Here is a 288,358-nt window from a genome sequence, read left to right on the forward strand (position 1 = left end):
AGGGAGTTCTTTTTGTTTTCTGCAGTTAGGAATGCCATTTGTTTTACTGTGTCCAATTCAGCCCAAGAATGTCCTTGTTTGGGATGGTATCAGCCTTGACTTTTGTAGATTGACTGTGTATCCCAGTGCTTGTAGCAAGTAAATGACCCTTTGTAAATCTGTTGTCAGCTTGCTTTTGTTGTCCCCTTGTAGCAGGCAGTCGTCCAGGTATGGGTAAATTTGTATTCCCTGTAGTCTGCAATGGGCAATTACTGATGCCAGGCATTTTGTGAATACTCTGGGCAGTAGATAAGCCAAAGGGCAATGCTGAGAATTGATAGTGCTCTGATCCTGCAAGAAATCTGAGGTATCTTCTGCAGATTGGTCGAATGGGGACGTGCAGGTATGCCTCCTTGAGATCTAGAGTTACCAGCCAACACTCCTTGCCCAGCATGGGAAGAAGTTGCTGTAGGGTCAGCATTTTGAATTTTGGGACAATGATGTATGTATTTAAGGCGGACAGGTCGAGAATTGGTCTCCAACTTTTTTCCTTTCTTGGAACTAGGAATAGTCTTGAGTAGAACCCTTTCCTTGCTCTGCAGTTGGCACTTTTCCACAGCTCTCATGTTTGCTAACTGCATTATCTGTTGTAGAGCCTCTGTTTTTTGATTTGGAGGTAGATTTGGCATTCCTCTTTTGATTGGTAAAGTGTGGAAGTGGAACCGGTATCCTTGATCTATGGTTTGTAAAATCCACTTGTCTTTTGTTATATAGTGCCAGTTTTTTGAAAATAAGGTTAACTTTCCGCCTAGAGGAGCTGCTATTTGTTCCCTGGTAGAGTAGTTTAGGATTAAGTCACTGTGGTTGTGTTGATGTAGTGGCAGTGGTTGTGTCTGTGGCTCTGTTGTTACCTTGCCACTGTCGTCCTCTGTAGGCACCCCCTCTGGATTGGTTTCTGCCTCTGGAACGTCTGTTTCTGCCCCTTTGAGATCTTGTGGAGTCAGGAAAGGACCAATTTTTGGCAGGCCAGTTCCTGCTAAACCTTGGGGGTTGAACCTGCAAGAAATCTTTAACCGTTTGAACGGATTTTGCCTTTTCTTCCATTTTCTTCATAACCTGATGGGCAGGTGTACCAAACAAACTTGTCTTATCCATAGGAGCATCTAGTAACTTTGCTTTAACATGATCCGGTAAAGCTTGCTCCTTTAGCCATGCATGCCTTCTTATCACTGTGCCAGTCATGGCTGATCTAAATGAAGCCTCCAGTGCATCATAGCCACATTTTAAGGAATGGTTACTAACCTGTTGTATGTTATTTACCATTTCTAATACATATTTCTTATCAAGAGATTCATCAGTGGTTAGCTTTTTAGTTAACTGATCAAGCATAAACTCTTGGTATTGTATCATGTGAAACTGACAGTTTAAAGCTCTAGCTGAGAGAGTAGGTGAAGTGTAGACCTTTTTGCCCCATCTGTGTACTGACCTTGCTTCCCTTTCAGACGCAATAGGGTTTTTAGCTATGGTCGGCTACTGCCTTGGGACCCTGGGATATAGTTTCGGGTCTGCAAGAGGGGCCTTGTAAAGGTGGTGATGAGTGTCTGGCACCCTGTAAAATCTGTCTGGTTTGGCAGGGGCTGGAGGTAAAGAATCTGGAGCGGAGCAGACATCATTGAAAGCATCATCCACCACAGAGAGAACAGGAGGTATAGCTAAGGGCCTGTGTTGTGGAAGGTGCAGAAAAGTCCTAAGTCTTTTCTGGAGTCTGAAAAATCCTGTTGCTGCCATTGGAACTGCTCTCGCATGGCATGTAAGGTTTCCCCAAAGGAAAATTCTTCTGGTGGGGAAGCAGCTGGAATGGATTCTTCAGCATCAGAGTCTTCAAAATTAGAGAAAGGAGCCTCTGGCTGGTCAGTTATGTCTGATTCATCGGCTGAATCATCAGATGACACTGGCTCAGGGGCTCTGCCCTAGGTCTTTTCTCTGGGGCTGAGAGGCCCTGTCTGGGTGAGATTGAGATCCTCTAATTAATGAAATTAAATCTTCTGCCAGAGTAAGCATTTGAGAACTAGAGGAGGGCCTGGTTGAAGGGGGTTTAACAGGCACTGTTTTAGTAGTCTTGGCTGCTTTAGCCCTGGCGAAGGCCTTAATGGACATGGCTGCTGGAGGCCTAGCAGCACCACGTGCTGGGGTAGAGACATCCAAGGGAATGGTGTCTGATAAGTCAGTGGCAACCACCGTAGTGGGTATAATTTCTGAGGCTGATTCAAGAATGGTAGCAGGGGCCTCAGTTGTAGAGATAGATTCAGCTGTACTTTGATCAGTTTTCTCGGTTTCGTCCGAAACCGAGACACTCATGCGTTTGCTTAACCATGGTTTCAGCGAAACCGCGGACCGCGAGTGTCGGTCTTTATCTTTGCGTTTTGGCAGATTGGGTAGTCGGAGGATCCGGCGGCATAATGTACGCAAAATCAGAACTGAAAAACTGTTCAGCAAACTCTGACCGCGCCTAAGCGTCGGTTGAAAGAAGCACAGGCCGAACAGGCTGCTACGTCGTGGGCTGGGCCTAAACAAGGCAGACAATAAGAGTGAAAATCTTTATGAGGTATTTGTTTCCCACAGGTTAAACAATTAACTTTTTCTGACATCGGCTGAGGCAAGAAAGAGTCCCCAACGGGGTACTTAGCTTTAGAAGTCTTCGAAGTAGTATTCGGTAGAAGTAATCTCTGGATCCGACCGACCGGCACTTGCGAACAGCTTCTGCTTCGGGCGCCACGCGGCAAGAAAGACTGAGGAAAATGGCGTCGGCTGATGCCTTTATACCCGAAGACCAACAGAGATGACGTCGGGTGAAGTGCGACATCAGCCGAAGCCGGACCCGGACTTTGGAATCCGGCCGACTGAAGGGCTGCCTGAGGACAGGACAACCCAGTTATGACTGCAGATGCATCCATGAAGGACATCAAAGGGTCGTCCCTGATCCAGATTGGAGGGCACCAGCCACCAGCGAAGGTCCCGTTTGCAGGTTTCCGTGATCCATATGAAGTGATTGAGAGGGAGATCCTAAAAGGACCACTGAGTTGAAAGAAGCCACTGGAGAATTCTCATGTGCAACCTTGCTAGGGGAACTAGAAGAACCGTGGCGGACATAGAACCCAATAGCTGCAGGACCATTCTGGCTGGGGCTTTGGATCTGGGAAGTAAGGCTCGAACTTGAGCCTGTATGGTTTGTATCCTTTCTGTAGGTAGATAGACCCGCATTCGGTTTGAGTCTATCTCTACTCCGATGAATCTTATGCGTTGAGATGGCAGCAACACAGACTTTGGCCAATTGAAGGTGATTCCAAGGGAAATGCCCAGTGATATTGTGGCTTGAAGGCTCCGCAATAGTAGATGCTTGGAGGTGGCAGTCAGGAGCCAGTCGCCTAGATACGGAAACACCTGGAATCCTAGACTTCTCAGGTGAGCAGTCACGACAGCCAAACATTTGGTGAACACCCTGGGGGCTGTGGTGAGACCAAAGGGCAGCGCGCGGAACTGAAAATGACCGTCTCCTAGGCTGAAGCGCAGATGTCTCCTGGATGCTTGATGTACCATGATGTGGTAATAGGCGTCCTTGAGATCTATGGAGCACATCCAAACACCTTTCTCCAGCAGTGGGAGAATGGATTGTAGGGTGACCATTCGGAACTTGGACTTTTTTACTGAACGGTTTAGACTGCTGAGATCCAAAATGGGCCTCAAGTCCCCGGTCTTTTTTGGCACCAAAAAGAATCTTGAGTAAGTTCCTAATCCGATCTGGTCTGGTCTGCGGGGACTGGTTGGATGACTCCTTTTTGCAGCAGCTTTGAAACTTCTGAGGCTGCAGTTTCCCGTTGACTGGGTGGCGGGTCCGGGATTTTTTTGGACTGAGGAGGAGAGTGAGTAAAAGGGATGGCATAACCTCCGGCGATAATTCAAAGCACCCATCGGTCCTGAGTGATACCTTCCCAGGCCTTTAGATGCCTCGAAAAACGACCCCTGACTGGCTCCGGAGCTGCACAGTCGGGCAATCCCTCAGGGACTGTGAAAGGCTGAAGAGCCACGAAAGGACTCGCGGTCTCCAGTGTTGCGGGGGCTTTCTGCCGCCTCTGGGACGGCGTCTTCCAGAAGAATTTCCCCCTCCCCTGCCTCTAGAAGGGGAATCGTCCTGCTGTGAGGGGTAAGACTTCTGAGATCTAAGGAACCACATTTTCCCTCCTCTTTTAGCCTTGGGGTAAGGCCGAAAGGGAGTGGAAAATCGTGCCCCTATGGCAGTCAAAGTCTTACCTTCTTGCTCGCAGCGGGTCAGTGTGTCCTTTACCTTGGGTCCAAACAAAGAGGACCCATCAAAGGGGCATCGGCAAAGGAAGACTTAAAGGCCTCCGCAAAATGACACAGGCGGAGCCAGGCTTGCCTCAATAGAGCAATGCCTGTACCCGCCGCTCTACTCGCCCCTTCGGCCGCATAAGAAATGAGCCTCATGGACGAGTTTGATATTGACGACAGCGTAGCCAGCTGAGAGCCTACCGTCTGGGCCAGCTGCTCAGGCAGGTTACCCAAGAGGGTATCTGAAAGTTCTTTAATCAGATCCCTCTGAAATCTGGTAAAGTGCGTGAGATAGTTCAGGGACCTCAAAGTAAAGGCCGCTGAACTTAGGGTGCGCTTACCGTACTGATCCATGCTCCTAGACTCCTTATTAGGAGGATGGACGGACGTCGAAGCCTCTGCTACATTTTGCTGGGTAGCAGATGCCACCACCAAGGCATCTACAGCCACACCTTTCGTCAAAACTCCTTTTCCGGGGGTGCGGACAGGAACTTATTTGGACGAGCAGGCACCGGTTCCACAGAGTCTGGGTGTTCCCACGCCCTTCGACAGATCAAATCTAGGAGCTCGTCAAAGGGCGGAGACACCCAGGAGGCGGAGGGCTGAGCCCCAAAGGCCTTAAGGAACACCGACTCATCAGCAGAAGGGGGTTTGGATTGCCAGCCGCCTCGTTGTTTAAGGGCTTCCAGGATGTCTGCAAAGGAGACATCATCTGAGGACGACTTAGGGGACCCCTCTGCATCATCAAGATCAGTGTCTGATGTGAAAGACTCATCGGGGGAGTCAACGTGCTTCCTCTTGCACGATCTCTTCCTGGGGGATTCCTCCGAAGATGCTTCAGAGGGACCTCCAGGAGGAGGGGAAGCCCCAGTGGGAGTAACCTCAGGCCCCAGGGCTCCGCTAAGGACAGGGGGACTGCCAAAGACCCAGTCTCAGTATACAGGGAAGGAGCTGGGGAGACCGTGGAGGTAGCCAAAGAAGATTTGGCTAACGCACTCCTCATGGCCCTGAAGGCGGGACCACCAGAATCCTGGGAAGGTCCCACCTCCGTGGCCACAACGGTAGAAGGTACCCCCGCAGCCGACGCACTGAGAGGAAGGCTTGGGACCGAAAACATCAGTCCCGAAGCGTCCCCCCCGGGGCCGACAGAGGAAGTCCGTGTACCGAACTCCGACTCGAGAGCCGGAGTTGGAGTAAGGGTCGGGCCCGACCCGAAAACCTCCATCGGCTCCACCAGCACCGGCTCCAACGGTGCCGAGGCTGTTGGAGGAGGAACCATAATAACAGGGTGGACCATCGGCTCCGAAGCCGAATAGGCTGGAGCCGAAACTAATTTTTGAAACACCGGAGACTGGAAAAGTCTTAGGAGCACCCTGTCGATGTCCGAATCAGACATCTTGGAGGATCTAGATGACACCGATCGGGTCCGAACCGACTTCTCCATCAGTTCCATAGGACTAGGGACCGGCTCCGAATGGATTCGATTACTATCGGTTCCGAGGGAGATCCCAAAACAATTTCCCTCGGTGCCGATGAAGACTTCGGCACCGAAGGGAAAGAGTCTGAGCCGGCAACCCTCATCGGCTCCAAAATCAGTGGAGCCGATGAAGGTGACCCGCCTCTCGATGCCCCAGTCCTCGGCTCCGAAACCAGAGGGGTCGAGACTGGAGGCATCGAGGCAGGCCGTTCCGCCCTCGGCTCCGAAGTCCATGGAGCCGATGGAGAAGCCTGCCTCGGTTTTTTTGCAGTCGGTTCCGACAGACTGGTCGGAGCCGACGCTTTTTTCTTTTTGGTAGGAGAGGAAGAGGAAGATAAGGCCTCCTCGAAGGAGGGTTTAATCAGCCCTTTTAATATTAATTTATTCTTCCTCTCTTGGAGGACTCTTGAAGAAAAGGCGTGACACACGTTACAGGACTCCTGTAGGTGCTTGGCGCCTAAACAATATACGCACGAGGAGTGTTCGTCGGTTATCGACAATTTGTAACCACACCTCGCGCACTTTTTAAACCCAGAGGGTCTATGTTCCTTAGACATGCTGACTAACAGTTCACTAAAACAGTCAAAGAAGCTGGTCAGTAAAGATTTTACCACAGAGATAAACTGAAAACCAATTCTTTTTTTTTTTACACAAGACAGTACACTACACAAGATACAATGTCAAGACAAAAATCACTGAAAAGGAGGGTCAAGACCCTCTAACTTAAGCAGGTACTTGACCTCCTAAAAAAAACCAAAGACGCTAGATAAGAATAGGGGAAGGCCCCTCTAACTTAAACGGGAAACCTTCCCTTAACTCAAAACACAATTTTCCTCAACCAAAATTATCAAAGCCACTCGTACAACAATAGCTGTTAAAACAGCTTTTGGGGTAAAATTAGCAAAATTCCTGACAGGAAACTTTGAAGAAAACAGTACTTAGCTCAGCCAAGTTTGAGACCACGTCCTAGCTTGTAAGCGGCAAACGAGATCTGGGGGATTAGTGGTGGTGCATCCTGGGATAAGAAATAGCTCAGCCAATAAGAGGCTTCGCTCTATAGCATAGCGTGCAGAGTCGGAGCCGAGGGATCGGCTCAGAGCCCATCAGTACTGAATGTAGGCGAGATAGGATCACATAACATCTGGCAGTTTAAAGCCCTCACTGCTAAAGTTGCAGAGGTGTAAACTTTCTTTCCCCATCTGTCTAATGCTCTGGAATCCCTGTCCGAGGGAACTAGATTTTTAGCTGTGGAGTCCTTTACCCCTTTAGGTCCCTGGGAAATAGTTTCTGGGTCAGCAGCAGGGTTTTTATAAAGAAATTTGAGAGAGTCAGGGACTCTGTAGTACTTGTCTGGCTTGACTGGAGCAGGGGGTAAAGAATCTGGATTTAAACTGGATTCAGAGAACACATCATCCACAATATCCAACACTGGCGTAATAGCAAGGGGCCTGTGTTGAGGCAATAAAAGAAAATCTCTGAGCCTTTTCTTGGACTCTGAGTAATCCTGACCCTCCCAGTGGAAATGCTCCCTCATGGTGTGCAAAGTTTCCCCAAAAGAGTAATCCTCAGGAGAGGCTGAAGGAATAGATTCTTCAGCATCAGAATCCTCATAGGGGGGCAAGGAATATCCCTGGTCTGAAGAGGAATCAGAATATACAGAAATCTGGTCAGAGAAATCATAGTCTGTATCCTGCCTAGGCCTTTTATCAGGAGGGGGATGGGTACCCCTGATCAGAGTAATTAAGTCTTTGGCCATTTTGACATCTGCTTTTTAGGCATGGAGGCCTGTCCAGGTGAATGCTGTACTTGCTTCTTTGTCTTTAAAGTTGCTTTAGACTTGGCTGTAGATGCAATGTAAGTTGTGAAGGTCTGAAAACACTCAGAAGCCAAAGCCTGCTGAGCGGCTCCAGACCCATCTGAAGGGTTAGTCTCCGTAGGCCCAACACCTTGAGTATCCAGAGGCCTAGGCAACTCCACGTGGGAGTCTGTCGCGGCCTATGGCTCTGAGGTAGCGGGTGTCAGGGGCTGTGAAAGTGCTTCACTGAGAACCAGCGAACTGGTGACTGCCCTAGAAGAGGCTTCGTCTGTTTTGGGCCTCGGATGCCTGTCCTTATCCTTATCTTTGTGTTTTTTTGTGAATTCCGGTCGTCGGTTGTTCTGATGGCATGGTATAATTAAACCTTCGGCCAAAATAATGGCGTGCAAAATCAAAAAGACGTTTAATAGTGCGTTTGTTAAATCTAGCACAAAACCGACAACTAGTGACGTTGTGATCTGGGCCTAGGCAAGGAATACAGTAAGAATGAAAATCCTTATGAGGTATTTGCTTCCCACAACAAATACAATTATTAACTTTTACTGACATCAGTCTGAGGCAAGAAAAAAAGTTTCCCCAATGGGGTACTTAGCTTTATTGAAGACTTCGGATTTGAAATCAAATTTGAAATCTCAGGAGTCGGCCGACCGGCACTTGTGAACTGCTTTTGCTTCGGGCACCACGCGGCAAGAAAGACTGAAGAAAATGGCGTTGGTTGCATCTTATATACCCCTGGCGCACTGACGTCAGGGAAGAAGCGACAGCAACCGACACCGGACCAAGACTTTGGAACTCTGGCCGACTGCGGGACTGCCTGATGGCAGGATAACCCAAGTGTAATGACTGCAGCAATGAAACACTATGAACATCAGGGTACGGCATGACCTGTGAGCAGTGCCAAAAGGTAGGCAAAGGAGGAGACAAGGCGAGAGCTCCTTTGATGACTTTGCCTGTGATTGAGGAGCCATTTCAGAGAGTAGCTATGGATATTGTGGGTCCTCTGAGTACCCCAAGTTGCACAAGGACAAAGTATATCCTAGTGGTAGTGGATTATGCTACACAATACCCTGAGACAGTGGCCTTGTCCTCCACTGAGGCAGAGGTGGTGGCAAATGCTCCGTTAGAGATTTTCAGCAGGGTAGGTTTCCCAAAAGAAATACTGAATGACATAGGTTCCAGTTTCACATCAGACCTGCTGGCTTGTCTGTGGAAGTCCTGTGGGGTGAAGCACATGAAGACCAGCCCCTACCATCCCAAGACTAATGGTCTTGTTGAGAGGTTAAACTCTACAATCAAGTCCATGCTATGGGCATTTGCAGACCAATTTAAGAGGGAGTGGGACAAATATTTGCCCAGTTTGCTTAGAGAGAGGTTCCCCAGGAATCCACAGGTTTTTCACCCTCTGAGTTGCTGTATGGGCATAAGGTGAGGGGACCTCTAGATTTAATTTGAAATGAGTGGGAAGGTGAGTGCAAATCTTACAAGAAGTCTGCTGTGGCATACATCCTAAACCTCAGGACAAGGCTCAGGGAACTCATGGGCATGGCACAGGAGAACCTGGCAGAAGCCCAACAACAAAAAAGTTGTGATATGACAGGAATGCTAGAGAGTATGCTGTGGGGCAGCAGGTAATGGTTCTCATTCCTGTCAGACACAAGCTGCAAGCAGCTTGGGAGTGACCCAACAAGGTGGTAAGAAAGGTAAGTGATGTTAACTACATGGTGGAACTGCCTTGGCAGAAGGTAGGGGCACAAAAGAGTGGGAGGGTGGTGTAATGGTTAAGGTTCTGACCTTACAGACACAAGGTGCAGGGTTTGATTCTCACACCTAGTAATTGGCTAGGCTTTAAATGGCCCAAAATGACAGTTAGCCTAATACTAATCCAACTGTACCATGTTAACATGAAACCTTACCATGATAGGGAGGCCCTTGTGCTGAGCATTTGCAGTGGATTGCAGGAGAAGTCTGAGGGAGACCTGGTGACTGATCTCAGTGAGGCTCAGGCTGTCACCTCAGTGGAAGGGATAGCAATGCCCCAGCAGCTACCTCCTACCCAGGTTTGAGAAATCCAAACAGTGCTGCAGGAATATGGGGACATGTTCACTGGGAAACCAGGGTGCACCCACCTGGTGCAGCACCAGGTGGATACAGGACCCCAAAGGCCTATTAGGCATGCCTCTTATAGAGTGCCTGAGAGTGTCAAATAGACTCTGAGGGAGGAGGTAGTACAGGAGATGTTAGAACTAGGGGTGGTTCAAGAGTCCATCAGTCCCTGTACCTCCCCAGTGGTGCTGGTGCCAAAGAAGGATGGCAGCACCAGGTTCTGTGTGGACGAGTCAGATGCTTACCTCATGCCTAGGACAGATGAGGCCCTACACAGCAGCTGGGTGGGGCTAAGTATCTTACAACCAATGATCTCACCAAGAGTTACTGGCAGGTGCCCTTGACTCCCAGTGCTAGAGAGAAGTCAGCCTTTTTGACTCCTTTTGGCTTGTATGAGTTCACCAAGATGCCCTTTAGGATGAAGAATACCTCAGCAACTTCCCAGAGGCTGGTAGATCATATCCTAGCAGGAGGGTTTGCCCTTGCTTACCTAAATGATATTGCCATCTACAGCCATTCCTGGCCAGAGCACCTTCAGCATGTCACGGAGGTGCTGGGCAGACTACAGAGGGCAGGACTGACCATTAAGCCGAGCAAATGTCAGGTGGGTATGGCCGATGTCTCCTACCCAGGACAGAGTGGAGAGTGGTAAGATAAGGCCAGAACCTGCCAAAGTGGAAGCCATTCAGGCATGGCCTGCACCTGTTACCAAAAAGCAGGCGAGGGCATTTTTAGGGACAGCAGGGTACTCCAGAAAGTTCATCCCAGTTATAGTACCATAGCTGCTCCTCTCACAGACCTGACAAAGAAGATCAGGCCAGATAAGGTAATGTGGACCCCAGCATGTAAGCAGTCATTCCAGAGGCTTAAAAAAGCTTTGGGAGGACAGAACCCTCTGTGTTAGCCAGTCCAGATTACAGCAAAGAATTTGTTGTGCAGGTGGATGCTTGAAAACCATAGGGTGGGGCTGTACTTAGCCATATTTCTTCAGAGGGGGAAGAGCACCCAATGGTTTATCTCAGTCATAGGCTCCAACCCAGGGAGTAATGCTATGCAGCTGTAGAAAAGGAATGACTAGCCATAGTGAGGGCACTGCAGAATATTCAGCCTCATCTGTATGGAAGGAAATTCACTTATGACAGATCACAACCCCCTAACGCGGTTAAACAGAGCCAGCCAGCAAAATACCAAGTTGCTAAGATGGGGCCTAGGATGTCAGTGCAGCACCGCAGTGGGAGTAGCAATGCCAATGCAGATGGGCTCTTAAGATATGGAATGGTGTAGGTATACTCAGGGTCAGTTGGGGAAACCAGTTGGAGTTCTCCGAGGGGGGGGGGGGAGATGTGAAGACTGTAGAGAAGGGTGAAGGCTGCTAGCCAGATATAACTGTGCAGATAATTCTGCCATTTGTAAATATAAATGTAAACTACAAGCTGCTTGTCTTAAATGAAAAAAAAATGTGGCAACAGTGCTCTCTACAGACCCAGTAAAAGCATGTTGTGACCCTTTGAGCTAAAGTCAGCTCCAGTCCGGCTAGATGAAGGCTTCCTGCCTATTGTTTTAGGGCTAATGTTAATTACCAAAATTTATATGTGGGAATGTCCTTTATTGCTCTAAGTGTAAAAGAATGTAAATGCAGTTTCTGTCAGCCTGGGAACACCAGGAAAGTGTGAAATGATGTAATGTTTTATCAGAACTGCAGTTTCAATTTAAACAGTGAAAATCAGAGATTAAGCATTTTTTGTCTGGATCATCCAACTCAGCACTCTGCCTGTTGCCTTATGTAAGTTATCTTAGACTTGTATTTTCTTTTAGAGATAGCTAGAATTAGAAAGTTTAGACCAAGTGTTTTTCTGTGATGTCAGAACTGTATTACTGAATTATTTTAACTATTTCTGTGTGATCTCTGAACTCTTGACTAGCACTGTGTAGTAGAAAGTATTGTCTTATGGTTTTTAATTATTAAATATTTTGAAACCTTTTAACTATGGCTGGTTTGTGTAGAGATCATTTAAGCTCTAGAGTCTTTTGGCTTTTCCTGGTTAGGGGTCACCACAGCGGAACTCCCGTCAGCTAATTGGCAGTGGATTTTTACGGTGCCGAGTTGCCAGCCCGACACCCAACCTTCAAAGAAGGCATGCTCATTCATGCACGCACCTACCTGCATTTCTTTAACGTCACTGCATATTTATAGTGATTACTGTACAAAGCCACTCTAATAAGCCTTGACAGATTAGTCATACTACCAATTGGATAACATTGCACAGTAATAATTGGACACCCTTTGGAGGGCCTTTGAGTAGGTGATAATTGTTATCTGGGTGGTGGCAGGGTACTACCATATGGTCTGGGTAAAAGGGGCACAGCTGAAGAACCTGTGCCAGCCTTCTCTAGAAGTGTCTGTGTGGTTGTATAAACTCATCTCAAAGTTTATATGTGTGTGTGTCAGCTACTTGGGCAGGGACACGAAGCACTGGTTGGACAGAGAGGGTGCTGGAGATTTTAGCTCACCCAGCTAGGCTGAGTTCTGGACCCTATAGCTGTGCCAGTAAGTCTTATTGGGGATCAGGAGAGGAAGGGAGTGACCTGCCCCAGACTGACGTGTGCGCTTTTAAGGGAAGTTGCACTTTACTGTGTGTATTTGTTATCCTTTCTTCATATATGAGACGCCCTCTCTGGTGTCAGTGATGAGGATTCTTAATTGCAGGGCCAGGGCACGGGTGTCACGAGGATAATGGGCAACAGCAGCTGCAAGGTGAGCATTCTGAAGGTGGGAACCTTGAGATAAAAGTAGAGTTTGGACAAATCTAAAATTGGTCTCCAAGGACCATCTTTTCTTGGGGCCAAAAACATCCTTGAGTAAAATCCCTTGTTTAGCTGGTGTGGTGGGACTATGGTGACCTGGACATGAAACTGATCCAGAATAAAGGGAGAAAGATGGAGCTGACTTGAGGAGAGCTGAGGCAACCTTGGAAGGAGGTAGATCCCAAGTCATAAAATAACCTTTTTGTATTATGGAGAGGACTCAGGGCTCTGAGGTGATCTAACAGGAGGGTATAGAGAGGGTGAGGCGAAGGAACAGGGGGGTGGAGAGAGGTAGTGGGTAGAGTCACAGTTGAGGGATTCTGTACTGGTCAGGCCGTCTCCAAAAGGGAGCGTTATTACTGAAAGAAGGGGTCTAAGAGTGGAATGTTCCCTTGACTGCCTCTGTCCTTTAGCCTGGGGTGCAGCAGAATTCGAAGACAATCTAACAAAGGTAGTCCTTTGAGGGTAGTTTCTATGGTACCTAGGGATAGGTGAAAAGTACAGTTTTGTACCTACCATAAATGTAGATGTTCGAGGATCCACATTGCTGCAGTCCTAACTATTGGGTAGTCCGGCTGCTCTGGCCCGAATACCAGAGTATATGGCTGGCGTCGGTCGAGGCATTAGATGCACTGGCGTCAATGTGTCAGAAGGGTACTATCTTGCTGACCCGGCGTCTTTTCTTGCCCCAGATGTCAGAAGACCCTAAAAAGACAAGGCCCAACATACCTGCACCAAAAATATGTACAATAGATACAAAAGTATATACAAAAATATCAGCATATAACCTCACCTACACAACCACCCCTAAACACAGAGGGAAGGAGGGAGGAGTATTGGACGCTGCAAATGGAAGGAGGAGGGTATTGGCAATGGATCCTCGAACATCTACATTTATGGTAGGTACAAAACTGTACTATGTTCGTTCCACATTGCTGCAGTCCTAACTATGGTAGAATCCCAAAGCAGAGGTAAGGGAGGCTGGCAAATCATAAAGAAGCAGGAGCTGACAACATGCCTTGCAAAATAGCTGTGGCAAAACCAGCCCTAGACTTAGAGTAGAGAGGAAGGTGATAATTTAGAGAAAGTATGCACTGAACTCCAAGTAGCTGCTTCCAAAATATCCTTAGTTGCCACCCCCTAGAAATGCTGTTGAAGTGGCAGTAGCCCTTGTGGAATGAGCCCTATTCCCTGCTCGAATCTCCTTGCCATGATGGGAATAACAAATGCAATGCAAAACCAAATCACCTAGAAATAGTTTGTTTTGACACAGGCTTGCCCTGTGAACTCAAAACAAAAGAAACAAACAACTGCTGAGACTGCCTAAAATCCTTAGTCCTGCTCAAATAATAACGCAATTGCCTGTGCACATCTAAAGAGTGCAAAATCTTTTCCCCTTTATTTTGGGGATCTGCATAAAAGTGGGCAAATGAATAGTTTGGTTTAAAGCCACACTAGAAACCACCCTTAGGCATAAAAAGGCCACATTAGAAACCAATAATGATACCCTATCCTTATGAAAATCAAAAAGGCTCAAACATGCATAAGGGCCTGTAACTCAACAAACCTTCTTTGCAGAATAGCCAACAAAAAAAGCAGTCTTCCATGACAAGTATTTCAGTTCAGCAGTAGCTGCAGGCTCAAAAGGTTGTAGAGTAAGTTTCTCCAACACAAAATTGAGATCCCAAGCAGGAGTAGGAGCTCACGTGGGGTCTTTATATTCTTTGCCCTCTAAGAAATTGCTTGAACAAAGGATGAAAAAAATGGTGGGTCACAATCATAGTGAGCTGAAATTGCTGCAGCATGAATCTTAATGGAAGAGAAAGACAAACCTTTGTCCAATAACTCAGTAAGATATTGAAGAGCCACACTCAAATTAGGCTCTGAAATCTCCAAATTCTTTGCTGCAGTCCAAGAAAAAAATCTCCATTTTTTTTCATGTGACTTTTCTTTGGTAGTCTCTTGGCTTCTTTCTCCATAATTTTAAAACTTGTTGAGGAAGTTGAGACCTGCTGTCTTTCAAAACAGAATATGCCATGCTGTTAGATGAAGAGAGTGAAGCTTGACATTGAGCAGACGACCCTCCTTCTGAGACAACAGATGTGGAATCAAGGGTAAAGGCCATGGAGGCTTCTTTACCAGACTCTCAGTAATGGGTACCCAGTGCTGCGAGGCCAATCTGGAGCTATTAAAATCATCCTTGGCTTGTCTTGTCTGACCTTTAGAAGCACCTTTGGAAGAAGAGGCAGAGGTGGAAACATACACATGAAGATTTTTCCAACTGAAAGAAAGAGCATCCACTTTCCAAGCTGTGTGATGAAACCTCTTTGTGCAAAACTTTGGCAGCTGGTGGTTCAGTGGAGAAGCGACAGATCTATGTCTGGAGTTCCCCAGGACACTGTCAACTTTTGAAATACATGAAGATCCAGTTTCCACTCGTGGGATCCCATGATTTGTCTGCTTACACATCTGCTAAGGAGTTCTGTGCTCCTTGCCTGCACAATGGGTAAGAATGTGTTCCCCTTGTTTGTTGATGTACCACATGACAGTTGTGTTGTCTGTTAGAATCAACACCTGCCCTGGAAGAAGTAACTCCTTGAAAGCCATTAATGCAAACTGGACTGCTAACATCTCCTTCATGTTGATATGTAGATGCTGTAGTCTGGCAGGCCACTTGTCTTGTATCCACTTTCCATTTAGATGAGCTAGGCATCTGTCGTTAAAATCTGACCTTGTTTAGGTGACATTCCTGAGCCCACCACAAAAATTCTTTTGAAGGCAAGGTATTATTTGAATGACAGTGTCCAAATCCTGGCAGTGCTGTGTCCATACATTTTGAGATACCATTGTAGCTTCCTCATATGCAGTTTGGCATTGGGAAGCACCAGAATACAAGATGCCATGAACCCTAATGCTTGAAGGACTGTCCTTGCAGTCAGGACTGATGAGATAGTTGATGGAAGTAAAGTGATAGACTCTGTTGTTTGTCCAAAGGCCATCTGGGCTGCTGTATTCAGTCTCACACCCAGAAAGCACATGTCTTGAGAGGGTACTAAACTGGACTTTATTTAGTTCACAGAATACCCTAGGCATCTTAGCACTGCTATAACATATTCCAGATGCTGTAGAAGGTCTTCCTTTTCTTGAGCCAGAATCAGGCAGTCGCCCAAGTAAGGATAGATCTGAATTCCTTGTAGCCTGAAGTAAGCTATCACTGGCAATGCAGAGAACTGATAATGAGTCCTGCAACTTAGTCTTATAGGCACATGAAGGTAAGCTTCCTTGAGATCTAAAGTTACCATCCAGTGATCTTTGCCCAGCAGAGGTAAAAGCTGTTGTAACGTCAACATCTTGAACTTGGGAATGTCCAGATAAGTGTTGAGGATAGATAAATCCAAAATTGGTCTTTGGTACTAGGAACAGGCGAGAATAAAATCCTAGGCCCCTTTGTGATACAGGGACTGGCTCTATTTGGAGTAACTGAAAAATTTGCTTGTGAGCCTCTTTCCTTTGTGGAGGAGGAACGGCATGCCTTTGAAAGGGGCAATGTATGGAAATAAAACCTGTAAGAATGATATCCAACACCCATCTGTCTTGAGTAATTAAATCCCAATTTTCTTTGAAAAGAGACAGTCTTAATCTACTGGCAGCTGAAAAGGCAGGTCATTGGGTCTGTTTGGACTGACCCCTGCCCTCACCAGAAGTCTGAGCAGGTGAACTCCTGTTCTAGGCCTAAAGAACCTTGAGCTCTGCCCCTACCACGTCTAGACCTACCCCTAGACTGGGAATCATAAGCAGGATATGTCCAACCCTTAGTAGGCCAATTTCTACTAAACTTGGTGGCTGCACCTGCAAAAATCTTTAACAGTTTGCATAGACTTAGCTTTGTCCTCCATTTTCTTTAAAACTGCTTCAACAGGCGAACCAAACAACACATCAGACTGTAAAGGAGCATCTAAAATCCTTGTCTTAACATGCTCAGCTAAATTCTGATCCCTCAACCAGGCATGCCTAAGAACAGAACTAGTGGCAGCCACCCTCGAGGAGGCCTGTACAGCATCAAAACCACATTGCAAAGAATGCTTACCCACTTGTTCAGACACATGAACTAAATCCAGCAACTCTTTACACTCAAGCATCCACCTTAGATTTCAATTGTGAAAGGATATAATTTTGATATTTTAGCATGTGAAACTGACAATTCAACTCATGGCTAAAGTGGAAGAAGTATACACTTTCTTTCCCCATCTATCCAAAGCCCTTGCCTCTTTATCAGTGGGAACAGGGTTTTTAACCACAGAGGCCTTAACACCTTTAGGTCCCTGAGAAACAGTTTCGGGTCTGCCCTAGGACTCTTAAAAGATACTTATGAGCTTCAGGCACCCTATAGTACCTATCAGGTTTAACAGGAGCAGGAGGCAAAGAATCAGGGTTCAGGGAAGCCTCTGCAAAAACATCTTCCACCACATTCAACACAGGAGGTATAGCTAAGGGCCTATGCTGGGGTAAAACAAGAATTCCCTAAGCCTTTTCCTGGAATCAGAGTAATCCTGGCCTTCCCATTTAAAATGCTCCCTCATGGAATGCAGAGTCTCTGAAAATGAGAAATCCTCAGGAGGAGAAGCTGTAGGAGTGGAATCATCCACATCAGAATCAGAATAAGGAGGGAACTAGACTCAGAAGCCCCTGAACACTGTCCAAAACTTTCAAACTCAGGCTCCACCCTAGGCCTCTTACCAGGGGGGGGGCATAGAGCCTCTAATCATAGTAATCAAATCTTCTGCCATTTTAAGCATATGTTTCTTAGGCACAGAGCCTGAAGTGCTAGGAGAAGCCCCCACTGAAGCTAAACTTGGCCTACCTCTCAAAGAAGTTTTTTAAACAGAAGGAGAGGCTCTAACTACCTTAGGAAGAGAGGGAAGAACAGTTACCTGAGAAGCCCCTCAGCCTGGCCTACTTCCTGAGAAGGCACATCCTGTAACAGTAAAGTCTCTGCCTGAGACTCCAAAGAAACTCCTGGCAAAACCTCTGGCTCCACTGAGGACTGCGGTTCATCAACCCTAGGCTCGCTGTTTTGTCCTTAAATACAGTTATTCACAAATTTCAGAACGCCAACCTGCACTTGCAAAAAGCTTCTGCATCAAGACTGAGGATATGGACTGGACAGCGGACTACCCAATAGTTAGGACTGCAGCAATGTGGAACGAAGAACATCCAGTAAATGTTTTAAATTTTGCAACTCCCTTCTCTTTTCTTGCAGGGATTTGAGGAGTTCTACAGATGCTTCACTGAAAATGGCCTTATCTAGTGGTGCATCCAGCAACTTTGTTTGTACATCCATAGGGAGAGGTTGTAGCCTCACCCAAGAATATCTTTGCAACACAGAGGCTGAAGCTGCAGATTTAGGAAAAGGCCTCCACCGCATCATAACCACACTTAATGGAGTGCCTAGTCACCTGTGAGGCAGTGGAAAGAACTGAGTTTAGTTGGGCCTTAGCAGGAGACTCTGGTACGTCAGGCAAGAGGGCTGCGGCCTAAGAAAAGGTATCTAGAACAAACCTGGCCATGTGGGTTTGATAGTTTACGGCTCTGATGGCAAGAGTGGAAGTGGTATAAACCTTTGTCCCTAGCCTACCCATCAACTTGCTGTCCTTGTCAGTACGGAATAGAGATGTAGAAGGCAGCTGCCTGGAGGATTTGTCAGCTGAAACTGCTACAACTGCAGGGGGGTTCTTAAACAGGTACTGGGCATCCTGAGGAGCTTTACAGAGAAGCTGTCAGGGCGCTTAAAAGCTGGAGGTTGAGAAGCAGGGGCCTGTGAAACAGCCGAAAGGTCCTCTTGAAAGGCTGGAAGCAATGGATGGACTGCAGATGGCAAGGGCTGATCCATCTGAAGTAATTCAAAATACCTCTCTTTGGTTTCTGAGACATCTGAGGCCTGCCATTTGAACTGTTCTCTCATATGAGAGAGAGAGATGGTTACCTCCAAAAGAAAGTTCTTCCCCTGGAGATTCAGGTCTGAGACAGTCCTCTTCCTCAGGGGTAATGAAGTCCTTGGGGGATTCAATTTGAGAGCAATAAGTAAGGGATTCTTCAGAGGAGTATTCTTCCGAGGAGTATTCTTCCTCAGTCTCTTGAGGCCTGCACATGAGTAGGAGCAGGTGGAGGTACCTGTGACTGTAGGGCCTGGAATGCCCTGAAAAGATTTTGGGAGAAAACTTCCCATCCTGGGGCAGACTGCTGTTCTATATGCTTCAATTTTTATCTCTTCAGGGGAGTTGAAGGGTGGGTGGATGGATTTAGAAACCAATGTCCGGGAGGATTGCAGAGCAGCAGTAAGCCCCCTCAGAGGTCACGAGCCGTGGTTCCCCCTCACAATCAGGGACTGATGGTTGATCAATCTCAGCAAACGTACTCAGCGTTACTGTTGGTCCAGCTTACATTATGGTTCCTAGTTCCAACTGAGAAACAGGCATCCGATGGGACCCTAGGCTAACATCTGCCTTGAAAGTCTCATTGGACTCCTGAGGTATAGCATGGGCATCGAGCCTAAATTTTTTGGCCTTCTTCCTAGGTAACTCGTCAGAAGTACCTACCCTGCCCTCCAAACCCAACGTTAGATGCCGGAATCTCTGGTTCTCTAGATTGCATTAGAGACTGGCCAGACGGCTGCAAAGAGTTTTAGGCACAAATAACTTACAAATGTTGCAAGAGGTATGGTTGCAGGCCTACCCTACACAAAACAAGCACTTATTGTGAGTGTCTTTGTGCAGAATTTGTCTTCCACAAGTATATTCCACCCCTTCGAGTTGACATTAACGTCTGAAATGCTAAGGAACAAATAAAAACACCCAAAGGGTACTTATCTGAAGTGAACGGCCGTCAAATGACCGAACTACTTCCCAAAGCTGGCGATCAGAAGTCCAAAGATCACTGCGGCAGAAAAGTTCTGAAGTGGGTATGTGCACACATCACCTTTATAGCCAATGTCAATTTATGGCTCCGACATCAAATGTCGCACATACCCCTGCTCCTAAAACTTTGGTATACTGGCTGGATATCCGGTACTGCAGGCAGCAACCTCCCTACACTAATGAATAATACAACATGAGAATAGGACATCTTGTTCTTGGGAGATTTGAAGGGGGGATGTTAAGTGTAGCTATATGATCACCCATCTTTTAATATTCTTGGAAGTTTGAGCAAATCTGACTATTAGCTTTGCAGAGTGCTGGGCAATTTTTTAGATTTTTAACAACTAAAGACTTTGTGGTTAACCTTTGCTTGGGTGGTTATTTTCACCTCATATCTGGCTTTGGTAGATTTGCTCACAGTCCGGAGTTCCTTGTTTAGTTTAGCAACAGAGTGCAACATTTATTTGTGCGGGCAATGTTTTGTTTTTTTTTCCCCCTTTTACTACAGAGCCCATGTATTACTTTAGGGCTACCATTGGGGGTTATTTTTGAATTTGGTATTGTACTTATTTCTGATGGGGACAAATGCATTACAGCAGCTATTTACTTGTGTATAAAACATGGAAGTTAAAGATCTGCAAAAAAGTACAGTTGTGTACACTTACCATAAATGTAGACGTTAAGAATGTATTCACTGTTGCAGTCATCACACTTGGGTTATCTGCCTGCAGGTAGCCTTCAGTGGGCCCGAATACCAGAGACTTGGTATTCCTGCGTTGGTTGCTGTTGCTGCAGGACTGATGTCAGGGGTATAAAAACAGGCAGCAGATGCCATTACATCAGTTTTTCTTGCCCCAAAATGTCAGGAGCCCCCCAATAGGGACCTAAGTTATGGTGGGGAAAAACAAGAGTAAAAAGTAAATACCAATACCCCTGAAGGGGGACAGTAATAGACAAGAGAGGAGAGAGGGACAAAGGGGGCTGAAGGGAGGGAAACCAGGCCTGCATTAGTGAATACACTCTAACATCTACATTTGTGATGTGTACACAACTGTACCATGTTAGTGTTTCACTTGCAGTCATCACACTTGGGTTGATTCCCAAAGCTGAAGAAAGGGTGGAGGCAGTCAAGAAGAGTTGGGGCTGGCTAGTATGCCATGCAGGACTGCTGTTGTAAAACCCACCCTGGATTTGGAAAAGATAGGTAGGTGGTAATGCTTGGTGAAGGTGTGTACAGAACTCCAGGTAGCAGCTCTCAGATGTCCCTGGTAGGGACTCCCCTGAGGAATGCTATAGAGGTAAACGTTGCCCTAGTGGAGTGTGTTCTGACCCCCTGAGGGGTAGGCTTCCCATTGTGCTTGTAGCAGAAATGGATACAATGTGCTTTCCATTTCGAGATGGTTTGTTCTGAAATGGCCTTGCCCTCTGCCTCTGCAGCAAAGTTGACTAGTAACTGGTCAGATTTCCTGAAGGGCTTAGTCCTATCAAGGTAGAATCTGAGCAGTCTGTGCACTTCCAAGGAGTGCAGGACCTTTTCCCCTTTATTTTGAGGATAAGGGAAGAAGGTTGGCAAATGAATAGATTGGTTGAGGGCCACACTGGACACTACTTTAGGCATAAAGGAAAGGTTAGTCCCGAGAGAAACCCTGGCAGCATGGAAAATAATGAAGGGTTCCACAGCCATAAGTGCTTATAGCTCAGACACTCTTCTAGCTGAACTGATGGCCAGAAGCAAGGCTGTTTTCCAAGAGAGGAGTTTCAACTCTGCTGACACTGCAGGCTCAAAGGGCGGTAGTGTGAGCTTTTCTAGTACAAAGTTAAGGTCCCAAGCAGGGGTGGGTGCTCTCCTTGGTGGCCTTAAGTTGTTTGCCCCTCTCAGGAACTGTTTGATAGGAGGGTGAGAGAACAGAGGTGGCTCAGTGTTGTAATGAGCCAAAATGGCAGAGGCATGGATCTTAATGAAAGAGAAGGATAGGCCTCTGTGGAGTAGGTCTGCTAGGTAATCCAAGATTAAAAGGTAAGAAGGGCAGTGCTGTGTCCTCTTCCTTTAGAGAGTGTCCAGGAACAATACCTTTTCCACTTAGCATAGGATTTCCTTGTACTGGGTCTTCTGGCTTCAAGAAGGGCGTCCACTACCTGCTTGCTTAGGCTGGTCAGTGGGGGAGAATTTAAGGAATAAGCCAGGCTGCAAGATTCATGGCTTGCAGTTGTGGATGCAAGATCTGTCCACCCTGCTGAGTGATGAGGGTTGGGATCTGGGGTAGGTGCCGGGGTGGCACCAGCAACAGGCTGCACAGTAGTGGGTACCAGTGCTGGCATGGCCAGTCTGGGGCAATCAGGATTGTTCTTGGGTTTGTCCTGTCTTTATCGGGAGTATAACTCTTGAGAGAAGACGCAGATGGGGAAATGCATATATTGAGAGGTTTTCCCACTGGAAGGATAGGGCATCCACTTTCCAGGCCCTGCTGTGATGTGCCCTGGTGCAGAATTTGCTGAGCTGGTGATTGCAGGGGGAGGCAAAGAGGTCCACCTCTGGGGTCCTCCATTTCTGGATTAGAATACTGAAGGTGCTGGGGGTCTAATTGCCAGTCATGTGGGTTTAAGATTTCTGCTCAAGTCATCTGCCACACAGTTTTGTTTGCCTGGCAGGAACTGCACTCGCAGATAAATCTGCATGTCCAAGGCCGTGTTCCACAGGGCCATGGCTAGCCTACAGCATGGGTAAGTGTGTTTTCCCCCTTGCTTGTTGATGTACCACATAACTGTGGTGTCTGTTTTTATCAACAGGGGTCTGGTGAGAGTAGGGACCTGAAAGCTGTCAGAGCATGCTGAACAGCTAGCATCTCTTTTGGTTGATGTGCAGATGAGATTGACTTTGGCTCCAGTGGCCCTGAATGCACTCGTCCATGTGTGCTCCCCAGGCATAGTCTGATGCATCAGTGGTTAGGGTCTGGGTGGTGTGGGGTTGAGTAAAGGGATGTCCCTTGTAGGTGCATGCTGCTGCCTACCAAAGGAACTCTGTCCTTAGACAAGGTATGACTGTTTCCAGGTCCTGAGAATGTTGGCACGAAAAACCAAGTACCGCTGAAGTTTCCTCATATGCAGTCTGGCATATGGAATTAGTAGGATGCAAGAGGCCATGAACCCTAGGGCCTGCAGGAATTTCCTTGTGGATAACTGGGTTCTGGTGGCCATTTGGGAAAAGTAGCCTGTTAGGCTTGTTTTTCTGGAGTAAGGAATGACAACTGGGATGCTGTGTCTAAGCTTGCTCCCAGGAATACAATCTTTTGACTGGGGACTAGTTTTGATTTCTTTTCGGTGACAGTGTGCCCCAGGGAGGTTACAAGGTTCTTCACAAATATCAGGTTCTGCAACAGTTGTTCTTGTCTGCCTTAATCAGGCAATCCAAGTATGGGTAAATTTGAATTTTTCTGTCTGCAAATAAGCAATGGCTGGAGCCAAGCATTTTGTGAATATTCTGGGAGCAGTGGATAAGTCAAAAGAAGTGCAGAGAACTGATCATGCATAGATCCTGCCCTGAAACCTAGGTATTTCCTGCATAAGTCCCTGATAGGGATGTGCAGATAGGCTTTTTTTAGGTCTAGGGTAGCTAACCAGGCATCTATGGACAGCATAGGAAGAAGATGCTAAAGGGTGAGCATTTTGAATTTTGGTACTACCAGGAAGGTGTTTAGAGAGTGTAAAGATCTAGGATTGGGCGCCAAGTGCCCTCTTTTCTGGGTACCAGGAGCAGTCCGGAATAGAATCCTTGACCTATCTGTTCTGCCGGAACAGGTTGAATTGCCCTTATGGAGAGCAGGAATTGAATTTGGTTTTGTGCCTCTGCCCACTGGTTTGGAGGAAGGTCTGGGAATCCTTTTGGGGTTGGCAGTGAGTGGAAGTAAAATTTTTTACCCCTGGAATACAATGTTGAGGACCCAATGGTCTTTGGAAATGGAAATCCAGTTTTTTTGCATGATGGGCAAGTTTTCCTCCTAGGGGCACAAGCAGTTGGACAGAGGTGAGGAGAGGAATAGAGAAGTCACTGTGAATTCTTTCCATAAGGGGGTGGCTTAGCATTCCCTGTTTTTGAAGTGGAGGCACTCCATTGCTTAGATCACTGCATACCCTGAGACTGAAGTCTGGGGGGCCTGTTTCCCCTGGGTCTAGTTTGAGATGGCCTTGAGGGGGCTGGAAAGGATCAATGTTTTGAGAGGCAATGCCTACTGAATCTAGGAGGCTGCACTTGCAAGACATCTGTCTGCATAGATTTAGCCTTTTCTTCCACCTTTTTTAGAACCTCTTCTGCTTTGGTGCTAAACAGATGGTCTTTGTTCAAAGGATCATCTAGTAATTTTGATTTAACATGGTCTGGCAAGGTCTGCTCCTTAAGCCAACCATAGCTTCTCAGTACAAAACCAGTGACTGCTGCCCTACAAGATGATTATAGGGCATCAAAACCACATTACAAAATATGCTTGTTGACTTGACTTGCAGAATGCATAAGCTCTTGTAATTATTTTCTGCACAGTCTGTAAAGGTAGCTAATTTTTCCTTAATAAGGTCCATAATATGTTGCTGGTATTTCAGCATGTGAAACTGGCAATTCAATGCCCTAACGGCAAGACTTGCAGAGGTGTATACTTTTTTACCCCATCTGTTCTAAAGCTCGGGAATCCCTGTCCGTAGGAGTGGGATTCTTAGCTGTAGTTGCTTTTATACCTTTAGGCCCCTGGGAAATGACCTCACGGTCAGCAGTAGGATTTTTGAAAAGAAATCTGAGAGTCAAGGACTCTGTAGTACCTGTCTGGTTTTCTTGGAGCAGGGGTAAAGTATCAGGAGTTAGGCTGAATTCCATAAAGACATCATCCACAACATCCAGAACTAGAGGTATTGCTAAAGGTCTATGTTGTGGCAAATCTAGAAATTCTCTGAGTCGCTTTTTGGACTGAGGATATTCTTTGCATTTCCAGTGGAAATGCTCTCAAAGTACGTAGGGTTTCATCAAAAGAAAAGTCCTCTGGAGGGGAAGCAGAGGAATGGATTCCTCTGCATCTGAATCCTCATAAGCAGAAACCTCAGAGTCAGACTCTTGGCCTTTAAAGCTGCTGGGGAGACAGGTCTCTTTTCCTCTTAGCAGGAGAAGGCTGGCTTCCCCTAATCAGCATAATTAGGTCTTCTGCCATTTTAAGCATTTGATGTTGCAGCAAGGAAGCTGGTGCTTGAATCTGGGTCATTGTTTTTTTAGGCGTAGCTCGTACTCATGGCCTTAAAAACTCAGCAGTTTTAGTCAGAATTGAAGACGCGAAAGAAGTCGTTTTTTTGTAGAGTATCGGTAGTGCGACAAACTTCCTCAGAAGCCGGTGCCTGCACAGGGGCACCAGACCCATCCAAGGTAGAGACATCCGCAGGTTCCGTAGTCAAAAAAGAGTATTGCTGCATACCGGACTCCGAATGGGTCTCAGTAGCGGCCTGCAAATCCACAGAAGCAGGCATCAGGGGCTGCAAAAGTGCCTCACTGAGTACCGGCGAACTGGATACTAACTTGACGGAAGTGTAGTCGGCAGTTTTGGACCTGTGCGGTCTGTCACTATCTTTATCCTTACGTTTTTTCGGAAGATCAGTAGTGAGATGGCTTACCAAAACCATTTTGGAATACGGAGATAGAGCGCAAAAGTATTTAGCGACAATAAGGGCCCAACGAATATTGCTGGGGTTGAACAAAGCAGAGAGCGACGTACATTGTGGTCTGGGCCTAAACAGGTGACACAGTAAGAATGGAAATCTTGGTATGGTATTTGCTTTCCACAGGCGAGTCAATTGTTAACTTTTTCTGACATCAGAGCAAGAAAAAAGGATCTCCAACGGGGTACTTCACTTTAGAAGACTTCAGGAGGATTCAATTTGGAAACGAAAACTCAGGTAGCAGCCGACTGGCACTCGTGCGAACGGCTTCTGGCTCCTCAGCAAGAAAGAGACTGATGTAATGGAGTCGGCTGCCTGTTTTTATATCTCTGATGACCTGACATACGTCCTGGAGTGACAGCAACAGATGCAGAAATACTAAGTCTCTGGTATCCGGGCCGACTGAGGACTACCTGCAGGCAGATAGCCCAAGTGTGATGACTGCAACAGTGAAACACGAAGAACATCAGTGGGGTCACCAGGATGGAAGTGGCTTTTGAATTTAACCAGTTCACTACTCGGTTTTTACAGATTAATCTTTGTATAATCTCTGAACAAGATAATGTAAGCCATTTCAGGCTTCAGTCTTATGGTGAATGTGATGAATTTCTAACTTCTCCCTGGTCAAATCAAAGTACAACTGGTGGGTTGTAAAACTGCCCCATACTAGTAAGGACAAAGTTCATGACTTTACTTTGGTTGAGACGAGGATCAACTGGTCCAGGGAATTTGTATTGATAAAGTCCACACATTTCTAGGCATATATCTTTGAGGATGTACAAGTCTCCCAGTTTATGGAATAGTAGTTGAAGTCTCCTAGGAGAATGGCACTTTACTTGAACAGCGACTCTATATTAGGTAGGCAGTAGGTATGAACCAATGGGGGTAAAGAGGGGTTCCTACATACAACTATCAATAAAACCCCTCGTCACATATCATAGCCAAATCGGATGTGGAGACAACCCAGGTCATTAGCTTATATAACAAGTTGGGAGTTTTTTGTGTGTGCGCGCATGTAAATATTGAGCTATCATCAGATTTAATACCTTTGTCTGATTTGGCAGAACTGATCATGCAACAGGCATTAGTACTGATGGAGTGCTTTAAACGGTCTAGAACCAGGCCCCCCCTGTGATGATAGATGCCATGTTTTCCAGAGTACAGAATGCTTGTAGGGAGTTTTTTTTTTTTTTTTTAAGGCTACTAGCACCGAGCAGCAATACCTTAACATTATACATACTATGTTTAGTCACACTGGAAACTTTACAAGACTGACTTTGCCTAAGCTTGGGTGATGTACAGAAGCCTTAGAAGAAAGGTGCAGGCTATACTTGGGGAAAGCAGGAGGGACTGTGCCATCTCTTCCCAGGCGGACCTACATCTTAATGACACCAGAAGCTAAACCAATTATTGAAATCAATCTTGTTTTGCGGATCATGTATACTAGTCTCAGACACATTCCGATAGCTCCATCAGGTCTGTTCATATACAGTCTAGGCATGTACAGCTAAAGTCATTTACACCCACATGTACTATTGCTGCATAATGTGTACTTGTGGTGTAAGGACAGGAGTGCTTGGTGAGAGGTACATAGGTACCTCATATTGGAATTATCCATTACTAAAATACTGGACTGCATGGAGGTTTGCTTTGTGGGTTGTAGAACAGCCAGCAAAACTCTTAAATGTTTGCTTCATAGTGGGTGCTGCTTGTCACGTGTTGTGAAGTTGCTGAGGATACTGGTTTCTTAGGTTACATTAAAGTGGGCTTTGTAGTTTAGGTGAGTTACTTTAACGATTCTCAGTATATATAGATCTACTTGTCATTTGCTGTGGCTGAGAGTCAGTTTTGCCTCCAATAACATTGCATAAAGTACAGTTTTGTACCTACCATAAATGTAGATGTCCGAACTGGATAGCATCTGCAGTCATAACAAGTGGGTTGTGAAGGTGGTAGTGGCTGTTACTTGTAGAATGAGGTCTTATGTTCTGTGGAATTGGTTTTCCATGTGGAAGGAAACCGATCGTTATGCAATTTCCTATCCATTTGGAGGTGTCTGTTTGGGAAATAGCTTTTCCTTCCCTTCCCTTTATTTGCATAGGCTGCAAAAAAAGTTTGCTGCTATTTTTTGTTCTGTCATGACAGTAAGCGTAGCTAGCTATGTGTACATCCAAAGGTATGCAGTATTCTTTCCCTCTGTTTTGTGGAGTGGGAAGGAAGGTAGGTGGATTGCCTGGTTTAAAGATACCTACCATCTTACCTCCTATGACCAGAGGCCGTTAGTGAGGACACTCTATCTAAGGGAGAAGATTAGCCTTGGTTGCACTGCCATTGAGAGCCTGTAGTTCCTGAGCCCTCACACTGGAAGTAATTTGCAGTAGGAAAGCAAGTTCCATGACGGGTTTTGTGTCTGCTGCTGCTGGTTCTGGTTTCAAGGGTGCTAGTGTCAACTTTTTCTAGCAGTCCAAGAAGGTACAAGCTGGTAATGGTGGTTTTTGTTTTCTTTGGATCCTGGGAGGACTCTTGCCTGGCCTGAGCAAAGCTTAAAAGAGGGAGCAAAGAAGAGCAAGCAAAGCTGTGCTGTGATGCTGATGCATGTATCTTGATGACAGGCCTGAATAGCCCAAGGCCTGTAGAAATTTTCTTGCTGACACTGGCTCAGGGGCTCTGCCCTGGAATCTCTTCTCTGGGGCTGAGAGGCCTGGCCCTGTCTGGGTGAGATCCTCTAATTAAAAAAAATTCATTCTTTCTGCCAAAAGAGAAAGCATTTGAGAGGGCCTGGATGAGGGGGGGAGGGGGGGGGTTTAACAGTCTTGGCTACCTCCCTCTCTCTCGCACTGTCCCTCCTGGTTGTAGTATGTGGTTGTTAGTAAACATGAAACATTTGCTATAATTTTCTCAGGATGACCATTTAAACCAGGATCACAGCAGAGATAGTTGGAAAATACAACTCTGTGGGTATGGAGTTGATTTACTGAAGATGCTACTTGTCTAAAATAAATGATCCAAGTCTACATACACAGAGATATGAGCAATCTAACAGGAACTACAGCCTTTCTGCACAACTACTGAATATTCGGAGAACACCACAAATTATGGAGAAAGTTATACAGAGAAACTTAAGGCTCTAAATACCTGCATCTACTTAGTGTAGTCACCCTTGATGCTGCTCAGCGGGCAGCATCGCGCAATCAATTTAGAACACAAAAAACAAACAGAAAGCTTAACAGCACAACTACCAATAACAACACACTTGAAATCAACATTAGTAGCAAGTAAGGCCCACAAGCAGCCTGGAAACATTTTTCTGCCAACATAAGGAACCAGTAAACTAATTTAGCAAAACCTCATTAATTTAGCAGTAGTAACAATGCAAGTAATACCAGCACACTTGACATTAAGCAGTTGTATCAATAGTCACCTAGCCTGGTGAATACAACAGAGTATAGATTATCCAAAGTGTCAATTACCCGAACACAGCCTTCCAAAGTTTTCAGGTAGGAAAAATAAAATCAGAACATGTAAACATTACACTTATTTGTTTGTGCAGGTTAGAGTCTGTAGCCCACTCGTGTGAAACATTCTTTACTGTCCACTGGAATCACTGATTGGTTGAAGTGTGCAGAAAAAACAAGATTTTAGAATTTTTTTTTTTAAATCAGATTCAACGCATGTCTGATTACCTGAACTGTTTGACTATCCAAACTACCCTAGTCCCAATTAGTTTGAATAAACTCTCTACTCTAGTTAAGGGGAAGAGACTTAAAATAACTTACCGACCAACAGTCATTAAATGAGGAGGAGGAAGTAATTTTGTTAAGTTACCCTAAGGGGAAACAACAGATAAACTGGTTTAAGAACACAACTAGGACAGGGTGGGGAAGAGTGCTGTAGCTAACTGGCCTAGAACTACCCTAATGCATTCAGAAATCCTGAACTAGCCTGACACACATTCATCTTATAAAAAAAGAAACTAGGGTTTAATACCTACAGTTAGTCAAACCTGCATGTTAAAATGTGCTACAACTATTTATTGGAATTACAAGCAAAGGCTCAAAGATCTTATCTGAAGCAGACAGTCAAAAACACATCAAGGAATGAAAAAGCGGGAACAAGGAATGAAATGGCTCTTATTTGTGGTGTTGAATGCAACCAAGATTTCAAAGGTTTGCCCAAAACACCTTTTGTTGGACACACCCACAAAATGGTGCAACAGTGTCCATTTTCACAATCAACTGCTGCTCTGACCACAGATGCACCCAATCTGGGGGTGGAGTGGAGCTCTATATGGACAATACAATACAAGCTATCTGGACAGATTCAGAAGTGCCTGACTACACAAACATACTGGAGATGGAGGTCTACTAAGCACTGCAGGCCTTTCAAGACCTCCATCCATACCAACAACATGGCCGTGGTATGACGAGCTGGATAGACATTCTATCCTTTGTGTTGAGAGGCTTAACAGAGTTTGAAAAAGGGACACATCTTTCACCCTAGTTTTTGACACTGATGCCCATCTCATGGAAGGCCAAAAACACTGCACATAGACTGAGCAAAAGCATACTCCACCCACAGAAGTGGCCTCTCAACTTAATGACCAAAAACACTTACAGTAAATAGGGAGAAGCCTTGTTGTAATGCCATTTTTTTCACTGCAGCAACTTTTTACATTCTCCCTAACCAGAATCGCATCCCCAAGAAATGCATTTGTCTACACTTCACCCACCCCCCAGACACCACTATGCTTTCCCACCAGTATCACTCATACCAAGATTCATACAAAAAGCAGAAATATGCAAAAGTGATTCTCATAGCCCCATTTGTAAACAACACACAAGATTCTCCTGCTTTGGCATCACCTAATAAGGAAAAGTAGTTTTGTACCTACCATAAATGTAGATGTTAGAGTGTTCACACTGCTGCAGTCATCACACTTGGGTTATCCTGCCGTCAGGCAGTCCCGCAGTTGGCCAGAGTTCCAAAGTCTTGGTCCGGCATCGGTTGCTGTCGCTTCTTCCCTGACGTCAGTGCGCCAGGGGTATACAAGAGGCATCCAAAGCCATTTTCTTCAGTTTTTCAAGCACCAGATGTCAGGTGCCCCCCAAGTAGGTAGGCAATACACATTGCTAAAAAAAACATATAAAAGGAATAAAAGGAATACATTCAGTTACAAGCAAATACACCACAAAGGTTGTACAGGATAGAATGGTATAGAAAAGTTCAGCTAGGTCAGAGGGGATGGAGGGAGGGTAACCTGGACTGCAGCAGTGTGAACACTCGCACATCTACATTTATGGTAGGTACAAAACTGTACTATGTTCATCGTGTTACACTGCTGCAGTCATCACACTTGGGTTGAATCCCAAAGCTAAGGATATAGGTGTTTGACAAATGCCAGATGCTTTAAAAGAATGTCCTTGCATTCTGCTTGAATAAGGCAGTCGTCCAGGTATGGATATATTTGAATTACTCTGTCTGCAGTATGCAATTACTGGTGCCAGGCATTTTGTGAAGACCCTGGGCGCAGTAGATAAGCCAAAGAGCAGTGCAAAGAATTGGTAATAGGTTGAACCCGCTATAAATCAGAGATACTGTTCTGTAATTTTGTCTGATAGGGACATGCAGGTAAGCCTCCTTGAGGTCCAACGTTACTAGCCAAGCCTTCTTGCCCAGCATGGGAAGAAGTTGCTGTAGTGTTAGCATCTTGAATTTGGGTACTTCCAGATATGTGTTTAGAATTGAGAGGTCCAGAATGGGTCTCCAGGCTTTGTCCTTTCAGGGAACTAGAAAGAGTCTTGAGCAAAATCCTTGTCCTTGCTCCTGTGTAGGAACCTGTTGAATGGCTCTCATGTCCATGAGAGCTGTAATTTGTTTTTGAGCCTTTGCCCATTGATTTGGTGGCAGGTTTGGCATCTTTTTATCCTTGGTAAAGTGTGAAAGTGGAATCTGTATCCTTGAGATACAATATTTAGGACCCATTTGTCTTTTGTGATTATGTGCCAGTTGTCTGCAAAAAGTGCTAGTTTTCCTCCCACGGGAGCTGCCAAGAGGGATTTGCTTGGCAGTCTGAGGGGTAAGTCACTGTGTTTGTCTTCTGATAGTTTGACACCTGTCTTCTCCTCCTTTCTGGGTTGTGGCACCCCATTGTCGAGGCTTGTAAGAGCCTTGTGACTGACCTCTGCCCCTTGGGTGTCTATTTGCTCCTCTGTGGTCTGTCAAACTGGAAAGGACCAGTTTTTGGTTGGCCAATTTCTGCTGAAACCAGGGGGTTGAATCTGTAAAAAAAACCTTGACAGTCTGCATAGATGTTGCCTTATCCTCCATTTTCTTTAAAACCTCTTCTGCTTTTACACCAAATAAAACATCCTGCTGTAAAGGTGCATCCAATAACTTTGCTTTAACATGATCAGGTAAAGTTTGTTCTTTTAACCAAGCATGCCTACATATAAAAGACCCCGTCACTGCTGCTCTACAAGAAGCTTCCAGTGAATCAAATCCACATTGCAAAGTATGTTTTCCCACTTGTCCAGCTGCATGCAACAAATCTTGCATTTCCTTGTAATCAGGCTGCTCTGTACGGGTGATAATTTTTTGTTTTGAGACATCAAATATTGTTGATATTACAGCATGTGAAACTGGCAATTTAAGGACCTCATAGCTACAGTAGCGGAGTATATACTTTCTTTCCCCATCTGTCTAGTGCTCTAGAATCCCTTTCAGAGGGTACAGGATTTTTACCAATAGAGGCCTTAACCCCTTTGGGACCCTGGGAAATGGTTTCTGGGTCAGCAACAGGACTTGTATATAGGAATTTGTGAGAGTCAGGGACTCTGTAGTATCTGTCTGGTTTGGCTGGTGCAGGAGGTAGTGAATCTGGGTAAGGCTAGATTCTGAATAATCATCATCCACAATGTCTAACACGGGTGGAATAGCAAGTGGTCTATGCTGGGGTAGTAAAAGGAACTCCTGGAGCCTTTTCTTAGAATCAGAGTAATCCTGGCCTTCCCAGGGGAAATGTTCCCCTCATGGTATGTAAAGTTTCCTCAAAAGAGTAGTCTTCTGGGGGAGATGCTGAAGGAATAGACTTCAGCAGAATCTTCATAAGGGGGAAAAGAGTATTCCTGTTCCTCAGAAGAATTTGAGGAAATTGAAACCTGGTCAGAGGAAGCGTAGTCCTCCTCCTGTCTAGGCCTTTTATCAGGAGGGGGATGGGAACCCTTGATTAGGGTAATTAAGTCTTCAGCCATCTTGAGCATCTGTTTCTTAGGTATGGGGCATTGTACTGGAGACTACTGTACAGTCTTTTTTGGTTTTAAAGGAGTTTTCAGCTTTGCATAGGATTTAATAGTGAGTGTAGTCGGTCTGAAGACACCTTCTGCAACTGAAGTCGTTTCAACTGCAGCGGAATCTCCTTCAGCCATGGAGTCAGAAGGGCCTAAAGTTAAAGGATGCGGAGGCCTAGCAATCTCCGCTTGGGAATCGGATGCCGCCTGGGGTTCTAAATCAGCGGTTGTCAGGGGCTGCGTAGGCACCTCACTGAAAACCGGAGAACCGGCGACTGGCCTAGCAGAGGTCTCGGAGTCTGGTTTGGGTCTCTGCTGCCTGTCCTTATCTTTGCATTTTTTATGCATTCCGGTCGTTGGCTGCTCCGACGGCATGGTATAATTAAATTTCCTACCAAAATAATGTCGGACGAAATCAAACCGACGTTTAATAGCTCGTTTGTTAAACCTAGCACAAAACCGACAACCTGTGACGTCGTGGTCTGGGCCTAGGCAAGGAATACAATAAGAATGAAAGTCCTTATGAGGTACTTGCTTCCCACAAGAAATGCAATTGTTAACTTTTTCTGACATCGGACTGAGGCAAGAAAAGGTTCCCCAACGGGGTAACTTGGCTTTACTGAAGACTTCGGTCTGAAATTTGATTTGAAAATCTCAGGAGTCGGCCGACCAGTACTTGCGAACTGCTTCTGCTACGGGCACCGCGCGCCAAGAAAGACTGAAGAAAATGGCGTTTGATGCCTCATATACCCCTGGCGCACTGATGTAAGGGAAGAAGAGACAGCAATTGATGCCAGACCAAGACTTTGGAACTCTGGCCGACTGCGGGACCGCCTGACGGCAGGATAACCCAAGTGTGATGACTGCAGCAGTGTAACACGATGAACATCCCTACCTTCTATTTCAACACCCCAGTCTGCTGTCTTACTAGTCTAGGCAGCCCCACCTACACATTCCTCAAAGCTAACTACATAGTTTCTACATTTCCAGTAATGCCCAGAGACCCCGTTATTCCTCCAAGTGGTACAGCTCACCACTGGTTCCCATATACACTCCAGTAGAAAAATATCACAGCAAGCAATACAGGCATTCACTATGGGCTGACAGACAGACTGCTTCTGACCTCCCATTTTTCATTTCCTTTTTAATGGATATTTTTCATGCCAGATCTAGTCACTCCTCTATCAAAGTTATTTTGCTGCTGTTTCAAGCTTCCCTCGCGGTTTCTCATTTTCTACCTTAGCCTCTCACAAACTACTTAAGGACTTCTGAAAGAGGGTCATCATTCAAGACCTATTCATCACCCAACCCCATCATAGGACCTAATTTATGAGTTAGAGGAACTGGCATAACTCCATTTGAATTGGACCATAAAGCAAACCAAAAGTTTTTATCTCAGAAGACACTATTTTTGGAGGCTATTGCACCTCAGCCAATTTTCTGAACTAGATATTCTCATCGAAAAGTACAGTTTTGTACCTACCATAAATGTAGATGTTCGAGTGCTCATACAGCTGCAGTCATTACAGATGGGTTATCCTGCCGTCAGGCGGGTCCTCGGTCGGCCGAATTCCAAAGTCTAGGTCCAGCGTCGGTTGCCGTCGCTTCTTCCGACGTCAGTGCGGCAGGGGTATAAAAGAGGCAGCGGACGCCATTTTCTTCAGTTTTTCTTGCCCCAGATGTCAGGTGCCCCCAGAAGGAAGGCAAAACAAATTTATGCAAACATGCAATATAGAATAATCAAAAAACAGTAGTTGCAAGCAAATACACCATAAGAGAATACCCCAAATAGGTTGTATGATAAGGTGTTTGTCATAAGGCCTGTCCCAAGAGGGGACGGAGGGGGGGTAACCTGGACTGCAGCTGTATGAGCACTCGAACATCTACATTTATGGTAGGTACAAAACTGTACTATGTTCATCGTGCATACAGCTGCAGTCATTACAGATGGGAAGAAACCCAAAGCTAAGTAGGGGTGGTAGGCACCAAGTGGAAGTAGGAGGAGCGAGGATGCCCTGCAAGACTGCTGTGGCAAAACCCGCTCTAGATTTAGAGTATAGTGGAAGGTGATGGTAAGTGTGGACTGAACTCCAAGTGGCTGCTTCCAAAATGTCCTTGGTAGGGACCCCCCTGAGGAAGGCTGCAGAGGTAGCTGTGGCCCTGGTGGAGTGGGATCCGATGCATGCAGGCACAGTTTTTCCATGAAATGAGTAACAAAAGCGTATGCAGTGGGCTATCCATTTTGAAATTGTCTGTTTGGAAATAGCCTTTCCTTGAGCACCTGTAGCATAGGACACAGAGTTGCTCAGATTTCCTGAATGGCTTTGTCCTGTCCAAAGAGTAACGAAGTTGTCTGTGAATGTCCAAGGAATGTAGTAGTCTTTCCCCTTTGTTTTGTGGATTAGGAAAAAAGATAGGTAAGTAGATAGTCTGATTCAAAGCTACACTGGATACTACCTTTGGCATAAAGGTAGGGTTGGTTCGTAAGGAAACTCTGTCCTGATGGAAAATGATGAATGGTTGCACAGCCATGAGGGCCTGTAGCTCAGAAATCCTGCGTGTTGAAGTGATAGCCATAAGAAAGGCTGTTTTCCATGACAAGTATTGTAGTTCTGTTGAAGAAGCTGGCTCGAAGGGAGGAAGGGTCAGCTTTTCCAATACGAAGTTGAGGTCCCAAGCAGGGACTGGTGGTTTCCTTGGGGGTTTTATATTCTTTGCCCCTCTGAGGAACTGCCTTAAGAGAGGATGAGAGAATAAAGGAGGATCTGTGTTGCATTGTGCAGAAATGGCTGAAGCGTGGATCTTGATGGAGAAGGAAAGTCCACTGTTTAACATCTCAGCTAGGTACTGTAAAATTTGAGGTATATTTATTACCCAAGGATTCTGGCCCTTTTCTCGATTCCAGGCACAAAATTGTTTCCACTTGGCGGAGTAGGCTTTTCTAGTAGAAGATCTTCTGGCCTCCAAGATGACATCCTGCACCTCCTTGGAGAGGAGAGTCTGTTGGGAAAGCAAGGAATTCTCCATGCAGCTAGATTTAGGGTTTTGAGCTGGCTGTGAAGGGTTTTGTAGTTGTGCTGGTACAACAGAAGAGGGACTAGAGGTAGGATCCATGGTGGGGAATGTGTCAGGCTCTTCAGGAGCGGATACCAGTGTTGTCTTGGCCAGTCTGGAGCAATGAGAATCATTTTCGGCCTCTCTGCTCTGGCTTTTAATAGAACTTTGGGCAGCAGAGGAAGAGGCGGGAAGGCATAGACTGTCAGTGTTGTCCAATTGAAAAGAAAGTGCGTCCACTTTCCAGGCCTGTGGATGATAGGTCCTTGAACAAAATTTTCAACTGGCAATTTCTGTGGGTAGCGAAGAGATCTATGTCTGGCTGTCCCCCATGCCAGAGTTATCTTTGTGAAAACTTGAGGATGCAACCTCCATTCGTGTGGATCTGTCATATTTCTGCTTAGGTTGTCTGCCAGTGTGTTTTCCTTCCATGGCAGGAATTGTGCCTGTAGGTGAATTTGCAATTCCAGTGCTGTGTTCCATAGGGTCATGGCTTGCCTGCACAGGGGGTATAAATGAGTTCCCCCCCTGTTTATGTACCACATCACTGTGGTGTTGTCTGTCCTTATCAATAGCTGGCCTGGATGCAGTAGATCTTTGAAGGTCATAATAGCATTTTGCACGGCTAGCATTTCCTTTTGGTTGATGTGTAGGTGCTTCTCTTTTTGGGACCATTTTCCCTGAATGCATTGATCTGTCATATGTGCTCCCCAGGCGTAGTCTGAGGCATCTGTTGTGATGCTTTGAGTTGCTTGAGGTACACAAAAAGGGAGACATGCGTTTCTTTGGCAAGCTTGAGCCCACCACAAAAATTCCTTTTGAAGGCATGGAATGAGTGGTATAATTGTTTCCAAGCTGTGGCTGTGTTGAGACCATAAGTTTTTTAGGTACCATTGAAGTTTCCTCATATACAGCTTTGCACATGGGATTAGTAGGATGCAAGATGCCATGAATCCCAGAGCCTGCAGGACTTTCCTTGCAGTTAGCCTGGTGAAAGTTGCCATTTTGCTGAAGTATTGAGACAGTTGCCCATATTTGTCTGGCGTGAGGTAGGCCATCTGGGTGGTTGTATTCAAGCTGGCACCCAGGAAAATTATTTGAGAGGGTATTAGTTTTGATTTCTTTTTGACTGTGTATCCCAGGAAGTTCAACAGTTTTATTACAAACGCCAGGTGCTGCAGTAGCATGTCCTTGCTGTCCGCTTGGATCAGGCAGTCATCCAGATATGGGTAGATTTGCATTCCTTGTAGTCTGCAGAAGGCGATTACTGATGCCAGGCATTTTGTAAACACTCTGGGCGCAGTAGATAAGCCAAAGGGCAACGCAGAGAATTTGTTATGGGTTGAACCTGCAAGAAATCTGAGGTATCCTCTGCAATCTTGTCTGATAGGGACATGCAGGTATGCCTCCTTGAGGTCCAATGTTACCAGCCAAGACTCCTTGCCCAGCATGGGAAGAAGCTGCTGTAATGTGAGCATCTTGAATTTTGGCACCTGTAGATATGTGTTTAGGATGGATAGGTCTAAGATAGGTCTCCAATCTTTCTTTCCTTGGTACCAGGAATAGTCTGAAATAAAACCCTTGACCTTGTTCTTTTGCAGGTACCTCTTGAATCGCTTTCACGTCCATGAGAGCTGAAATTTGTTTTTGTGCCTCTGCCCTTTGATTTTGTGGCAGGTTCAGCATGCCTCTCATTTTTGGAAGGGTGTGAAAGTGGAACCTGTAGCTTCTGTCTATAATGTCCAGAATCCATTTATCTTTTGTAACAATATGCCAATTTTTCGAGAATAATGCAAGTTTTCCGCCCAAAGTTGCTGCCATTAAAGCTTTGCTTGGCAGGTGTAGGGGGAAGTCATTGTGTCTGTTTTCTAAATGACTGTGATCTATCTTCTCCACCTCTTGGGGTTGGTGCTCGCCACTGTCTGGCTCTGAAAGATCCTTGAGGTTGCCCTCTACCCCTTGGGCGTCTGTATATGCCCCTTTGAGGTCTGTCCGTGGCTGGAAAGGACCAACTTTTTGAAGGCCAGATTCTGCTGAAACGTGGAGGTTGTACCTGCAGGAAATCTTTCACTGTTTGCATTGATTTCACTTTTTCCTCCATTTTCTTTAGTACCTCCTCAGCTTTAACACCAAACAATACATCTTTCTGAAGAGGTGCATCTAATAATTTAGCTTTGACATTATCTGGTAAGTTTGCTCTTTGAGCCAAGCATGCCTACATATAACAGACCCCGTAACAGCAGCTCTACATGAGGCCTCTAAAGCATCAAAACCACACTGCAAGGTATAAAATATAATCAGATCCTGCAGATAGACTAGTGGTGGACCGTAGCTGGGATAGCTACTAAAGTTCAAAAAAATGACACGGATATATGAAACTTGAATTATGTCACTGATAAAACAGAACGAAAAAAAGATGAAAAAACACTTCTTTTAAATCCACAGAAACCTCACTGCTTTGCCGAATTGGCAAGATGTTGAACTAAAGTGTAACAAAAAGACTGTTACACACTGATGTTTAGCAGTTCAAAGTTAAGTAGGACTAAATCTGTTTATATCCCAGGCATATACATTCCTATAACTCTTCCAAATGATGCAAAGTAACTTGAACACAACTCACAACAGTCTGTGTGGGAGACCATAACAAGCAAAAAAAGTACCTTAGAATGTTTGTAAAAGCTGATGAAATGTTGTAGAGCAAATGCCTGGTTGCTCAGGAAGTCCTGACTATCCGTTTAGCTTGTGGTAGAGAAAACCCAATCCAATACTTTGTAGTTAGAAAACACAAGAAGCTTCCCTTTGCAAACTCAATAGTTCCAAACTTGCAGGAAGCAAATGAAGCACTAGAAGCACTAGCACAATTGCTATGTAAACAAACTCAGAAGTTCCAAACTCATGCACTGTTATACACTGATGTTTAGAAGTTCAAAAGTAAAGTAGGACTAAATCTGTTTATATCCCAGGCATATACATTCCTGTAACTCTTCCAAATGATGCAAAGTAACTTGAACACAACTCACAACAGTCTGTGTGGGAGACCACAACAACCATAAAAAGTACCTTAGAATGTTTGTAAAAGCTGATGAAATGTTGTAGAGCAAATGCCTGGTTGCTCAGGAAGTCCTGACTATCCGCTTAGCTTGTGGTAGAGAAAACCCAATCCAATACTTTGTAGTTAGAAAAACATAAGAAGCTTCCCTTGGCAAAGTCAATAGTTCCAGACTTGCAGGAAGCAAATGAAGCACTCGCACAATTGCTGTGTAAACAAACTCAGAGGTTCCAAGCTCATGGGAAGCAAAAAGGCTGTAGACTGAAAATAAATCCTTTATTACAACGATAGCATTCCTTAAGCACTAGTTGAGCTTTCATCTGCACCATCGCAGACTTCATCAGAACTAGTGCAAAACATTTAATTAACTCATTTAAAACAGTTTTTGGCCAAAACTTTGTTACTCAATTTAAAGAAACAGTACTCCATTTGTAACATAACTAATATTGGACCTATATAAAAACATATAAATCTTGGTGATTTATGTATATACATACCAAAAGTAAATACAAATGTATATATAATTATAAATATTGATTTTAAAAGTCACTAAAAATAATTATTCATATGGTATTGTGATTGAAATACTAAAACATGAATTAAATTCACTATGTGTACTTACATTTCATCAAATATTGCAGCCATAAAAATATTATGTATCAAGAATTAAAAATGGTTTTATACTTATAAAATCGTTAATACCTGGATTCCTAGTGGAATCAGTTAAAATCTGCCACTTGCTTTCTTTGCAGGCCAGTCTTGTTTTCCAATCCCCTCCAAAAGGAATTTCCTTCACCTCATCTATTATCATAAAGGAGAATGTGTGTCCCTCACCATATTCCTTGATGTGTCTGTATAGGGCATTTTTACTATCCATTTTCCTAATTTTATAATAATGCTCATAAATACGTTTCTTTAACTCTCTTTCTGTTTTGCCTATATAATAGGCTGGACATTTTTTGCACAGAGCTAAATATACTATGTGCTTGGTGCTGCAATTTCCACCTATGCTCCTAATTTTACTGTGATTAATGTCATTCAAAACAATATCACTGTTGGTGTTTATATGTGTACATTGTTTGCATCTTCCACACTTTCTGGTGAAAACCTTGTCTTTATTGTTGTTTCTGCCTTTCCCTAACTTGGAATGTTCCAGTAATCTTTTTATGTTGGGACCAGTTTTGTATACTATCTTGGGTTCCTCACCCAGTATATTTTTGTTGACATCTGATACTGTGATAATGTCCCAATATTTCTTTATAATGTCTTTAATCTTGGTGCTGTGAGGGGTATAGGTCAGAACACACACTCTACCCATATTTGCTTTCTGCAAGTTAGCGTTCATCTCTTTATCAAGACCTAGCAGTGGTTTGTATTTTATTCCCCATTGGGATTTGACAAATTCAATGGTGTCACTAATCATGTTGCTGGGATATCCTCTCCTTTCAAATAAATCTGCTAACAGAACCATTTCTCCTTCCATGAATTCTCTAGTTGATGACATTCTGGCACATCTAATGCACTGTCCCTTCATAATATTTTTGAAAATGTGTGGTGGATGTTCACTACCAAAAAATAGATAATCATTAGAGAATGTGCTTTTTCTATGTATCTTGGATGTAAAACCTTCCTCATTGGAACCTATGAACACATCCAAATATGAAATACCGGAGTTATTTGTTTCATAGGTAAATTTCAAAAAATTGGTAGTTTCGTTGATGTATTCAATAAATTGTGGTATTATCTCGTTGGGTCCCTTCCACAGAATGAATATATCGTCCAGAAATCTTACATAGAAGGTGATGTAGCTGGAGAATGCACAGTTGGTAATGAATTCATTCTCCCAATCGGACATAACCAAGTTTGCAAATATGGGGGCACAAGATGCGCCCATAGCAACTCCCTTGCTTTGTCTGAAAAATTCACCCTCGAAAGTAAGATAATTGTGATCCAACACTAGGCCCATCATATCCATGATTAGATTTATTTTATCCCAGGTCAATGTAGAAAACTTTCTAAGACTCCTGGCAAATCTCTCTAGTCCCTCATCCTTAGGAATACATGAAAATAAGTCACATACATCAATGGTGATGAATGTACATTGTTCTGTCCATTTGTCAGGACTGAGTTTACTCAAGAAATCCCATGAGTCTTTGATGATGAATGGTACATGTGTATAAATATGTTTCGTCCATCTATCGATCGTTACTCCTATGTTATATGTTTTTGACTTTGAACCTGAGATGATGGGTCTGAAGGGTGGTTTGGTCAGAGACTTGTGAATTTTCGGTATTCCTATTATGCAGTATTGAGTAACAAAGTTTTGGCGCCAAAAACTGTTTTTAAATGAGTTAATTAAATGTTTTGCACTAGTTCTGATGAAGTCTGCGATGGTGCAGATGAAAGCGCTCAACTAGTGCTTAAGGAATGCTATCGTTGTAATAAAGGATTTATTTTCAGTCTACAGCGCCTTTTTTGCTTCCTATGAGTTTGGAACTTCTGAGTTTGTTTACACAGCAATTGTGCTAGTGCTTCATTTGCTTCCTGCAAGTCTGGAACTATTGAGTTTGCCAAGGGAAGCTTCTTGTGTTTTCTAACTACAAAGTATTGGATTGGGTTTTCTACCACAAGCTAAACGGATAGTCAGGACTTCCTGAGCAACCAGGCATTTGCTCTACAACATTTCATCAGCTTTACAAACATTCTAAGGTACTTTTTATGGTTGTTGTGGTCTCCCACACAGACTGTTGTGAGTTGTGTTCAAGTTACTTTGCATCATTTGGAAGAGTTACAGGAATGTATATGCCTGGGATATAAACAGATTTAGTCCTACTTTACTTTTGAACTTCTAAACATCAGTGTATAACAGTGCATGAGTTTGGAACTTCTGAGTTTGTTTACATAGCAATTGTGCTAGTGCTTCTAGTGCTTCATTTGCTTCCTGCAAGTTTGGAACTATTGAGTTTGCAAAGGGAAGCTTCTTGTGTTTTTCTAACTACAAAGTATTGGATTGGGTTTCTCTACCACAAGCTAAACGGATAGTCAGGACTTCCTGAGCAACCAGGCATTTGCTCTACAACATTTCATCAGCTTTTACAAACATTCTAAGGTACTTTTTTATGCTTGTTATGGTCTCCCCACACAGACTGTTGTGAGTTGTGTTCAAGTTACTTTGCATCATTTGGAAGAGTTATAGGAATGTATATGCCTGGGATATAAACAGATTTAGTCCTACTTAACTTTGAACTGCTAAACATCAGTGTGTAACAGTCTTTTTGTTACACTTTAGTTCAACATCTTGCCAATTCGGCGAAGCAGTGAGGTTTCTGTGGATTTAAAAGAAGTGTTTTTCATCTTTTTTTCGTTCTGTTTTATCAGTGACATAATTCAAGTTTCATATATCCGTGTCATTTTTTTGAACTTTAGTAGCTATCCCAGCTACGGTCCACCACTAGTCTATCTGCAGGATCTGATTATATTTTATCAGTTGTTTGTTCTTGCACAACCTTATACACTGCAAGGTATGCTTACCCACTTGCTCTGCACCATGCAACAAATCCTGCAACTCTTTTAAATCTGGTTGTTCTGGCTGTGTCATTTTGCTTTTCAACTGAGATAACAAAAACTGTTGATACTTTAACATATGGAACTGACAATTTAATGCCCTCATGGTTAAAGTGGCCGAGGTGTACACCTTTTCCCCCCCACCTTTCTAAAGCTCTGGAATCTCTCTCTGAAGGTAATGGGTTTTTAGCAGTAGAGGCCTTAATTCCCTTGGGACCCTGTGAAATAGTTTCTGGGTCAGCAGTATGGCTTTTATATAGGAACTGGTGAGAATCAGGAACCCGGTAATACCAGTCTGGTTTAACAGGAGCTGGAGGCAAAGAATCTGGATTTAGGCTGGCTTCTGTGTACACATCATCTAATGTATCTAAAACAGGAGGGATAGCCAGGGGCCTATGCTGTGGGAGCAGAAGAAATTCCCTGAGACTTTTCTTGGAATCGGAGTAATCTTGGCCTTCCCAGTGAAAGTGTTCCCTCAATGTATGTAGGGTTTCCCCAAAAGAGTAGTCCTCGGGGGGGGGGGGGTGAGGGAATAGACTCCTCTGCATCAGAGTCTTTGAAAGGAGAATAGGCATAATCCTGGTCCTCAGAATGTTCTGAGGTAATACAAGCTTGATCTGAGGAAGGGTAGTCTTCCTCTAATCTGGGCCTTTTGTCAGAGGGGGGTTGAGAACCCCTGATAAGAGTAATCAAATCCTCAGCCATTTTAAGCATCTGCTTTTTAGGCATGGGGCCTTGAGAGGGGGTCTGAGGACCCTGTTTTTGGTTTTCATGGCTGCTTTAGATTTAGTGAAAGCTTTAATAGAGAAGGAGGAAGGCCTGAAGACACCTTGAGAAATGCCAGGCCTGTCTAAATTCTGAGTTTCCCCGCCAAGAGTGGCGTCGGTATCTGCAGTAGGAATGGGGTCCGAGGAGTCTGCGACCTAGAGTACTGAAGACACCGGTAATGTAGTGTCATCGGTACTCAGGGGCTGCGTAGGCGCCTCGCTGAGAACCGGTAGTCGGCCTTAGCGTGGTCTCAGTAGTCTGTGCGGACCTCGTATGTCGGTCCTTATCTTTGCGTCTTTTGCTCAAAACTGGAGTCCGAGTATCCGACGACATAATATAATTAAATTTTTTGCCAAAAACGTGAATGGCAAACTCTGCCCAGCGCTTAATAGTGCGCTTGTTGAATCTAGCACAAAAACGGCAGGCCGAGACGACGTGGTCTGGGCCTAAGCAAGGTATACAGAAAGAGTGGAAATCCTTATGCGGTATTTGCTTCCCACATGAAATGCAATTATTAACTTTGTCCGACATCGGTCTGAGGCAAAAAAAGTTTCCCCAACGGGGTACTTAGCTTTCAAGATGACTTTGGCTGAAATACTTTCGTAAATCTCAGGAGCTGGCCGACTGGCACTTGCGAACTGCTTCTGCTTCGGGCACCGCGCGGCAAGAAAGTCTGAAGAAAATGGCGTCGGCTGCCTCTTTTATACCCCTGCCGCACTTGACGTCAGGGAAGAAGTGACTACAACCGACGCCGGACCTAGACTTTGGAATTCAGTCAACCGAGGACCCGCCTGACGGCAGGATAACCCATCTGCAATGACTGCAGCTGTATGCACGATGAACATCTCCCATAACATCTTCCAGAAGGGCCACGTTACACTCAGAACTAGCCCAACATGTATGCTGAAAATTGCAATTCAGTTCAATCTGAACAAATCTATTAATTTGTCAGTATTTTACCCCTGAATACATCACAAAGAGTATAAATCTCATAGTCTAAGCTGTCTTATGTACATCAACAATTTGGAAAGAGTTCAGCAAAGATGAGACACCTTTTAAACATGCAAGAAAAGGAGCCAAGATAGCCAAATTAACTATCCATCATCATACCACTACTCTCTGCTATAAGTCAAGTAACAAATCTTTGCCAAACAAACCTTAAGCACACTACCAGGGTTCAAGCAAATTTGACTGCTTTCCTCAGGAAAACTCCCATTGGAGAGAACTTGTGCAGCTGCCACATGGTCTTGCTTGAATACATCTGCAAGGCATTTACACATTGAACATGCTTTCTTAATCCACAGACTCCTTTTGAGCTTCAGTGCTTAAAGGAATTTTGTTAGTTCCATTCAAGGCTTGCAAGGGATTCAGTCCAATGGTTTACAGTTCAAAGGCAGCTTCAACCTAAACGCGCATAAGCTATGTGCTTATCAGAGCAACAGATTTAGTTGGCATCTATTCATATGCTGTAGACAACCAACACACTACAAAACTGTCAACATCTACAAAAACGTGGAGGAGCAACAAACAGATGGCAGATATCCAGTCCCAGAGATGCACCTTTTTCCACTACGCCTAGCCGCTGTGGTGAGTAGAGGAATAAAGCCATGGCTAAGGTTCAGCTGATCCAGATTCGATCAGCTCAGGTGACTGATGGAGAGGGAGGAATGGGAGTTAACATTTTTGAGTATGTAGCAGGGCTGTGGGCAGGTCTAGTGACTACCTCTGGTTGAGACTCTGGTACACTTACCAATGAGTCATCCCTGGAGAAAGGAAAAGGGTGGAGACATGGCTGAGCTACTGCAGAGTCAGGGCGACACCACATTTCCATCATACACCTGCCCGAAACAAGAACTATTAGGTCCAAAGGGAGAGGCCAGAAAAAGAAGTTAAGTCTTGCCATAATGTTCAGAGTTGTTGATCTCCAGTCATCACTGATGGGTTCGGTTCCGAGCCCACGGAACTGAGTCAGCCCAATACCAAGCTAGCATGCACCAAAAACTCTCAAGCTAACCTGCTACCCACAATGACCTTTACTCAGATACCTCAGATAGAGTTTGCATGCAACATTCAACAGACGAAATAAGTCAGAGGCCATCTCTGTGCAGTAACCCTAAGACACCACAAAGGCCCAGAAGATCCGCCACGAACCTTTGGAGGGGGTCGGTGGGAGGGTGTGATGACTGGAAGATGATCAACAACTCAGATTAAGACATAACTTCTTTAACTGAAGTTATTCTTCCTATTCATCACTGATGGGACCGAATCCCCAGCTACTTGGAGAACTTGGGTGGCCCTTATGGAAGAACATTCCTGAGAACCACTGAACCAAAGGACGTTCTTCCCCAGAGGATCAAATCCAATTTGTAATGCTTGATAAAGGTGTGGGGCTTAGCCCAAATGGCAGCTGCACAAATGTCATCCATGGAGGCCCTAGAGTGGAAGGCAAAAGATGCTCAATAGGCCTAGTTGAGTGAACTTTGATTTGGCCAGGCTTAGATCCCTCTAAGTGAATATGTGAAGGCAATGCAATCCTTGAGCCATTTAGACAAAACAACTTTCGATACTGCACCTCCCATTCTAGGACCCGCAAAGGAGATTAAAAGCTGGTCCGACTTGTGAAAGGATTTAGTTCTGTCCAGATAGAAACGTAATTGTCTATGAACATTCAAGGAATGTAAGCAGTATTCTCTCTTGTTAGAGTAATTTGGGAAGAACACAGGGAGCTCAATGGACTGGTTAACTGAAAAGTCAAAAAACACTTTGGGGGGAAAGGATGGGTTAGTACGAAGTGATACTCTGTCCTTATGAAAGATCAGATAAGGGCTCGATACATAATGCTTGTAATTCAGAAATTCGTCTGGCTGAGGTTACAGCCACCAGAAATAAGGATTTCCAGGACAGGAATTTTAGATCACACGTCACAGCCAGTTCAAAAGGGGGCAGAGAAAGACTGCAGAACCCAGGACAGACTTGCATGCCTTCACCAGTTGCCTGATGGGAGGCCTGCTGTGGAAAATACCCTTGAGGAAAGTCTTGCAAAGGCAAGAGGAAATAAGCGTGACTCCATCTGAACCGTTAAGGAAGTTGGAAACGGCTGCTAGATGGACTCGAATGGTGGAAGCAGATACCCCATTGTCAAACAGTTCAGCCAGGTAATGAAGAATAGAGGCTATGGGGGTTGAGAACGGGTCTAGCTTCTGATTATGTGACCAAATAGAGAATATTTTCCATTTGTCCCTGTAAAGTTTCCTGGTGGATGGTATATGATAGGCCAAGATAATATCACGTATGGGTGAAGAGAGGGTTTCCTGCCTGGCAACTAATGGAAGTGGAGAAACCAAATTGTCAGCTTGACCGTGGACAGATATGGGGGATTCAGTCCTTGTGGGTGAGATACGAGATCCCAACGAGTGCCTAGGATCTAAGGAGGTTGTAACAGATTAGGTTGGAGGAAGAGAAACCATACCTGACTAGGCCAGAATGGGGCAACGAGGATCACTTTGCATCTCCACTGAATAGCTTTTCTTAGAACAAGGGGGATCAGAGGAATTGGAGGATAAGCATAAGGGAGACCCGTAGGCCAATCGTGAATCAAAACGTCTCGCGGTGACTCCCCGAGAGGGGGAAAAAGGCCAAAGTAGCTGCTGCATTTTGTGTTTTAAAGAGGCGAAAAGGTCGCAGCATGGCTGGTCCCAACGGCTGAAAATTTCTACCACCACACTCTGGTTGAAAGACCACTCGTGAGGCTGGAGAATGCATCTGCTTAGCTTGTCCAAATTACGGTGGAGCTCCCCAGGATATGAGTCATGGCTTCGCGACCCATACGGGGTAAGATTTGGTCCCTCCCTGCTTGTTTATGTACCACACCACGGACATGTTGTCAGACTGGACAGCAGTCGTTCCGGACAGAAGGAGCGGATGGAAAGCTTACAATGCCAATAACACTGCTCTTAACTCCAGGACATTGATATGCATGTTGACCTCTACAGCAGACCACGTGCCTTGGACTGACTTTCTCTGGAAGTGACTCCCCCACCTCATCAGGGAAGCATCCGTGGTCACCGTGGCACTGGGCTGGGGAGCCTGAAAGGGGCGACACCAAAGATTTTCATCTGTACTCATCCACCAGAAAAGATCTTGTTTGCAAGTGCTGGTGATTAGAATCTGTGAGCTCAGAGGGTGAAGACTGGGTATCCACTGGGCCTGGAGGAGCCATTGTAGTAATCTCATGTGTAGTCTGGCTAAGGGAACAATAGGGATGGCTGCAGCCATACACCCCAGGGCTTGGGGAACTTCCCTTGCAAACACCTTTCTTTGACGAGAGCATCACTTGAACCTGTGCCTTTCAACTCTGAAGCCTGTGAAGAAGAAGTGAGATCAGGCTTGACTGGGTGTTGAATATTGCCCCTATGAATTCCAATTGTTGTGAGGGTTGAAGGTTGGATTTCTCCCAATGAATGGTGATGCCCAGCGACTCCGCTAGAACCAGGGTGTAGCACAGGGCCTTGACCAGTTGACGCTTGGTGGGGGCAGAGAGGAGCCAATAGTCTAGGTGCAGAAACACCTGGAATCCCTGAAGTCTCAGATGAGTCGTTACCACTGCAAGGCATTTCGAGAACACTCTGGGGGCCGTCGAGAGACCAAAAAGCAGGGCTCTGAATTGGTAGTGATGGACTCCCAACCGGAAGCAAAGGAGGCTCCTGGAGCACTTGTCCATCTTGATATGGTAATGAACACATCCACACACTCTCCCGCAGAAAGGGAAGGATGGATTGAAACGTGACCATGCGGAATTTGGTCTGAACTACTGATTTGTTTAGTTGGCTGAGGTCAAGAATGGGCCTCCAGTCCCCCATCATCTTTGGCACCAAAAAGAATCCTGCGTAGAACCCTGATCCGCACTGATCTGAGGGGATCTGTTAGATGGCTCTTTTCTGACGTAGCTTTCTCATTTTGGAAGCTGCCTCCTCCCTTTGACTGGGTAGAACATCGGGAAGGGATTTCGGAGGTCTTGGATAAGATATTAGGGGAATATGGTAGCCTCTGTTAATGATTCTCTGCACCCACTGAACGTTTGTAATAGAGAACCAGGAAGCTTGGTACAGAGAAAAACGCGCCCCAACAGCTTCCAGAGGAAAGCAACCGGGGCAGTGCTTCAGGAAAGCTGATATGGTCTACCAGAGAAAATCTCTGGAGCCCTGGTTCTGGGGACCCCTTCTGACTGGAAAGGAAAGTCTTCCATTATTGGCACCACCCTCTGCCTCACCACATGCATCACAGAAAGGACCTTGAGACTTCTTGTGCCACATCTTCCCACTCCTCTGATTCCTAGAGAACGAACGCGGAGGTTTGGAAAAGCGTAGGCAAACACCAGACAGGTCTTCCCGTCTTGCTCGCACCTGGCTAATGTATCCTTGACCTTAGCACAAAACAGAGCTGATGGTTCAATAGGGGAATTTAAAAAAGGAAGACTTGGAGTCCGCGAGGTCACAAATGTGCATCCAGGCGTGGCGCCTCATGACTACACCTGCACCCACAGCTCTAACCGCTCCTTCGGTTGCGTGTGACAGCAACCTCATGGATGAATTGGATGTGGACTCTAGGGTGGCAAGTTGGGAAGCAACTTTATCTCGTGCTCCATCCGATAGTTGGCCCGCAAGGGTTCCGGAGAGTTCGGAGATGAGATCTCTCTGGAGCCTCGTAAAATGTGCCAAAAAGTTCAGACGTCTAACTGCAAAGGTCGCTGATGCAAAAACTCGTTTCCCTAACCTGTCCACTGCCCTGGACTCTGTTAGGCGGGTGAACAGCAGGACTCTCTTCCGCAAGATCCTTTTTCGTGGCTGCTGCCACCACAGCGTCCACCTTTAGACCAATAGGGTTGATTCTCTGGAGGGGAGAGTACCTTGTCTGATCTCCTGGGGTTGGCCTCAATGGAGTCCGGGTTCTTCCACGCCTGCTGTACGATGAGCTTAACCAACTCATCTGGGGGGGGGTCACCCAAGAAGTAGAGGGCCGAGAGCGAAAGGCCTGCAGGAATACGGATTCCTCCAAGGAAGGACTAGTGATCAGGGGGTGACCATGGGGATCCTTCCCCATCATCGTAGTCTGTATCTTCAGTAAGGGACTCCTCTGGTGGGTCCATGCATTTTCCCTTACATGCCAGTTTCCGAAGGTGTTCTTTGGTGGAAGCATACGAAGAAAACTCAGAAAGGGAAATACCATGGACAGGGGTTTCCTGGGCCTTGCACTCATGGAGTTCTGGGAGTTTGGCCTTTGACAGCTGTGGCTCAGAAGGAACTTGGGGGGAGGACAGTTAGAAGCAAGCACCCTCTCCATCACCAAAATAGCAGGTCCTCCCAAAGAGTGAGAGCCCGGAACCGAAGAAGGCAAAATCGGAACCGGAGTCGCACCCCGCTCCACATGGTCTGCCCCTAGGGACAGAACCTCAAGCAAACTCGAAGCGGTAGTCACCCTCTGGTTTGAAGCCGGGACTGACAACACAGTCGGAACAGAGACTGGAGCCGGAGGTTCCACCCCATAAGCATGAGATTGAGGAAGGGTGGGTTCCGACGGAAGAGACACCCAAAGGGACCTCAAACACTGTCGTCTGCGCACAGGAAAGGGGTCTTCTATAAAACGTCAGATATACGAGCCTTAGAACCGAGGGATCCAAGGGAGGAGAGCATGTAGGGGTTGCCGGAGTAATAGACCGGATGCCTGGCATGGGATAGGGCTAGGCAAATTTGAAATTCACCTGGCGGTCAGCAGCTGGACAAAGGCGCATCACATGCAATTCTGAAAGGCTCCTGGTGGATCTTACCGATGCCAGAGGGGGAAATCAGGCCGGTCCAAAAAAGGGCTGCAGGCTCATCAGGGAAACGGGTCCACAGACTAGTATCTGGTCCGTTGTGCATCACAGAAAGTACAGTTGTGTACACCTACCATAAATGTAGATGTTAAGAGTGTATTCACTGCTGCAGTCATTACATTTGGGTTATCTGCTTGCAGTTGGACCTCAGTCAGCCTTATTAACAAAGTCTTGGGTCCTGCGTTGGTTGCTGTCCCTTCTTCCATGACGTCAGGCTGTCAGGGGAATAAAACATGCAGTCGACACCATTACATCAGTCTTTCTTGCCCCAGATGTCAGGTGCCCCCCTAATGGGAAGCAATTAAATATAAAAGCACAAAGATATACTCCAATAAAAAAGCAATACACCAAAAAGGCTTTTAAGCATAATAAAGGAAAGTAGAGGTATAGACAAAAGAAGTTAGGGGGCTGGAGGGAGGGTAACAAGGACTGCAACAATGAATACACTCAAACATCTACATTTATGGTAAGTGCACACAGCTGTATTATGTTCTTCGTGTTTCACTGTTGCAGTCATTACATTTGGGTAGATTCCCAAAGCTATGGCTGGGAGGAGGAATTTAGATAGCATTAGGGCAAGCTATAAGGCCCTGCAAGACTGCAGTGGCAAAGCCAGCTCTGGATTTAGAGAAAATTGGCAAATGATAATGCTTGGTGAAAACTCCAGGTAGCAGCTTCTAGAATGTCCCTGGTAGGTATGCCTCTGAGAAAGGCTGTAGAGGTAGATGCAGCCCTGGTGGAGTGAGGTCTGATCCCCTGGGGGATAGGTTTTCCACGGTGCTTATAGCAGAAATGAATGCAATGGCTTATCCATTTAGAAATGGTTTGCTTTGAAATTGCCTTCCCCTCTGCCCCTGCAGCAAATACCACCAGCAGTTGTTCAGATTTCCTTTGAGATTTAGTCCTGTCCAAGTAGCATCTAAGTTGTCTGTGCACATCCAAGGAATGCAGTATCCATTCCCCTTTATTCTGTGGATTGGGAAAGAAGGTTGGCAAATGAATGGACTGATGAAGTGCCACACTGGATACCACCCTGGGCATGAAGGGTGGATCGTTTGAGGGACGTCCTGTCTGCATGAAAGATGATGAAAGGCTCCACTGCCATAAGGGCCTGTAATTCAGATACCCTTCTAGTTGAAGTGATTGCTAAAAGGAAAGCTGTTTTCCAAGAAAGAAATTTTAAGTCTGCAGTAGCAGCTGGCTCGAAAGGAGGTAGAGTGAGTTTCTCCAAGACAAAGCTAAGGTCCCAGGCTGGGGTTGGAGCTCTCCTGGGTGGTCTCAAACTTTTGGCCCCTCTGAGGAACTGCTTGCGCAGTGGATGAGAGAAGAGGGGAGACTCTGTCTTACAATGAGCTGAAATGGCTGAGGCGTGGATTTTAATGGAGGAAAAACACAGGCTCTTGTGAAGCATCTCAGTTAAGTATTGTAAAATCTGAGGTAAATTGGGCGCTGCTGTGCTCATCCCTTGTGAATGGTTCCAGGCACAGAATCCCTTCCATTTTTCAGCATAAGATTTTCTACTACTAGGCCTCCTTGCCTCTAAAATATCCATCACAGGTCTGCCGAGGGATGGTAAAGGAGAGATTAAGTAATTAAGAATATTTTAGAAGGTATAAGACCTACAGAGAAGACAAGTAGAAAAGTGGGGAATTTTAAATGTAATGCTTGTTCTTTTTGTCAACATTTATTGGAAACTGAGGACTACTTTAAGGTAAATGGACAAAAATTGTATATTAGGGGTCATTATAATTGTAACAGTAAAAGAGTGATATACATGGCTAAATGTCAGGAGTGTCCCATTTTCTACATTGGAAAAACTAGCAGGAAATTAAAGACCAGGATGGGTGAACACTTAAGGGACATTAGACATGCTAGGTTGACAAGTGCATTGTTTAGACACAGAAGTGAAAATTCCTCCTTTTTGGTCTTGCAGCAATTAAAGGAAGATGAGAAAGGGGGCATTTTGGACATGCATTTAGACCTTAGGGAATTGAGATGGCAACTGCTTATGAATGCCTCCTGATATCCAGGCATAAATGAGACCATTAGCATTGCCAGTGTTTTAAAACTCGATCAAATTACAGGTTAAGCCTTAGGGGTTTTTAATTTTCAAAATATTTGAGTTTAGAATGTAGTTAACAGTTGATTAATGACAGAGCTAAGTGCAATATTATGTATTTAATATTTTTAGGACATGTATTTTTTTGAGATTTTTAATGTTATGTTGAATGTTTACGATACAGTTTTAAATTTTAATTGTTTAATTGAATAATGTGTGGGGGTATTTAAGTTGGTTTGTGAGGCTAATGTTTTGTTCTGAGGAAGTCTCTATAGTGGAGAGGAAAGCGCTTAACTATTTTGGAATAAACTGTGGTGTCCTTTGGATTGCTGACATTCTTCTGTTTCGTTATTCTGTGGTTTGCAGTGTTTTAGTAAAGGAGAGATTAAGTAATTAGCCAGGCTGTAAGTTTCAGTGTTAGAAGCTGAGGGTGCAGAATCTGGTTCTCCTGCGGAGACAGCAGGGAAGGAGTCTGAGGAAGGTGCCATAGAGATAACTGACACACTGCGCAGAAGGGGAGTACCAGTGTTGGCGTGGCTAGTCAGGAGCAATCAAAATCATCCTTGGTTTGTCCAGTTTGATTTTTAGTAGTACTTTGGAGAGCAGAGGCAGAGGGGGGAAGACACTCATAGGTTTTTCCAGCTTAAGGACAGAGCATCCACTTTCCAGGCTTGTTTGTAGGGAGTCCATGTGCAAAATTTGTCCAATTGGTAGTTCTGGGGAGAGGCAAACAGGTCTATATCTTGGCTCCCTCATTTGCTTTGTCAACATGCTGAAAATCCTTGGTTCGAGTTTCCACTCTTGTGGGTCCATGAGGTTTCTGCTTAGTCTGTCTGCCAGTGTATTTAATTTTCCTGGCAAGAATTGCGCTTATAGGTGCACTTGTTAGCTCAAGGCTGTGTTCCATAATGCCATGGCTAGTCTACAGAGAGGGTAAGAATGTGTACCCCCCCTGCTTGTTTATGTACCACATAACAGTGGTATTGTTAGTCTTTACTAGTTGCCCTGGAAGAATGTGGTCCTTGAAGGCTGTCAGATATTTCTGTACACTAAAATTTCTTTTTGATTGATATGCAGGTGCATTTGACTTGGGTTCCATTTGCCCTGAATGCACTTCCCTGCCAGGTGAGCCCCCTATGCATAGCCTGTGTCTTCCGTTAGGGTTTGGGCAGCAGGGGGTAGTGTGAAAGGTAGTCCCTTGTTTTGGTGGCAGGCCAAAGGAACCCTAGGCATAGGCAAGGTATGATAGGAATCATTGTTTCCAGGTCTTGAGAACGTTGACACCATAGGCTTTTTAGATACCACTGTAGTTTCCTCATATGCAGTCTTGCATATGGAATTAGAAGACTGCAGGAGGCCATGAACCCCAAGGCTTGCAGTATTTGTCTTGCAGATAGCAGTTTTTTTGTGGCCACTTGTTTGAAGTAGGTTGTCAAATAAATTTGTTTCTCTGGCGTGAGGTAAGCCATCTGGGAAGTTGTATTCAAGCTTACTCCCAGGAATATAATTTGTTGACAGTAGCAGGTGTGATTTCTTTTCATTTATGGTGTACCCCAGACAAGTTAGAAAGTACAGTTTTGTACCTACCATAAATGTAGATGTCCGAACTGGATAGCATCTGCAGTCATAACAACTGGGTCGTCCTGTCGTCAGGCAGCCCCTCAGTCGGCCGGATTCCAAAGTCCGGGTCCGGCTTCGGCTGATGTCGCACTTCACCCGACGTCATCTCTGTTGGTCTTCGGGTATAAAGGCATCAGCCAACGCCATTTTCCTCAGTGTTTCTTGCCCCAGATGCCAGTAGCCCTCTTGGAGGTTAAAATTTGGATAGATGCCAATGTTTCCAAAAAGATAGAGGTGAACACAAAAATAAGCATGTATGTACATATATACAAACAAATACACCATAAAGACTCCCCACCAGCTAGCTATTAGGAGGGTAAAATACCCTAGGAGTACCACAGAGGGAAGGAGGGAGGTAATCCTGACTGCAGATGCTATCCAGTTCGGACATCTACATTTATGGTAGGTACAAAACTGTACTATGTCCTTCATGGATGCATCTGCAGTCATAACAACTGGGTAGAATACCATAGCCAACTAGGGAGGAGGATAAAACTAGATTATGGTGTGTTTAGGATCCCTTGCAGTACAGCAGTGGCAAACCCTGCTCGGGATCTGGAATATAGAGGTAAGTTATAATGCTTGGCAAATGTATGCACGGAGGTCCAAGTAGCCGCCTCAGTAATGTCTTTGGTTGCCACTCCTCGTAAGAAGGCTGTGGTAGTGGCTGTTGCCCTTGTAGAATGAGGTCTTATGTTCTGTGGAATTGGTTTTCCATGGAAGGAGTAACAGAATCGTATGCAATTTCCTATCCATTTGGAGATTGTCTGTTTGGAAATAGCTTTTCCTTCCCTTCCTGTTGCATAGGCTACAAAAAGTTGGTCAGTCTTTCTGCTATTTTTTGTTCTGTCCAAGTAGTAGCGTAGCTGTCTGTGTACATCCAAGGTATGCAGTATTCTTTCCCCTTTGTTTTGTGGGTTGGGAAAGAAGGTAGGTAGGTGGATTGCCTGGTTTAAAGACACTCTGGATACCACCTTAGGCATAAATGTAGGATTAGTCCTCATGGACACTCTATCTTGGTGGAAGATTAGGAAGGGTTGCACTGCCATTAAGGCCTGTAGCTCTGAAACCCTCCTTGCTGAAGTAATTGCCAGTAGGAAAGCAGTTTTCCATGACAGGTGTTGTAGGTCTGCTGTTGCTGCTGGTTCAAAGGGTGATAGTGTCAACTTTTCTAGCACAAAGTTTAAGTCCCAAGCTGGCAAAGGTGGTTTCCTTGGAGGTTTTACATTCTTGATTCCTCTGAGGAACTGCCTGAGCAAAGGGTGCGAAAAAACAGGTGGATCAAAGCTGTATTCTGCTGAAATAGCTGATGCATGTATCTTGATGGAGGAGTAGGACAAGCCTGAATGAAGAAGTTCGCCAGATACTCTAGAATGTTAGGCATATCTATGTTTGACACATCTTTTCCTCTTTCAGTACTCCAAATGACAAACCTTTTCCATTTTCCAGCATAGTTCCTTCTTGTTGAAGGTCTGCGTGCTTCAAGAATAATGTCTTTAACTCTTTGAGAAAGTTCTGGGTTAGCTGTTGCTATGTGATGTTCCATGCAGTCAGTTGCAACGCTTTTAGGTTTGGATGTATGATGCTGTAGTTGTTCTGAGTTAGCATCAAAGGCATCAGGGTATTGGCCACATATTGTTCTGAGACATGCTCCTCAGCAGTGGGTACCAGTGTTGTCTTGGCCAGTTTGGAGCTATCAGGATTATCCTTGGACGTTCTTCCTTGATTTTTAGTAATACTTTGTGTATCAAGGGAAGAGGTGGGAATGCATATGCTGTCAGGCCTTTCCAGCTGAAGGAGAGCGAATCCACTTTCCATGCCAGTGGGTGTAATGTCCTTGTGCAGAATTTTTTGAGCTGGTGATTGAGAGGTGATGCAAATAGGTCTATCTGAGGCATTCCCCATTTCTTTGAGATGGTCTTGAAAATGTCCGGGTGCAGTTTCCATTCGTGGGCATCCGATGTGGTTCTGCTTAATATGTCTGCTAGAATATTTTCTTTTCCGGTACAAACATTGCCTGTAACTGGATGTTGTAGCTGAGTGCCAGGTTCCACAGCTCCAAAGTCATTCTGCATAGGGGTATGAATGAGTGCCTCCCTGCTTGTTGATGTACCACATGACTGTGGTGTTGTCTGTCCTTATCATCAACTGGCCCTCTTTGAGAAATGGTCTGAACCTTTGGATTGCCAGTTTTACTGCCAGCATTTCTTTTAGGTTGATGTGCAGGTGAAGTTGATCCTGTGTCCACAATCCTTGCACGCATTTGTCCAGCATGTGGGCCCCCATCCTAGGTCTGAAGCGTCTGTTGTGATGGTCTGGCTTGCTTGACATCTGCGAAAGGGTAGGCCTGGGTTTGTCTGGCATGCCTGAGCCCACCATAGGAACTCCTGTTTTAAGCATGGAATTAGTGGGATTTCTGTTTCTAGGCTGTGACTGTGTTGGGACCATAAATTCTTTAGGTACCACTGTAGTTTTCTCATATGTAGTCTGGCAAGTGGGACCAGGATTATGCATGATGCCATGAAGCCCAAGGCCTGCAGTACTTTTCTTGCTGTTAACTTGTTCAGCTTTGTTAGTGCCAAGAAGTAAAGAGGAGTTCTTTTGTTTTCTGCAGTTAGGAATGCCATTTGTTTTACTGTGTCCAATTCAGCCAAGAATGTCCTTGTTTGGGATGGTATCAGCCTTGACTTTTGTAGATTGACTGTGTATCCCAGTGCTTGTAGCAAGTAGATGACCCTTTGTAAATCTGTTGTCAGCTTGCTTTTGTTGTCCCCTTGTAGCAGGCAGTCGTCCAGGTATGGGTAAATTTGTATTCCTGTAGTCTGCAATGGGCAATTACTGATGCCAGGCATTTTGTGAATACTCTGGGCGCAGTAGATAAGCCAAAGGGCAATGCTGAGAATTGATAGTGCTCTGATCCTGCAAGAAATCTGAGGTATCTTCTGCAGATTGGTCGAATGGGGATGTGCAGGTATGCCTCCTTGAGATCTAGAGTTACCAGCCAACACTCCTTGCCCAGCATGGGAAGAAGTTGCTGTAGGGTCAGCATTTTGAATTTTGGGACAATGATGTATGTATTTAAGGCGGACAGGTCGAGAATTGGTCTCCAACTTTTTCCTTTCTTGGAACTAGGAATAGTCTTGAGTAGAACCCCTTTCCTTGCTCTGCAGTTGGCACTTTTTCCACAGCTCTCATGTTTGCTAACTGCATTATCTGTTGTAGAGCCTCTGGTTTTTGATTTGGAGGTAGATTTGGCATTCCTCTTTTGATTGGTAAAGTGTGGAAGTGGAACCGGTATCCTTGATCTATGGTTTGTAAAATCCACTTGTCTTTTGTTATATAGTGCCAGTTTTTGAAAATAAGGTTAACTTTCCGCCTAGAGGAGCTGCTATTTGTTCCCTGGTAGGCGGATTTAGGATTAAGTCACTGTGGTTGTGTTGATGTAGTGGCAGTGGTTGTGTCTGTGCCTCTGTTGTTACCTTGCCACTGTCGTCCTCTGTAGGCACCTCCTCTGGATTGGTTTCTGCCTCTGGAGCGTCTGTTTCTGCCCCTTTGAGATCTTGTGGAGTCAGGAAAGGACCAATTTTGGCAGGCCAGTTCCTGCTAAACCTTGGGGTTGAACCTGCAAGAAATCTTTAACCGTTTGAACGGATTTTGCCTTTTCTTCCATTTTCTTCATAACCTGCTGGGCAGGTGTACCAAACAAACTTGTCTTATCCATAGGAGCATCTAGTAACTTTGCTTTAACATGATCCGGTAAAGCTTGCTCCTTTAGCCATGCATGCCTTCTTATCACTGTGCCAGTCATGGCTGATCTAAATGAAGCCTCCAGTGCATCATAGCCACATTTTAAGGAATGGTTACTAACCTGTTGTATGTTATTTACCATTTCTAATACATATTTCTTATCAAGAGATTCATCAGTGGTTAGCTTTTTAGTTAACTGATCAAGCATAAACTCTTGGTATTGTATCATGTGAAACTGACAGTTTAAAGCTCTAGCTGAGAGAGTAGCTGAAGTGTATACCTTTTGCCCCATCTGTCTAATGACCTTGCTTCCCTTTCAGAAGGAATAGGGTTTTAGCTATGGTCGGCTACTGCCTTGGGACCCTGGGATATAGTTTCGGGTCTGCAAGAGGCGCCTTGTAAAGGTGGTGATGAGTGTCTGGCACCCTGTAAAATCTGTCTGGTTTGGCAGGGGCTGGAGGTAAAGAATCTGGAGCGGAGCAGACATCATTGAAAGCATCATCCACCACAGAGAGAACAGGAGGTATAGCTAAGGGCCTGTGTTGTGGAAGGTGCAGGAAAGTCCTAAGTCTTTTCTGGAGTCTGAAAAATCCTGTTGCTGCCATTGGAACTGCTCTCATGGCATGTAAGGTTTCCCCAAAGGAAAATTCTTCTGGTGGGGAAGCAGCTGGAATGGATTCTTCAGCATCAGAGTCTTCAAAATTAGAGAAAGGAGCCTCTGGCTGGTCAGTTATGTCTGATTCATCGGCTGAATCATCAGATGACACTGGCTCAGGGGCTCTGCCCTTGGTCTCTTCTCTGGGGCTGAGAGGCCCTGTCTGGGTGAGATTGAGATCCTCTAATTAATGAAATTAAATCTTCTGCCAGAGTAAGCATTTGAGAACTAGAGGAGGGCCTGGTTGAAGGGGGTTTAACAGGCACTGTTTTTGTAGTCTTGGCTGCTTTAGCCCTGGCGAAGGCCTTAATGGACATGGCTGCTGGAGGCCTAGCAGCACCACGTGCTGGGGTAGAGACATCCAAGGGAATGGTGTCTGATAAGTCAGTGGCAACCACCGTAGTGGGTAGAATTTCTGAGGCCGATTCAAGAATGGTAGCAGGGGCCTCAGTTGTAGAGATAGATTCAGCTGTACTTTGATCAGTTTTCTCGGTTTCAGCCGAAACCGAGACACTCGCGGTTTGCTTAACTATGGTTTCAGCCGAAACCGCGGACCGCGAGTGTCGGTCTTTATCTTTGCGTTTTTTGGCAGATTGGGTAGTCGGAGGATCCGACAGCATAAAATACGCAAAATCAGAACCGAAAAACTGTTCAGCAAACTCCGACCGACGCCTAAGCGTTCGTCGGTTGAAAGAAGCACAGGCCGAACAGGCTGCTACGTCGTGGGCTGGGCCTAAACAAGGCAGACAGTAAGAGTGGAAATCTTTATGAGGTATTTGTTTCCCACAGGTTAAACAATTATTAACTTTTTCTGACATCGGCTGAGGCAAGAAAGAGTCCCCAACGGGGTACTTAGCTTTAGAAGTCTTCGTAGTATTCGGTAGAAGTAATCTCTGGATCCGACCGACCGGCACTTGCGAACAGCTTCTGCTTCGGGCGCCACGCGGCAAGAAAGACTGAGGAAAATGGCGTCGGCTGATGCCTTTATACCCGAAGACCAACAGAGATGACGTCGGGTGAAGTGCGACATCAGCCGAAGCCGGACCCGGACTTTGGAATCCGGCCGACTGAGGGGCTGCCTGACGACAGGACGACCCAGTTGTTATGACTGCAGATGCATCCATGAAGGACATCCCTTTGTACAAAGGCCAGATGATTAAAAAGTATGCACTGGCTTTCTGCCTGAATTAGACCATCGTCCAGGTATGGGTATATCTGAATATTTCTTTGCCTGCAAAATGCAATAACTGGAGCTAGGCACTTTGTGAATACCCTGGGCACAGTAGATAAGCCAAAGGGCAGTGCAGAGAAAGTACAGTTTTGTACCTACCATAAATGTAGATGTTAGAGTGTGTACACATGTTGCAGTCATTACACTTGGGTTATCCTGCCATCAGGCAGTTCCCCAGTCGGCCTGAGTTCCAAAGTCTTGGTCCAGCGTCGGTTGCTGTCGCCTCCTCCCTGACATCAGTGTGACAGAGGTATAGAAGATGCAGCCAACACCATTTTCTTCAGTTTTTCTTGCCCCAGATGTCAGGTGCCCCCAAATAGGTAGGCAATTCAAATTGCTAATAAAACACATAAGAAAAGCAAACAACTTTCAGTTACCAGCAAATACTCCCCATAGATAGTAAAGGGTAGAAAACATAGGTATGTACCAGCAAGTAAGAGGGGAAGGAGGGAGGGTAACCTGGACTGCAGCAGTGTATACACTCTAACATCTACATTTATGGTAGGTACAAAACTGTACTATGTTCGTGTTGCACTGCTGCAGTCATTACACTTGGGTAGAATCCCAAAGCTGAGGTAGGGTGGCTGGTTCTATAAGGCATTAGGGGTGGCTATAAGGCCCTGCAGCACTGCAGTGGCGTAGCCAGCTCTGGATTTAGAGTATAGAGGCAGAAGGCAATGCTTGGTGAATGTATGCACAGAACTCCATGTTGCTGCTTCCAAAATATCCTTGGTAGGTAGGTGCTCCTCTGTGGTAGGCAGTTGAAGTGGCTGTTGCCCTGGTGGAGTGAGATCTAATGCTGCTAGGTACAGGTTTCCCCATGGTGTGTATAGCAGAAACGTACACAATGTCCCATCCATTTTGAAATGGCTTTTCCCTGTGCTCCTGCAGCATATGCTGCCAATAATTGCTCAGATTTTCTGAAAGCTTTGGTTTTGTCCAAGTAGAAGTGTAACTGCCTGTGAATGTCCAAAGAATGCAGTAGTTTCTCCCCTTTATTCTGTGGTTTTGGATAAAAAGTTGGCAAGTGAATGGTTTGGTTTAGAGCCACACTTGAAACCACCTTCGGCATAAATGTAGGATTACTTCTTAAAGACACCCTGTCCTGGTGGAAAATGAGGAAGGGTTCCACTGCCATTAGTGCCTGTAATTCTGAAACTCTTTGTGCGGATGTTATTGCCATGAGCAGAGCAGTTTTCCAAGAGATATATTTTAATTCTGTTGTATTAGCTGGCTCAAAAGGAGGTAAAGTTAATTTTTCCAAAGCAAAGTTGAGGTCCCAAGTTGGAGTAGGTGCTCTACGGGGCGGTCTTATGTTTTTAGCCCCTCTAAGGTACTGTTTTAGCAAAGGATTAGAAAAAATTGGTGGATCCGTGTTGTAATGAGCAGGTGCTTTAGAAGAATGTCCTTGCTCTCTGCTTGAATCAGGCAGTCATCCAGGTATGGATAAATCCGAATTCCTTTCGGTCTGCAAAATGCAATTACTGGTGCCAGGCACTTTGTGAAGACCCTGGGCGTAGTAGATAAGCCAAAGGGCAATGCAGAGAATTGATAGTGCATTGAACCAGCTATGAATCTGAGGTATCTTCTGCAGTTTTGTCTGACAGGGACATGCAGGTATGCCTCCTTGAGGTCCAAGGTCACGAGCCAAGATTTCTTGCCCAGCATGGGAAGAAGCTGCTGTAGTGTCAACATTTTGAATTTCGGAACATTTATAAGTGTTTAGAGAAGAAAGATCCAGAATGGGCTTCCAGGCTTTGTCCTTTCTGGGAACCAGAAAGAGTCTTGAGTAAAATTATTGTCCTTGCTCCTGTGGTGGTACCTTTTGAATAGCTCTCATGTCCATGAGTGCTGTAATTTGTTTTTGAGCCTCTGCCCATTGATTTGGTGGCAGATTTGGCATTCTTTTTAACCTTGGCAGTGTGTGAAAGTGGAACCTGTAACCTTGAGATACAATGTTGAGAACCCATTTGTCTTTGGTGATCATGTGCCAATTGTGATAGAAAAGTGCCAGTTTTCCTCCCAAGGGGGCTGCCAAGAGCGCTGTTTGGCAGCTGTAGTGGGAAGTCATTGGATCTGCTTTTTATATGGTTGGGGCCCGTCTTCCCCTTCTTTCTGGCCTGATGCACCCCATTGCAGAGGCCTGTAAGGACCTTGTGGTTGACCCTCTACCTCGGACGTCTGTATCTGCCCCTTTGAGGTCTAACTGGAAAGGACAGATTCTTTGTCGGCCAATTTCTGCTAAATGGAGGAGGCTGAACCTGTAAGAAATCCTTCACCGTTTGCATAGATTTTTGCCTTATTCTCCATTTTCTTTAATACCTCTTCTGCCTTAACTCCAAATAACACATCATGCTGCAAATGTGCATCCAATAATTTTGCTTTAACATGATCTGGTAACGTATGCTCTTTTAGCCAAGCATGTCTTCTAATGACAGAGCCTGTCTACAGGAGGCCTCTAAAGAATCAAAACCACATTGCAAAGTATGTTTTCACACTTGTTCAGCTGCATGCAATAAATCCTGCATTTCTTTAAAATTAGGAGGATCTGAATCTGGAAGCATTTTTTGTTTCAACTGAGACATCAAAAATTGCTGATATTTTAGCATATGAAACTGGCAATTTAAGGCTCTCGTTGCTAAAGTTGCAGACGTATATACTTTCTTTCCCCATCTGTCTATTGCTCTGGAATCTCTGTCAGAGGGAACTGGAATCTTTGCTGATGAGGTCTTAACCCCTTTGGGTCCTTGAGAAATACTTTCAGGGTCAGCGACAGGGCTTTTATACAGAAATTTGAGAGAGTCCGGGACTCTGTAGTATCTGTCAGGTTTAACTGGGGCTGGAGGTAAGGAATCAGGATTTACGCTGGATTCAGTATACACATCATCCACAATATCTAACACTGGCGGAACAGCAAGGGGTCTGTGCTGAGGTATTAAAAGGAAGTCACGGAGCCTTTTCTTGGATTCTGAGTAATCCTGGCCTTCCCAATGGAAATGTTCCCTCATGGTATGCAAGGTTTCCCCAAAGGAGTAGTCCTCAGGCGGAGAGGCTGATGGAATTGATTCCTCAGCATCAGAATCCTCATAAGGGGGTAAAGAATATCCTAGGTCTGAGGATGAATCTGAAGAAATGGACACCTGGTCGGATGAGTCATAGTCTGCATCCTGTCTAGGCCTTTTATCAGGAAGGGGATGTGACCCCCTGATCAGAGTGATTAGGTCTTCGGCTATTTTGAGCATCTGTTTCTTGGGCATGGAGGCCTGTCCTGGAGAATGCTGTATTTGTTTTTAAAGGATGCTTAGACTTAGCAGAGGGTTTAATGCTTAACTGAGTAGGTCTGAAAACACCCTCTGAAGCTGCGGGTTGCTCAGCTACTCAGGATCCCTCTGAAGGGTTAGTTTCGGTAGGCTGAAAAACTTGTGCGACCGAAGGCCCAGCAATCTCCACGTGGGAGTCGGAGGCGGCCTGTGGTTCTGCAGAAGCGGTAGTCAGGGGCTGCGAAGGTGCCTCGCTGAAACCCGGAGAACCGGCGACTGGCCTAGAAGAGGCTTTGTCAGTTTTGGGCCTCGGATGCCTGTCCTTGTCTTTGCGCTTTTTATGTATTCGGGTTGTTGGAAATTCCCACGGCATGGTGTAATTGAATTTTCTGCCAAAATAATGTCGGGCAAAATCAAACAGACGTTTAATAGTGCACTTGTTAAACCTAGCACAAGACAAGACAACCAATGATGTCGTGGTCTGGGCCTAGGCATGGGATACAATAGGAATGGAAATCCTTATGAGGTATTTGCTTCCCACAAGAAATAGTTATTAACTTTTACTGACATCAGTCTGAGGCAAGAAAAAAAAAAGTTTCCCCAACGGGGTACTTAGCTTTGTTGAAGACTTCAGTTCTGGATTCGGAATGAAAATCTCAGGAGTCGGCTGACCGGCACTTGCGAAAGTACAGTTTTGTACCTACCATAAATGTAGATGTTCGAGTGTTCACACTGCTGCAGTCATCACACTTGGGTTATCCTGCCGTCAGGCGGTCCCGCAGTCGGCCAGAGTTCCAAAGTCTTGGTCCGGCGTCGATTGCAGTCACTTCTTCCCGGATGTCAGTGCACCAGGGGTATATAAGATGCATCAGACGCCATTTTCTTCAGTCTTTCTTGCCGCGCAGTGCCCAAAGCAGAAGCAGTTCGCAAGTGCCGGTCCCCAGACTCCTGAGATTTTCTAAGTCGAATTTCATATCCGAAGTCTTCAATAAAGCTAAGTACCCCGTTGGGGAATAATTGTATTTCTTGTGGGAAGCAAATACCACATAAGGACTTCCACTCTTACTGTATTCCATGCCTAGGCCCGGATCACAAAGTCACTAGTTGTCGGTTTTGTGCTAGATTTAACAAACGCACTATACTACGGCAAGAAAGACTGAAGAAAATGGCATCGGCTGCATCTTTTATACCCCTGTCACACTGACGTCAGGGAGGAGGCGACAGCAACTGACGCCGGACCAAGACTTTGGAAATCAGGCCGACTGGGGAACCACCTGACGGCAGGATAACCCAAGTGTAATGACTGCAGCAGTGTAACATGATGAACATCTGATAGTGCGTGTAGCCTGCTTTGAAGCGTAGGTATCTTCTGCAAGATTCCCTGATTGGGATGTGCAGGTATGCTTCTTTTTGGAAGTAATTGGTGAAGAGTCAGCATCTTGAACTTTGGAATCTCCAAAAAGGTGTTTAGAGTAGATGGGTCCAGGATAGGACACCATGAATAGTCTTTTCTGGGTACCAGGAAAAGTCTTGAGTAGAAGCCTTGTCCCTGTTCCTCTTCTGGTACCAGTTGAATAGCCCCCATGCTTTAAGAGAGAAAGTACTTGTTTTTTGGCCTCTGCCCACTGATTTGGGGGTAGGTCCGGCCACCCACTTGGTGTTGGCAACATGTGAAGTGAAATCTGCATCCCTGGGACACTATTTAAAACCCATTGGTCCTGTGTAATGAGTTATCAATTCTTGGCATGAAGGGGCAGTCAGTTAAGTGCTTGGAAATTTTAAAAAGAAGTCATTGAGACAGTTTACCATAGGGGGGAGTCTTATTCCCAGATTTGGAAGTGGAGGCCCCCACTGCTTAGTTGCGTGTCCCCTGGGACTGAAACCCAGGAGTTTTGCTGTGTCTGGGTTTGGCTTGAGAAGACATGGAAGGGGCTGCAAAGGACCACTTCTTAGAGGGCCAGTACCTACTAAATCTAGGAGGCCGAACTTGTAAAAAATCTTTAACAGTTTGCATAGATTTGGCTTTATCTTCCATCTTAAGAACTTCCTCAGCCTTGTTGCCAAACAGGCAGTCCCAATTTAAAGAAGCATCCAACAATTTAGCTTTAACATGATCAGGCAAAGACTACTCCTTAAACCAAGCATGCCTTCTGAGCACAGACCCAGTCCTGCAAGAGGCCTCTAATGAATCAAAACCATATTGCAAAGTACGTTTTCCAACTTGTTCAGCAGAATGCATTAAATCCTGTAATTCTTTACTTTCCACACAGTCAAGAATCAACACCACTTTCTGTTTAAGCAGTCCAATAACATGTTGCTGATACTTCAACATATGAAACTGGCAGTTTAAAGCCCTAATGGCCAAGGTTGCAGAAGTGTAAACCTTCTTACCCCATCTATCCAGCGCCCGCGAGTCTCTATCAAAAGGGGTAGGATTTTTAGCAGTAGAAGCCTTACTGCCCTTGGGCCCCTGTGAAATAGTCTCTGGATCTGCAATAAGATTTTTAAAAAGGAACTTGTGGGACTCTGGGACCCTGTAGTATCTGTCAGGCTTTCTGGGACCAGGAGGCGGGGAATCAGGGGCCAAACTAGATTCCAAAATAACGTCTAGTACAGGAGGAATAGCTAAAAACAACGTCTAGTACAGGAGGAATAGCTAAAGGCCTATGCGGAGGTTCATAGATTAGTACTAGACTAACTGCCTTTGTAGGCCATTTTAAGCCTAGCCAACCACCCCATGTGACAAACACTGTACCTTGTATTTCTAAGGTAAACATTTTAATCATTGTTCCAACCTTCCACCCAAAGGCCTATGCTGAGGTAGGAGAAGGAAATCCCTAAGCCTCTTTTTTGAATCAGAAAAATCCTGGCTTTCCCAGTGGAAATGCTCCCTTAGAGTATGTAAGGCTTCCCAAAAAGAAAAATCCTCAGGGGGGGAGCAGAGGGAATGGAGTCCTCTGCATCAGAATCTTCAAAAGTAGATAAAGACAAATTCAGATCATCAGAAGAATCAGAAAAAACAGAATCCTGATCAGAAGATTCATAATAAACTTCAGTCCTAGGCCTCTTAGAAAGGGGGGGGGGGGTTGAATACCCCTGATTAGAGTTATTAGATCTTCAGCCATTCTCATCATTAGTTTTTTAGGCATAGAGGCCTGAGCATGTGGCCTGGGCATCTGTTTAGGCATGGATTGAGATTTAGGCCCAAGTAAAGGAGGCGGCGGTTTAATATGCAAGTCCGTAGGCCGGAATACACCTTCAGAAGCCGGTGCCTTCACAGCGGCTCTGGACCCATCCAAGGTAGAGACATCTGCGAGTTCCATAGTTGGAAGAATCTCATGGCATACCGGACTCCGAATGGGTCTCAGTAAAGGCCTGCGAATCAGAAGTAGCGGGCATCAGGGGCTGCAAAAGCACCTCACTGAGTACCGGCTAACTGGCTTAGAAGAAGCATTGTTGGCAGTTTTGGACCTCAGCCGCCTGTCTCTATTTTTGTATTTTTTCGGAATCCCGGTAGTCGGATGGCTAACCAACAACATTTCTGGATAATTAAACAGAGAACAGAAACATTAAGAGGTGAAAATATACAGACGGATAGTGCGCTGATTAAATAAAGCACAAAACCGACAGCAAGGTATGTCGTGGTCTGGGCCTAGGCAAGGAATACAGTACGAATGAAAATCTTTGAGGTATTTGCTTTCCAAAAGTATGCAATTATTAACTTTTACGGACATCGGTACGGAGCAAGAAAAAGTTTCCCATATGGGGTACTTAGCTTTAGTTGAAAAATTCGGTTCTGAAACTCGAAAACGAAAATTTCAGGAGTGGGCCGACCGGCACTTGCGAACTGCTTCTGCTTCGGGCACCGCACGGCAATAAAGACTGATGTAATGGCATCGGCTGCATATTTTATACCCCTGACATCATGGAAGAAGGGACAGCAACCAATGCAGGACCCAAGACTATCAGGCCGACTGAGGACTACCTGCAAGCAAATAACCCAAATGTAATTACTGCAACAGTGAAACACAAAGAACATCGGCAATGATGATTCCAACTTAGATCAACAACGGTATGGTTGGACCAGAGAACGGGCTCGGAGCCAAAGTCACAACAGGGGTGGATGTCAAAAACGGCTCCAAAGTTGTTGGAACCAACATTGGAGTGGAGATGGGCGATGTCTGTGCCGAGACAGAGACAAACTGATCGGAAAGTACAGTTGTGTACACTTACCATAAATGTAGATGTTAGAGTGTATTCACTGTTGCAGTCATTACATTTGGGTAATCTGCTGGAAGGTTGCCCTCAGTCGGGCTGAATATCAAAGTCTTGGATCCTGCATCGGTTGCGGTCTCCTCTTCCATGACGTCAGGTCATCAGGAGTGTAAAACATGCAGCAGACACCATTTTATTCAGTTTTTCTTGCCCCAGATGTCAGGTGTATATATGTAAATGTACTTTTAGCAACATAAGCTTTACCTTCATCTAAAAGCAAATACACCACAAAGGCTTTATAATATAGTGAAGGAAAGAAAAGTTCTAGAAAAAAGGGGGATAGCGGGTGAGTAACCCTGACTGCAACAGTGAATACACTAACATCTACATTTATGGTAAGTGTACACAACTGCACTATGTTCTTTGTATTTCACTGTTGCAGTCATATTTGGGTAGAATCCCAAAGCTATGGATGGGAGGATGAAACTAAATAGCATTAGGAGCGGTTATAAGGCCCTGCAGAACTGCAATGGCAAAGCCAGCCTTGGACCTAGAGAAGAGAGGCAAATGATCATGCTTTGTAAAATTATGAACAGAGCTCCAAGTAGCAGCTTCTAGAATGTCTTTGGTTGGAACACCTCTGAGAAAGGCTGCTGAGGTAGAGGCAGCCCTGGTGGAATGTGCCCGATTCCCTTGGGCACCAGTTTACCATGATGCAAGTAGCAGAAACCAATGCAGTGGCTTATCCAATTAGAAATAGCCTGCTTTGATATAGCCTTCCCCTCTGATCCTGCAGCAAATGCCACCAGTAGTTGCTCAGACTTTCTTAGAGATGTGGGCATGTTTAAGTAGAATCTTAGTTGTCTGTGCATGTCCAATGAATGCAGAATCCACTCCTCCTTGTTCTGCGGATTTGGGTAAAATGTTGGCAGGTGAATAGTTTGGTTAAGAGCCACACTGGATACCACTTTAGGCATAAAGGAAGGATTGGTCCTGAGGGACACCCTGTCCAGGTAAAATGTAATAAAAGGCTCCACAGCCATGAGGGCCTGTAGTTCTGAAACCCTTCTTGCTGAAGTGATTGCCAAAAGGAAAGCTGTTTTCCAAGATAAAAACTTTATATCCGCAGTAGCTGCTGGTTCAAAAGGAAGCAGGGTGAGTTTTTCCAGCACAAAATTGAGGTCCCATGCAGGAGTTTGTGATCTTCTGGGAGGCCTTAAATTTTTGGCCCCCCTAAGATACTGTTTTAGCAGAGGATGAAAAAAGATGGGAGGCTCCGTGTTGTAATGAGCCGAGATGGCAGAGGCATGGATTTTTATTGAAGAAAAAGATAGGCCCTTGTCAAGCATCTCAGTCAAGTATTGTAAAATCTGAGGAATATTTGGTATTGCTGTGTCCGTTCCTTGTGCTTGGTTCCAAGCACAGAATCTCTTCCATTTATCAGCATAAGATTCTCTAGTACTAAGCCTCCTGGCTTCCAAAATGACATCCATCACAGATTTACTGAGAGGTGTTCTTTGAATAATTACATGATCAGCCACGCTGCCAGGTTCAGAGTTTGGAGCTGAGTGTGCAGAATTTGATTGTTCTGCTGAGACAGTAGATGAGGTATTTGAGGCAAGTACCAAGGAGGGAGTTGAGACATATTCCTTAGAATTAGGTACCAGTGCTGACGAAGCCAGTCCGGAGCAATTAGGATCATTTTTGTTTTTTTCTGTCTGACCTTTAGTAAGACCTTGGGGAGAAGAGGCAGAGGAGGAAAGGCGTAGACGGATAGGTTTTTCCAACTGAAGAATAGGGCATCCACTTTCCATGCTCATCTGTGATAAGTCCTTGTGAAGAATTTGTCCAGTTAATAGATTTGCCTCTCCCCAAAATTATGTCTGGGCTCCCCCATTTCTACCATGCTGAAGACTTGTGGATCCAGTTTCCACTCGTGAGGGTCCATATTTCTGCTTAGGTCATCCGAAAGAGTATTTTGTTTTCCTGGCAGGAACTGAGCTTGAAGATGTACTTGGTAAGTCAAGGCCATGTCCCACAATGCCATGGCTAGTCTGCAAAGGGGGTAGGAATGTGTACACCCCTGCTTGTTTATGTACCACATAACCGTGGTGTTGTCAGTCTTTATCAGTAGTTGTCCTGGATGAAGTAAGTCCTTGAAGGCTGTCAGGGCATTCTGAACAGCTAGCATTTCTTTCTGGTTGACATGCAGATGCATTTGTTTTGGGTTCCATATGCCCTGAATGCATTTCCCAGCCAGGTGGGCCCCCCAAGCATAGTCTGATGCGTCTGCAGTTAGGGTTTGGGTGGCAAGGGGTAGAGTGAATGACCGTCGCTTGTTTTGGTGACATCTCTGCCCACCACAGAAACTCCTGCTGTAGGCAGGGAATGAGAGGAATCATTTTTTCCAGACTGACAATATTGACTCCATAAACGTTTTAGATACCACTGACATTTCCTCATATGCAATCTTGCATACGGAATTAGTAGAATGCAGGATGCCATGAACCTCAAAGCCTGCAGAATTGGTCTTGCAGATAACTGGGTTTTTGTTGCCATCTGTTTGAAGTATATAGTCAGTTGCCTTTGTCTGGCGTAAGGTAAGCCATCTAGGCAGTTGTATTCAAGCTTGCACCCAGGAATGTTGTTTGAGAGGGTACCAGTTGTGATTTCTTTTCATTTATTGTGTACCCTAGGCATGTTAGAAGCCTTTTTACAAATGTCAGATGTGAAGAATGTCCTTGTTTTCTGCTTGAATGAGACAGTCTAAGTAAGGATAGATTTGTATGCTTCTTTGTCTGCAAAATGCAATTACTGGTACCAGGCACTTTGCAAAGACCCTGGGCTCAGTAGATAAGCCAAAGGGCAGTATAGAGAATTGGTAATGCATAAAACCTGCCTTGAAGCGGAATTATCTTCTGCACGATTCCCTTATTGGGATATGCAGGTATGCCTCAAGTCTAGAGTCACTAACCAAGCGTTCTTGCCCAGCATGGGCAATTGCTGTTGTAAAGTCAGCATTTTGAATTTTGGAATGTCCAAGAAGGTGTTCAAAATTGATAAGTCCAGTATTGGACGCCAGGCATGGACTGGACTTTTCTGGGTACCAGGAACAGTCTTGAATAAAAACCTTGCCCTTTTTCCTGTTCTGGTACTGGTTGAATAGCTCCCATATCTATGAGGGACGTAACTTGTTTCTGAGCCTCTGCCCACTGATTTTGTGGCAGATCTGGCCAACAGTTTGGAACTGGCAAAGTATGGAAGTGAAATCTGTACCCCTGGGATACTATGTTTAATACTCACTTGTCCTGGGTAATAAACAGCCAGTTTTGAGCATGAAGTGCTACTTTTCCCCCCAAGTGGGGCTGCCAAAAGATACGTGCTTGGTGATGGCAGAGGGAAGTCATTGAGACTTGCTTACTGTAGGGTTGTGCTTTGTTTCCTCCAGATTTGGAGGTAGAGGCACCCCATTGCTTTGACCTGTAAGAACCCTGTGATTGGTATCTAGAGCCTTTCAAGCACCTGGATTTGCCTTGAGAGGCTCTGCTGGACACAGAAAAGGACCAATTTTTAGTAAGCCAGTGCCTACTGAATCTGGGTGGTTGCACTTGTAAGAAATCTTTTACAGTTTGCATAGATTTAGCTTTGTCTTCCATTTTCTTTAAAATCTCTTCTGCCTTATTACCAGAGTATCATGCTGTAAAGGTGCATCCAACAATTTAGCTTTAATATTATCAGGCAGCTTTTGCTCCTTGAGCCAGTGCATGCTTTCTATTCACAGATCCAGTAACTGCGGCCCCAAGGAATCAAAACCACATTGCAAAGTATGCTTTCCAACCTGTTCTGCTGCATGCAGTAATTCCTGTAATTCTTAATTTTCCACACAATCAGAAATCAACATCATTTTCTGTTTCAATAGGCCCATAACATGCTGTTTATATTTAAGCATATGAAACTGGCAGTTTAAGGCCCCAATTACCAAGGTTGCAGACGTATAAACCTTCTTTCCCCATCTATCCAGCGCCCTGGAATCTCTATCAGAAGGGGTAGGATTTTTAGCTGTAGAGGCCTTTACACCTTTGGGACCCTGTGGGATCGGCAGCAGGATTTTTGAATAGAAATTTCTGTGAGTCAAGAACCCTGTAATATCTGTCTGGCTTACTAGGAGCCAGAGGTAGGGAATCAGGAGTCATGCTTGATTCCGAAAACACATCAACAATGTCTAATACAGGAGGTATAGCCAAAAGCCTATGCTGAGGAAGAAGCCTAAGATCCCTAAGCCTCTTTTTTTTGATTCAGAGAAATCCTGACTCTCCCAATGAAAATGTTCCCTTAAAGTATGCAAGGTTTCTCCAAAAGAATAATCCTCAGGAGGAGATGCAGACGGAATGGATTCTTCTGCATCTGAATCCTCATAGGGAGGTATAGAAAATTCCTAATCAGGAGAAATAGAAACCTGATCTGAAGATTCATAATCAATGTCTTGTCTAGGCTTCTTAGCTGGGGGGGGGGGGGGGGGGGGCCTGATCAAGGTAATTTAAGTTCTCAGCCATTTTGATCTGTTTTTTAGGCATAAGGGCCTCAGCACGTGGCTCATGCGTTGGTTTTTTAGACTTAGAAGTTGATTTTGTTTTTGAAGCTGGCGGTTTTATATAAAAATGTTGAGGCCTGAAAAAGTACAGTTTTGTACCTACCATAAATGTAGATGTCAGAGAGGAATGCATCTGCAGTCTTTACAAATGGGTTGTCCTGTCGTCAGGCAGCCCTTCGGTCGGCCGGATTCCAAAGTCTGGGTCTGGCTTCGGCTGGTGTCGCACTCCACCCGACGTCATTGCGGCAGTTCTTTGGGTATAAAGGCATCAGCCGACGCCATTTTCCTCAGTGTTTCTTGCCCCAGATGCCAGGTGCCCTCTTGGATGGCTAAATTTGGATAAATGCCAAAGTTTCCAAATAGTAGATAGCAAACACACAAAATAAACATGTATGTACATATATACAAACAAATGCACCATAATAGATCCCCCCCAAGCTAGCTGAATATTGGTAAGTACCCTAGGAGTACCTCAGAGGGGAAGGAGGGTGGGTAATCCTGACTGCAGATGCATTCCTCTCGGACATCTACATTTATGGTAGGTACAAAACTGTACTATGTCCTTCAAGGATGCATCTGCAGTCTTTACAAATGGGTAGAATACCATAGCTAAACTAGGGAAGGAGGAAATGAGAATAGATTATGGTGTAGTTAGGATCCCTTGCAAAACAGCAGTGGCAAAACCAGCACGGGATCTAGAGTATAGAGGTAGGTTGTAATGCTTGGCAAATGTATGCACGGAGGTCCAAGTAGCAGCCTCTATAATGTCCTTGGTAGCCACTCCTCGTAAGAAAGCTGTGGTAGTGGCTGTAGCCCTTGTGGAGTGAGGCCTGATGTTCTCTGGAGTTTTCTTTCCATGGTAGGAGTAACAAAATCTAATGCAATTTCCTATCCATTTGGAGATTGTCTGTTTAGAAATTGGATTTCCTTCTTTTCTTGTTGCATATGCTACCAGAAGCTGGTCAGTTTTTCTATTGTTTTTTGTCCTGTCCAGGTAGTAGCGTAATTGTCTGTGTACATCCAAGGTATGTAAGAGCTTTTCTCCCCTGTTCTGTGGATTGGGGAAGAATGTAGGAAGGTGGATAGCCTGATTTAAAGAGACTCTGGATACCACCTTAGGCATAAATGTAGGATTTGTTCTCATGGACACTCTATCTTGATGGAATATCAGGAAGGGTTGTACTGCCATTAATGCCTGTAGTTCAGAGACCCTTCTTGCTGAAGTTATTGCCAGCAGGAAAGCAGTCTTCCAGGATAAGTATTGCAATTCTGCTGTAGCTGCTGGTTCGAAAGGAGGTAGAGTCAGTTTTTCCAGCACAAAGTTCAAGTCCCATGCTGGCAATGGAGGTTTCCTGGGAGGTTTTACATTTTTAATTCCCCTCAGAAACTGTCTGAGCAGAGGATGCGAGAAAACAGGAGGATCCAAGCTGTATTCTGCTGAAATAGCTGATGCATGTATTTTGATGGAGGAATAGGACAGGCCTGCATGGAAGAGCTCCGCCAAGTACTCCAGGATGTTGGCTATGTTCACCAGTGTCACATCTTGCCCCTTTTGCAGTACTCCAGATGAGATATCTTTTCCATTTTGCTGCATAATTACTTCTTGTTGAAGGTCTACGAGCCTCCAGGATAATGTCTTTAACCCTTTGGGATAATTTTGGGTTAATTGCTGTTATGTAATGTTCCAGGCAGTCAGCTGCAGAGTTTTTAGGTTTGGATGCAGAATGTTGTAGTTGTTCTGTGTCAGCAGTAATGGGATCAGGGGCAGTGTCCATATTTGTTCCCGGGACATGCTCCTCAGCAGTGGATACCAATGTTGCCTTGGCCAATTTGGGGCTATCAGAATGATCCTCGGACGTTCCTCTTTGATCTTGAGAAGCACCTTGTGCATCAAAGGAAGTGGTGGGAATGCGTATGCTGTCAGGCTTTTCCAACTGAAGGCTAGGGAGTCCACCTTCCAAGCAAGTGGGTGGCAAGTCCTTGTGCAGAATTTCTTCAACTGGTGATTGAGTGGGGATGCAACCAAGTCTATTTGTGGTAATCCCCATTCTCTTGTGATGGTTTTGAAAATGTCCGGATGCAGCATCCATTCGTGGGCATCTGTTGTAGTTCTGCTTAATATGTCTACTAGAATGTTTTCCTTCCCTGGCACATAAATTGCCTGTAACTGAATGTTGTAGCTCAGAGCCACATCCCATAGGTCCAGTGCCAGCCGGCATAGAGGGTATGAGTGTGTGCCTCCCTGTTTGTTGATGTACCACAACTGTGGTGTTGTCTGTCCTTATCAACTGGCCTTCTTGGAGAAGAGGTCTGAATGCCTGGATTGCCAATTTTACTGCCATCATTTCTTTTAGATTTATGTGCAGATGCAGCTGGTCTTGAGTCCATAGGCCTTGAATGCACTTGCCCATCATGTGTGCCCCCCAACAGAGGTCTGAGGCATCTGTCGTGATGGTTTGTCTTGGTTGACTTTTGCAGAAGGGCAGTCCTGTGTTTGCTTGACAGGCCTGAGCCCACCATAAGAACTCTTGCTTCAGGCATGGGATCATTGGAATTTTGGTTTCTATGCTGTGCTTGTGCTGAGACCACAAATTCTTTAGGTACCACTGTAGCTTTCTCATATGAAGCCTGGCATGAGGGACCAGTATTATGCAGGATGCCATGAAGCCCAGAGCTTGTAGCACTTTCCTTGCAGTTAGATGGCTCTGTTTTGTTAATGTCAAGAAGTAGAGAGGAAGTTGCTCTTTCTTTTCTGCAGTTAGAAATGCCATTTGTTTTGGTGTGTCCAGTTCTGCACCCAGGAAGGTTATTCTTTGGGATGGACTCAGCCTTGACTTTTTTGTATTGACTGTATATCCCAGGGCTTGTAGCAGGTAGATGACTCTTTGTAAGTCTTCTGTTAGTTTGTTTTTGTTGTCCGCTTGTATCAGGCAGTCGTCCAGGTAGGGATAGATTTGAATTCCCTGAAGTCTGCAGTGAGCGATTACTGATGCCAGGCATTTCGTGAACACTCTGGGCGCAGTAGATAAGCCAAAGGGCAATGCTGAGAATTGATAATGCTCTGATCCTGCAAGAAATCTGAGGTATCTTCTGCAAATTGGTCTTATGGGGACGTGCAGGTATGCCTCCTTGAGATCTAGAGTTACCAGCCAAGACTCCTTGCCCAGCATGGGAAGAAGCTGCTGTAGAGTCAACATTTTGAATTTTGGAACAATGAGGAATGTGTTTAAAGCGGACAGGTCTAGAATAGGCCTCCATTTGTTTTCTTTTCTTGGTACCAGGAAGAGCCTGGAGTAAAATCCTTCCCTTGCTCCATAAATGGTACCTTTTCCACAGCTCGCATTCTTAATAATTGAGATATTTGTTTTAGAGCTTCTGTCCTTTGTGAAGGTGGTAGGTTTGGCATTCCTCTCTTTCTTGGTAGTGTATGGAAATGGAACCTGTAACCTTTGTTTATAGTCTGCAAAATCCATTTTTCTCTTGTAATGCAGTGCCAGTTTCTTGAAAATAATGTCAGTTTTCCGCCTAAGGGTGCTTCTAGCTGTTCCCTGGTAGGCGGTGCCACCGCCAAATCACTGTGATTGAGTTGTTGTAGTGGTGGTGGCTGTATCCGTGCCTTGTTGGTTGTTACCCTGCCACTGGCGACCCCTGTAGGCACCCCTGGATTGGTTTCTGCCTCTAGAGCGCCTATTCCTGCCTCTTTGTGCCTTAGAGGAGTCTGGAAAGGACCAATTCTTGGAGGGTCAATTCCTGCTAAACCTTGGAGGTTGAACTTGTAAGAAATCTTTTACTGTTTGCACAGATTTTGCTTTCTCTTCCATCCATTTTTAGTACCTGCTGTGCAGGGGCACCGAATAAATTGACCTTGTCCATAGGTGCATCCAAAAGCTTAGATTTGACATGGTCTGGTAATGCCTGTTCTTTCAGCCATGCATGCCTCCTGATGACTGTGCCAGTCATGGCTGATCTAAAGGAAGCCTCCAGTGCATCATAGCCACATTTCAAAGAATGGTTACTAACCTGCTGTATGTTATGTAACATTTCTTGAACATACTTTTTATCTAAAGATTCTTCAGAGGACAGCTTTTTAGTCAACTGGTCAAGCATAAACTCTTGATATTGAATCATATGGAATTGGCAGTTCAATGCTCTAGCTGACAAAGTAGCAGAGGTGTAAACTTTTTTACCCCATCTCTCTAAGGACCTGGATTCCCTTTCAGAGGGGAGGGGGTTTTTAGAAGAAGTAGCTGCTACAGCTTTAGGGCCCTGGGAGATAGTCTCTGGATCTGCAAAGGGGCCTTATATAGGTGGTGATGAGTGTCCGGGACCCTGTAGTACCTATCGGGCTTAGCAGGAGCCGGAGGTAAAGTATCAGGAGCAGTGCAAGCATCATTAAATGCATCATCAACAACAGATAGTACTGGAGGTATAGCTAAAGGCCTATGCTGTGGCAAGTGTAGAAAGGTCCTAAGCCTTTTTCTAGAGTCTGAGAAATCTTGGCCCTGCCACTGAAATTGTTCCCTCATAGCATGCAAGGTTTCCCCAAAGGAAAATTCCTCAGGAGGAGAGGCTGAAGGGATGGACTCCTCAGCATCAGAGTCTTCGAAAGGAGAATAAGAAGCCTCAGGGGGATCTGTATGATCTGAGTCATCAGAAGAATCATCCGTGGCTACTGGCTCAGGGGGCTCTGCTCTAGGCCTCTTTTCTGGAGGAGGGAGAGAGGCCCTGTCTGGATGAGGCTGGGCTCCACGAATTAAAGAGATGAGATCCTCAGCCAAAGAAAGCATATGGGAGCTGGTGCTGGGCCTGTGAGAGGGGGGTTTGGCAGGCACAGATTTTGATGCTTTGGCTGCTTTAGTCCTGGCAAAGGCCTTAATAGACATAGCTGGAGGAGGCCTAGCAGCTCCACGTGCAGGAGTAGAAATATCTAGGGGAATGGTGTCGGATAAATCCTGTGAAATCGCAACAGAAGGTTGGATTTCAGAAGCCGTTTCTACCAGGATAGAAGAGGCCTCGGTAGAAGGCAAGTTATCGGCTGAAGAAAGAACCGCTTGCTCGGTTTCGGCCGAAACAGAGACACTCGTGGTTTGCTTAACCGCGGTTTCGGCCGAAACCGCGGACCACGAGTGTCGGTCCTTTTCTTTCGCGTTTGGTTATTTGCATAGTCGGAGGATCCGACGGCATAATGTAGGCAAAATCGGAGCCGAAAATCTGTTCAGCAAAGTCCGAACGGCGTCTAAGCGTCCGTCGGTTAAAAGAAGCACAGGCTAGACAAGCTGCTACGTCGTGGTCTGGGCCTAAACAATGTATGCAGTAGGAGTGGAAATCTTTATGAGGTATTTGTTTCCGACAAGATAAACAGTTATTAACTTTCTCTGACATCGGCTGAGGCAAGAAAGAGTCCCCAACGGGGTACTTAGCTTTATAGAAGTCTTCGAAGTAGTATTCGGTAGTAGTATCTCTGGATCTGACCGACCGGCACTTGCGAACAGCTTCTGCTTCGGGCGCCACGTGGCAAGAAAGACTGAGGAAAATGGCGTCGGCTGATGCCTTTATACCCGAAGAACTGCCGCAATGACGTCGGGTGGAGTGCGACACCAGCCGAAGCCAGACCCAGACTTTGGAATCTGGCCGACCGAAGGGCTGCCTGACGACAGGACAACCCATTTGTAAAGACTGCAGATGCATCCTTGAAGGACATCACCCTCAGAAGCCAGTGCCTGCTCAGCGGCTCCGGACCCATCTGAGGAAGAGACATCTGCAGGTTCAACACTGTGAGAATCTCGCAGCATACCGGACTCCACATGGGTCTCGGTAGAAGCCTGCGATTCAAAAGTAGCGGGCATCAGGAGCTGCGAAAGCGCCTGAGTACCGGCGAACCGGCGACTGGCTTAGGAGAAGCTTTGTTGTCGGTTTTGGACCTCGACAGTCTGCCTCTTTTTCTTTGTGTTTTTTGTGTACTCTGGCAGTCGGATTGCTATCAGACGACATTTCAGGGTAATTAAATCTGGATCCAAAATATTTTGAAACAGAAATATACAGACGCTCAGCAGTGCGTTGGTTAAATCTAGCACAAAGCAGACAGTAAGGCACGTTATGATCTGGGCCTAGGCAAGGAATACAGTACAAATGAAAATCCTTATGAGGTATTTGCTTCCCACAAGTAATGCAATTGTTAACTTTTACTGACATCGGTAAGGAGCAAGAAAAAGTTTCCCCAACAGGGTACTTAGCTTTAATTGAAAACTTCGGTTTTGAAACTTGAATGTGAAAATTTCAGGAGTTGGCCGACCGCCACTTGCGAACTGCTTCTGCTTTGGGCACCGCGCGGCAAGAAAGACTGAATAAAATGGCGTCTGCTGCAGGTTTTATATCCCTGACTACCTGCAACCGATGCAGGACCGAAGATTTTGATATTCAGGCTGATTGTGGGCAACCTGCCAGCAGATTAACCAACTGTAATGACTGCAACATTGAAGCACGAAGAACATCTGAGGTAGTAGATGGCGGTGTAGTAGTCGGTGCCAGGGTAGGCGCAGACAAGGGAACTTCGGTAAGCTTTGCTAGAGCCGAACTCAGAACCAATGTAGTCGGAACAGAGGTGCTCGGAAGACTTTTGGGCCTTGTGCTTATGACTTTTACCAGGAGTCTGAGCGAGGACGTTTCTTGTCCACAGAAGGAGGGGATGAGACCTTCGTTGCAGAAATAGCCTCCGAAAAAGACTATGCAAGCAGGCCCTTCAGAAATCAATTTATTCCAACGTTCATTCAGCGTCCACTGACTGAAGCTAGCACAAATATCACACGGGGGTTTCGCCGACAAATGCAGAACCCCCAAACAGTACACACACTCTTCATGAAGGTCGCTATTCGAAGTTTACCACTGCAAGAACAGCAGTGTTTAAACCCCATAGTTCCCTTCTCCGACATAACATAACAGTACACACTCTCACACAAAAAAAACAAAGTGAGGAAAGTGGAGAAAATGAAAAAAGTAAAGAATAACTGAGAAAAAATTTTTGCAAACAACTTGTAAATATATAAGATAAATCACTACTGGAGAGCTCTATGAAACGCTGCTATATGGCTGTGCGGCAAACGAGATCGGAGGTATCTGAGTAAAGGGCATTGCGGGTAGCAGCTTAGCTCAAGACTTTTTGGTGCACGCAAGCTTGGTACAAGGCAGACTTGGTTCCGAGGGCTCGGAACCGAACCCATCAGTGATGAATAGGAAGAAGATTAACAACTTCAGATGAATGGGTAGGCCATTAAGAAAAGAAAACACCACAACCAAACCCTCCACTGAATAGATGCACAGACATGCAGAGTCCCTGGACATCCAAGGTCTACAAATCAGCCTTAGCACTACAAGAATAGATCAGGGGCAGGAGACTGGTGGTAGACCTTGCATCTTGCTCTGGAGAGGCAAGCTAAGAGAGGGGATATTATGAGTAAGGGGGGAGCACAAGCTACTGATACAGTTATAGAAAGTGCCTCTGATCAGTCCGCTGATTTACAATGTATATACAGTTATTATCTAATCATGCTGGTTGTTTTTCTGAGGTCATCTTCTATTTCACCTGAAGCTGGGTGTGTAAATGTAAACTCCACAAACGCAGCACACAATGTCTGATGGTAATTAAATGACTCCTGCAACTGACAAGAGACCTACATCCTAAAAGACTGTAATCACAGAAGTGATACAGACTTTACCTGCTTCAAACTGAATACTATTTAAAGAGCCAAGGGCTTTGGAATATTAAAACAAAAATAAAATAAATAAAAAACGAATGCAGAATTTTGTTAAACTACTCCTGCTGAAAGATGTACGAGCAAAATCCTGAAAACTGGCAACATTCCCTACTACAGCATCGGAACCAGAGTGCAAACAGACAAGCAGGACAAGGTGACTAGAAAAGTGCTCTCCCTTGCTAAAGTGACTCTCAGGAATAAAGCTATAAAACACCCAATGAACTGAACAGTTCAAAGTGATGCACTAGAATCCAAAACCACAACAGCAAGGAAACTATTACTAAAGGCTCCCAACATTTAATGTCTCCAAAGCCCCTCCCCACAAAAGAGGTGTAAGAGACAAGCATATTTAGTCCCCAACAAACACAAAATTAAAACATTTCAGAAAAAGGCTGAATTAAAAAAAAACTCACATTTTCAGTTTCCAAGCTATACATTTTTTCAATTTAACAGCCAACAACAGAATTTACAACAAAAAATAAAAGTTAAGAAAAAAATATCTTTCCATCAACGCAACCATTCTTACTGTACTTTTATTTTTTGAAGGGGAGGGGCAAAGACCTTTTCATCTAACTGACTTACTGAGCTTAATCCTAAGGGGGTTAAAACATTCACCAGGTCAATGTTTGGGACCACAGCAAACATACGTGGGGAAAAAAATATATACAGAATGCAAGGAGCTGTGCACTGCTGTGGTATTTGCTCAGTATGGAATGTGTATCCGGGTTACAATAACCACCCATACCACCCCTAATCACAGGCCAACACAAGCAGGCAGCTGTATTTACCAATCACTCTGTTCTCCATTTCCGAGTTGCAGCTTCCAGTCACAATTTCAGCCATGTTATTAGGCTGTCTCCTACAAGCTTCAACAGCTTAAAATGAACTAAGCTGCAGAAGATACTAACTAAATTACTATGCTAATACAGTGAAGTGCTGTTTTGAAAACCCACCCAAATTTAAGAAAAATACTTCAGCCCACAAACAAGGTCTTAATTGCACATTTGTGCAGGGGAACTAGGATGGAGATTAATGAACCCAACAAAACACCAAATTTAAAAATAAGCAGTAAATGAAGGTATGTCTGAAAAGAACCTTCATACCAGAAGTACTGTCAAACTTACTAGGAGTGTTTGTTAATAAGGCATTCTGAGTGTAAAACCCACCCATAACTTAACTCATAAAAGGGAGAATCTTGCCATACACTAAATACAGGAATAGATAACCACAAAGCCAACAGTTAAAACCTGTGGCTTCTAGTGCAACTCTTCAGTAACGGACCTTTCTTTCTACAGGTTTTCAAACTGCAAAACGGAACACACATTCTGGTTAATACACTTTCAGCTATGTAGCTGGCTGATTATTCTCAGCAAAACATCACAGTTTATCCTGAAAAAGTCTCTGCAAAAACAGCAGCTGACTGAAGTCTACATCCAAATCAGCACATTCTCTTCACAGGGCACCTAGAAACAAGATCCATGTGTCTGCAGCCAGCATTATTCTTGAATGATCTTGGGAGTTATGTGCACTGTACAAGACTGTTGGCTACAATCTATTGTCTGCTTTAGACCAACATTGCTTACTGCAAAGCAGGAAGGGTTTTCAGTTCCTAGTCTTTTTTCTGTCCTGATTTCCGTGCTTCCTGTCTTGAATCTCTGCATTTCTGACAGTAGAAAATGTCTGGAACATTGTTTTTTTTAATTTTGGCACAAGAGAGATGGATCCAAGTTCCACACTGGTTGCATTCAATCATTGGACGTCCTGCAAAGGGTTTCTGACAGTAACATGTGATCAAGTCCCAAGAATCATCCCCTACAATTGAACAAAGTAATGCATTAGTAACTCAGTTCAAAATCAAACAAACAAAATAAAATCTTCAGTTTAGTGGTCCAATAGTTGAAATGTAACTGCAGTTCAGCAAACAGTAGCAAGTGTGTTTAAATCAGTACACTAGTTTGAAAGTTTTTTTTTTTTATGAAGGGGGGGGGGTCTTAAAGGAAAACGGGCTTATCAGACCAACAAAACCCATTTAAATTTTTTTCCTTGTAGAATACTGACTAACAACTGAATTGTGAGCTTTGCAGAGTTTATACTATGCTACAGTTAAAGCTGAATAGCTCTCCAAAGCTATCTAGAGCTGTAGATGGTTAAACAAAAACTTTCGTCCATGCTATAACAGGCAGGAAAATATTCAGTAACTGCAGAAATACCAATGTCAGATATCTGTCAGCTTGGCAGTGTATATCTTCACAGACTACTAACTCCCCCATCCCCTTAATTTTTATGCTCCACAGTTGGAGTGGTGTCCTTCCTCTAAATCCACAGAATTTGTAGTATGCCACACAACAAGGGGGGGGGTTGCCAAACCAAGTCAGCAAGAGGGAAGGCCGGTATTTTAGATGTGAATTAGCAGGTCCCTCCTTGTTTGAGTCAAGAGTTAAAGAGCATACCCTTTGCATCAGATATGAGGTCTAACCTCATTAATTGCAAGGCAAAGTACCACAGTCATCCTTCTGGGTGACCACCTTCATGGAAAGGTACATTTGATTACTGTGGTCTCAAAAAAAACTCCATCTATACATCAAAGTTTATAGCGTCATACAAAAGCAGTTAAGACCAAGCAGTTGCAGCATTAAGAAATATGCTTGAAAGGTAGCCACTACACCGATTGGTATTCCAGATTGAGAGACATAGGCTTATACTTACATAAAGATCATCCTGTCTTGTGTCTGTGAATCTTAACATATTATGCTGTTCAATCTTAAGCAATAATAGTTAACACTGAGGGGTCACACAGTTAAAGCCATCTGAACTGCTGACTATCACAGGTTGCAGTCTAGATAAAGTTGCAGACAAGACCTAATTACCTACGGACAGGATTTGGACTAAGTCTCGCAGGCTGTTTAACCAGTTTCTCGCAGTTGGCTCTTGGTATCAGTGCATCTAGGTGCCCATGGCCTACACAAGACAACGTCACAGAACTTAAGTCAGTGGTCTTATTTAGAAGCCAAAGTCTGAACACAATACCCAAAGCCTAAAACATTAGACTGAATGCACTTCAGGAATTAATTTCAAATCTCTGCTCCTCCAAATATCCTCACCAAGGATGCCTGTACTGCAAAGGTAGAGTGAGGAGAATTGTCAAACGCAGACCGTTAAATATTAGTTATGTACTCACCATAACTTGGTACCGGTTATCCGCAGTTACCATTCATCACGTATGGATCTAGGATCAGACATCGGATCCGAGTCCGCACACTTAAACAGCTTAGGTCAAGCTCCTCCTCTTCTATTATACTCTGCTGTCCTCTAACCCCTCCAGACAGAGTTTGTCCTGGAGAAAGACAGTCAGACAGACAAAACCTCTCAACAGCAAAGATCCCCCAAATCCTGCCAATTCCTCAGGAAGGGGGAAGGAAGGTGGGATCACGATGATTGGTGACTATGGATAGCCCAGATACCAAGTTATGGTGAGTGAAAATATGAACAGAAAACCCATAAACCAAAAATCCACCTTGTGATGTAAAAGATGACAGTGTCCTTAAAGTAACCAAGTAGTTACAATAGGAATTTATTAACCACCAAAAAGAAAACTATACACTTTCATCAGTAAAAGACCAGGACTTTATCAAAACCAAAATGCTTGCCAAATAACTCACTTAAATAGCTATGACGATTCGTTAACTAACCAATCTGGACATCAATTACACTAAATAGCTTATCCTTAAAAGCGCAAGTAATCAAATGTACACTTGTAATCAACTCTAAAACATACTAAATAAAAGTAAATAAGAAGTTATGTTCTTACATTAACGTTCCATGTGAATTGTTAATCTCGCCTTTGTTCTTGCACACTGGGTTCGGAGCCGATCCTCTGCTCCGAGTCGGCCGCATCACTAGCTCCGCATCTTCGAGAAAGCTCGAGGCACAGTAATATCCCATGATCCTCAGGTGCTAACCCTCAGATCTAGTTTGCTATACCAGAAGAATCCCTTCAGAACTGTGTCTTGAACACTTATAAACAGATACTACTTACTGTCTGGAACCCTGCCCTCAAATAGAGGAGAAAAGATGCCATTACTAATGTACAATAATATGCTAACAATATCTAGAAAAGACTGAAAAGGAATTCAGTTGAACCCGTTCTCCCAGACCGCAGGACGGGGGATGGAGGGGGGGGGGATGTAAGAACAAAGGCGAGATGAACAATTCACATGGAACGTTATGGTAAGAACATAACTTCTTAATGTGAAATTGTTCAATCTCGCCGTTTGTTCTTACACACGGGTAGCGTCCCTAGCTCCTTTTTCCTGGGTGGCTCAAGGGAGAACATTCCTGAGTACAGTGGAACGAAACGTCGCCCTGTCCCTGGAGCTTTTGTCTAGTTTATAGTGGGCGATAAAAGTATGTGGTTTTGCCCAAGTTGCCGCTGCACAAATGGAATCTAAGGGCAAACGAGCGGTATGGGCTGAAGAGGTAGCGATCGCCCTTGGAGAATGAGCTCTGGGTTTGAAAGGGAGTTGCTGTTTCGATTCAGCATATACAAAATTTATGCAATCTGAGAGCCATTTGGGTAAGGTAACATTCGTTACTGCCTGTCCTTTCCTTTGGTCAGCATATGAGACAAATAGTTGGTCTGACTTTCTGTACTCTTGTCCTATGTAAGTAAAATCTCAGTTGCCTGTGAACGTCCAATTTGTGCAATGTGTCTTCTAACTTATTGGAATGGTTTTTAAAGAAGGTAGGTAGTTCGATAGACTGATTGAGGTTTTGAATCGAACAAACCTTTGGAAGGAAGGACGGATTGGTGCGCAAGGTTACTCTATCTGGATGAAAAATCATGTACGGGGGTCGGATAGATAGAGCCTGCAACTCAAACTCTCCTGGCGGAAGTGATGGCAACCAGAAAAAGTGTTTTCCACGAAAGAAATTTTAACGGAGTTGTGGCTGCTGGTTCAAATGGGGAAAAATATGAGTTGTGACAGCATGAGATTAAGATTCCAAGGGGCTACTGGATTACGAAAGGGGGGACGGAGGTGAAAGGTACCTTTCATGAAGGCTTTACAAAGCCTGTGGGACATGAGAACCATCTTCGCGGCCAATATGAAAATTGGATATAGCCGCCAGTTGAACTCTTATCGTGGACGTTGATGCTTCTTGAAAAAGTGTGGTAAGAAAATCTAGTATCTTGTGTACTGGAGCCCCGAATGGATCTATACCTTGTTTGGAGGCCCAGTGTGCAAAACGATTCCATTTGCTGTTGTACAATTTCCTTGTAGATGGTTTGTGAGAAGATACAATAATTTGTTGTACTGCAGGGGATAGTAACTCCGACCTGGCTAAGATGGGAAGCGGAGCAGCCAAGCTGTCAGTTCGAGGGACTTGAGGAAGGTGCGAGGAACTCCCGACGAATGTGTCAACAGGTCAGGCTCCGGGTCCAGCATCCATGATTCCTCCACTTGATGAGATTGAAGGAAGGGAAACCAGATTTGTCGAGGCCAGAATGGGGCTATCAGTATTATGGTCCTGTCCAGACGTTTGGCTTTCTGCAAAAACCTGGGAATTAGTGGAACAGGAGGAAAAGCGTAAAGGAGACCCGGGGGCCAATCGTGTACCAGTGCGTCCCTGGGAACACCCCCTGGAGGGGGTAACAGGGCAAAATAACTTCTGCATTTGGCATTCAATGGGGATGCAAACAGGTCGCAGCAAGGCTGGCCCCATCTGCGGAAGATCTCTTCTGCCACTCGAGGTTTGAGGGACCACTCGTGAGGGAACAGGATGGCTCTGCTCAACCTGTCCGCGATTACGTTGGAAGTCCCAGGACGTGCATTGCTATCAGAAAGCGTCCAGTGGACTTTGCCCATTGCCAAATTCTGAGGGCCCCTCTGCATAACGGGTAAGATCTGGTTCCCCCTTGTTTGTTTATGTACCAGACCACTGACATGTCGTCTGTCTGAACTGTCACTGTTCCCTGAGGTAAGGACTTGTGAAATTATTGCAACGCTAGAAACACTGCCCTCAGCTCTAGAACATTGATGTGCAGATTGTACTCCAAGTTGGACCATTGACCTTGGACTGTTTGTCCCTGAAAAAATCCCCCCCACCCTATTGGGCGAATAGCATCCATTGAAGAATCCTCATATGCATCCTGCCTAAGGGAACTACAATAAGGGAGGCTGCCATCAAGCCTAGTACTCTTAATATTGGTCATGCAGGGACTCTCTTGCTCTGGTGAAGGACCGAAATTTGATGTCTGAGGTCTGACACTCTTGGTGGGGGGAGAGAGTAACTTTAGCCAGGGAGGTGTCTAGCTGTGCTCCTATAAATAAGATACGCTGTGACGGCGATAAGACAGACTTTCCAAAATTCACTGTTATGCCTAGCGAAGAGCAGAGACCGATGGTGTAATCCCTGGCTTGTAGAGGACTATACTCGGTGGTGGCGGATAGGAGCCAGTCGTCTAGATAAGGAAACACCCGGAATCCCCTTTGTCTCAAGTGAGACGCTACTACTGCCATGCATTTGGTGAACACCCCGGGGGCTGAGGTGAGACCAAAGGGCAGAGCGCGAAACTGGAAATGACTGGCTCCCAGCCGGAAGCGCAGATCTATGGACGCTCTGGCCATCTTGATATGGTAGTACGCATCTTTGAGATCTATAGAGCACATCCAGTCGCCCTTCTGCAGAAAGGGAAGGATTGACTGTAGCGTGACCATCCGGAACTTTTCCTTTTTCACGAAGGTATTTAATTTGCTGAGGTCTAAAATTGACCTCCAGTCCCCTGTTTTCTTTGGAACTAAAAAGAACCTTGAGTAAGTTCCGGATCCTATTTGGTCCACTGGGACTGGTTGGATGACTGTTTTCGAGCAACCTTCCTATCTCTACAGTTGCCTGGTCTCGCAGACTGGCTGGAACATCTGGGAGCTTTCTGGAGTTGGGTGGCATTTTGAGGAAGGGAATGTTGTAGCCTCTGGTAACTATGCTTTTTACCCAGGAATCTGATGTAAGATTTAGCCAGGCCTCTGGGTATAAAGCCAAGCGACCCCCGACTGCCTCCAGAGTAGGACAGTCGGGCCTGCACTCAGGAGTGCTGGAAGGGCTTCCCAGAGAACGTCTCTGTCGCCCTGATTTTGCGGACTCCCTCTGCCGGCTGGGCGGCGTCTTTCTTCCCCCTCCTCTGCCTCTGGAGGGGGCGTCACTTTGGGTGTGCTGAAAAGATCCCAGAGTCTTTCGGAACCACATTTTTCCTCCTCGTTGCCCTTTAGGGTAGGGTCTAGATGTGATGGAAAAACGGACCCCTACAGCAGACCGGGTCATCCCTTCTTGTTCACACCTCGTGAGTCTCCTTTACTTTGGGCCCAAACAAGGAGGCACCATCAAAGGGGGCGTTGGCAAAGGAAGACTTAAAGGCTTCCGCAAAGGTGCATAAGCGCAACCAGGATTGCCTTCTCAGGGCGATCGCTGAAGCTGCCGCTCTACTCAACCCTTCGGCTGCGTATGAAATCAGCCTCATGGACGAGTTCACTATGGAGTTTAGGGTGTTAAGTTGCGCTGTGACTTTCTCGGCGACAGCAGCATCTGTGTTTCCCTGGAGAGTATCTCCCAGTTCCTTAATGAGATCTCTCTGTAAACGCGTGAAATGCGTAAGGTAGTTGAGCGATTGGATGGAAAAAGTCGCCGAACTAAATAGGCGCTTCCCATATCTGTCCATCGTCCTAGAATCCTTATTAGGAGCATGGACAGAGGAAGATGATTCAGACATCTCTTTCTTAGTGGCCGCCGCCACCACCATAGTATCCACGGGAACCCCTTTTGTAAGATAAGATTTGTCCTGGGGGGGGCCATCATGTATTTATTTGGCTTACGAGGGACTGGTTCCACTGTATCGGGCATTTCCCAAGCCCTCTGGGCTATTAGATCCATGAGATCGTCAAATGGCGGAGTCACCCAGGAGGTAGAAGGTAGAGTCCCAAATGCCTTCAGCAAGACAGATTCATCCAAAGAAGGGGTAAGGGTTTGCCAGTCTCCCCTTTGTTTCAGGATTTCCAAAATGTCTGCAAACAAGACATCCTCAGAGGGGGACCGTGGGGACCCTTCTGTTTCATCTAAATCGGTGTCAGATTGAGAGATTCCTGGGGGGAATCTATGTGCCTCCTCTTGCACAATCGTTTCCTCGGAACATCCTCAGCGGGAGCTTCTGGGGATGCATCTGAGGAACCACAGTCGCCCTGTGGGGACTTCTGAGGCATTGGGTCTTGACGCTTGGTAGGAGCCGAAGGCACAGAAACAGAACGCGGATCTTTTGGGGAAGGAGAAGAAGATACTGATGAAGTATGTGTCTGATCAGACAAGAAACCAAGGCACGCACGTAGGACTGTTGCACGGTCCAAACCATAAATTACCAAACGAGAAAGAGACCAGCACTCGACAGCAGCAGGATAAAAGATATATTTTATTTAGGTTGCAAAAGTCAACCTAACTAGATATGCACAAACCGGTTTCGGCTGTTAAAGCCTTTTTCAATGTGACTTGTCAGTTATTGAGTTATGTAAACATTCAGGGCTACAGTTCACAGCAGCCTTATTAGTAATGGCATTATCAGTATATTAGCAGTTTGTGGTTTAGAATATGTTTAACAATAATGGTTTTAAAACATGTTTAAAAACATGTTTTAAAAAATATGTTTAAAATATGTATAAAAAGCAAAATCAGTTCAAACAAATTTCGATGTAATACACTGTATAAGTACCCTGTATATAAAATTGAATAGGGTGATACCACTTTTAGCGGGTATAAATGGAGAACCAGGATGTAATATGTGTTTTTGTAATCAAACGTTTTTGTACTAGTAACAAGTCACATTAAAAAAGGCTTTAACAGCCGAAACCGGTTTGTGCATATCTAGTTAGGTTGACTTTTGCAACCTAAATAAAATATATCTTTTATCCTGCTGCTGTCGAGTGCTGGTCTCTTTCTCGTTTGGTAATTTCTGATCAGACAAGACCTTCCTCATGATGTCAAAGGCACCGGTGCCCCGACCCGAAGATCTGACCCGATCCGAAGAAGGTGGTAGTTTCTCCGGAATCGGAACTACGGGCTCCGACACCGAAGACGGATCCGAACTGATCTGAGACGAGGCACCGAGGGGAAGAGTCTGAACCGATATCTCAGTTCGACGGAACCCAGGAAAGATCTTCGGCTCAGAGACTCTCCGGCTGGTTCCGAAGGAGTCTAGGTCAACGGAGCCGATAGCACTACTGGAGGCTTCGGCACCAAGGGCTCTACAATCATCGGTTCTTCGATTCCTAGCTCCGATGACTCGACGGGTCTCGGAGGAGGAAGTGTTGAGGGAACAGGAATAGTCTCGAGTTTCGAAACCAGCTGGGACGAAACCTCGATTAGTTTGGACAAAGCAGAGTTCTCCATAAGCTTCTGTACCACTCGGTCCACACTGGAGTCGGAAAGGGGCCTCGAAGAACGGGTCGAAGGGATGGAAGCAGTCACCGAGCGAAGGATAGCAGACGGTGGTACCTCTGACACCGGCTCCAAGACCTTAGCCTCTGTCAGAGATAAACGCTCGACACCCGGCACCGAGGTCATAGGAGCCGGCGTCCGAATCTGAAAATAGGTGCTCGGAGCCGATGACTTGGGCTCCGACACTCTTGAAGACTTCGACCCCTTCGAAGACTTGGATACCTGTTCAGCCTTGTCCAGGGCCTCTTGAAAATTGGGTTTAAGCGACCCTCTGTCAACCAACTTTCTGCGTCTTTCCAGCATGACCCTCCCACTAAAGGAATGACAAATGGAACAGTCTTCCTGCAAGTGGAGAGGGCCAAGACAGTAGACGCAGGATGAGTGGTTGCCAGTAATGGAGATCTTCTGTCCGCACTGACACCTTTTAAAGCCAAATTTGGCTTTCTCTGACATTTTTGACAAAGTCCAAAAAAAAAAAAAAAACACAGCACACTTAAGAAACGCACTATATAACACTAAGTGTAATAATTTTAAAAGTTTGGAATAATAATCAACAGTTTAAATCTAACCTAATATATATATATATATATATATATATATATATATATATAAAAATCCAAAATATTTAAAGTACTGTCAATCCTGACAGAAAAAAACTCCTAGGCCTTAACTAGAAAAAATTAAACTAACTAATCTAGTCTAAATACAGTCACAAAAAACACCTATACTATATTATTTATTTAAACACTAAGAAATAACTATAAATCTATAAAAAAAGAGAAATATATATCAAGAATATAGAAAAAATATACTGGCCCGAGCCTCTCATATGCGATCTGCTGCTAGCAGCAAACTAGATCCGAGGGTTAGCACCCGAGGATCATGGGATATTACTGTGCCTCGAGCTTTCTCGAAGATGCGGAGCTAGTGATGCGGCCGACTCGGAGTAGAGGATCAGCTCCGAACCCCATGTGTAAGAACAAACGGCGAGATTGAACAATTTCACATAATACATTTATAAAAATAAAATCACTCTGAATGACATTAATGCAATCTACAAAATAGTAGCTCTATCCTTTAATTTAGGACTCAATGACAGGTGTTCATTCATACCAGGGGGACTGTTGGCATTTAGCCGCATTTGCCATCTTAATTCACTTCTATTACCCCAGTTTCCTCCCCTAAGGTCTTTGACAATTTCCAGAATACCAAACTTAAAACTATTGTGTTCAGAAAATGACTGTGAGCTTAACAGTTCTGGTACTTACTTTCCTCACTTGCTTAGAGAAAAACAGCACTTGTACTCACTTTCCTCACTTATCTAGAGGAAAATAAGTTGTTTTTTTTTAATTCAGGCATATCCAAGGGTCAGCTCCCAGTGTTCTCTCCTGTCTATTTGATGAATCTGGGCATCTTGGGGCAATGCAGAAATTGCCTCATGTACACAGACAACCCTCTCCTCCTACCACCCAACACTACAACCTGAGAGAGATGCACTTACCTAGCCAAAATGGAGGTAAAGCTCTCTCCAATCAAGACTGAACTGGACAATCAAGAGGAGAAGGTAAACACTTGCACCACACCCATCACATAGTCTCACTAAATCTACACCACCAAAATCCACACACAGAAACACAAAAACATTCGTGGAGGCTCTCAATAATATTCTGCTCAAGCAACAAGACCTCCAAAGCAGAAATGCAAGCAACCTCCACCCCTCAACACAACACAAATGACACAGCCCGCAGACTCAGGGTGCAACGCAACCACAGCCAATAAGGCAAAACAATGTACCCAACACACTAGTCATAGGCGACTCTATAGTTAGGCACACTGATGTCCCACTCACCAGACTAAAAGTACAGTTTTGTACCTATCATAAATGTAGATGTTCGAAGATCCACATTGCTGCAGTCCTTACTTATGGGTAGTCCGCTGTCCTCGGTCGGCCCGAATACCAAAGTATTAGGCTGACGTCGGTCATGGGCGCCTAGATCGGACATCAGAGCGTCAGGGTATAAAGGCGCATGACCGACGTCATATCCTCAGTCTTTTCTTGCCCCAGATGTCAGAAGGCCAAACAAGAAAGGCCACAGCCAAAAACAGAATACCTCCCAAAAACAAGCCCAACAACAACCATCACCTAAAGCATAGCATCAAGAGAAACTACAGTGGGGAAGGAGGGAGGGTAAATTGGACTGCAGCAATGTGGATCTTCGAACATCTACATTTATGATAGGTACAAAACTGTACTATGTTCTTCATCTCACATTGCTGCAGTCCTTACTTATGGGTAGAATCCCAAAGCAACGGGAAAGGGAGGTTGGTAAAAATCATAGAGCATTAGGGGCTGCTAAAATGCCCTGTAAAATTGCAGTGGCAAATCCAGCCCTAGACTTAGAATAAAGAGGAAGGTGGTAATGTTTAGAAAAAGTATGCACTGAACTCCAAGTAGCTGCCTCCAAAATGTCTTTTGTAGCTACCCCCCTTAGAAAGGCCGTAGAAGTAGCAGTAGCCCTAGTGGAATGAGGCCTGATTCCATCCGGAATCTCCTTACCATGATGGGAATAACAGAAAGAAATACAAAACCCAATCCATTTAGAAATAGTTTGTTTTGAAACAGGTTTACCCTGTGAACCCAAAGCAAAAGAAACAAACAACTGCTGAGACTGTCTGAACTCCCTGGTTCTGCTCAAATAATAACGCAACTGTCTGTGAATATCCAAAGTATGCAAAATTTTCTCCCCTTTATTTTGGGGGTTTGCATAAAAAGTAGGCAAATGAATAGTTTGGTTTAAGGCCACACTAGAAACCACTTTAGGCATAAAGGAAGGATTAGTACGCAAAGATACCCTATCCTTATGAAAAATCAGGAAAGGCTCCACTGCCATGAGGGCCTGTAATTCAGAAACCCTTCTTGCAGAGGTAATGGCCAACAAAAAAGCAGTTTCCCATGACAAATACTTTAACTCGGCAGTAGCTGCAGGCTCAAAAGGTTGTAGAGTAAGTTTTTCCAACACAAAATTGAGATCCCAAGCAGGAGTAGGAGCTCTACGTGGGGGTCTTATATTCTTTGCCCCTCTAAGAAATTGATTAAACAAAGGATGAGAGAATAAAGGAGGGTCACAATCATAGTGAGCAGAAATGGCTGCAGCATGGACCTTTATCGAGGAGAAAGACAAACCCTTGTCCAATAACTCAGTAAGATATTGAAGAGCAACACTTAAATCAGGTTTGGAGACATCAAAGTCCTTTTCTTTGCTCCAAATAAAAAATCTCCTCCATTTATCAGAGTAAACTTTCCTGGTACTAGGCCTCCTGGCCTCCAAAATAACATTCAAAACTTGTTGTGGAAGCTGAGACCCTCCAGAGTCTAAAACAGAATATGCCAGGCTGTTAGATGCAGAGACTGAATCTTGACATTGAGGAAGTGACTGTCCTCTTGTGACAAAAGGTGCGGAATCAAAGGCAGAGGCAATGGAGGTTCTCGTACCAAACTCCTCAGTAGTGGGTACCAGTGTTGTCGAGGCCAATCCGGTGCTATCAAAATCATGGTTGGCTTGTCTTGTCTGGCCTTCAAAAGTACCTTGGGAAGAAGAGGCAGAGGTGGAAAGGCATATACATGCAGATTGTTCCAACTGAATGATAGAGCGTCCACCTTCCAAGCTGTGTGATGAAACATTTTTGTGCAAAACTTTGGCAACTGGTAATTTAGTGGAGAAGCGAACAGATCTATGTCTGGAGTTCCCCATAACACTGTCAACTGTTGGAATACATGAGGATCCAATTTCCACTCGTGAGGATCCACTATTTGTCTGCTCAAGACATCTGCTAAGGAGTTCTGTGCTCCTGGTAGAAACCTTGCCTGAAGATTGAGGTGTAGATTGAGAGCAGTTTCCCACAGAATCATCGCTTGCCTGCAGAGAGGGTAAGAATGGGTTCCCCCCTGCTTGTTGATGTACCACATGACAGTAGTGTTGTCTGTTTGAATCAACACCTGCCCTGGGTGAAGTAAATCTTTGAAAGCCATCAATGCAAACTGGATTGCTAACATTTCCTTCAAGTTGATATGCAAATGTTGGAGTTTGACAGGCCACGTGTTTTGCACCCATTTTCCATTGAGGTGTACACCCCAAGCCTTGTCCGAGGCATCTGTCGTTAGAATCTGACTCGCCTCTGGCCGGGTCACAGAGAGTCCCTTGTTTAGGTGACATTCCTGAGCCCACCACAAAAACTCCTTCTGAATGCAAGGTATTATCTGAATGACAGTGTCTAGATCTTGGCAGTGCTGTGTCCATACATTTTTGAGATACCATTGAAGCTTCTTCATATGCAATTTGGCATTGGGAAGCACTAGAATACAAGATGCCATGAACCCCAAGGCTTGAAGGACTGTCCTTGCAGTCAGCCTGGACCGTAGAGACATTTGATGGAAATAAAGAGAAAGGCTTCTTTGTTTGTCCGGGGTCAAAAAGGCCATCTGGGAAGCTGTATTCAGTCTCACACCCAGAAAGCACATGTCCTGAGAGGGTACTAGACTGGACTTTGTTTCGTTCACAGAATACCCTAGGCATCTTAACACTGCCATCACATACTGTAGATGATGAAGAAGTTCGTCCTTTTCTTGTGCCATAATCAGGCAATCGTCCAAATAAGGATAAATCTGTATTCCTCTTAGTCTGAAAAATGCTATCACTGGAGCCAGAATCTTTGTGAACACTCTGGGCGCAGTAGATAAGCCAAAGGGCAATGCAGAGAACTGATAATGTAAATTTCCAGCCCGAAAACGCAGGTACCTCCTGCAACTGGGCCTGATAGGAACATGCAGGTAAGCCTCTTTGAGATCCAGAGTAACCATCCAGTGATCTTTTCCCAACAGAGGTAAAAGTTGTTGTAAAGTCAGCATCTTGAACTTTGGAATGTCCAGGTAAGTGTTGAGGATAGATAAATCCAAAATTGGTCTCCACGTGTTCCCTTTCTTTGGAACTAGAAACAGGCGAGAATAAAATCCTAGGCCCACTTCTGACAGAGGAACTGGCTGTATAGCTCCTATTTGAAGAAGTAAAGAAATTTGTCTGTGAGCCTCTATCCTTTGCCGAGGAGGGACGTCTGGCATGCCTTTGAAAGGAGGCATGGTATGGAAATAAAACTTGTAACCTCGGTTTATAATGTCCAATACCCATTTGTCTTGGGTGACTAAATGCCAATTTTGCTTGAAAAGAGCCAACTTTCCTCCCAAAGGAGCTGCCAGGCAAGAAGAATCTGGCAGCTGAAAATGCAGGTCATTGGGCCTGTTTACGAAAGGACTGGCCCCTGCCCTCACCAGCAGATTGAGCAGGCGAACTCCATTGTCTCGGCCTGAAGGTACCCTGAGCTCTGCCCCTACCACGTCTAGATCTACCCCTAGACTGAGAATCAGAAGAAGGGTACGTCCACCCCTTAGTAGGCCAATTTCTACTAAACTTTGGAGGTTGTACCTGCAAAAAATCTTTAACAGTCTGCATAGACTTAGCCTTGTCTTCCATTTTCTTTAAGACTGACTCCACAGGAGGACCAAACAAAACTTCAGATTGTAAAGGGGCATCCAGAATTCTAGACTTAACATGCTCAGACAAATTCTGATCCTTAAGCCAGGCGTGCCTACGAATAACTGAACCAGTGGCAGCCACCCTAGAAGAAGCCTGTAAAGCATCAAAACCACATTGCAAAGAGTGCTTACCCACCTGTTCAGAAACATGCACTATATCCTGCAATTCTTTACACTCTATGCCCTCTGCCAAAGCATCCACTTTAGATCTTAGCTGAGAAAGGAGGAAATTCTGATACTTCAACATATGAAACTGGCAGTTCAAAGCTCTCATTGCTAACGTAGAAGAGGTATATACCTTCTTACCCCATCTATCCAAAGCTCTAGCTTCCTTATCCAGAGGAACCGGATTCTTAACAGAGGCTCTAACACCCTTAGGCCCCTGACTAATAGTTTCTGGGTCCGCCCTAGGACTCTTATAAAGATATTTATGAGCCTCAGGCACCCTGTAATACCTGTCCGGTTTAACTGGAGCAGGAGGCACAGAATCTGGATTAAGGGAAGCTTCCGAGAAAACATCTGAAACAACATCCAAAACCGGAGGTATAGCTAAGGGTCTATGCTGTGGTAAAAACAAGAACTCCCTAAGTCTCTTCCGTGAATCAGAGTAATCCTGTCCTTCCCACTTAAAATGCTCCCTCATGGAATGCAGAGTTTCTGAAAATGAAAAATCCTCTGGAGGAGAAGCAGAAGGAGTGGAATCCTCTGCATCAGAATCAGAATAAGGAGGGAAATCTTGAATGTCTTCAGCAGAAGACTCTGAATCATCTGAAGCCTGCTCCAAACTTTCCAACTCTGGCTCCATCCTGGGCCTCTTATCAGGAGGGGGCATAGAACCTCTAATTAAAGTAATCAAATCCTCTGCCATTTTAAGCATGTGCTTTTTAGGCACAGACCCTGAAGAACCAGAACTGACACCAGAGGAAGGCAAAACAGACCTGCCCTTAGAAGGAGCCTTAGAAACAGTAACAGAAGGCCTAACCACCTTAGGCATAGAAGGGAGAATAGTAACCTGAGAGGCCCCTTCCGCCTGACCTGCCTCCTGAGAGGCCACATGTAAAATCAAAGTTTCCCCCTGGGACTCAACAGAAACTTCAGCCGGATCCACCTGTTCAGCTGTAGCTTCTAAAGATCCGGCGTCCGTAACGGACGAATCATCCTGCCTAGGCTTTAAAGATTTGTCTTTGCGCTTCTTAGTAGAAGCAGGCGTTGGAACATCCGACGGCATATTATAATTACACCTCTTGCCAAAGACTAACCTAGCGCAATCTAACCTCCGTTTTATAGTGCGCTTATTAAACCTAGCACAAAACCGACACCCAACTACGTCGTGCTCCGGTCCCAAAGAAGGAATACAAAGCGTGTGGTAATCCCTATGCGGTATCTGTTTCCCACAAGAAATACAATTATTCACTTTTTCTGACATACGGTAAGTAACTGAGGCAAGAAAAAACAAAAATATTCCCCAACGGGGTACTTAGCCCAACTTGGTATCGGTCTGAAACTCCGAAAACGAAAAATTTCAGAACGCCGAACGGCACTTGCAACGCTGCTTCTGCATCGGACCATGCGGCAAAAGAGACTGAGGATATGACGTCGGTCATGCGCCTTTATACCCTGACGCTCTGATGTCAGATCTAGGCGCCCATGACCGACGTCAGCCTAATACTTTGGTATTCGGGCCAACAGAGGACAGCGGACTACCCATTAGTAAGGACTGCAGCAATGTGAGATGAAGAACATCAAGGAGAAGGTTACTGTCAGCTGCCTGTCGGGTGCCAGGATCCACCACATAACCCACGCACTCAGGTCACTCCACAACAAGTACAAATATGACTCTGTCATTGTCCATGTTGGTGTGAACAACCGGAGACGTACCTCCCTGGACTACATGAAAAGACATGGAAGAGCTCTCCATTCTTGTAGCCCAGGCAGGTATGACCCTAGCCCCGAGTAGCATTCCGTCATCAGCCACAATGATGCCGCAGTACAAGGACAAAATGATCGACTTCAACAACTGGCTAAGCTTCTGGTGCCATTTTAACGGGATCCAGTATCGGTCTGCCTGGGATGACATGGTCGACAGACCACGATGCTTTGCCAGAGATGGCCTGCACCCGTCACCCCTGGGATTCCGGATACTGGCTAAGGTTCTTGCCGCCCCTATAGTGCCTTTTTTAGGCAAGGTTCAAATGACAAATTCACCTTAACAGGAACAGGCAAGCAAAAACTGAGGGTGATGCTACTCAATGCTAGAAGTCCAAGTCTCAAAATGCACTCACTCAAGGCACTCCTTAAAATGGAGAACATAGATATCTGTGCAGTGACCGAGACCTGGTTCAAGGCTCCAGAGAGCACCCCTGCACTACCAGGCTATAACTCATACCACACTTTTCGGTCATGTGACCTGGACTGGAACACCAAAGGTGGAGGTGTGTCCATATTCATTAAGGATATCCACACTTTCAGGCTAGTTGCTCAGCATAATGCAGCAGAGGTTATCCAAGTGCAACTAACTCTGGGCAAAACTGCAATCCAAATTGTAGCTTGCTACAGATCACCCACCATGCCCCAGGATTCCCACTCCTTTTCTTGATGTACTGGAAAATATTAGGGTTCAACCAAACACCCTAATAATGGGTGATTTCAACTACCCCACCATTAACTAGGAAAACTACTCATGTACCAACTCCTTCGCTCAACGCTTTCTTGAATTCATAAACTCCAATGCCCTAGGATCAACTTATCCACACACCCCCACCAGGGGCAACAATATCCTAGATCTAATCATTACCAATATGAGTGACCAGTGTTCCACACCTGAAGAAAACGCCTCATTGGTCTGATCTGACCATAAGCTAATTACCCTAGATATCCACATCTTGCCTCCACCCCCCTTTAAGGAAACCATGGTAAAAAATTTCTCCAAAGCCAACTTCATGCTTTAAGACAGAAGTGGTGAACTTCATGACACCCATGCAGATGGACAATACAGTTATGACTACTGAATCCCACACAATTGCACTTTATAAGCACTTACTTGAGTAACAGCAACGATTTTCCCATTCCACAAGGGGGGAGCCACCACGGACCCCGGGCACTACCGCCCCATTAGCCTGACGAGCCTAGTCTGCAAGGCCATGGAACGTATCATCATGGAACTTATAAACAAAGGCAGTGGTAATCTCCAAACTCTGGATCTCACCCAGTTCGGGTTTGTAAAAGGCAGATCATGTCTCCTAAACCTGATAGACTTCTTTGAAGCAATCATGAAAGCCGTAGACAAGGGTAAGGTGGTTCACACAACCTATCTAGATCTTGCCAAGGCTTTCGACACCATCCCCCACTCTGGAATTATAGATAAACTCACTAAACTAGGTATAAATCCCTATGTCACAAGATGGGTTGCCAACTGGCTCACTGGCAGAAAGTACAGTTTTGTACCTACCATAAATGTAGATGTCCGATAGGTATGCATCTGCAGTCCTAACATATGGGTTGTCCTGGCTCAGGCAGCCCTTCGGTCGGCCGGATTCCAAAGTCTGGGTCTGGCCTCGGCTGATGTCGCACTTCACCCGACGTCATAGCTGCTGTTTATTGGGTATAAAGGCATCAGCCGACGCCATTTTCCTCAGTGTTTCTTGCCCCAGATGCCAGGTGCCCTCTAGGAAGGCTCAATTTGGAAAAATGCAAATAATTCCAAACAGTAAAGAGCAAACAATATAAAGATATACAAGTATATACATATATACAAACAAATACACCATAATAGATTCCCCCAGCTAGCTAAAAGAAGGGGTAAATACCCTAGGAATACCACAGAGGGGAAGGAGGGTGGGTAATCCTGACTGCAGATGCATACCTATCGGACATCTACATTTATGGTAGGTACAAAACTGTACTATGTCCTTCAAGGATGCATCTGCAGTCCTAACATATGGGTAGAATACCATAGCCAAACTGGGGGAGGAGGCACTAAGATAAAGATGGTGTAGTTAAGATCCCTTGCAAAACAGCAGTTGCAAAACCTGCTCGGGATCTAGAATATAAGGGTAGATTATAATGCTTGGCAAATGTATGCACGGAGCTCCAAGTAGCAGCTTCTAAAATGTCTTTGGTAGCCACTCCTCGTAGGAAAGCTGTAGTGGTGGCTGTAGCTCTTGTGGAATGAGGTCTGATACTTTCAGGAGTTGTCTTTCCATGAAAAGAGTAGCAAAAACTAATGCAATTTCCTATCCATTTTGAGATTATCTGTTTTGAAATTGCTTTTCCTTGCATTCCTGTTGCATATGCTACCAGAAGCTGGTCAGTTTTTCTGCTGGTCTTAGTTCTATCCAGATAGTAGCGTAATTATCTGTGCACATCCAAGGTATGTAGCATTCTTTCCCCCCTGTTCTGTGGGTTGGGGAAGAATGTAGGTAAATGAATCGCTTGGTTCAATGATACTCTGGAGACCACTTTTGGCATAAAGGTAGGGTTAGTTCTCAGAGAGACTCTGTCCTGATGGAAGATAAGGAAGGGCTGTACTGCCATTAATGCCTGTAATTCAGATACCCTTCTTGCTGAAGTGATTGCTAGCAGGAAAGCAGTTTTCCAAGACAAGAACTGTAATTCTGCTGTTGCTGCTGGTTCAAAAGGGGGAAGTGTTAACTTTTCCAGCACAAAGTTGAGATCCCATGTAGGTAAAGGTGGTTTCCTTGGAGGTTTTACATTTTTGATTCCTCTCAAGAACTGCCTGAGTAGAGGATGAGAGAAGACTGGAGGATCCATGTTGTATTCTGCTGAAATTGCTGATGCATGAATCTTAATGGAGGAGTAAGACAGGCCATTGTGGAACAGTTCTGCTAAATATTCCAGGATGTGTGTTATGTTTGCCAATGAGACATTTTCTCCCTTAGCTGCACTCCAAATGAGGTATCTTTTCCACTTGGCTGAATAAGTCTTCCTTGTGGAAGGTCTGCGCGCCTCCAGGATAATGTCCTTAACCCTCTGGGATAAACCTGGGTTATTTTGTTTTATGCAATATTCCAAGCAGCTAGCTGCAGTGTTTTCAAGTTTGGATGTAGGATCTTGTAGTTGTCCTGTGTTAGAAATAAGGGACATAGAGGTAGAGGCCATGCGTGTGTCCGAGACATGCTTCTCAGTAGCGGGTAACAATGCTGCCTCGGCCAGTCTGGAGCTATCAGGATTACCCTTGGCTGATCCTCTCTGATCTTCAGTAGAACTTTGTACACCAAGGGAAGAGGTGGAAAAGCATATGCTGTCAGGTTTTTCCAGCTGAAAGAAAGGGAGTCCACCCTCCAAGCAAGTGGGTGGTATGCTCTTGTGCAGAATTTCTTCAATTGGTGGTTGTGTGGGGAGGCGAACAGGTCTATCTCTGGTAGTCCCCATTTCTTTGTTATGGTTTTGAAGATATCTGGATGCAGCATCCATTCGTGAGCATCCGTGGTAGTTCTGCTTAAGGTGTCTGCTAGAGAATTTTCTTTTCCTGGTACAAATCTGGCCTGAAGTTGAATGTTGAGATTCAGGGCCACATTCCACAGGTCCATTGCCATCCAGCATAGAGGATATGAATGTGTACCCTCCCTGTTTGTTGATGTACCACATGACTGTGGTATTGTCGGTCCTTATCAGCAGATGACCCTGTTGGAGTGGTCTGAATGCCTGGATCGCATGTTTCACTGCCAACATCTCCTTTAGATTTATGTGCAGATTCAGCTGGTCTTGGGTCCATAGGCCTTGAATACACTTGTCCACCATGTGTGCCCCCCATCCTAGGTCTGAGGCGTCCGTGGTGATGGTCTGGATTGGATGAGGTTTGTGGAAAGGCAAGCCTCTGTTCATCTGACAGGCCTGAGCCCACCACAGGAATTCTTGCTTCAGGCATGGAATTATTGGAATCTGGGCTTCTAGACTGTGCTTGTGTTGAGACCATACATTCCTTAGGTACCATTGTAGCTTTCTCATATGCAGCCTGGCATGGGGAACCAATATTATGCATGATGCCATGTAGCCCAGGGCTTGTAGGACTTTACTTGCAGTAAGCAGAGTCTGTGTTGTTAATGTCATGAAGTAGGCTGGTAGTTGTTTTTGTTTTTCTTCTGTGAGAAAAGCCATCTGAGTTGATGTATCCAGTTCTGCACCCAAGAATGTTATCCTTTGGGATGGTACTAGTCTTGACTTTTGTATGTTGACTGTGTATCCCAAGGCTTGCAACAGTTGTATGACATTTTCCAAATCTGTTGTCAATTTTGCCTTGTTGTCCGCTTGTATCAGGCAGTCGTCCAGGTATGGGTAAATTTGAATTCCCTGTAGCCTGCAATGAGCAATTACTGATGCCAGGCATTTCGTGAATACTCTGGGCGCAGTAGATAAGCCCAAAAGGCAATGCTGAGAATTGATAATGCTCTGATCCTGCAAGAAATCTGAGGTGTCTTCTGCAATCTGGTCGTATAGGGACGTGCAGGTATGCCTCCTTGAGATCTAGAGTCACCAGCCAAGACTCCTTGCCCAGCATGGGAAGAAGCTGCTGGAGGGTCAGCATTTTGAATTTTGGAACAATGAGGTATGTGTTCAATGCGGACAAGTCTAGAATAGGTCTCCATTGATTTTCTTTTCTTGGTACAAGGAAAAGCCTTGAGTAAAATCCTTGGCCTTGTTCCATAGGTGGTACCTCTTCTATAGCTCTCATCCTTAGTAAGTTGTTGACTTGTCTTAGAGCGTCTGTTTTTTTTTTGGCTTGGTGATAGGTTTGGCATTCCTCTCTTTTTTGGTAGAGTGTGGAAGTGAAACCTGTAGCCCTTGTCTATTGTTTGTAAAGTCCATTTGTCTCCTGTAATGTAATGCCAGTTGTCGGAGAATAAGGCTAGCTTTCCACCCAAGGGTGCTTCCAGTTGTTCCCTGGTAGGCGGAACTAGAGCCAAGTCATTGTGTCTGCCCTGTGGAAGTCGTTGTAGTGGAATCTGTGGCAGTACTTCTCTGGTTGGTAGGTTGCCACTGACGTCCCCTGTAGGCACCCCTAGATTGACCTCTGCCTCTGGGACGTCTATTTCTGCCTCTCTGCGCTCTGGAGTTGTCTGGAAAGGACCAATTCTTCTAAGGCCAATTTCTGCTAAACCTCGGAGGTTGGACCTGTAAGAAATCCTTGACTGTTTGGACAGATTTTGCTTTTTCTTCCACCTTCTTTAGAACCTCCTGTGCAGGGGAGCCAAACAAACTTTGTTTCTCCATGGGAGCATCTAGGAGTTTTGACTTAACATGGTCTGGTAAGGATTGTTCTTTTAACCAGGCATGCCTTCGAATCACTGTTCCAGTCATAGCTGCTCTAAAGGAAGCCTCCAGTGCATCCTAGCCACATTTTTAGAAATGGTTACTGACCTGCTGAGAGTTATGTAACAAATCCTGAAGAGACTTGCGGTCTAAAGGTTCAGGAGAAGACAGTTTTTTGTTTATCTGTTCTAACAAAAATTCCTGGTACTGAATCATGTGAAATTTGACAGTTCAAGGCCCTGGCCGAAAGAGTATGAGAAGTTATGTACCTACCATAACGTTCCATGTTAGTTGTCTCCTCTCGCCTTCTTTCTTGCTTGATGGGTTCGGAGCTGATCCTCGGCTCCGACTCGGCACTTGCTAAGCTCGAGAGTCACTTTTACCAGCTCGAGGCAGCCCCATATCCCATGATGCAAGGCGGTAAGTACCCAGATCTCGTTTGATAACAAAAGGCAATAGCACCTAGCATAATAACTTCCCAAAGGAAGAAAGGAGAGAAAAAACCTGAAGGATGGTAGAAGGACCAGCCTTGTATGGACTTCAGAAGCATAATTCCTTGTAGAGAAGGTCTGTCCAGGCCTGGGGGAAGGAGGGAGGGTCGCAAGAAAGAAGGCGAGAGAAGACAACTAACATGGAACGTTATGGTAGGTACATAACTTCTCAATGTTAAGTTGTCAATCTCGCCTTCATTCTTGCTTGATGGGACCGCGTCCCTAGCACCTATATCCTGGGTGGCTCAATGGAACAGACTCTTGAGAACTGTAGAGCCAAAACTGGCTCTATCCCTGGAGGCCAAATCCAATTTGTAATGGGAAACAAATGTATGAGGAGTGGCCCAAGTGGCTGCTGCACAAATAGTGTCTAAAGGAAGTCTAGCTTGAAAAGCTGTGGAAGTGGCTAAGCTTCTGGTTGAATGTGCTTTAGGTTTCGAGCACAGCTGTTTTCCCCTGAGCTGATAAATTTCAGAGATGATGGAAGAAAGCCATCTAGACAAGGTCACTTTTGAGACAGGAAGGCCTTTCTTGTTATCAGCATAGGAAACAGAGTTGATCGGATTTCCTGAATTGTTTTGTTCTGTCCAAATAATATCTGAGTTGGCGGTGGACATCAAGATAATGCAATTTTTGTTCAGATCTGTTTGCATAGTTTGGAAAAAATACAGGGAGATCAATAGCCTGATTCAAATTAGTCTTTGAGGCGACCTTAGGCAAAAAGGTCGGATTAGTTCTCAATGATACCCCGTCTTTGTGGAAGACCAAATAGGGGGGGCGAACACAGAGCATGAAGTTCAGACACCCTCCTAGCAGCAGTAATAGCATTCAGGAATAAAGTTTTCCATGAAAGAAATTTCAGGGAACAAGAAACAGCTGGCTCGAAGGGAGGAAGAATCAAGGATGTCAGCACTAAATTTAGGTCCCATTGAGGAGGAGGACTCCTAACTGGAGGTTTCAGGAGGAAGATTCCTTTCAAGAAGGCTCTACAAAGCCTGTGGGACATAATGTTGTGATCTGCGAACCCGACATGAAAGTTCGAGATAGCGGCCAATTGAACTTTGACTGTGGAGGAAGAGGAGCCCGCGTGAAAAATCTCCGCTAAGAAATCCAAAACTGCTTGTACTGGAGCAGTGAAGGGATCAATATTTTTGGCTTTAGCCCAATAAGAAAAACGTTTCCATTTGCTAGTATAAATCCTCCTAGTGGAGGATTTTAAGGAAGCTACTATGATGTCTCTAACAGGGTTAGAGATCATAGGAAGCCTGGCTAAGGAAGGAAGTGGAGCAACCATGCTGTGAGGTTGAGAGAAGGGATAGACCTGTGCAGCTGACCGGATTGGTGAATCAGAAGATCTGGCACTGGGTCCAGATGCCACGGCTGCAACAAAAGGTGACGATGGAGGAACGGAAACCAAATTTGTTGAGGCCAATAAGGAGCAATGAGAATCATTTTGGCTCTCATAACGGCTGCTTTCTGGATAACTTGAGGGATCAGAGGAAAGGGAGGAAAGGCATAAAGAAGTCCCTGGGGCCAATCCTGAGTCAGAGCGTCTCTGGGGGGATGGCCTGGCAGTGGGAAGAGAGAAGAAATCTGGGCATTTGCTGTTTTGGGGAGTAGCAAAAAGATCGCAACATGGGCGACCCCATTCCAGAAAAATCTCTTCCACTACAGATTGTTTGAGAGACCGCTCGTGAGGCATGAGAATAGCTCTGCTCAATCTGTCCGCTAAAATGTTGGTTTTCCCAGGGATATGCGTTGCTACCAGAAACCGATGAGAGGAGATCGCCCATTGCCAAAGTCTGAGCGCTTCTCGACACAAGGGGTAGGACTTGGTTCCGCCCTGTTTGTTGATATACCACACTACAGACATGTTGTCTGTGTGGACTGCAATTGTCCCCAAGGGAAGAAAGTCGTTGAGGGCTTGCAACGTTAAAAGCACTGCTCTCATCTCTAGGACATTTATGTGCAGGTGGTATTCGAAAGGTTGCCACGTCCCATGAACCATCCTGCCCTGATAATGCCCCCCCCACCCGATCAGGGAGGCATCCGTAGTGACAGTGGCTACCGGGGATGGGGGTACAAAGGGTCTGAATTGGTGAATCTGGGGAGAAGTAATCCACCAAGCAAGATGATTCTTGCATATCGGAGTCACCAGTATCTGGTGACGCATCGGAAGTTGTTGGTAAGACCACTGAGTGAAAAACATCCACTGAAGGCGCATATGGAAGCGAGCCAGGGGAAGAAGGGTAATGGCCGCAGCCATGAGGCCCAACACCTTTAGAACCATTCTGGCCTGTACCTTCTTGCTGGCTAGAATGATCCTGACGTGACTTTGAATGTCTGAGATTCTTTGATCTGTAAGGGTAGCTGACATCCGAACAGTGTCTAAGTTTGCGCCTATGAAAGTAATAGACTAGCAGGGCAATAAGGAGGATTTTCCCGAGTTGATCGAGATGCCCAATTGAGAGCAAAGATTTATTGTATAATCCCTGGCTTGAAGAAGCTGATGCCTGGTGGTGGCTGAAAGGAGCCAGTCGTCGAGATATGGAAACACCTGGAATCCTTGACGTCTCAGGTGAGCCGTTACCACTGCCATACATTTGGTGAACACTCTGGGGGCTGTAGTGAGACCAAAGGGCAGGGCTCTGAACTGGAAATGACTGGACTCCAGCCGAAAGCGGAGAAATCTCCAGGAGCGTCTGTGAATTTTTATGTGATAGTACGCATCCTGAAGATCTATTGAGCACATCCAGTTGTCCTTCTGTAAGAAGGGCAGAATTGACTGAAGAGTGACCATTCGGAATCTTGTCTTCCTCACAGACTTGTTGAGTCTGCTGAGATCCAATATTGGTCTCCAGTCTCCCGTCTTTTTGGGGACCAAAAAGAACCTTGAGTAGATTCCGGGCTCTGAATGATCTGTTGTAACTGGCTGAATGGCTCTTTTTTGCAGTAGTTTTAAGACTTCTAACTCTGCAATTTCCCTTAGACCGGGTGGTACATCTGGAAGGGAATTTGAGTGATAGAAAGGACTTTCCTCGAAAGGAATTTTGTAACCCTCGGATATGATCGACTGTACCCATCTGTCTTGAGTGAGGGAACGCCAGGCTTTTGGGTACAGCGATAGTCTTCCCCCGACTGCCTCCAAAGATGGACAGCCGGGCAACATCTCAGGGATGCTGAAAGGGCTCGTCAGAGAGAGGTTCTCTGCTTCCCTGGTTTTGTGGACCCCCTCTGCCTCTAGAGCGGCGTCTGTTATTGTTACCCCCTCTGCCTCTAGGGGTAAACTGACCACGTGAATCCGTAGTGACTCCTTGGGATTTGCGGAACCAAATTTTGCCACCCATCTGCCCTTTGGGGTAAGGTCTAGAAGGGGTGGAAAAACAGACCCCTACGGCAGAAAGAGTCTTGCCGTCCTGCTCACACCTGGTCAACGTTTCCTTCACTTGAGGACCAAACAAAACTGAGCCATCAAAGGGAGAGTTTGTGAAGGACGCCTTAAAGGGATCTGCAAAATTATAGAGCCGCATCCAGGCTTGGCGTCTAAGAGCCACACCTGTACCTGCGGTCCTACTCGCTCCATCTGCAGCATATGATATCAGTCGCATGGAGGAGATAGCAATAGAATTAAGGGTTCCTAGCTGCGAAGCAATTTTTTCTTGAGTCCCTGCAGCTGTAGGATCCTGTACTACTTCACCTAGCTCCTTAAGGATATCCCTCTGGAGTCTGGTGAAGTGACATAGGTAGTTCAGCGACGCAGCAAAGGTCGCTGAAGAGAACATCCGCTTACCATACCTATCCATGGTCCTAGAGTCTTTATTAGGAGGATGGACAGGTACGGAAGGATCTGCAAGTTCCTTCTTAGTGGCAGCCGCCACCACCATGGCATCAGCAGGGACACCTTTCGTGAGGAATTGCTTGCCCGACGGTGCAGTAATAAATTTAGAAGGCCTCCTAGGGACTGGCTCTACAGAGTCAGGAGCAGCCCACGCCTTTCGAGCAATAACCTGCATAAGGGGGTCTAAAGGCGGAGACACCCAGGAGGTGGAGGGCCGAGATCCAAACGCCTCCAGGTATACCGACTCATCCTCAGAGGGATTATTGGTGGGCCAGTTTCCCCTCTGTCTAAGGAGTTCTAGGATGTCTGAAAAGGAGACATCCTCAGAGGGGGATCTTGGGATTACCTCTGACTCATCTAAGTCAGTATCTGAAGTGATAGACTCGGGGGAGTCTACGTGTTTCCTCTTACAGGTCCTCTTTCGCGGAGGATCCCCTGACTGATCAGGAGAATCCTCGGAAGAGGGGGTTCTTCCCAGTGGGGAAACCTGAGGCGGAGGATCTCTGGGTCCGGGAGCAAGAGAAGTGGCAGAGATATCGACAGGCACCATAGAGGGAGGAGCTAAGGGAACAGACTGCTGGCTGAGTCCAGTGGCCAGCACACTCTTCATCACCTCGAGGCTCCTCCCAGGAGGTCCGAGAGAACCCGTTCAAGAACCAGGAACTCCAGGACCCACCGAAGGGAAGGCTCCGAGGCAGATGTCGAGCCGAGCTCACCAAGGCTGAGGCTCCAAGGGAAGAGTGGGTCGGACAAGGGTCCGATGCCACTCACCCCTTGGTGGAGACCAGGAAGCCCGACCACAGAATCCCTCTAAGGAAGGTCTCAAGAGGAGATAAGAGTAGAGGCTGAAGGAGCAGAAGGAGGGGTATCTGTCCCTCAGCCCTAGCAGAAACCATTCGAAGACTCCAACTCCAAACTCTGGGGTAGAGTCGAAGGAGGAACTGCAATGGGGTGTGGACTAATAGTCGTCTGTTGAGACGGACTATGTAGCATCTGGGCCAGTGCCTGTGATTTTAACAATCTACTGACCACCCTCTCTAAATCATGGTCAGAAAGCCTGGATGACCTGGATGATCGGCTCCGATGGCTCCGTTCCGAGAGGAGAGGAGATGCCGGAGCCGAAAGTATCGGCTCCAAGGAAGGGGACCTGGACCTCTTCCTCGAAGGAACCATCGGAGCCAAAGAAACTATGGAAACTGTCGGAGCCGACAACTTATCGGCACCGACAGAAAGTTTCGATGCATCGGCTCCGGCCGGAGCAGATACAGACATAAAAGTAAGGGTGTCGGAGCAGACACCGAAGCCTGAGCCACATGGTGATCGGAACCGATCGGCGCCGACACCGAAGTGACCGAACCAGAATCGGCACTGATAGCCACCGGTGCCGAAGGTTTGTGCAAACCAGGATCGGCTCCAGCCGGAGCCGATCTCGACTCTGAAAGAGTCGGAGCCGAGGCCGCAGGCTTGGACACAGAAGCCTGGGCCTTGGAAGACTTGGAAGCTTTGGATGGAGCCGACTTAGCCGGAGAGCCCTCCGGCTTAAGTAGGCCCCTCAAAATCAGCTTGTTTCTCCTTTCCTGCAGGACTCTCTGGCTGAAAGAATGACAAATCGCACAGGAGTCCTGCAGGTGGAGAGGTCCCAGGCAGTATAGGCAAGAAGTGTGACAGTCTGTCAGAGACATCTTCTGACAGCACGAGTCACACTTCTTAAAGCCTGAGACCCTTTCCTTAGACATGGTGTAAAAGCACACACACACAACACCTGTCCAAGAAATATTATAATCCCAAAAATGAGAAAAAAACTATTCTCTCACACACACACCCTAACTAGGGGGGGGATGGGATGGGAGAAGGCCTGACTAAAAACTTTCAAGGAGAGAGGGAATTCTAGTCAGAAAAGGACTAAAACTAGTCTAAAACTATTAAATTTAAGTTTAAAATTAACTTTAAACTGAAAAAGGGGCAAAAGCAGTAGTGTATAAATCACTTACCAGGAGATGGTAAAAGGAGGACCTCATCAGCGAAGCGGCAAACGAGATCTGGGTACTTACCGCCTTGCATCATGGGATATGGGGCTGCCTCGAGCTGGTAAAAGTGACTCTCGAGCTTAGCAAGTGCAGAGTCGGAGCCGAGGATCGGCTCCGAACCCATCAAGCAAGAATGAAAGCGAGATTGACAACTTAACATGCAGAAGTATAAACCTTTTTACCCCATCTCTCTAATGCTCTAGATTCCCTCTCAGAGGGAAGAGGGTTTTTGGCAGAAGCAGCTGCCACACCTTTAGGGCCCTGTGAAATGGTTTCAGGGTCTGCAACAGGAGCCTTATACAAATGGTAATGTGTGTCCAGGACCCTGTAATATCTGTCTGGCTTGGCAGGGGCCGGAGGAAGAGAATCAGGAGCAGTACAGACATTATATGCATCAACAACTGTTAGTACTGGCGGAATGACTAAAGGCCTATGCTGTGGTAAGTGTAAAAAGGTCCTTAGCCTTTTCCTTGAATCTGAAAAATCCTGGCCCTGCCATTGGAAGTGTTCCCTCATAGCATGCAAGGTTTCCCCAAAGGAAAATTCTTCAGGAGGAGAAGCAGAAGGAATGGAGTCTTCTGCATCAGAATCCTCATAAGGAGAATATGGGCCTTCGTGAGGGTCTGAATTGTCTGAGTCATCCGAGGAATAATCTGTAGAGACAGGTTCCGGGGGTTCAGTCCTAGGCCTCTTGTCTGGAGGGGGCTGAGAGTCCCTGTCTGGGTGAGGTTGGGATCCCCTGATCAAAGAAATGAGATCCTCAGCCAAGCTGAGCATTTGGGAACTAGAGGTAGGCCTATGTGAAGGAGTTTTTGCAGGTAAGGCCTTAGAAGATTTAGCTGCTTTAGCCCTGGCAAAAGCCTTGATAGACATAGAAGCAGGGGTCTAGCAGCCCCACGTGCAGGGGTAGATATGTCTAAAGGAATAGTGCCTGACAAATCCTGGGCGCCTGCTTCTGTAGCAGTAAATTCAGTAGCAGATTCAGCCATGCTTTGTGAGGCCTCGACTATCGGAGGCATGCTTTCGGCCGAAGGAAGAACCGGGACTCTGTTTCTGCGAAACCGAGACACTTTCCATGGTTGGCTAACCGTGGTTTCAGCGAAACCGCGGACCGCGAGTGTCGGTCCTTTTCCTTGCGCTTTTAGCCAATTGCGTAGTCGGAGTCTCCGACGACATTTTGTATGCAAAAGCGGGTCCACAAACCTCCTCTGCAAACTCCGACCGCCGTCTAAGTGTCCGTCGGTTGAAGGAAGCACAGGCTAGACAAGCTGATACGTCGTGGTCTGGGCCTAAGCAAGGAAGGCAGTAAGAGTGGAAATCCTTATGAGGTATTTGTTTCCCACAAGTTAAACAATTATTTACTTTGTCTGACATCAGCTGAGGCAAGAAAGAGTCCCCAACGGGGTACTTAGCTTTTTAGAAGTCTTCGGTAGTAGAAATCTCTGGATCTGACCGACCGGCACTTGCGAACAGCTTCTGCTTCGGGCACCGCGTGGCAAGAAAGACTGAGGAAAATGGCGTCGGCTGATGCCTTTATACCAAATAAACAGCAGCTATGACGTCGGGTGAAGTGCGACATCAGCCGACCGAAGGGCTGCCTGAGGCAGGACAACCCATATGTTAGGACTGCAGATGCATCCTTGAAGGACATCCACCGAACGCTAAAAGAGCACTCACAGATACAATACAAGGAAAAGGGAAAGAAAGATACTAAAAATTTAAGACCTTCTGTTTAACAAGTAAAAGTCCCCACAGAGCTGAGCTATCTGCAGGTCTGTTAGCGTGGCAAATGAGATCGGGGGGGGGGGGGCAGCAGAGCAACATGGGATCTAAGGGGCTAGAGGGCAGCAGAGCAACATGGGAGGTGAGGAGCAAGAGCTAAGCTGTTTAAGTGTGCCAGCTCAGATCTGATGTCCGCTCCTAGACCCATACGTGATGAATGGTGACAAGGATAACATGCGATCAAGTATGATCAGAAGTCAGCTTTTACAATGTTGTGGAAGTGAGAACAAACCTAAAGATTCCCAACCATATGTGATAGCTGACCACAATGACAGACTTTCAGTATATCAGCACATAGAGGAAGACCCACTGCTGTATTCTTTGCCAAGAAACCAGAGGGTATAGAAGTGGGCTTTGTCAACCAGCTGTGATTAGCAATCAGATTCCAGTCTTGCGTATTTTGCAAAAAAGTACAGTTGTGTACCTACCATAAACGCAGATGTTAGAGTGTATTCACTGTTGCAGTCATTACTCTTGGGTTATCCTGCTGGCAGACTACCCGCAGTCGGCCAGAATTCCAAAGTCTAGGTCCGGCGTCGGTTGCGGTCACCTCTTCCATGATGTCAGTGCGCCAGGGGTATAAAAGATGCAGCAGACGCAATTTTCTTCAGTTTTTCTTGCCCCAGATGTCAGGTGCCCCAAATAGGTAGGCTGAAAAATATAGCAATAAGAAATGCATGCACAAAAATAACATTTCCTTCATCTACAAGCAAATACACAAAAAGGTTGTATAGGACAGAGAAGTGTAGATAAGTCCCAGCAAAGAGAAGGGGGATGGTGGGTGGGTAACCTGGACTGCAACAGTGAATACACTCGAACATCTACATTTATGGTAGGTACACAACTGTAATATGTTCATCGTGTTTCACTGTTGCAGTCATTACTCTTGGGTTGAATCCCAAAAGCTGAGGATGGGTGGCTGGGCTAAACAGGGTTAGGAGAAGCTATGAGGCCCTGCAGAACTGCAGTGGCAAAGCCTGCTCTGGACTTGAGAGTAGTGAGGCAAGTGGTAGTGCTTTGTAAAGGTGTGCACTAAGTTGCAACCTCTAAGATTTCTTTGGTTGGTACTCCTCTGAGGAAGGCTGCTGAAGTGGCTGCTGCTCTGGTGGAATGAGGCCTAATGCCCTTAGGCACTGATTTACCATGTTGAGAATAGCAGAAACGGATGCAATGGCCTATCCATTTAGAAATGGCCTGTTTTGATGTGGCCTTTCTTTGTGATCCTGCAGCATATGACACTAAAAGTTGCTCAGTCTTTCTGAAAGCTTTAGTTCTGTCCAAGTAGAAGCGTAACTGCCTGTGTATGTCCAAAGAATGCAGAATTTTCTCAACCTTGTTCTGTGGGTTTGGGTAAAAGGTAGGCAAGTGAATGGTTTGATTGAGGGCCACACTGAACACCACCTTAGGCATAAATGTAGGGTTTGTCCTCAGAACCCTATCTGGATGAAAAATGATGAGCAAGGTTCCACAGCCATGAGTGCTTGTAACTCCGAAACTCGCCTAGCAGAGGTTATGTCTAGGAGCAGAGCTGTTTTCCAGGATAAGAATTTAATATCCGCTGTTGATGCTGGCTCGAAAGGAGGCAGTGTGAGTATTTCCAGAACATAATTAAGGTCCCAGCCCGGAATTGGTGCTCTCCTTAGAGGCCTAATGTTTTTGGCCCCTCTGAGGTACTGCCTTATTAAAGGATGAGAAAAGAGAGGTGGTTCCGTATTATAATGTGCAGAAATGGCAGAGGCATGAATCTTAATTGATGAGAAAGAAAGGCCTTTGTCCAGCATCTCAGTTAGGTATTGTAAAATCTGAGGAATATTTGGTACAGAAGTGTCAATGCCTTGTTCCAGGTTCCAAGCACAGAATCTGTTCCATTTTTCTGCATAAGATTTTCTGGTACTGGGCCTCCAAGATAACACCCATAACAGCTTTTGAAAGAGGAGTTTTCTGAATGGCTACATTATCCGCCAAGCTGCCAGATTTAAGGTCCTGAGTTGGCTGTGCAGGATCCGATTGTTTTGTTTGGTCAATAAGTGAGAAGTTTGAGGCAATATCCTTGCTAGACCTTGAGACAAGCTCTTTAGGATTGGGTACCAGTGCTGGTGTGGCCAGTCTGATGCAATCAGAATCATTTTTGGCTTCTCTTGTCGGACCCTTAGGAGTACTCTGGGAAGGAGAGGCAGAGGAGAAAAAGCATATACTGTTAGATTTCTCCAGCTGAATGATAGGGCGTCCACTTTCCATGCTTGCTTGTGGTAAATCCTTGTGCAAAATCTCTGCAATTGACAGTTGTGAGGGGGAGGCACATAGATCTATGTCTGGGCATCCCCATTTCCTTATCATCCTGAAGACTTGTGGATCCAGTTTACATTCATGGGGATCCATGAGGTTTCTCCTTAGTTCGTCTGCCAGATTGTTTTTCCTGTTAGGAATTGTGCTTGTAGGTGAACTTGAATAGCCAATGCTGTGTCCCATAAGGTCATTGCTCGTCTGCAGAGGGGGTAAGAATGAGTACCTCCCTGCTTGTTTATGTACCACATGACCGTAGTGTTGTCTGTCTTTATCAGTAATTGTCCTGGATGAAGCAGGTCCTTGAAAGCTGTCAGGGCATTTTGAACAGCTAGCATATCTTTTTGATTGATGTGAAGATGCATCTAGTTTGCAGGCCATGTGCCCTGAATACATTTTCCTGCCATATGGGCCCCCCAAGCATAATCTGATGCATCTGTTGTCAGTGTCTGGCTGGCTGTGGGTAAACTGAATGGCAGACACTTGTTGTGGTGACAGGCTTCTGCCCACCATCGAAACTCCTGTTGTAGGCAGGGAATGAGTGTAATTACTGTCTCCGGGCTGTGGCAATGCTGAGCCCAAACACTTTTCTGATATCATTGTAGTTTCCTCATATGCAGTCTGGCATATGGAATTAGTAGAATGCAGGATGCCATGAAACCAAAGGCCTGCAGGATTTCCGGGCTGTGGCAATGCTGAGCCCAAACACTTTTCTGATATCATTGTAGTTTCCTCATATGCAGTCTGGCATATGGAATTAGTAGAATGCAGGATGCCATGAAACCAAAGGCCTGCAGGATTTTCCTTGCAGATAAGTGGGTTTTTGTTGCCAATTTCTTTAAGTAAGTAGTCAGTTGTTTTTGCTGGTCTGGCGTGAGATAAGCCATCTGGGCAGTTGTATTTAAGCTTGCACCCAGGAATATTATCTCTTGAGAGGGCACTAGTTTTGATTTATTTTCATTTACTGTGTACCCTAGGCCAGTTAGTAATCTTTTTACAAACGCCAGATGCTGTAGAAGAATGTCTTTGTTCTCTGCTTGAATTAGGCAGTCGTCCAAGTAGGAATATATTTGAATTCCTTTTTGTCTGCAAAACGCAATTACTGGTGCCAGGCATTTTGTAAAGACCCTGGGCGCAGTAAATAAGCCAAAGGACAGTGCAGAGAATTGGTAATGCATTGAGCCAGCTATGAATCTGAGGTATCTTCTGCAAGATTGCCTGATTGGGACATGCAGGTGTGTCTCTTTTAGGTCCAAAGAGATGAGCCAAGCCCTCTTGCCCAGCATGGGCAGTAGCTGCTGAAGAGTCAACATCTTGAATTTTGGAACTTCCAGAAACATATTTAGTATAGACAGGTCCAGAATTGGTCTCCAGGCTTTGTCCTTCCTAGGTAAAGTCTGGAGTAAAATCCTTGTCCCTGCTCTTGTTATGGTACTTGCTGAATGGCCCTCATGTCCATGAGAGCTGTAATTTGTTTTTGTGCCTCTGCCCATTGATTGTGTGGCAGGTCTGGCATGCCCTTTGACCTTGGTAGTGTGAGAAAATGGAACCTGTAGCCTTGGGACACTGTTCAGAACCCATTTGTCTTTGGTAACCATTTGCCAATTTGATGAAAAAAGTGCTAGTTTTCCCCCTAAGGGGGCTGTCAAAAGAAAAAGTACAGTTTTGTACCTACCATAAATGTAGATGTTCGAGTGCTAATACAGCTGCAGTCATAACAGATGGGTTCTCCTGCCGTCAGGCGGGTCCTCGGTCGGCCGAATTCCAAAGTCTAGGTCCGGAGTCGGTTGTCGTCGCTTCTTCCCTGACGTCAGTGCGACAGGGGTATAAAAGAAAGTACAGTTTTGTACCTACCATAAATGTAGATGTCCGATAGGTATGCATCTGCAGTCCTTACATATGGGGTTGCCCTGCCTCAGGCAGCCCTTCGGTCTTAAGGAACTTGTCCCAATGCCCAGCCTGAACCTTGCCTCAAATACCTCCTCTACTGTCCCAACAAAACAGTCACATTCTGCACATCCACCTCAGGATCCTAAACTTGGCAGCATGGCTGATAATGTAGCCATACAAACCACACCTCTCAGTAAAGCTGTGATGGATGTCATTTTAGAAGCCAGAAGGCCTAGTACTAGAAAATCCTATGCGGGGAAATGGAAGAGATTTTGCACTTGGAACCAAGCTCAAGGAACTGATACAGCTGTCCCAAATATTCCTCCGATTTTGCAATATTTAACTGAGATGCTGGATAAAGGCCTATCTTTTTCATCAATTAAAATCCATGCATCTGCCATTTTGGCTCATTACAATACAGAGCCACCACTCTCTTCTCATCCTTTATGAAGGCAGTACCTCAGAGGAGCCAAAAACTTAAGGCCTCCAAGGAGAACGCCAACACCTGCATGGGACCTCATTTATGTCTTGGAAAAACTCGCCTTACCTCCTTTTGAGCCAGCTGCTACTGCGGACATAAAGTTCTTATCTTGGAAAACAGATCTGCTGCAAGCAATAACTTCTGCAAGACGAGTTTGAGCTACAGGCTCTCATGGCTGTGGAACCCTTTATCATTTTCTATGCAGACAGGGTCTCTCTGAGAACAAACCCTACATTTATGCCTAAGGTGGTATCCAGTGTAGCCCTTAACCAAACAATTCATTTGCCAACTTTTTTATCAAAACCCACAGAGCAAGGGGGAGAAAATTCTGCATTCTTTGGACATACACATACAACTTAGATTCTACTTGGACAAAACTAAAGATCTGAAGTAGGAGATTCATTTGTCTGCAACCTGTGGGTTATGGATCCGATATTGGATCCGAACCGGCATGGTTTATCCAGCTATGGATCCGAGCTCTTAGCTCCTCCCCTCACCCATAATGCCCTGCTCTCCCTACATGACCTCAGATCTAGTTTGCCACGCTGGTAACCAGTTGGATCGTCTGAGCTCTTCAGCTAAGTTCGGTCTGGAGCAAGGAAAAAAAGTTTCCCCCAATGGGGTACTTAGCTTTTAATGAAGACTTCGGATCTGAAACTCGAACACGATAATCTCAGGAGTCGGCCGACCGGCACTTGCAAACTGCTTCTGCTTCGGGCACTGCGCAGCAAGAAAAACTAAGTAAAACTGAGCCGGCTGCATCTTTTATACCCCCGACGACCTGACGTCAGGGAAGAAGCGACAGCAACCAACACAGGACCAAAGACTTTGGAATTCAGGCCGACTGAGGGCAACCTGCCAGCAGGATAACCCAAATGTAGTGACTGCAACAGTGAAACATGAAGAACATCAGATAAGGGAGAAGAAACAGAGAGCTTCGGCACCCAGACCCCTCGACTGACTGACATAGAGCAGATTGGAGCGGTCGTCGGAAGAAGGGAGAAAAGTACAGTTTTGTACCTACCATAAATGTAGATGTTAGAGTGTTCACACTGCTGCAGTCATTACACTTGGGTTATCCTGCCGTCAGGCGGTCCCGCAGTCAGCCAGAGTTCCAAAGTCTTGGTCTGGCGTCGGTTGCTGTCGCTTCTTCCCTGACGTCAGTGCGCCAGGGTTATACAAGATGCATCCAACGTCATTTTCTTCAGTTTTTCTTGCCCCAGATGTCAGGTGCCCCCAAGTAGGTAGGCAATACATATTGCTAATAAAACATATATAAAAAATAAAAATACCTCCAGTTACAAGCAAATACACCACCAAGGTTGTATAGGATAGAAAGGTATAGATAAGTCCAGCTAGGACAGAGGGGATGGAGGGAGGTTAACCTGGACTGCAGCAGTGTGAACACTCGAACATCTACATTTATGGTAGGTACAAAACTGTACTATGTTCATCGTGTTACACTGCTGCAGTCATTACAATTGGGTAGAATCCCAAAGCTAAGGTGGCTGGTCTATAAAGAGAGTTAGGATTGGCTATGAGGCCCTGCAGAACTGCAGTGGCAAATCCTGCTCTGGATTTAGAGTAAAGAGGCAAGTGGTAATGCTTGGTAAAGGTGTGCAATGAACTCAAGTTGCAGCCTCCAAAATTTCCTTGGTTGGTACTCCTCTGAGAAAGGCTGTTGAAGTGGCTGTTGCTCAGGTAGAATGTGGCCTAATGTTATTAGGGACTGAATTTCCATGCTGCATGTAGCAGTAACGAATACATTGTCCTATCCATTTGGAAATACTCCGCTTTGAGATGGCCTTTCCCTGCGATCCTGCAGCATATGCTACAAACAGTTGCTCTGTTTCCCTGAAAGCTTTTGTTTTGTCCAAGTACAAGCGTAGCTGCCTGTGCATGTCCAAAGAATGCAGACGTTTCTCCCCTCTATTCTGGGGATTTGGATAAAAAGATGGCAAATGGATGGTTTGGTTAAGGGTCACACTAGATACCACCTTTGGCATAAAGGTAGGGTTTGTCCTTAAAGATACCCTGTCCTGTTGAAATATTATAAAAGGTTCCACTGCCATTAATGCCTGTAGCTCTGAGACTCTTCGTGCTGAAGTTACTGCCAGGAGCAGAGCTGTTTTCCATAATAAAAATTTTAGATCGGCTGTATTGGCTGGCTCAAAAGGTGGTAAGGTCAGTTTTTCCAAAACAAAGTTGAGGTCCCAAGTTGGTGTTGGTGCTCTCCGGGGCAGTATTATGTTTTTAGCCCCTCTGAGGTACTGCTTTAGCAAGGGATGAGAGAATAAAGGAGGATCAGTGTTGTAATGTGCTGAAATGACAGAGGCGTGGATCGTAATTGATGAGAAGGATAGGCCTTTGTCCAGCATCTCAGTTAAGTATTGTAAAATCTGAGGAATGTTTGGGACAAGAGGGTCAAGGCTTTGTGCCTGGTTCCAGGTACAGAATCGCTTCCATTTTTCTGAGTAAGATTTCCTGGTGCTAGGCCTCCTGGCCTCCAAAATGACATCCATAACAGCCTAAGAGAGGTGTTGCCTGTTTGACTAATGAATCTGCCATGCAGCCAGGTAAGTATTAAGAGTTGAAAGGTCTAGTATGGGTCTCCAGGCTTTGTCCTTTCTGGGAACCAGAAAGAGTCTCGAGTAAAATCCTTGTCCTTGTTCCTGCTGTGTTAATCTTTGAATAGCTCTCATGTCCATGAGGGCTGAAATTTGTTTTTGAACCTCTGCCCATTGACTTTGTGGCAGGTTTGGCATTCCTTTTAGCCTTGGTTAAGTGTGAAAGTGAAACCTGTAACCTTGAGACAATATTCAGAACCCATATGTCTTGGGTGATTGATTGCCAATTTTGAGAAAAAAGTGCTAGTTTCCCCCCTAAGGGGGCTGCCAAAAGGGAAGAGCTTGGCATCCGAAGGGGGAAGTCATTGGGACTGTTTCCTGTAAGGTTGAGACTTGTCCTCACCTCCTCTTGGGGTTGAGGTACCCCACTGTCGTGGTCTGTTAGAGTCTTGGGGTTGAGATCTGCCTCTTGGGCATCTGTATCTGCCTCTCTGTGGCCTGTCTGACACTGGAAAGGACCAATTCTTTGTAGGCCAATTTCTGTTAAATCGAGGTGGTTGTACCTGTAAGAAATCTTTGACTGTTTGCATAGATTTAGCTTTATCCTCCATTTTCTTTAACACCTCTTCTGCCTTAACACCAAACAAGGTATCATGCTGTAAAGGAGCATCCAACAATTTTGCCTTGACATGATCAGGTAAACTCTGTCCTTTTAACCAAGCACGGCTACGAATCACAGAACCTGTAACTGCGGCTCTACAAGAGGCCTCTAAAGAATCAAAACCACATTGCAGAGTAGGTTTTCCCACCTGCTCAACTGCATGCAATAAATTCTGCATTTCTTTATAGTCAGGAGCTTCTGAGCTTGTAAGCATTTTCTGTTTTAATTGAGCCATTAAATATTGTTGGTACTTAAGCATGTGAAACTGGCAATTTAAAGCCCTTACTGCTAAAGTTACAGAAGTGCAAACGTTCTTCCCCCATCTATCCAATGCTCTAGAATCTCTGTCAGAGGGGATTGGATTTTTTGCAATGGAAGCCTTAATCCCTCTGGGACCCTGGGAAAGAGTTTCTGGGTCAGCAGAAGTGTTTTTATAAGAAACTTGAGTGAGTCAGGGACTCTAATCCCCATCTGGCTTGGCTGGTGCAGGGGGCAAAGAATCAGGAGATAAGCTGGATTCAGAGAACACATCATCATCCACAATATCTAACACAGGAGGAATAGCAAGGGGCCTGTGCTGAGGCAATAAAAGGAAGTCCCTGAACCTTTTCTTGGATTCTGAATAAACCTGACTTTCCCAATAGAAATTTTCCCTCATGGTATGTAAAGTTTCCCCAAAAGAGTAATCCTCAGGAGGAGAGGCTGAAGGGATAGATTCTTCAGCATCAGAGTCCTCATAGTGGGGTAGAGAGTATCCCTGTTCTGAAGAGGAATCAGAGGAAATGAAAACCTGATCAGAGGAAGCATAGTCTGTATCCTGACTAGGCCTTTTCTCAGGAAGGGGATGGGAACCCCCGATTAGAGTAATGAGGTCTTTGGCCATTTTGAGCATCTGTTTCTTAGGCATGGAGGACAGTCCAGGAGAATGTTGTACTTGCTTCTTTGTCTTTAACGGTGTTTTTGTCTTGGCTGTTACTTTAATGGTAAGTTGTGAAGGTCTGAAAACACCCTCAGAAGCAGATGCCTGCTCAGCAGCTCCGGACCCATCTGAGGGATTAGTTTCCGTAGGCCCAATACATTGAGTTTCCAGAGGCCTAGTTGTCTCCACGTGGGAGTTGGAGGCGGCCTGTGGCTCTGAGGTAGCGGGCGTCAGGGGCTGCGAAAGTGCCTCACTGACAGCCGGCGAACCGGCGCCTGGCCTAGAAGAGGGTTCGTCTGTTTTGGACCTCTGATGCCCGTCTTAATCCTTGTCTTTGCGGTTTTTTATGAATTGCGGTCTTCGGTTGTTCCGACGGCATTGTATAATTGAACCTTCGGCCAAAGTAGTGCAAAGGAAAATCAAAACGTCGTTTTATAGTGCGTTTGTTAAATCTAGCACAAAACAGACAGCTAGCGACATCGTGATCAGGGCCTAGGCATGGAATACTGTAAGAGTGGAAGTCCTTATGAGGTATTTGCTTAAGAAATACAATTATTAACTTTTTCTGACATCGGTCTGAGGCAAGAAAAAAGTTTCCCCAACGGGGTACTTATCTTTATTGAAGACTTTGATCTGAAATTCGACTTAGAAAATCTCAGGAGTTGGCCGACCGGCACTTGCGAACTGCTTTTGCTTCGGGCTCCGCACGGCAAGAAAGACTGAATAAAATGGCGTTGGATGCATCTTGTATACCCCTGGCGCACTGACGTCAGGGAAGAAGCGACAGCAACCGACGCCGGACCAAGACTTTGGAACTCTAGCTGACGGCAGGATAACCCAAGTGTAATGACTGCAGCAGTGTAACAATCCAGAGCAGACAGTTCCACCACCACGACCTCCATGCACTCCGGCTCCAAACTCAAGAGAGTTGGAGAAGTAATAGATGGAGAAGCTGGGAGGGACAAAGGAACAAATTCCTTATGGGCTGGGCTCGAAAGTAATTTAGCAAGTGCCTGTGACTTGAGGAGCCTGTTGCCCACTCTCTCCACGTCGTGATCTGAAAGTCAAGAGGACCGAGAGGAGTGTGAAGAGAACCGATGACTGTCCGATCCAGGATGTAGCAGAGGAGACTGTGGAGCAGAGCGTACCGGCTCCCAAGAAGATCTTGATCTTTTATGGGTTTGGACTGGCTCAGAGAACACAGATGGAGCCGCCTGAGACTTACCTTTGTCAGAGCCAATGCTGGGAGCTGACAGAGCCCAAGGCTTCACAATAATTTTTGTATGTTCCGAGCTCTGAATCGATGGCTTGGAGTGTTTCTCTGACACTGGCTGGCCGAGGACCCTGAGACAAAGAATCCTGAATGCTCTTCAGGAGGCCACGTAATTTTTTCTCTTGCAGGACTAACTGAAAGCGTGACAGATAAAGCACGAGTCCTGCAGGTGAACAGCCCCTAAACAATAAATGCAACTCGTGGGCCCGTCCGTAAGGGACATTTTTTGGCAACACGAGTTGCATTTTTTTAAACCCAGAGGGTTTCAACTCTTTAGACATGGTAAACACTAGTCAACGAAATTTTCACAGTACCAGAAAAACAGAAAGTTATCAACAGCACACAACAAGTAAAGTACAGTTGTGTACACTTACCATAAATGTAGATGTTAGAGTGTATTCACTGTTGCAGTCATCACACTTGGGTTATCCGCCTGCAAGTAGCCCTCAGTCGGCCCGAATACCAGAGACTTAGTATTTCTGCATCGGATGCTGTCGCTTCTTCCATGACGTCAGGGGTATTAAAACAGGCAGCAGACGCCATTACATCAGTTTTTCTTGCCCGAAATGTCAGGAGCCCCCAAATAGGAAGCTAGGAATTGGTGTGGAAACCACCACCAATAAAAAGTAAATACCAATACCAGTAGGAATAGCCATAGAGAGGAGAGATACAGAAAGTACAGTTTTGTACCTACCATAAATGTAGATGTTAGAGTGCTAATACAGCTGCAGTAATCACAGATGGGTTCTCTGCAGTCAGGCGGGTCCTCGGTCGGCCGAATTCCAAAGTCTTGGTCCGCCGTCGGTTGTCGTCGCGGTCTTCCCTGACGTCAGTGCGACAGGGGTATACAAGACACAGCAGACGCCCCAGAAGGAAGGCAATACATAAATTTATATACAGATTTTCCATGATGGGAGTAACAAAACCGTATGCAGTGGCCTATCCATTTTAAAATTGTCTGTTTGGTAACTGGCTTTCCTTGAGCTCCTACAGCATAGGACACAAAAAGTTGTTCTGATTTTCTGAAAGGCTTTGTTCTGTCCAAATAGTAACGTAGCTGTCTATGGATGTCTTAGGAGTGTAGCAGCCTTTCCCCTTTGTTTTGAGGATTAGGGTAAAAGGTAGGTAAGTGTATGGCTTGATTTAAAGCTACCCTGGATACTACTTTAGGCATAAATGATGGATTGGTTCGAAGGGAAACCCTCGTCCTGATGGAAGATGAGAAAGGGCTGCACAGCCATGAGGGCTTGTAGTTCGAAACCCTACGAGCTGAGGTTATGGCCAGAAGGAAAGCTGTTTTCCAGGACAAATATTGCAAATCTGTTGAGGCAGCTGGTTCAAAAGGAGGCAATGTTAATTTTTCTAAAATGTAATTAAGATCCCAGGCTGGCACAGGTTGCTTCCTTGGTGGTCTTATATTTTTTGCCCCTCTGAGGAACTGAGTGGGTGAGAGAATAAAGGGTGGATCCGTGTTGAATTCTGCAGAAATGGCTGAGGCGTGAATTTTTTTATGGAGGAAAATGAAAGTCCAGTGTTCAGCAACTCCGCTAGATACTGTAGTACCAGAAGCAAATTCAGTTTTCTAGGGTCCTGGCCTTTTTTCTCATTCCAAGAGCAAAACCGTTTCCATTTTGCGGAGTAGGTCTTTCTAGTAGATGGCCTTCTGGCCTCCAAATGATGTCCTGCAGGCCTCCAAAATGATGTCCTGCACCTCTTTGGGGAGTAGTGTCTGATGAGGTGTTAAGGAATTTTCCATGCAGCTAGATTGAGTGTTTTCAGCTGGCTGTGAAAAGTTTTGTAGCTGTGCTGAGTCAACAGAAGAGGCATTAGAGGTAGGGGCCAGGGAGGAGTATGTGTTAGGCTCCTCAGGAGTGGATACCAGTGTTGCCTCGGCAAGTCTGGAGCAATCAATATCATCTTCGGTCTGTCTGTTCTTGCTTTCAAGAGCACCTTGGGCAGAAGAGGCAGAGGTGGAAAAGCGTAAACTGTCCATGCTGTCCAACTGAATGAAAGGGCGTCCACTCTCCAGGCCTTTGGATGAAAGGTCCTTGAACAAAACTTTTCCAATTGATGATTCCTGTGGGAGGCGAAGAGATCTAGGTCTGGCCTCCCCCACGCTTGGATTATTTTTGTAAACACTTGAGGATGCAACTTCCATTCGTGTGGATCTGTCATATTTCTGCTTAGATTGTCTGCCAGCATGTTTTCCAAACCTGGCAAGTACTGTGCTTGAAGTTTGATTTGCCATCCCAGAGCCAAGTTCCAAAGTGTCATGGCTAGTCTGCACAGGGGGTATGAATGTGTTCCTCCTTGTTCGTTTATGTACCACATTACTGTGGTGTTGTCTGTTCTTATCAATAATTGTCCTGGATGCAGGAGGTCCTTGAAAGCTGTAATTGCATTTATCACTGCTAGCATTTCTTTTTGATTGATGTGAAGGTGCTTTTCTTTTTGGGACCATTTGCCCTGAATGCACCTGTCTGTCATGTGCGCCCCCCAGGCGTAATCTGAGGTGTCTGTTGTGATGACTTGATTTGCTTGAGGCTTGCAGAATGGGAGATCTGTGTTTGACATGCTTGGGCCCACCATAGGAATTCCTTTTGCAAACATGGAATTATTGGTATTGTTGTTTCTAAACTGTGGCTGTGTTGAGACCATAGGTTTTTTAGGTACCATTGAAGTTTCCTCATATGCAACTTTGCACATGGAATTTAAAGAATAAAAGATGCCATGAAGCCCAGAGCCTGCAGGATTTTCCTTGCAGTAAGCCTGGTACAATTTGCTAGCATTTTGAAGTACTGAGTTAGTTGCCCCTGTTTTTCTGGTGTAAGATAGGCCATCTGGGTGTTTGTGTCCAAGTTGGCACCCAGGAAAATTATTTTCTGAGATGGTGTTAGTCTGGATTTCTCTTTGTTGATTGTGTATCCCAGAGAGTTCAGTAACCGTGTTGCATAAGCCAGATGATCCAGAAGTATGTGCTTGCTGTCCGCTTGGATCAGGCAGTTGTCCAAATAAGGGTATATTTGTATCCCTTGAAGTCTGCAGTAGGCAATTACTGATGCCAGGCATTTCGTGAATACTCTGGGAGCAGTAGATAAGCCAAAGGGCAATGCAGAGAATTGCTTGTGGATTGAACCTGCAAGAAATCTGAGGCATCTTCTGCAACTTTGTCTGATTGGGACATGCAGGTATGCCTCCTTGAGGTCCAATGTTACCAGCCAAAAACTCCTTGCCCAGCATGGGAAGAAGCTGCTGTAATGTGAGCATCTTGAATTTTGGTACGAGTAAGAATGTGTTTAGGATGGATAAGTCCAAAATGGGTCTCCAGTCAGTTCCTTTCCTTGGTACCAGAAATAGCCTGGAATAAAAACCTTGGCCTTGATCGTGAGTAGATACCTCTTGAATAGCTTTCATGTCTATAAGCTTTGAAATTTGCAGTTGTGCCTCTGCCCTTTGATTGTGTGGCAGGTTTGGCATGCCTCTCATTTTTGGTAGAGTGTGAAAATGAAATCTGTAGCCTCTGTCTATAACATCCAGGATCCATTTGTCTGTTGTGACAATATGCCAATTTCTTGTAAATAATGCCAGCTTTCCTCCCAAAGGTGCTGCCAGCTGAGACTTGCTTGGCGTGGAAAGGAGGAAGTCATTGGGTTTGTTTCCTATACTGTTGGTGCACTGTCTTCGCCACCTCTTGGTGCTGGAGTTTGCCATTGCCTGCCCCTATATGATCCTTGTGATTGTACTCTGCCCCTTGAGCGCCTGTATCTACCTCTTTGGGGCTTGTCCGTGGCTGGAAAGGACCAGTTTTTAGAAGGCCAATTTCTGCTAAAACGTGGTGGTTGAACCTGCAGAAAAGCTTTGACAGATTGCATAGATTTGGCTTTTTCTTCCATTTTCCGTAGTATCTCCTCAGCATTAGTACCAAATAGCACATCCTTTTGTAAAGGAGCATCTAATAGTTTAGCTTTCACATGATCAGGCAAGATTTGTTCCCCAAGCCATGCATGTCTACGAATAACTGATCCTGTAACAGCAGCTCTACTTGAGGCCTCTAGGGCATCATAGCCGCATTGTAAGGTGCGTTTACCCACTTGTTCTGCACTAGGCATCATATCCTGCAACTACTTCAAATCTGGTTGTTCAGGTTGAGACATTTTATTTCTTAATTGTGATAACAGAAACTGCTGATATTTAAGCATATGAAACTGACAATTTAAGGCCCTCATGGCTAGGGTGGCCGAGGTATACACCTTTTTTCCCCACCTTTCTAAGGATCTAGACTCTCTTTCGGAAGGAAGTGGATTCTTAGCAGTAGAGGCCTTCATTCCCTTGGGGCCTTGAGAAATGGTTTCAGGGTCAGCATTATGGCTTTTGTACAGAAATTGGTGAGAGTTAGGAACTCTGTAGTACCTATCAGGCTTGACTGGGGCAGGAGGCAGGGAATCCGGACTAAGGCAAGCCTCCGAATAAACATCATCCAGTACTTCCAAAACAGGAGGAATAGCCAGAGGTCTGTGTTGAGGTAACAAAAGAAATTCCGCAAGTCTTTTCTTGGAATCAGAAAAGTCTTGGCCTTCCCAATGGAAGTGTTCCCTCAAGGTGTGCAAGGTTTCACCAAAGGAAAAATCCTCAGGAGGAGATAGAGGGAATGGACTGCTCCGCATCAGAATCTTCAAAAGGGGAGAAAGAGTGTTCCTCTACATCAGAATGATCTGAAAAAATGGAGCCCTGATCCAAAGAGGGAGAATCTTCCTCCACTCTGGGTCTCTTGTCTGGAGGGGGTTGGGAACCCCTGATAAGAGTAATTAAATCCTCAGCCATTTTAAGCATCTGCTTTTTAGGCATGGGGCCTGGAGATGGGCCCTGTGCAACAGGCCTCTTGGGATGCCTGGCTGATTTAGACTTAGTAAAGGCCTTAATTGAAAAGAAAGAAGAGGGTCTAAAAACACCATCGGTGGAAGTGGACCTGTCCACATTAGGAGGCTCAACGCTCACAGTGGCTTCGGTGGTTGTAGTCTGGGTATGGGCCGAGGTACCTGCGGTCTCGGTTACAGAAGACCCCGCCAAACAAGTGTCGTCGGTAGTCAGGGACTGCATAGGCGTCACGCTGAGAACCGGACCACGTGTAGCTGGTTTTGGCGTGGTGTCGGTGGGGACCACGGACCTCGCATGTCGGTCTTTGTCCTTGCGTTTTTTGGACAAAACGGTAGTCGGAGTCTCAGACGACATTTTATAATCAAAGGCTTTACCGAAAAAGTGTTGGGCGAACTCCGCCCGACACTTAATAGTGCGCTTATTGAAAGTAGTGCAAAAGCGACAGCCCGAGGCGTCGTGGTCTGGGCCTAAACAAGGTATGCAGAGGGAATGGAAATCCTTATGCAGTATTTGCTTCCCACAAGAAATACAATTGTTAACTTTTTCTGACATTGGTCTGAGGCAAGAAAAATTTCCCCAACGGGGTACTTGGCTTTAATGAAGACTTCGGTTTCCAATTTTTCGTAAATTCAGGAGCTGGCCGACCGGCACTTGCGAACTGCTTCTGCTTCGGGCACCGCACGGCAAAAAAGACTGAAGAATATGGCGTCGGCTGTGTCTTATATACCCCTGTCGCACTGACGTCAGGGAAGAGAGCGACGACAACCGACGCCGGACCAAGACTTCGGAATTTGGCCAACCGAGGACCCGCCTGACGGCAGAGAACCCATCTGTGATTACTGCAGCTGTATGCACGATGAACATCTACAGAAAACCAAGGGGATGGAGGGACAGAAACCAGGACTGCAACAGTGAATACACTCTAACATCTACATTTATGTAAGTGTACTCAACTGTAATAGGTCTTTTGCGTTTCACTGTTGCAGTCATCATACTTGGGTTGACTCCCAAAGTGGTGGAGGCAGTTAAGAGTTAGGTCTGGCTAGTAGGCCTTGCAAGACTGCTGTAGCAAATCCTGCACTGGATTTGGAAAGATAGGCAGGTGGTGATGCTTGGTAAAGAACTCCAGGTAGCAGCTTCCAGTACATCCCTGGTAGGGACTTCCCCTGAGAAATGCTGTAGAGGTAGGATGTACCCCTAGTGGCATGTGTTCTGACCCCCTGAGGGGTTGGTTTTCCATGGTGCTTGTAGCAGAAATGGATGCAGTATGCTATCCATTTGGAAATGGTTAGTTTTGAAATGGCCTTGCCCTCTGCCCCTATTGCAAAGCTAACTAGCAGCTGGTCAGATTTTACGAAAGGCTTAGTCCCATCAAGGTAGAACCTGAGCTGTCTGTGTACGTCCAAAAAGTGCAGGTTTCTTTCCCTTTATTCTGAGGATTAGGGAAAAAGGTAGGCAAATGGATGGATTGGTTGAGAGCCACAATGGACACCACTTTAGGCATAAAAGGAAGGGTTAGTCGGGGAAACCCTGTCAACATGGAAAACAATGAAGGGTTTCACAGCCATCAGTGCTTGCAACTCCAACACTCTTCTAGCTGAAGTGATGGCTAGAAGCAAGACTGTTTTCCAAGAGAGGAATTTTAACTCTGCTGAAGCAGCAGGTTCAAAAGGGGGAAGCGTGAGCTTTTCCAGTACAAAGTTAAGGTCCCAAGCAGGGGTGGGTGCTCTCCTTGATGGCCTTAAGTTGTTTGTTCCTCTCAGGAACGGTTTGAGAGGGTGAGAAAATAGAGGTGGCTCAGTGGTGTAATGAGCCAAGAAGGCAGAGGCATGGATTTTAATGGAGGAGGAGGAGGAGGATAGGCCTCAGTGGAGTAGTTCTGCTAGGTAATGCAGGATTAGAGGTAAGGAGGGCAGTGCCGTGTCCTTTCCTTTAGATTGAATTTAAGAACAATACCTTTTCCACTTTTCAGCATAGGATTTCCTACTACTGGGCCCTCTGGCTTCAAGGATGACATCCAGCACCTGCTTGCTTAGGGTTGCTGGTGGACTATTTAAGGAATAAGCCAGGCTGCAAGATTTAGGATTTGCAATTGTGGATGCAAAACCTGTCCCTCCTGCTGGGAAAGCAGGGTTGGGGTCTGGTGTAGGTGCAAGGGTGGCGCCGTTGTCCGGCTGCGCAGGAATAGGTACCAGTGCTGGTGTGGCCAGTCCTGGGCTTATCTTGAGTAAAACTCTTGAGGGAAAGGGCAGAGGGGGAAGACATAAAAGAGAGGTTTTCCCATTGAAAGGATAGGGCATCCACCTTCCAGGCCCTGCTGTGGAGGGTTCCTGGTGCAGAATTTGTGTAACTGGTGGTTGCCAGGTGAGGCAAAGAGATCCACCACTGGGGTTCCCCACTTCTGGATCAGAAGGTTGAAGGTGCTGGGCTCAAGTTCCACTCGTGTGGGTCTAGAAGATGTCTGCTTAAGTCATCTGCCAGTGAGTTGTTTGCCCGGCAAGAACTGAGCTTGTAGATTGATTTGGTTGTCCACGGTAGTGTTCCACAGGGTCATGGCTAACCTGCAGAGTGGGTAAGAATGGGTTCCCCCTGCTTGTTGATGTACCACATAACTGTGGTGGTGTCTGTTTTTATCAGCAGTTGTCCTGGAAGGAAAACTGTCAGGGCATTCTGTGCAGCTAGCATCTCTTTTTGGCTGATGTGCAGGAGAATTTGACTTGGCCTCCAGTGGCCCTGAATACATTTGCCTGCCATGAGAGCCCCCCATGCATAGTCCGATACATCTGTGGTGAGGGTCTGGGCGGCATGGGTGAGAAAAAGTCAGTCTTTTGTTGTGATTGCATGCTTTTGCCCAACAAAGCAACTCTGTCCTTAGACAAGGTACAATAGGAATAACTGTTTTCAGGTCCTGAGAATGTTGGCACCAAAGACTTAAGTACAACTGAAGTGTCCTCATATGCAGTCTTGCATATGGAATTAGCAGAATACATGAGGCCATGAACCCTAGAGCTTGCAGTATTTTTCTTGCAGATAGCTGCGTCCTGGTGGCCATTTGTTTGAAGTAGTCCGTCAGATACACCTGTTTTTCTTAAGTGAGGAATGTCATCTAGGAAGTTGTGTCTAACCTTGCTCCCAGGAATACAATCTTTTGACTGGGTACCAGTTGTGCTATCTTTTCGTTGACTGTGTACCCCAATGAAGTGAGAAGGTTTTTTACAAATGCCTGGTGCTGAAGTAACAATTCTTGGCTGTCTGCCTAAAATCGGGCAGTTGTCTAAGTACGGTTAAATTTGGATAGTTCTCTGCCTGCAGTATGCAGTGGCTGGAGCCAGGCATTTTGTGAAAACCCTGGGCGCAGTAGATAAACCAAAGGGAAGTGCAGAGAACTGATGACGCATAGACCCCGCTCTGAAACGTAGATACTTCCTGCATGACTACCTTATGGGATGTGCAGATAGGCTTCTTTTAAGTCTAGGGTAACTAACCAGGGAGAAGCTGTTGCAGGGTAACCACCTTGAATTTTGGTACTACCAGGTAGGTGTTAAATTGAAAGGTCCAGGATTGGGTGCCAAGAGCCTTCTTTCCTGGGTACCAGGAAAAGTCTGGAGTAGAATTCTTGACCCCTCTGTTCTACTGGAACAGGCTGGATTGGCTCTGATATTGGAGCAGGGAAAGTACTTGGTTTTGAGCCTCTGCCCACTGGTTTGGAGGAAGGTTTGGACACTCGCTTGGGGTTAGCAGTGAATGGAAATAAAATGTGTACCCCTGGGATGCAACATTGAGGAACCATCGGTCCAGAGTAATGGACATCCAGTTTTTTGCATGAAGGGCAAGTCTTCCTCCTAGGGGGGCAAGTCTTCCTCCTAGGGGCACAAGCAATTGGGCATGTCTGGGAAGCAGAGCTGAGAAGTCATTGTGAACTTCTTCCATAAGGAGGTGGCTTACCACTCCCTGTTTTAGGGGTTGGGGCACTCCACTGCTTAGATCTCTGCATACCCCGAGACTTGTAATCTGGGTGGTCTGTTGCCACTGGGTCTTGTTTGGGAAGGCGAGGGGGCTGGAAAGAACCAGTGTTTAGAAGGGCAATGCCTACTGAATCAAGGTGGTTGCACTTGTAGGAATTATTTAACAGTTTGCATAGATTTAGCCTTTTCTTCCATCTTTTTAAGAACTTCTGCTTTGGTGCCAAACCGTCCTTATTCATAAGAACTTCTGCTTTGGTGCCAAACCGTCCTTATTCAAAGGAGCATCTAGTAATTTAGATTTGACATGATCTAGCAAGGTCTGCTCCTTCAGCCAATCATGTCTTCTCAGTACAGAGCCAGTGACCACTGCCCTGCAAGATGCTTCTAGGGCATCAAAGCCACACTGCAAAGTATGCTTACTGACTTGGTTTGCAGAGTGCATAAGGTCCTACAATTCTTTATTTTCTGCACAATCTGGAAGGGTTACCACTTTTTTTTTTTTTGGCGGTAGTAGCCTTAATACCTTTAGGTCCCTGGGAAATTACCTCTGGGTCAGCAGTAGGATTCTTGAAAAGAAACTTGAGAATCAGGCAGTCTGTAGTACCGGTCAGGTTTTCTAGGGGCCGGAGGTAGAGTGTCTGGAGTAAGGCTGGATTCCATGAAAACATCATCCACAACACCAGGACAAGGGGTATAGCTAAAGGCCTGTGCTGAGGCAACTCTAAAAAATCTGAGTCTCTTTTTGGAATGCGGATAGTCTTGGCATTCCCAAAAGAAATGCTCTCTTAAAAGTATGCAAGGTTTCACCAAAAGAAAAATTCTCTGGAGGAGAGGCAGAGGGAATAGATTCCTCTGCATCTGAATCCTCATAGGCGGATAAGGGCATTTCTTCATAATCAGAGGTGTCAGTAGACTCTGAACGGGACTGGGTTCTTAGCAGGGGAAGGCCGGCTTCCCCTAATCAGCGTAACAAGGTCTTCAGCCATTCTAAGCATTTGTTTTTGTGGCATGGGTGCCTAAGCATGCGCTTTGGTCATCGGTTTTCTAGGTGTAGTGCGTTCTCTGGGCCCAAGAAACTGTAGTTTTGGTCAAAAGTCGGTTTGATTCGAACATTGGGAGGACGAAAAACTCCCTCAGAAGCCGGTGCCTGCACAGCGGCTCCGGACCCATCTAAGGAAGAGACATCCGCTGGTTCCAGTCAAAGACGCATCTCGCGGCATACCGGACTCCAAATGGGTCTCAGCAGAGGCCTGAGAACCCATAGAAGTGGGCATCAGGGGTGGAAAAGGCGCCCGAGTACCGACGGACTGGCGACTAGCTTAACAGAAGCGTTGTCAGCAGTTTTGAACCCATGCGATCCATCTTTACCCTTCCGTTTTTTCGGAAGATCGGTAGTTGGATGGCTTACCGAAGCCATTTCAGGATACAGAGATAGCAAAAGAATTTGGCAACAAGAGAAAAGTAAATATTGTGGGAAGAAATATCCAGGGAACTGTTATGGCTAGGCTTGTATAGGCCCTAGGGCTGATAGCCTAGTACTAACCTATGAACAAAGATGGCCTGACGAATGGTTCGGGCGTTAAACGAGGCACAAAACCGGCAGCGAGGGACGTAGTGTTCTGGGCCTAAAAAGGTGACGCAGTAAGAATGAAAATCTCAGGTATTTGCTTTCCACAGGCAAGACAATTGTTAACTTTTTCTGACATCGGTTAGAGCAAGAAAAAAGGATCCTCAACGGGGTACTTAGCTTTAGAAGACTTCAGGATTATTCAACTCGAAAACAAAAAATTCAGGTAGCAGCCGACCAGCACTTGTGAACTGCTTCGGGCTCCTCCTCGGCAAGAAAGACTGACTTAATGGAATTGGCTGCCTGTTTTAATACCCTTGATGACCTGACACCATGGAAGAAGCAACAGCATCCAATGCAGAAATACTAAGTCTCTGGTATTCGGGACGACTGAGGGCTACCTGCAGGCAGATAACCCAAGTGTGACGACTGCAACAGTGAAACACGAAGAGCATCTGCAACTAGTCTAACAGGCAGCCCAACAACAATAGAGGAAGACCCTTATTTATTTTTTTAAAGGGGAGAAGAAAGAAGGGGCAGAGCCTCTAACTTAAACGGCAATCCCAGAAAAGGGTGAGGAAAGGGAAGGACCCCCTAATTAAAACAGTCTCTAAGGGGAAAAAGGCCGGAGGAGAAAAAAGTGACAGCCAAAAGCACCACAACAAGCAGAGAAAGGGGTTGTGTGTAGAATAGTACACACACTAACAAGTCAATGTAACCACAAGAAATTAGAAAAACTAGCTATAAATATATAAAAAAAAAAAGCACAAAGTACTTGGCCTGAGCCTGTAGTAGCAATCTCGATGCTACAAGAGGCAAATGAGATCTGGGTACCTGTCGCTAGGCATGTTGGGATAAGGGGTAGCCTCGAGCCAGCAAAAGCTCTCGAGCTTTATTAAATCAGCTGAGTCGGGGGCGAAGATCAGCTTTGAACCCAACCAGCAAGAACGAAGCAGAGATGGGACAACATAACATCTTGCCTTTCGATGATGCTCAAAACATATAATGGAATTTATACCAGAGGTTATAGTCATTTGGAAGAAAACTCAATCATAGCAATAGAAAACAAAAAGCTAACAAAAGAAAGTCATATTGAACAAAGGATCACATGTTGCCAAATTAAACTGAGAACTGTAAAAAAGAAGAAATCTAAGTATGGCATACAGAGATTTAAAAAAAAATCAGACGCATCCCACATTCATGGAAAAAGGAGTTATCACAGATGTATCCTATACTGTTCAATTACAATGCAGCAACTATGACAGAGTGGCAAACCACTCTGCAATTAAACCGCGACAAAGGGCAAATTATCTCTGGGATAAAAAAAAGGGGGGGGGGGTATTCTAGCCTGACTGTCACAGTTTTGTCTTGCCCTTAACCCATTAAGCTGCAACAGATCAGGTCTTGGTTATAACTTGGCTTCCAGAAAACAAAACTTGCTTAAAGATTTCTCATCTACTTTTTGTGGACAACATACAATTACATAGCGCATCAGATGAGGACTTGAAAGCACAACTGCAAGTAGTTGAAACTTTCTCAGAGGATATAAGAATGACACCTGGTCTTGACAAATATGTGAAAGCAACATTTAAAGCAGGAGTGCTGCAGTACCAATAGTATCTATCTAGGACAAGAATAGGATATAAAAGGAACTTCATCCGGAATGTGTGTATATTTGGGAAATGGAGCATCTGCAATAAAACATGAACAAATGTTAAAAACTCAGTAAAGAATACTTCAGAAGACTAAAATTAATACTGAAAACAGTCCTGACATCTAAGAATGAAGTCCAAGCTATAAACCAATACGCTTTCCCAGTTTTAACTTACAATACCTTTTGGGGCCAGTCACACCAAAACTTATCAGTTGGGACAGAAAAACACAAATGCTTCATGCTTATCAAATGACAAAAAACAAACAAACAGTCTATGCCAAAGTCGTATATCCCTCGCTCTAAAGGAAGTATAGGCCTCCTCGAAATTTACTACATGTATAGATCTGCAATTGTAGCACTGCATATGTATCTGCCGACCTCATCAGAACCAAACATAGCGAAAGTTTTAAAATACAAGGACAGGAAGTACAAGATAACCTCCAAGCTTAGTTTAGCAAAAGCATTCAAGTGGCAAGCGGGAATGGAAATCAAACCAGGAGTAAACAAATTAGAAAAACTGAATGTGCCAAAAACAAAAAAAAAAGAGAATACAAGGAGATAGATTAGATGAGCAAGAAAAGAATGTGGGAAAGCCATAGATATAGTGGCAAATAAAGATCGCCTGAACAACTTCATGTTTATCAGGATTTGATGCAGGAGTGGTTAGGAAAAGGAGAGTTGAAAGCAAAGGATGAAAGGTTGACAATGGCAGCCCAGTATAGTGGACTACATACACGCTGGTTTATAAAGTCCATTGAACATGTCAGACACGTAGACAAAGGCAAGTTCTGTAAAAGAACTGGAAACAGTTGCACATCCTGTTGCTGGGTGCAATACACTATGGCAGGGGGCCGGGTACACTGAAAGCCACACTAAATGTGTCAAGATTGTTGCACTGGGGGTTCTGTACACACTAAAATGTTAAAGAAGCCAAAAAACACTGGAAACATGAACTACGAAGCATTCTAAAGAAGTGTACAAGACGTGGGATCCCCCATTAACAATTCAAAAAAGTCCAAAAAAAAAATATGTAGCATGATCACTGTAACTACACCTAGCAAGTAGTCACAGTTATAAAATACTGATATTTGCAAGCAGAAATGAGAGCAATATGGAAGAAAGATAACCAGACAGTTCCAACAGTAGTAGGAGCAATGGATCTAAAACACACAAATCTAATGTCATTTTATATATGCTAACAATACGTACAGTATAAATCCATATGAATTGCAGGAGTCGTCAATTCTGAGCACAGTGCGAAGAGTGCTTTTGGCTAACAAAGACTGAAACAATGCTAAATTTCACAAACTTTAATCATACCCTGGACTTAGAACGGTATTCTAAACCCAAAAGACTTGGGGCAAGAGTGCAGCACCTCCCTAATGGTGTGTCAACAATTCAGTGTCAGAACAGACACATGCCAACAAATTTAAAATAAGTAACATTTACTCTATTAAAATTTTAAGTTTGTACATTTCAGTGTAGAACACAGTACAAAAGAAACTGGATTTCAAAGACAAGAAAGTTGCTGTTTGAGACCTCCTCCTCACTTTTACTGCCACTTGCAAAAAGATTAAATACAACGTCGCTCTTCAAAACGAGATCCTATTCACTGACGAACTGATGTCACTGATATCAACTAGTGACAAGCATTTTTTTGCTCAATTACAATTGACATGACCTGTTTTGTACATGCTTCTCAGTTATCCACATTGTGGAAAAATATATATTTACACACACACGTAGAGAGACACTAATATAGGAGACATGGACAGTAGATTGCAGATGAACAGTTTTAAGTATGAGGGAATTACCTACTATTCAACAGCACATCCAGCAATTAGGCTTGTGTTCACAGATGCCCGAAGTTGTTAGGCTATACCTAACCAGCAAATATCCCCACCTGCCCTTATTCCAGACTGATGATGGCACAATTATGTCATAGGACTCTTCAGAGAGAGAAATCACAGTACAGCAGTGTGCATCATCGTATGCAGAATCAAACTTTATTGCTCTGGTGTCACATCCAAGGCAATGCATGTCAGAAAAGCCTATATGCAAAGTCAGGTCTTCTACATGGAAAGTTTGGGGGGGGGGGGGGGGTTGGGGTTTGAAAAGCTACCAAGACTACTTGATCTGAAAAAGCTGGTTTACTCAATATCACTGACATCAAAGCCACACAGTCAGTCTGTGGACAGGTGTGAGGCAGTTTTTGCCTAAAGGCGAGACAGCACAGTTTTTGAAAGATGCATGCACAATAGATTCTATAGGAGGTGAGGCTTGAGTAGAAGGAACCTCAGATTCAGGTAGAAATGAAGGGCAACAATGAATTTGGCCTTCAGAAGTCTGCTTTTCTGACAAAGGAAATAGGAAGTAGAAAAGAAAAAAAACTTCACGTGATGAAAGCAGTTTTGTGTTAACATTCAGAAAGGTCAATTAGGCTACCACAGGTGAGTGGTTTTCCCCACAAATGGAATATTTCCCAAGTGAGAGTAGATGGCAACTCTGCCTACCCATTTGAAAACTGGCTCCCGAAGTGACTGGCAAACAAGAAATGGACCGTGTTGATGGCAGACTAATGGGGTAATGTTTGGAGGGAAGGCTCAAGGAAAAAAGGACTAATGAAACAAGACAAATCACCTCCACCCTTAGGTGCTGTGTTGAGCAGAAATGGTAGGCTTGACTCAGAGGAAAACAAAAACACATGACAAAAACTTTTCTTAACAGAGATAGAAAAAGGTAAAGGGTATGTGCCAATTCATCATACCAGTTAGATTTGGCACACGGGATAAAAGCTCTGATGTCATGTGTTCAAATGGTAGGTAAGGCACATATTGGTGCTAGAGGAATAACAGTGTGGAGGAAAAAATATCCCATGTCTGAGAATTTGGGGAAGAGGGACTAGGATAATCCAATGCCACGATCTTGCACAGAAGGAGAGACCATGCAAAGGATGGTTGGGGGTCAGGTCATTTAGCCACCAAGCTGCACATGTGGTAGCCTTCATCACAAGTGCACTTGCATAGTAAGACAAGGTAATCCAAGTGCTTCATTCCTTGGACCAGAGAGGGGTTAGGACCTAGGACCTAAAATATACACCCTTCATCTGCAGGATGCCAGTGAGGACCACCACTGGCTGTGAGCATAACTGCCCATCTAGACAACAGTCAACACCTCCAGTTTGGCTGAGGCTCAACCGTCAGCAAGCATGGCACTAAATAGCACAAAGACTAAAGGTGCCAGCAAGAAATTAGTATAAAATGGTAACTTGTGTATGTTTGTCTCGTCCAAATTTCAAAACCGCAACAAAGCTCTGAAGTTTAAGAACTACAATGCATTACAGGCAACTTGGGGTGTGTAGCAACTTGAGAAAGTTACCACTGCGCAGTCCAAATGTTAGTTGCCCTCAATCTTCCTGCTGCACAAAATGGAGCTCCAGACATATTTACGCAGTATTTAACTAAAACATTCACAAAACATATTAAATATTCCCATACAAAAGCTGAAGATATTTTCATTATACCTCGATTTTTTTTTTTTTTTTTTTTTTACCCCTTTTAACACTTTGTCCATGCAAGTACATCCTACTACCCACCGCTGGCAGTTCATCTCAATCACCTCCAACTTCCTTAATTGCTCTCTCTTCACTGTCCATGCTTCTGCATCAGCTCTCTCTTCACTGTCCATGCTTCTGCATCACATAGCATTACTGCGGTGACCATACTGCACCACACAGTACTGCTGGCCTCTCACCAACTTTTCAGCTTTTTCAACATTCTTCTGTCACACGACCCCCTCATTTGTGCCAGCTGGCTGCAGCCCCTCAGATTCTAGCTTTGACCTCCCCCTCTTCAAAATACCTGAAGCTGTTAACCTGTTCCACTATTTCCCCTTGTATTGCAACCTTGCCCCCCCAATTTCCCTCATTTACTGTCTTGTATCTGTACGCATTTTCATCATGTGTACTTACAGTTTTACATTTCATTCCCCCGATTGTTTGCCGATGCTCTTGTTCAGCATCTACCTATAATGCCACATTGTCTGCATAAAGAAGGCTTGCAGATCTGCTCTTACCGAGCAGCACTGGGCACAAGAGCTGAACGCATACGCATACCACTCCCAATGGGAACTCCTTGTATCACTGGGTCCTTGGACATAGCCTGCACTAATTCAATCAATGTTTCTGGGACTTCGAACTATCACAGGACTGCTCAAAAAACAGCTTTCTTGGGATCTTGTCATATGCTTTCACCAACTCAAGGAATCTCACTGCAAACAAAGTCAAATGTGCTGTACAAAGTGCTCATCTCAATGTCTTATTTTCTATTACTCTGCGTATTCGTGCATCACTCACCCCCTCCTGAACTTTCATGCAGTAGGACAGGAGTTTGATACCTCTACACTGTCCACAGGAGTTTACATATACACTGTCCACAGTTGTGAATGTCCCCTTTTAAAGCATTTTAGTGCCAATGTAGAAGAAGAACATTCTCCAGTCATATGGGATACGCCTCTTCCCATACTGCTATTAAGTAAGGCAAGAGTGACATACTCACAATGGCAAGTATAGCAAAAAGGGTAAATATGCCATACTGCTATGAGTGCCCTCTGGAGCGGTTTCTCCCTTAACACACCGAACACCTTGATTATACCTGCCACAATCTCATCTGAGCCTTCATTTTCCTCACTGCTGTTCTCTTTCTTGTAAGGTGGGCTCCTCCTCCTCCTCTTTCCATCTTAGGCTGTGTCTAAGGCAATAAAGCTTTGATGGGGTTTCCTTCATTCAGAAAAGTAGCTGTAACTGTTCCTTCCATCTGTCCTTGATAACCTGTGGAATGATTAGCTGGTTGTTGCTGGCATACCTTAAGAAGGGTGCCCATTAGCTATCTTCCTTGTGTGTGTCTTGTAAACACATTTTGTGCCTTATGCAGAATCACATTCCAGAATCTGGCAGGGGGTCTTTGATGCCTTGTTCTTTGTCATTTTTAACTGCTCTTAGCCTCTTTGCCAGTCAACCATTAATCCTTTTTAGCCTGGTCAGCCTTCTCCATCTCCCACATTTTCTCTGCACTCCTTTCTTTTAAGGACTTCCTGGACTTTTGCATTCCACCACGAGCATTTCCTTATGTAAATTACCACACCTAGCTCAGCTGCATCTGTTCTACAGTTCTCACACGTCTCCAGTCAACTTCCAGGTCTTCAGCCTAGTCCCCACCAATCTTACAGCCTTCTCTGACCATTGCTTTGAGTGACAACCAGTGGTTTATAGCGTGAGTGGACCATTTTACAGGGTATAAAACTTTGCAATTCCCAATTCTACCCAAACTCTCTCTCCATACTAGAAAGAAGAATATCAAGAGTTGCAAACTGGCCGGTCTTGTATGCGATTATGTGACCATTTCTCCTGAACCATGTGCTGGCTACCAGCAAAACAGTCCCCAAACAAAAGCCTCGCATTTATTCCTGATGCCCCCACCTATGTGGGGCTATGCAGTCCTCATTCCGTTCGGTCATTGATCATATGACATTACCACCATATCACAACTCCAACTGATTGCATTCAGACAGCAGTTGCTTGGCCTTCTAGATAAATCAGTCTTCATTATCACAACCATGCTGTGGGGCATAGACCAAGACTGTGAATAATACCAAATTCAATTCTTTCCACAAGAATCCAACTGCCATGTGTCTGTAATACTAGGAACATCCCTTACTGCCTTCCGAAACCTCCTCCTCCTCCTCACTGCAATTCTTCATTTAGTCTGCCCTCCCCCTGAGTAGCAGACTCTCGATATGAAGCTTTGCTGCACTGCCCCTTCCATCTTGTCTCCTGGACACAGAGGATTTCCAACCTTCTCCTTACCATCAAGTCATCCACTTCCAAGGTGAATCCCATAAGTAACTTCTACGGAGTGCAGCAATCCTTAGTTCATGTTTGGCAGGTTGATTGGTTTTCATACAGAGTTCATTCACAGCTAACTCGGGTAATCCAACATGGGCAACTGCACAAATCCAGCCAGTAACTTATTGGACTGGGGCTGCAGGACTTTATGGCAGGCACACATTGGCCAGAGACCATTACCACAACTTAGCATGGGTCCTCGATAAAAGCTGTAGCAGGAGTGGCACTCAACCCTCACTGATGAACACCCATGCACATTTTTGGTGACATTAGCCAATGTGGCCAAATCAGCTACAGACAGTTTTTACATAACCTAGAGGCTAGCCCCAACATAGTGCCCAGTCTGCGACCTATGTTATCCTATCTAGGGGGGTAAAGTACACAACACAGCTGATGCCTTAAGATGTTTGTCTGCACAACTCTTCTCCAGAAAGGTACCATCTAGAATCTGTACTGCTGCCCTCAACTATTTTTGGGCATGTCTGAGAGGGAAACAACCAACATGTTTTTAAAGATGTGGGAGAAACCACACAGACACAGGGAGAACATGCAAATTTCACACAAGCACTGACTAGATGCCAGGCTTGAACCTTCTTCATAGATTTCACCTCCCCAATCCATCATGGTTTACTTATTGACATTTCATTACTAGGAAAGTCCGACTGGGTAAAAGCCCATTTTCAGCAGAGGCCCAGGGAGAAAAGCTCCAAATAATTACAAAACACAGTATCCGCAGTTTAAATTATAACACAATTAATACAAGGTATGTGGCAATCATTTAATATTTACAGACATTTTAGACAGTTTGTAGAGAAATTAAAAGCTAAGTTAGTCTATTACAAACAGGAATTGCAATATGAAGCGAGAGGGAAAATAGCTTTATGGTATATTTAGAGAGAAAAGGCAGAGAAGAGAATTAGATAGCAGTAAGAAAGTTAAGTGAAGAAAAAGTATAAGGAATGAAGAGAGACCTGATCACATTTAGGGATATTGTTTACTGTTACAACGGTTCACTATAATCTTACAATTTAGACACCATTACTTACTTTCCTACTTTACAATAAAGCAACAAGTTGCCCTTTCGAAGTCTTTATCACCCAAGTAAACTTTTAAAGCATTCAACTTCAATTTGTTAGCTGTCACCTCCCAAAAAGCACACAAACACTAGGCAATAAAACACAACTTACACAATTGCCTTTCATTATAATCAAGAGCTGCACTTTAGAGTCACAAATTCGAGAGATCCCCGATTTTGGCTGTGCACTTTTCTGACAGAACAGAAGTCTATTCATCCATCAGAACCCCTTTTTCCCATTTTTGCAAATGAGGGCAAGGTATCATGTCAACAGTGACAATCTACAGCCAAGGCTCACACCACCAAAGTCTATCAGATGCAAAAACTGATTGAACTAAACTGTTTGACAGAGAAAAACAAACAGTGCAACCTCTAGACCTCTAATCATATCATTCCATAAAGTAAACAGTCTTCAGTCGTGTCAAATTAGCAGGTAAAGAAACCATTCCAGGGAGAAAAAGACAAAAAAAAGGGAGGGGGGGGCAAACTAAAATATTGTGTCTTTAATCCAGTCACAAGGGTACCTCGTTTAAAGGACAGGGAAAATACATTTAGGTGACGCTGTCCTTTTCAATCAAGACAGGCTAACTTCTAAGTCAATGCCACTGCTCTGTTTCACCATCTGTAGAATGCTACACTGTGTAAAGTGTGAAATATCTGGTTTCTGTCATCCTTTAAGAGACATCTACTGGATAGACTATAGAACAGCAGTCAAACAACTTTGGAGTCTCCCATTAAAACAGACAAAGGTAGCAAAGCTTCATTAAGACAGTTAAAGGACAAAGGCATTAAATACCAAAGAAGTCAACATGAAAGTTGCCAAGCCATTTGTAAATACTTCCATGGAAAAAAAGAACAGAACCTCCTAACAAACTCCCCCAAGCAATGTCCATTAGTTTCTGAATCTGGGCAAACTTTTCAACTAAATTTCATTTAAAGAAAAGGTTCATTTTATTTTAACAAAACAACTCAGTTGAGGCAAATGTTAGCACAATTCCTCAAGTTACAAGCAAGGTTAGGACTACAGACACTAAGACAGTGTCTCTCTCCATTATCCACAAATATTTTATGGTACACAGTACTAACCACCTGTCACTGTCGCTAATCCACAAACATCCTATAAAAAGCTGCACAGCAATAGCGTTTTTCCTCTCTCCTTAAAACAATACCCAAACACAACAGTCTGGAATTCAATAAAACAAACCTTATTCCAGTGAAATAAATTAGAAAAGATGCAAAGTTAAAAATGTTCCATTTCAGAAAACATTCCAAACAAAACCCTTAGAAATTACAGATTTAAAGTCAGCATCTTACCTGACTCCACCATGATGTCCTCATCCATGACACGCATTTCTCCCTCACTTGAGCTGCCATCTCCATCCTGGCTTGTCTCGGCACTCAAGCACCCTTTAACCTCTGATGTAAAGTCCCGAGATAACTCGTTTGGCAAACTGGACACAGAACAAGAATCAGAGTGCAATGCAGATTTCACAATTTCTTCCTCAGTGTCAGTGTCACTCAAAGTTTTAATTTTCTTTTCTGCTCTCTCTTTTTTCAACTTGCGTTTTTTGCTTTTTTTAATGCGAGACCTTTTCTCTCCATCATGATCTTTGGTTTTCTTTCCATTCTCTAAACTAAGTTTTTTGTTTTTCTTCTTCTTTTCTGATTTGGGTTTCTCAGACATTTCAAACAAAGTTTCCTTCAGTTTCATCTTTTCAAGCAAACTGTCAGACTTCAAGCGTCGAAATGCCTTTTTCCTAGACTTAGCTTTTTTCACAAATGTCTGAAATGTCTGCAGATCGGAGTGGGAAGACTCCCACCCATCAGTGTCCCCAGAACTTTCTGTTCGGTCTGGAGAATTTGAACCAGATGGCGTCCAATCATGCTCCTGTTGAGGAAACAAAGTGAAAAATGTAAAACTATCATGTAAAAAGAGCACCCTCTGAAGTGACGCCCAATAGCAGGAAGCTGAACTACAAATTAAGCAAGATTACAATCACCAGCTTATAAAACTTTTTTTTTCCTTAAAAACTTCTACCTGCAGGTGACAAACACCAAGACAGAGACCACCGTGTAATTCTTTGTTCATCGGTGCCAAATCTGGACTCGCTCTACATTTCCAACTGAAGGAGCGAGTGCGGCTCTACAGATGGATCAAATGCAGGAGCAATGACCTCTATCATGTTATCAAGCTCAGGTACGGACTAAACAGAATTCTTATCCATACGATTGCACCTAACTAGTAGGTCAGCCTCTGACTACCGATAACATCACTTCAGTGATACTGATCTATTTTCAAAACAAATCTATGTGAAATCAATGTTATACTTTGAAGATTCAGAAATAGAAGTTATGTCCTTACCATAACGTTCCATGTGGAGTGTTCATCTCGCCTTTGTTCTTACACATGGGTTCGGAGCCGATCCTCGGCTCCGTGTCGGCCGCTTGCAAGCTCTGCATCGAGAAGAAGCTAGAGACAACCTAATACCCACAATCCCCCTCTGCCTTTACCTCAGATCTAGTTTGCAAGCAAACCAGTAGTCAGAGAGAGAGCACACTCATGCCAATATCCCATATGTACAGAAACTAAGAGTCTATATATATATATATATATATATATATATATATATATATATATATATATATATATATATACCTATACACACATATATATATATATACACATGTCAACTATATACACAACAACTGCAATGCAGAAGCATAATGCCCCAGACCAGGCGCCAAACTGAACGTTCTTCCTAAGGGCGGGAGGGTGGGAATGTAAGAACAAAGGCGAGATGAACACTCCACATGGAATGTTATGGTAAGGACATAACTTCTATATGTGATAGTGTTCAATCTCGCCGTTTGTTCTTACACATGGGTAGCGTCCCTAGCGCCTTGTTCCTGAGGAACTCACGGAAGGACATTCTTGAGCACAGTGGAACCAAAGGTTGCCCTGTCCCTAGAAACTTTGTCTACCTTATAATGAGAAATGAATGTATGTGGCTTAGACCAAGTAGCAGCCGCACAAATAGCGTCTAGTGGTAGGCGGGCTGCATGAGCCAGGGATGTGTCCACTGACCTTGTGGAATGTCCTTTGGGTTTGTGCAAAAGAGTTTGATTTGAAGAATCATAGACATAGATGATACAATCAGTTAACCACTTAGAAAGAGTTATTTTGGTAACCGGTACTCCTTTCCTGTTATCAGCAAAGGCTACAAAAAGTTGATCAGATTTTCTGTGATCTTTTGTTCTCTCCAAGTAAAACCTTAGCTGTCTGTGAACATCTAATTTGTGCAATATATACTCCATTTTATTGGAGTGATTCTTGAAGAAAGTGGGTAATTCAATGGACTGATTAATATTATTAATAGAACAAACTTTAGGAAGGAAGGATGAATTAGTGCGAAGAGAAACTCTGTCAGAGTGAAAGATCAAATAAGGGTGCTTAATGGAGAGAGCTTGAAGTTCAGATACTCGCCTAGCGGATGTAATGGCTACCAAAAAGAGAGTCTTCCATGACAAAAATTTCAATGGGCAAGAGGAGGCTGGTTCAAAGGGGGGCAGCAGCATTAACTTAGATAACAATAAGTTTAGACTCCAAGGTGACGTAGGAGATCTAATTGGTGGTCTAATATGAAAAGCCCCTTTTAAAAAGGCTTTACAAAGTCTGTGGGCCATAACAGGAGCCCCACATTCTTCCACATGGAAATTAGAAATGGCAGCCAATTGAACTCTTAATGTGGCAGGAGAAGCACCCTGATGGAACAATTCTGTTAAAAACTCTAATATTTTATTCAAAGGAGCTATGACAGGGTCCACTTGCTGTGTATTCGCCCAGAATACAAAGCGCTTCCATTTACTAGTATATGTTTTAGTAGTGGAAGCTTTATGAGAAGCCACTAAAATATTCTGAACTGCAGGCGAAAGAAGATCAGACCTGGCTAAGTTGGGAATTGGAGCAGCCAAGCTGCTAGATGGAGGGAGAAGAGCGAGGGGTGGGGAGCCCCTGACGAGTGAGTCAATAGATCTGGCTCTGGGTCCAGGATCCAGGGTCCCCGAATGCAGTGTGTCATGAGGAAGGGAAACCAAATTTGACGAGGCCAGAATGGGGCAATGAGGATTATTGTCCTGTGTAGGTTTTTGGCTTTCTGGAGAAACTTTGATATCAGGGGGAAGGGAGGAAATGCGTACAGGAGTCCCGGGGGCCAATCGTGAATCAGTGCGTCCCTGGGGACTTCCCTGGAGGGGGTAATAGGGCAAAGTAGCTCCTGCATTTGGCATTCATTGGAGACGCAAACAGATCGCAGGAAGGCTGGCCCCACGTGCGAAAAATCTTTTTCGCAACTGACTGTTTAGGGACCACTCGTGCGGTAACAGTATTGCTCTGCTCAGCCTGTCGGCTATGACGTTGGATGACCCCGGGATGTGCGTTGCTATCAGAAAGCGACCCGTGGACTCCGCCCATTGCCAGATTCTCATGGCCTCTCTGCATAGCTGATAGGACTTGGTTCCCCCTTGCTTGTTTATGTACCAGACTACCGACATGTTGTCCGTCTGAACTGCAATAGTTCCTACAGGAAGAAGGGGAGCAAAGTGTTGCAACGCTAGAAACACTGCCCTCAACTCTAGAACATTGATATGCAGATTGTACTCTAAATTGGTCCATTCGCCTTGGACTGTCTGTCCCTGAAAGATGCCCCCCCACCCTATCAGGGAAGCGTCCGTGGTCACCGTAACTGTAGGCGTGGGTAGCACAAATGGTCTCCCCTTGGAAAGGTTGCACGTCTGAAGCCACCAGTTTAGGTGTGTTTTGCATGTGTTCGTTATAAGAATCTCGTGTGTTAGAGGTAGTTGTTGGAACGACCATTGTGCAAACAGTAGCCATTGTAGGACTCTCATGTGCAGTCTTCCCAAGGGTATTGCAATAAGAGAAGCTGACATGAGTCCCAAAACCTTCAGTACTAGTTTTGCTGGGGATTTCCTGGACAAGAGAAGAAGACGTATGTGAGTCTGAAGTGAAAGTATCCTTTCTGGAGGAAGTCTTAGAATTAACTGATGTGTATTTAATTCCGCTCCTATGAATAAGATACTCTGTGATGGCTGTAGTAAGGATTTTCCAGTTTACGGAAATTCCTAGGTGAATACACAGTTGAAGAGTATAGTCTCTGGCCTGTACTAGTTGACGCTGGGTGGTGGCAGAAAGGAGCCAGTCGTCCAGATACGGAAACACCTGGAATCCTTGGCGTCTCAAGTGAGACGCTACCACTGCCATGCATTTGGTGAAGACCCTGGAGGCTGAGGTCAGACCAAAGGGCAGGGCTCGAAACTGAAAGTGACTGGCACCCAGCCGGAAGCGCAAATGATCTCTGGATGCCCTGGCCATTTTGATATGGTAGTATGCATCCTTCAGATCTATTGAGCACATCCAGTCGTCCTTCTGTAAGAATGGAAGGATCGATTGAAGCGTGACCATTCGGAACTTTTCTTTCTTGACGAAGGTATTGAGGTCGCTTAGGTCCAGAATGGGCCTCCAGTCTCCTGTTTTCTTTGGAACTAAAAAGAACCTTGAGTAAGTCCCGAATCCTTTCTGGTCCGCTGGGACTGGTTGGATGACTTTTTTCTAGCAGCTTTGAAATTTCTATAGCTGCTGGCTCTCGCAGATGGGGCGGTACATCTGGGAGACTTTTCTTTGGAATGGGATGGGAAAGAAATGGTATATTGTAACCTCTGGTAACCACGCTTTTTACCCACTTGTCCTGTAGTTGTGTTTTGCCAGGCCTGAGGGTATAAAGCTAAGCGACCCCGAGTGCCTGCAGAGCAGGACAGTCGGGCCTCCTCTCAGGAGTGCTGGAAAGGTTTACCAGGGAGTGTATCCCTGTCACCTTGATTCTGCGGACCCCCTCTGCCGCCAGGGCGGCGTCTTCCACCTCTGCCCCCTCCTCTGCCTCTAGAAGGGGCATCACCCTGTGTGCCTGGGAAAGATCCTTGGGGTTTTCGAAACCACATTTTTCCACCACGTTGCCCTTTGGGGTACGGTCTGGTTGGGGTGGAAAACGGACTCCGACGGCAGACAGAGTCTTTCCCTCCTGCTCACACCGGGTAAGGGTCTCCTTTACTTTGGGGCCAAAAAGAGTGGCACCGTCAAATGGGGCGTTAGTAGAGGAAGACTTGAAGGCTTCCGCAAATGAACATAAGCGCATCCAGGATTGTCTGCGAAGAGCAATCGCTGAAGCTGCTGCCCTACTCGAACCTTCGGCTGCGTAAGAGATCAGCCTCATGGACGAGTTCACAATGGATGTAAGGGTATTAAGCTGCGCTGTCACTTTCTCTGAGACAGCAGCATCTGTAGTACCCTGGAGGGTATCTCCCAACTCTTTGACTAGATCCCTCTGTAGTCGTGTAAAGTGGGTCAAATAGTTTAGGGATCGCATGGAAAAAGCCGCTGAACTAAAAATGCGCTTCCCATACCTGTCCATAGTCCTAGAACCTTTATTAGGGGGATGGACAGATGAGGAAGATTCCGACATCTCCTTTTTCGTGGCTGCTGCCACCACCATAGCGTCAACTGGAACTCCTTTTGTCAAGTAAGCTTTGTCCTGGGGTGCAGTAATATACTTATTGGGCTTCCTAGGGACTGGTTCCACTGTGTCAGGAGCCTCCCACGCCCTTCGAGCAATAAGTTCCATTAATTCATCGAAGGGCGGAGTGACCCAGGAGGAGGAAGGGCGAGCACCGAATGCCTTCAGCAAGACTGACTCATCCTCAGAAGGGGGAAGGGACTGCCAGTCACCTCTCTGTTTCAGGATCTCCAATATGTCAGAAAAAGAGACATCTTCTGAAGGTGACTTAGGGGACCCTTCTGACTCATCCAAGTCAGTATCGGATGTCAAAGATTCTTGTGGAGAATCTAAGTGTCTCCTCTTACACAACCTTTTCCTAGGGACTTCTTCGTGGGGAGCATCCGAAGAAGCCTCCGAGGAAGGGGTGGCTGAGACACCGGTGCTCGACGCTTGGTTGTAGCCGTGGGTGCAGAGGAGGATAACGGCCCTTTATGGGGAGGAGAGGTTGCTTCTACTGATGTGGTTGTCTGGGTAGACAACACCTTCCTCATGAGATCGAAAGCCCCCGGGTCCCGAGTCGAAGAATCTCCCAGTTCCGAAGAAATGGGAAGAATCCCTGAGACAGGCACCGAAGGCATCGACCCAGAGGACGGAGCCGAATCGATCCGCGCCGAGGCCCCGAGGGGAAGAGTCGGAACCGAACCGTCGGTTCGACTCTCGGCCCCGGAACCAAGGACAGATAGTCGGCTCCGAGACTCCGGTACCGGGTCCGACGGAGTCGAGGTGAGGGGAACAGACCGAGAAAAGGACGGTTCTGGACCCAAGGGCTCCACAATCAGAAGATCAACCTCTTCCGGCTCCAAAGACTGGACAGGTCTCTGAGGAGGAATGGATGGAGACAATGGAAGGCCTTCAAGTTTCGACACCAACTGGGTGGAAACCGAAATAAGTTTGGATAGGGCCGAATGCTCCAATAACTTCTGCACCACACGATCCACATAGACATCGGAGAGCTTAGAAGAAGAACGGGTCGAAGGAACCGAAGACGGAGCCGACCTCAATAGAGTCGAGGAGGGAGCTCCATCACCGGTTCCAAGACTCGAGGCTCAGGAACTGATACCAGTTGAACACTCGGCCCAAGTCTGTGGAACCGGTGATCTAACTTTCGAAGAGCTCGGAGCCGATGACTTGGGCTCCGACGTCTAAGATTCCTTCGAGGATTTGGATGCCTGGTCTGAAGCATCCAGAGCCTCCTGAAAGGAAGGTTTTAATAACCCCCTGTCCATGAGTTTCCTGCGCCTATCTGTCATGACCCTCCCACTAAAAGAGTGACAAATTGAACAGTCCTCTTGTAAGTGGAGAGGGCCAAGGCAGTAGACACAGGAACTATGGTTGTCAGTAACTGACATTTTTTGGCCACACTGGCAACGTTTAAAGCCTGATTTAATTTTTTCAGACATCTTACAGGTAAGAGAAAAAGTCAAGTCCAGTAGAGAGACAAATCCAGTAGAAACAAAGTCGAATCCGATATAAAGTCAGTCCTGTTGTCAAATTTTAAGTAAGGGGTGGAAGGCCCCGAAAACCTTAACCAGTTTAAGTAAACTTAACGGTACCGAGAATTAACCTTACCACACACACATACACAATGCCTACCAAAAAGTACTTTTAGAACAAATTCTACTTCAAATATAACAAAATAAGTTATATCTTATCTGAAGTCGCTCGAGCTAGATCCCAGTGATGCGAACGCAGCAGCGGCAAACTAGATCTGAGGTAAAGGCAGAGGGGGATTGTGGGTATTAGGTTGTCTCGAGCTTCTTCTCGATGCAGAGCTTGCAAGCGGCCGACACGGAGCCGAGGATCGGCTCCGAACCCATGTGTAAGAACAAACGGCGAGATTGAACACTATCACATCTTGCGTTATCTGCTGTGGTGATGTTAGAATACTTTTTAATACGAATTATGCCCTCAAATGGGAAGACGGCATCAGAGAGAAGACATTTTTTCCCCTTGGCTACCCTGTTTTCTTAAAAAAAAGTGCAACCTCCCATATCCTTTTAATTTGCTCACCATCAAGAAAAACTTGATTCATTAGTTCGAGGACTTGCTTTCACTCACAAAAGCATGGCTTTTGAATTTGTGAATGTTGCAAATGGAGCTGTAGGGTTTTGTAGGACTTCAACTATGAACATTCACCACTTAGTCCCATTTTTGCGATTTTTCCAGTTTGTAGCAGAGGGTCCAAAAATAAAGTTAGCAGACAACATGTTCAGCTATAAAGCATAATATACAATGCAATTACTATTTTTTTTTTTTTTTTTTTTTTTTAAAAGAAAAAGTTAACCAGTTCTTAAACTTATCAAAAGGAAGTGGACATCCGTATTAAAATTTCTACAAAGAAATGCAACATTATGTGGTGGAAAGGGTCATGCGTAACTGAAGGAACAGGAAGGCATCTTAACAGAAAAAGCAAGAGAGTTGCACAAACATATGAAAGACCCAAGATGATGTCAAAGTGGTTGTAAACACTCTCACAAACAAAAATATTAGATAAAAAACAGGCCAACTTCACTTTATCTTAGGAACTCTGGCACCTTTGCCCAACGATTTCAATAACTACAACATTCATTTCTTCAGTGTCACTCTTATGACACATACTAGGACTAACATGATTGGTCTTTCTTAAACAGCCTCCCAAATAATTAAAGCCAACTGGTCAAGCTTCAGAAACACTGGGGAGTGCTAGCCTCGCTCTCTTCACCCATTATACTCTGTCGACAAGATCTCTCTCCAGATCTCATCAAGCCACATTAATGTGAACAACCATTTATAAAGTTAGATTCGAGGGGAGGGAGCATGGACATGTTGAGGGAACTATAAAGGCATATGACAGCACTTTCAGTGAGCGGACATCAAAAAACAAATTTTGCTGAGAGCCACTTTCAGTGGTTAACTGATTACGGACTTCCTCCACTGCTGCAAAACCTTGATGTTGGTCTAAATCTAGGGGTGGGAAAGTACAGTTTTGTACCTACCATAAATGTAGATGTCCGAACTGGATAGCATCTGCAGTCATAACAAGTGGGTTGTCCTGTCGTCAGGCAGCCCTGCAGTCGGCCGGATTCCAAAGTCCGGGTCCGGCTTCGGCTGATGTCGCACTCCACCCGACGTCATCTCTGTTGGTCTTCGGGTATAAAAGCATCAGCCGACGCCATTTTCCTCAGTGTTTCTTGCCCCAGATGCCAGTAGCCCTCTTGCAGGCTAAAAATTTGGATAGATGCCAATGTTTCCAAATAGATAGAGGTAAACACAGCAATAAGCATATATGTACATATATACAAACAAATACACCATAAAGACTCCCCAACAGCTAGCTATTAGGAGGGTAAACACCCTAGGAGTACCACAGAGGGAAGGAGGAGGTAATCCTGACTGCAGATGCTATCCAGTTCGGACATCTACATTTATGGTAGGTACAAAACTGTACTATGTCCTTCATGGATGCATCTGCAGTCATAACAAGTGGGTAGAATACCATAGCCAACTAGGGAGGAGGATAAAAGTAGATTATGGTGTGTTTAGGATTCCTTGCAGTACAGCAGTGGCAAACCCTGCTCGATCTGGAATATAGAGGCAAATTATAATGCTTGGCAAATGTATGCACGGAGGTCCAAGTAGCCTCAATAATGTCTTTGGTTGCCACTCCTCGTAAGAAGGCTGTGGTAGTGGCTGTTGCCCTTGTAGAATGAGGTCTTATGTTCTGTGGAATTGGTTTTCCATGGAAGGAGTAACAGTATCGTATGCAATTTCCTATCCATTTGGAGATTGTCTGTTTCGAAATAGCTTTTCCTTCCCTTCCTGTTGCATAGGCTACAAAAGTTGGCCAGTCTTTCTGCTATTTTTTGTTCTGTCCAAGTAGTAGCGTAGCTGTCTATGTACATCCAAGGTATGCAGTATGCTTGCCCCTCTGTTTTGTGGGTTGGGAAAGAAGGTAGGTAGGTGGATTGCCTGGTTTAAAGACACTCTGGATACCACCTTGGGCATAAATGTAGGATTAGTCCTCATGGACACTCTGTCTTGGTGGAAGATTAGGAAGGGTTGCACTGCCATTAAGGCCTGTAGTTCTGAAACCCTCCTTGCTGAAGGAATTGCCAGTAGGAAAGCAGTTTTCCATGACAGGTGTTGTAGGTCTGCTGTTGCTGCTGGTTCAAAGGGTGACAGTGTCAACTTTTCTAGCACAAAGTTTAAATCCCAAGCTGGTAATGGTGGTTTCCTTGGAGGTTTTACATTCTTGATTCCTCTGAGGAACTGCCTGAGCAAAGGGTGCGAAAAACAGGTGGATCAAAGCTGTATTCTGCTGAAATAGCTGATGCATGTATCTTGATGGAGGAGTAGGACAGGCCTGAATGAAGAAGTTCGCCAGATACTCCAGAATGTTAGGCATATCTATGTTTGACACATCTTTTCCTCTTTCCGTACTCCAAATGACAAACCTTTTCCATTTTCCAGCATAGTTCCTTCTTGTTGAAGGTCTGCGTGCTTCAAGAATAATGTCTTTGACTCTTTGGGAAAGTTCTGGATTAGCTGCTGCTATGTGATGTTCCATGCAGTCAGTTGCAGCGTTTTTAGGTTTGGATGTATGATGCTGTAGTTGTTCTGAGTTAACATCAAAGGCATCAGGGGTATTGGCCACATATTGTTCCGAGACATGCTCTTCAGTAGTGGGTACCAGTGTTGTCTGGGCCAGTTTGGAGCTATCAGGATTATCCTTGGACGTTCTTCCTTGATTTAGTAGTACCTTGTGTATCAAAGGAAGAGGTGGGAATGCATATGCTGTTAGGCCTTTCCAGTTGAAGGAGAGTGAGTCCACTTTCCATGCTAGTGGGTGGAATGTCCTTGTGCAGAATTTTTTGAGCTGGTGATTGAGAGGTGATGCGAATAGGTCTATCTGTGGCATTCCCCATTTCTTCGAGATGGTCTTGAAGATGTCCGGGTGCTGCTTCCATTCGTGGGCATCCGAAGTGGTTCTGCTTAATATGTCTGCTAGAGTATTGTCTTTCCCCGGTACAAATATTGCCTGTAACTGAATGTTGTAGCTGAGTGCCAGGGTCCACAGCTCCAAGGTCATTCTGCATAGGGGTATGAATGAGTGCCTCCCTGTTTGTTGATGTACCACATGACTGTGGTGTTGTCTGTCCTTATCATCAACTGGCCCTCTTTGAGAAATGGTTTGAACTTTTGGATTGCCAGTTTTACTGCCAGCATTTCTTTTAGATTGATGTGCAGGTGAAGTTGATCCTGTGTCCACAATCCTTGCACGCATTTGTCCAGCATGTGGGCCCCCATCCTAGGTCTGAAGCGCCTGTTGTGATGGTCTGGCTTGGTTGACATCTGCGAAAGGGTAGGCCTGGGTTTGACTGGCATGCCTGAGCCCACCATAGGAACTCCTGTTTTAAGCATGGAATTAGTGGGATTTCTGTTTCTAGACTGTGTCTGTGTTGGGACCATAAATTCTTTAGGTACCACTGTAGTTTCCTCATATGTAGTCTGGCAAATGGGACCAAGATTATGCATGATGCCATGAAGCCCAAGGCCTGCAGAACTTTTCTTGCTGTTAACTTGTTCAGTTTTGTTAGTGCCAAGAAGTAAAGAGGAAGTTCTTTTGTTTTTCTGTAGTCAGGAATGCCATTTGTTGTACTGTGTCCAATTCGCCCAAGAATGTCCTTGTTTGGGATGGTATCAGCCTTGACTTTTGTAAATTGACTGTGTATCCCAGTCCTTGTAGCAAGTAAATGACCCTTTGTAAATCTGTTGTCAGCTTGCTTTTGTTGTCCCTTGTAGCAGGCAGTCGTCCAGGTATGGGTAAATTTGAATTCCCTGTAGTCTGCAATGGCGATTACTGATGCCAGGCATTTTGTGAATACTCTGGGCTTAGTAGATAAGCCAAAGGGCAATGCTGAGAATTGATAGTGCTCTGATCCCGCAAGAAATCTGAGGTATCTTCTGCAGATTGGTCGAATGGGGACGTGCAGGTATGCCTCCTTGAGATCTAGAGTTACCAGCCAAGACTCCTTGCCCAGCATGGGAAGAAGTTGCTGTAGGGTCAGCATTTTGAATTTTGGGACAATGATGTATGTATTTAAGGTGGACAGGTCGAGAATTGGTATCCAACTTTTTTCCTTTCTTGGAACTAGGAATAGTCTGGAGTAGAACCCCTTTCCTTGTTCTGCTGTTGGCACTCTTTCCACAGCTCTCATGTTTGCTAACTCCATTATCTGGCTTAAGAGCCTCTGTTTTTGATTTGGAGGTAGATTTGGCATTCCTCTTTGACTGGTAAAGTGTGGAAGTGAAACCGGTAACCTTGATCTATGGTTTGTAAAATCCACTTGTCTTTTGTTATGTAGTGCCAGTTCTTTGAAAATAAGGTTAACTTTCCGCCAAGAGGAGCTGCTATTTGTTCCCTGGTAGGCGGATTTAGGAGTAAGTCACTGTGGTTGTGCTGATGTAGTGGCAGTGGCTGTGTCTGTGCCTCTGTTGTTACCTTGCCACTGTCGTCCTCTGTAGGCACCTCCTCTGGATTGGTTTCTGCCTCTGGAACGTCTATTCCTGCCCCTTTGAAATTTTGTGGAGTCAGGAAAGGACCAATTTTTGGCAGGCCAGTTCCTGCTAAACCTTGGGGGTTGAACCTGCAAGAAATCTTTAACAGTTTGAACAGATTTTGCCTTTTCTTCCATTTTCTTCATAACCTGCTGGGCAGGTGTACCAAACAAACTTGTCTTGTCCATAGGAGCATCTAGCAACTTAGCTTTAACATGATCCGTAAAGCTTGTTCCTTTAGCCATGCATGCCTTCTTATCACTGTGCCTGTCATGGCTGATCTAAATGAAGCCTCCAGTGCATCATAGCCACATTTTAAGGAATGGTTGCTAACCTGTTGTATGTTATTTACCATCTCTAATACATATTTCTTATCAAGAGATTCATCAGTGGTTAGTTTTTAGTTAACTGATCAAGCATAAACTCTTGGTATTGTATCATGTGAAACTGACAGTTTAAAGCTCTAGCTGAGAGAGTAGCTGAAGTGTAGACCTTTTACCCCATCTGTCTAGTGACCTTGCTTCCCTTTCAGAAGGAATAGGGTTTTAGCTGTGGTCGCGGCTACTGCCTTGGGACCCTGGGATATAGTTTCTGGGTCTGCAAGTGGGGCCTTGTAAAGGTGGTGATGAGTATCTGGCACCCTGTAAAATCTGTCTGGTTTGGCAGGGGCTGGGGTAAAGAATCTGGAGCGGAGCAAACATCATTGAAAGCATCATCCACCACAGAGAGAACAGGAGGTATAGCTAAGGGCCTGTGCTGTGGGAGGTGCAGAAAGGTCCCAAGTCTTTTTCTGGAGTCTGAAAAATCCTGTTGCTGCCATTGGAACTGTTCTCGCATGGCATGCAAGGTTTCCCCAAAGGAGAATTCTTCTGGTGGGGAAGCAGCTGGAATGGATTCTTCAGCATCAGAGTCTTCAAAATTGGAGAAGGGAGCCTCAGGCTGGTCAGTTATGTCTGATTCATCAGCAGAATCATCAGAAGACACTGGCTCAGGGGGGCTCTGCCCTAGGTCTCTTCTCTGGGGCTGAGAGGCCCTGTCTGGGTGAGATTGAGATCCTCTAATTAAAGAAATTAAATCTTCTGCCAAAGAAAGCATTTGAGAACTAGAAGAGGGCCTGGATGTGGGGGTTTAACCGCACTGTTTTAGTAGTCTTGGCTGCTTTAGCCCTGGCGAAGGCCTTAATGGACATGGCAGCTGGAGGCCTAGCAGCACCACGTGCTGGGGTAGAGACATCCAAGGGATGGTGTCTGATAAGTCAACCACCGTAGTGGGTAAAATTTCTGAGGTCGATTCAAGAGTTGTAGCAGGGGCCTCAGTTGTAAGAAAAGATTCAGCTGTACTTTGAGCAGTTTTCTCGGTTTCGCCGAAACAGAGACACTCGTTTGCTTTACCGTGGTTTCGCCGAAACCGCTGACCGCGAGTGTCGGTCTTTATCTTTGCTTTTGGGGTAGTCGGAGGATCCGACGGCATAATGTACGCAAAATCAGAACCAAAACTGTTCTGCAAACTCCGACCGACGCCTAAGCGCTCGGTTGAAAGAGGCACAGGCCGAACAGGCTGCTACGTCGTGGGCTGGACCTAAACAAGGCAGACAGTAAGAGTGGAAATCTTTATGAGGTATTTGTTTCCCACAGGTTAAACAATTGTTAACTTTTTCTGACATCGGCTGAGGCAAGAAAGAGTCCCCAACGGGTACTTAGCTTTAGAAGTCTTCGAAGTAGTATTCGGTAGAAGTAATCTCTGGATCCGACCGACCGGCACTTGCGAACAGCTTCTGCTTCGGGCGCCACGCGGCAAGAAAGACTGAGGAAAATGGCGTCGGCTGATGCTTTTATACCCGAAGACCAACAGAGATGACGTCGGGTGGAGTGCGACATCAGCCGAAGCCGGACCCGGACTTTGGAATCCTGCCGACTGCAGGGCTGCCTGACGACAGGACAACCCACTTGTTATGACTGCAGATGCATCCATGAAGGACATCATAGTCTCTCACTTGTGATAGCGGGAGTAGGTGTCAGAAGGGTTTTCATTCTTCCCCCTACAGTGGTGGTGCGGAATAGAAATTCCCTATGGTGGAGTTAAGGGGGTAAGAGGGCTGCCCCAATGGTACTGCTGGAGGGTTAGCAGAGACTGGTTTCTGTGCACGCGCGCGTGTGTGTGTGTGTGTGTGGGGGGTCCACGGGGCAGGAGATTCTGATTTTATGTGATGGTGGGATGCAACAGATGTCCATTATTGTGAAAAAATCTTAATTCCATTTTTCCTACTTCAATATTCATCAGTAAATAGTCTCCTAAACAAACTTTGGTATTAGCTCTTTGAAGCTCCACATCTTGCTACCGAAAACTGTTCCACCAGTACATGCAAATCCTCTCAAGCATCACATGTTAAATTCAGAATTTTACACACTTTACACTTTTAAGTCCTCCATCAAAAAGTTGGGGTCCACTTTAAAAAAAAAAAAGTCAAACTTTTTACCTCCTTTGTGGATGGTATGTAGCCAGCATATGCCAAAACAAAACTACAAAATTTGTTGAAATCCTCAACTGTTCGTCTTCGCTTTTCTGGAGGCTGAAATGGAAAGAAAATGCAACACAAAATGGAATATAACATAGTAAGAACTGTTAGCATGTGTATCACAGACAATAGTTTTACACTCAGAGCACAGGGACTTCCCATCAATCCTGAACCAAAAATACCTTCACAGCTACACAGGCCACTCCTCTCAACTGTACATCAATAGGAGGAAGGTTGCCTATTCTGGGTTTTAAACTCTTGTTCCATGCTGTTCAACAATGAAAGGTTTCAACGCATTCATTGCAAAGACTAAAATATGACTAAGTCAGTAATACTGAACTGATTTAATTCATTTAAAACTTCTAAATATAATTAAAGTAACACATTTTAAAATGCTGTGAGCTTCCCAGCTGAAACTTTTAGTGCTCCATTCTGGAAGTAGTGTTTTACATTTTGGAGACTGAAAATTGAGAGCTATGGTAAAGACTATTTACTGCATGCACCCCCAAAAAGTAAGGCATCATATAAAATCCATTAGAGCTCATTGTTACAGTCCCTATGCAATTTCTCTTATAAGAGATAGTAAAATCATGACTCCAACAAAATTACACTTCCAGAATAAAAAAAAGTGTAACAGTAAGGCTCCTGGTTATAGATGCCCCACAAACCAGTAAAGCTAAATAGCACACCACCACAGCACTGTTTTAACATTATAATGTAACGAACTTAAATTTTTGGAAGGAACAAATGTGCAGATCTACTGTTATTCAGAAATCATAGTATGCTGTTATTAAAAGAAAATAAACTTACCTGGGAATCTCGCATCGGATCCTGAAGGGGATCTGCATAACAAGAGAGAGAAAAAGTTAAATCTTAACACAGTCTGGCTATGTGAAATAGTATAAAGTAGATCACCTCCCCCAACTTTACTAGTTTTTCTATCAAGACAGTGCCTCAAACCAAATTAACAAGTTATGTACTCACCATAACGTTCGATCTACGTAGTCCATCTCGCTTCACATTCTTACCTGTTGGTTCGGAGCCGAATATCGGCTCCGACTCTGCCAAACTTTTCTAGCTCGAAGTCTTCTATTGGCTAGGCTAAGCAGGTATCCCATGCTGCACTGCTCCATATCCCTAGATCTAGTTTGCTGCGAACACTCATTCATACCTCATGCATAACAACATCCAGGTAAAGAAGAATAAGCTAAAGGTGAAGGGAACTCTGTAAATAAAAAACCTAACCTCCAGATCTTCCAGGAAGGGGGAAGGTGGGAGGGTAAGTAAGAATGTGAGGCGCGATGGACTACATACATCGAACGTTATGGTGAGTGCATAACTTCTTGATGTTATGTAGTCCAATCTCACCTACATTCTTACCCGTGGGACAGCATCCCTAACACCTGCATCCTGGGTGGCTCATAGGAAAATACTCCTGAGTACTGTGGAACCAAAGGACGACCTGCCCCTAGATACCACGTCCAATTTGTAATGAGTAACAAATGTGCGAAAAGCCCAAGTAGCTGCAGCACAACTATCATCCACAGACAATCTGGCTTGATAGGCTGTAGATGTAGAAACAGCCCAAATAGAGTGAGCCATGACCGGAAACGGCAGGTCTTTTCCTCCTGTGGAGTAAGCAAAAGAGATGCATCTGGATAGAATGATTTTGGAGACGGGGGACCCAATTTTGTTTTCCTAAAAGGAGACAAATAGTTGATTAGACTTTCGGATATCTTTTGTTCGGTGCAGATAGAAACATAACTGTCTGTGTACATCCAATTGATGAAATTTAAATTCTGCCTTGTTTGAAAAATAGGGAAAGAATACTGGTAACTCAATAAATTGATTAAGATTAGATACGGATGCCACTTTAGGAAGAAAAGAGAAACCCTGTCCTTATGGAGATTTGATAGAAAGGGCTTGAATTATTGAAACTCGCCTGGCTGAAGTGATTGCTATTAAAAAGGCAGTTTTCCAGGTCAAGAATTTCAAATCACAAGTAGCTGTAGGCTCGAAAGGTGGTGAAGTAAGGGCTTGTAGAACAAAATTTAGATCCCGGGGCATGATAGGTTCCGAGACCGGAGGGCAGAGTAATAGAGTGCCCTTCAGGAAAGCCTTACAGAGGTCTGTGAGCCATCAGACTAGGCTCATTAGCCACATGAAAGTTAGAAATCGCTGCCAATTGAACTTTTATGGTAGCTGACGCTGAACCCTGAAGGAAAAGCATAGACAAAAACTCCAAGACTGAAGCAATCGGGGCTGTGTAAGGATCAATTCCTTGGGTATGCGCCCAAATAGAAAACCTCCTCCACTTGCTAGAATAAATCTTCCTAGTAGAGGGCTTATGAGAGGAAGATAAAATATGAACTACTTCAGGTGAAAAGTGATGAAGGCTAACCAATGACGGAAGTGGAGCAGCCAGGCTCTCAACCGGAGGGTCCGCAGAGAGGGGTGGAACTGTCCCGACATGTGGGTCAGTAAATCTGGTTGTGGGTACAGAATCCAAGGTGTGTCCACAATGTAGGGGTGGAGAAAGGGGAACCAGACTTGACGAGGCCAGTGTGGAGCAATCAGAATCATTCTGCTTCCCAAGGATTGTGCTTTCTGAATCACTTTTGATAGCAAGTGAAACGGAGGGAAAGCATAAAGCAGACCGGAGGGCCAATCGTGAACTAGAGCGTCCCTGGGTGACTCCCCCTGTGGGGGGATCAGATTGAAGTAGCTGCTGCATTTGGCATTGAGGGGGCTGGCAAAAAGGTTGCAGCAAGGCTGACCCCATATGCTGAAGATTCATTCTGCAACTAGACGATTCAGGTACCACTCGTAAGGCATCTGAATAGCTCTGCTTAGCCTGTCCGCCATCACGTTGGATTTCTCCAGAATGTGCGTTGCCACCAGAAACCGTTGGGAAGATACTGCCCACTGCCACACTCGCATGGCCTCTCTGTACAGGGGGTAAGATCTGGTTCCCCCCTGCTTGTTCAGACACCACACCACTGACTTGTCAGAGTGTATTGCAATCATCCCTAGAGGTAGAAGGCTCTGAAGTGCCTGCAATGCAAGTAGCACCGCTGTCATCTCTAGGACGTTGATATGCAGATGTATCTCGGGATCTTGTCACGTGCCTTGGACTGTCCTGCCGAGATAATGCCCCCCCACCCCATCTGGGAGGCGTCCGTGGTCACTGTGGCAACCGGGATGGGTGGAACGAAGGGTTTTCCCCTGTCCAGATTGTTGGTGCAAAGCCACCAACTGATATCCTGTTTGCATCTGTCAGTGAGCAAAATAGGGTGAGAAAGTGGAAGTTTTTGGAGAGACCATTGAGCAAAGAGGAGCCATTGAAGAAGTCTCATGTGCAATCTCGCTAGAGGGACCAACATAATTGTTGCTGCCATGGTCCCCAAGAGTTGAAGAACCCATCTTGCCTTCGCTTTCCTCAGGGGCATCAGGGCGTGCACCTGTTGCTGTAAGACTCGGATCCTTTCCGGCGGTAAAAATGCTCGCATTCGAACGGTGTCTAATTCTGCACCTATAAAAGTGACGCGCTGTGAGGGCAACAAGGCAGATTTTTCCCAATTTAGTGTTATGCCCAAATGTTGACAGAGTGATGGTAGCATCCCTAGTTTGGATTAGTAGATGCCTGGTGGGGGCGGTAAGGAGCCAATCTTCCAGATACGGAAACACTTGGAATCCTTGACGTCTCAAGTGAGCAGTCACCGCCGCCATACACTTGGTGAACACCCTGGGGGCTGTGGTGAGACCAAAGGGCAGGGCTCGAAACTGGAAATTACTGGCTCCCAGCCAGAAGCGTAGGTGACGCGTGGATGCCCTGTCCATTTTGACATGGTAGTAAGCATCCTTGAGGTCGATGGAGCACATCCATACCTCTTCGCCCAACAATGGGAGAATCGATTGTAGTGTAACCATATGGAACTTGGACTTCTGTACATAGTTGTTCAGTTGGCTGAGATCTAATACGGGTCTCAGGTCCCCTGTTCTTTTCGGCATCACAGGGCCTCCTTTGGACAAAAACTCCTTAACCGGGGGAGCAGAAAGAAACTTATTGGGATGCCTGGGTACGGGTTCCACAGAATCAAGGTTTTCCCACACTCTCCGACAAATTAAATCCAAGTACTCGAAGGGTGGGGACACCCAGGAGGCGGAGGGCTGTGCACCAAAGGCCTTAAGGAAGACAGACTCCTCCTCAGAGGGGGCTTTGGATGGCCAGTCACCTGTTTGTTTCAATATCACCAGGATGTCAGAGAAGGAAACAGGATTACTTGGGGGACCCCTCCGATTCCTCGAGGTCAGTATTCGAGGTTAGAGGCTCATCCTGGGAGACTATGTGCTTCCTCTTGCACATTTTCTTTCTATGGGGCTCCTCAAGCCCAAGCTCTGAAGGGCCCTCAGAAACTTGAGGACCACTCATGGGGGTATCTCTAGGCCCTGGTGCTCCGCTGTCTACGGATAGGTGGTGATCAGAGGCTCTCACCGGAGTGGTGGGGGACAGAATGATCGACCCACATGATGTAGCCGACAATCTGGCCAGCACAGTCCGCATGGCCTCAAAAGGCAGCTCCCCCCCCCCCAAGAGTCTGAGGACCAGCCAGCCTCAGAGACCATGACAGGAGTCCGGGTTCCTCGAGGCGAGGCACTGCGCGCGAGACTCTGAACCGAAATATGTCCCGAGATGTCCCCCTCGGGCCCGACTGAAGAATCCCAAGTTCCGAACCCTGTGGACGGAGACGACGGGGTCTGAGCAGACGTCGGTACTGATAGGCCCAGGGGGGCTATCGGAACAGACCTAGGAACATCACATGGAGCGGAACACTCTGGTTCCAAAGACAGAGATGCACTCTGAGGAGGAATGATCGAAGAAGGTGTTTGGACGGGCTCAGGAGCAGACTGGGACGGAGCCGAAAACAATTTTTCCAAAACCGGTGACTGTAGGAGCCTCTGCACCACCTATCACCATCCACATCTGAGAGAGTCCTGGAGGACAGAGAGGGAGATCGAGATTTCCTCTCAGGTGAAACTGGTCGATAGGCTCCTAAGAGGTTCCAATATAACTGGAGCCAACGCCGGTTCCATCAACACAAGACACTTCCTGCGGCCCTGAGGACAGTGGAGCAGAGGTCGAAGCAAGTTTTGTGACTTTCTCCGGTGGCTCCGAGGAAACTGAAAGAGCTGGAGATCTCTTTTTTGACTTAGAGGACTTAGATTTAGAACTGGAGGAAGAATCCAGGGCCTCTTCGAACGAGGGTTTCAAGAGTCCCTTTAAAATCAGCTTATCCTTTCTTTCATGGAGCACTCTGGGACTAAAAGCATGGCAGAAGCTGCAGGACTCCTGCAGATGGATTGCTCCCAAGCAATAAACACAAACCGAATGTCCATCAGTGATGGACATCTTGTAACCACACAGAGCACTTTTTAAAACCCGAAGGTTTGTGCTCCTTGGAATCTTTGGACATCTTTCAACAAGTAATCAAAAACTAACACAGCACAAAAGTCACTGTCTGACAAGAAAGGACACAGACACGCAAGCCCCACAAAACACGGGAACAGGTTTTTATAAAGCACAGCACACACACAAACCTCAGATGGAACACGCACTGAGACAGTAAAGGCTAAAAACCTGTAACTAAAACAGTTTGACCATGAATACCAAGGGGAGACTGACACTAAAACCTCTAACTTAAACGGTTTTAGCACAAACACCACAAGACAAGAGGACTAGGGATACCACAAACACTACCGAAACCAATGCAACACCAAATAGAAAATAGCTATCAAAATAGCTTTTTGTTTATAAGTAGTTCTCAGAACAACAAGAAAAAGGGTACTTAGCCACAGCCAAGAGCGAGACCACGTCTGAGCTACACTAGCGGCAAACGAGATCTGGAGGATATGGAGCAGTGCAGCATGGGATACCTGCTTAGCCCAGCCAATAGAAGACTTCGAGCTACAAAAGTTTGGCCGAGTCGGAGCCGATATTCTGCTCCGAACCAACAAGTAAGAATGTAGGCGAGATTGGACTACATAACAGACTATTTCTTTACCAACGCTGCTCATGCTGATTAGTGGCTGTACCTCACAACCTTTTCAGCTCCCATTAGCCACAGCTTTCCCAGGTGTTGGTCAGAGTCTCTCAGTATTACAATACAGGTCTTCAACAGAAGATTAACTTGTTGGCTTATTAGGAGAAGTCACACGTGTCAGAAAGCTACAAACTATGTTCTTGATTTACAAGTTTGTACTATCCAGCTATACAAAATGCTGTGTGATTAACTACCACAAGACATGCATGGAACAAAGTCTGAACCACAGGTATCTTAAGAAGCATGTCAGAAAGGCACCACAGTGTTTTTGGAGTGCAAAAACTGAAGTATCAAGTGAAAGAGCAGTTTTATTGAGAGAGCTGAAAATGCAGAGCATTAACTTCAAAAGTTGACAACGGGTGCAGAAATCTAGCTTAATGAACCAAAAAAACCTTGTGGGGTGTGTGTGGCAACGTTTCTGAACTGCACTGTTCGTCACCTTGATCAGAACGGTGCAGCAAGAAATGAGTCGCATTCTGAAATTTTATGATGACCAGCAGGGCCAAAACAAAAAGAACGGAAGTAAAAACACAAAGATAGTTCCTTCAGCCACTGGGAGGTTACAGTGCCCATTGGATCAGTTCCCCGAGGGAGAAATAGGAAGGGGCTAGCAAAGAGAATACACACAGGGCAACTTCACGTCATAAGAAAAAAGTACTACCCGCGCATCCAACAACTTCAGCTCACTTCTCAAATATGTACATGCCATCAAGCGAGTATCCTGCCCTCCAAACAAATATTCCTTAGCATTCCACTGTACCACTTGTACAATCTTACACTGCAGCCACCTTAAGGCCAGAAGCCCTTTGAAATAACAGCAGATGCTATGGGAGCTGTAGGATAAACAACTGTAAAAACCAGTCTCTGCAGAGACGAGGATGATCAACATGTCTTTGTATTTACAGAACAGATAAAAAGCAGCAAATAGGGATAACTGATGTATGGCAGCAAATGCATGTGGAACCACAGTACGAACAAGCATTCACACACAAAACCAGGAGTAGAGATTAAGCTGAAAAACAGACCCTGGGGCTGACAGCGACTGGCTCCTACTCAAAAAGGATGGATCATTTTGGAAGACAAAAACTGGAAGGCATAAGCACACATCAATCGCCCTTTGAGTGATGGTAGACAATCTGTATAATCAAGTTACACTCACAGTCCACCATGTAGAGGTATTTTTGTTCATCTTTTGGGGGGGGGGGGGACTACACAAGTCACAACATTTAGGCAGTAAAACACCACTATAAACAAACCATATGACAAAATGTACTACACTATAAATATTAGCTCCCAAAACAGTGATGTTGCTATCATTCACTTCTCAAGTTCCATGTGGAAAAAAAAAAAATTCAAATGACACCTGTGCCAGACATCCTCAATCACCCTTAACGCACATTCTCCAGGAACACAAGTAAGCAAAATTAAAAGACACTGCCTGTTAAACCCATTTTAGTTTCATGCAGTAGGATACAGGTGAACTTGAAATACCAGAAGATACTATCTACCTGAAATTCAACAAGACACGCAACTCGGTTTCACAAAGAAAGCTGATGAGAAAAAGTACAGTTACCATAAATGTAGATGTTGTATTCACTGTTACAGTCATCACACTTGAGTTACCCTGCCAGCGGGTAGCCCTCAGTCGGCCCGAATACCAGAGGCTTAGTATTTCTGTGTCAGTTGCTGTCGCTCCAGGACTGACATCAGGTTGTCAGTGGTATAAAATCAGGCAGCCGACGCCATTACAGTTTTTCTTGCCACAAATGTCAGAACACCCCAAATAGGGAGCTAGGTTATGGTAGAAGACCACCACCAGTAGAAAGTAAATACCAAAAATCCCTGTACGGAGGGGGGGGGGACCAGGACTGCAACAGTGAATACACTCTAACATCTACATTACAATTGCCTGTGGACCTCTAATGTGTGGAAAATGTATTCCGCTTTGTTAGAATACTTCGGAAAGAAGACTGGAAGTTCTAATGACTGTTGTAGGCAGAAACTGGAACAAACTTTAGGGACAAAGGATGGATTTGGCCTGAGAGATACTCTATCTTTGTGAAAAACCAAGTACGGAGGTTTTACAGACAAAGCTTGAAGCTCTGAAACCCTTCTGGCAGAAGTAATCGCCACCAGAAAGGCAGTTTTCCACGATAGAAATTTTAAATCACATGTTGCTGCCGGTTCGAAGGGGGAGGAAGTTAAGGCACGTAACACCACATCGAGATCCCATGGAGGAGCAGGATGAGAAATTGGAGGTCTTAAAAGCGCAGCACCTTTCAAGAACGTCTTACACAATCTGTTGCTCATTAAAGGTGGGTTTATAGATTCGTGAAAATTGGAAATAGCTGCCAATTGAACCTTGAAGAGCCTTGATTGAAAAGGGAAGTTAGAAATTTCAGTACTTCTGATACGGGAATAGTGATGGGATCCAGACCCTGGAGTTGAGCCCAAATAGCAAATCTCTTCCATTTGCTAGAATACAATTTCTTTGTAGCAGACTTGTGGGCCGAGGATAAAATGTGTACAACTTCTGGATCCAAGGTATGATTCCCGACTATAGTCGGAAGAGGAGGAGCCAAGCCGTCAATTTTAAGGTGTGTAGGGACTGGTGGAATAGTCCCGACTGATGAACAAATAGGTCTGGGATCTGATCCAGGAACCATGGACCTTCCAGTGCATATTTCCGAAGATAGGGGAACCATACCTGACGAGGCCAGTAAGGAGCAACTAAGATCATCTTGCTCCCCAAGAGAGACGCCTTTTGGATCACCCTGGGAAGGAGAGGAACTGGAGGAAAAGCATATAGCAAGCCGGTGGGCCACGGAAGGGCTAGTGCGTCCATAGGGCTCTCCCCCGGAGCCGGAGTGAGGGAGAAGAACTTTTTGCACTTCGCATTCAGCAGAGTCGCGCAGAGGTCGCAACAAGGAACTCCCCATTTGCTGAAAATCTGATTTGCAACCGAAAAATTCAGAGACCACTCGTGTGGAGAGAGGATGGTCCTGCTCAGTCTGTCGGCTATCACATTGGACTTGCCCGGGATATGAGTCGCCACTAGAAAACGTTTGGTCGACACTGCCCATTCCCAAACTCTCATGGCCTCTCTGCAAAGGGGGTAGGATCTGGTCCCTCCCTGCTTGTTTAGGTACCAGACAAATGACATGTTGTCGGAGTGAAGGGCAATTACGCCCTGAGGGAGGTAATCGTGAAGGGCTTGTAGGGACAGAAGCACCGCCCTCATTTCTAAGATGTTGATATGAAGTAGGGTCTCCTCCGAATGCCATTTGCCTTGGACTGACCTGCCCAGGGAATGCCCCCCCCACCCCATCTGGGAGGCGTCCGTAGTCAAAGTGGCCACAGGAGGAGGTGGAAAGTACAGTTTTGTACCTACCATAAATGTAGATGTCCGATAGGAATGCATCTGCAGTCCTTACAAATGGGTTGTCCTGTCGTCAGGCAGCCCTTCGGTCGGCCGGATTCCAAAGTCTGGGTCTGGCCTCGGCTGGTGTCGCACTTCACCCGACGTCATAGCTGCAGTTATTCGGGTATAAAGGCATCAGCCGACGCCATTTTCCTCAGTGTTTCTTACCCCAGATGCCAGGTGCCCTCTAGGAAGGCTAAATTTGGATAAATGCAAATGTTTCCAAATAGTAGAGAGCAAACAAAAAATAAACATGTATGTACATATATACAAACAAATACACCATAATAGATTCCCCCAGCTAGCTACAAGATGGGCAATACCCTAGGAGTACCACAGAGGGGAAGGAGGGTGGGTAATCCTGACTGCAGATGCATTCCTATCGGACATCTACATTTATGGTAGGTACAAAAAGTACAGTTTTGTACCTACCATAAATGTAGATGTTCGAAGATCCACATTGCTGCAGTCCTAACACTTGGGTAGTCCGCTGTCCCAGTCGGCCTGAATACCAAAGTATATGGCTGACGTCGGTCAAGGCGCATTAATCTGACGACAGGACGTCAGGGTACAAATGCGCATGACCGACGTCATATCCTCAGTCTTTTCTTGCCCCAGATGTCAGAAGACCCTAAAAAGATAAGGCCCAAAACCAAAAAACACCAAACACTCCTGCACCAAATATATATATACAATATATACAAATTTACAAAAGTATAACCCCACCCACACAACCACCCCTAAACACAGAGGGGAAGGAGGGAGGGAATTGGACTGCAGCAATGTGTATCTTCGAACATCTACATTTATGGTAGGTACAAAACTGTACTATGTTCTTCATTCCACATTGCTGCAGTCCTAACACTTGGGTAGAATCCCAAAGCAGAGGTAAGGGAGGCTGGCAAATCATAAAGAAGCAGGAGCTGTCAACATGCCCTGCAAAATAGCGTGGCAAAACCAGCCCTAGATTTAGAGTAAAGAGGAAGGTGGTAATGCTTAGAGAAAGTATGCACTGAACTCCAAGTAGCTGCCTCCAAAATATCCTTAGTTGCCACCCCTTATAAATGCTGTTGAAGTGGCAGTAGCCCTAGTGGAATGAGGCCTAATCCCAGCTGGAATCTCCTTGCCATGATGGGAATAACAAAATGCAATGCAAAACCCAATCCACTTAGAAATAGTTTGTTTTGACACAGGCTTGCCCTGAGAACTCAAAGCAAAAGAAACAAACAACTGCTGAGACTGCCTAAAATCCTTAGTCCTGCTTAAATAATAACGCAACTGCCTGTGTACATCTAAAGTGTGCAAAATCTTTTCCCCCTTATTTTGGGGATCTGCATAAAAAGTAGGCAAATGAATAGTTTGGTTTAAAGCCACACTAGAAACCACCTTAGGCATAAAGGAAGGATTAGTACGTAATGATACCCTATCCTTATGGAAAATCAAAAAAGGCTCAACCGCCATAAGGGCCTGCAACTCAGATACCCTTCTTGCAGAAGTAATGGCCAACAAAAAAGCAGTCTTCCATGACAAGTATTTCAATTCAGCAGTAGCCAGAGGCTCAAAAGGTTGTAGAGTAAGTTTCTCCAACACAAAATTGAGATCCCAAGCAGGAGTAGGAGCTCTACGTGGGGGTCTTATATTCTTTGCCCCTCTAAGAAATTGCTTGAACAAAGGATGAGAAAACAATGGTGGGTCACAATCATAGTGAGCTGAAATTGCTGCAGCATGAATCTTTATGGAAGAGAAAGACAAACCTTTGTCCAATAACTCAGTAAGATATTGAAGAGCCACACTCAAATTAGGCTCAGAAACCTTCAAATTCTTTGCTGCACTCCAAAATAAAAATCTCTTCCATTTTTCTGCACACTTTCCTTGTACTAGGTCTTCTGGCTTCCAAAATCACATTCAAAACTTGTTGAGGAAGTTGAGACCTGCTATGTTTCAAAACAGAATATGCCAGGCTGTTAGATGGAGAGTGAAGCTTGACATTGAGTAGATGACCGTCCCTCTGAGACAATAGGTGTGGAATCAAAGGTAAAGGCCATGGAGGCTTCCTTACCAGACTCCTCAGTAATGGGTACCAGTGTTGCCGAGGCCAATCTGGAGCTATTAAAATCATCCTTGGCTTGTCTTGTCTGACCTTTAGGAGTACCTTTGGAAGAAGAGGCAGAGGTGGAAAGGCATACACATGAAGATTTTTCCAACTGAAAGAAAGAGCATCCACCTTCCAAGCTGTGTGATGAAACCTTTTCGTGCAAAACTTTGGCAGCTGGTGGTTTAGTGGAGAAGCGAACAGATCTATGTCTGGAGTTCCCCATGACACTGTCAATTTCGAAATACATGAAGATCCAGTTTCCACTGTGGGGATCCATGATTTGCCTGCTTAACACATCTGCTAAGGAGTTCTGTGCTCCGGCAGAAACCTTGCCTGAAGAGTTAGTTGCAAGCTGAGCGCAGTCTCCCATAAAATCATTGCTTGCCTGCATAGAGGGTAAGAATGTGTTCCCCCTTGTTTGTTGATGTACCACATGACAGTTGTGTTGTCTGTTAGAATCAACACCTGCCCTGGAAGAAGTAACTCCTTGAAAGCCATTAATGCAAACTGGACTGCTAACATCTCCTTCATGTTGATATGTAGATGCTGTAGTCTGGCAGGCCACTTGTCTTGTACCCACTTTCCATTCAGATGAGCTCCCAAGCTATGTCTGAGGCATCTGTCGTTAGAATCTGACTCGCCTCTGGCCGGGTCACAGAGAGTCCCTTGTTTAGGTGACATTCCTGAGCCCACCACAAAAATTCCTTTTGAATGCAAGGTATTATTTGAATGACAGTGTCCAAATCCTGGCAGTGCTGTGTCCATACATTTTGAGATACCATTGCAGCTTCCTCATATGCAGTTTGGCATTGGGAAGCACCAGAATACAAGATGCCATGAACCCTAAGGCTTGAAGGACTGTCCTTGCAGTCAGCCCGGACTGAAGAGATAGTTGATGGAAGTAAAGGGAAAGATTCTTTTGTTTGTCCGGGGTTAAGAAGGCCATCTGGGTTGCTGTATTCAGTCTCACACCCAGAAAGCACATGTCTTGAGAGGGTACTAGACTGGACTTTATTTCGTTCACAGAATACCCCAGGCATCTTAGCACTGCTATCACATATTCCAAATGCTGTAAAAGGTCTTCCTTTTCTTGAGCCAGAATCAGGCAGTCGTCCAAGTAAGGATAGATTTGTATCCCTTTTAGCCTGAAGTAAGCTATCACTGGAGCCAGAACCTTTGTGAATACTCTGGGCAGTAGATAAGCCAAAGGGCAATGCAGAGAACTGATAATGGGAATTCCCAGCTCGAAAGCAGATACTTCCTGCAACTTAGTCTGATAGGTACATGAAGGTAAGCCTCCTTGAGATCTAAAGTTACCATCCAGTGATCTTTGCCCAGCAGAGGTAAAAGCTGTTGTAACGTCAACATTTTGAACTTGGGAATGTCCAGATAAGTGTTGAGGATAGATAAATCCAAAATTGGTCTCCACGTGTTCCCCTTCTTTGGTACTAGGAACAGGCGAGAATAAAATCCTAGGCCTCTTTCTGGCACAGGAACCGGCTGAATGGCCCCTATTTGGAGTAACAGAGAAATTTGCTTGTGAGCCTCTTTTCTTTGTAGGAGGAATGTCTGGCATGCCTTTGAAAGGAGGCAAGGTATGGAAATAAAACCTGTAACCGTGGTGAATGATATCCAATACCCATTTGTCTTGGGTAATTAAACTCCAATTTTCTCTGAAAAGTGCCAGCCTTCCTCCCAAAGGTGCTGCCAGACGAAAGCACTGGCAGCTGAAAAGGCAGGTCATTGGGTCTGTTTACGAAAGGACTGACCCCTGCCCTCACCAGAAGACTGAGCAGGTGAACTCCCTGTTCTAGGCCTAAAAGAACCTTGAGCTCTGCCCCTACCACGCCTAGACCTACCCCTAGATTGGGAATCATAAGCAGGATATGTCCACCCCTTAGTAGGCCAATTTCTACTAAACTTGGAGGCTGAACCTGCAAAAAATCTTTAACAGTCTGCATAGACTTAGCCTTGTCCTCCATTTTCTTTAAAACTGCTTCCACAGGCTAACCAAACAACACGTCAGACTGTAATGGAGCATCCAAAATCCTTGTCTTAACATGCTCAGCTAAATTCTGATCCCTCAGCCAGGCGTGCCTCTGAAGAACAGAACCAGTGGCAGCCACCCTCGAAGAGGCCTGCACAGCATCAAAACCGCATTGCAAGGAATGCTTACCCACCTGTTCAGACACATGAACTAAATCCTGCAACTCTTTACACTCAATACCTTCCGCCAGAGCATCTACCTTAGACTTCAATTGTGAAAGGAGATAATTTTGATATTTTAACATGTGGAACTGGCAATTCAAAGCCCTCATGGCTAAAGTGGAAGAAGTATACACCTTCTTTCCCCATCTATCCAAAGCCCTCGCCTCTTTAATCAGGAGGAACAGGATTTTTAACAACAGAAGCCTTAACACCTTTAGGCCCCTGAGAAACAGTTTCTGGGTCTGCCCTAGGACTCTTAAAAAGATACTTATGAGCTTCAGGCACCCTATAATACCTGTCTGGTTTAACTGGGGCAGGAGGCAAAGAATCAGGGTTCAGGGAAGCCTCTGCAAAAACATCTTCCACCACATCCAGAACAGGAGGTATAGCTAAAGGCCTATGCTGGGGTAAAAACAAAAACTCCCTAAGCCTCTTCCTGGAATCAGAGAAATCTTGACCTTCCCATTTAAAATGCTCCCTCATGGAATGAAGAGTCTCTGAAAAAGAAAAATCCTCAGGAGGAGAAGCATCCACATCAGAATCAGAATAAGGAGGATACTCCTGCAAGTCTTCAGCCGAAGACTCAGAGGCCTCCGAACACTGCTCAAAACTCTCAAACTCAGGTTCCACCCTAGGCCTCTTATCAGGAGGGGGCATAGAACCTCTAATCATAGTAATCAAATCTTCTGCCATTTTAAGCATATGTTTCTTAGGCAAAGATCCGGAAGAACTAGGAGAGACCCCCACTGAAGCTAAACCTGGCCTGCCTCTCAAAGAAGCCTTGGAAACAGAAGGGGAGGGCCTAACCACCTTAGGAAGGGAGGGGAGAACAGCCACCTGAGAAGCCCGTTCAGCCTGGCCTACCTCCTGAGAGGACACATCTTGTAACAGTAAAGTCTCTCCCTGAGACTCCAAAGAAACTTCAGGCAGAACCACCGGCTCCACTGAGCCTTCTAAAGAACCGACATCCGGGACTGACGGTTCTTCCAACCTAGGCTTTGCTGCTTTGTCCTTGCGCTTTTTGGACGAAGCGGGCGTCGGAGTATCAGACGGCATTTTATAATTACAACGCTTCCCAAAAACTAACCTGGCACAGTCTAATCTTCTCTTTATAGTGCGTTTGTTAAATCTAGCGCAAGAGCGACATCCAACAACGTCGTGCTCAGGCCCTAAACAAGGTATACACAAGGTATGGTAATCCCTATGAGGTATCTGTTTCCCACAAGAAATACAGTTATTCACTTTTTCTGACATCCGGTTAAATACTGAGGCAAGAAAAAACCAAAATATTCCCCAACGGGGTACTTAGCCAACTTTGATTCGGTCTGAAACTCCGACTTCAGAAAATTTCAGAACGCCAACCTGCACTCGCAAAACTGCTTCTGCATCGGACCATGCGGCAAAAAAGACTGAGGATATGACGTCGGTCATGCGCATTTGTACCCTGACGTCCTGACGTCAGATTAATGCGCCTTGACCGACGTCAGCCATATACTTTGGTATTCGGGCCGACTGGGACAGCGGACTACCCAAGTGTTAGGACTGCAGCAATGTGGAATGTAGAACATCTGTACTATGTCCTTCAAGGATGCATCTGCAGTCCTTACAAATGGGTAGAATACCATAGCCAAACTGGGGGAGGAGGAGAAAGGTAATTATGGTGTAGTTAAGATCCCTTGCAAAACAGCAGTGGCAAAACCTGCTCGAGATCTAGAGTATAAAGGTAAACTATAATGCTTGGCAAATGTATGCACGGAGCTCCAAGTAGCAGCCTCTAAAATATCTTTGGTAGCCACTCCTCGTAGAAAAGCTGTGGTAGTGGCTGTAGCCCTTGTGGAGTGAGGCCTGGTGTTTTCTGGAGCTTTCTTCCCATGGTAGGAGTAACAAAATCTAATGCAATTTCCTATCCACTTAGAGATTGTCTGTTTTGAAATTGCTTTTTCCTTCCATTCCTGTTGCATATGCTACCAGTAGCTGGTCAGTTTTTCTATTACCCTTGGTCCTGTCCAGGTAGTAGCGTAATTGTCTATGCACATCCAAGGTATGTAACAGTCTTTCTCCCCTGTTTTGTGGGTTGGGGAAGAATGTAGGTAGGTGGATAGCCTGATTCAAAGATACTCTGGAAACCACCTTAGGCATAAAAGTAGGATTTGTTCTCATGGACACTATCTTGATGGAAGATCAGGAAGGGGTGTACTGCCATTATTGCCTGTAGTTCAGATACCCTTCTTGCTGAAGTGATTGCCAGCAGGAAAGCAGTTTTCCATAAGTATTGTAATTCTGCTGTGGCTGCTGGTTCGAAAGGAGGGAGTGTCAATTTTTCTAGCACAAAGTTCAAGTCCCATGCTGGCAATGGTGGCTTCCTAGGTGGCTTTACGTTTTTAATTCCTCTCAGAAACTGCCTGAGCAGAGGATGTGAGAAAAGTGGAGGATCCAAGTCGTATTCTGCTGAAATGGCTGATGCATGAATCTTAATGGAAGAATAGGACAGGCCTTTGTGGAAGAGCTCTGCCAAGTATTCCAGGATTTTGGCTATGTTTACCAGTGACACATTTTCTCCCTTTGCAGTACTCCAAATGGAATATCTTTTCCATTTTGCTGAATAATAAAATTATTTATTTATTTATTTTATTTTTTTTTTTTGAGGGTCTGCGAGACTCCAAGATAATGTCTTTAACCCTTTGTGATAAATTTGGGTTTTTTGTTCTTATGCAATGTTCCAGGCAGTCAGCTGCAGTGTTTTCAGGTTTGGATGCAGGGTGTTGAAGTTGTTCTGTGTTAACAGCAAGGGAACAAGGGGCAGGGGCCATATTTGTTCCTGAGACATGCTCCTCAGTAATGGGTACCAATGTTGTCTTGGCCAGTCTGGAGCTATCAGAATGATCCTTGGACGGTCCTCTGATTTTCAATAGCACCTTGTGCATCAAAGGAAGTGGTGGGAATGCATATGCTGTCAGGCTTTTCCAACTGAAAGATAGGGAGTCCACCTTCCAAGCAAGTGGGTGGTACGTCCTTGTGCAGAATTTCTTTAGTTGGTGGTTGTGTGGGGATGCAAATAGGTCTATCTGTGGGAGTCCCCATTTTCTTGTAATGGTTTTGCAGATGTCCGGATGGAGCATCCATTCGTGGGCATCCGTGGTTGTTCTGCTTAGTATGTCCGCTAGAATGTTTTCCTTTCCTGGTACAAAAATTGCTTGTAACTGAATGTTGTAACACAGGGCCACATTCCAGAGGTCCATTGCCATCCGGCATAGAGGGTACGAATGTGTGCCTCCCTGTTTGTTGATGTACCACATAACTGTGGTGTTGTCCGTCCTTATCAACAGTTGACCTTGTTGAAGAAATGGTCTGAATGTCTGAATTGCCAGTTTTACTGCCAGCATTTCCTTTTGATTTATGTGCAGGGGCAGTTGGTCTGGAGTCCATGAACCTTGTATGCACTTGTCCAGCATGTGGGCTCCCCAACCGAGGTCTGAGGCGTTGTGATGGTTTGGCTTGGCTGAGTGTTGTGGAAGGGCAATCCTTTGATTGACAGGCCTGAGCCCACCATAGGAATTCTTGCTTCAGGCATGGAATTATAGGAATTTGGGTTTCTAGGCTGTGCCTGTGCTGAGACCATAAATTCCTTAGGTACCACTGTAACTTTCTCATATGCAGTCTGGCATGTGGAACCAATATTATGCAGGATGCCATGAAACCCAAGGCTTGCAGGACTTTTCTTGCTGTTAGATTGTTCTGCTTTGTTAATGCCAAGAAGTAGAGGGGGAGTTGTTCCTGTTTTTCTACTGTTAGGAATGCCATTTGTTTGGATGTGTCCAGCTCTGCACCCAAAAAGGTTATCCTTTGGGATGGTATCAGCCTTGACTTTTTTATATTGACTGTGTATCCCAGAGCTTGTAGTAGGTAAATGACTCTTTTCAAGTCTTCTGCTAACTTGTTTTTGTTGTCCGCTTGTATCAGGCAGTCGTCCAGGTAAGGGTAGATTTGGATTCCCTGAAGCCTGCAATGAGCAATTACTGATGCCAGGCATTTCGTGAACACTCTGGGCGCAGTAGATAAGCCAAAGGGCAATGCTGAGAATTGATAATGCTCTGATCCTGCAAGAAATCTGAGGTATCTTCTGCAATTTGGTCGTATGGGGACGTGCAGGTATGCCTCCTTGAGATCTAGAGTTACCAGCCAAGACTCCTTGCCCAGCATGGGAAGACGCTGCTGTAAGGTCAGCATTTTGAATTTTGGAACAATGAGGAATGTGTTTAAAGCGGACAGGTCGAGTATAGGTCTCCATTTGCTTTAGTATAGGTCTCCATTTGCTTTCTTTTCTTTGTACCAGGAAGAGTCTGGAGTAAAATCCTTGTCCTTGCTCTGTAGATGGTACCTTTTCCACAGCTCTCATTCTTAATAATTGAGTTATTTGTTTTAGAGCTTCTGCCTTTTGATTTGGAGGTAGGTTTGGCATTCCTATCTTCCCTGGTAGAGTATGGAAGTGAAACCTGTAACCTTGGTCTATTGTCTGCAAAATCCACTTGTCTCTCGTGATGTAATGCCAGTTTACTGAAAATAAAGCTAGCTTTCCGCCCAAGGGTGCTTCTAGTTGTTCCCTGGTAGGCGGTGCTAGAGCCAAGTCACTGTGACTGTCCTGTAGTAGTGGTGGTGGCTGTGTCTGTGGCTGCACCTCGCTGGTTGTTACCCTGCCACTGGCGTCCCCTGTAGGCACCCCTGGATTGACTTCTGCCTCTTGAACGCCTATTCCTGCCTCTCTGAGCTCTGGAGGAGTCTGGAAAGGACCAATTCTTGGAGGGCCAATTCCTGCTAAACCTTGGAGGTTGGACCTGTAAGAAATCTTTCACTGTTTGTACAGATTTTGCCTTTTCTTCCATCTTCTTCAGCACCTGTTGTGCAGGAGAGCCAAACAAATTGATCTTGTCCATGGGAGCATCTAGTAGTTTTGATTTAACATGGTGTGGTAAGGCCTGCTCTTTTAACCATGCATGCCTTCTGATAACTGTGCCAGTCATGGCTGATCTAAAGGAAGCCTCCAGTGCATCATAGCCGCATTTTAAGGAATGGTTACTGACTTGCTGAATGTTATGTACCATTTCCTGAATATATTTTTTGTCTAATGGTTCACCTGAGGACAGTTTTTTAGTTAACTGATCTAGCATAAATTCTTGATACTGGATCATGTGGAATTGACAGTTCAAGGCCCTAGCTGAAAGAGTAGCAGAAGTGTAAACTTTTTTACCCCATCTCTCTAAGGACCTTGATTCCCTTTCAGAGGGGAGGGGTTTTTTAGCAGAGGTAGCTGTTACAGCTTTAGGACCCTGGGAGATAGTCTCTGGGTCTGCAAAAGGAGCCTTATACAAATGGTAATGTGCGTCCGGGACCCTGTAGTACCTATCGGGCTTAGCAGGGGCCGGAGGTAGTGAATCAGGAGCAGTACAAGCATCATTAAAAGCATCATCTACAACAGAGAGAACTGGAGGTATGGCTAAAGGTCTATGTTGTGGTAAATGTAGAAAGGTTCTAAGCCTTTTTCTAGAGTCAGAAAAATCCTGGCCCTGCCACTGAAACTGTTCCCTCATAGCATGCCAGGTTTCCCCAAAGGGAAATTCCTCAGGCGGAGAGGCAGAAGGAATGGACTCTTCAGCATCAGAGTCTTCATAAGGGGAGAAAGGAGCCTCTGGAGGGTTAGTAATATCTGAATCATCAGAGGAATCATCTGTCGAAACTGGCTCAGGGGGCTCTGCTCTAGGCCTCTTCTCTGGAGGTGGGTGAGAGGCCCTGTCAGGGTGAGGTTGGGATCCCCGGATTAAAGAAATGAGATCCTCTGCTAGACTAAGCATTTGAGAACTAGAGCTAGGCCTGTGAGAGGGGTCTTAACAGGCACAGATTTAGTAGATTTAGCTGCTTTAGCCCTGGCAAAGGCCTTAATGGACATGGATGCAGGTGGCCTAGCAGCTCCACGTGCAGGGGTAGAAATATCCAGGGGGATAGTGTCAGACAATTCCTGGGAAACTGCAAGAGCAGGAGGTATATCAGAAGCCGATTCCTCCAGGTTGGAAGAGGCCTCAGAAGGAGGTAAGTTTTCGGCTGAAGGAAGAACCGTTTGCTCTGTTTCAGCCGAAACCGAGACACTCGCGGATGGCTTAACCGCGGTTTTGGACGAAACCACAGACCACGAGTGTCGGTCCTTTTCCTTGCGCTTTTTAGATATTTGCGTAGTCGGAGGATCCGACGGCATAATGTAAGCAAAATCGGAGCCGAAAAACTCCTCAGCAAATTCCGACCGACGTCTAAGCGTCCGTCGGTTAAAAGAAGCACAGGCTAGACAAGCTACTACGTTGTGGTCTGGGCCTAAGCAAGGTAAGCAGTAAGAGTGGAAATCTTTATGAGGTATTTGTTTCCCACAAGTTAAACAGTTATTCACTTTTTCTGACATCGGCTGAGGCAAGAAAGAGTCCCCAACGGGGTACTTAGCTTTTTAGAAGTCTTCGGTAGAAGTAATCTCTGGTTCTGACCGACCGGCACTTGCGAACAGCTTCTGCTTCGGGCGCCACGCGGCAAGAAAGACCGAGGAAAATGGCGTCGGCTGATGCCTTTATACCTGAATAACTGCAGCTATGACGTCGGGTGAAGTGCGACACCAGCCGAGGCCAGACCCAGACTTTGGAATCCGGCCGACCGAAGGGCTGCCTGACGACAGGACAACCCATTTGTAAGGACTGCAGATGCATCCTTGAAGGACATCAAAGGGTCGTCCCTGATCCAGATTGGAGGGCACCAGCCACCAGCGAAGGTCCCGTTTGCAGGTTTCCGTGATCCATATGAAGTGATTGAGAGGGAGATCCTAAAAGGACCACTGAGTTGAAAGAAGCCACTGGAGAATTCTCATGTGCAACCTTGCTAGGGGAACTAGAAGAACCGTGGCGGACATAGAACCCAATAGCTGCAGGACCATTCTGGCTGGGGCTTTGGATCTGGGAAGTAAGGCTCGAACTTGAGCCTGTATGGTTTGTATCCTTTCTGTAGGTAGATAGACCCACATTCGGTTTGAGTCTATCTCTACTCCGATGAATCTTATGCGTTGAGATGGCAGCAACACAGACTTTGGCCAATTGAAGGTGATTCCAAGGGAAGTGCCCAGTGATATTGTGGCTTGAAGGCTCCGCAATAGTAGATGCTTGGAGGTGGCAGTCAGGAGCCAGTCGTCTAGATACGGAAACACCTGGAATCCTAGACTTTTCAGGTGAGCAGTCACGACAGCCAAACATTTGGTGAACACCCTGGGGGCTGTGGTGAGACCAAAGGGCAGCGCACGGAACTGAAAATGACCGTCTCCTAGGCTGAAGCGCAGATGTCTCCTGGATGCTTGATGTACCATGATGTGGTAATAGGCGTCCTTGAGATCTATGGAGCACATCCAAACACCTTTCTCCAGCAGTGGGAGAATAGATTGTAGGGTGACCATTCGGAACTTGGACTTTTTTACTGAACGGTTTAGACTGCTGAGATCCAAAATGGGCCTCAAGTCCCCGGTCTTTTTTGGCACCAAAAAGAATCTTGAGTAAGTTCCTAATCCGATCTGGTCTGCGGGGACCGGTTGGATGACTCCTTTTTGCAGCAGCTTTGAAACTTCTGAGGCTGCAGTTTCCCGTTGACTGGGTGGCGGGTCTGGGATTTTTTTGGACTGAGGAGGAGAGTGAGAAAAAGGGATGGCGTAACCTCCGGCGATAATTCGAAGCACCCATCGGTCCTGAGTGATACCTTCCCAGGCCTTTAGATGCCTCGAAAAACGACCCCCGACTGGCTCCGGAGCTGCACAGTCGGGCAATCCCTCAGGGACTGTGAAAGGCTAAAGAGCCACGAAAGGACTCGCAGTCTCCAGTGTTGTGGGGGCCTCTGCCACCTCTGGGACGGCGTCTTCCAGAAGAATTTCCCCCTCCCCTGCCTCTAGAAGGGGGATCGTCCTGCTGTGAGGGGTAAGACTTCTGAGATCTACGGAACCACATTTTCCCTCCTCTTATCATTGGGGTAAGGCCGAAAGGGAGTGGAAAATTGTGCCCCTACGGCAGTCAAAGTCTTACCTTCTTGCTCGCAGCGGGTCAGTGTGTCCTTTACCTTGGGTCCAAACAAAGAGGACCCATCAAAGGGGGCGTCGGCAAAGGAAGACTTAAAGGCCTCCGCAAAATGACACAGGCAGAGCCAGGCTTGCCTCCATAGAGCAATGCCTGTACCCGCTGCTCTACTCGCCCCTTCGGCCGCATAAGAAATGAGCCTCATGGACGAGTTTGATATGGACGACAGCGTAGCCAGCTGAGTGCCTACCGTCTGGGCCAGCTGCTCAGGCAGGTTACCCAAGAGGGTATCTGAAAGTTCTTTAATCAGATCCCTCTGAAATCTGGTAAAGTGCGTGAGATAGTTCTGGGAACTCAAAGTAAAGGCCGCTGAACTTAGGGTGCGCTTACCGTACCAACCCATGCTCCTAGACTCCTTATTAGGAGGATGGACGGACGTCAAAGCCTCTGCTACATCTTGTTGGGTAGCAGATGCCACCACCAAGGCATCTACAGCCACACCTTTCGTCAAAAACTCCTTTTCCGGGGGTGCTGACAGGAACTTATTTGGACGAGCAGGCATCGGTTCCACAGAGTCTGGGTGTTCCCGCCCGACAGATCAAATCTAGGAGCTCGTCAAGGCGGAGACACCCAGGAGGCGGAGCGCTGAGCCCCGAAGGCCTTAAGGAACACCGACTCATCAGCAGAAGGGGTTTGGATTGCCAGCCCTCGTTGTTTAAGGGCTTCCAGGATGTCTGCAAAGGAGACATCATCTGAGGACGACTTAGGGGACCCCTCTGCATCATCAAGATCAGTGTCTGATGTGAGAGACTCATCGGGGGAGTCAACGTGCTTCCTCTTGCACAATCTCTTCCTGGGGGGTTCCTCCGAAGAAGCTTCAGAGGGACCTCCAGGAGGAGGGAACCCCAGTGGGGTAACCTCAGGCCCGGGCTCCGCTGTCTAAGGACAGGGGGACTGCCAAAGACCCAGTCTCAGTATGCAGGGAAGGAGCTGGGGAGACCGTGGAGGTAGCCAAAGAAGATTTGGCTAATGCACTCCTCATGGCCCTGAAGGTGGGCCCACCAGAATCCTGGGAAGGTCCCACCTCCGTGGCCACAACGGTAGACGGTACCCCCGCAGCCGACGCACCGAGAGGAAAACTTGGGACCGAAAACATCAGTCCCGAAGCGTCCCCCCGGGGCAGACAGAGGAAGTCGGTGTACCGAACTCCGACTCGAGAGCCGGAGTAAGGGTCGGGCCCAACCCGAAAACCTCCATCGGCTCCACCAGAACCGGCTACAACGGTGCCGAGGCTGTTGGAGGAGGAACCATAATAACAGGGTGGACCATCGGCTCCGAAGCCGAATGGGCTGGAGCCGAAACTAATTTTTGAAACACCGGAGACTGAAAAAGTCTTAGGAGCACCCTGTCGATGTCCGAATCAGACATCTTGGAAGATCTAGATGACACCAATCGGGTCCGAACCGACTTCTCCATCGGTTCCATAGGAGTGTTACAACTGAACCACGGCGTTGATTCCTGCTGCTAAACGCCAGATGCATAAACAGTGATACTCCAAACTGCAAATATGATCCACTATACGAAAAGACTGACTTAGTTTAAAACCATTTATTTAGCGCTTTCACCTACAACCACAGTAGGCTTCTTCAGAATAAAAAACATTTACAACACAATCCTTAAATAATTAAAATTGTTAAAATTGGCGCCAAAAAAACTGTGTTCCTTAAAGCTATATACACATGTAATATACTGGTATTTGCTCTCATACTATATACAGTCAAACTAAATTCTACATATAAGATCTTACAATATATGCTGAAACTTGGTAATGAATTAAATTAGATATATAAATGAATAAATCTTAGATTCCTGTTAAATCATTAACAGAATTCTATAATACTTTTAGTAGATATGCTATCATTCAAACCTGGTGGAGTCGTGGCATCTGTTAAAATCTGCCAATAAGTTTCTCTAAATGATAGTGTGTTTTTTAAGTTGCACCCTTTTGGATCCAGTGTCACTGACTCCACTATAGCAAATTTAAATGAATGCTCTACTCCCTTGTTTATAATGTGCCTAGCCAGAGCATTTTTGTCATCACTTTTTCTTATACTATAATTGTGTGCATATATTCTTTTTTTAAATTTCTGCTCCGTTTTACCAATATAGTAAGACGGGCACTTTATGCACTTTGCTAAATAAACTATGAAACTCTGACCTTTTTCCTTGTTTGCTACCTAATGATGGCCTAAGACGCAGACACTTTTTGATCACTTTGGTTTTTTTTAACAGCAAGGGAACAGGGGCAGGGGCCATATTTGTTCCTGAGACATGCTCCTCAGTAATGGGTACCAATGTTGTCTTGGCCAGTCTGGAGCTATCAGAATGATCCTTGGGTGGTCCTCTGATTTTTCAATAGCACCTTGTGCATCAAAGGAAGTGGTGGGAATGCATATGCTGTCAGGCTTTTCCAACTGAAGATAGGGAGTCCACCTTCCAAGCAAGTGGGTGAGTAGATCCTTGTGCAGAATTTCTTTGGGGTTAAGTTGGTGGTTGTGTGGGGATGCAAATAGGTCTATCTGTGAGTCCCCATTTTCTTGTAATGGTTTTGCAGATGTCGGATGGAGCATCCATTAAGTGGGCATCCATGGTTGTTCTGCTTAGTATGTCCGCTAGAATGTTTTCCTTTCCTGGTACAAAAATTGCTTGTAACTGAATGTTGTAACACAGGGCCACATTCCAGAGGTCCATTGCCATCCGGCATAGAGGGTACGAATGTGTGCCTCCCTGTTTGTTGATGTACCACATAACTGTGGTGTTGTCCGTCCTTATCAACAGTTGACCTTGTTGAAGAAATGGTCTGAATGTCTGAATTGCCAGTTTTACTGCCAGCATTTCCTTTTGATTTATGTGCAGGGGCAGTTGGTCTGGAGTCCATGAACCTTGTATGCACTTGTCCAGCATGTGGGCCCCCCAACCGAGGTCTGAGGCGTCCGTTGTGATGGTTTGGCTTGGCTGAGTGTTGTGGAAGGGCAATCCTTTGATTGACAGGCCTGAGCCCACCATAGGAATTCTTGCTTCAGGCATGGAATTATAGGAATTTGGGTTTCTAGGCTGTGCCTGTGCTGAGACCATAAATTCCTTAGGTACCACTGTAACTTTCTCATATGCAGTCTGGCATGTGGAACCAATATTATGCAGGATGCCATGAAACCCAAGGCTTGCAGGACTTTTCTTGCTGTTAGATTGTTCTGCTTTGTTAATGCCAAGAAGTAGAGGGAGTTGTTCCTGTTTTTCTACGGTTAGGAATGCCATTTGTTTGGATGTGTCCAGCTCTGCACCCAAAAAGGTTATCCTTTGGGATGGTATCAGCCTTGACTTTTTTATATTGACTGTGTATCCCAGAGCTTGTAGTAGGTAAATGACTCTTTTCAAGTCTTCTGCTAACTTGTTTTGTTGTCCGCTTGTATCAGGCAGTCGCCCAGGTAAGGGTAGATTTGGATTCCCCTGAAGCCTGCAATGAGCAATTACTGATGCCAGGCATTTAAGTGAACACTCTGGGTGCAGTAGATAAGCCAAAGGGCAATGCTGAGAATTGATAATGCTCTGATCCTGCAAGAAATCTGAGGTATCTTCTGCAATTTAATTAGATGGGGGCGTGCAGGTATGCCTCCTTGAGATCTAGAGTTACCAGCCAAGACTCCTTGCCCAGCATGGGGCAGCTGCTGTAAGGTCAGCATTTTGAATTTTGGAACAATGAGGAATGTGTTTAAAAGCGGACAGGTCCATAGGTCTCCATTTGTTTTAGTATAGGTCTCCATTTGCTTTTCTCTTTCTTTCTTTGTACCCAGGAAGAGTCTGGAGTAAAATCCTTGTCCTTGCTCTGTAGATGGTACCTTTTCCACAGCTCTCATTCTTAATAATTGAGTTATTTGTTTTAGAGCTTCTGCCTTTTGATTTGGAGGTAGGTTTGGCATTCCCATTCCCTGGTAGAATATGGAAGTGAAACCTGTAACCTTGGTCTATTGTCTGCAAAATCCACTTGTCTCGTGATGTAATGCCAGTTTACTGAAAATAAAGCTAGCTTTCCTTAGGGTGCTTCTAGTTGTTCCCTGGTAGGTGCTAGAATAATCACTGTGACTGTCCTGTAGTAGTGGTGGTGGCTGTGTCTGTGGCTGCACCTGCTGGTTGTTACCCCTGCCACTGGCGTCCCTGTAGGCACCCCTGGATTGACTTCTGCCTCTTGAGCGCCTATTCCTGCCTCTCTGAGCTCTGGAGGAGTCTGGAAGGACCAATTCTTGGAGGGCCAATTCCTGCTAAACCTTGGAGGTTGGACCTGTAAGAAATCTTTCACTGTTTGTACAGATTTTGCCTTTTCTTCCATCTTCTTCAGCACCTGTTGTGCAGGAGAGCCAAACAAATTGATCTTGTCCATGGGAGCATCTAGTAGTTTTGATTTAACATGGTGTGGTAAGGCCTGCTCTTTTAACCATGCATGCCTTCTGATAACTGTGCCAGTCATGGCTGATCTAAAGGAAGCCTCCAGTGCATCATAGCCGCATTTTAAGGAATGGTTACTGACTTGCTGAATGTTATGTACCATTTCCTGAATATATTTTTTGTCTAATGGTTCACCTGAGGACAGTTTTTTAGTTAACTGATCTAGCATAAATTCTTGATACTGGATCATGTGGAATTGACAGTTCAAGGCCCTAGCTGAAAGAGTAGCAGAAGTGTAAACTTTTTTACCCCATCTCTCTAAGGACCTTGATTCCCTTTCAGAGGGGAGGGTTTTTTTAGCAGAGGTAGCTGTTACAGCTTTAGGACCCTGGGAGATAGTCTCTGGGTCTGCAAAAGGAGCCTTATACAATTGGTAATGTGCGTCCGGGACCCTGTCGTACCTATCGGGCTTAGCAGGGGCCGGAGGTAGTGAATCAGGAGCAGTACAAGCATCATTAAAAGCATCATCTACAACAGAGAGAACTGGAGGTATGGCTAAAGGTCTATGTTGTGGTAAATGTAGAAAGGTTCTAAGCCTTTTTCTAGAGTCAGAAAAATCCTGGCCCTGCCACTGAAACTGTTCCCTCATAGCATGCAAGGTTTCCCCAAAGGGAAATTCCTCAGGCGGAGAGGCAGAAGGAATGGACTCTTCAGCATCAGAGTCTTCATAAGGGGAGAAAGGAGCCTCTGGAGGGTTAGTAATATCTGAATCATCAGAGGAATCATCTGTCGAAACTGGCTCAGGGGGCTCTGCTCTAGGCCTCTTCTCTGGAGGTGGGTGAGAGGCCCTGTCAGGGTGAGGTTGGGATCCCCGGATTAAAGAAATGAGATCCTCTGCTAGACTAAGCATTTGAGAACTAGAGCTAGGCCTGTGAGAGGGGGTCTTAACAGGCACAGATTTAGTAGATTTAGCTGCTTTAGCCCTGGCAAAGGCCTTAATGGACATGGATGCAGGTGGCCTAGCAGCTCCACGTGCAGGGGTAGAAATATCCAGGGGGATAGTGTCAGACAATTCCTGGGAAACTGCAAGAGCAGGAGGTATATCAGAAGCCGATTCCTCCAGGTTGGAAGAGGCCTCAGAAGGAGGTAAGTTTTCGGCTGAAGGAAGAACCGTTTGCTCGGTTTCAGCCGAAACAGAGACACTCGCGGATGGCAACAGCGGTTTTGGACGAAACCACAGACCACGAGTGTCGGTCCTTTTCCTTGCGCTTTTTAGATATTTAGTAGTCGGAGGATCCGGCGGCATAATGTAAGCAAAATCGGGCCAAAACTCCTCAGCAAATTCCGACCGACGTCTAAGCGTCCGTCGGTTAAAAAGCACAGGCTAGACAAGCTACTACGTTGTGGTCTGAGCCTAAGCAAGGTAAGCAGTAAGAGTGGAAATCTTTATGAGGTATTTGTTTCCCACAAGTTAAACAGTTATTCACTTTTTCTGACATCGGCTGAGGCAAGAAAGAGTCCCCAACGGGGTACTTAGCTTTTTAGAAGTCTTCGGTAGAAGTAATCTCTGGTTCTGACCGACCGCACTTGCGAACAGCTTCTGCTCGAGCGCCACGCGGCAAGAAAGACCGAGGAAAATGGCGTCGGCTGATGCCTTTATACCTGAATAACTGCAGCTATGACGTCGGGTGAAGTGCGACACCAGCCGAGGCCAGACCCAGACTTTGGAATCCGGCCGACCGAAGGGCTGCCTGACGACAGGACAACCCATTTGTAAGGACTGCAGATGCATCCTTGAAGGACATCAAAGGGTCGTCCCTGATCCAGATTGGAGGGCACCAGCCACCAGCGAAGGTCCCGTTTGCAGGTTTCCGTGATCCATATGAAGTGATTGAGAGGGAGATCCTAAAAGGACCACTGAGTTGAAAGAAGCCACTGGAGAATTCTCATGTGCAACCTTGCTAGGGGAACTAGAAGAACGTGGACATAGAACCCAATAGCTGCAGGACCATTCTGGCTGGGGCTTTGGATCTGGGAAGTAAGGCTCGAACTTGAGCCTGTATGGTTTGTATCCTTTCTGTAGGTAGATAGACCCACATTCGGTTTGAGTCTATCTCTACTCCGATGAATCTTATGCGTTGAGATGGCAGCAACACAGACTTTGGCCAATTGAAGGTGATTCCAAGGGAAGTGCCCAGTGATATTGTGGCTTGAAGGCTCCGCAATAGTAGATGCTTGGAGGTGGCAGTCAGGAGCCAGTCGTCTAGATACGGAAACACCTGGAATCCTAGACTTTTCAGGTGAGCAGTCACGACAGCCAAACATTTGGTGAACACCCTGGGGGCTGTGGTGAGACCAAAGGGCAGCGGAACTGAAAATGACCGTCTCTAGGCTGAAGCGCAGATGTCTCCTGGATGCTTGATGTACCATGATGTGGTAATAGGCGTCCTTGAGATCTATGGAGCACATCCAAACACCTTTCTCCAGCAGTGGGAGAATAGATTGTAGGGTGACCATTCGGAACTTGGACTTTTTTACTGAACGGTTTAGACTGCTGAGATCCAAAATGGGCCTCAAGTCCCCGGTCTTTTTTGGCACCAAAAAGAATCTTGAGTAAGTTCCTAATCCGATCTGGTCTGCGGGGACCGGTTGGATGACTCCTTTTTGCAGCAGCTTTGAAACTTCTGAGGCTGCAGTTTCCCGTTGACTGGGTGGCGGGTCTGGGATTTTTTTGGACTGAGGAGGAGAGTGAGAAAAAGTGATGGCGTAACCTCCGGCGATAATTCGAAGCACCCATCGGTCCTGAGTGATACCTTCCCAGGCCTTTAGATGCCTCGAAAAACGACCCCCGACTGGCTCCGGAGCTGCACAGTCGGGCAATCCCTCAGGGACTGTGAAAGGCTGAAGAGCCACGAAAGGACTCGCAGTCTCCAGTGTTGCGGGGGCCTCTGCCACCTCTGGGACGGCGTCTTCCAGAAGAATTTCCCCCTCCCCTGCCTCTAGAAGGGGGATCGTCCTGCTGTGAGGGGTAAGACTTCTGAGATCTGGAACCACATTTTCCCTCCTCTTATCATTGGGGTAAGGCCGAAAGGGAGTGGAAAATTGTGCCCCTCTGACAGTCAAAGTCTTACCTTCTTGCTCGCAGCGGTCAGTGTGTCCTTTACCTTGGGTCCAAACAAAGAGGACCCATCAAAGGCGTCGGCAAAGAAGACTTAAAGGCCTCCATAAAAATGACACAGGCGGAGCCAGGCTTGCCTCCAGAGCAATGCCTGTACCGCTGCTCTACTCGCCTTCGGCGCATAAGAAATGAGCCTCATGGAGGAGTTTGATATGGACGACAGCGTAGCCAGCTGAGTGCCTACCGTCTGGGCCAGCTGCTCAGGCAGGTTACCCAAGAGGGTATCTGAAAGTTCTTTAATCAGATCCCTCTGAAATCTGGTAAAGTGCGTGAGATAGTTCAGGGAACTCAAAGTAAAGGCCGCTGAACTTAGGGTGCGCTTACCGTACCAACCCATGCTCCTAGACTCCTTATTAGGAGGATGGACGGACGTCAAAGCCTCTGCTACATCTTGCTGGGTAGCAGATGCCACCACCAAGGCATCTACAGCCACACCTTTCGTCAAAAACTCCTTTTCCCGGGGTGCTGACAGGAACTTATTTGGACGAGCAGGCATCGGTTCCACAGAGTCTGGGTGTTCCCACGCCCTTCGACAGATCAAATCTAGGAGCTCGCCGGCGGAGACCCAGGAGGCGGAGGCTGAGCCCAAGGCCTTAAGGAACACCGACTCATCAGCAGAAGGGGGTTTGGATTGCCAGCCGCCTCGTTGTTTAAGGGCTTCCAGGATGTCTGCAAAGGAGACATCATCTGAGGACGAATTAGGGGACCCCCTCTGCATCATCAAGATCAGTGTCTGATGTGAGAGACTCATCGGGGGAGTCAACGTGCTTCCTCTTGCACAATCTCTTCCTGGGGGGTTCCTCCGAAGAAGCTTCAGAGGGACCTCCAGGAGGAGGGGAACCCCCAGTGGGGGTAACCTCAGGCCCCGGGGCTCCGCTGTCTAAGGACAGGGGGACTGCCAAAGACCCAGTCTCAGTATGCAGGGAAGGAGCTGGGGAGACCGTGGAGGTAGCCAAAGAAGATTTGGCTAATGCACTCCTCATGGCCCTGAAGGTGGGACCACCAGAATCCTGGGAAGGTCCCACCTCCGTGCTTCCCCAGTAGACGGTACCCCGCAGCCCAAGAACGACGCATCGAGAGGAAAACTTGGGACCGAAAACATCAGTCCGTCCCCGGGGCAGACAGAGGAAGTCGGTGTACGAACTCCGACTTCGAGCGGAGTAAGGTCGGGCCCAACCCGAAAACCTCCATCGGCTCTACCAGAACCGGCTACAACGGTGCCGAGGCTGTTGGAGGAGGAACCATAATAACAGGGTGGACCATCGGCTCCGAAGCCGAATGGGCTGGAGCCGAAACTAATTTTTGAAACACCGGAGACTGAAAAAGTCTTAGGAGCACCCTGTCGATGTCCGAATCAGACATCTTGGAAGATCTAGATGACACCAATCGGGTCCGAACCGACTTCTCCATCGGTTCCATAGGAGTAGGGGACCAGCTCCGAATGGATTCGATTACTATCGGTTCCGAGGGAGATCCCAAAACAATTTCCCTCGGTGCCGATGAAGACTTCAGCGCCGAAGAGGAAGAGTCTGAGCCGGCAACCCTCATCGGCTCCAAAATCAGTGGAGCCGATGAAGGTGACCCGCCTCTTGATGCCCCAATCCTCTGCTCCGAAACCAGAGGGGTCGAGACTGGAGGCATCGAGGCAGACCGTTCCGCCCTCGGCTCCGAAGTCCGTGGAGCGGATGGAGAAGCCTGCCTCGGTTTTTTTGCAATCGGTTCCGACAGACTGGTCGGAGCCGGCGCTTTTTTCTTTTTGGTAGGAGAGGAAGAGGAAGATAAGGCCTCCTCGAAGGAGGGTTTAATCAGCCCTTTTAATATTAATTTATTCTTCCTCTCTTGGAGGAGACTCGAAGAAAAGGCGTGACACACGCTACAAGACTCCTGTAGGTGCTTGGCACATAAACAATATACGCACGAGGAGTGGTAGTCTGTTATCGACATTTTGTAACCACACCTCGCGCACTTTTTAAACCCAGAGGGTCTATGTTCCTTAGACATGCTGACTAACAGTTCACTAAGAAACTGTCAAAGAAGCTGGTCAGTAAAGATTTTACCACAGAAATAAACTGAAAACAAATTCTTGTTTTTTTTTACACAACACAGTACACTACACAAGATACAATGTCAAGACAAAAATCACTGAAAAGGAGGGTCAAGACCCTCTAACTTGAAATCACTGAAAAGGAGGGTCAAGACCCTCTAACTTAAGCAGGTACTTGACCTCCTAAAAAAAAAAAAACAAAGACGCTAGATAAGAATAGGGGAAGGCCCCTCTAACTTAAACGGGAAACCTTCCCTTAACTCAAAACACAATTTTCCTCAACCAAAATTATCAAAACCACTCGTACAACAACAATAGCTGTTAAAACAGCTTTTGGGGTAAAATTAGCAAAATTCCTGACAGGAAACTTTGAAGAAAACAGTACTTAGCTCAGCCAAGTTTGAGACCACGTCCTAGCTTGTAAGCGGCAAACGAGATCTGGGGGATTAGTGGTGGTGCATCCTGGGATAAGAAATAGCTCAGCCAATAAGAGGCTTCGCCTCTATAGCATAGCGTGCCGAGTCAGAGCCGAGGGATCGGCTCCGAGCCCCATCAGTACTGAATGTAGGCGAGACAGGATCACATAACATCCCTTTTTACAAACACCAGATGATTCAAAAGCATGCCCGGGGCTTTCTGCCTGAATTAGACAATCGTCCAGGTATGGGTATATTTGAATACTTCTTTGCCTGCAAAATGCAATAACTGGAGCCAGGTACTTTGTGAACACCCTGGGCGCAGTAGACAAGCCAAAGGGCAGTGCAGAGAACTGATAATGCGTGAAGCCTGCTTTGAAGCGTAGGTATCTTCTGCAAGATTCCCTGATTGGGATGTGCAGGTATGCTTTTTTTTTTTTTTTTTTTAAATCTAGTGTTGCCAACCAGGCGTCGCTGTTTAGCATAGGACATAACTGATGAAGAGTCAGCATCTTGAATTTTGGAATCTCCAGAAAGGTGCTTAGAGTAGACAGGTCCAGGATTGGACGCCATGATATGTCTTTTCTGGGTACCAGGAAAAGTCTGGAGTAGAAACCTTGTCCCTTTTCCTCTTCTGGTACCAGTTGAAGAGCCCCCATGCTTGAGAGAAAGTACTTGTTTGAGCCTCTGCCCACTGATTTGGGGGCAGGTCCAGCCACCCATTTGGTGTTGGCAACGTGTGGAAATGAAATCTGTATCCCTGGGACACTATTTAAAACCCATTTGTTCTGGGCTACGAGTTCCCAGTTCTTTGCATGAAGAGCAATCTTTCCCCCCAAAGGGGCAGTCAGAAGATAAGTGCTAGGAAATTTTAAAAGGAAGTCAGACTGTTTACCATAGAGGGGGGTCTTGTTATTCCCAGATTTGGAAGTGGTGGCCCCCCACTGCTTAGTTCTGAGAGAGTCCCCTGGGACTGAAAAGTACAGTTTTGTACCTACCATAAATGTAGATGTTCGAGGATCTACATTGCTGCAGTCATAACCTGTGGGTAGAATCCCAAAGCAAAGGAAAAGGGAGGCTGGCAAACTAAATAGCATTAGGAGCTGCTAACATGCCCTGTAAAACTGCAGTGGCAAACCCAGCCCTGGACTTGGAATAAAGAGGGAGATGGTAATGCTTAGTAAGAGTGTGTACTGAACTCCAAGTAGCTGCCTCCAAAATATCCTTAGTAGCTACCCCCCTCAAAAAAGCAGTAGATGTGGCAGTAGCCCTAGTAGAATGAGGTCTGATTCCAGCAGGAACATTCTTCCCATGATGAGAATAACAAAAAGCAATACATTGACCAATCCACTTAGAAATAATCTGCTTTGAAACAGCTTTCCCTTGTGAACCCAAAGCAAAGGTCTGTCTGAACTCTTTAGTTCTGCTCAAATAATAATGTAGCTGCCTGTGGATATCCAAAGAATGCAAGACTTTTTCCCCCTTATTTTGGGGATTAGCATAAAAAGTAGGCAAATGAATAGACTGGTTCAAGGCCACATTAGAAATCACTTTAGGCATAAAAGTAGGGTTAGTACGCAAAGAAACTCTATCCTTATGGAATATCAGAAAGGGTTCAACTGCCATGAGTGCCTGCAATTCAGATACCCTCCTAGCAGAAGTAATGGCCAACAAAAAGCAGTCTTCCAAGACAAAAACTTCAATTCAGACGTAGCTGCAGGTTCAAAAGGAGGCAAAGTAAGCTTCTCAAACACAAAATTGAGATCCCAGGAAGGAGTAGGAGCTCTACGTGGGGGGTCTTATATTTTTTGTCCCTCTAAGAAATTGTTTGAACAAAGGGTGAGAAAATAAAGGAGGGTCACAATCATAGTGAGCAGAAATGGCTGCAGCATGAACCTTCACAGAAGAGAATGACAAACCCTTGTCCACTAATTCAGTAAGATACTGTAGTGCAAAACTCAAATTAGGTACTGAAACATCAAAGCCCTTTGCTGTGCTCCAAAGAAAAAATCTCCTCCATTTATCAGCATAAACTTTTCGAGTACTAGGCCGCCTGGCTTCCAAAATGACATCTAAAACCTGTTGAGGAAGCTGAGACCCCACCGGCTCCATTACAGAATACGCCAGGCTGTTATATGCAGGGACTGCACCCGGACATTGAGAAAATGATTGTTTGACTGGGATAACAAATGAGGAATCTGTGGCAAAGGCCAAGGAGGCTCCTGAATTAAACTCCTCAGCAGAGGATACCAATGCTGACGTGGCCAATCTGGTGCTATTAGAATCATGCAAGGCTTGTCCCGCCTGACTTTCAAGAGTACCTTGGGAAGAAGAGGCAGAGGGGGGAAAGCATAAACGTGACGGTTGTTCCAACTGAAAGATAGAGCATCCACTTTCCAAGCATTTGGGTGGAACATCTTTGTGCAAAATTTTGGCAGTTGGAAATTCAGTGGCGAAGCGAACAGATCTATGTCTGGAACTCCCCAAGCCACGGTCAACTGTTTGAATACCTGAGAGTCCAGTTTCCACTCGTGGGGATCCACAATTTGTCTGCTCAATACATCTGCTAGGGAGTTCTGTGCTCCTGGCAGAAACCGTGCTTGAAGATTGATGTGCAAACTCAGAGCAGTCTCCCACAATATCATTGCTTGTCCGCAAAGAGGGTAGGAATGGGTTCCCCCCTGCATGTTGTGTTGTCTGTTTGAATCAACACCTGTCCCGGCTGAAGTAGGTCCTTGAAGGCCACCAAGGCAAATTGGACTGCTAACATCTCCTTCATGTTGATATGCAAATGTAGTAGTTGGGAGGCCACATGTCTTGAATCCATTTCCCATTGAAGTGTGCTCCCCAAGCCAAGTCCGAGGCATCCGTCGTTAGGATCGGACTCGCCTCTGGTCGGGTCACAGAGAGTCCCCTGTTTAGGTGACATTCCTGAGCCCACCACAAAAATTCCTTCTGGATGCAAGGTATAATCCGAATGACAGTGTCCAAACCGTGGCAGTGTTGAGTCCACACACTTTTGAGATACCATTGTAGCTTCCTCATATGCAGTTTGGCATTGGGAAGTACTAGAATGCAAGATGCCATGAACCCCAAGGCTTGAAGGACTGTCCTTGCAGTCAGCCTGGACCTTACTGATAACTGCTGGAAGTATAGATGAAGAGTTCTTTGTTTGTCCGGGGTCAGAAATGCCATCTGAGAAGCTGTATTCAGTCTCACACCCAGAAAGCACATGTCCTGAGAGGACACTAGACTGGACTTTATTTCGTTCACAGAATACCCTAGGCACCTTAAAACTGCCATTACATACTGGAGATGTTGTAGTAACTGGTCTTTGTTTTGAGCAAGAATCAGGCAATCGTCCAGATAAGGATAAATTTGTATTCCTCTCTGTCTGAAGAAAGCAATTACAGGAGCCAGAACTTTTGTGAATACCCTGGGCGCAGTAGATAAACTAAAGGGCAATGCAGAGAACAGATAATGAGAAGTACCAGCCCGAAATCTCAGGAATCTCCTGCAGCTGGGCCAGATAGGGATGTGAAGATAGGCCTCTGAGATCCAGGGTTACCATCCAGTGATCTTTGCCTAGCATAGCAGAAGTTGTTGTAATGTTAACATCTTGAACTTTGGAATGTCTAGGTAGGTATTGAGAATGGACAAATCCAGAATTGGCCTCCTTTCTTTGGCACTAGGAATAGACGGGAATAAAATCCTAGGCCTACTTCTGATGGAGGGACCACCTGAATTGCCCCCATCTGCAAAAGCAAAGAAATTTGCTCCTGAGCCTCCAGCCTTTGTCGAGGAGGCACATCCGGCATGCCTTTGAAAAGAGGAAGTGTGAAAATAAAACTTGTAACCTTGATTTATTATATCCAACACCCATTTGTCCTGGGTGACCAAATGCCAGTTTTGTTTGAAAAGTCCCAACTTTCCTCCTAGAGGAGCTGCCAGAAAAGAAGGGTCTGGCAACGGAAAATACAGGTCATTGGGTCTGTTTACGAAAGGGCTGACCCACTGTGCAGGAGAACTCAAGTCCTAGGTCTGAAAGAACCCTGAGCGTGAGCCCTGCCTCTACCACGTCTAGACCTGCCCTTAGACTAATAATCCGAAGAAGGATAAGACCATCCTCTAGCAGGCCAATTCCTACTAAACTTAGGGGGCTGCACCTACATAAAATCCTTAACCGTCTGCATAGACTTAGCCTTATCTTCCATCTTTTTCAAAACTGATTCCACAGGAGGACCAAAAAGTACTTCAGATTGAAGAGGAGCATCCAAAATCCGAGCCTTAACATGCTCTGACAAATTTTGATCCTTAAGCCAGGCATGTCTACGAATAACTGAACCTGTAGCAGCCACCCTGGATGAAGCCTGAAGAGCATCGAAACCACACTGCAAAGAATGAAATTGGCAATTCAAAGCCCTCATAGCTAACGTAGAGGAGGAGGTGGTGTACACTTTTTTCCCCCACCTATCTAACGCTCTAGAATCTTTATCCAAAGGAACTGGATTTTTAGCCACAGAAGCCCTAACACCCTTCGGACCTTGAATAAGCTCTAGGACTCTTGTACAAATACTTATGTGCTTCTGGAACTCTGTAATATCTGTCTGGCTTAACAGGGGCAGGAGGCAAAGAATCAGGATTAAGGGAAGATTCAGAAAAAAACATCCTGAACAACATCTAAGACAGGAGGAATAGCCAAGGGCCTATGTGGCAGAAACAGAAATTCCCTAAGCCTTTTCCGAGAATCTGAAAAATCCTGACCTTCCCACTTGAAATGTTCCCTCATGGAATGTAAAGTCTCAGAAAAAGAAAAATCCTCTGGAGGAGAAGCAGAAGGACAGGAGTCCTCTGCATCCGAATCTGAATAGGAAGGGAAATCCTGAATTTCTTCAGCTGAGGAATCAGAGTAGTCTGAGGAATGATCCATTCCCTCTAAATCTGCCTCCACCCTAGGCCTCTTCTCTGGGGGGGGGGGGGGGGGGCATAGAACCCCTGACCTGATCAAAGTAATCAAGTCCTCTGCTATTTTCAACATATGTTTTTTAGGAACAGGGGCTGGAGAGCTAGAACTATGACCAGGGCCAACAAGACAAGGTTTGGCCTTAGCATGGCCTTTAGCCACTGAAGTAGAAGGCCTAATAACCTTTTGTAAAGATGGAACTACAGATACCGGAGAAGCGCCCTCAGCCGGGCCTAACTCCTGAGAGGCCAACTCCTGCAAAAGTAAAGGTTCCCCCTGGGATTCAGCCGAACCCTCGGCAGGATCCACAGATTCAACCGGAGGCTCCAAAGAACCGGCGTCCGCAACGGACGACTCATCCGGTTTAGACCTCAAAGATTTATCTTTACGCTTTTTAGCGGTAGCGGGCATCGGAGGATCCGACGGCATGTTATAGTTACACCGTTTACCGAAAACAAGCCTGGCACAGTCTAATCTTCGCTTAATGGTGCACTTATTAAATCTAGCACAAAAGCGACACCCGACCACGTCGTGCTCAGGCCCCAAGCAAGGAATACAGAAAGAATGATAATCCCTATGAGGTATCTGTTTCCCACAAGAAATGCAATTATTGACTTTCTGACATCCGGAAAACTGAGGCAAGAAAAGACAAAAATTTCCCCAACGGGGTACTTAGCCCAACTTGGTCTTCGGTCTGAAACTCGATAAATGAAAATTTCAGAACGCCGAACGGCACTTGCAAACGCTGCTTCTGCTTCGGACCACGCGGCAAGAAAGACTGAGGATATGGCGTCGGTCATGCGCTTAAGTACTACTACGTACTGACGTCAGCTCTGGGCGACAATGACCAACGCCAGCCTAGCTCTTTGGTATTCGGGCCGACCGAGGACAGCGGACTACCCACAGGTTATGACTGCAGCAATGCGAGACGAAGAACATCCTGGGGTTTTTACTGTGTCTGTGTTTGGCTTGAGAAGACCTGGAAGGGACTGGAAAGGCCAGTGCCTACTAAAATCTAGGAGGCTGCACTTGTAAAACATCTTTTAACAGTTTGCAGAGATTTAGCTTTATCTTCCATCTTTTTAAGAACTTCTTCAGCCTTGTTGCCAAACAGGCGGTCCTGATTTAAAGGAGCATCCACAATTTAGCTTTAACATGATCAGGCAAAGATTGTTCCTTAAGCCAAGCATGCCTTCTAAGCACAGACCCAGTAATAGCAGCCCTGCAAGAGGCCTCTAGAATCAAAGCCACATTGCAAAGTATGTTTTCCAACTTGTTCAGCAGAATGCATCAAGTCCTGTAAATCCTTATATTCCACAGAGTCAGGAATCAACATCATTTTCTGTTTAAGCAGTCCAATGACATGTTGCCGATATTTTTAACATATGAAACTGGCAGTTTAAAGCTCCGATTGCCAAGGTTGCTGAAGTATAAACCTTTTTACCCCATCTATCCAGCGCCCTGGAGTCTCTATCAGGAGGAGTAGGATTTTTAGCAGTAGAAGCCTTAATACCCTTGGGCCCCTGAGAAATAGTCTCTGGATTTGCAACAGGATTTTTGAAAAGGAACTTGTGGGACTCCGGAACCCTGTAGTATCTGTCAGGTTTACTAGGAGCAGGAAGCAGGGAATCAGTGGCCAAACTGGATTCCGAGAAATCACCAACAATGTCTAGTACAGGAGGTATAGCCAAAGGCCTATGCTGAGGTAGAAGGAAACCCCTAAGCCTCTTTTTTGAATCAGAAAATTCCTGGCTTTCCCCAATGAAAATGCTCCCGTAAAGTATGTAAGGTACCCCGAAAGAAAAATCCACGGGGGGGGGCAGAGGGAATAGAATCCTCTGCATCAGAATCCTCATAAGTAGGTAAGGACAAATCCAGGTCATCAGAAAAGTCGGAAGAAACAGAATCCTGATCAGAAGGTTCATAATCAAACTCAACCCTAGGCCTCTTAGAGGGGGGTGGGGGGTTGACTACCCCTGATTAAAGTTAGATCTTCAAACATTTTTATCATTTGTTTTTTAGGCATAGGGGCCTGAGCGTCAGTTTTTTAGACATGGATTGAGCTTTAGGCCTTAGTAATGAAGGAAGCATTGATTTAATATGCAAGTCAGTAGGCCTGAATACACCCTCAGAAGCCAGTGCCTGCACAGCAGCTCCGGACCCATCCAAGGTAGAGACATCCGCAGGTTCCACAGTTGAAGCATCTCGTGGTATACCGGACTCCGAATGGGTCTCTGTAGAGGCCTGCGAATCTGAAGTAGTGGGTATCAGAGGCTGCAAAAGCACCTCACTGAGTACCGGCAAATTGGGCGGCCTGTCTTTACCTTTGTTTTTTTTTTCAGAATGTCGGTAGTCGGGTGGCTTACCGAAGACATATCAGGATATTTGAACCGAACACCAAAAAATTTAGAAGCGCAAATATACAGACAGTTCGTGGTTTAAATAAGGTATAAAACTGACAGCGAGGTACGTCGTAGTCAGGGCCTAGGCAAGGAATACAGTACGAATGAAAATCTTTGAGGTATTTGCTTTCCACAAGAAATTCAATTATTTACTTTTACTGACATCAGTTTGGAGCAAGAAAAAGAGTTTCCTCAACGGGGGAATTAGCTTTTAGTTGAAGACTTTGGTTCTGAAACTCGAAAATGAAAATTTCAGGTGTCGGCCGACCGGCACTTGCGAACCGCTTCTGCTTCGGGCACCACGCGGCAAAAAAGACAGATGTAATGATGTCGGCTGCGTGTTTTATACCCCGGACGTCACGGAATCAGAGACAGCAACCGACAAAGGACCCAAGACTTTGTTAATTAGGCCGACTGAGGGCTATCTGCAAGCAGATAACCCAAATGTTCTTAGTGTTTCACTGTTGCAGCTTCCAGGATGTCCCTGGTAGGAACCCCTCTGAGAAAAGCTGCAGAGGTGGAGGTTGCCCTGGTAAAGAATGTGTCCGGACCCCCTTAAGGGGAGGTTTCCCATGGTATTTGTAGCAGAAATGGATACAGTGTGCTATCCATTTGGAGACTGTTTGTTTGGATATGGCCTTGCTCTCTGCCCCTGCTGCAAAGCTGACTAGCAATTAGTTAATTTTTCTAAAAGGATTTAGTCCTATCCAGGTAGGATCTGAGCTGTCTGTGCACATCTAGAGAATGCAGAATCCTTTCCCCTCGTTTTGTGGATTCAGGAAAAAAAAAACAGGCAAATTAATAGCTTGGTCAAGAGCCACAATGGACACCACTTTAGGCATGAAGGTTGGGTTAGTCCTGAGGGAGACCCTGTTACCATGAAAAACGATGAAGGGCTCCACAGCCATGAGTGCTTGCAGCTCTGTAACTCTTCTAGATGAAGTGATGGAAAACAGCCTTGCTTCTGGCCAACAGAGGAATTTTAACTCTGCTGAAGCTGCAGGTTCAAAGGGAAGTAGTTAAGGTCCCAAGCTGGGATAGGAGCTCTTCTGGGTGGCCTTAAATTGTTATCCCCTCTTAGGAACTCTTTGATGAGAGGGTGAGAAAACAGGTGGCTCTGTGCTGTAATGAGCAGAGATGGCAGGGGCATGAATTTTAATAGAAGAGTAGGACAGGCCCCTGTGTAGCAGGTCTGCTAGGTAATACAGGAGGAGAGATAGGGAGGGCTGTGCTGTTTCAGCTCCTTTAGCCTGGATCCAGGTGCAATACTTTTCCATTTGTCGTCAACATAGGATTTTCTAGTGCTGGGACATCTGGCCTCACGTATAACATCCAGGACTTGCTTGCTTATGCTGGCAACTGGAGGAGAGGTCAGGGAATAGGCCAGGCTGCCAGGTTCAGGGCCTGCAATTGTGGGTGCAAGTATTCTCCATTTTGCTGGGTCAGGAAAGTTGGGATCTGAGGTATGTGCGATGGTGACAGGGGCGAGACTGCACAGCAGTGGGTACCAGTGCTGGTGTGGCCAGTCTGGGGCAATCAAGATTGCTCTTGGTTTTTCCTCCCTTATTTTGAGTAGTACCCTTGAAAGTAGAGGTAGAGGGGGAAATGTATAGACAGAGGTTTACCCGTTAGAAAGATAGGACATCCACTTTCCAGGCATTGCTGCGAGGTTCCCTGGTGCAGAATTTGCTGAGCTGGTGATTGTTGCAGGAGGCAAAGAGGTCCACCTTCGGGGTGCCCCATTTCTGGGTTACAATGTTGAAGGTGCTGTGGTCTAGCTGCCACTCATGTGGATCTAGGAGGTTTCTGCCTAGGTTTTCTGCCAGAGAGTTTTGGCAATCTGGCAGGAACTGTGCTTGCAGGTGAATTTGCATGGCTGAAGCCATGTGCCAAATGGTCATGGCGAGCCTGCAGAGGGGATAAGAGCGACTTCCTCCCAGTTTGTTGACGTACCACATCACAGTGCTGTTGTCTCTTTTGATCAGTAGAGGCCCCGGGGACAGTAGCGGTCTGAAAGCTGTCAGCATGCTGAACAGCTAGCATCTCTTTTTCGTTGATGGGCAGATGTATTTGGTTTGGGCTCCAATGGCCCTGAATTCACCTGCTGTACAGGTGTGCATCCCAGGCATAATCTGATGTGTCTTGTGGTTACGGTCTGGGCAGCATGGGGTTGTGAGAATGGAAGACCCTTGTTATGGCTGCATGCTGCTGCCCACCAAAGAAAATCTTTCCTTAGACAGGGTATCGCATGTATGATAGGAGAGTGTTGACACCAAATGCTTTTTAGGAAACATCGAAATTTCCTCATACACAGTCTGGCATATGGAATGAGTAGAATGCATGATGCCATGAACCCTAGAGCTTGCAGGATTTTCCTTGCAGATAACTGGGTTCTGGTAGCTAGTTGAGAGAAGTAGCTGGAGATAGGCTTGTTTTTCTGGAGTAAGGAATACAATTTTTTGAGTAGGTACTGGTTTGGATTTCTTTTCGTTTATAGTATACCCCAGGGAGGTCAGTAGGTCCTTCACAAAGCTTAAGTGCTGTAACAGCTTTTCCTGTCTGCCTGAATCAGGCAGTCATCCAGGTAAGAGTAAATCTGAATATTCCTTTATCTGCAAAAAGCAATGGCTGGAGCCAGGCATATTGCAACAATGCTGGGAGCAGTGGACAAGCCAAAAAAGTGCAGAGAACTGAAAGTAAATAGATCCTGCCCTGAAATGCAGATATTTCCAGCAGGAATCCCTAATTGGGATGTGTAGATAGGCCTCTTTTAGGTCTAGGACGTCAGGTGCCCCCTTTTCTGGGTACCAGGAACAGTCCAATAGAAAACTTGGCCTAACTGGTCTGCAGGAACAGGCTGTATTGCCCTCATGGAGAACAAGGAATGGACTTTGCTTTGTGCCTCTGGCCACTGGTTTGGAGGAATATCTGGGAACCCTTTTAGGGGTTGGCATAGTGTGGAAATAAAATTTGTATCCCTGGGACACTACGCTGGAGGACCCATCGGTCGTTGATGATAGAGGCCCAGTTTTTCGAATGGGAGAAGAGTTTTCCTCCTAGGGTCACAAGCAGGTGGGCAGAGGTAACGGGTGGAGGTGTACAGTCATTTTAAGTCGTTTCCATAAGGGGGTGGCTTAGCACTCCCTGTTTTTGAAGTGGAGGAACTCCATTGCTTAGATCTCTGCATTCCCTGTGACTGCTGTCTGGGGGGGAGGGGGGTGTCTGCTTCCACTAGGTCTTTTTCAGCATGTGGAACTGACAATTTAGTGCTCTAATGGCAAGAGTTGCAGAGGTGTATACTTTTTTACCCCTCCTGTCTAAAGCTCAGGAATCCCTGTCTGAGAGGGTGGGATTCTTGGCTGTGGTTGCTTTTATTCCTTTAGGTCCTTGGGAGATTACCTCTGGGTCAACAGTAGGATTTTTGAAAATAAATTTGAGAGAGTCAGGACTCCAATACCCATCAGGCTTCCTGGGAGCAGGTGGAAGGGTGTCAGGGGTTAAACTAGATTCCATAAATACATCATCCACAACATCCAGCACAGGAGGAATGGCTAAAGGTTTGTATTTTGGTAAACCTAAGAATTCCCCGAGTCTCTTTTTGGACTGAGGATAGTCCTGATACTCCCATTAGAAATGCTCCCTTAAAGTATGTAGGGTTTCGCCAAATGAAAAAATCCTCTGGAGAAGAGGCAGAAGGAATGGATTCCTCTGCATCTGAATCCTCATAAGCGGACAAGGGTTGCATGTCTTCATATTCAGAAACCTCAGTGTCATTGGACTCCTGGTCAATTTTTCTTTTGGAAGGGGAAGGCTGGCGTCCTCTAATAAGCATAAGGTCTTTCGCCATTTTAAGCATTTGAGATTGAGGCATGGAAGCAGGTGCTTGAGCTTGGGTCGTTTTTTTAGATGTAGTTCATACCCTGCGCCTTAGGAACTCAGTAGTTTTAGAAAGAACTGAAGACGTGAAATAAGTAGTAGATTTGTGTCAAGTATCGGTAGTGCGAAAGTACAGTTGTGTACCTATCATAAATATAGATGTTGGAGTACATTCACTGTTGCAGTCATTACACTTGGGTTATCCTGCTGGCAGGCTACCCGCAGTCGGCCTGAATTCCAAAGTCCTGGTCCGGTGTCTTTTGCTGTCGCCTCTTCCCTGACATCAGTGCGCCAGGAGTATAAAAGATGCAGCAGACACCATTTTCTTCAGTTTTTCTTTCCCCAGATGTCAGGTGCCCCCAAAAGGGTAGGCTGTAAAAATTATGATCATAAAAAAGCATGCACATAACCTTCATCTATAAGCAAATACACCACACAGGTTGTATAGAATAGAGAGATAGAGAGGTACAGATAAGTCCCAGCTAAGAAAAAGGGGGATGGTGAAAGGGTAACCTGGACTGCAACAGTGAATACACTCAACATCTACACTTATGGTAGGTACACATCTGTACTATGTTCATCGTGTTTCACTGTTGCAGTCATTACACTTGGGTTGAATCCCAAAGCTGAGGCTGGGCCTAAATAGAGTTTAGAGTGGCTATGAGGCCCTGCAGAACTGCAGTGGCAAAGCCTGCTCTGGATTTAGAGAGAGGCAGGCAAATGGTAGTGCTTTATAAAAGTGTGCACTGAAGTTCATGTTGCAGTCTCCAAAATATCCTTGGTTGGTACTCCTCTGAGGAAGGCTGCTGAAGTGGCTGCTGCTCTGGTAGAATGTGGCCTAATGCCCTTGGGCACTGATTTGCCATGTTGTGAACAGCAGAAACGAATGCAGTGGCCTATCCATTTTGAAATAGTCTGCTTTGAAATGGCTTTTCCTTGGGAACCTGCAACATATGCCACTAACAGTTGCTCAGTCTTTCTGAAGGCTTTAGTCTTGTCCAAGTAAAAGCGTAGCTGTCTGTGTATGTCCAAACTATGCAGACGTCTCTCACCCTTATTCTGTGTGTTTGGATAAAAGATAGGCAAATGTATGGTTTGGAAGAGCCACGCTGGACACTACCTTAGGCATAAATGTCGGGTTTGTCCTTAGAGAAACCCTGTCCTGATGGAAAATAATAAAAGGTTCCACAGCCATTACTGCCTGTAACTCAGACTTTTCTTGCTGAAGATATTGCTAGGAGAAGAGCGGTTTTCCATGACAAGTATTTTATTTCTGCTGTATTGGCTGGTTCAAAAGGAGACAGCGTGAGTTTTTCCAAGACAAAACTGAGGTCCCATGTAGGTATCGGAGCTCTCCTTGGAGGTCTTATGTTTTTGGCCCCTCTCAGAAACTGTCTTAGCAGTGGATGAGAAAAAATAGGTGGGTCCGTATTGTAATGAGCTGAAATGGCAGAGGCATGGATCTTAATTGATGAGAAGGATAGGGCTTTCTCCAGCATCTCAGTTAGGTATTGCAAAATCTGAGGAATATTTGGTACAAGCGAGTCAATTCCCTGTGCTTGGTTCCAATCACAGAATATCTTCCATTTTTCTGCATAAGATTTTCTGGTGCTGGGCCTCCTGGCCTCCAAAATAGCATCCATAACTACTTTAGAGAGAGGTGTGTTCTGAATGATTACATTATCCACCATGCAGCCAGATTTAGGGTTCAGAGTTGGCTGTGCAGGATCTGCTTGTTCTGCTGGGTCAGCAAATTAGGTATTAGAGGCAATGTCCAGGCTGAGCCTTGAAACAAGCTCTTTAGGATTGGGTACCAATGCTGGCGTGGCCAGTCTGGGGCAATCAGTATCATTTTTGGCTTCTCTTGTCTGACCTTTAGGAGTACCTTGGAGAGGAGAGGCAGAGGAGGGAAGGCATATACTGTAAGGGCGTCCACTTTCCATGCTTGCTTGTGATAAATCCAAGTGCAGAATCTCTGTAGTTGGCAGTTGTGAGGGGGAGGCAAATATATTTGTCTGGACATCCCCATTTCCCTGTTATCATGAGGATTTGTGGATCTAGTTTCCACTCGTGAGGATCCATCAGGTTTCTGCTTAGTCTGCCAAAGTATTTATCTTTCCTGGCAGAAATTGTGCTTGCAGATGTACTTGACAAGTCAAGGCTGTGTTCCACAAAGTCATGGCTTGCCTGCAGAGGGGGTAGGAGCGTGTGCCCCCTTGCTTGTTTATGTACCACATGACTGTAAGTACTGTCAGTCTTTATCAGTAGTTGTCCTGGATGAAGTATGTCCTTGAAGGCTGTCATGGCATTTTGTACAGCTAGCATCTCTTTTTGATTGATATGAAGATGCATTTGGTTTTGTGGGCCATGTACGCCCCCCCAGGCATAATCTGATGCCTATGTTAGTGTCTGCCTGGCAGTGGGTAAGGTGAATGGTTGTGCCTTGTTGTGGTGACAGGCCTGTGCCCACCACTGAAATTCCTGTTGCTGGCAGGGAATGAAAGTAATTACTGTTTCCAGGCTGTGGCAATATAGAGTCCACACACTTTTTAGACACCATTGTAGTTTCCTCATATGCAGTCTTGCATATGGAATTAGTAGAATGCAGGATGCCATGTAGCCCAGAGCCTGCAGAATATTTCTTGCAGTTAACTGGGTCTTTGTTGCCATGTCTTTGAAGTAAGAAGTCAGATGCCTTTGTCTGGCGTGAGATAAGCCATCTGGGCAGTTGTATTTAAGCTTGCACCCAGGAATATTATCTCTCGAGAGGGTACGAGTTTTGATTTATTTTCGTTTACTGTGTACCCTAGGCAAACTTGTAATCTTTTTACAAACGCCAGATGTTGTAGTAGAATATCTTTGTTCTTTGCTTGAATAAGGCAGTCATCCAAGTAGGGATATATTTGAATTCCTCTTTGTCTGCAAAATGCAATTACTGGTGCCAGGCATTTTGTGAAGACCCTGGGCGCAGTAGATAAGCCAAAAGGCAGTGCAGAGAATTGGTAGTGCATTGAGCCAGCTATGAATCTGAGGTATCTTCTGCAAGCCTGTCTGATTGGGACATGCAGGTATGCCTCTGAGGTCCAAAGTTACAAGCCAAGCCTTCTTGTCCAGCATGGGCAGAAGCTGCTGTAGAGTCAACATTTTGAATTTTGGGATGTCCAGAAAAGTATTTAGAATAGACAGGCCCAGAATTGATCTCCAGGCTTTATCCTTTCTTGGTACTAAGAAAAGTCTCGAGTAAAATCCTTGTCCCTGCTTTTGTTGTGGCACTGGCTGAATAACCCCAATGTCCATGAGAGATGAAACTTGTTTATGTGCCTCTTGCCATTGATTTTGTGGCAGGTCTGGCATACCTTTTGCCTTTGGAAGGGTGTGAAAGTGGAACCTGTAGCCCTGAGAGACTATATTTAAGAACCATTTGTCCTGGGTGATCTTGTGCCAGTTTTGTGACAAAAAGTACTAGCTTTCCCATAAGGGTGCTGCCAAAAAATAAGTGCTTGGCATTGGCAGAGGGAAGTCATTGAGACCGTTTTCTATAACGCTGTGATTTGTCTTCTCCGCTTTTGGAGGTAGAAGCCCCCCATTGTTTGGGCCTGTATGAGCCCTGCGGCTGTTGCCTGCCTCTAGGGCGTCTGAATCTGCCTCTGTGGTCTGATACTGGAAAGGACCAATTCTTAGTGGGCCAGTTCCTGCTAAATCTGGATGGCTGTACCTGTAAGAAATCCTTTACTGTCTGCATAGATTTTGCATTATCCTCCATTTTCTTCAACACCTCTTCTGCCTTAACACCAAAAAAGTATCATGCTGTAAAGGAGCATCCAATAATTTTGCTTTAACATGATCAGGCAGATTCTGTTCCTTTAACCAAGCATGCCTTCTAATAACAGTACCTGTAACAGTGGCCCTGCACGTGGCCTCCAGTGAATCATAGCCACATTGCAAAGTATGTTTTCCCACTTGTTCAGCTGCATGCAATAAATCCTGCAAATCTTTGTTCTCCAAACATTCAGAATTTGTCAACATTTTTTGTTTTAACAAAGACATTAAGTATTGCTGTTATTTGAGCATATGAAACTGACAATTTAAAGCCCTTACAGCCAAGGTAACAGAAGTGTAATCTTTTCCCCCCCATCTTTCCAAAGCCATAGAATCTTTATCTGAGGGGACAGGGTTTTTGGCAGAAGCAGCCTTGACCCCTTTGGGACCCTGTGAGATAGTTTATGGGTCAGCAGAAGCAGGGTTTTTGTAAAGAAATTTATGAGAGCCTGGGACCCTGTAGTATCTGTCCGGCTTAACAGGGGCAGGAGGTAGAGAGACTGGAGACAGGCCGGACTCTGAAAAAACATCTACTATGTCTAGAACAGGGGGAATTACAAGAGGTCTGTGCTGAGGAAGTAAAAGGAGGAAGTCTTTTCTTAGAATCGGAATAATCCTGGCTCTCCCAATGGAAATGCTCCCTCATGGTATGCAGGGTTTCCCCAAATGAATAGTCCTCAGGAGGAGAAGCTAAAGAAATAGAATCTTCAGCATCAGAATCCTCATAGGGAGGAACAGAATATCCCTGATCAGAAGAGGAATCGGAGGAAATGGAAACCTGATCAGAGGAATCATATTCAGTGTCTTGCCTAGGCCTATCAGGAGGGGGATGGGAACCCCTGATCAAAGTAATTAGGTCTTCGGCCATTTTGAGCATCTGTTTTGGCATAGAAATATGTCCTGGCGAATGCTGTACTGGTTTCCTTGTCTTGGATGCTGAAGTAGGATTTATATAACGTTGTGTAGGTCTGAAGACACCCTCAGAAGCAGATGCCTGCTCAGCGGCTCCGGACCCATCTGAGGGATTAATTTCCGAAGGGCCAATACCTTGAGTATCCAGAGGCCTAGCTGTCTCCACGTGGGAGTCGGAGGTGGCCTGTGGCTCTGAGGTAGCAGGAGTCAGGGGCTGCGAAAGCGCCTCACTGAGCACCGGCGAACCGGCCTAGAAGAGGCTTTGTCTGTTTTGGACCTTGGATGCTTGTCCTTGTCTTTATATCCTTGCGTTTTTTTATAAATTCTGGTAGTCGGTTGTTCCGGCGGCATTATGTAGTTAAACCTTCTGCCAAAATAATGAGAAGCAAAATTGTACCGAAACTTAGTGCGTTGGTTAAATCTAGCACAAAACCGACAACTAGCAACGTCGTGGTCAGGGCCTTGCCAAGGAATACAGTAAGATTGTATGAGGTATTTGCTTCCCACAAGAAATACAATTGTTAACTTTTTCTGACATTGGTCTGGAGCAAGAAAAAAAAAAGTTGCCCCAACGGGGTACTTAGCTTTATAGGTTCATACTAGGCTATCTGCCCTAGGGCATTTATAAGCCTAGCCAGAGTGTGTGTGGCTTTCACCACCCCTTAGGATGAGAATACTATACCCATTAGTTTGCTGTGCCTCTGTCCAGCAGTGACACAGAAATGATTCCCGGGGTAAACCTACGATCTCCCATCCACTCGTCAAGATTTCTCTTGAACAGAGTCAGTGAGGGGCTCTGCCTCACATGGACTGGGATTCTGTTCCATAGTGTAGGGAGTCTCTGGGTGATGAATCTGTCCCTCCAGCACGTCCTATTTATATCCGTGTTGAGGTTCAAGTCTCTTGCTCTCGTGGCTCTGGTGGATTTGGATTTTTTGAGGTGTAGCATGTCCATTAATTCCAGGTTGGACATGGCCTTGTATGTCGGGCACAGATCACCTCTGAGCAGACGGTATGCGACTGAATAGAGCTGGAGTTTCTTCAGTCGGGCAGCGTATGACATATGTTTGAGCCCCTTTATCCTTTTGGTGAGGAACTTTTGGGGTCTTTCCAACTGCTGCAGGTGTCGGGTAAGGTACATTCCGAATGGGGCGTTGTACTCAATCATTGGTCTGATAAGTGAAGAGTACAGGGGTACAATGACCTCTCCTGATCTGGATGTGAATCCCTTTATGATCAGGTGGGCAATGTAGAAGGTCTTCCTAACCACTTTGGCAATGTGAGTGTCAAAAGAGAGGTTACTGTCAACTTGGGTTCCCAGGTCCCTGATAACGTCTTCCGTGTTTAATGGATTACCACCTACGTGGTAATTGGGGGTTACCTTGTTTTTCCCAAAGGGTATGACTATACATTTTTTGGCATTTAGCTTAAGGCCATGGCTCTGGCACCAGTTATCCATTTCTATGAGACCTCTCTGGAGGATGTCTGTGTCTGATGGAGTGTCAATTATGGTGCCCAGTTTGCAGTCATCTGCAAATTTTGTCAGCCACAATCCCCCTATGTTTGCCTGCACTTCAGAAAAATAAATGCCGAACAAGAGGGGGCTCAGGACTGAGCCCTGTAGGACACCGCTCGTGACAGGCTTAGAGTCTGACATGGCACCAGCAACTTTAACCCTGTGGGTTCTGTCCTTGAGCCAGTTTGCAACCCATCTTGTGACATATGGGTTTACATCTAAACTGGTGAGCTTTTCTATGATGCCCGAGTGGGGTATTGTGTCGAACGCTTTTGCTACGTCAAGGTAGGCTGTGTGAACTGCCTTACCCTCATCAATGGCCTTAGTGACAGTTTTGAAAAAGTCGACCAAGTTCAAGAGGCAGGATCTGCCCTTGACAAAGCCAAATTGGGTAGGATCCAGTGTCTGTAGGTCCCCAATGTCTTTATTTATGAGATCCATTATGATCCTCTCCATAGCTTTGCAGACAAGGCTCGTCAAGCTTATGGGGCGGTAATTTCCAGGGTCCGTAGAAGCACCGCCTTTGTGAAGTGGGACCACAGTTGCCGTACGCCATTCTTTGGGCACGTATCCTGTAGTAAGGCTAAGATTAAACAGCAGCCTTATGTGTGGGTTTAGTTCCTCACTGAGTTCGTGTAGCACACAGCCGGGGACACCGTCCGGTCCCATTGATGCTGTGTTTTTTGCTTTAGAGAGAGCAGCTCTCACCTGGGCATCTGAGATGTTTGGGAGGCTAGACTCTGGTGGAATAGATATTTCTCCTTTTGGGGGGGAGGGAGAAATTTGCACTGAACCTGTCTGCCAGTATGTTGGCAATGTCTGTGGGTTCAGTGATTTTTGTATCATTTTGGACTAATTCTGAGCATATCTGGGAGTTTCCACCCAGGTTACTAACATAGCTAAAGAAGGCCTTATGATTATCTTTTGTGTCATTAGCGATTTTTCTCTCAAAGTTGGCCTTGGATGATTTTATGAGTGATCGTAGTTTTTTGCTAGTAGTGATCAGAGATGCCTTCCCTTTTAGGGATTTTGCTCTCATGTAGTAGCTTTCTCCTCTTGTTGTAGAGTTTGTTTATGGCTGGGGTCCACCAGACCAGGCGCCTGCCTTTGCTGGAAAGGGTCTTGATTTTATTAGGGATTGCTTGATCCATACATTCCTGGAGGTGCTCGTAGAAGGTATTTGTAAGGGTTTCAGCAGCATGGGTTGTGGTTTCCACTGACTCAGGGGCCTTGAAGGATACCACTCCAGTCTTAAGAAGTGTGAAGTTTGCTTTTGAGAAGTTCTTCACTGTGGTCTTTTTTGCTGGGGTTGGGGGCGGGATGTGGAGGGTTGGGGGCGGGATGTGGATCTCCAGTGAGATTAATTTATGGTCTGATCTCACCAATGAGGGATATACTTCCGGTGTGGAGCATTTTGTCCCCATGTTTGTGATGATCAGGTCTAGTATATTTTCTCCTCTTGTGGGAATGGTGACTAGTTGCTCCATAGCATTTGAGTTTATGAACTCCAGGAACCTTTGGGCTAGGGTGTTGGGGCTTGAGTAATGTTCCCAGTCTATGTTTGGGTAGTTGAAGTCACCCAATATGATGGTGTTTGGAGAGACATTCATACTCTCCAGTGTCTTCAGGAAGGCTGTGTGGGTTTCCTGAGTTTGAGAGGGTGGTCTGTAGCATGCTACAAACTGTTTTGCCTATGGTTAATTGCACCTGGATGGTCTCCGATGCTTCGTGCGTTGCCACTAACCTGGAAGTGTGGGTATCCTTTATGAATATGGCTACTCCCCCTCCTTTTGTGGTTCGGTCTGGATTTTGGGGCCAGAACGCATGATATGAGGTATAACCTGATAGTGCTGGGGTGCTCTCAGGAGCCTTGAACCAGGTTTCAGTCACAGCACAGACATCGATGTTCTCCATACTGAAGAGGGCTTCGAGGGCGTACATCTTGAGGTTTAGACTTCTGGCATTGAGCAGTATTACCCTTAGATTTTCTCCATTTTTGTTTTCTAGGACGGTAGGTTTATCATTCGGATCCGAAATTCAATTTCAAAAATCTCAGTCTGCCGACCAGCACTTGAACTGCTTTTGCTTTGGGCACCGCGCGGCAAGAAAGACTGAAGAAAATGGCAACGGCTGCATCTTGTATACCCCTGGCGCACTGACGTCAGGGAAGAAGCGAAAGCAACCGACGCCGGACCAAGACCTTGGAACTCTGGCAGACTGCGAGACCGCCAGGACTTTGGAATTCAGGCCGACTGTGGGTAGCCTGCCAGCAGGAATACCCAAGTGTAATGACTGCAACAGTGAAACACTATGAACATCTTCCTCGGAAGCTGGTGGCTGCTCAGCGGCTCCAGACCCATCCAAGGTAGAGACATCCGCAGGATCCTTAGTCAAAGAAGAGTCTCGCAGCAAACAGGACTCTGAACGGTTCTTGGTAGTGGCTGCGAATCCACAGAAGTGGGCAACGGGGGTTGCGAAAGCGCCTCCCTGAGGACCAGCAAACTGGTGACTAGCTTAACAGAAGCATCGTCGGCAGTTTTGAATCTGTGTGGTCTCTGTCTTTATGCTTACGTTTTTTCAGAAGATTGATAGCCGGATGGCTTACCAAAGCCATTTTGGAATACGGAGATAGAGAGCAAAAATGTTTAGCTAAAATAAGGGCCCAACGACATAGTTCTGGCGTTGAACACCGCACAAAACCGACAACGAGGGACGTCATCATCTGGACCTAAACAGGTGACGCAGCAAGAATGGAAATTTTGGTGTGTTATTTGCTTTTCACAGGCGACAATTGACTTTTTGAAATCAGTTAGAGCAAGAAAAAAGATCCCCAATGGGGTACTTAGCTTTAGAAGACTTCAAATTCAATTCGGAAATGAAAATTCAGGTAGCGGCCAACTGGCACTCGTGAGAACGGCTTCTGCTTCGGGCTCCTTGACAAGAAAGACTGATATAATGGCGTTGGCTGCCTGATTTTATACCGCTGACGACCTGACGTCAGTCCTGGAGTAGACAACAACAGTCGCAGAAATACTAAGCCTCTGGTATTTGGGCCGACTGAGTGCTACCCCTGCCAGGATAACCCAAGTGTGATGACTGCAACAGTGAAACACGAAGAACATCTGCCTACGTTTGGGGTAGAACAAAAAAAAGACACAGGACACCAGCAAACTAACTACTAAACAGGCACATGAGTTCTAAGACCAGCACCCTTAGAGTTTGCCTTAGGCATGTCTGAGCAATAGAAAACTAGACCAGCCTCTTCACACAAGGATAGCTGCAGTGCTGAAGGACTGGAGGGGGCTTTGCCAATGACTGCCTGCAACCATTCCCCTGGGCTTTCAGATACTGGCTTAAACATTATCCATCCTTTTACAGCCTTTTTTTTTTTTTTTTTTTAAAGAGAATGTCAAATTGACTAAACTACCAACATAGAAAAAACAGCAACCTTAAGGTGTTACTGCTCAATGCTAGAAGTCTAAATAAATACTCCACACCTACAAGCTCCCCTCACTCTGGAGAATGTAGACATCCGTGCTGTTGGAGAGACTTTGTTTAAAGGCTGCAGAAAATACCATGGCAGTGGAAGGATACACTGCCTTCCACACATTCAGACCAACAGCAGCACAGACAGGGGATAAAAGTGGAGAGGTCTCACTGAACATATGCAACAAAAACAACTCTAGGTTGGTTAAACAAGATGACGTGCTGGACTTCAACATCCTAGTCTTCATAGACAAGGTTCCCTACTATACTACAGGCCAGCAACAGGTCACACTCTAACCCACGAAGCTTAACGCTTACCTAGACCTACTAGAGGTAGTCACCATCCACCCAAATACCCATTCATGGGAAACTAAATCACAGCTCTCAAAAACCATGAAAACACAGCTACTTGTGCAGAATTTACAGAAACCCTGAAAACACACACACACACAAATGGCTGCACTGCATACCTACCCGAAGCCAGCCCAGACCTAACCCAAAAACAAACCACACTGGTGGAATCCTTACCTCAAGAGGCTACATAAAAAAAAAAAAATCATGACCAAAATCAGAAACAACCAACTCTGAGACAAGAACTCTCAGAATCAACTAAAAGGTCTACTAAAGCCCAACAAAGCCAATTAAGAGATTGGGATATCCTCCTGTGCTAAAGACAATCAAAAGCCTTCTTCAACTATATCAGGAATCTTAAAGGTAATATTCAGCAGTGTCAAAAGTACTAAAAAGCAAATCCTTCACAGACCAGGGTGACATCAACTTGCTGATAAATTTAGCTCTAACTTCACTCCCACTACCCCATCCCCAACTATCAGCAGGGAGCAGATTGTGAAGGTGCTAACCAAGGCAAAAAAGACTGCTTCAGTGGACCCCAACAATATCCTTGGTTGCTTCCTAAACAGCCTGAAACATGATTTAGCAGGACCACTTGAGGCACACAAACTACAGCTTCAAAAAGAGGTACATGCCAGGTGAATGGAGGGTCGCAACGATCATCCCTCTTCATAAAGGTGGACCATCAACTCATCCCAGGAACTCCAGACCCATCAGTCTACCAAGTCTAAAATGCAAAGCCATGGAACAAATAATCACAGAAATTAACAAGGACACTGGAATGGCTTTGTTAAGATGAAGGCCTTTGTCTACTTAGCCTGGTGGACTTCTTTGAGAGGTTTACCATGGCTATGGAGGAGGAGAAAGCTGTACGAAATGCCTACCTTAACCTAGCCAAGGCATTCAATATAATACCACAACTCAGGTACTGCTGACATACTCTCAGAACTAGGTACAAATCCCTACACAATTCCCTGGATTTTCAGCAGGCTCACAGTACCCAAGAAGTCAGATCAGCGAGACTACCTACACCAAGCAAAGTACCCCAGTGTCCTGTGCTGGGTACTCCCCTCTGTCATCTACTTCACAGAAATCAAGACTAACATGAAAGGCCTCTGTCTCACCAAGCTCATAGACGACTATAAATAGGGATCTATCAGATTCCTCCTAAAATACCAAAATCCTAAAAGCAGGTCTAACACAAACAAATTACTGGTGTGAAAGCCATGGATTCTTTTCAACAACTTTTAGCTGGTGGGGTGGAATGTCAGAGTGGGCAGAGAGATGAAAATGGTATAGAGTAACCTCTAATCTCTTATGGTCAACCACACATAGATGTGTAAAGTTATACAACCCCCAACTGCCTCCAATGGGGGAACAGTTCGCCAGTACTTCAGAGACAACACTGCTGGCAGTCCAAAGAAAGTGTGAAAGCTCTCATGCTGCAGACCTCCAAGACTACTGGGTCTGCATCAGTGGAAGGGGACTCCCCTTCCACAACAGCAAGTAAGAGAAAACCAGTAAATAAAATAAAACAAACAAAACAAATAAATATGCTTGAACTTAGAGAGGCAGAGATTTAGGACCCTTCTGGTTCCAACTATATAGTCCCTGTGAATTGCCAAATCTCACTCCCAGTACAAACAAGAAATGGCAGTGGCATCATAACCTCAAAAGATTTCCAGTCTTGCTCACACATCTGCATGCACTCCAACAGCATGGCCAAACAACGTAGAACCACCATATATTGCAGTAATAATACGAGGTAATCACACTAAATATAGCAGATGACAAAAAGAGGTCACCAAAATGAATATATTCGTGTAGGACTATACACTGAAGTACAACAGAATCCATGAACCATCAATTCAGGAAACCATTCATGATAGCTAATGTGTGAAGCATTCCCATTGGTGGATACAAGTGAAGCACCTCACGCAGATGCCAGACCCCTCTTCCGACAATGTTCCATCTCCTGCACTGGGCAGGAGCTACATAAAGAGTTTTGTTATATTAATCATCTTATTCAAGGCCGCTTCTAGCTGCTTCTCAGAATACGGTGCTGGGGGTTTCTTCAGAGTTTCTATTCCTTGCTTGGCCAGGTCTCTCTAAGCCAGTTCATGGGTATGGCATAGCTCAAGGCCCTATCATAAAGGTAGCAGAAGCACACACCAGCTACCCCAATCCAACCACTGGCCAGGACCTATTGTTGGATGATTGTACAGCGGCAGGATCTTTTGGTCAAGCCCTTTGTGAAAGCAGAAACATTTATTGAATCCACAAGGGACCATTTGCCCCCTGTTATTGGGGGGGGGGGGGGTCTTAAATAAATCAGGCTTCCTAGAAGCCACATTTCAGGAATCCATGTCTTGGCAGGACTTCCTCACAGACAAATCTGTCAAGTGGTCAGACTACCCAGGATGTAGATGGGGGGCCAAGCCATAAGCTTTAAAGGAGACCTTCTGTCAAGTGCTTGTGTGGGGAGGGGTCACTGGTGGGCCACAACTTTTTGGCCCCCAAGTTCCAAAAATGCAACATCCTCAAGAGAATAATGAAGATAGCCCTCTCTATCACAGTCAGAATCTGCAGCAATATTCATCCAAGGGAAATCCCAATTTCTTTTAGAAGTCCTCTTTTATTGCACTTTGAATTGTGGTTTACCACAGTTCCCAGAGGAATGAAACAGAGCGTGTGTAATCCATTTGAGACTCACAGTTCGAACGACAGCATAGCAACAGTAGACTGGATTTTCAAGGGTCAAGGAATCAGATGGCCGAGGGGGTCAAGGAATCAGATGGCCGAGACCTACAAGAGACAGATGAGATCATCCTTCAAGACACCATCCACTGGTTCTGAGACACCCACCTCTGCCGGGAAGCTGATCCCCAAAGGAGGAACGGTAACTGGTGATGACCAAAGGGAAGGGACCAGACTCCAACAGGGTGGATGGCCTCAAGGAAGGAATGAAATTTGGTGCAAAACCGTGAAGGCCATGGAACTAAAACCTAAGAGCATAAGGGTTAGCTCAAGGATAGAATGGAAACCTCAGAGACAATACAATGAGACAGTCACACCCTGTCCCAAGAATCTGAGAATCAATTGCAACAGATCTAAAAACCCCTTCACGGAGAAAGGATGACCTATCATAGCAAAGGATGCAGACTACAGCCTGGCCATCTGTTCCAGGCATGGCAGCCCCTGGGGGGGGGGGGGCACAGTTGTAGTAGGAGTCTAGGAGAGAAGCCTGTAAAAGGTACAAAGATGCCAATATCTATTCACCCTTAGGGAGGCTTGTCATCCATCTCCAAATTCAATAAAGGGAATGAACAGTGGCAGAGGCCATGAAGGGTACCAAGACAGCACCCCCCCCCCCCAAAAGAGGAGCAGTGGGAGGATTGGAGATCAGAATTTGCTCCCATCAGGCTTGGCTATGGAGGCTCTGCATCCAACCTAGATGGTGAGAACATCTGATGCTCAGCCTCTATCTTCCAAGTCCCACCCCCCCCCCCCCATCCATATTTTCGCTCTCTGGTATTTGTCTCCTACTCTTTTGGTCTTTCCTCTCTCAGGACCAGGAAAAAACAGAAGATTTTTTAGAACCAACTTACTGCACCTGTCCAACAAATTCCCTTTGGCAAATTGCAAAGCGTGCAACCTATTTTTAAACAGCAGAGACACTATTCATGCCTGTTTTGCGGGAAATAGTGTGCCCATGCTTGGTGCACTTCTTTAAGGGAAAAATAGAGGAGGGGAAGAAGTTCTTACAACAACAACAACAACAACAAACACCACAGCACAAGCTGAGAGAAAGTACAGTTGTGTACACTTACCATAAATGTAGATGTTCAAGTGTATTCACTGTTGCAGTCATCACACGTGGGTTATCTACTTGCGGGTAGCCCTCAGTCGGCCCAAATACAAGAGACTTAGTATTTCTGTCTCAGATGTCGCTTCTTCCATGACGTCAGGGGTATTAAAACAGGTAGCTGACACATTTACATCAGTTTTTCTTGCTCCAAATGTCAGAAGCCCCCAAACAGGGAGCTAGGAATTGGTGTAGAAAACACCACCAGTAAAAAGTAAATATCAATACCAGTAGGAATAGCCATAGAAGAGAGAAAGAAATATAGAAAACTAGGGGGATGGAGGGAAGGAAACCAGAACTGCAACAGTAAATACTCTCGAACATCTATGTTTATGGCAAGTGTACACAACTGTACTATGTTCTTCGTGTTTCACTGTTTCAGTCATCACACTTGGGTTTATTCTAAAAAGCTGAGGAAGGGTGGAGGCAGTCAGGAAGAGTTTGGGATGGCTAGTAGGCCTTGCAAGACTGCTGTAGCAAATCCTGCCCTGGATTTGGAAAAGATAAGCAGGTGGTAATGCTTGGTGAAGGTGTGAATAAAACTCCAGGTAGCAGCTTCCACTATGTCCCTGGTAGGGACTCCCCTGAGAAATGCTTTATAGGTATATGTAGCCCTAGTGGAATGTGTTCTGACCCCCTGTGGGGTTGGTTTCCATAGTGGCTGTAGCGAAATGGATGCAGTGTGCTATCCATTTGGAAATGGTTTGTTTTGAAATGGCCTCGTCCTCTACCCCTGTTGCAAAGCTGAATAGCAGGTCAGATTTTCTGAAAGGCTTATTCCTATCAAGGTAGAACCTGAGCAGTATGTGTACATCCAGAGAGAGAGAGCCTTTCCCTTTTTTATGAGGATTAGGGAGAAAGAAGGTAAATGGATGGATTGGTTGGGTTGAGACAGGCTTTAGGCAAGGAAGGAGGGATTAGCCCAAGAGAGACCCTGTCAGCATGAAATGAAAAGAGGGGCAACACCACAGCCATCAGTGCTTGTAACTCAGACACTCTTCTAGCTGGAGGCTGGCAAGGAAGCTAAAAGAGAGCCAAAGAGGGAATTTTTTCACTGAAGCACAAGTTCAAAGGGGGAAGCATGAAGGTAAAGTCAATTCTCAAGCAGGGGTGGGTGTTCTCCTTGGTGGCCTTAATTGTTTGCTCCTCTCAGGAACTGTATGATGAGAGGGTGAGAGAATAGAGATGACTCAGTGTTGTAATGAGCAGAGATGGCAGAGGCATGGATTTTAGAGGAGGAGAAAGATAAGCCTCTATGGAGTAGTTCTGCTGGGTAATCCAGGATTAAAGGTAAGGAGGGTACTGATGTGTCCTTTCCTTTAGACTGAATCTAAGAACAATACCTTCTCCACTTTTCAGCACAGGATTTCCTAGTACTGGGCGTTCTGTCTTCCAGGATGACATCCAGCACCTGCTTGCTTAGGGTTGCTGGTGGACTATTTAAGGAATAAGCCAGGCTACAAGACTTAGGGTTTGCAAATGTGGATGCAAAATCTGTCCCTCCTGCTGGGAAAGCAGGGTTGGGGTCTTGTGTAGGCACCAGGGTGGCACCGTTATCAGGCTGCGCACTAGTGGGTACCAGTGTTGGCGTGGCCAGTCCGGGGCAATCCGACTTGTCCTTGGCATGTCTTGAGTAAAACTCTTGAGAGAAGGGACAGAGGGGGAAAGGCATAGATTGAGAGGTTTTCCCATTGAAAGGGTAGGGCATCCACCTTCCAGGCCCTGCTGTGAGGGTTTCTGGTGCAGAATTTGCTTAACTGGTGGTTGTTGGAGGCAGAGAGCTCCACCTATGGGGTCTCCCACTTCTGGATCAAAAGGTTGAAGGTGATGGGCTCCAATTTCCACTCTTGTGGGTCTAGGAGATTTCTGCTCAAGTAGTCTGCCAGTGAGTTTTGTTTGCCTGGAAAGAACTGAGCTTGTAGATGGATTTGGTTGTCCAAGACCATGGCTATCCTGCAGAGTGGGCAAGAATGGGTTCCACCTCGGTTTGTTGACGTACCACAACTGTGGTGTTGTCTGTTTTTATCAGCAGTTGTCCTGGAAGGAGTAGGTATCTGAAAGCGGTCAGGGCATTCTGTACAGAAAGCATCTCTTTTTTGGTCGATGTACAGGAGAATTTGACTTGGGCTCAAGTGGCCCTGAATACATTTGCCTGCCATGTGAGACCCCCATGCACAGACTGATGCGCCTGTGGTCAGGGTCTGGGTGGCATGGGGTCGAGTAAAAGTCACTCCCTTATTGTGGTTGCATGCTTCTGCCGACCAAAGGAACTCTTTCAGACAAGGTATGATAGGAATAACTGTTTCCAGGTCCCGAGAATGTTGGCATCAAAAGACTAAGTACCACTGAAGTTTCCTGATAAGCAGTCTTGCATATGGAATTAGCAGAATACAGGAGGTCATGAACCCTAGGGCTTGCAGTATTTTTCTTGCAGATAGCTGGGTCCTGGTAGCCATTTGTTTGAAGTAGTCTGTCAGATACACCTGTTTTTTTCTGAAGTGAGAAATGCCATCTGGGAAGTTGGGTCCAAGCTTGCTCCCAGGAATACAATCTTTTGAATGGGTACCAGTTGCGATTTCTTTTCATTGTACCACAATGAAGTGAGAAGGCTTTTTACAAATACCTGGTGCTGAAATAACAATTCCTGACTGTCCGCCCGAATCAGGCAGTCATCCAAGTAGAGGTAAAATTTGGATGTTTCTCTGCCTGCTGTATGCAATGGCTGGAGCCAGGCATTTTGTGAATACCCTGGGTGCAGTAGATAAGCCAAAGGGAAGTGCAGAGAACTGATAATGCATAGACCCTGCTCTGAAACGGAGATACTTCCTGCATGACTTCCTTATGGGGATGGGCAGATAGGCTTCTTTTAAGTCTAGGGTGAGTAACCAGGCATCCTTGGCTAACACAGGGAGAAGCTGTTGCAGGGTAAACAACTTGAATTTTGGTACTACCAGGTAGGTGTACAATGTTGAGGACCCATCGGTCCCGAGTTATGGACGTCCAGTTTTTTGCATGAAGGGCAGGTTTTCCTCATAGGGGCACAAGCAATTGGGCAGGGCTGGGAAGTAGAGTTGAAAAATCATTGCGAACTTTTTCCATACGGAGGTGGCTTACCACCTCCTGCTTTAGGGGTGGGGGCACTCCATTGCTTAGATCTCTGCATACCCTGAGACTGTAGTCTAAGTGGTCTGTTGTCCATAGGTCTTGTTTGGAGAGGCCTGGAGGGGGCTGGAAAGGACCAGTGTTTAGAAGAGCAATGCCTACTGAATCTAGGTGGTTGCATTTGTAGGAATTATTTTAACAGTTTGCATAGATTTAGACTTTTCTTCCATCTTTTTAAGAACTACTTCTGCTTTGGTGCCAAACAGTCCTTATTCAAGGAAGCGTCTAGTAATTTAGATTGGACATGATCTGGCAAGGTCTGCTCCTTTAGCCAAGTATGTCTTCTCAGTACAGAGCCAGTGACTGCTGGCCTGCAAGATGCTTCTAGGACATCAAAGCCAAACTGCAAAGTATGCTTACCGACTTGGTCTAAGGTTCTGCAATTCTTTATTTTCTGCACAATCTGGAAAGGTTACCACTTTTTGTTTAATAAGTTCCATAAAATGATGCTGGTATTTCAGCATGTGAAACTGGCAATTCAATGCTCTTATAGCAAGAGTTGCAGAAATATATACCTTCTTACCCCATCTGTCCAAATTTCTGGAATCCCTGTCCAAGGGGGCAAGATTTTTGGCTGTAGTAGCCTTAATACCTTTAGGTCTCTGGGTCAGCAGTAGAATTCTTGAAAAGAAACTTGTGAGAATTGGGTACTCTGTAGTACCAGTCATGTTTTCTAGGGGGCGGAGGTAGAGTGTCTGGAGTAAGGCTGGATTCCATGAAAACATCATCCACAACATCCAGGACAGGGGGTATAGCTGAAGACCTGTGCTGAGGCAACTCTAAAAGTTCTCCAAGTCTCTTTTCGGGCGACTGGCTCATTACAGCACCGACCAGGCATTGATTACAGCACTGACCGGGCATTGATTAATAGACACAAGATAGCATTAACACCTGTACATACCTAGGAATAAAAGAGTAAATCACGAAAAACACCAGCTGACTCCAAGTCAAAGCTTACGAGTTCATAGGGGCAACACTGAACAGGACTTCAACCGCGGCAACCCATCCTCCAACCAAACTTCAAAAAATTGCACCGCAGGCTCAGAAGCTAATCCACAGAAAGTACCCACTCGACTAATCTTGAAGACTCTAGGGTCAATGGCAGCAACAATAACTAGTTCACCTAGCCAAATTTTACATGAGAATTCTACAACGGCCACTAGCATCTCAATGGTCCTTGCTATATCAGCCCGTGTAGGACGAGATTCTAAATACCAATCTTTGCAGAAGGATCTAGCTTGGTAGACCCATTCCAAAGAAATCCTTCTGGGCTGTCCCTTCATCCTCCCAGAGCCTAAGGCCATAGCTATAGTAACCACTAACACCTACCAGATAGGGTGGGACATTTTCTGAGCAAGACTGTTCAAGACACTAGGCCGCCCTTACAGGCCAATGTTCTGGAACTAAGAGCAGTGCTTTTAGCATTGCAAGCCTTTCAATCAGCTCTTCATCTGGGAATAATTGCTAACCAAACAATATGTTAGTAGTTTGGTACATCAATCAGAGAGAAACCAAAATCTTACCCCTTTTGTCAAGAAGTTCTCAGAGTGTGGCAGTGGGCGACCTCTTCCAACCGCTTTCTGACAGCAATGCACACATCCCGAGAAGTTCCAATGTGATAGACAAACTGAGCAGCCTCACAAATGCACTCTCAATGCAACAGCGGTTGAAAAGATTTTCCATCAATGGGACCAGCCTTGCTGCGACCTGTTCACCTCTCCCCTAAACAAGTGCAGCAGCTACTCTGCCCCAATTCCACCCCCAGGGAACTCACCTAAAGACATTTTCCACAACTGCCCCCTGACTGATGTATGTATTTCCCCTAAGGTCTCCCAATTCCAAAATTTTTACAGAAAGCACTCAGAATGATGAGCAAAGTAATCCTTATTGCACTTCAGCAGATATGTTTCCCCTTTCTTTGGGCTTATCCGATTCATTGAACTTAAGATTCTAGACCTGGCTCCAGACCTTCCATCACATCCAGACGGACTAGTTCATCCAGACATTCTGAACCTCAAACTGACAGCATGGTTCCTCAAGTTCCACTAGTTGCCAGGCATTTTAAACGCTCAACCTATGCTCACACTGGACAGCATCAAAGCTGACTACAGAGGGGGGGGACTTCTGGAAATATCTACACAGACAAAATGCAGGAGTCAAAGTTCCCAGTAACAAAGAAGGCTCAGACAACTAGAGTTTTTGACATCCAGATCCAAGAAGTTATATTACCACGCTACTAAGCCCTTAACAGACACAGAATACAATTTTTCCCTTTGGTATATACCCAAGCAAGCAACTGCAACAATTGGAAATATATATATATATATATATATATATATATATATATATATATATATATATATATACTTGGCCTGTGTCAAGAGAGAACATGAAGAGATAGTTATGTCTCAAAGGATCCCCACCCTATGGAATAGGCTCTCCATCTACATGAAGCTGAGATGATTCCTAACCCTTCAAAAAACTTGAACACTGGATGGGCAGAGGTCAACAGCAAATAAATTAAATTCCAAACTGGTCTCAACATCACAGGATTAGACTATAAAATCAAATATCTGTTTTTTTTTTTGTAAAAAAATCAGAAATCTTGCTCTGAATTTCAAAAACTGAAATAAAGAAATGAACATCCCTACAATTTAAATTAGCACTACTAAATGGAAGGGCCCGTGTCTCAACTAACCTCAAAACCAGAGAGGATGAGGAGTTGGGAGGATTGACAGACATTGGGCTGTTTATGCAGCCTGTGCTTTCTTTTAACTGAAAAGGGGGGGCATTCTTCTAGAAGCTCACTGGTACATCTCAGTGCTCAAGAAGGAAAACTGACTTGAAAACACAACCTCATACAAAGTGAGCCATCAACATGCTATTTATGACTGCAAAGAGAGAAATTCTCTCTGCAAATACAGCACTTAGATGTATTTCGCTCAAAGACAAATTCCTTAGATCTCACTTCAATCCTGTGGAGAATGCTTCCCAAAGCCACGGTCCAATTCAGTAAGCAGGCAGATGCAAAAAAGCAGTGTACCAGCAAGGGAAGAAAATGTTAATTTAAAAAAAGAGGGTTTTTTTCCTAAGTTGGTGTTGTTAGCATACAAGTACACACACTTACCTCACAATTAGAAAATCTGCTACAAAAGCTAATCATCTTAACACATCACTATAAACAAAGCCTTATTATAACAAAGAAACTGTCCAATTGTGAAACAGATGTGTACAGAAAACAATTTCTGTCCTGAATGTGTAAGGCATATAATTTCTTTCCTCTAAAAGGAAGACATCCCAGGATCCCAACAAGCATCTAAATAATGCTAAAATGGTAAGAGTCCCCATAAATAAGTGGCCAAGGGTCATGCAACAGCAGTTCTCTTCTCTTGCCAACAAGACCTATGAGCTGTAAGTAGAAAACAGCCAATATCAACTAACTAAACATACAAAGAGACAGAGAATTAAAGTACTGAAAGTCCGTTTTTATTTGTATCTGAACAGTCATGGGTAACAGTTACAATACCACTCCAATGGTAACCTACATGGAAAATTTATCCTGTTCATTTCACTAGCTCAACACTATGCTCACAGGATGCTAAATTGTGTGACAAGCAATACGATAACTATCTACAAAATCATAAAACAAGCCAACACCCCAAGAGATATCATCTTTCCAACCCAAACTCTTTCAGAGAACTACTACCCAAATAAATTCCAAGACCAAGCTAGTATGATTCAAATTAACAAATACAGTTTACATGTCAAAAAATAAATAAATAAACACACGTGATCCAACCTACTGAATGTGTCCTCACAAACAAACATAGTGTATGCCCACTCACTATCAAAACCAAATAATGTTTTCAAAATGAGCCGTTAATCATGATGCTTCAATATATATGGATTCCGTAAACAACAAGCAGCACACAAATGCTACCTGCGAAGTTTTAAATACAGGAAACAGAAGAACATACAATGCATGCAAATACAGTTGTTAACAAGCACATGAAAGTCAACCTCCTCAACACGGCATTCAAATTATTTTACATCTGAGCAAAAAATATACGAGTGTCAAAGGAAAGGCCTAAAATCCATTTGTACAGCCTTCTAGGACTAAAATTTGCCAGTTATTCACACCCACACTAAAATCTGTCTGTGTATGCCCCCCCCCCCCCAACAAATCTTTAAGGCAAAACAAAAAGTTAAATGTAGCCCCCCCAACAAATCTTTAAGGCAAAACAAAAAGTTAAATGTAGCCAGAAAACTATCACCAATGTTTCAGCCAGGCCTTGCCTTATTCATCTGCCCACTTAAAGAATATGATGAAGACAACAGCGGACAATGTAACCAATACTGACAGAAGGATGTGGTTGTGATTCCACCTCCATTCAACCACCAGAGTATCCCAAACACACCAAAAACGTACCTTTTTTTACATTCTCTATAATTCTCCATACAGGATGAGTTTTTGCAACCAGAAGCACAGAATTATAAAACACAAATCCCTTTACAGCTCAGAGAAAGTCCGTCTTGGATACCGTAGACTATTCTATTTCAGAACTACACTAGTCTGAAAGGATAGGCACCCATGCATAGAAAACCTTATTTACTTCATGAAATATAGAACGATGCTTCGGACAGACATTTACAAAACACTACAAACCCACCTTGGCCCCACCCCGTGGTCAATGGCTGTACGGACCTTATTAACTGATAACAATTGTTTTGTCTTTTCGGCTTTTTCCCGATTAGGAGTCGCCACAGCGGAACTCCGGTCCGCTAATGATTGGCAATACAGTTTTTTATACTGCCGAGTTTCCAACCCGACGCCCAACCTTCAGCGAAGGAACGCACATTCACGCATGCCTTTCGGAGGCCACTCGACCGTGGGGAGGACATGCAGACTCCACACCGAAGGCACTCCAGCTGTGAATCGAACAGGAGAACCTCTTGCTGTGAGGCTACCGCTGTAGCGCAGCGACTTATTAACTGATAAATTAAATTATTATTAAAGATTTAACGATGTTTTTTCACCCGATGCCTTTGCTGAAAATAGATATACCTAGACGGCAAGTGTCAAATAAATAAAACTTCTTACAGCTTTTAGCCAGAAAGTGGAAAGGGTTCCCCATCTTGCATTCACCGGGTTCCTGCACTGCTAAAGTAAAACGATACCGGTAATCTCCAAGTGTAGTACCTCACAGTTAGCTCTGCGCATCTTTGGGCTTGGCCTAACGGATCGGCAGGGGAAAAACGAGTTCGAGTGACAGGCATGCTAATTTCCACAGTCTCGAAATTGTGTATAGTACGTAAATCACTACACGAAGTCCAAAAGAATAAAAACAAAAATACGCTCCCAAAACAAAAGTATTAAGTGAAACCGGCATTAATCGTTAAAATAATAATGCACATTTCCACATTCTGCATACTAAATGACTACATCACAAAATAAGTAAACATCACAAAATAAGAACAAAGTCCAAAAGAATAAAATGCTCCAAAAACAAAAAAATACAGATGTCCCGGTCTCAGGTTTGACTGTAACCTACTAGGCATCAGCTATGAAGCCGGAAGTAAGCGCAAAAATAATAAAACGGTCCCGCTCACACGTTTGACGGCATGGTTTGTGTTGCATATTCATATGGATTGTCATTACTACATTGTTATTAAAATTTGACTATTTTTTCATGAATTTAAAAAAAAGGTACAATTCAAGGAAATATCTGAATACTCCAACCTACTCATACTGCATGTTTACGACTATTAAAGTCTGTGAAAATCTAAAGTTTTGTGACTATTAAAGTCTGTGAATAGTTTGTTTTATTTGTGTGAATAGATGTGTTTTTTCTGAATTAAAAACACAGTATGATTCAACTAAACAACTTAATAGTTGTATGCTTTGAATGTTCATGCCGATGCTGCCTTGCAACGGCAGTGGCAATGTGAATATTCATACGGGAGCGAGGTACGTGTGGCTGGAGGCGTGTTTGGGGCGGGATTTGCTACTGCGCATCCTGCGAGGTACTACACTTGGTGATGTCAAATAAAACTTATCCTAGATCAATCATACATTCGAACAACAGACAGACCATAGCAACCTCACCATTCAAAAAGCACCAGAGCTGGCAGAGGGCCGGTAAATTGATATGAAAGCCCCCCCCCCCCCCTGCATTAGTTAGGACCCTTGCTCTGTAATTTTTTAACATGCAACATCACCAGCATAAAAGCAAACTACCGTCAGAAATGTGGTAACAGGTTTACTCAACCATGCTGTGAAAAGACATACAGGCATTCTGAAGTGAGCTCTTAAATCATTGCCTTCAGCACTAATACCCCCTCTTATGGCACAACATACAACTGACGCACAGATAACACACGTGATCAACCATCAAGCTGTAGTGCGCTCTTGCAGCACAATGCCCCAGTTTCCCCAAAAAGCCAGTGCGATATTCACTTTGGCCTATCATCTACCAAAGTCCATGTTGTTTTTCGTCATTCATACTTCTCCCGGCAAACAAATCCATGACCACGAAGAAAGGAAAAAACAAATGCACTGAATTTGGCTTATAAACATATGCAATCATCGATTCTTCGACAATTTAAGGTAGACGTGTTTGCACAAAACCCGTGCAAACAGTATGCATACATCATTTTATTCTACTACTCAAACTGGGCTCCCGCTTTCTTGTTCGTGGTCAGTTACTTTTCCGTAACACCCAAGCCTGAACTTAAGACTCCGTACAAACACTACCGGAAAAAATAATGAGAAACTTTCGATGACGGTGTGACATTTTTCGGGTTGTCTCGAAGTACTGTTGAAAAATTGACAACCACTTAAGATAACTCCCCTACAGTAAAAGCGCCAACAATACAGCACCTACACACTAACCAGAGTTTGCACAAAATGGATACTGCACCCCACGGCATTGAAATGCTACAATAAAATGATACACCTGCAGAAGGGGATATACAAAAACAAGGAAGAAGCACCGCTGCACAAGTTGACAATGAAAGACAGCATGCGTACTTTATGGGGCGATGTATTCATTATTAAACAAAATATAGCTACGTGAACAAAGAATTAGTCTGCAAGGTAAAACAGGTGGTAATGACACCACTATTAACTTAGTAAAGTGAATTTTTTCCCCGTAAACAAACTTAGGACAGGCCTTAAGCACATGCGCTGCTCTGTGGCAACTGCTGCCACGAAGAAGCACATAACACATACGATCCATTCTACAAACAATAAACACAAAAACTAAGTTGCCCATAGAACTGCTGCGGATGGGTGCTAGAAACAGCACCCATCCCTCGCAACAAAAAGCTTTAAAAGGGTACAGGGCAATAAAATAAATAAAACTCAATGTAAAATGTTTCTTCCCTAAAATCGCAATATTGTAAATACAGTACTCGAGGATTCCGCCAACATCTGCGAAAAATAAGACAACACTGTCTGACAACAAAAGTAGCTGATCCCTCCCAAGCCGATCAATTTCAAACACCAAAGGAATAAGCGGAAAACATTACCCCTGAATGACCAAGAAGACAAATGCCAAAGAAAGCTTTATAACATACAAGTGTTGCTTTACGGTACAAACACACAAATTCGCTTGAAGCAAGACAAATCTACGATGAACGTGTTTAAAAGAATACAAAAATGTAAGTGGTACACTATGGCGACTCCATATTTCAATAGGAGTGTCCCTTGATGAGCAATCAAACACATCGCTCATTCCAGCCACTGTATCAATTTCAACACCCATTTCTCTACAAATTATGTGCTATTACTTTATAACACACTGTTGGTCATTCAACAGCATCGTGTGACACCAAAACATGCAAAATACTAAACAAAATACAGTCTGCAAAACGGTGTTTACAAAACACCATCCCCCAACCCGTCAGTTCCAGGACATCTACCCACACAGCGGCTATTGTTCGGGGTCTCCCCGTCAATCTCCCATCATAGCTACAGCACGTTATTGTTTACCTACTCCTTCGAACGAGAAATGATCTCGTCAGTTTTCGTTCAAGAAGCTAAACACCAAAGCATTAATTTTCCACAAACCCACAGTTTGCCCATCAGTCGTCTACCGTTTGCTTACAATTTCACTTATCTAACACACAGTCGAGTATTATCAGAACGCTGTTGCCAAATGTCAGCATCTCCATCTTCTTTTTCACACTTACCGTCTGCGGTCGGTTCCGCCATCGCCTCCAACATACTTCGCTCAGAGCTGGACGGGATACGTCTTCCCTGGCCGCCGTACTGCCCGCTAACAGAAATCTCGAAAAGGGTGGCGGCTTGGTGCTCGCTATCCAAGGGACAGCAGATCCGTGGCTATAGGATCGAAGATGTATCACCTGCAGCTGGCCAGAGACCACAGACTAATACTACGATGTACGTTATATCCTTTGCTTTCTGTTAGTAGAGCCTTTTTCTATGATTTGTATCCAGTAAACAAAGTGCTTCCAAAAACAGGTATTTTATTACCAAATTAATAACGCAGAGGGCCCGAACTTAATGCCACAATCTCACTGCCAGGCCAGGACTCGCGATGGAGTTCTCTTTCAGCACCTCACAGAAATGCCCCACTCTGGAAATCCCTGCCGTGGAACCATACTATCAATTAATTACCCTACTGGAACTGTAGCACTGGCTATCTTACCCATTGGGTTCCGTGTCGGATAGAACATCCAACAGACCCGAATCAACCCATCGCAGCGGTACCAGTTACATAAGAACTATGGGTATAGTAGTCTGTATTTCTGTAACGTACGCCGCCTCTCACAGCAAACAAAGTACAAAAACTACAACTCCCAAAAATTATGGCAAAACCCGCCTCTGTCTCCCGCCCTCACAGACCTCGTAATCACGCCCACAAAAGGAAGATCTTAAACGATGATGGGAGTTATAGTCTTTCGTTATTTTAGTGCGCTTCCTGTTCAGAAAAGCGCGTCATAACATTCTCGATGGATATTATTTTTGTCACGTGTGTTTAACAATATGGAGTCTCCATGAGGGAATGTTTACCAACTGTAAGAGCTGTGATGTTGTATTTCCTATATTACATCGGTGATCCTTGCTTCAGCTCGTATTTCTCAACAGTTCCTGATTTTTTTCTTAAAATGTAACTGTCGTTTGTAAAAAAATGTGTTAATTTTGTAGTAAGCAGCTGTCAGGAGTAAAATCGTCTGTCGATCGTTAACGTTACACACTTATCTACCTACGGAAAAGTGTCGTTAATTCAAATTGTCTTATTCACGACATCGTAAAGGGGTGTTATTTTTGTCACTTGTGCCTGGCAATATTGAATCACAAGGCGGAAAGGTTTACCTCATATGAAAATGTAATAAAGTCAACATTAGAATAGTTGTTGCTTCTGCCCAGCCAATTGAGTCGGCGTGTGTATGTTGTGGTTTTCGCCGTGGGCTGTTTTTTTTCTCCTCTACATCTGTTACCCATGCCCGTAGCTCTTAAATCGTGTGTGCTTGTCAAACTAGATGAGTAATAATAACTCTTGTTGACATGTCCTTTTAAAATTCAAAGATATCTCTGGTTATAGTAACGATGTTTTGTCAAGTAACAGGCAAGCTTTACAATTTCATTAAATGTTTTAACCCTGAGGTAGTGTCCTTGACTTAGTTAAATCCTGCTCGTGGCCATTCCACCTTCTAAAATTAAATCATAGCCAGCTTTAGGCACCTGCAGTATCCATGGCTGGGGGGGCTGGTAATCATTCTTGATTTTGTGGAGGCTCTGTGCAAGGAGTTAAAAATATATACTTGTCTTCTAATTAAGTGCTTTATCCAATTCAGGGTTCTGATATGACCTTGTAGGAATAAAGTCAATGAACATAAGCAAGCTAAGTGCTAGTGATCAGCATCCCAGAGTGACCAGTCTCTGTGCTTACCTTGGATTTTAGGTAGATCCGAAGGCTCCTGCTCTTTAGGAAGGATTTTCTCTTTAAGGGAGTTTTATAAATCCTAGCAGAACACCATATACTATAACTCAGCTTTGCTCAAGAAGTTTGGGCTGAGCCAAAATAATAGAAGAATAAAGACCTAAAATCAGGAGCACTCTTACCAGCAAATCAAACTTTTCACTAGGTACAGAGCAAAACTGAGGGAAACTAAAGGACGGTGACAGGTATGCATTATCCTCAATGAAGTAAATAAAAGTGACTTCCCCTGCTGATTGACAATTGCTAAACAACAGTCACTGATCTGATGTGACAGTACTAGTATTGCACACTGTATTGCTTTTTGCTGAAATTGGTGTAAAAAAGAAGTTATGTGCTCACCGTAATGTTTCATTCTTACTGGTGGGATTCGGAACCGATCCTCTGTTCCGACTTGGCCGCATACTAAAGCTTAAGGCCTTCCACTGGCTTCTGGCTGTATCCCTATCCCCTCTTGCTGAGTGAAGCTCCCCATATCTTGTTTGTTGATAACCAGAAGTACCTAAGGAACTATCAAATACATCACAAGAAGACAATGAAGAAGGTCAGAGACACACTGTTGCCAGGAAAGAACCTCTTTGCCCTCTCTGTTCTCCAGAAGCCATTGGTAGGGGATAGGAGGGTGGGATGTAAGAATGAAGGTGAGATGGACAACAAACATGGAACATTATGGTGGGTACATAACTTCTTTATGTTATGTTGTCCTATCTTGTCTTCATTCTTAGTGGTTGGGGCAGCGTCCCTAGCACCATATTTCTTGGGTGGCTCATGGGATTATATTTTTCAGGACAGTGGACCCAAAGCAGGCACTGTCCCTGGAGGCCAAATCTACTTCATAATGAGTTATAAAGGTATGAGGTGCTGCCCAAGTCGCAGCAGCACAGATGCTATCAAGTGGTAGTCTAGCTCTAAAGGCAGAAGAAGTTGCCATGGCTCTTGTAGAATGAGCTTTGACTTTAAAAGGGGAGAGTCATGTTATTAGATTTATATATAAAAGTGACACAATCTAAGAACCATTTTGAAAGTGTGACCTTAGATATAGGGGTACCTTTCTTTGCGTCTGAGAATGACATAAACAACTGATCAGATTTCCTATAATCCATTGTTCTATGTGAGTAGAAACGTAATTGCTTATGTACATCCAGTTGATGAAGCTTATATTCTGCCGTGTTGCAATGGTTTGGGAAGAAAAACTGGTAACTCTATGGACTGATTTAGATTAGAATCTGAACATACTTTTGGCAGGAAGGATGGGTTTGTTCAAAGAGAAATCCTATCTTTATGAAAAATCATATATGGTGGCTTAATCGATTAAGCTTGCAGTTCTGAAACTCTTCTGGCAGAAGTGATTGCCACCAACATACTTGCTTTCCCTGTTAAAAAGTTTAGATCACATGATGATGCAGGTTCAACGGGAGGAAGGATTAGGCAGGAGGGAACCAGGTTTCGATCCCATGGTGGTAGAGGTGTTTTTATGGGTAGCCTTAACAAATAAGTACCCTTCAGGAGGGCTTTGCACAGTTCGTGTGACATCAAGTTAGGGGCAAAAATCACTACGGAAATTAGATATTGCTGCTGACTGTACACGAATGATAGCTGCAGCTGCGTCTTTATTAAATAGATATGCCATAAATTCAAGAATAGAAATTATAGGAGCATAGAAAGGATCAATATGTCTTGTCAATGTCCAAAAAGAAAACCTTTTCTATTTGCTGATGTATAATTTTCTTGTTGATGCTTTATGAGAAGAGATCAGGATATGCTTGATGGAATGAGGGAGGTTAGGAAGCCTAGCTATATTCGGAATTGGTGCAGTCAAACTGTCAATTTGAGGGTTCGAAGACAAGGATGGAGTGTTCTGGACATATGAGTTAGAAGGTCTGGAACTGGGTCCAGAACCCATGGCTCCTCCTGAAGGTGAGACCACAGGAGGAGGAACCAAATCTAATGAGGCCAATATGGAGCAATGAGGATAAACTCACTACCCAACGAGTTGGCATTCTGGAGAACTTTGGGTATCAGTGAAAAGGGAGGAAAGGCATAAAGGGGCCCGAGGGCCAATCATGTACAAGTGCATCCCTTAGAGACTCCCCCGATAAGAACAAAAAAGCTGCTACACTTAGCATTCATGGGAGTAGCAAAAAGATCGCAGCAAGACTGGCCCCATTTTCAGAAGATCCTCTCCGCTGCTACTTGTTTTAGGGTCCACTCGTGAGGCATGAGTATCTCTCTGCTGTGTTTGTCTGCTATCACGTTGGAACTCCTGGGATGTGCTTTGCTATGAGAAAGCATTGAGAGGAGATTGCCCACTACCATAATCTGAGGGCCTCTCAACAAAAGGGGGTTCCTCTTGTTTGTTTATATACCAGACAACCGACATGTTGTTTGTCCGTATTGCAATTGTTCCCAATGGAAGAGAATACTGGAGTGCCTGCAGTGTCAAAAGCAGCACTGTCATCTCTAGGATACTGATGTCCAAATGGGCCTCGTGATTCTGCCACATGCTTTGAACTGTCCTGCCCAGATAATGTCCCCCATCCTATCTGGGAGACATCCGTGGTTACTGTGGCTACTGGTTAAGGGGAAAGAAATGGCTGACCTGATGTCACATGATTGGAGTGAAACCACCAGCGAAGGTCCTTTTTGCAGGACTCTGTTATCAAAATTTGGTGAGACATGGGTAGATCCTGTAATGACCCCTGGGTGAAAACCAGCCACTGTAGAATTCTCATGTGCATATGTGCAAGTGGAACTAAAGTTATTGCTGCTGCCATGGTTCCCAAGACTTTCAAGACTGTTTTTGCCTGTACTTTTGTTTTGGAGAGGAGATTAGAGACTTGGTGTCTCAGAACTAGGACTCTTTTTGTAGGAAGTTTAGCCTTCATGTTTATTGTGGCTAGATCTGCTCCTATAAACATGATATGTTGCGATGGCAACAAGGCAGATTTTTCGTAATTTATTATGATTCCCAGGTGAGAGCAGAAAGAGTGGTGTCTCTTGATTCCATTAGTAGGTGCTTGGTGGTGGGAGTTGGGACCAAGTCATCTAGATGGGGAAACATTCGGAATCCTAGACGTCTCAGATGAGCCGTGACTACTGCCATGCACTTGGTGAACACTCTCGGGGCTGTAGTGAGACCAAAGGGCAGCACTCGAAACTGGTAATGACTGGCTGCCAGCTGGAAGTGCAGATGACTCCTGGATGGTCTGTCCATCTTTATGTGGTAGTACGCATCCTGGAGGTCTATGGAGCACATACCGTTGTCTTTTCCCAAGGGAAGAATGGACTGCAGTGTTTCCATCCGGAACCTGGTCTTTTTTACTGATTCGTTTAATCTGCTGAGATCCAAAATTAGTCTCCAGTCCCCTGTTCTTTTTGGCAGTAAAAAAACCTTGAGTAAGTTCTGGATCCTATTTGGTCTGCGGGGACTCTTTGGATGATTCCTTTGTCTAGCAACTTTTGAATTTCTAGAGTTGCTTGATCCCTCTGACTGTGTGGAACATCCAGGGTTTTCCTTATGTTTGGGACGGGAACAGAAAATGGTATGGAGTATCCTCAGTATATGATCCCTTGCACCCATTTGTCTTTTGTTATTTCCAGCTAGGCTTTTAGGTACAAGGATAAGCAAACCCTCCCGACTGCCTCCAGAGATGGACAGATAGGCCTTCTTTCAGGAGCGCTGAAAGGGTCGACCACGGAAGGAATCTCTGTCTCCCTGGTTTTGCGGACTCCCTCTGCACTGGGGACAGCGTCTTCCATTTGTACTTCCCCTTCTGCCCCTGGGGGAAGAGTCATCATGTGTGTCCTGGAAAACTGTCTGGAATTTATAGAACCACATCTCCCCCTCGCTTTTGGCCTGTTGGATAAGGTGTAGAAGGTACGGAAAAGCGGACTTCGATGGCGGAGGTAGTCTTTCCTTCTTGTTCACAGCTGGTTAGCATCGCCTTAACTTTTAGCCCAAACAAGGACGAGCTGTTGAATGGGGCACTGATAAAGGAAGATGTAAAAGGTTCCGCAGTCACATAAGCGCATCCTGGAATGTCTCCTTAGGGATATTCCTGAACCCGCCTATCTGATGTCTTCATCTGCTGCATAAGAAATGAGCATCATGGAGAAGTTGACCACAGAATTTAAGGTGAAGAGCTGAGAGAAAACCTTGTCTGACATCCCTGCAGATACTGAACCTTGTAGTGTATCTCCTAGCTCCTTTAGGAAATCTCAATGTAGCCTTGTAAAATGCATCAGTTCAGCGATCTGAGTGCAAAAGTCACTGAAGTAAATGTGCACTTCCCGTATCTGTCCATCATACATGACTCCTTGTTCAGTGGATGGACAATAGAGGATGTTCCACAAAGTTCCTTTTTGGTGGCAGGTGCTACCACCATAGCATCTACAGGGACACCCTTGGTCAAGAAGTCTTTATCTGAGGAGGCTGTGATAAACTTATCTGGCCTCCTAGGGACAGGCTCCACTGCATCTGGAGACTCCCATGCCTTTGATTAACAAGTTCCATAAGTTCGTTGAAAGGCAGAGACACCCAAATGGCTGAAGGGTGAGACCCAAAGGCCTTCAGGTAAATAGACTCCTCATCAGAAGGGTTGATGGGCTTCCAGTCACCTCTCTGTTTAAGGATTTTTAGAATGACTGCAAAGGAGACAACCTCCAAGGTTGACCGTGGGGACCCCTCCTACTCATTGAGGGCTAGGTCCGAGGTGACTGACTCATCAGAAGAGTCCAAATGCTTCCTCTTGGAAAGTCTATTTCGAGGAACCTCTTCAGAAGGGTATTCTGGAGAGGTTTCAGAAGGGAGGGGTTCACTCAATGGGGTACCCTGAGACCTAGGGTCTCTGCTGGTCTGTGGATGTTGTGGTACAGGGACAGATGCCGGTGCCTTAGGGTGAGGAATGTTCGAACCCTTAAGTGGGGTTGTCTGAGGAGACAGCACCTTCCTCATCAGCTCGAAAGCTCCCCTCCCCTGATACAGAGATACTTCCAGCTCCAAGGAGTCAGAAGAAATCCCCAGAACCAAGGGGGCCAGCTCCAAAGCCGATGTAGGAGCCAAGCTCATCCGCACCAAAGCCCTGAGAGGCAGAGTTGGATCCGATAACTGTCCAATCTGAACACCTTTCCCAGATGTGACCGGAGAGCATCGACTCCTAGACTCCGAGGATGGAACCGAGGATGTCGGAGCAGATGTCAGTTCTGAAGAGATCAGGATGATTCTCAGCACCGATGGATCCACATCAGTCGGTTCCAAGCATTCCGGCTCCAAGGAAGAATAGAAGTTTGTGGAATGGTTATGGTTGTCTCCAAATCCCTGCGTGTTGGAGCAGAGAGGAGTTTAGCCAGCATATCCACATTATCCTCTGAAAAGCTCCTGGAGGACTTATAGGAAAGGGTAGGAGATCTTACTGATTGTAAAATTTCATTGTATTGCTTTTGGCAATATCTGTTACAAACTTACCTGATATTTCTACACCTTTACTGATTGTTTTTTCTGTGCAACTACAACTCTGTTGTGTCTTCCCGCTCCGTTCGCCCTGCGGGCTCACTCCGCTCCCCTCCCTGCCCCCAAATCCCACCCGCCCCTGGGATGTCTACATTTATCCCCACATAGACACTTCCCTCTCCCAACCACTCACAACAACTTCCTGTCCCCACCCCCTCTATAATTAGTTCCCTCCCTCTACCTCCAGTCTACTCTTCAGACCATATCCTCTCAAGCCACTCACTCAGATCCAACTTAACATGCCTATCCAATACCACCTTCCTCTACTACTAATTCTCTTAACTACCCTCACCACTACCTATCTCTCAACCTCGAACGAACAAACCTTACCCTCAACTCTTATTATCCTACGCAAACATACCCTAACTACTCCCCCTTCAACATCCATAAACTATCTCAATGTCATCTACAAAACCTCTTATCTTCTACCCAAATTCCACCGTCTTTTTCACACCAAATGCTACACTCATAACCTTAAAAAACGTGATATTTACCAGTACAAACCCTCTCAATTCTACAACCTTTTATTAATGAGCTCATTGATACATGGAGACATACACCCAAACCCAAGCCCCGATCTATCCCCATTATCATCCAACGGCCAACTACTTAAACCAAAGCCAACACCATCTACTAAACCCCCCAAATCACTCTCAATTGCCCAACTTAATATACGTAGCATTTGTAATAAAATACCACAAATTCATGCTCTTCTAGACGTCCAACAGTTCGACATTCTCTGTCTAACTGAAACATGGCTCAAACCTACAATAAAGGATAACGAAATTATCCCCCCTGGCTACGACATCCTCAGACAAGACCGCCTAAACAAAAAAGGTGGCGGAGTAGCTATATTCTATAAAACCAGCCTGCAAATAAGTATAATAAATCATACCCTTTTAACTGACACAAATGTTGAAGTACTTATCTCAAAACTTCAAATCAATCCTCACAAAACTATTAATATTATCTGTACCTATATTCCCCCAGGCAAAAATCCCACCATATTAGAAGACCTCCTAAACTGGCTTTCTCTAATCTCCATCAAGAAACAATACTTTTAGGAGACTTTAATATTGACTGGAACTTATGTGAACATACTAATCCATCTACCCTTATTAACCTGCATGGCTTTACTCAACACATAAACTCCCCAACAAGAATAACCAAACATAATAATAAAGAAACTATACTTGACTGGATCTTAACAAATAGTCCTCAGCAAAAATATACAACAGGAACTCTCCCAGATGACCTCAGTGACCACTCCCTAACTTATATCATCAGGCATAAAACTAATTTTTCTATCCTATCCCAAGTTCGATTATCCCGTTGCAAAAAACATTTTGACCCCAGTCTGTTTCATGACGAACTTATGCAAGTTAACTGGTCACCTCTTAAAACTCTCCCGTTAACCACTTCAATAATACCTTTCTCACCATCCTTGAACATCATGCCCCCTTGCGTTCCATACGTATGAAAGCTAAGACAGCACAATGGCTCTCTACCAAAACTAGACAACAAATCCTTAGTAGAAATAAAGCCTGGACCAAATGGCGAACCACTAAAAACATAGCTGATCATCTTTACTATAAACAAAAAAGAAATATGACAAAACAGGCCATCCTACAAGATAAAAAAAACTGCTATACTCAATTACAACAATCTTCCCTCCACCAACCACATAAATTTTGGACCGCTATTAATACACTGCTATCCTCTGGCAAAGCTGCCACACCTAATCCACTAGGCTCAAACACTAACTCCCCTTTACAAATAGCTAACGCCTTTAATACTTTCTTTACTTCAGCCATTCTAAAGCTAGCTGACCAACAAAGACCTGATACCACCAAACTATCTACCCCTAGCTCTACTCCCCCCCCCCTTTTCACCTCCAACCCATACCCACCTCCTATATTCTGTCCTTACTTCAAAAACTTAAGCCAACAACCCCTTCAGTTGACAAATTACCAGCAGAATATCTCCAACTAGGTGCTAAAGCAATAGCCTACCCCATCTCTCTATTGATTAATAGGACTATAAAAGAAAGTACTATCCCTTCAGTCTGGAAAATCTCGCACATTATCCCTCTCTTCAAAGGAGGTGACTCTTTGGAATACTCTAATTTCCGCCCCATAGCATTACTGTCTCCTCTTGCAAAAATAATGGAAAAATGCATCCACAAACAGTTACTTAATCACCTGTTAAGCAACAATCTCTTAGCTAACTGCCAACATGGGTTTCGACCATTCCATAGTACTACCACAGCATTATTATCCTTCACCGACTCGATTAACATAAATCGCAACAACAATACTCCCTCCTCAGCATTCTTCGTAGACCTGTCAAAAGCCTTTGACATGGTTAATCACCAACTCCTCTTACATCGCCTCAATTCCTCTCACTGGACAACCTTGCCCTAAGCTGGTTCACGCCCCTATCTTGCTAATCGCAAACAAGCAGTACTATGGGACAACCATCTCTCTGATCTTCTCCCCACCTCTATCGGGTCCCTCAAGGCTCCATCTTAGGTCCTCTTCTGTTTTCCATTTTATAAATGATCTTCACCTAGCCACTCCTTCATCTACTTGTATTCAATACGCTGATGACACCACCATCATTTGCTCTGCCTCTACCCAGACTGAACTTCACTCCCTAACACAAAAAACCTTCTCCACCATAGAGCAATGGTTCTCTAACCACTGTCTCCTCCTCAACCCCAAGAAAACCAAACTTCTCCTCTTTCCACCTACTCACCTGTCTCCCCCTATTGATTTTACACTCACATCTAACAATGGTACCCTCATAGCTCCAGACCAAACAACCAAACTCTTGGGAATTACTATTGATAACCAACTAAAATTTGACTTTCATATCAACTCCACAATAAAAACAACTAACAGAAAACTAGGTTCTCTCTACAGAATCAAATCTTTCTTAACACCTGAAGCCAGAACTACTATAGCTAGAACACACTTGATCTCCACCCTATTATATGCTTCCTCCATATACACTAATCTTTCTAAGCATAACCTCAATAAACTAGCCACATCATACAACAACATTGCCAGATTTGTAACTGCCTCTCCATATAGAACTCACCATTGTTTGAATCTAACAAAACTAGGGTGGTTGGAACTACCCCACCTTATACAATTCTATCAACTTACTATCGCCCATAAAGCCCTGCATCACTCTGAGAACACACCAATGCTCTCCACCCTCATAAAACCCTATAACAACATGAAGAACCTTCGCTCCTTTAACAAAATACAGATTCAAACTTCTCGATCAAATAATGTAGCTGGTGACTCCACATTTTCCAACTCAGTTGGCAAAATTTGGAATCAACTTCCACCAGACCTCACATCCCTGACTACAATTCCACAATTTAAAACCAAACTTAAACTCTTCCTAACCAACCACTGGCTATGCTCTTGCTATAACCCAGGGTAACCACTTTTCTGTCTCTTATTTTCCCTCAATCCTTTTCATCTGACCTCCCTCTCCTTTTCTTCCTAACCCTAGCATATTCCACTTTCCACCTCTTAAATGTTTCTGTTACTCCCCCTCTTCAAGAGACAAAAATTCTAAATGTTGCTACTTATGAAGAAGGTAGAAACACCATAACTTAGTAAAGCATCTAAACCTATTCACCTGCTATGTCTCTAATTGTACTCTAATACCTAGACAGCCTGTAAAAGGTTTAAAGCAAATGTTTTTATTTTTTATTGTATAATTTTGTATATTCTTAACCTGTTATGTAGTAGTTAGCGGAGCTTTTCTCCTCGGGCCTCCACTGAAAATGGACATGTATCCAGTTGGACTAGCCCGGTTAACAAATGTAAAATAAATAAATAAATAAATAGGTGATCTCAATACAGGAGTAACCTGCTCCAATTCTGGGTACTGGCTCCTGAGTTTAAACTCCATTGGCATTGATAAAGGTGGAGCCGATGAAACAGTTTTTGTCGGTTCTGAAGTGGTTTTGGCTGGAGATGCAATTTTACTCAACTTTTTAGCCGGCTATGATTGTCCTGAAGAGGAAGAACATCTTTTTGTGGACTTGTCCGATTTGGATGAAGGAGATTTCACTAATCCTGAAGTACCCTGACCTTCTTCTAGAGCTTCTTAGAATGGGGACTTCATTGGACCTCTCACAATCACTTTATTTTTACACTCTAACAGCACCCTAGAGCTAAAAGAGTGACAGATTGAGCAAGACTCTTGAAGATGTACTGCTCCCAAGCAGTAAACACACATGGTATGAGAGTCAGAAATAGGCATCTTCTGGTTGCATCTAGTACATTTTTTAAAAACCCGAAGGCCTAGTTTCTTTATGCTCCTTAGACATGCTTAAAACTAAAAGCACACACACACTAACTACAGAAAAAAAACTTTTTTTTTACAGAAATCCAATAAAAGAGAGAAAATCTATTAGTAGAAAGAACAATAAGATGCCCTCTAAGTAAAACGGGCAGCAAAAATTCTCTAAGTTAAACGGACTGATGCTCTTTCTTCAATAGTGGGAAGGAGAAACTAAAACAATTCACAGCAACAGCAACATGGCTTTAGCTATTTCACTAAAAAGGGGCCACTGCAGCCTACTAACTTAAACGGGCTGACGCCTTACAAACTTAGTTTATTTATTTATATATATATATATATATATATATATATATATATATATATATATATATATAATAACGGATGCAAATGAGAAAAACAATGGCCTTAAGCAATAAACAACAAACTAGCTAATAACTAGAAGAAAGCTAAAACTAACTAAATATAAGTAAAAATAGAATTATTTCCTAACAATAAGGTAATAAAATGTAGCACACTTAGCCAGAGCCGGAATGGAAACCTCCGAACTGTTTAGCGGCAAACGAGATCTGGGGAGCTTCACTACAGCATGAGGGGATAGGGATACAGGCATGAGCCAGTTGAAGACCTCAAGCTTTAGTATGTGGCCAAGTCAAAAGTGAGGATCGGTTCTGAACCCAACCAGTAAGAATGAAGGCGAGGTAGGACAACATAACATCTAGTATTACTAAGGCTTATGTTTTGTGTGTGTGTGTGTGTGTGTGTTTGCTGCAGTGTAAGAGTAACAAGCTGGCAATAATTTATTTCACTTTCCATCACAAAGCTAGATCTTATGAATGATAGGTGGCTATCTTTGGTACTTTGGCAAAGGAAGAGAATGTGTGTGAAAACAGCTTCTCATTGGCACTGTGGCACAGTTAGTAGCATTGCCTTTTCACAGTGTTTTGCTCTGGTTGAGTTCTTGACTACATTTTTTTTCTATGTGAAGTTTGTATGCCCTTCCTGTCTATGTCTGCATCTTCTCATGTACTGTGGTTAACCCTCAAAAAATATACAGCAGGTGAAATGGAATTCTTCCAGTTTCCCTGACGGTGAAAAAGCGGAGTGTGTGATGTGTATATGTGTGTATGTATGTGTAAAAAAATATCACAAATTTTTATCTGTGCATACATACATTCATGCCAGGTCCATATATAACTCTTCTGGGTAGCAGCAAAAATGCAATTAACAAGTAATTATACTTAAGTAAGATATAAAGTATGGTTTACTGCCATGTTACTAATGACCAGAATTTCACCAACCAGAATCCAGAGATGAATATACCAAAGACTAAAATGTTGAAAGCCTCAATATCGAACTCCTAGCTTTGCTTCTCTTGCAGGACCCCTGTTAGCACACCTTCCTGGATCTGCAGAGGCATGGAGATTCAGTCTCCAATTATTTTTAGCCTTAAGGCCTTTAACATTTTAGTCTTACACTAAACTTAATACAAACAAATAATTGACTTCAACAATTGGCTTAGTTTCTGGTGTCATTCAAAGAGGATCCAGCATCTGTCAGCCTGGGATGACATGGTCAATAGACATCAATGCTTTGCCAGAGATGGTCTTCATCTGTTACCCCTGGGATTTCAGTTACTGGCTAAGGCTTTTGCCATCCCCATAGTGCCTTTTTTAGGCAATGTCACAAGAACAAAATTCCAGATGTAAAAATACCATATAAAAACAACCTCAAGGTTATGCTGGTAAATACTAGGAGTCTAAACCAGAAATTGCACTCACTGGAAGCAGTCCTCACCCTGGAATATGCTGACATTTGTGCAGTCACTGAGACCTGGTTTAAGGCTGTGGGGAGCACCCCAGCTATACCAGGTTGCATTTCCTTCCACACATTCAGACCATAAATTAAAGGCATGAGAACTAAAGGAGATGGTGTATCAATATTATTTTAAAGATAAATACACCTCTAGATTGGTTAAACAGCACGATTCCCTTGAATTACTTCAGGTGCAATTGACTGTAGGTAAGACCCCTCTTCAAGTCATTGCCAGCTATAGGACCCCCTCCATGAATCAGGACATCCACTCAGCCTACTTGGATCTACTTAAGTTAATCAAAATACAACCAACCCCCCCTGGCTTTGGGTGATTTTAATAACCCGTCCATAGACTGGGTAAATTATACGTGTTCTAACTCACTTGCCCAAAGGTTCCTGGACTTTATCTCCAATGCCCTGGACCAGCTGGTTGACACACCCATAAGGGGCTCAAACATCTTGGACCTGGTGCTCTCCAACATGGAAGACCGATGCACCACCCCCAGTGTGTGGCCACCCCTGGTGAGATCTGATCACAATTCAGTCTCTCTAGAAGTAACTATAACACAACACCACCTTAGCAACAACTAGACTAAAAAACTTCTCCAGGGCCAATTACAACCTTTTACATGATGGGATGCATAGCTTCATAGCCCTTCCCCCCACTGATGGAACAGACATGTATGCCAAGTTATATACCAGTGCTTTATACAAGCACCTATACTTGTTGTATTGACTCTGCCATACCTGATAGAACCAAAGCAAGATCTTCAAGGAAAAATAAACCTGCTTGGTGAACAACTGCCATTAACAGCCTTTGCAATAGGAGAAAGAAATTGCTGTCTAAGAGCAGGAAGGAACTGTCTCAAAACTGGAAACACTCCCTCCTCAACTTAAACAACCAAATAAGACTCCTAGTGAAGTCTTCCAAAGCTAACTATGAATCCAAATTAGCTTCTTTAAATAAGGATAATCACAAGGCGTTCTTTAGTTACATCTGCAACCTCAAAGGTAAGGCCCAGATTTGCATTGAACTCATAGTTAATGGTACTACATATATAGAACCTGTGGATATAGGAAACCTGCTGGCTGAGAGGTTCAATGACAACTTCACTCCCCTGTCCCCGCCACATATACCCCAAAGCATCCCAAACACCTGTCCCCCCCATCTCTGAGGAGCAGCTATTAAATGCCCTTTCCAAGGCCAAAAAGACAGTCTCTATGGGACCAGAAAACATCCCGGGCTGTGTTCTACATGGGTTAAAACAGGAATTAGCATGACAATTCAGCACGCTTTCCAATCACAGCCTAAGGACTGGCTTCATCCCAGTGGAATGGAAAACAGCTACCGTCATCCCTTTGCACAAAGGGGGTGCATCCAGGGACCCCAGGAACTACAGACCCATTAACCTGACCAGCCTTATTTGAAGCCCATAGAATGAATCATCATGGACCTTATTAGCAAATATATAGGAAATCTCCCAATGCTCGATCCCACCTAGTTTGGCTTTGTCAAAGGGAGATCATGCCTGTTAAACTTGGTGGACTTCTTCAAGACAGTCACCAAAGTCCTAGACAAGGGCATATCTGTGCGTACGGCCTACCTAGACTTAGCCAAGATCTTTGACACAATCCCCCACTCCGGCATCATTGATAAACTCACACAGCTGGGTATCAACCCATACATTGTCAGGTGGGTTGCAAACTGGCTCACTGACAGAACTCATACAGTCAAAATAGGGGACACAACCTCCTCCAACAGACCTGTAACCAGTGGTATTCCAAAGGGATTGGTTCTGGGACCCCTACTGTTTGGAATCTACTTCTCAGAAGTACAGGCTAAAAATAAAGAACTGTGGCTGACAAAGTTTGCTGATGACTACAAAATGGGAGTGATCATTGAAACCACTAGCAATGTCCACATCCTGCAAGAAGGTCTTACACAGACTAATGACTGGTGCCAAAGTCAAAGTCATGGTCTTAAACTTAATGCAAAATCTGCATTATCATCCCCTTCAGCAAAGGTGATGTTCCTGCAAACTACCACATCAATAGCAGTACCCTAAGCTCACAGTCAGTGGTGAGAGATCTGGGCACACAGGTTGACAGCAACCTTAACTTCGATCACTGTGTCTCCCCACTCCCCAGTGGTAAGAAGGGCATTTTATATTGGCCATCTCATAAGTAAGGACATTGCCTCCAGAAAAAAAGAGGTTATAACTCCTCTGTACTCTTCCCTCATCAGGCCAATAATATAGTACAACGTTCCCTTTAATATATTCCTTTCTAAACACCTGCAGCAATTGAAAAGACCACAAAAGTTCCTTACAAAGAAAATTTATGGTCTTCAAGATCTGTCTTATGTGGACAGACTGAAATCATTGTCACTTTACTCTGTGTCATACAGACTGCTCAGAGGTGACCTGTGCCTTACATATAGAGCAATCTCTGACCCAGTTTTGATCGAAATGCTGCACATTCGCAAGTCAAATAGCACACGGGTCACTCCCACAAAGGACCTTAACATGATATGTGACATCAAGAGAACTTGCTGGAGAGACAGATTTGTCTCACAGAGGTTGCCCCACCTTTGGAACAAGTTTTCTATTCATGTTAAATCCCCTCATTGGCCCTAGTTAAGAGCAATTTGGACAACTGGATGGGTAACTGGAAATTCACTCTAGGGGTTCCACCTGCGTCCCTCTTGGACAGGGGCAATACGTGCTGATTTTAATGTCTGCTTAAACTAGACACCCTTGGGAACACGGGTTCAACTTGGCTAGGCTTGTAAGGGCCCTGGGGCCATTAACATAGGAACCTCCTATGATCCTGTCTTTGTCTCAGGATTCTGGTTGGCAGTATTCTGGTCTTTAGTAACATAATAGTAAGCTATAAAATACATTATATAACATACAGACATGTAGAGCTTCTCTGGATTTGGTGGTCCCCATATCCCAGATTGTACAAATGAATTTTGACATGCAATTAGTGGTGGCCTCAACTCCTCCCATTCTGTGGGTTGTGTGGTAAGCTGGGGATGGTATGGTCATTACTAATTTAATTTTCATCATAATCAAACTGTAGACATGCACAGGAGGTCATTATAGGCTGTGTTGGGACACTATGGTCATTACTTTTTCTTTTCTCACAAACCTCAAAGGTGTGCAAAGAAGGTTACAGTAGCTTGTGTAGGGGCAGTGTAAAAAAAGTGTAATACATTACAGTAATTATTATTTTTCTGACTTTCCTCACAATCACACATCAAGCAGGTATACAGGTGGCTGCCTTAAGGATAGGGTTGAAAATTGAAGAAGCATGCTGTGCATATGTATGACAGCAGTCACTTGAAGTACATGATTGTGGTAATCTGAACCTGTGCTTTCATCCCAATCTAATAGAGGGATGCACAACCAGTAATTTTTTGGGGGGCGGGGGGGGGGTAACACACTCAAGGTTATAACACCTTTTTCTGTATACTTTCAATTCATTACCGTGCTTCCTAATGACATCTAGAAAGTTTTTTGGTCTGGCTTCTTTAACTAAGTGATCTACCAGTAAATAATAGACGGTATTATTAAAGGCAAGGAATTATTAACAAAATGGCACTACGATTGTTAGTTTAGAAGGTCCTGCAGTGGAGAAATTAATCTTTATTTGCCACTGATTATTCATATTTTGATATTTATGTTCATATTTTCATAACTAAGAGACCTATATTTTATTGAGGTGTATGGTGTGAAACACCAATGTGGGAGACAGGACACTTCACTGAAAATGCTGGTTTGTATCACACTATACTGGAAATACTGCTAGCTGTTTGTTAGTAATTATGAAAATAAGAAATATTTCCATATGTACTTAATACTCCAAAAACCAAGTGAGTGACAAACTACTGCATGACATTAGATGTCGTTGAAGAAAACTATATTTGATATTAGCACTGTAAAATTCACTCTTTAAAAATATCTAGTCCTATTTGTATTTCAAATTATACAATTAAACATATGTTTTCACATTTTAGTAAAGATCTCAATAAATATGCATTTATAAATTAATTTCTTGTTGTCATGTGAAAGCTTATGTCTGGTTAAAAATGATCTGATGATATATGTCCATGTTGTATAGTTTTCAAGATATGGACATTTGCTATTGAAAGTTTAGAAAAAAATATAAGATTTGGTTTATGTGCATTATAATGTATTACAGTATTTATAGAAAAGATTGTGACTATTCTGTTATCACTATAAAAATCTCCTTACCAGATAACTTTGCTATATGTACACTTTAAATAGCTTTTATTGTTCACAAAATATTTACATTTATCTTATGCTTTTTAAGTTTATTTTTCAAAACATGCTCTGGAGTGCAAAATGTGTGTAGACTGCTAAAGGTGTGACATTCCACATCACATAAGTATTAATAAGTTAAATGAAAGGCAGCATTCACAAATACAGTTTGTGCATCCTCATAAACAATTGTCTTGTTAGTTTATTGTGAGCTACTTTTTTGTCAGCTTTGAACATTAAGCCTTGGACACAACTTATGTTTTTCTTGAAATAAAAAAATAAGACTGAAATTGATAAAATGCTCTGAAATGCACATCAGAGCATCTAGAGGCTATGGCTTACCTGAGACTTCATAAATGTTTATTACTGCGTTATTTTTACCAGGTGTGTGTTGAAAAGATACAAGGAAAAATAAAGTTGAACAGCAAGACTGAATTTCTTTCCTTAATCATAATTTATGTTCAAGCCATCATTGGAAGAAAGGTTTGTGTAAAATACATAATAAAATAAAATACACTTCAGAGCATATATAAAGTCATGGTTTCTTGAAAATGCTAAAAGTAAGATAAAATGTGAGAAAAAAAACTAAGAAATAATGTGCACAATCTGTGTGTGTTTGTGTGTGTGGATAGTAGGCAGTGCCTAGGGCACAATTTTACTTAAGTTCAGCCCTGTAAGTAGCACTGTTGTAATGTATCATTGTTGCAACTAAACACCACTCGCTGTGACTGGCCTTTTGTGAGATGAGCCAACATAGTGTGGTACACAGACCTGTTGTAATGTAACAGTATTGTAGCTACAGGTCAGTCTGTGCATACTACACCTACAACTCTGCACCATGAGCTCAATGGTTGCTTAAGAAAGGGGCAGTGGCAGAGTGATACTTAGATTGGAAGTGTCTTGGGGCCCCTAACTTGACATTAGCTGGGAGCCCCCAAAATGCTAACACTGGTCCTGTTTAAAAAAAATGAATTTAAGATCCTTCCAGCATGGAACAACTATGAACATGGAAGTTCTAAGACTCAGATAGAGAAACATTAATACTAATATGGTACAAGTGAAACGTATGACCATACCTGTAAAGTGTCCCCAATGTGGCTCGTTAATGCTGTGTTGTACCTCATAAAATGTATGACTTTGTGACAAAACAGCTTTTTATAGTCATTACATAATTCTAGTCATGGATCACAGTCACAGACTTCTTGTTTATTACAAAATGTATAGTAATGGAAATCTTATTCTATCAACTTTCTAAGAAAATTCTTTCGTTTTTAAACATCTTTATTAAATTACCACTTAAGATATAGGCAAACCTAGATTAACATAAAAGAAAACAAACCATTTAACATGTTTGCATTTAAATACAATATACATCACACATATATTTTTTTGATGCAGTCAGTCCAACATTACAAAAACTTGTTGAATTCCTGCCTTCCTTTCAACCTCACTCTCCCACTCCTCCTTCTGAACATTATCATGGGTGTATTAATCTCACAATTTTCATTTACTTCTCTGTAATTTGCTCTTTCCCTTTTCTAAAGATCCCTCATCCAGTTGTTTTATCTCTTATAATATTCAGTACCTGAAATACAGTTCTTATAGACTTTGACTTTCATTTTCTAGTAATTGCTTTTTGACAACTAATATAATTAAGCATAATATGGCCTTACTATGTCTAGGCAATTGTATCCCAGCTCAAAAAATAATTTCCTTAATTACAGTCATGCTCACCCAATATCTCTGATAGAGTACTCTGTAGGGAATTTTTAAAATCTGCCAGCTCATTACACTCCCAAAACATATGATGTTAAGTTGTCAATCTCGCCTTCATTCTTGCTGGATGGGTTCGGAGCCGATCCTCGGCTCCGACTCGGCACTTGCTTTAGCTCGAGAACTCCTTTTACCAGCTCGAGGCAACCCTATATCCCATGATGCAAGGCGGAACTACCTCAAATCTCGTTTGCCGCTTAGCGAAAGAGGTCTCCTTTGCCAGCTGAGGTAAGTTTTTTCTTAGTCAGTAAGAAAAAGTGTAGTTAGGGGTTTATTTTCCCTTTTAGTGTTAGTGTAGTCTGTAATTAGTTACAGCCCACCCTATTCCCTATTTTTCAACCTTTTATAAACTTTTTATAAGTTTTGTCTAAAGTAGTTTAGTCAGGCCTAGTCCCTTTCTGTTATCCCTTCCTGTGTGCTTGTGTAAGGGATTAATTTGTGTGTTTGTTGGGACTGTTTGTGTTCTATCCTTCTAGGATGTCTAAAGAAGGCAAGGTCTCAGGCTTCAAGAAGTGTGACCAGTGCTGTCAGAAAATGTCTCTGACAGACGGTCACACTTCTTGTGTTTATTGCCTGGGGCCTTTGCACCTGCAGGACTCCTGTGCGTTGTGTCATGCTTTTAGCCAGAGAGTCCTGCAGGAAAGGAGGAACAAACTAATCCTCCGAGGTTTACTTAAACCTGAAGGTTCTCCTCCTAAATCAGGGTCAGGTAAACCTCTGAAGCCACCGAAGGTTCAGGCTACAGTGTCCAAGCCTCCTCCGGTGGCTCCGGCTCCGTCGGAGCCGATATCGGCTCCGGCTGGAGTCGATACTTCTACTCGAGTAGTGGGTTCGGTGCCGGCCGGCTCCGATACCCTGACTACTGTGGCCTTGTCGGCTCCGGCTGGAGCCGACACTTTATCCAGCATCGGAGCCGAGAAATCCTCGGCTCCATCTGGAGTTCTAGGGACTTTGGCTCCGATGGCTTCGACCCGTAAGAGATCTCGGTCCCTCTCTATTATGAGTATCCATTCGGCTCCGGGATCTCCTCTTTTGTCGGAGCGGAGCCATCGGAGCCGATCTTCGAGATCTTCCAGGCTGTCTGACCACGACTTGGAGAGGGTGGTAAGCAGGCTGTTGAAGTCTCAGGCACTGGCCCAAATGCTCCATAGCCCATCTCAACAGACTTCGGCTATAGCCCCAATTCTTGAACTTCCTCCTCTGACTCCACACCAGAGTTCGGAGTCGTAGCTTCTTGGGACAGCGACTGTTTCGATGCCGGAGCCGATACATCCTTCGGCTCCGTCGTCCTCGGCTCCGATCTCCTCCTTGAGACCTTCCTTGGAGGGATCCGGTCGCCGGGTTTCCACTGTCGGCTCGAGGGGCTAGTGGCATCGGACCCTTGTCCGACCCCCTCTCCCTCTCGGGCTTCGCTTTGGTAAGCTCGGCGCCGACATCGGCCTCGGAGCCTTCTCTCTCCTTGGAGCCGGCCATTCCTGTTTCTTCGGAGCGGGTGTGTTCCGGTCTCCCGGGGAGAGGAGCCTTTGAGGTGATGAGGAGTGTCCTGGCCTCTGAGCCTGGTCAACGGTCTATCCCTCTAGCTCCTCCCTCATCAGTGCCTGCAGATGCCTCTTGCCAGCCTCTTGCTCTCAGGCCCAGGGATCCATCGCCCCAGGTTTCCCCACTGGGAATTTCCTCCTCTTCCGAGGTTTCTCCTGACCCTGCAGGGAAACCCCCTCGGAAGAGGATGTGTAAGAGGAAACACACAGACTCCCCTGAGTCTACTACATCTGATACCAACTTAGATGAGTCGGAGGGTTCCCCATGGTCCCCCTCTGAGGATGTCTCCTTTTCAGACATCCTTGAGCTCCTCAAACAGAGGGGGAATTGGCCCTCCATTGACCCCTCCGAGGATGAGTCGGTATACCTGGAGGCTTTTGGATCCCGACCCTCCACCTCCTGGGTGTCTCCACCTTTCGACCCACTCATGCAGGTAGTGGCTCGAAAGGTGTGGGCGGCTCCAGATTCTGTGGAACCTGTCCCCAGGAGACCATCCAAGTTCATTACAGCCCCGTCGGATAAACAGTTCCTTTCCAAAGGTGTCTCTGTGGATGCTATGGTGGTGGCGGCCACTAAGAAGGAACTGGCGGATCCTTCAGTACCTGTCCATCCTCCTAATAAGGATTCTAGGACCATGGACAGGTATGGAAAGCGGATGTTTTCTTCAGCGACCTTTGCTATGCGTTCGCTGAATTACCTTTGTCACTTCACCAGGCTTCAACGAGATATTCTCAAAGAACTGGGTGAAGTAGTCCAGGATCCTTATGCTGCTGGGGCTCAGGAAAAGATTGCCTCACAGCTTGCTATCCTGAATTCCATATCTAACTCCTCTATGCGGCTCATATCTTATGCAGCCGATGGAGCGAGCAGGGCCGCAGGCACAGGAGTTGCTCTTAGACGCCAAGCCTGGATGCGGCTGTGTAATTTTGTGGACCCCTTTAATGCGTCCTTCACTAATACCCCCTTTGACGGTTCGGCTTTGTTCGGGCCTCAAGTGAAGGATACCTTGACCAGGTGTGAGCAGGACGGTAAGACTCTTTCTGCCGTTGGAGTCCAGTTTTCCACTCCTTCTAGACCATATCCCAAGGGTCAGAAAGGGGGGAAGATGTGGTTCTGTAAAGCCCAAGGAGCTACACCGGACACACGTGGTCAGTTTACCCCCAGAGGCAGAGGGGGTAACAATAATAGACGCCGCCCTAGAGGCAGGGGGGGTCCTCAGAACCAGGGCAACAGGGAGTCTCTTCCTGAAAAGCCCTTTCAGCATCCCTGAGGTGTTGCCCGACTGTCCACCCTTGGAGGCAGTCGGGGGAAGGATTTCACTGTACCCAGTAGCCTGGCAATCCCTATCTCAAGAGAAGTGGGTACAGTCGATTATATCCGAGGGTTACATGATCCCCTTCGTAAGGTTTCCCGTACCTCTACAATCCCTTCCAGACATCTCACCCGGTCAAAGGGATTTGGCAAAACAGGAGGTTTCAAAACTCCTAGAAAAAAGAGCCGTCCAGACAGTGCCGGCAGACCAAGTAAGATCCGGTGTCTACTCAAGATTCTTTTTGGTCCCCAAAAGGACGGGAGAGTGGAGACCAATATTAGACCTCAGCAATCTGAACAGATTTGTCAAAAAGGCAAGATTCCGGATGGTCACGCTTCAGTCCATTCTGCCCTTTCTGGGCAAGGACAACTGGATGTGCTCTATAGACCTTCAGGATACGTACTATCACATAAAGATTCACAGGCGCTCCAGGAGGTTTCTCCGCTTTCGGCTAGGGACCAGTCATTACCAATTCAGAGCCCTGCCCTTTGGCCTCACTTCAGCCCCCAGAGTGTTTACCAAATGCATGGCAGTGGTCACAGCTCACCTGAGACGCCGAGGATTCCAGGTGTTTCCTTATTTGGACGACTGGCTCCTCTCCGCCACCACCAAGTGTCAGCTTCTTCAGTCCAGAGACTACACCCTACAGCTTTGCAAGAATCTGGGAATTTCAGTAAATTTCGTAAAATCTTCTCTGCTGCCTTGCCAATCTATCACCTTTATAGGCGCAGAGTTAAATACCGTCAAAATGTTAGCCAGATTAACAGATCAAAGAATTCTGGACATCCAAAATTTGTTCGGCTTCTGTTACAAAGCAAAAAGATCAAAGCCAGGTTTGTCCTGAAAGTTCTAGGTCTAATGGCTGCGGCCATTGTTCTTCTACCACTGGCTCGCTTTCACATGCGTCTCCTACAGTGGATGCTTTTCACACAGTGGTCATATCACGATCTTCCGATGAGACACGAGATCTTAGTGACACAGTCTTGCAGGGCTCATCTGGGCTGGTGGATATCCTCCCCTCTTCTTCATCAGGGCCGACCCTTTGTTCCCCCTCCTCCAGTTGCCACAGTCACCACGGATGCCTCAATGATCGGGTGGGGGGGGCATTATCAGGGCAGGATGGTCCACGGGATGTGGCAACCCATAGAATACCATCTGCACATAAATGTCCTGGAGATGAGAGCAGTGCTTTTAACGTTGCAAGCCCTCGACGACTTTCTTCCCACGGGGACTATTGCAGTACAGACGGACAACATGTCCGTGGTCTGGTACATCAACAAACAGGGCGGAACCAGGTCCTATCCCTTATGTCGAGAAGCTCTCAGACTTTGGCAATGGGCGATCTCTTCTCAGCGGTTTCTGATAGCAACGCACATCCCGGCAGGTCCAACCTATTGGCGGACAGGCTAAGCAGATCTATTCTGATGCCTCACGAGTGGTCTCTCAATCAATCTGTAGTGGATCAGATTTTTCTGAAGTGGGGCACTCCTTGTTGCGATCTTTCGCTACCCTCAAAACAACAAGTGCCCAGACTATTTCACTCTATTTCCCTTCCAGGCCAACCCCTGAGAGACTCTCTAACCCAGGATTGGCCGCGGGGACTTCTTTATGCTTTTCCTCCTTTTCCATTGATTCCACAAGTCATTCAGAAAGCCACCGTTTTGAGAGCCAAATTGATCCTCATTGCTCCCTTTTGGCCTCGACAGATTTGGTTTCCGTCTCTGCATCGTCACCTTCTGGTGCAGCCCTGGCATCTGGACCCAGTTCCGGATCTTTTGATCCACCAGTCGGGTCAGCAGCACCGGGCCGTTCATTCTCATAACCTCACTGCTTGGTTGCTCCACTTCCTTCCCTAGCCAGGCTACCAATGATTTCTGACTCAGTCAGAGACATTTTAGTGTCTTCTTTGAAGTCGTCCACTAGGACTATATATGCTAGCAAGTGGCGATGGTTTTCGATTTGGGCAAACTCCAGAAATATTGATCCTTTTACTGCTCCCGTACATTCTGTTTTAGATTTCCTAGCGGAGGTTTTTCATTCGGGATCCTCGTCATCTACAGTCAAAGTACAGCTGGCTGCCATTTCCAAGTATCATGTTGGCTTGCATGACAATAACATCATGTCTCATAGATTATGCAAGGCCTTTTTGAGAGGAGTTTTTCTCCTAAAACCACCTATAAAGCATCCTCCTTCGCAATGGGATCTAAACTTAATGTTAGCATCCTTGATACTACCTCCTTTCGAACCGTCTGCTTCATGTACTTTGAAGTTATTGACATGGAAAACTATATTTTTACTGGCTGTCACTTCTGCTAGAAGGGTTTCCGAGATTCAAGCTCTCCGTATTCGTTCACCTTATTTGGTTTTTCATAAGGACAGGGTATCGTTAAGAACTAACCCTTCCTTTCTCCCCAAGGTTGTATCTCAAACCAATATTAACCAATCTATAGAATTACCAGTCTTTTTCCCTAACTATTCTGACAGAGCTGAACAGAAATTGCATTTTTTGGATGTCCATCGTCAGCTCAGGTACTACTTGCATAGGACTAAACAAATCAGAAAATCAGACCAATTGTTTGTCTCTTATGCAGAAAACAGGTTAGGTCTTCCAGTTTCTAAAGTGACCTTATCCAGATGGTTGACTTCCACCATTTCCTATGTGTACTCTCTCAGAGGCAAACAACTACCTTCTAAGCCAAAAGCACACTCGACCAGGAGTCTATCCACTTCTGCAGCTTTTCAGGATAGACCTCCCATTGATACCATTTGTGCAGCAGCTACTTGGGCCACGCCTCATACCTTTGTTTCTCATTACAAGTTGGATTTGGCCTCCAGAGATAGGGCCAGTTTTGGTTCCACAGTTCTCAAGAGTCTGTTCCATTGAGCCACCCGGGATACAGGTGCTAGGGACGCGGTCCCATCCAGCAAGAATGAAGGCGAGATTGACAACTTAACATTTAGAAGTTATGTACCTACCATAACGTTCCATGTTAGTTGTCTTCTCTCACCTTCTTTCTTGCGTCCCTCCCTCCTTCCCCCTGGCCTGGACAGATCTTGAAGAGTTCCTATTAGTTTGTTTCCTCTGGATCTTTGTTATGAGGACTTCTTTTAGGAAACTTTGTTCCTATTTTGGTTAGGATAACCTTTAGCAGGGTAAGTTAGCTGCCAAACGAGATCTGAGGTAGTTCCGCCTTGCATCATGGGATATAGGGTTGCCTCGAGCTGGTAAAAGGAGTTCTCGAGCTAAAGCAAGTGCCGAGTCAGAGCCGAGGATCGGCTCCGAACCCATCCAGCAAGAAAGAAGGCGAGAGAAGACAACTAACATGGAACGTTATGGTAGGTACATAACTTCTAATTCTCAGTTATCTCTTTCTTCGCCATCATACCTCCAACATTTGCTATCAACATGAGGAAAAATTATTTGAAGCCTGCCTGGTGTATAACAATACCTATGCAAACTCTTGAAAGCAAAGATCCTAAACCTTCTGAACTTGATTGCATACTTTGGAGCCATACACATGTCTTCCATTCTTTTCTTGTGAATTCCTTTTCCAGTTTCTTTTCTCAATCTTTTCTAATCTCATCTGATTAATTCTTATGGTTATCATGTAATATTTTTTATGCCATACAAATTATCCATTTTTTAACAGCAGCTTCTGTTCTACATTCAACTAAAAACTCTAGCAGAGCAGCTCTTTCACTTAAAATCTACCTATCCCTTTCTCTATAGCCATACTCTGAGATCCAGCCCTAGTAGGGAAGATGGTGTCTAGCTTGCAATCCAAATGTCTTCTTGGCTTCATCCCACTTTATTACCCCTCCTGCTTGAGTTATTTGCTCCCAATATCTTGGTTCCTTTGCCAGGTTTCTCCAGTAAATTCCAGTCCCCTCTTGCCTATTTTCTGTACCCCTACTTGCGGTCATCCCTACTGGCAGAATCCCCTTTCCCCATGCTCATATTGGCTTAGTTCTTAGAATACTTTCAGCTACTTTATAAATATAATATTTTGAATGGTTGCTATTATTTTCCTTAAAGATCTGCATCCAAATTCCCACTGATTGTCTATTTCTTGAGCTTCCCCCTTGCTTCATCGTCATCTCTTTCCACTTTGAATTATGACCTCCTGCTTGTGTTATGAACAGTGCCACAGTGGCTAATGTTGCCGCTTCACAGCACAAGGTTCCCTGGTTCGATTCTTGGCTTGGGTACCTTATGTGTGGGGTCTTCATGTCCTTCTTGTGTTCATATGGGTTTCCTCAGGGTGCTCCAGGACATGCATTAGGTGGATTGGGCACTCTAAATTGGCAATAGCTGTGAGTGTGTGGTGTGATGTGGAAGAATACTGTGGCAGGGCTAGCCACCTGGTAGTATAAGCCTTGGCTGTAGATGATTGTCACTGCTGATGTGACACCCTGACCCCATGTGCAAAAATGGGAAAAAAAGTGTTATGGATGGGTGGATGGCTTGTGTTATTTATATGAGCCATAATTTTGTAGCTCTAAAATATCCCTTCAAATCAGGTAAAACTAAATCACCTTGTTCTATTGGAAAGATCAGATTATCCCAATTCATTCTTGCCCTCATTCCCTTCCAGATAAATTCCTTCAGTCCTTTATTAATTATATCCACAACTTCTCCTCGGGTTGATAAAAGTATGCCTGACCAATATACAAGACTAAAGGGACTAAAAAGATTTTCAGTGTTTGTATCTTACTATCCATTCCATGAAACCGAGTTTCCAGTTTTTTCAATTTTTGTATCATCTTTTGTTTAGTCTCTTCTCACATATTCTTAGCTGACATCCTTCCGTGTTGGCCTGTACCGCCGAGAAATATGTACCGAACAAGAGAGGTCCCAGGACTGAGCCTTGTGGGACGCCACTTGTAACTGGTTTGGAGTCTGACATCGCTCCAGCAATTCTAACCATGTGGGTTCTGTCCTTGAGCCAGTTTGCAACCCATCTAGTGACATAGGGGTTTATATTTAAGCTGGTGAGCTTATCTATAATGCCCGAGTGGGGTATTGTATCGAAGGCTTTTGCGAGGTCCAGGTAGGCTGTGTGGACCACCTTCCCCTCATCAATGGCCTTGGTGACTGTTTCAAAGAAATCGACCAGGTTTAAGAGGCAGGATCTGCCCTTAACAAAGCCAAACTGGGTAGGATCCAGTGACTGTAGGTCCCCAATATCTTTATTTATGAGGTCCATGATGATCCTTTCCATAGCTTTGCAGACCAAGCTAGTCAGGCTTATGGGGCGATAGTTTCCAGGATCCGTTGAGACACCACCTTTGTGAAGAGGGACCACTGTTGCTGTACGCCACTCTTTTGGTACATATCCTGTAGTAAGGCTAAGATTGAACAGTAGTTTTATGTTTGGGTTTAGCTCTTCTTGGAGTTCATGTAGGACGCAGCCCGGGACACCATCTGGTCCCAATGATGCTGTGTTTTTTGCTTTGGAGAGGGCGGCTCTTACCTGAGCATCTGAGATGTCAGGGGGGCAGCACTCTGTTGGGATAGATATTTGCCCTTTTGGTGGGGAGTGGGGGGAGAAGTTTGCACTGAACCTGTCAGCTAGGATGTTGGCAATGTCTGTGGGCTCGGTGTATTTTTTGTCATTTTGGACTAATTCTGAGCATATCTGGAAATTCCTACCCAGGTTCCTAACATAACTAAAGAAAGCCTTGTGATTATCCTTAGTGTCCTGTGCAATTTTTCTCGAAGCTGGCCTTAGACGATTTTATGAGTGCCCGTAGTTTTTTGCTAATACTGATCAGAGATGCCTTCCCTTTTTGGGATTTTGCTCTATCATGTAGTAGCTTCCTCCTTCTATTGTATAGTTTGTTTATGGCTGGGGTCCACCAGACAGGACGTCTGCCTTTGGAGGATTGGGTCTTGGTTTTATCTGGGATTGCATGATCCATGCATTTCTGAAGGTGTTCATAGAATGCATTTATAAAGGATTCCGTGGTCTGGGCCGTATTTTCCACAGGCCCGGGTCTTTGAAGGATTTCGCCTCAGTTTTGAGGCGTGTGAAATTTGCTTTAGAGAAGTTTTTCACTGTGGTTTTCTGGGCAGGGGATGGGGTCGGGATGTGAATATCCAGTGAGATTAGTTTATGGTCTGATCTTACCAGTGAGGGATACACTTCTGGTCTGGAGCATAGTGTCCCCATGTTGGTGATGATCAGGTCCAGTATGTTTTCCCCTCTTGTGGGAGTGGTAACAAGTTGTTCCATAGCATTTGAGTTTATAAATTCTAGGAACCTTTGGGCTAGGGTGTTGGAGCTAGAGTAATGCTCCCAGTCTATGTTTGGGTAGTTGAAGTCACCCAATATAATGGTGTTTGGAGAGACCTTCATATTTTCCAGTATTCTCAGGAAGGCCAAGTGGGGTTCCTGTGTTTGGGAGGGTGGTCTGTAGCAGGCTATAAACTGGAAGGCAGTTTTACCCACAGTTAGTTGCACATGGATAGTCTCTGATGCTTCGTGCTATGCCACCAACCTGGAGGTGTGGGTATCTTTGACGAATATTGATACTCCCCCTCCTTTTGTGGTTCGGTCCAAGTTTTGGGGCCGAAAAGCATGGTATGAGGTATAACCTGGTAGTGCTGGTGTGCTCGGAGCCTTGAACCAGGTTTCTGTTACTGCACAGATATCGATGTTCTCCATGCTAAGGAGAGTTTCGAAAAGTCGTGCATCTTGAGGTTTAGACTTCTGGCGTTGAGTAGCATTACTCTCAGTTTCTTATCCCTTGTGATACCTATGGAGGTGGGTTTGTCTTTTGAGCCTTGCCTAAAAAAGGCACTATGGGGTAGCAAGAGCCTTTGCCAATATCCGAAAGCCCAGGGGTGACAGGTGCAAGCCGTCCCTAGCGAAGCATCGTGGCTTGTCGAGCATGTCATCCCAGGCTGACAGGCATTGGATCCTCTTTGAATGACACCAACACTTAAGCCAATTGTTGAAATTGATCATCTTGTCTTCATATTGTGGCATCATTCTTGGTGAGGGTAAGATGCTACTCAAGGTCAGGGTCATACGGCCTGGGCTACATGCTCAGAGAGCTCCTCTATGTCTCTTTTCATGTAGTCCAGGGAGGTACATCTCAGGTCATTCACACCAGCATGGACAATGACTGAGTCATATTTGTACTTGCCTTGGAGTGACCTGAGTGCTTGTGTTATGTGGTGGATCCTAGCGCCCGACAGGCAGCTCACCGTGACCTTCTCCTTGTTCAGCCTGGTGAGCGGGACGTCAGTGTGCCTGATGATAGAGTCACCTATTACAAGTGTATCAGGTGTGTTGTTTAGCCTTAAGGGCTGTGACTGTTCGGCACACTGGCTTTGTGAGCTATGTGTTGCACGTGTTTTGTTTTGGGGTAGCGGTTGCTTGGGTGTCTGCTTTGGAGGTCTCTTCTGCTTAGGCAGATTTTTATTTAGAGCCTCCGAGTATGTTTTTGTGTGTTTATGTGTTTGGTTTGTTGTCGTGGTAGGTCTATGTGAGACTGGAATTGTAGTGAGTGTGGTTTCCTTCTCCTCTTGAGTGGTTACGCCAGTACTGAGTTGAGAGAGCTTAGCCTCCAGTTTGGCTATATGGTTGCATCTCTCACATGTGTTGGAATTTGTTGGAAGGAGGAGAGGGTTGTCTGTGTACATGAGGCAGTTGTAACATTGCCTCAAGATTCCCAGATTCACCAGCTGGACCGGACAGGAGATTGACAACTGACCTTTGGACATGCTAGAATAGTATTGGGAATTCCTTTATAATTGAAAAAAGGGCCAATGGGGAACAAGGTACTCAAGTGGAGTTTGTGAGGGTGTAGTGCTTTTAATTTTTTAGAGCTGACTTATATAATTGTTTTAGTGAGCAAGTGCCAGGTAACTTAAATGCAATGTGTTACAGGTAACTTAAATGCAAAAACGACAAACAGTAACTTTCTTTCAAGTGAAACAAGGAAATAAGTACAGTAAGCAATGCAGATATCACTAGGGATCCACAGAAGTGCTAAAAGGCCGCGTTTTAAGTGGAATTAGCGTTTCAGGGAAATAAACAACAAGCATACAAATAAAGCTAGATTCAGCAGGCTTGGATCTAGTCTATGCTACAGCAAACAAGGTGTACCAATTTCAGTAAGAAACAGTTAGAATATGCAGGCACTATAAGCCTTTAACCAGAAATTCCCTGCTCAGAAGGGCAGAGTCCAGCCTCTCCTCCCACAAGAGTGCAGACCACAATCCTTCTTAACGTAAAATAACTGGCCTGAAGCCCAAGTGCTTAAACCAGAACTAATACACTTTTAGAATAACAGACACTGAGCTCTCAGTCAGCAGTTCCCAACTTAGAAGGATGTAAGCTACCTGTCCTGCCACCACAGTGCAGGCCACAAACCTTCCTAATGTAAAACAACTGGTCTGAAGCCCAAGTGCTTAATCCAAAAGACTTAGAAATGATAGCTACACTTTAATCAAGTTACTACCAGCAGTAATAAATACAACTGAATACTTTAAAGAATGCCTGGATTAGTGCTCAAGTTATACTGCAAACTGGGCGCCATAATCAACTCTCCAGCCGACACAAGCATCCTCCAAAAGGGCCTCATAGAAACAGACAACTGGTGCCAGAGCCATTGCCTCAAGCTAAACGCCAAAAAGTGTATAGTCATCCCCTTTGGCAAAAACAAAGTGCCCACAAATTACCACATAGGTGGTAATCCATTAAGTACAGAAGAAGTCATTAGGGACCTGGGGACCCAAGTTGATAGCAATCTCTCATTTGACAACCACGTGGCCAAAGTGGTTAGAAAAACATTTTATATAGCCCACCTAATCATGAAGGGATTCACATCTAGATCAGGGAGGTCATTGTGCCTCTTTACTCATCCCTCATCAGGCCCATAATTGAGTACAATGCCCCTTTTGGGATGTACCTTACCAGACACCTGCAGCAACTGGAAAGACCCCAAAAGTACCTCATCAAGAGGATCAAAGGGCTCAAACAGATGCCATATGCTGCCCGGTTAAAGAAACTCCAGCTCTACTCAGTGGCATACCGCTTGCTCAGAGGCGATCTGTGCCTGACATATAAAGCCATGTCCAACCCGGAATTAATGGACATGCTGCACCTCAGAAAATCCAAATCCCATTGAGCTACGCTCGAGAGACTTGAACCTCAGCACTGAAATAAATAGGACATGCTGGAGGGACAGATTCATAACCCAGAGGCTCCCTTCACTCTGGAATAAAATCCCAGTCCAGGTTAGGCAGAGTCCCACTTTGACTCTCTTCAAGAGGAATCTTGATGAGTGGATGGGAGATCATAGGTTTACCCCAGCTATCACTTCTGTGTCACTGTTAGACAGAGGCACAGTATACTAACCTCAAAAAAAGGCATAGCAAAATTAATTTAAAATGGGTGGCGAAAGCCAAACACACTCTGGCTAGGCTTATAAATGCCCTAGAGCAGATAGCCTACTATGAACCTATGAACATAACAGAAGCCTTTTAATCATGTTTTTACAAATATGGCTATTGTTGAACCAGTTCACATGTGAGTACATAATTTATGGCAATAGTCTTTGTTTTATCTTCATTAATTTTATATTCTGAAAAGACTTGAAACTATCTCAAAATGTTCCTCAACACTGCCATGTTCTTTTCTGGATTTATCAGGTATAAAAAATATCATCTGCAAATAACATCAACTTTTCTTTATTGTCATACCAGTTATATTCATGTATTTCTGAGTCCCTTATCTATCTATCTCTCTATCTATCTATCTATCTATCTATCTATCTATCTATCTTTTATTTTTTTTGCCAATGGCTCTAAATGTAAAGCAAAGAACAAAGGAGAAAGAGGATACCCCTGCCTGGTTCCTCTGTTTAAACACAGCTTAGCTGAGGGGAACTCTCCCACTTTAATTATTGCCCCTGATCCTTTATATATCCTTTTAATTAATCTTATTATTCTATTAGGGAATGCAAATGATTCCAATGACCTACTCATAAAATCCTAGTTTACTCTATCAAATGATTTCTATGAATCAAGATCCATCAACAATAGATGTATTTTCTTACATTCTTCTTCCCTCTGGATCATCATCATTGTTCTATTAATGTTGTCAAATATTTGTCTCTCCTCCACAAAACTATATTGATCCATATCTATGAGTTTTGGCAACACCTTTGACATTCTTTTAGCTAGTATAGACATAAACACTTTATAGCTGGTTTAAAATTCAAATGGGTATATACAAAGTTGGGTCTGAGGGGTCTTTGACATCTTTAGGTAACACAACCACCACATCTTTCTTCCAAGAGGTTGGTGGTTCCCTTCATTTTAAAATACTGTTAAATAAAATCTTTCAGATCTTTATCACTTTCTTTCCTCCTAATTTCTAGACTTCCACAGGAATACCATCTGTTCTTGGAGATTTCCTGTAGACTGATTATACATTACTGTTTTTAACCCATCGCCTCCTATCGTAACTGTTAGTTGTTGGGCCTCATCTACCTCTAACCTTGGCATAATTAAGTCTTCCATAAATATTTCAATTTGTACTCTTTATTTCCACATTTCTTTGCTTTATACAAATTTTCATAAGAATTCCAAAATATCTCTAAAACCATTACAGAATCTCTGGTTATTTTTTCTTGCTATAGATTCCGTAAGTTTGACAAACCCTTTCAACATTCCGTTGCCTAAGTCATGCTAAAAGTTTTTGTGCTCTGGAGTTGCTATCAAAAAATAGTTGCTTAACTGCAATCTTTTCTAAACTCATGTATATTATCCATATACTTCCTTATTTTCCCTTTAGCACTCTGCATTTGGTCCTCCTCTTCTGTGAGATCCTCCTTATTTTGCAGTACTTTAACCTTTGTCAGCCCCTCAAAGTAATTTCTATTACTTCTTAAACACGTGCCTTTCACTTTTATTTTGAGTTTATTTTTAAACTCCATTTCATTTTATCCCAGTCACTAGCTATAACTTCTGAAGATATTTCTATCTTTCAAATAACTCTTAAATAATTTCCACTACCCATTCCTTACATTCATCTCTTTTTAACAGTTAGGTGGGAAAATGCCAATGTCTTTTATTTTATTTATTTATTTATTTTACATTTGTTAACCGGGCTAGTCCAACTGGATACATGTCCATTTTCAGTGGAGGCCCGGGGAGAAAAGCTCCACTACAATCTACTAAAACAAGTTAAAAATGTCACACAATGCAGGAATACAAAATTATACAATACTATAGAAACATACATTAAACCTGCTGCAAGTTATATATGCAATAGAGTTCAGTATGAGGCTTAGCAGGGGACAAAATTTCAAATTCAAATAAACAACTAGGATAGTCTATTGCAGCATTGAAAGAAGTTGACAAAAATATAGATATATTTCTATTTAAAGAAAGAGTCACAGGGACACTTATGAAAAGGAAACTCAGGTGAGCTGGAATTGAGAAAAAGAAGTAAGGGGTTGAAAGAAGCAGATGGCTGGAAGGAAAAAAAAAACGGTTAGTCAGGGTTGTTACAAGAGCATAGCCAGTGATTGGAAAGGAAAAGTTTTAGTTTAGCTTTAAATAATGGGAGTGAAGTTGTGGTAGTGAGGTCTTGAGGTAGTTGGTTCCATATTTTGCCAACTGAGTTGGAGAATGTGTGGAGTCACCTGCTGAGTTATTTGATAGGGAAGTTTGAATCAGTATCTTGTTAGAAGAGCATAGGTTCTTCAGATTTTTGTAGGGTTGAATGAGAGAGGAGAGCATAGGAGTGTTGTCAGGGTGATAAAGGGCTTTATGAGCAATAGTAAGTTGGTAAGATTGTATTAGGTAGGGTAGTTCTAGCCAGCCTAGTTTTTTAAGATTAAGACAATGATGAGTCCTATAAGGAGAATCTGTAGCAAATCTATCAATGTTGTTGTATGATGAAGCTAGTTTGTTGAGGTTATACTTAGAAAGGTTAGTGTAAATGGGAGAAGCATATAGTAGGGTAGACATTAGATGGGATCTAGTTATGATAGTTTTAGCTTTGGGAGTTAGGAAAGATTTGATTCTATAGAGAGAACCAAGTTTTCTGTTGGTAGCTTTTATTGTAGAGTTGATATGAGTGTCAAATTTTAGTTGATTGTCAATAGTAATACCCAAGAGTTTAGTGGTTTGGTCTGGAGAGATGAGGGTACCATCACTGGATGTAAGTGTGAAGTTAATAGAAGGGGACATGTGAGTGGGTGTAAAGAGCAGGAGTTTGGTTTTCTTAGGGTTGAGGAGGAGACAATGATTAGAGAACCATTGCTCTATAGTAGTGAAGGTTTTTTGTGTGAGAGTGTGCAGCTCAGTCTGTGTTGAGGCTGAGCAGATTATGGTCATGTCATCTGCATATTGAATGCAAGTTGATTGGGTAGTGGCTAGATGAAGGTCATTTATAAAAATGGAGAATAGTAGGGGACCTAAGATAGAGCCCTGAGGGACCCCTATCGAAGTTGGGAGGAGATCAGAGAGATGGTTATTCCAGAGTACTGCCTGTTTACGGTTATCCAGATAGGATACGAACCAGTTTAGGGCATGACTGTCTAGAGAGAGGGATTTTAAATGATGGAGGAGAAGTTCATGATTGACCATATCAAAAGCTTTAGACAGGTGTACGAAGAATGCAGAAGAAGAAGTGTTATTGTTGCGGTTCGTGTTAATAGAGTCAATAAAGGATAGTAAGGCTGTGGTAGTACTATGGAATGGTCGAAACCCATGTTGACAATTAGCTAGGAGGTTGTGGCTTAGTAGGTGATTAAGTAACTGTTTGTGGATGCATTTCTCCATTATTTTTGCGAGAGGAGATAGTAGTGCTATAGGGCGGAAGTTGGAATACTCAGTAGAGTCACCTCCTTTGAATAGAAGGATAATATGAGAGATTTTCCAGAGTGATGGAATAGTGCCTTCTTTTACGGTCCTGTTGATCAGTATAGAGATGGGGTAGGCTACAGCTTTAGCTCCTTCTTGGAGGTATTCTGCTGGTAAATTGTCAGCAGAGGGGGTTGTGGGCTTTAGTTTTTGAAGCAAGGACAATATGTAAGAGGTCGGTATAGGTTTTAGGTGAAATGGAGGGGGAGGGGAGTTTAGGGTTTGTAGTTTGGAGGTATCAGGGCTTTGTTGTTTAGCTAGTTTTAATATGGCTGAAGTAAAGAAGGTGTTAAAAGCATTAGCTGTTTGTAGTGGGTTGTCAGGGTTAGAGCCTAGTGGATTTGGTGTGGCAACTTTGCCCGGGGATAACAGCATGTTAATAGCGGACCAAAATTTATGTGGTTGGTTAAGGGATGAATGTTGAAGCTGTGTATAAAAGTTCTTTTTATCTTGTAGAATGGCTTTTTTTGTCACATTTCTTTGTTGTCTGAAAGTGAGGTGATCAGTTATGTTTTTTGTGGTTCGCCATTTAGCCCAAGCTTTGTTCCTGCTAAGGATTAGTATTTTAGTTTCTTTTGAGAGCCATTGGGCTGTTTTGGGTTTCATACATATAGAACACATTGGGGCATGATGTTCTAGGATGTCTAGAAAAGTATTATTAAAGTAAGTAACAGCTTCATCTATAGGGAGAGATTTCAGGGGTGACCAGTTAACATGCATAAGTTCATTATGAAACAGATTGGGGTCAAAATATTTTTTGCTACGGCATGTTCTGACTTGGATAGGGATAGCAACATTTGTTTTATGCCTGATAATATATGTTAGGGAGTGGTCACTGAGGTCATCTGGGAGAGTTCCTGTTGTATATTTTTGCTGTGGACTATTTGTTAATATCCAGTCAAGTATGGTTTCTTTATTATTAAGTTTGTTTATTCTTGTTGGGGAGTTAATGATTTGAGAGAAGCCATGTAGGTTAATGTGGGTGGTTGGGTTGGTATGTTTACATAAGTTCCAGTCAATATTAAAGTCTCCTAAAAGTATTGTTTCTTGTAGGAGGTTTAGTGAAAGCCAATTTAACAGGTCTTCTAGTATGACAGGATTTTTACCTGGGGGAAGATAAGTACAGATAATATTAATTGTTTTGTGAGGGTTGAGGTGAAGTTTTGAAATGATTATTTCGGCATTTATGTCAGATGGAAGGTTAAGATTTGCTTTACTTATTTGTAGTCCAGTTTTATAGAGGACAGCGACCCCACCGCCTTTTTGTATAAGCGGTCCTGTCTAAGGATGTTGTAGCCTGGGGGAGTAATTTCATTATCCTTTATTGTAGGTTTGAGCCAGGTTTCAGTTAGACAGAGAATGTCAAACTGTTGAACATCTAGATGAGCATGAATTAGTGGTATTTTGTTGCAAATGCTACGTATATTTAGTTGGGCAATAGATAGTGATTTGGGGGGTTTGGTTAATGGTGTTGGTTTTGTTCTGAATATGTGGCTATTAGAAGATTTTGGGGATGGGTTAGGGCCAGGATTAGGGTGGATGTCTCCAATTAATGAGGACATTAGTATCGGGTTGTAAAATTGAAGAGGTTTACAATGGTAGTTAACATGTTTTTTAAGGCTATGAATAAGGTATTTAATGTGAGAGAGACGGTGATATTTTGGTTTAAGGTAGGAGGTCTTGTAAGTGGGATTAAGATAGCTTATGGATGGAGGTAGGGGAGTTGCCAGGGTTTGTTTGAATGGGATAGTAAGTATAAAGGGTAGGGGTAGTTCGTAGGAGGTTAAAAGATAGGCAGAGGTGAGAGTAGTTAGGAGAGTTAGTAGTAGCAAAGGTCTGTATTTATTGGACATGATAGGAGATGCAGTAATAGAGTTGGAATAATTAGATGGAGGCAAAATGTCAGAGAGTAGGTTAGGTAGTTAGGTGGGGAGGGAGGAGGCAGTATAAGAAGGGGTGGAGACAAGTGCAAGATATGATTGGTGATTAGAAGAGAGGGGTGTGTCTATGAGGCAAGATATGATTGGTGGTTAGAAGTGAGGGGTGTGCCTATGAGGGTATAAATGTACAGGTGGCAGGGGCGGGTGGAATTTGGGGGCAGGGAGGGGACCGGAGTGAGCCCGCAGGGTGAACGGAGTGGGGAAGACACAAAAGAGTAGTGAGGCCCAGAAAAAACAATCTGTGAGCTGTGGAAACAGCAGGTAGGTTTGTAACAGATAAAAAGGTATAGTTTGTGTAATGAGCTGTAATCTATGAAGATGTACAGGTTGTAGCAGTAACTATACTAGAAGGGTGGTTAGGCAGGGTCAAGAGTAAAGAAAATGTGAAGCAGTGAGAGAGAGGATACAGGTGCAGAACAAAGGTATTTGAGGGTTAAGAAATAAGCCAAAAGGGAGCAACCCAGGTAATAGTAGGAAGCCACCTGGTGGCCAAAAGGAATAAGTATCAGAGTTATGCAGGTAAGAAAGAGGTGAGAGAGGTATGAGTTAGTAAAAAGTAGATACAAATCACAGTAGTAGCTTTGAGGAGAGAATAAAATGGGAGACTAGATTAGAATGTGGAGAAGACAGGGACTATTGGCTGCTGGCAGTCCTGGGCAGGTAGCTAGACTAGGATACACAGGTCAGAGTTAATGGATGACACATATGAGAATAACATACTTTCACAATCTGTATTGGTAGATTTCTTTTAAGATGAGGGATGGGGTGTAGTAGGTAGAGTTCAGGTCTTCCCGGAGGGCAGAGTCAGATAGTGCCGGTGAGTACAGGGTCCACCTAGCAAACTATTAAAATAGGACAGAGAGAGAGGAAGATAGTAAGTCAAAACAGAGTAAATAAGAGAGCAATTGTCAGTAGTTAACAATGTTCTACTTAAACAGGTATCTAATATACAGTTTAATTCACAGTGTAAAATGATAACTAAAAGCAGTTTCTGAGTATTCATAGTTAAAACATAAGAACAACAGTATAAGTAAGCATAGTTTCATATGTTATTCCAGTTGAGTCAGGTTCTTAGGATATAACAGTCAACAACATTCAACACTACTACGCTACTGTTGTCCAAAGGACTCTAACGTTAGCCTGAGGGTTAGACACATAGAGAGGTATTCAACCTATCTGTATTTAACTTATCTAAAGGTGTTGCACTTGGTTGGCGCCAAGAGAATAGAAGCGCTGGTTAGCTTAGCTATCAGGCATTAATGATTAACCCTAATACTTGTTTTTACTTCATCACCTTGCATTTTCATCTTAGTTTTTATTGGTGCATGATGAGAAATATTTATTGGATGTGTGTCGAAGCTTTCAATTAAATGTGCATCTTCTTTTGAAATATAATTTCTGTTTAGTCTAAACCCAGTTATTGTACCTTGGGGATTAATATGTAAATTCTGTCTGAGTTCCTTTTACTGAATTCACAGTTTCCATACCAAATATTTTCATAAATTTCTTCATAAATCTTCCTTCTTTTGTTATATTGTTCTTTCTAGGTCCCCAATTCCATTCCCAACATATAAACAACATTTCCTGCTGAAAGCTGATTTTTTTTCTCACAAAACTTTCTTAAGCTTCATAATAGCAGTTTTTGGTGGAATATAAATACATGCCATTGTAATCCTCCTCTCTTGCCAATAGCCCCTTACTACCAGAATTCTACATTTTTTGTCTTTTTTTCCCTCATCTATTACTATTGGAGCCCCTCTAGCAGCTAGTATAATTACTCCCCTTTTTCTCTGTCCCTGATGTTCTACTGAATATCTATTCCAAAATCAGTCCTCTCTGTCAAATTTGCATGCTCATTTCTTTCCAAATGTGTCTCCTGCAGCATTGCTATTTGCACTCTGCATTTCTTAACATAATTCAATACTCTTTCCTGTGAGGCTATTCACATTCCAAGATAATATGGACAGCATAGCCATCATGATAAAAAGTTATTGCTTCCACCTATCATACATGACAGTTTTTTGAATGTGTATTTCCAACTTTTGTTTTACATTAATATATTAATGCTTACCAGGCTGATCTTTTGTATATTTCTTTCTTCTCATCTCCATTTGAACCTGTGTCACATTTTCAAGACTTTTTAGTTTAATGAAAACCCTCAAACAAAAAAACTAAATACAAAACACCCCATCCCCTATTAACTTGAAACAAGCATGCAAACAAAAAAACTAAATACAAAACAACCCATCCCCTATTAACTTGAAACAAGCATGCAAAACTATGTACATCTTCAAAAGATGAAGCTTAACCTTCCAGAAGGGAACAATTGCCCAAATTGATTGCTGTACCAAGAGGCATTATCTTACCTAAAATTAAGGCTACCAAACCAAACAAATTGCACCAGTGGAGTAAAAAGGCACAGCTTCTTTCCTTTTCACAAATTTTAATGACGAAAAACACACCAGTACACTCCAGCACGACAAAGGTCCCAAAAAGAACTCCAGTGACATAAAACCATAAACGCTATGTCTCCACACCTGCGTTTTCGTTTAACTCACTTCCTCAGATGTAAATGAATAATACATACACAAACACTTCAACTTTATATACATTTGTTAATTAAATAATTTGAATTGATTAATACAATTAAATAATTAAAATCCTCATCTGTTCCTACTTAAAAATCATCCCTTTTTCATACTACCTTTGTTCGATGTGCTTATTTTAAAACATACTTTGTTACTAATCCATGTTGAATTTTCCTTTCCTACTAGATTATTCATTCCCTTATCAAAATCATAACTAAACATGAATCATTTAATAAAAACTTTCATTTAAAACTTTGTAAATGTGACATTTAAAATACATACTCATTTTAATTTCATGAATTTAACTACATCATGGCTCCTTCTAGCGGGCAAATGACTTAATTACATCAAATGCTGTTTGAAATGCTTACACTTGCACATTTTTACTTCATTAGAGCTGATGATAAACCACTTATTCAAAAACTCTAAATAAATAATTATGAAATTTACTGCACTTTAATACAATTTATAACTGTTTGTACATAAAATGTATGGTCTTTTACTGTGTGTTTCACCCATAGATTTTACATTTCCCTATCATAGTTTAGCCGCCCTTATTTTTAGTACTGGGGCTAGGGACACATGATTATTCAGCCCTGGTGGATTATAGGCCTCCAATTGGAGTTGCCACAGCAACTCCTTATATTCAATGGTGTCTTCCCAGGGCCCCCCCCGAACATCCTTGTCCACAACTTCCAACACAAAAAAATGTAAAATCTGCCTCTTCACATTTAGTTTTGTGTCTATATAGGGCATTATTCATACATTTAGTTTTAATTTCATAATTATGCTCATAAATTCTATTTCTTTGTCTTCTTTCAGACTTCCCAACATAAAATGCTTCGCATTTTTTACATATACTCAAATAAATTATACCTATGGTCTGACAATTGGCATAATGCTTACTTTGAATTAAAATGTCTCTGCTCTTTATGTACACAGTATCCTTAGTACAAACAAATGAGCATTGAGAACATCTCCCACATTTGAAAGTACCCTTTCTCCCATTAATCCTTCTGTTATCCTTCATTTTCCCTTCAAAGAAATTCTTCATATTTTTTCCTTTTCTATATGTACATTTGAGAGGGTATTTAAATAAAATGCCCAAATCCGATAATTCACTGAATTTTGCCCACTCCTCTTCCATCATCCTTCTAATAAATCCTGCCTGCCCACTATAATCCAGGATAAAATTATTGTTTGCCTCAAAAATGTCCTTCTTATCTTCGTTCTCACCCTTCTTTTCTTCATCTTTTCCCAAAATAGGCTGGTATTTTTCCGTTCTTCCTCTTCTAACTTCATTTTCTATTTCCCCAATTAAGCTACTCGGATAACCTCTATCCATGAACATTTTATGTAATTTATTGCACTCTTCTACAAAATCTAACTCTCTTGAAGACATTCTACTGCCTCTAACATACTGTCCTTTAATTATTCCCTTTTTATGATGATGGGGATGTGCACTATCGTATGCTAGAAAAGAATTAGAATAATTATCCTTTCTGTACACTTTGGAATAGAATTCACCTTCTCCTTTCCCCACAAAAATATCCAAATATTTTAGACTTTCTTCACTTTTCGAATAAGTAAATGAAAGAAAGTTGGTGGTTTGGGAAATATAATCAAAAAAGGACTTAAACTCTGCATCCGAACCAACCCATAGAATACAAATGTCATCCAAGAATCGTTTGTACATTTTCCAACAACTTCTAAATTGAGAATTCAATACAAACTTCTGTTCCCAAGCTGCCAAAATTATGTTTGCATATATGGGTGCACAACATGCACCCATAGCTATTCCCTTGATCTGCTTGAAGAATTCTCCCTCAAAATGTAAATAATTACTTTTCCGTACCATATCCATTAATGTCAAAATTAGACAAAATTCATTGTGTGAAAATTTCCCATAATTATTTAGTGCCTCCTCAAACCATTCTAACCCCTCTTTGTATGGAATGGATGAAAAAAGATCCACTATATCTAAAGTGATAAATTTTATGTTTTCTTCAAAAAATTCTTTCTTAATATTCCGTAATAAATCCCATGAATCCTTGACAATTCCACCCCCTTCCTTCACAACTTCCTTTAGCTTACGATCTAACCATTTTGCTATAGGAGCTGTAAAGATCCTTCTGAAGACACTATTGGTCTCATGGGCGTTTTCATCACATTTTTGTGGACTTTGGGTATTCCAAATATATTTGGAACCTTGGGTTTTTCCACATGTAAGTATCTAAATGTACTCACATCTATTATCCATTCTAGTAATAAATCATACAGCTGAACATATACTTTCTTGTTAGCAATATTGATTTCATTTAGAGAGGATCTCATGTAACGCTCTTCATTATCTAATAATTCTAACATTTTGGCCTCATAAGACACTTGGTCCACGATTATTGTTCCCCCTCCTTTGTCAGGTTTAAGTATTCTTAGTGAGGGGTCTCTAGCTAACTGTAACAGTAACTCGTTCTCTTCCTTTGATAAATTATATCCCGCCCTTTTATTTGTAAGGCCTTTCCTTAGTTTCTTCTCCATCAATGTTTCAAAGTTTTTTAGTTGCTGATTTAATGGTGGATTATATATACTTCTTTTCCTAAGATTCCCCTGCACGTTGTTGTTTTCACTCTGTCCTTGGAACATTAGCTCCAAATTTTTCTTCCTTGTAAACATTTTTAAGTCAATCAAAACTTTATTAACATCTGCCTTCCTATTAGGCACAAATTTCATCCCCTTTGTAAATAATTGGAAAAATACTTCAGTTATTTCCAAACCACTATAGTTGTAAATACTGTAATTCTCCATTTTCCATACTACCCCCTCATATGTAATTTGTTTTGACATGTATGGAGGCTCATCACTCTCATTTGGACACACTACCATTGTCTGTAAGGCCTGCTCCTGTACTGGTACCTTTGATATTGTACCCCCCCCTGAAAGTTTTTTTGAGGGTTCTTCTGATAATTATTTCTAATTCTTTCAGATCTCCTCAGGTCTGGAAATTCTTGTTCTTCCCTATTTTCACCATTCTCCACCCTTTCTACATTTTCCTCTTCATCCATGTATTCCTGGTTATAGGCAATGTTATATTTTTGTGGAAAAACCCCCCTAGGTTTCAGATAATTGGTCTTTTCTTTGTATTCCACCATATCCCTATCCAGTTTTTTACATTTCCTCTCATATATATTATTCATACTTTTCTCTATATTTCTCAGTGTATTTTGATATTTCATCTGGTTGTCTTCTACAGAAAAAAGTAAATCCTTAGTAATACATCCATTCACCTCTTCTATTCTTTTGTTTAGTTCTTCCATTTCCCTGTAAAATTAAGGCTACCCATGGTAATGCGCATGCTATTACCTGTGCTCCTACTTACACTGATTGTTGTCTGCTTTTTCCTTATCCCCCCTACACACACGCGTATGAAAAAGAGCTTGTATGTTTTCAGAAAGCATTAACTTTTAGCCCTAAGAAAATGGGTACTGGCTATCTTTAAATAAAACAATATCGTACATTGTTCTATTAACTGCATTAAAGTATTAAAGCTGCCAGGAAGGTTACCTCTTATTCAATTCATATAATTTAATTTTTTTTATTTAATTTTTTTTATTTATTTGCTTATTGCTGAACTGCTTGCCATTGTACCTTGAAATGTTGCATTTCCCTCTGCAAGGAATAATCAGAATTCTCAAGATTAACTGCTTGACAGCTGCAGACATCATGACTCCACTGAACATTTGGCAGTGGAAAAATGAACAAGCTAATATCTTTGCAGTTGTGAGCTTAGCATTTTTATGGCTTTCGTCATTTTGTCTTATTTAAAAGCCTACATGTTTACAAAAAATACCTGTTTAATGTTTAACCCAAAGGTCATAACAGACATTCACTCTTGTAAAATAAAAACAGAAAATATCCTGATTCTACAATATAATTAATGCACTTTTACACCTCACCTCCACCCAAGCAGCCCAAGATCACAACATATGAACATTAAACTTGCTTTTGTCCAGCCTTTTTTCTCTTGTTATACTGTAAAACCTATATTTCTGACAACTAAAAAAGTACTTATTTACTTTTATATCTTTAACACATACCAAAATCACTGAAAAGACTTCCCCAGCATTAAAAGTACACATGACTACACACTGCACAAAATTGTTTTGTTGTATATAACATGCAGTTTATATCATGAAATGTTTTATACAAATACTAATCAGAACAAAAATGTTTACTTACAGTAAAATTTCCCCTTTTAGCGTCCTTCTAAGCATTAATGATATAACGTGGCGTATATGCTTTACAGTCCACCCATAAGTTTAACAAAGTCAATAAAACTCAAGTGTTTTTCACCTACTTTTTCTTGCAAAACCATATTTCACAAATGTGATAAGATGCTTTATAGTCTTCCATTTATTCACTAATTTTAGAGTTGCTGGTCTTCTTCCTGATCATCTCTGTCTCCCAACACTAGACTACTTATCTTATAATTGACTCTTGTGCCTTTTTTCCTGTCTCTCAAGTATTTTCCTTTGGAACACTGAAAAAGGTGTCAGTGGCAAAGTGTCATTATGAACCTTGCTATCAGAAGAATGAGAAGCAGAGTCCTCTTCTGCTTGCTGACACTTTTTGTTGGAGAAACTTTTTTTATTTCCTCCTTATCCTGTTCTGAGTCAAAAATTACTTTGATCCTCCAGGGGGAAAAAAACACTTTTAAGACAGCTGGATACAGCAGCTTGAATCTCACACCTGCCTCTTGACATTCCCTGATTGCTGGGATATATTTTTTGCTTCTCTTCTGCCTGGTGTACAGTGAATAATCATTTTCTACAAACACTTTGCTGTCTCCAATTTTTAATTTTTTTTCAGGATCAACTCCTTTCACTGGTATGGTTGCATATTTACTATCATAGGTCTTAGCTGCTTTTTTCATGGCCACATTTGGAGCACACACTTTATTTGCTCTTTCAGTTAACAAATTCTGTCATGGAACACCTGTCCAGTTGCTAATTTGTGCTTTCATATAATTAATATAGTCTGTTTCTTCCAGTTTCACTGGTCCGGCAGAAAATCTCAGGGTTTCTCAATGCACTGTGTTCTTTAATTCTTTTATTTTTTAAAATGTTCTTCTTTAGAAACGTCATATTTAGTCCACTTTTTCTTCATGTCAGCCCTTGATTTTTGCAGTTTTATTATTTCATCTAAATGGCTAGTTAAAGCTTCTATTTTGTCTAGGTTTTTGTTGTTTGAATTGATATATTCCTTCAGTGTTTCATTTATTTTAATCACCTCTGAGTACATTTTATTTTTTTCCTCTTACTGGAAGCCATCTCTTGAAACAAATCTGAAGCTTGAATTGCTTTTTTGCTGAACAGCTGCAGAACTCTTCCCAGACAATGTCTTTTCTTCACTTCTTCTGATTGATTTTTCCTTCAAGTTTTCCAAATTTCTTCTTTGCTGGCATTTAGGCAGTGTATTTACACGTCAGTAACTGAATTTTATCAAAAAGGAATTTCAATGGCACTGCCTTTTCACAGTTTCTGTTTTTCACACTGGGAGAGCTAAATTATACTGTTGATCAATGTGCAACTTCTTGGAGGTGACCTCTAACAGGATATTGTTAATATTTTAAAAAATGTCTTTGGTTTCAGGTCTTTATCCCTTATTTTTCACTATGACCCTAATTTTGTAGACTGCTACATTTTCAGATGCTCAAAACTGGACTTTTATCATGGAAGTGTGACATTTTGTGTGGTAAACTGCACTCACAATCAACATAAATAACTACATTTTACTTAATAGTGAATATATATTTTTTTGCAAAATTGTTGTTTCCTGTAACATTAGTGCTTCTCATATAAAATCACTTTTCTGCAGTACGTAGTCAGTGATCAGGTCTGGTAGTAAGGATTTGACCTCCACCCCAAGTGCTATTCCCACATCACATACAATACATTCAGCATTGCTTTTACATGCACCTTTATGCCCTTTTTATGTATATTACTGCATGTCTAGAAAAGTAGCATTCTAAATCTTGAATGGTAGACACATAAACTGTCTTTCAGCTTAATTATTTGACATTGTGGCAAGACTCTGTAATTTGCAGTTACAGTCTAGCATACCCACATATCTCTGGTGTAGACACAAATTAATCTATTGGTAGGAATTCCAGTGCAGATTAAGTACCATACAGACAGCACTCTGAAACATAGTCCACTAAGTAATTCATAGTGTGCAGATATGGGGGCAGTGCACTAGAAGGTAATGGGCTAGCAGTTTGATTTGCATAGTCAAAGAGGCAATGATTTGTATAGTTGCAGAGCAAATGTTTTACATGTACTCAGCAGTGATTTACATATTAATGTAGTTCAGAGTGTAAAACATCAAGAGCAGAATGTGGCTTGCAGTGATGCAGAATCACAAATCCTAGCCATGGATTTATTAGTTGACATTGGAAAATTTAGTGCTGATTTAGTTACATCTGAAGGTAAGCTATCAGAATTTCTTCATCATACATAAAATAGAGCTACAATTATTGAAAAGTGTGCTCCCGACAGGATGGCTAAGTGGCAAGAAAAAAAAAAAGTTCCACTACTAATTCAAATCCACAATTCCTTTTGTGTCAAAATCATGAATCACAGAGAATGATATTCAATTACAGAGTGCTTGTGCCAAACTAGCTCCATAAACGCACTCTAAGTATGAAACACACATGGGAACTGTCAAGTGTAAACAGATAGCATGGGACATTGTGATTTGGCTAGGAATGCCCCTAGAGCTTGAGATAATGGTGAAAAACTGTCCTATTTATAACATGTACCACAAAAGTAACTCCTAAGATGTAGTGATACCTCACAAAATTCAGACATAGGGTAGACTAATTCTGCTTGAAATTTATTTCAGTTCAAGAACAGGAAGTATCTCACATGTGTTGATTACTATTCTATGTTCCCTGAGGTTATCAAGTTAAAATATCCTTTCTCACTGTCTCAATATTATTCAAATAATTTTTTTCCATAACATGGTATTGCTGACATACTCGTAGACATTGCAGACATTGCTCTATAATGTGTAAAATAGGAAATTCAAGCATCTTCTCAGCAGAGGGAGATCCATTGTATTACACCTCTACAATGTCCTCAAACAAATGCTCAAGTTGAAAGAGTTATTGTAACAGTAAAGAATATCAAGGAGAAAATGTCTTGACAGCTCAAAGCATGACCATTATCTTACTTTTCTTGAATATAAAAACCCTCCCTTAAACCCATAGGACTTCAGCCTTTGCAACTGTTGATGGTGAAGAAAACAAGAACAAAATTTCCAACATTTTCTGGGCTACATCAATCAGAAATACCAAATGCCCAACCTGCATGGCAGCTTCTTAACAGAACCAGAAATAATGCAATGAGAGGTCAGGTAAGCTATCCCTTTCCTTCGGAAATATACAGGAATTATAGTTCTGATGCAATGACAAATTAGTATGCATTCATTCCTGACAGTAATTTCACTTTCAAAGTGATGGCAAGTCATATCAGTCTTCCTCAAGTGGAAACCACATGTTTGCAGAATTTCAAATGGTAGCAATGTACTTATGAGTTTATATGATACATATTTCCCTGTGTAAGATAAATTAAATATTCATGTTTGTTTTTAAATTAATATAAAGACATCTGAGGTAAGACTGCTTTGAAATTATAACAATAAAGTTACTCTTGAAAAGTCACAGCATAGGTTCCCATTTCTGCTCTGTGAACTGGCAACCTCAACATTATGATGATGATCTGGTGCTTCTCAACATTAGAAGTGCACCAGGTTTTAACACTACATCCTGATGCCCTATGTGAGAGCAACAAAAAAGAAGAAAGTTTTTTTATCCAATCTTGCATTCCTCCCCTTCTCTTCTAAGGAAGAGCACCAGATTATAATGGACTACTGTGTCATGATCTATGAGAGAGCAAATAAATGGATCTGGCAATTATGCCCCTGAACCAGGGGTGGCTTGTGCTATTGGGCTGCAGGACTGCAGCACCCCCCCCCAACTGTAAAAGAAAAATATAAAAGAAAAAGAAAAGAACACGGAACATTGTGCATGTGCACTTGTGGCAATTCCGGACTGCTAGTGAACCAGAGAGCATTTGGCAGCACTATCCCAGAGGAATATGCAGTTACAACTGCATAGACTTGAAGGGGGATCGGACTGCAATGTCCACAGACTGGGTAGCACCCAGCCTGTTCTCACGGGAAGGACGTCTTGTTGTCACGGGCTTTGGATGGAAGGACTTGCTTTCTACAAGGTGGATGCATTTTACAGAAGATATGGGTTCGTTGTACAGACTTTGCTTGGATATTATGTGGAGGCATTGTACGGACTTGAGACATGCTTGCTTGGATGCTACAAGGTTACAGACTTGACTTTGAGGTAAGGAAGGAATACAAGTGTGTGTGTGTCTGTGCATAAAATGCTGCAGGTGCTATATGGTGGTGGGTAGAGAACAGGCTTGAACCCTGTACCTTGGGCCCAGGTGGCAAGAACCTGAATTCCCTACCCACCACCATTTGTAAAAAATTTGCAGATTTTCCCTCATATTTGTTCTGTTCCTCATAAAATCTGTGGTTTCTGTATTTTTGTGTCCTTACAAAGTCAGTAGTACAATGGTGCAGTGGTAGCATTGTTGCCTGACATCTACAGGTTCTCTGGTTTGATTCTTGGCTGGGGTGCCTTCTGTGTGGAGTCTGCATGTCCTCTTTGTGTGGGTTTCCTCTGGGTGCTCTGGTGTCCTCCCATCTTCAAAAGACATGTGTCTGGAGTGTTTCTCCCTGGGCCTCTGCTGAAAATTAGCTTTTGTTCCAAGTCAGACTTTCCTCGTTAACAAATGTTAAATAAATAAAAATGACAAGCATTTGAATTTCAGACTTCATAGTCTTCAGACAGTACATGGTAACACAAAAGCTTTTATTCCAGCAATTTTCTAAGTTTATAACGTGAATATTTGAAATATGTCCCTATTTTTGAGACTGTATTCCCCCATTATTGGCTTCGTCCAGGTTTTTCTGTGCTAAGGTTGAGAGCTATGGTAAGAACTAAATTCACTGAAAATGTTTGGGGGCTGTATTCCCCCATTATTGGCTTTGTTCATGTGTTTTGTGCTAAAAGGTTGACAGCTATGGTGAGAACTGAATTCACTAAATGGTAGCCATTTAGGTTTCAGTCTTCCTCTCTTTCACAAAACAACTGATTTGGCATAGTAGTATGTTGCTCTGAATGTTTTGCACAGGGTCCTGGGTTCAAAACTTGGCAGTGAAATGTATGGTGGTAACACAGCATTTTGTTCTAGAAACTTTCCCACATTATACAAGCAATGTTTAAAATGTGTCCCTGGTTTTTGGGCTTTTGTCCCCCCCCCCCAATACATTTTGTCTTTTTCCAGATTTCTTGTGCTGCAAAGTTCAGAGATACAGCTGAGTGTTGAGTAGATTTTACAATGAGCTGAGAGCTGCAGGGGAGCATTGCATTGTTAATAGCACAACAGGTAGTGTACTTACTTTTGATGCAGAAGGCTGTGGGTTCAACTCCCACAGTAGGTAGATGCATTGCTGATACTGTACTGTGTTGCTAAGGAGGTAGATGCTGCACTCCTTTATGGCAAAGATACCTAGTAACTATCAACCCGTTATCAGTTTGCCATCCATTCCCTATTGCAATATTACTAGCTTATCATGTTTTTAGTGTAGTATAGGCAATTCATTCCTCAAGGGCAACAGGCACTTTATTTGTAGATGAAACAATGAAATATAAAGTTGTTTGCTAGCAGCAACCTCTTCATTAGTTACAGATCTCTTTAATGTGGATTTATTTAGATGACTTTTACTTCTTCAGAGATTGTGCATATTTACTGATACTGGTGGGCTATAGAAGTTTGTGTAAACTTTTATGATGGCAATGTTCTGAATTGGGCAGTTTTGTCATTATTGGTGCATGCATTTTGTTTAATTGTTTACTGGAAAAATATTCAAAACAATAAATTTAAAACACCCTCTAAAACTGCACTGTATTGTACAAGGAATATAATTTAATACAATCAGGAAGGTGTATGAAAGAGCATGTGCATGTTTTGTGTGCAAGGGGCCTGTGCTTTGAAAACAAAGACCAAAGTTAATCTTTATTGGCTACTGGCAAGATGCATTTTCTTTGAATGTGGGTTTCAATGCTATTTCAATGAATGTGAGTTTCAAGGGCAGAGAAGTTTTAATGCTAAGTCTGTTTTCATTGTGAGAGTGCGCTGCTTTGTTTAGCAGATATCTATTAGTGTTTGAACTGTAAAATGCAAAATAAAATTTTCAAATGAAGTCCAAATCATAGCAGAAGTAAAGCAGTATGTACATTAGTGTTTATGGTAAACGGGGTGAAATAGCCAAGTAATGGTTCATTTGAATGGCTGCAGGGGGTAGGCTCCATTCAACCATGATTTTGTGAGGGGGGAAGGGCGGCAATCTCAAAGACAGCCCCTGCTGAACTATACCTCTCAACTGTCCAGATTTTTGCTTCTTATTTTTGGTTTGTTTCAAATAAAATTTGTGGTTTTCTGGCAAATAATTTAGGAATTAAGTCACTAAATAATGGCAGACACTGAGTTTCAGACTTCATAACCTCCAGAAAAATGCATGCTAAAGCAAGACCTGTTATCATATCAACTGTCTCAGTTTATAGGAGAGCAATTTTAGTACTGTTTATATGTTCCCCCAATATATTTGGTCTTGTCCAGATTTCCTGCATTAACAGGTTGAGAGGTACATGCAAATACATTGGTTTATAGAATTAGGCATATCCAAATCTCACAAATGTCCCAGATTTTGGCTCAAAATGTTGCTCTTCCCCTAATAACCCCCCTACCCCGCAAAATGGCAATTTTGGAAGAAAACGTGGAAGGTTTACAATTAATAAATAACTGTAATCAGAGTTATAGATTACTTTTATTTCAGAAATGCATGTAGATTTTTATTTTGTCAGCTGCTCAAGTTAGCAGTACTAATATTAAAAAAGTGTCCCTTCTTTGACAGGTTCCCAGCTCTGTATTATGTGGCTATTTTATATTTTTGCATCACATTTTTGGTCCGTTTTTCATAAAATTGTGGTTTTCTGGCAAATTAGTGGCAAATCATTAAAGACTGAAGTTAGAAAATAATGGCAGACATTTGAGTTTCAGATTTCATATCCTTCAGAAAATTCACACTAATGCAAGACCTACTATTCTATTATCTTTCTAAGTTTATAAGAGCAATATTTAAAATTGTCCTTATTTTTGGGCTTTTGTCCCACTTCTATGTATGGCTTTGTCCAAATTCCTTGCTCTGAGGTTGAGAAGTATGACAAATGTGTCAGGGCCATCACAGTCAGCCAGAGACATTTCAAATTGTGACATACTTGTTGGACCCCACTCCCACATGTAGTGACTCTGAATGTGTCCAAGCAAGGCAAGGAGCAGTTATGCAGTGTAAATGTGCAGAGTATCCCCCCATCCAAGGTAGACACAAGTACTACAATGGCTTTTCATCTGTCCTTGATTTTGCAGAATGTTCTGGTTTCTGTCATATGTGTATACTATTGATTTATGCTTATTATTCAGAAAATGCTTGTTGCTCTGTGTTTAAGTAGCAATACTTTAATGACCATCAGGTAATCTTGTCTGAGATTGTAAGATGCAAGTAAGCTTTAATAAGCATACTGTTAAAGAATTACCGACATTGAAAGCCTTTCTGTTGCTGCCAGGCAGAGAATGCTTACATAACTAGATAACGTCTAAACCTTGGGTATTGAAATGTATATGACAGTATTTGTAATAAAGGACAGGATTACAGTATTTTAAGAAGCTCATTACCTTTGTTGGAGACTTGCAGTCATCTTTGCAGGCTTTACCCGTAAACTAAACAGAATGCCGATTTATCATGTGTGGTCCATAACCTGTGCAGTAATCCTTTAAGCAATTTATCTTGAGCTTGTGTCTTGTTTGCTGTTCATTTTTTACTTTGATCATGTTTTCCCCATGAAACAAGTAGATAGTTGTCAGACAGCAGGTCTTTTTTGGATAAGAAACATGTTTACAAGTGGGGGTATCACAGAGATTGTTACTTTCAGCATGCTACTTGGTACTTTTATAAAGCTGAATATAAATTATAATTAGAACTGCAGTGCAAGGAGAAGTGGTTTGAGTCGAGTGTTGCTTGTTTTTCTTATACTAGATTTTGACTGGCATTCCAGTAATGTATTTAAAAAGTAATTTATTTTTTCATGCCTCACAACCTTTTTGTTTCCATCTAGATATTAAGTAAGCTGTCATGCAGCCAATGCATTGAAATATTTTTTTTCTTCTACACTTCATTTTGTCTTGATTGGACTCTCATAATGACGGTTTGGCACCCAGGGCAGCATATTTAATTAAAGTTACAGTTTTTGTGGTTTTGAGCATAACTCCTCCCCTTTCTAGTTGGCAGCACCCCTTCCAATTGACCCCACCCATTCAGATTTCTCCCTTTGATTTGAAGTCACCAGCCGCCACTGCCCTGAATACACTGCACCTAGGGTTTCTGACCCATCACCCCACCCTAGTTGTGTAGTTACTTTGTATCTTCACTACTCGTAATAGTCAAATATGCCTATTCTGATAAGCTACACATACTTTGCCTGCGAAAAGGAAACATAAACTGTCCACAAACTTAAGTTGTAATTCACACACATCCAGCCACCCATATATATCTATATATCTATATATATATATATATATATATATATATATATATATATATATAGATATATATGTGTGTGTGTGTGTATATACACATACTATGCACACACACACACACACACACACACACACACACACACACACACACACATATACATACTCTTTTTACCACTGAGAAGCCAGCTAGATAGACACTTGCTTTCACACAGCCCCGCTGCCACTCCCAAAAAAGATAGCTACCTCTTATGTAGACTTCTATTTTCTGATTATGAAGAAAGTGAAAGACGTAATGGCCACTAACCAGCGTAATGTGTTACAGCTTAACACTCACAGACAAATAAACTGCTACCTCCTCCTCCCCATGACATGTCTTATCAATAATTATTCATGTGTTTATATAAATGCCTTGTACTTTCACGCATAGCTTTCTTTTCCCAAAAGATAGCCACCTTCTGTGTACCACTGATATTAGCTTCTGATGAAAGTAGACAAATGGACATAGCATTGCTTTCCAACTTGTTGATGTCATACATATATGTATTTTTCCTACCCACGACAAGCCATATCAATGAACATATTACTGTCATTTACTTACACACACACACACACACACACACACACACACACACACACACACACACACACACACACACACACACACACACACACACACACACACACACACACATACTGCCTCGCTTCCTCTTTCAGCAATCACTTCCAATGTGTGATTGCAAAGAAAGTGAAAGAAATAATGTCAAGAGCAATATTTCTGACTTGCTGGTATCACAACCCCAACCTCAGCCCTGATCACTGTAATAAAGCCATCTATTCATAAACCCTTTTCCCATTTTTTGCACATGGGGTCAGGGTGTCACTTTAACAGTGACAATCATCTAGAGCCATTTTTTACACTGCCAGGTGTCTAGCCTTGCCGTGGTAGTTCTTCCATACCACACACTCTACCACATCTATGACCAGTTTATTGTGCCCAATACCTACTGCATGTCTTTGGGATGTGGGACGAAACCAGAGTACCAGAGGGAATCCACACAAACACAGGGAGGATATGCAGTCTCTGCACAGAAGGCACCCTAGCCAAGAATTGAACTGGGGATGGGAACCTCTTGCTGTGAGACAACAACACTATATGCTGTGCCACTGATCACTGCAATAAATAAACAGTTGCACAGGTCAAAACAGCACTGTCCAAGGCTAGGAATACAGCTTCTATGAGACCCGACAATATCCCTGGCTGTGTTCTACATGAACTACAGAGTGAACTGGCAACTCATCTGTGTGCCCTGTTCAATCACAGCCTCACCTCAGGCTTTGTCCCTGCCGAATGGCACACTGCTGCAGTCATCCCTCTCCACAAAGGAGGAGCAACTACAGACCCTGGGAACTATCACCCCATTAGCCTGACAAGTCTGATATGCAAAGCTATGGAACGCATCATCATGGACCTAATAAACAAGGATATAGGGAATCTTCAAACTCTGGATCCCACACAGTTTGGTTTTGTGAAGGGTAGATCATGCCTGCTCAACTTGGTTAACTTCTTTGAGTCAATCATCAGAGCTGTGGATAAAGGCAAGGTGGTTCATACAGCCTACCTTGAACTGGCCAAGGCCTTTGATACCATTCCCCAGTCAGGAATCATAGAAAAACTCGCTAAGCTAGGCATCAACCCCTATATCACTAGGTGGGATGCAAACTGGCTCATAGGTATAACCCACAGTGTCAAAGTAGCTGACTCCAAGTCAGACTGCCGACCAGTCATGAGTGGAGTCCCACAGGGTTCGGTCCTGGGTCCTCTCCTGTTTGGTATCTACTTCTCTGAAATCCAGGCCAACACGAGGGGACTCTGGCTGACAAAGTTCACATACAATTGCAAGTTGGGAGCTATTATTAACTCCCCAAGTGATGCTGACATCCTACAGAAAGGCCTCCCTGAGACCAATGACTGGTGTCAGAACCAATGCCAAAAAATGTGTCATCATCCCCTTTGGGAAAAACCCAGTTCCCATGAATTACCACATTGATGGTAGTCCACTGAACATAGAAGACATTATAAAAGATCTGGGAACACCTCTCTTTTGACCACCACATTGCCACTGTGGTCAGAAAGTCCTTCTCTGTGGTACATCTCATTACTAAGGGTTTTGCATCCAGGAAGAAAGAGGTCATTGTCTCCCTCTACTCTTCCCTCATTAGAGCAATCATTGAGTACAATGCCCCATTTGGCATGTATCTCACTAACCACCTGCAAAAACTGGAGCGGCCGCAAAAGTACCTCACAAAGAGGATCCTAGGCCTTAAACATTTGTCCAATATGGACAGACACAAAAAACTCCAACTATTCTCTGTCTCATATCACCTACTTAGAGGTAATCTCTGCTTGACTTACAAAGACTTGAAAGACACACTTACCCGCTGTGAACAGGAGGGTAAGACTCTGACTGCCGTAGGGGCACGATTTTCCACTCCCTTTCGGCCTTATCCCAAGGCTAAAAGAGGAGGGAAGATTTGGTTCCGTAGATCGCAGAAGTCTTACCCCTCTCAGCAGGAAGGTTCCCCCTCCAGAGGCAGAGGGGGGGGAATTCATCCGGAAGACGCCGTCCCAGAGGCGGCAGAGGCCCCTGCAACACTGGAGACCGCGAGTCCTTTCGTGGCTCTTCAGCTTTTCATGGTCCCTGAGTGATTGCCCGACTGTGCTGCTCCGGAGCCAGTCGGGGGTCATTTTTTGAAGCACCTGAAGGCCTGGGAAGGGATCACTCAGGACCGATGGGTGCTTCGAATTATCCCCGGAGGTTACTCCATCCCATTCTGTTGCCCCCCCCCCCTCAGTCCAAAAGAATCCCGGACCTGCCACCCAGTCAACGGGATACCGCAGCCTCAGAAATTTCAAAGCTGCTGCAAAAAGGAGTCATCCAACCGGTCCCCACAGACCAGATCGGATTAGGGACTTACTCAAGATTCTTTTTGGTGCCAAAAAAGACCGGGGACTTGAGGCCCATTTTGGACCTAAGCAACCTAAACCGTTCAGTCAAGAAGTCCAAGTTCCGAATGGTCACTTTACAAACCATTCTCCCATTGTTGGAGAAGGGTGTTTGGATGTGCTCCATAGACCTCAAGAACGTGTATTACCATATCAAGATACATCAAATGTCCAGGAGACACTTGCGCTTCAGCCTAGGAGGCAGTCATTTTCAGTTCCGTGCGCTGCCCTTTGGTCTCACCACAGCCCCCAGGGTGTTCACCAAATGCTTGGCAGTAGTGACTGCTCACTTGAGGAGTCTAGGATTCCAGGTGTTTCCATACCTAGACGACTGGCTTCTAACTGCCACCTCCAAGCATCTACTTCTTCGGAGCCTGCAAGCCACAATATTACTGGGCAATTCCCTCGGAATCACCTTCAATTGGCCAAAGTCTGTGTTACGGCCATCTCAAAGAATAAGATTCATAGGGGTAGAGATAGATTCAAACCAGATGCGGGTCTATCTACCTGCAGACAGAATTCAGACCATTCAAAATCAGGTTCGAGCCTTACTCCCCAGGTCCAAAGCCCCAGCCAGAATGGTCCTACAGCTATTGGGATTGATGTCTGCCACAGTTCTGCTGGTTCCCTTGGCGAGGTTACACATGAGAATCCTCCAGTGGCTTCTTTCAACTCAGTGGTCCTTTCAGGAACTCCCTCTCAATCATCTAATATGGATCACAGAATCTTGCAGACGGGACCTTTGCTGGTGGCTAGTGTCCTCCAATTTGGATCAGGGATGACCCTTTGTTCTTCCTCCTTCGGCGGCCACTTTGACCACGGACGCCTCCCAGATGGGGTGGGGGGGGGCATTCCCTGGGCAGGTCAGTCCAGGGCAAATGGCACCCGGAAGAGACCCCTCTCCACATCAACATCCTAGAAATGAGGGCAGTACTCCTGTCCCTTCAAGCCCTTCACGATTACCTCCCTCAGGGCGTAATTGCTGTTCACTCAGACAACATGTCAGTTGTCTGGTACCTGAACAAACAGGGAGGGACCAGATCCTATCCTCTTTGCAGAGAAGCGATGAGAGTTTGGGAATGGGCAGTCTCGACCAAACGCTTCCTAGTGGCTACTCACATACCGGGCAAGTCCAACGTCATAGCCGACAGGTTGAGCAGAACCATCCTCTCTCCTCACGAATGGTCTCTGAATATGACAATTACAAGGCAGATTTTCAGCGAATGGGGAGTTCCGTGCTGCGACCTCTTCGACTCCTCTGAATGCAAGTGCAAAAATTTTTCTCCTAACCCGGCCCGGGAAGAGCCCTATGGACGCATTAGTCCATCCTTGGCCCACCTGCCTGCTTTATGCCTTCCCTCCAGTTCCTCTCCTCCCCAGGGTAATTCAAAAGGCATCTCTCTTAGGGAGCAAGATGATCTTAATTGCTCCTTACTGGCCTCGTCAAGTCTGGTTTCCCTATCTTCGGAAACATGCTCTGGAAGGTCCATGGTTACTGGACCAGGTCCCAGACCTACTGATTCATCAGTCGGGACTACTACACCAGTCCCTACACACATTAAAATTGACGGCCTGGCTCCTCCTCTTCCGACCATAGTCAGGAGACATGCACTGGATCCAGACGTGGTGCACATATTGTCTTCAGCCCACAAGTCTGCTACGAAGAAACTGTATTCTAGCAAATGGAAGAGGTTTGCTATCTGGGCTCAACTCCGGGGCCTGGACCCCATTTCTACTCCCGTGGCAGAAGTACTCAAATTCCTGACCTCTCTTTTCATTCAAGGCTCTTCTGTTTCTACCATCAAAGTACAATTGGCAGCGATTTCTAATTTTCATGAATCCATAGACCCACCTTTAATGAGCAACAGGTTGTGTAAGACCTTCTTGAAAGGTGCTGCTCTATTAAGACCTCCGATTTCTCATCCTGCACCTCCATGGGATCTCGATATAGTATTACATGCCTTGACTTCTTCCCCTTTGAACCGGCAGCTACCTGTGATCTAAAGTTTCTATCATGGAAGACAGCCTTTCTAGTGGCAATTACTTCAGCCAGAAGGGTTTCAGAACTTCAAGCTTTGTCAGTGAAACCCCGTACTTGGTTTTTCATACAGACAGGGTATCCCTCAGACCAAATCCTTCTTTTGTTCCTAAAGTCTGTTCTACTTTATGCTTGCAACAGTCGTTAGAGCTCCCAGTTTTTTCCCAAAATACTCCAATAAAGCGGAGTTTATTTTCCACACACTAGATGTCCACAGGCAGTTACGTTTTTATTTGGATAGGACCAAACAATCAAGGAAGACAGATCAGTTGTTTGTGTCCTTTGCAGAAAACAAATTGGGCAACGCGGTCACAAAGGTCACTATTGCCAAATGGATCAGGGACTGTATTACTCAAGCTTATATTTATTCTAACAAAGAGCTTTCCACCTCTGTCAAGGCTCATTCTACAAGGGCTATGGCTACTTCGGTAGCATTTCATTCTAAGCTTGCTATTGGTGACATTTGTGCTGCGGCTACATGGTCTTCCCTGCACACCTTCATTTCTCACTACAAATTAGATGTGGCATCTAGAGGACGAGCTTCATTTGGTTCCACAGTGCTCAGGAGTGTTTTCCAATGAGCCACCCGGGATTTAGGTGCTAGGGACGCTGTCCCATCAGTCAGAATGCAGGTGAGATAGGATCACATAACATCTTTTAGTTATGTACTCACCATAACTTCAGATGTTTGGGATCCATCTCGCCTACATTCCTAATAACCCACCCTCCTTCCCCCTTCCTTGGAGATCAGAGGATATCAGAAGGTCCGAATCCTGTTGTTTCATCTTGAAACATCTAACAATGTTATATAAACAAGCTGTGCATGTGTGCATGAATGCGGACAAACAAGATCTGGGGGATTAGTGGTGGTGCATCCTGGGATAAAGATAGCTCAGCCAATTAGAGGCCTCGCTCTATAGCATAAGCGTGCCGAGGGATCGGCTCCGAACCCATCAGTCAGAATGTAGGCGAGATGGATCCCAAACATCTGAAGTTATGGTGAGTACATAACTAAAAGATTTTCTTTACAGGTATAGTTGTTGACTGACAATGAGAAAGTACTTCTGCCCCATCAAGAGTTCTCTTTTCCTGGTGTATCTCCCTGACCCAGAAAAAAGAAGTTATGTCCTTACCATAACGTTCCATGTGGAGTGTTCATCTCGCCTTGGTTATTACACATGGGTTCGGAGCCGATCCTCGGCTCCGTGCCGGCCGACTGCAAGCTCTGCATCGAGAAGAAGCTCGAGGACATCTAATACCCACAATCCCCCTCTGCCTTTACCTCAGATCTAGTTTGCAAGCAAACCAGGCAACAATCACGCATACATGCCAGACTATATACATAATTACCTATATACAACATACCAAAGGTATGATAGTAACACCAACACTGCAACAGCAGAAGGAGAATATTCCAGACCAGGCACCAAATCGAACGTTCTTCCTAAGGGTGGGAAGGGTGGGAGTGTAATAACCAAGGCGAGATGAACACTCCACATGGAACGTTATGGTAAGGACATAACTTCTTTATGTGAGAGTGTTCAATCTCGCCTTTGTTCTTACACATGGGTAGCGTCCCTAGCTCCATGATCCTGAGGAACTCAAGGGAGAACGTTCTTGAGCACAGTGGAACCAAAGGTTGCCCTATCCCTAGAAACCCTGTCCACTTTGTAATGAGAAATAAACGTATGTGGTTTAGCCCAAGTAGCAGCCGCACAAATGATGTCTAAAGGTAGACGAGCTGCATGAGCCAAAGATGTAGAAATTGATCTGGTAGAATGTCCTCTGGGTTTTGCTGATAATGTTTGATCAGAACTTTCATAAACATAAATGATACAATCAGTTAGCCACTTAGAAAGTGTTCGTTTCAGAACTGCAAGACCCTTTCTGCTGTCAGCAAAAGCTATAAATAGCTGATCAGATTTCCTGTGATCTTTTGTTCTATCCAAATAAAATCTGAGTTGTCTATGGACGTCCAGTTTGTGCAACATATACTCTAATTTATTAGAGTGGTCTTTAAAGAAGGTGGGTAATTCAATGGACTGGTTAATATTACCAGTAGAACAAACTTTGGGAAGAAAGGATGGATTAGTGCGTAGGGATACTCTGTCCGAATGAAAAATTAAATAGGGATGTTTGACCGAAAGAGCCTGCAGCTCAGACACCCGTCTAGCCGATGTAATAGCCACTAGGAATAATGTTTTCCATGACAAAAATTTCAAAGTGCAACTTGAATCTGGTTCAAAGGGTGGTAGCATCAATTTAGAGAGCAGTAAATTTAAATTCCACGGTGATGTCGGGCTTCTGACTGGTGGTCTGATATGAAAAGAACCTTTTAAAAAGGCTTTACAGAGTCTGTGAGCCATAATAGGCGCACCACATTCTTCTATATGATAGCTAGAAATGGCCGCTAACTGTACTCTCAAGGTAGCCGGAGAAGCTCCTTCCTGAAATAATTCTGTTATAAATTCTAAGACCTTATTCAACGGAGCTGTAACAGGGTCCAACTGATGTGACTCCCAAAAGACAAAACGTTTCCATTTACTAGTATAAGTCTTTATGGTAGAAACTTTATGAGAAGCTACCAAAATATCCTGAACCGCCGAAGTAAGGGGAATTGACCTGGCTAAAAAGGGAAGCGGAGCAGCCAAGCTGCCAGATGGAGAGATTCCAGGGATGGGTGAGGAACTCCTGATGAGTGAGTCAGTAGATCTGGCTCTGGGTCCAGCATCCAAGGTCCCCGAACGCGGTGCTGCAAGAGAAAGGGGAACCAAATTTGACGAGGCCAGAATGGAGCAATGAGAATTATAGTCCTCTGAAGGTTGTTTGCTTTCTGCAGAAACTTTGCAATCAGGGGAAATGGAGGAAAGGCATAAAGGAGACCCGGGGGCCAATCGTACACCAGCGCGTCCCTTGGGACTTCCCCTGGAGGGGGTAATAGGGCAAAGTAGCTCCTGCATTTGGCGTTCATTGGAGACGCAAACAGATCGCAGGTAGGCTGGCCCCATTTGCGAAAAATCTGTTCCGCAACTGACTGTTTGAGGGACCACTCGTGAGGCAATAATATTGCCCTGCTCAGCCTGTTGGCTATGACGTTGGATGACCCAGGGATGTGCGTTGCGATCAGAAAGCGACCGGTGGACTCTGCCCATTGCCAAATTCTCATGGCCTCTCTGCATAGTTGGTAGGACCTGGTTCCCCCTTGCTTGTTTATGTACCAGACTACGGACATGTTGTCTGTCTGAACTGCAATGGTCCCTGGAGGAAGAAGGGGAGCAAAGTGTTGCAACGCCAAAAACACTGCCCTCAACTCCAGAACATTGATGTGCAGATTGTACTCTGGATTGGTCCATTCGCCTTGGACTGTCTGTCCCTGAAAGATGCCCCCCCACCCTATCAGGGAAGCGTCCGTGGTTATCGTCGCTGACGGTGTGGGTAGCACAAATGGTCTTCCGCCGGATAGGTTGCAAGTCTGTAACCACCACATTAGGTGTGATTTGCATGTTTTCGTTATCAGAATTTCGTGAGTCAGTGGAAGATGTTGGAATGACCATTGTGCAAATAGAAGCCATTGTAGCACTCTCATGTGCAGTCTTCCCAGTGGTATTGTTATGAGAGAAGCTGCCATGAGACCCAAAACTTTCAGAACAATTTTTGCTGGGGATTTTCTGGACGACAGCAGAAGGGAAATGTTGAACTGAAGTGCTAATATTCTTTCTGTCGGAAGTTTTAGAATTAAATGACGCGTATCCAATTCCGCTCCTATAAATAAGATATGCTGTGATGGCTGTAGCAAAGATTTTTCGAAATTTACTGAAATGCCAAGGTGTGTACAAAGTTGTAGGGAGTAATCCCTGGCTTGAATCAGTTGACGCCTGGTGGTGGCAGACAGGAGCCAGTCGTCCAGATACGGAAACACCTGGAATCCTATGGGGGTGGATAGAAATGGGATTTTGTAACCTCTGGTAACAACGCTTTTTACCCAATTGTCTGAAGAAAGGTTTTGCCAGGCCTGAGGGTATAAAGCTAAGCGACCCCCGACTGCCTCCAGAGCAGGACAGTCGGGCCTCCTCTCAGGAGTGCTGAAAAGGTTTGCCAGGGAGGTTATCCCTGTCACCTTGGTTTTGCGGACCCCCTCTCCCGCCAGGGCGGCGTCTTCCACCTCTGCCCCCCCCTCTGCCTCTAGAGGGGGCATCACCCTGTGTGTCTGGAAAAGATCTTTGGGGTTTTCGGAACCACATTTTCCCACCACGTTGCCCTTTGGGGTACGGTCTGGAAGGTGGAAAACGGACTCCGACAGCAGACAGAGTCTTTCCCTCCTGTTCACACCGGTAAGGGTCTCCTTTACTTTAGGGCCAAAAGTGTGGCTCCATCAAATGGGGCGTTAGTAAAGGAAGACTTGAAGGCTTCCGCAAACGAACATAAGCGCATCCAGGATTGCCTACGAAGAGCAATCGCTGAAGCCGCTGCCCTACTCGATCCTTCGGCTGCATAGGATATCAGCCTCATGGACGAGTTCACAATAGACGTAAGGGTGTTGAGCTGCGCTGTAACTTTTTCCGAGACAGCAGCATCTGTTGCACCCTGGAGGGTATCTCCCAACTCTTTGACTAGATCCCTCTGTAAACGAGTAAAATGGGTCAAATAGTTCAGGGAACGCATAGAAAGCCGCTGAACTGAAAATGCGCTTCCCATATCTGTCCATGGTCCTAGAATCTTTGTTAGGCGGATGGACAGATGAGGAAGACTCCGACATCTCCTTTTTCGTGGCCGCTGCCACCACCATGGCGTCTACTGGAACTCCTTTGGTAAGGTAAGCTTTGTCCTGTGGTGCCGTGATGTACTTATTTGGCTTCCTAGGGACAGGTTCCACTGTGTCAGGGGTCTCCACGCCTTCGAGCAATTAATTCCATTAACTCATCAAAGGGCGGAGTGACCCAGGAGGAGGAAGGACGGGCACCAAATGCCTTCAGCAAAACTGACTCATCCTCAGAAGGGGGGAGGGCTTGCCAGTCACCTCTCTGCTTAAGGATCTCCAAGATGTCAGCAAAAGAGACATCCTCTGAAGGTGACTTAGGGGACCCTTCTGACTCATCTAAGTCAGTATCAGATGTTAAGGATTCTTGTGGAGAATCCAAGTGTCTCCTCTTACACAGTCTTTTCCTAGGAACTTCTTCGTGGGGAGCATCCGAAGAAGCCTCCGAGGAAGAGGGGGCACCCTCCAGGGGTGGCTGAGACACTGGTGCCCGACGCTTGGACGTGGCCGTGGGTGCAGAGGAGGATAACGGTCCTTTGCGGGGAGAAGCTGTACCTGCTGATGTGGTTGTCTGGGTAGACAACACCTTCCTCATGAGGTCGAAGGCCCCCGGGTCCCGAGTCGAGGTATCTCCCGGTTCCGAAGAAATGGGCAGAATACCCGAAACAGGAACCGAAGGCACCGACCCCGAGGACGGAACCGAATCGATCCGTGCCGAGGCTCCGAGAGGGAGAGTCGGAACCGAAACATCGGTCCGACTCTCGGTCCCGGAACCAAGGACAGACCTTCGGGCCCGAGACTCCGGTACCGGATCGGATGGAGTCGAGGTAAACGGTACCGACCGAGAAAAGGACGGTTCAGGCACCGAGGGCTCCACAATCATCAGGTCAGCTTCTTCCGGCTCCGAAGACAGAACAGGTCTCGGAGGAGGAACAGATGGAGATAGTGGCAGGCCTTCAAGTCTCGACATCAACTGAGAGGAGACCGAAATAAGCTTGGACAGGGCCGTATGCTCCATAAGCTTCTGCACCACACGGTCCACGTCGGTGTCGGAAAGGGCTCTAGAAGAACGAGTCGAAGGGATCGAAGACGGAGCCGACCTCAACAGAGTCGGTGGGGGGAGCTCCGTCACCGGTTCCAAGACTCGAGGCTCGAAACTGCCAATAGTTGAACACTCGGCCCCAAGTCTGTGGAACCGGTGATCTAACTACACTCAAGAGCTCGGAGCCGATGACTTTGGCTCCGACGTCTTCGACCTTCAAGACTTGGATGCCTGGTCTGAAGCATCCAAAGCCTCCTGGAAAGAGGGTTTCAGCAATCCTCTATCCATCAGTTTCCTGCGCCTATCTGTCATGACCCTCCCACTAAAAGAGTGACAAATAGAGCAATCCTCTTGTAAGTGGAGAGGGCCAAGACAGTAGACACAGGAACTGTGGTTGTCTGTGACCGACATTTTTTGGCCACACTGACAACGTTTAAAACCAGATTTCATCTTTTCAGACATATTAACAATGAACAAAGTCAAGTCCAGTAAAAAGTCCAATCCAGTAAAAAAGTCAAATCCGGGTAAAAGTCTGTTAGATAAAGCTAAAACAAGACTAACAAGTTTCTAGTCAACTAAGTCGAATCCGAAGTCTAATCCAGTAATAAAGTGCCAAAAGGCAAGATTACAAAAAAATTTTAGTCACAAGTCAAGAAGGGGTAGGCCCCGAAAAACTCTACTCGAAAGTTAACAAGTTAACTTGTTCAAAGTATAGAGAATTCCTGCACTCACACACCTACTCTCTAACTAAGTAACTAATTTTAAAGAACTTTTCTGAAAACAGTACAGAATAGATAAAATATCTTATCTGAACAGCCCCGAGCTAGTCTCCAGCGATGCGTACTGCAGCAGCGGCAAACTAGATCTGAGGTAAAGGCAGAGGGGGATTGTGGGTATTAGATGTCCTCGAGCTTCTTCTCGATGCAGAGCTTGCAGTCGGCCGGCACGGAGCCGAGGATCGGCTCCGAACCCATGTGTAAGAACAAAGGCGAGATTGAACACTCTCACATAGATGGTTCTCCCATGCCTGGTTCGAACACTGAAACAATTGAAGAGGATGTGGCTGACCCCTTGTTTGTGATGGCTGAAAGGACTACATCAAAGGAAGCAACAGAGGTAAGTGAGTGGTCTTAACAACAATTAATGACCACTGCAGAGTCACCCACCATTGGCTGGGGCACTGACCAAGCTCATGGAGTTGGCAAGGGCTCTTTGGTAAGTTGGTTTTCTTGCTAAGTACAATGGTAAGCTGACCAGCATGAGTGGGGTACGTATCCATGCTGTGAACAAGGAGGGTGCTTCAGTTGTGGTAACCTTCAGTGGAACATGTCATTCAAAAGGTAAGTTGTCAATCGATGTTCACAAGCATTAACATATCCTGTATCAGTGCCTGCCCAAATAAAACACTTCCTGGCACTAAACTTTTGTATAAAATGCATACTTTACACAAGCAGTACATTTTCTGACTAAAATAGACCCCCAAATAGCCAAAGTTAAAAATAGCAGTCTCTGACAGGAAACTCACAATATTAGAAATATACTGGGCTTCTTAAAGGGACATTACTGCTAAAAGGTCATAGCAAAATAAATAGCAATTTTAAAGTGTAATATTCTGTGTGGAATGGGAACTTATCTGCCAGAATTGAAGCTGAAGGCCTGCTGCTGCTCCTGTGAGGCCTCTGAACCGCTTCTTCATAATGCCACAAAAACATACTGAAGATTCTTCACTCTGATTGCTGATTTTCTCTCCACAGGGCTACCCAATCAGCAATCAGAATGAAGGTATGGCAGGGAGCCAGACCATTTGAAAGCTGGCCAGTTGTGTTGGGTCTATATTAGGTCGCCAAAATGGTATTCCAGTGAACACCTATTCAGAGACCCGTAATCAGTGAAAATCACTTCAGCAATTCATTGAATTCACTAAGGGCAACAAAATAGTTGCCCTAAGCACACCAGACAACTATGTAACTGCCCTTTTCTCCACTGTAGTGCAATCCTGGAGTTTGTATATATAGTTGGGGGGGGGTGTGTGGTGGAGAAGCCTCCCACTTAGGTGGGTTCAAGTCAAGTAAAAGTTGGTCTGTTGTGCTTCTGGCAACTATTTCATTGCCCTTAGTAAATTCAGTGAATTGCTGATGCAATTTTCACTGACTGGAGGTCAATGAATAGGCATTTGCTGAAATACCATTTCAGCGAACTAATATAGACCCATTGTGTCTTGGGCAAGATACAGTCTATTTAACCTAAGGCTACTGCAGCAGTGAGAAATGATTAACATCAGATATTATTCTTATATACTTGGTTGTTGAAATAAGAGCTTGCATCAGATGCATGCTTTTTCTGAAGGTTAAGCATTACAAGGATGAGACCCAGAATATGGCAAAATCAAATTCATTCTCCAAAT

The 288,358-nt window shown here is 44.6% G+C and overlaps 1 protein-coding gene across 3 annotated transcripts; it reads right to left on the minus strand.

Moving 5' to 3' along the window:
- Window positions 1–79,122: 79,122 nt before the first annotated feature.
- PHF23 (PHD finger protein 23) lies at window positions 79,123–223,218 on the minus strand. 3 transcript variants are annotated; one of them, XM_044076706.1, is made up of 5 exons: window positions 222,632–223,218; window positions 154,916–154,947; window positions 154,067–154,159; window positions 139,742–140,315; window positions 79,123–80,659 (listed from the first exon to the last, which is right to left on the minus strand). In XM_044076706.1, exons 1-5 carry the CDS (start codon window positions 222,663–222,665, stop codon window positions 80,457–80,459), a joined length of 936 nt encoding a protein of 311 aa, XP_043932641.1. In that variant the 5' UTR covers window positions 222,666–223,218; the 3' UTR covers window positions 79,123–80,456. The 3 variants fall into 3 exon arrangements, with proteins under 3 accessions (XP_043932641.1, XP_043932642.1, XP_043932643.1); XM_044076707.1 differs by lacking the exon at window positions 222,632–223,218 and adding an exon at window positions 219,540–219,588; XM_044076708.1 differs by lacking the exon at window positions 222,632–223,218 and adding an exon at window positions 219,109–219,210.
- Window positions 223,219–288,358: the final 65,140 nt, after the last annotated feature.

Source organism: Protopterus annectens, chromosome 7.part0 (genome assembly GCF_019279795.1).
Source record: "Protopterus annectens isolate FY-2018-M chromosome 7.part0, PAN1.0, whole genome shotgun sequence".
Lineage (NCBI taxonomy): Eukaryota > Metazoa > Chordata > Ceratodontiformes > Protopteridae > Protopterus > Protopterus annectens.

Coding starts and splice junctions, on each gene's coding strand:
- PHF23 (XM_044076706.1), bottom strand. CDS start 222,665: ATGTTGGAGGCGATGGCGGAACCGACCGCAGACG. Junction 154,948..222,631: donor GGCGGAACCGACCGCAGACG/GTAAGTGTGAAA, acceptor CTTGTTATGCAG/ATCCCCTTCAGGATCCGATG. Junction 80,660..139,741: donor GGACATCATGGTGGAGTCAG/GTAAGATGCTGA, acceptor GTTCAATTGTAG/GGGATGATTCTTGGGACTTG.